The sequence below is a fragment of the Talpa europaea genome (genome assembly GCF_964194135.1).
Source record: "Talpa europaea genome assembly, chromosome: 10".
Classification (NCBI taxonomy): Eukaryota; Metazoa; Chordata; class Mammalia; order Eulipotyphla; family Talpidae; genus Talpa; species Talpa europaea.
Window position 1 is genome coordinate 96,523,586 of NC_140077.1, and position 288,358 is coordinate 96,811,943.

A 288,358-nucleotide genomic window follows, 5' to 3' on the forward strand; every position below is an offset into this window, starting at 1 on the left:
AAATTTAGAGAGAAATTGTCTGCACTGCTCATGGGGGGGGATTCTGAGAGCTAATATAACTTAAAAAATAAAATGGTGACTACCAAAGGGGCATAGAGACTATTTCGAAAGCAGACGGAGCTGGGGATGAATTGGTGGACTTGAGTACTCGTGTATGTGCATGAACTTGAATCTTTGTTTCTGCATCAGCTTGTCTGTAGCAATTACATGAAGTACATGTTCCATGGATCAATCAAATGATGGAAAAAGAGGGGGATGTAGGGAGGGGGATAAGAGTCTAGTAAGTAACTGTAGTAATAATCACACACTGTTTAAACTTGTTACTACATTTTGCATCATTTTCATTTTACATCAGGAAGAGAAATTTCTTTCTTCTCCAAAAAGGTCTTAATCTCTACTTCTACTTACAATAAGTTACACGTTTATTTATTTAAATAATTGTAAAACATTTTAAAATTTTTCCCTTTTTTGTTTTTTTTAAGAGATTAAACTATGAGCAAACACACATACAACAACATTTTATCATTCAATTCAGGTTTCGTTTTAAGAAAGTCTTCCATGCTGGTACCCTGTTTTGTTCATTTTTTTTTCTGCATAAACTAAATTGGTATCTGAAAGGCTTCATAGAAAATAGAAACTTTCAACTTTTTTTTCCTACAAAGAAAAACAAATAGTATCCAAAATATTAAGCATGAATTGTTTGCCAATTTTTTTCTTAAATATTTTACAAACATAGGAAGGTGGTTCTCATAATGTTCATAACAAAGAATTGCATTTCTGCTCTTAGCACTGACTACGTCAATGACATCTTTTGTCCTTCCCCACAAAAGGGTGAGTTTGTGTAGCCACCATCAGGGCCACATGAGGAACATGAGACCAGGTGAGATGCAAGCTCCTGGATACCCAAGTCTGCCCATCATGTTCATTTGGGGGCTCAGCTCTCCCTAAGGAGCTCAGAGTGTTTTCCTCATTATTGGTCCATCAAAGTAAGTAGTTTTGTGCTATAAGAAAGCAGTTCTTCCTCTTCTTTACATCGGGGGCACGACTAGTCCAGTCATGGCTGCAAGGAAAAAGGCAGAGAAATGAAATTGGGAGAGTCTGCACTCAAGCTTATAACCCAGAGAGAGGGACAGGGGGTGGGATTGACAATCTTTACAATCCGAGGAGGTGCTGACCTCAGTGGAGGTGAGAGCCCATTTTCTCCAGATTTGACCTAGCAGACAGGTTATTAGAAGCATCAAAGACCCACCAAGCTCCTGAAATGCAGACAAAGCTCGGTGGATTTTGCTTGAGAGGTCAAGAGTTATGTTTTCTTTTGTTTTATATTAACGGGTTGTATATGTGACATGATAGATATAAACATTCAAACTATATTCAATATATGTAGAAATATATTTTTCATCATTATTCAAACAGTGCATAAATGACAGGGTGCCAAATCCCTCAGCTGGAATAGGAAAGAAAACTCCAGAAGCTGATTCCATTGGGCTGCTTACTGGGCATGTATAACAAATCTTACTTTCTTTCCATCCTAAGTTTCAACCCATTCCAGTTGAAATTGGTTTAGCTTACATATTTTTCTGACTAGCTCATCTTCCCTTGGGGCTCGCTGCTAACACGGGGTGTTCATTCACTAGTAGTGAATGCTGAGGCATGGGAATAGAGGCTTTTAGTTCTTAATTTGGGAGTCACCCCCACCTCCATACTTCACCCCTATGCACATACAGTGTCCAATGTCTCCCCATTTGGTCGAAAGAATACAGATAAGGCTATCGGGGGTCATCATGTTCCAGCATTCTCCTTGACAAGGAAAATAAAGCAGGCTCGGCACAATGTGGAAAAATCATGCAGCAAAAGGCACTCCCCTGGCCTTGGCATTTAGGTAAAGAACCCTTAACAATTTTGTCATTTTTGGAAACAGGCAGCATCAAAACTTCAAATCATATCCAGAATTTGATTCCTTGAGTGTTATTATTCGTATGTCACCTAGGGCTTCTCAAACATCATGGGGCATTTACTGAGCTGTGATGATTAAACTAATAACCAAATGACCAAAATTCTTCCTGCTGCTCCCCATCTCCACCCTCCCTCGCCCTGCTTCCCTTCCTTCTCTCCGTGCCGCCTACTCTTCCTGGGCAAAATTGTCAGCCATCTATTTCCCTGCCCATACAGCCTTTATTGAATGTTTGTGCGATCTGGATTAAGGTCTTACACAGCAAGCAAAGCCTTAATTATTTTTGCCTGTATTACTATATATTGAATCGATGTAACTTTTCAATAAAGGCAGTTCAATTCTGGACACTCCCTGATGATTTGGAGATATAGCAACCCTGGTAATTATCCCAGAGTGTAGGAGGTTATTTTATTTTACTTTTTTCCTGGAGGGAGCTGAAAAATGAATCAGGCATATAGTATATAATATTATCTTGACAGTGTATACTCATCAACTGTTAATGCCTGATGAGTGAGGTAGAGGGTGGGACAGGGAACACAGCAGACAGCTCCCTGGCAGTGGGGTTCTGAAATTTTCAACTTTATCTCATCTATTACACTTAAAACTCATCAGCCTCCTATCTAGGGTCCTTAGAGAGATGCCTAAGGAGTTTATTAAAAGGGCAGTGCTGCTCAAAGAACAAGATCTATTGCATGCTAGAAGAACAACATATTTCACAGACTTTCCTTCCTAGTCTCACATCGGGCACAGCGTGGGCTGGATCTAATCACGCTGACCCCAACGTTCTGCCTGTAGAACCTACAGCCAACACACAGAAAGCAGAAGTTGGGCGGGGAAATGGAAGCATTTTCATGGGGTGAGGGGATGCATCGCTGTACTTTGTCCAATTTCTTTTTACATTTGACATTTCATGGGAAAGCAAGACTCCACTCTGGTGAGCCAGAAAGTAGGTATGGGTAAAGGGTGAAGACTCACACTACTCTTGTCCTAAGAGAAATAGCGGCTGTCAGCACACAGGCCCTGGGGTCAAAATGTCTGAGTTCATGTCATGAGTCACTTGCTATGTGGCCTTGGGCAAGACACTTAACGAAGAAATGGCGATCATGGTATGGTCTTCCCCTTCAGAGCACACATGAGGCTGGGACAAGGGCATGTGCAAAACGCTCATGTCCTGCGCGTGGTGCTCGCTAATGGTCAGCAAGTATTAGAGATGCTTAGAGTCTTAGAGATGCACCTGGCCTCCCTACCACCTTGGCCCACGTGCTCACCCTCCCATTGTTTCTAAAGAGAAGGAGCTGCCTGCTTATGCAACCCTGCTATCCAGCATCCTTCCCTCAGTGAGTGGGTACAGAGTTCTGTGTCAGCTGGGATCCCTCCCTCTCAGCATCAACAGACACCTTGGAATGTTGGGCTCTCGGCTCCTGTTCACCTGTTCTGAAATGAGCAGCAACAGGAGACAAGCCCTCTGAAAGGCTCTTTCTGTCAACATCCGCTTCCCTCCTCAGGTTTCCCTCCCAGCAATGGGATGGAAAGCAATGTCTCTGATGAGAGATGGGGCAGGTGGAGGCCAATTCCTACAGTCAGAGCTACAGTCTGAGCCTGCTTCTCTGTGGACCAGACATCTGGATGAAAACAGAAAATACCCTCAAATGTACGGATGCTTCCAACTAGCCACATGTTGTGGTGGTGTGGAGACCCAGCTGCTTTGTTTAGTGGGAAGTAAAAGAATTCCCAGGGAGAGGTCTTCAGTTCTCCCTTGAATGAAGCTCTGCCAACTTGCTTGACTTTGAGGAGTCCCATTGTCTCCAAGGACAAGATGGTCACATCGGGGTGCCTACAGGAGCTCGACATGGCCGGAATTGGCAACGGAGCCCTTCCAGGCTTCCCCAGAGGCCAGAGAGCCAAGCACTGTCTCTAGAAGGGATAGGGCCAGCACAGCTCATGCGCTGTGGACCTAGGAGGCTTTTGTTTCACGAGGGGTTAACCAAACCTCTGCCCTTTTTGGTTCTATCCAACTCTATTTGTGGTGGATATTTTCATGTCAAGACTCAGAGGAGCAGCCTAAAAATAATGTGTGTCGTCAGGCGCCATAGTGCTCAGCAGTTTCCAATTTGCTCTTTTGCCACCAGCTGCCTCCCATTCACAGCGAGATGATTAGATTCTCATGTACTCATCACATTTGTGTTATGTCATGTCATATTAAATTTTAGGACATTGCTCAAAAATGGGTTTGACAGGTGATATTAATTTTTGTTCTTAGAAACAGTATGTCTTTTTTCCTTTCTTTCTTCCCTACCTCACCTCCCATCAGGCACCTGCTATCAATTTGACTAGCAATGTAGCCAGAATTCTCAGAACTTGCTGGTTGCTCCTGGTGGTTCATGCCCATTTGTGCCACAGGATGTGTGTGCACTGCAGATGGTAAGCTGATGAGGTGCAGGATTCACCAAGTGGCATATGATGTGCCCAGGCACCTTCAGGAAATAGTGGCATGACCTTGTGGGAAGCAGGGGCATCCAGACCCTCCTGGAGGGTATGTCTGGCTCCACAACAGTTAATTCTGGGACCTAGCAGACACACTGGCCAATTTCTCTGTTTCCCCCCATCTTGCTCTTGGATGAAATACTAGCCCAGTTGTACAAGCTGTTCTTGTCCTACGAGAGAGCACAGCAGAGCATCTCTTTGTAGGCCAGAGACACAAGGGCATGCTGTGCTGTTGCTCCTCCTCTGCCTGCCCATGGCACAGGTGGTGTGCTTACTCCCAGAATGGCACCTTTGCTTACCTCTGAATCCATTTCCATTGCCACTGGAGCAGGCGGGCGAAGGGGAGCCTTGGGGCCTGATGACAGGGGCAAAGGCACTCTTCTGTTTGACAGCAGGAAAAACCGAAGAGGAAAATGGGAGGATGGAGGATGTGCTAGAAGATCCAACAGTGGGGCTTGATGACATGACTGGAAAGCAAATGCACAATCCTTTTAGAAAGGGCTCAGCTAGGAGTTAAGTTCTTCTCTAGTACACACGCTGCACACATTAGCTGAGAAATTACTAACTTGTTCCAGACATTGTTCCAGATTCCAGAAATGAAAAAATGTTGATTGAGCAACAGCCCTGCCCTGTCCAGTAGGGGGAGTAGACAAAACAGATAATAGAGTGAAAATCCTCCAGGAACCCACACAGGGTGCGGGGGACCCAGCGGTGGAGTGCTCTTCTACCAGGGGAAGCTGGGGGGGCATCGCAGGAGGTGATATTAAAGAGGTCTCAATTCATGAGTAGAAGCCATTGTCTGAACACTCAACACATCTACTCAAACACATCTACTTTTTTTTCACCCTAAAAAGAAGTCCTATCGGGGACTTCCTTGCTTCCTTGGCCACTTTCAGGGCCCTGGAGGTTTGATGTACAGGATTAGTATCTTCTCTGAGAGGCCATCTCTATGGGCCACTTCAAGAAAGAGAAAAGTTTATTACACTAAGGAGATTACCCCTCTGCCTCTGCTTTCAGAGCTCCTGGGAAATGAAGCTGCAATTCAAGCTGCTCTGATGTAATGTGCAGAAAATATCACCAATATTAACAATATTAACACTAAAATTATTTAAAGGAAGCCAAAAACTAAGTGTTTCAATTTCCAAGAAAAATAAAGGCAATTTACACAAAAGTGCTCCACCTTTTAATGTCAGATATGCCACCAAGTTACATCACACAAGAAGATAAATTTATTTTCAATGTTCCACTTGTTCACGAAAGGGGTAAATTAGAGTTCACAGGGTAAAATTATTAGATTAGCACTGTGTAATATAAGGTCAAGTTTCAGGGACTCACTTTTGAATAATCTAGAACTCTAAATTAATTCAGTGACTTGGACAAAGAATTCCTGGAACCGTGATCAAGGCCGGAATGCTTTGTATCCTCAGTGGCCCAGTTACTCCACATAGTAAATTTTGAAAGTGAGGACAGTGAGTGTGACTTATGGTTCAAAGAGCAAGTACAAGGTGAATTGAAGGTCAAATGTTCTGACATCCGGTGTAAAACTCCATCCCGTTCCCCCCTCCATAAAAACATACTTTGGGTTATATATGTTCTATAGAGAGAGCAGTCATACAGCACACCTTCAACAGGATATCTTTCACAGCTGAATTACACACAAAAGACTTCAAGAAAAGAACTTAATCTAAAAACTGCTTATCCACGCTTAGTCCTGCTTTAAAGAGCTACGCCTATCTGAGTGAACCTCTGTCTGTCTTCAAGTAATATGAATGAAAAGAAAAAAACTGGAAAGAAGGGTAAAGTCCTGGAAGAATCTCACTACCTGAAAATGCAAATAAAGGAGAAACTGGGCTAATTCTAAAAGAAGACAGGTTATAGAGTTACACACTGGGAGTGATTCGTTGTCATAGTTACAAGCAGAACCTGGTCTAGCCTTGACGTCAGCATCAGTGAAATGGAGAGGTGGAGAGGCGCACCCTCACCCTTTCTGTAAGGCACAGAATTAGAGACCAAAGAAAAGCCTAAATATTGCAACCAATTTAAGAAATTAAATGAGATTCCAAAAATTTTTTGTAAAAAAACAGAGACTCAGAAGACAACAGTTCACATCACAGTCTCATCTTTGCCACGCCCCATGAGCCACACAAACACCAAAATGAGCCTTGCTTTCTGAGTCTGCAACAGCAGAAGTTATGGGGAGGTTTTTATAATGTAAATTAGGAGATACACAAACACTTGATTTCCTGCCTCTTTAGTATATGAGTCACTTTTACAAATACTTTTACAAATACTTTTCTAGCAACAGATTCCAACCTAAACAGGCTCATTAGTTCAAATAGTTTACCTCCCAGTGGAAGCGATGTCACCTCAAGCTTCACTTGTTGCTTTGGGCAACACCACACTGATAAAGACACGGGAGTCGTGGAACAGGCTGCACAGGGCAGGATGCTGCTGAGAGCAAGATCCTGGCCATTTTTATTGATAGCATAATCATAGAGCATCAGCTACATGTGTTAGGAGGACAAAGAGAAAGGGATGGGTGAAACTCCGGAATGTTATCTCGGGCTTGGGGGACCTGAGTCTGCTGACCATGTTATCAGCTTGATGACCAACTGTTGTAATCGAAACTAGACCCCAGACCCTCGACCACGGTGCTAATCTTATCAACAAGGCATTCCACTGATCAGCTTCTGGGGACCCTTGTCATACTTTGGTCCTTGGCCCCCGCCCCAGGGTGTTCCTGGTCATACTTCATGATGTATGAGTCGGGAGTAAGTTTATGCAACTGTCCTCAGCCCCCCGGCCGTTCCCAGTCATACCTCTTGATGCATACCCTTCCCAGAGTGATCAAGTTTTCTACTCTTGATTGATATGAAAGGTACCTTGTAAGGTTTGGCTCATATGACTATGACTGGACAGTTCTGACTTTTGTATAGGAATGCAGAACTGCAGGAAACTGTAATGGTGGCTGAACAGGCTGCTTAAGTCTAGCAGACCCACAACTAAGTGACATAAAAGGATTGTTGTAGAGTTAAACAAGCACAAAATCATAGTATGTTTCTTTAAAATATTTTTTACAAAATTAAAAAAATAATATATTAGTTTAAGATTTAATGCAACTATAGTAAAAGTCCTATAAGGTATCTTATGTGTAGAAAAAAGATCCAAGGGCATTTTCATAATCATGAAAAATTAAGAAATAACTTAAATAATCAGAAATAAAATTTCTATGTTTATCCATTTATAGTAACCACACTATCAAAACCAGAAAAATTTGTTAAAAAATTTAAGTTTAAAAAAATTTCTAAGAAGGCACTTAATTTACAGCAAATCTACATAAATCAGTTCCTACCAGCATAGAAAGAGGCAGGCAAGTCTTTGGAGAAAAACAGAATTCAAAACAGCCCTGGGTATAGATGAGAATTAATACTTAATAAAGGTGACATTTCAAATTAGTGGACAAGTAAATGCATGAAAACAAGATACTAGCCATTTAGCCACTAAATTTATAATGTTTCCTGATGTTAAACACCAAGGTAAATCTAACTGGATTAGAAGAAATTTGTAAAAGTAAAATGATAAAGGTGCTTGTAGAAAAAAATAGGATGGTTATGTAATTTACACAATCTGTGCAACCAAAAAACCTAAACAGAATGTCACAAGATAGACTTGTCACATAGCAAAAACTTTTTGCAGCAGATGCATGTGCACACACACACACATACACACACACACATGGCAAATGGCAGGTTAGAAAAATATTTGCTATCCCAATTTAGATATGTCCATATCCTCGATAGCTAGTATATTTTTGTAAATTGATTAGAAAATGAAAAACATTCCAGCAGAAAACTGAGCGAAGGACATGAAAAGGAAAGTCAGAGAAGGAGAAATGGAAATAACCAAAGGACCTTTCTAGACCTATAAACGTTCAAACTGATTAGTAATAAATGCAAATTAAAACAGTAATGAGATGTTATTTTCCACTTACCAAATTGATAAAGATTAAGAAAAAATTACCAGGGCAGGGAAACAGATACTCTTCCTTTTCTAAGGGGAGTAGTAACCTCTCTGGAGGGACTTTGGCAATACATACCAAAGTGTTATAGAATGTGCATATTTTTGACCTAGTAATTTAATTTGTAGAAATTAATCCCAAAGAGGTAATCATGAATGTGTAGAAAAAAGATCCAAGGGCATTTTCATAATCATGAAAAATTAAGAAATAACTTAAATAACGAGCAACAGGGTAAACTTACATTAAGTCCATACAATGGAACACCAGCAACCATTAAAACTAATGGTAGAGAAGAATATTTAATAACATGGAAGGATATGCCCTTTCAGAGGAATAAATCAGATGACATATTAACAGTTTTATTTTTTAAGAAAACATACAAAGCAGAAATTTAGAAGGATGTACTATACAGCCAAAGCTTTCACAAGGTTATCATTGACTGATGAATTATGAATATTCTTAAATTTATTTCTTTTACTTGTCCATGTTCTCAAAAATTCCTAAAATAAACATGTATTACTTTTGATGTAAAAGAAACCAGTAAAAGCTATTAAAATTTAAAAATGGAAAATAAATTTCTTTGGTAAAAAATAACACAATTCTCATCAAAAGGCATAATAGCTTTCGAGAATGTTAATGTCCCTCTTCTATTTTTTAAGACCTTGCTACCTTTAAACAAGGTAGCTACAAAAAAAGCAAAGAAACTAGAAATTCTCAAATTCATGGGAAAAACTTGTTGATTATAGTTAACTTTTAGCAAACACCACAGCTGATAGCTGTTTTCTTAGGATACAAGTCTGCATTGTCGGCAGATTTTTATGGAGCCTAGCTTCCTGCCTATGACTTGATAATTTTGTCACTTCTCTCTTTCATTGATATTATGGCAGAGTCCCATTAGCTGTGCATCAGAGCAGACACTGCAATTTTCAAATGTATCTATCCATGACTGTAAGCCCATACTTTAAAAGTTAACAATGGTTATCTCTGCATAGTAACACAGCCTGTCATCATGTCTTTATATATAAATACACGCCTTTTAAATTGTCTATAATCAGAATGTTACTATTGTGATAGCATATTTGCTTCTTTTCTGAAGAAAATGACAATAGAAATATATTAAAATATTAAAGAGGTTGCTTTTTATTGTGGGAGTAAGCTTTCCTTGAAAAAAAATAATTTTCTTTGTTTTTTTGGTAATTGTCAACGCAGGCTTTTATTATACTATTATATACTTAGATATTCAAATAAGTACATAGATAATGTAGGTATTTCCAAATTACATGTATTATCCTCTCTCTGTGCATATAACATAGATTTTTTTTTTAAGATTTATGTATTTATTTATTTATTTATTTATACAAGCACTGGGTACAGTTAAAAGCACGGGAGGGTGAGAGAATTCACCAGAGCCAGAGCGGGGAACAAAACAGACAGACTGATGAAATACACTGCTGAGGGGAGCAGCGGGCGGCAGGTGAGGTCTGCGCACCATGTGGGACCCTCACCGGCTGCTGGGGATAGAACTGGCGCTGCAGAGACTGTGGGCAGCTTTGCAGCTCAGCGCTCAACCACTGCGCCACCAGGGGAGGCCCTATAACATAGATATTATATATATATATATATAGTCGTGCAATTAAGTTTATTCTAAAGCAGTTTTTTTTTGTTTTTGTTAAATATCTTGTCTTTGGAATTCACGTTGATGCTGAAGCTCTTATTTTTGCAATATAACATATCAATGTAATAATATGGCATCATTTATTTTTCTATTGGTATATTGATTCTTATGTGGCATAGAAGTAGAATTGCTGAATCAGAGAATGCATTCACTAAATAACAAATCATAAAAAATTGTTCTATTGTTGCTGAGTTTTAAGAGTTTGTTGTATATTTTGGATATAATCCTATATCAGATATGTGTTTTGTAAATATTTGTTTCCAATCTGTGATTTGTCTTTTATTTCTCTTACCAGTTTCTTTGGCAGAGCTTTTTAAAATTTTAATGAAGTTCTACTTATCACATTTTTTTTTCTTTCACAGACTGTGCTTTTGATGTTGCAAATTTACAAAGTCATAACCAAATCCAAGGTCACCTAGAATTAATCCTAAATTATCTTCTAGAAGTTTGATAATTTTGTATCATATGTTCAGATCTATGATCCATTTGGAGTTAATTTTTTGAAAGGTGTGTGTTCTGCATATTTATGTATTTATTTAAATATCTATGTATATAAGAGTAGAATAAAAACATGCATTAAAAATAGAAAAATATAATCAATTTCCTATCTTCTAAATTTCCTATAAAAATCATTTCACACTCTCAATAGAAAAATGCCTTCATATTTATTTTTGAAAATATAAAAATATTGAAATCTAGGCCATGGTCTAAACTGTGTAAGTGAAGTAGGAATCCCAGAGGACAAGTTGGATCCCTGCCTGTATGGATTCTGTCCCAAACTGTGGATCTGCTTGGTAGCTATTCTGTTGGAGAAGAAGTGGTCCCATGGGTGTTGCAAGCTTGTTGGGTAGACCATCTTTGGGGACACCATTTTAGGAGAGTTAATTACACATGCTCCCAACTGAGAATTTCTCTGGACATCTCTCTCTATGGATAGAGGCCAAAGTACAGGCAAGCACGTCTGGCCCAGAAATCTCAGTGAACATGGGGAGTTAAGGAAAAACCACTTTTCTTCTTATAAGGATTGATTGGCTTGCACAGGCCCAGCTGGAACGCATGGGGCACATATCCTCCTTTGCATCGAGCCATTGCATTTGTTGGCGCTAAGGGGTCTGTCAGCATTTCATTATAACCCCCTATTGTCAGGGGTTTAGAATTCAGCCATAAAAACTTGCACTGAGCTGGAACTTGGCACACACTGCTACCGCCAGGAAGTGAAGTTTGTATGTGAAATTGAAAAAACATCTGTTTGGCCATTTTTGAAGTGGTGTGAGAGCAAAAGCAGTAAAGATGCAGGTTTTTGATACTCTGCATTGGCTGTAATGCAAGTCAACTTGACCGAGAGACTTGGCTTTATTTCTTTTTAATGTCTCTGGCAAGTGATTACTCTATGGCACGGCCTGGCCACATCAGACTAGTTTAAAAAATAAAATGAAAAATCATAGAATGGTGTTTTCAGACACATGCAAGTAAATTGACGAAATGGTTTCCCCTGTTGTTGCTGTTGTTGTTTCTCCCCAGAAAAGTAAAGATTTAGCTGGATGGAAATACAGGTTAGATGCTATTCTAACAGACTCCATGGGGTAGTCAGTATTTTTGCAGTAGGGGAATTTTGTTGTCATGAATGCACAGTTTAGAATCCCATTCTGAGTGTGCAACTCCTTCAGAACCTTCCTCTGAAAATGAAGGTGCAAAGGAGCACAGAGACCCTGTAGCAGCCAAGAGGAATCTCATCACTCTGTTGCTGTTCCCTTTGGGCAAAATGCCTTCCTTTTCCTACAAGAAGTATGCTGGCTTGTTTTAATGGGTGATTTGAGGAGTTGGGGTGTTATTATTTTCCCATGGCAGTGGGACTGAGTGATCAAGAAAGGACAGAGGGAGAAAGCTGTCACTTACTGGAAAGAGAAGGGTCCCTACCTACCAAGGGCATTATCTACTCACAAACATCCAGCAATAAGCACTCAACCAAGCATTTTCATTCATCTTTTCTCTCCTCTCCCCCACAGCTCCTATCACCACACTATACATTTTATTATTATTTATTATTAACCATGTTTGGCCTACAAAAACAAAAAACCATATTACTCAACCTAATACATTTATGAATAAAATCGTGACAATTTTAATCATAGATGTATGCTTGAGTACTATGAAAATGGCAATTTTGGAAATTGGAAGGTGGTCATATCACATAGTTCAGGCTAATACTATATTAAATATATATTAAATATTTCTATATTTAATATATATTTAAAATAGAACATTTCTATATTTAATATATATTTAAAATAAAATATTTCTATATTTAATATATATTTAAAATAATTTAAAAACATGTTTTTCTGATCTGATGACATGTGTTCTAGTCCCAATTTACTTGTATATGACTTACCTAAGTAAGTCATTTCATAATCCTTATATACTCAAAGACAAAATGATAATAACTGTTATTAATATATCCATGGACAAGGGTACTAGGAGGATCTGACTGGATTCACATGAAAATGCTTTTTTGAGCTGTAGAGTGGAATGCAATTGTGAATGACTCTTGTTGTCATCACATTATGATGCTGGGTTGCCAAAACTGGGGCTCTCCTGAATGCAGACCTCTGGCAGGGACCCTTTTTGCACACAGGGTGCCCTCTCCAGAGGATGCAGGAGACAAACCTTTCCAAGATCTCAGTGGCAGAAAAATCACATTTCTCCTGAGCAACTAAAAATAAAAAAAATGCACAGACATGAAATCTTATAACAAGATTTCTCTCCCTGCCTGACCATCTTGTAATCTTAGAACCAAATTAATGGTTGCCTTGAAAAGATCAAAAGGCATCCATATCAGTCTTGGATTCATCTAATTTTCCTAACCATAGATATTTCTCTCCTCTTGGTTTCCTATACTTTTAACATTCATACTGCCAATCTAACTATTAGAATTCTCCCAAAACATTTTTGGAACACGGTAAAAGCAAATCATCTAAATAAGCTGCTACTAGATCCCTCATCTAACTGGCCTGGGCCATCCAACAAGACACACACAGAACTCATGTCTCTGAAGCGACAAGATTTTAGCTGGACTAGAAGAGGCATCCTCCACCACCTCTGCTACTGGGTTGCCTCATCCCGCTGCAGAATGTGGGGTGTTGAGAGCATGCGTCAAACAAATAACCCAGAAAGAAGTCATGGGTGAGCATGCTCAGGGACCCACAGACCACGGAGGCTGAGCGAGGCTGCCCGCTCTGCAACTGTGGTGCTCCTGAGCTGCCGTGGAAATGGCCATGTGCTGTCCTTGACCCGCTCCTGGCACAAGGGACCCACTCTGGGCGCGTCTGCTATAGAGCTTTGCAATAAGATCCAGCATATCAAGAACATTGTACTTGGTCCCTTCAGACTCTCTCTCTGGCAGCTTCTCCCCTGGCCTGGTGTATTCCCTAGGTAGATTTGAAAAGTACATATTCTCTCTGGCTCCTGGGGCCATTGTGCAAGCCCCCGGCTTTGCCCCCAAAGCAACATGAGTGAGTTTTCATAACTTTCTAGAGCATCTGGCTTGCTGCTAGCTCACAGATTAAGATTAAGAGGTTTCTTCTCTATATATCACACTCCCACAAAATGTCCATTTTCATCTCTCTAGAGGTATAGAAGGGAGGGGAGAGTCATGTAACAAAGTAAGAAGGGAGTATGGGGTCATATACAAAATAACTTGAAGTCATAAATTCTGTGTCTCAACTCTTGCTCTGCTCTACTCTAGCTGTGTGATCTTGGAGAAGTGAGTTAATTGCTGACTTGGAGATAATAACACTGACCTCTGAAGGTCTATGAAGATGAAATAAAACACTACATCTGAAAGCGCCTAAGGAAGAGTATATACAATGCTATCTGAAATGGAATCTTAATTCTTTGCCGCCACCTATGCAACCCACATATACTCTTTCTCTGCTAAAAGGGAACGTTTCACTCCTTTTCTTTCTCCCAGAGGCCTTGAATAACCAAAAGATTCCAAGTCTAGCTAAGGGGAAAGAATGAAAGGCAGCATAGCTATTTCACCAGGACATTGGGTTGCTCTTCCATAAGTGAGTCAAATGTAGGATGCAACTCACCCTCAAAAGGCTGAGTAGTAAAATGCAGAGACAGAGAAGCAGGGAAAGTCGGACAGATTGAGGGAGTACTTACTTCCATAAGGGGAGCCAGTGGGGGAGCCATTGAGAAATCCCGGTGACCCTGGAACGCCCAGGTTGGCCATGGGGACATTGCTGTAGCCGTTCATACTGTTACTGGAGGTGCTGTAGTTGGACTGCTGGGGGGTGGAGCTGGAAGAGTAGCCACGTGGAGAGATGCTGCTCGTGTTGCGGATGTATCCTGGACAGCAGAGAAAAAGCCCAGATCAATCAGCCAGTGCACACACAGTGCCCCACAGGTACAACTGCATGGGCAGCGTGGTGCCCACACTCTACCATACCACCCACCTGAGCCAGGGCAGCTGACCTGGGGCAGGGGTGGAATGCCCACTGTTCATGTAGCCTTTTTGATATCTTCCTCTTTCTTCCCCATCCTCCATAAGGCCACATCCCTGACAAGTCCTCCTTCCTCCTCTTTCAAATTTGTAGCCACTATCTCTAACTCACATCAAAGAGTGAATAACTAATGGCAGAGTGTAGTGACATCTCCAAGTCACATTGCACACAATATTACAGCCCTACAAGATACTAATGGGTATCACTAAAAAAGTTATTCTGTGATCAAATAAAGGTTGGCAGATGTTGCATTCTGATCTAGAGAATAAATAAGCTGGTTTAACTTTACTAACCTAGTGTTTCCAAATTTAAGCCACTGTAGCATCTTTTCTGGGCATGGAGGGGGAAAGGTATCCTAATGACATCTCAAGGGCTGCAAGCGTTCTGCAGATCAGAGCTTTGGGGAGGTTAGTTCAATGTTGTTACCATGCCCTGGGTAAGGATGGGAACATTTTCATTCAAAAAGTGTTGAGAAGCTCATCTAAATGTGCTGTTCTTTGACGGAGGACTTGGAAGCATCAGTAATTGAGTCTGTGAGCAGGATGAAACCCCAGCACAGAGACATCTCCTAATCTATTGTGAAATAACCCACTTTGGATGACTGTCTCCAAAGCTATTTAAGAAATGACCCAAATTTGGAGGAAAAAAGGTAATAATATGTTCCATCCACCCTGCTGCAAGAAGAATTCATCCTGGACATGAGAATGAGGAATTCCCTTCTATTGGATGAATTAAATTAGAAATGAAACTATCCCAAGATTAAGGATATCATTAGAAACAACCACTCCTTTTAGAAAATGAGTTATGACCAATTTAGCATCTTAGTAAAATTAACCTCAGTGACAAAAACCATTAGAAGATACATTTTATGTATAAAAGCACAGTTCACAGTGGAAATATGTTGCTATATATTTATATGTGAGATAATTCACAAATAGAAGTTACCAAATAAAGCCATGCCATTCATACTCAGTTACTAAGAAGAGAAACTGGGTATAATAAATGATAATGACAATAACTCAGCTTCTTGCCGTTATTCAATCTGAGTATCACAGCAGAAAAGTATAAACTTTATTCAAATAATACCAATCAGTCTAGTTTCAGTAAGCCAAAACCTGTCTAAACTCATAATAGTCAACCTTATCCTTAAATATTTCCAATGAATGGAATTCTACCTGGGATGTAAAAAGCTCTAGCTATAATGTATAATACACTACTATATGTATATTATATGCAACAATGTACTGCCTATAATGCTAAGATAACTCAACATGGATTGTATTGCAGTTCTTGGCCATACATGAATCTAGCTGTCATTTTTTTCCATTCTGGCAGAAGCAACCTTTTAAATGTATTTTGACTCTGAGAAAGGCTGTACCTTGATTATTTCCCTGTGTTGACTCTGAGATGCTGACCCCGAGCTGGCTGCCATAGGAATTGATTCCCATCATGCCACTGTGAGCTGGAGAGCTGGAGAGAGCTGGGATCTGGCTGGGATTCCTGGGGACACTGTAGAGGGCTTCAGCAATGTCTGCGGCTCGCTTCAAAATGATGTCCTGAAAAACAGTTGAGGTGAGCGTTTTATCCAGCACAAAGAGTCAAATTACAACACAATGTAATACACAATACAGGGTAATAAGATGGGGCCATCTAACCTGATTATTGTGTGGTGTGCCATAGAGGGCCTCCACTAGATCTGCAGCTCTTTTCAACAGCATTTCCTAGAAAAAAGAAAAAAAAGTGGAAGATAAAGAAAGGGAAAATCCAAAATGGTAAACACTAAGAAAATATATGTATCTGAGTCCAGGCATTCCCCTAAAATGTAAATAGTTAAGAGGTCCTGTTTTTGGTTGAACAGGCAGAATATAAGCATACATATAAATCCCCCTGTAAATATGTGTCTACATGGGATTTATAAATCCCAGCCGGACAAAATGGCAGCATAAATGGTCGTGCTACCAAACAAACCAACCACCAAGTAAGGCTGGAGTTGGTTAAAATGAATAATGTCATCCAAGTTGTATTAAAAACTATTTTCAGATGATTCCACTAAAAAATCTGGTACTCTAATTAACCAAATATTCTTAAAATGATTGATTGACCTGAGTTTAGCTGCTTGCCAAGGAGTTGTCCAGAGTACTGAAATTATCTTGGCAATGCTTTCTGCAAAATTTTACTCTAATAAAGATGAATTCTTTCAATAATATTTCCCCCCCGTTCACTTTAACCAGGGAGAATTAGTAATCAGTAATCCCTTTCCTCTCATTTTGTCTTTTCCACCTCCTGTTTTTTACAGCCTTTTAAATTGCTATTAACCTACTTTCCAGATATCATCTAATTTAATGGTGGGGCTGGGGATTTTTCCAAGAGGAAAATAAAGGTATGATGTAGAAGCAATTGTAGTACTTGGATTTTACTCACCGTACAGAAAAAAGAACATGGTATTTTATAATTCATGTGCTTAGGTGAAAATATAAATGTTCAAATTTAATAATTCCTCATTAATTGAATGTCTAATAAATTGACACATTTTAAAATTTAAAAAGCTAAAATAATGTGCTAGATTCATGATATAACAGTCATAAGCAAGTACATTTAAAAGTGATATATTTCATAGCAATTTTATATGAAGGTATTTTTCACTTCATTAAATACCTGTGTACATACCAGGTCCTCAATGAATATGTGATTATGGGTTAATGTATCCATGCAATCATGGGTAAATAAAATTGCATTTAAATTCATAGGAGTGAGAACTTACACTTTTAAGCAATTATACTATTATTTATTTTTCATAAAGTTGGTAATGTTTTATAAACTAAATTCTCTTGTAATATGCATGTTTTATAAGCCAATTTTTCATAGATTAATCATAACATTTCTGTGCATCATGTATCCAAAGCTCAGTCAAATTTTAAGGCTTCATGTAATTTTAAGGGGACTAAAATTGTTGAATTTTTCTCAGCTTGCTGAAATCCTACAAGAAGACTTTGATATGTGCATTTCCAAAGCATTTTTACCTTAGCTAATCTCTCAGGATCCCCAGGATGCCGTGGGATGACTTTCTGGAGCCTCTGGAAGCCATAGTCTATGGTGGGTTCATTTAATGCTGAAAAACAAAATTCTTTTCTGAGTATGTATCCTGGTCATAAGGCAAAGATTCTAATTAAGTCTTCCATAGGTAATAGAAAGGCTCTGATATTATCCGTCTATGAACATGACAGATATAATCAATTAAGAATTTTTGTTACTGACAGCATTAATTCACACTGCTAACTTTAAATTTACAGTAATTTAATGTCTTTCCATTACAATAATATTTCAAAATGTCAAGATTAGTACAATTATTTTATCATTTCTGTCTTAAATACACACACATAATTCTCTGCTCACTTTCATATAATCAGAAATAATGTACTCTCACCAAATCCAAAATTCTTATGAAGAAAATAAAGTTCCTTTATACTCTTTTTCATTCTTTTCCTCTTTTCTTTTCCAAGTATACCTTTATTACCTATTAATTCATCTCCTAGAAGTCACTTTTGCTTAATTATTTTCTTAAATACTTGTGTATATAAATATGCCATCTATGAATTATTCTCATAAGCCCTATTCTTATGCATAATAGACTTTCATAATTTCCAGTTCTATTTCATTAATGTACATTGATTTAATGGCAGGCTCCCCATAAACTCAAATTCCACAGGAGCAGAACTCATATTTCTTTTGTTTTGCCACTGTGTTCTCATTTTGAAGACAGTGCCTAGCACTTAGTAGGCACTTAATATCAGCAATTGTAAAATGAGAGAGTGAGTGAATGGATTGATGACATATTTAAACATTTCCACCATGCTAAAGTGTACTCTTAATTGATTTCTTTCTCTTCCTTTCTCTCTTCCTTCATTTTAAAAATGTTTGTGGTTTAAACCTTATGGTCTTAAAATGAGTGCAAAAAGTTAAAAAAAAAAAAGATACAAAGAATAAATCAGCAACTGCACTCCTGTTAGGCAACAGCAAGCACATGGGTGTCTATTTTCTTTTTTATCCTCCTTTTTACATGTGCTATTGGTCTATCAAAGCTTCACCGTTTGTTTAAAGAAACTATAAAAAATTTTAAATATAGCAGTAAAGATGAAATCATCTGTAATCTCATCATCTGAGAGATGGCCTGGGTTGACATTTTTGCTTATATCCTTTCCAGGTTTAAACACACACATACTTAAAATTATTCAGACATAGTATTTATACTGTTTCATAAGCTACTTTTTATCCATTTCACAATCTATCAAACTTTCCCGCAGGTTATTAAATATTCTTTTATAACATTATTTAAAATTCCTCCATATTTTTCCATGACACGGTCTCTAATTTATTTCAATGACTTCCTAATGTTGAGCATTTAACATGATCTTAATTTCTCACTATTATAAAAATCAGAGCCATAATTATCCTTTGCGCATAACTTTAATTATTTCAATTGGAAAATTGCAAGAATTAGAATTACTGGACCAAAAAATTATGATTTATATTTATAAGGTCTTTCACACATACTATCAAATCAGTCTCAGAAGAATATATAAATTTATACTCCTTTTAGCATGCACTTGGTCATGTTAACTTATATTTCTTTGTTTATCAATGAGGTTGAAGATTTTTTCCTTATACTTGCTGATTATTTTCATTTCTTCTGTTATGAACTGCATATTAATGTTTTTTATACTTTTTTTCTATCAGGGGTTAGTCTTATTCTGTTTTTACTTATGAAAGTACTTTATATTTACATTTTTACTACTCTATCATCATGTTATGCTATCATATCCCAATTTGTCCTTAGGTATTATGTGTAGAAAGACTAACCCAACTGCAAGATCTAGTAAATTCACACAGAAACACACACAGCACACACATGTGTGTGTGCTTGTGTACACACAGACATGCATATATGAACTCTTAAATTATTTAGCTTATCTGGATTTTCTTTTTATTGAATTGCATCTAGGCATTCTGTTTGTTTCACTGGTCTATGTTTCTATTCTGGGCTGAGAATCACACTCTTGTCATTATAACACATTTAATATTTGATAGTTTAATTGCTCCTTCACAAATAGATTAGTTTTTAAAACCACATTTTTCTGAACTAGACTTAATCTATTTATTCTTCCAAATGAACTTTAGGGAAATTCCTTTTACTTATTTTTATTTTTTACATCATTGTTCATTTTTTTATTTATTTATTTATTTTATAGAAGCATGTTTTATTTATTTATTTGTTTGTTTGTTTATACATGTACTGGGTACAGTCAGAAGCACGGGAGGGTGAGAGAATTCACCAGAGCCAGAGCGGGGAGCAGAGCAGGCAGAAGGACCATAGTACACTGCTGAGGGGAGCAGCGGGCGGCAGGAGAGGTCTGCGCGCCATGTGGGACCCTCCTCTGGTGGCCGGGGAGCAGACGGGGATCGAACCGGCGCCGCAGAGGCCGCGGGCAGCTTCGCAACCCAGCGCTCAACCGCTGCGCCACCGGGGAGGCCCAGCATTGTTCATTTTTAAACTATATTTGCTTCCCCCCCCCAACACCTCAGGTGTAGTCCCCACAGAGTTTCCTTCCCCAAGGCACCAGTGTACCATCACCACAGTCCCCTGTGCTCCTTGCTCCCGCCTGCTGATCCCTCTCCCTCCTCTTCCCCTACCGGATGTCTCTGATTTATAATTGTCTGTTTTTGTTTTGTTGTGTTTTGTATTGTTATTATTTTTTTACACTGAGACTTGTTTTTTAATTGAGATAACATTGGTTTACAACATAGTGTATGATTTAAAGGCACAGGATCACATCCTCCAGGTGTGTGCCACCACAACACACCAAATTTCAAAAACATTTAGCTGCATTAAACCCCTAACCAGAGATACACTGTTTGCTTTATAATATCCCTTCCCTGTCTTCTTAATATTCTCCTAGTAAAAAACAAAATGTGTTCAAAGAAATTATGTCCTAACATTCAATTTTTGCTCTTCATTTCTAGTTTTTTGGAAGATATATATCCCATTTTAATTTAAAGCAGTATACCTTTACATATACATTTATGTAAAAATATTTTATTTTTTCTAGTTACTTGAGTCCTTTGAGTCCCTCATACATAAGGAATTTTTTGTTCACCTTTAACTTCCCTACCCATTCTCTCTACCTTCCCATGTTTATTGATAGTTTATCAACTTGAGCTATATCATTATTACTATATTTTCTGTGATCTGTAGCTTTTAAACATTTTTATGTTTTCTATTAAGCTGTGTCATCATACTAACAATACTTTAGCTGCTTTATATTTAAATGCTGTCTGTGCTGATCAACCCTCTTGTAATACCGTAGTTTGTTCATTCATCAGTGACTCAGTTCTCCCACAGTCACTTTACATCAGCAAAAATAAGGGTTGAATTCTTCTGGGCTCTTGAAATAAGAGATTGTTTCCCTGACTTCCTCCCACATGAATGACAACTTCTCTGGACACACAACTCTTTGGTAAACATTTTCTATTCAAGGTCAAACTTCTGTCTGTGCTACTTGTTCTCACTTCTCAAGGTGGGGACAGAGGACATCTGGGTGGGGGGCTGCCAGACTCTCTGCCTTTATTTCCTGGTCCTGCTGTTGTTTCCAGGAGGGAAGTGAAGTAGAGTCCAGCCTCTAACACAGCTCAGTCTATACACCAGCACAGCATAAAAGTTCTGGCATATTGATGAAGCTTAACTGCAAGCATGAATGTCAGATTTCCTTTATTTTCATGTTTGTTTTTTTATAAATACACTCTGATATCTTTTGGAGTGGGGGACAAATTAAACACTTGCATTTACATTATCATCTTACCCAGTAACACATGTAAGAATAGCTGTGTGTATAACTGGAATTATTCTATTAACTCCTCCTCCCACCACCTTAGCATTATAATGTCAGAAATTTCTGAAGTTTTTTTCTTTAATAACAGGATGTTTAGTGACTGTAATATTCAATAATGAAAGCCTTTATTACCACGGTTAGTATTTGCTAAAGTTTATTATGCTACGGGCACTACGCTAAGCCTTTTACATGCTTTCACTTATTTCATCCTCATTATAACCCCACAGTGTGAATTTTATCCCCATTTTAAATGCAGTTCCAGCCAGTCAAGGCAGGAGCTATACCCTGGCTTCTCAATCACCAAAACCTGCGCTCTTAACATTTTCAGCTTTAGAACTAGAGATACTGTCCCACACTCCAGCAAGATATGCCAGCTGCCCACCCTGAGTCTCAGGCTACCCTTCTGCACCCAGAAACTGGACTGGAAAGCAGAAAAAATGAGTTGAAAGTAGTCACGCCACCTTCTGCTTCCTCTCACCCACTCTCTGGATGTCCTTTCACCCCTGCTTGTGCTTCCTCCAAAGCTGCGAGCCAAGGGCTGCAGCTCCAGAGAGAAGTCCAGCCTGGGTTGCCTGACTCCTCAGTCTCCTAGCGTGGGAGCAGGCCCCATCAGCAAACACATACAGCTGCCTTGTGCTGCAGGGCGAACAGATTTGGTGACAAAATGCTCTAAATCAGTCACTACATCATATCTTATTAAACACAGGGTTTCAGTACCTAAGGTGCGGCTGATCTTCCATGGAGAAAGTAAAAGTCCTAGATACAGTTATGGATATCCTCACTCACAGTATGCTGGTGATAAAGTCAGGGCACAGCCCACACGGTAGAAAATTGATGCCCCACCACAGTCTCCACCATGGGCCTTTCTTTCCTGGTTACTCCCCCTTGTGAGTCTCCACTCCCTCTAGCTCTCGAGATCTATTCATCTTGTTCCATGGTCCCTGGTTGCTTGCAGGGTATTTTCCCTGTGGGGCTCTAATCAGTGCTCAGAAGTGGGGTGCAGGTGATGGTTTCTCTCCAGCAGAACCCGTCACACACTAGTACCTGTTGTTCTCCTCTACCGCATGGCAGATGGCAAACCAGCAGAACACAGGGTAATGGCTGGTTTCTTCTGCCTGCTCTCACTCCTAGCAGGCTATCTTGGCCCCACTGGGTCAGCAATTCATGTTTTAAACTTAGTAAGTGAGGCATGCTCACCTTTTTCCTTGGATTGTTTTGGAAGGAGGCCTCTGCCAGACTTCATGGGCATAAAATTAGTATGGGTTATGTGTGTATCCAATGTGAGAAAGACTTGAATGAAACACACAGTCTTTTATATGCACAGGGTGTAATCACATATACACAATTTCATTTAATTAAGTGTACTTTTGGAGTGAAAATCATTCAGTGGAAACTGTTCAGTTGCCACTAAACCACATAAGGGAGAGTCAGTGGCTCCCCAAGTGTCCAGTCTTTGGATCATCGAGGTTGAATTGCATCGCCTTCACTTTGGTTCCAAGCTGACTTCCCAACTGACCAGTAGTTGTGCATCCTGGAGATTCAACTTCATTTTGAATCCCAGCTGCCTCCCTTCACCTCCCTGGGTGTGCTCTGACTGTTCAGACCTGGTATGAGCCAAGTAAACCTCATTTAGCTAATGAGGTGCCCAATACCAGCACCAAGACTGTCTCTAAGGGCAACCAGATCGTTAAGCACCATCATCGGTGTGGATTTACAGCCTCTCCGACCACATGGAGTGTGGGGGTGCTGCGAAGTTCTGCCAACCCCTAGGCTGACAGGGACATGAAGAAATGCTGGCGAGGCAAAAACAGAGTAAATTAAAAATATGCTTCAGTCTATAGGCTCTATTTATCTATGTCTTTCTTTAGTAACATAACATTAAGGTAAAAGGTCATATCCCCACTGAAATATAATTTATATTTACCTTTTATTAAATAATTATGGCATGGCATAAAGTTAAATATTACAGAAGCTAATCAAGGGGGAATTCAATAGAGAAAACTCAGACATGAGAATTTCGTCTTTGCTATACATAGAATGTCTTAATCCTCCACTGGGAGTCATTCGGGTTTGCTTAAGGAGTTTAATAATACACATTTCAACTGCCACAGAATCTAAATCCCATTTGGATCAGCCCTGGAAAAAACTTTCATCAATACCTTGAGATTTCATAATATTTCTCCTGAGACCCTGGATCTTATGTGTCATTTCTCATTTTGATTGTGGGGATAATATATGAGGTTACTTACCTATCTTAGACCCAACAAATAGATACAGACAGTAAGCACTGTGTGAAAGGTCTCTTTTATAAGTAAATAGTATTTAACTAAAAATATCTACTGGGAAGCACTCATTAAAAAAGAAAAACTGGCTGGTGTTCAATATTAATTTTCCCAAAGGGTTGATGAGATGTATAAATTCTATATGATCACTTTCTCTCCTTAACAGGAGGCACAGAGACCAGATAATGCTTACCCCAGCTTATGCTTCTACTTGTTTTCAAAAAATATAGGCTACACTAGCTAACAGTGAAAGAGGACTCTTTGTTAGAATTCAGGTTAACCTTCAACAAAGACAGAATAGACACCGCAAGCAGGAGGTTATTTTTGCCCTTGCCAGTAGAGATAATAAACACAGAGATGGTGATATCAGGGCTGATAGAGTTCCTTTGCCTAAATTAGGGGAGACAAATAAGGTGATGGATGAAGGAAGATACCAGTGCTTAATCAGCCTACAGTGGGGATGCTGAGGAATCAAACTGCTGACCTGGGTTTCTGCATCACTCACTAGTAGATCTTCGGCTAAAGCCTTGGATGACCATGGAGTCTATGGGGGTGCCATCAAGAGACTAGAAAAGCCTAGAAATCAGAGTGTAGCCTTGTATTTGCATATATGTGCACTTATGTGCAGCAAAGGATCTCTATTTTTTTATCAGATGAGCACAGAGCCTGTGGTCCATGGAAGGGGTTCTAAATCTAGACCTTATCCCAAAATAAAGCATTGAAAAAGAATCATGCTTAAGAAACCTTAAATTGATGTCATGTGATTGCCAGATAAACACAAAAGAAAAAATGGACTTTGACATGTAAGCAGAGGGTACGCTTGTGTAAGGAACACCTTCCCGTGTGGCTCTGGGCAATGAGTTACTCTGTTGACAGGACAGGAAGGCAGGCACAGCAGCTAGTTTTAGGAGGAATTTAGATACACACAGACCAGCTCCTTTCCTCACTCTACCTTTCGGATGCCTCCATTCTCTTCCCTCACAGAATCTATGTCTTCAAAATGCTTTGATCCTACCTTTAAATTCCCGCAAAGTCTGCCTTGTGCTATGATGGTGTTTCTTCTCCTACTCCTTTTTCCCAATGTCCTCGACCAATTATCTACCTCCTGCCCTGGTTCTCAACTGCCCAACATTCAAAGAGTGCATTCCATTGGCTTTTTAATGCTTACAAGTTAAAAATTAGTGGAGCCTTTGGTGGAGATAAAGCTAGCTCTGGCATGGGAACTGTCCTGGTTCCCAACCCCTACCAACTGTGTCACTTTCAAGGCCAAGCGAACTTTATTTCTCTGCAAGGACAGTGTGTTAAATGGCCTCTAGGTCCGCTTGCAAACTCGTGCATTTTATGATTCTATTATTTTATTTTGTGCACTGAAACTCTTCTTTGAGAAATGGAGAGGGGAGGGGTCGTAGCCACAGGCTGTTGAATTAAGTTGTCTTTAACATTTACTACACTGAAATCTCTCCCTTCATCCATTTGTTTCATTGTAGCAAAAGCACCATGTCACCAATTAAAAAAAAGAGAAGAAGAAAGATAATACAGGAACACATTATTAAGAGGTGGGACTGCCTTTGTGGATACAGGAAGAACACAAAGTGAGAACCAGCAGTGCACAAGTGAAAGATTAGATGGAAGCCTTTGATATTTAATTTTAAATGAAATATTAATTTAATATTTAATTACACTTTGGTTTCAAGAAAAACTTCAGCAGCAAGACAGATTGTTTGAAGAAGGGAGTAATATACATGGTTAAGGAGACAACTGTAAAAATTAAAGATAAATTTCAAGGGTAAATCTAAATGCCACAATGGAGCAGTTATGAATATGCTCATGCTCTCTGTAATGTGTATTTAGAATATTATAGCTGAGAGCACCAGGCCATTAAGGGGCTGGGATGTATCTAGTGAAACAACAGCCCCTACTCTGGGGCTTCCAACCGAGACATCATTCCTGAGACTCAGCTGAATGACAGATCCAAATTTCACAAGAGGTGGGGTGGAGGCAACTTTTTAAAACCACTAGCTATCAGGAGGGCTATTGATTCAACCTGTTTCCAGTGTGAACAGAGAACAATTGTACTCGGGCCAGTTTTTGATGTTTGAATTGGGTATTTTTAAGTAAAAATCAGATTCATTTCTTAAATGGGATTTTTTTTTCATGATAATGCTATAAGGAAAAAAAAAAAAGAAAGGCAAAGGGGGTAGGCTATTCACATTCATAGTTCTGCAGGCACATCTGTGCGGTGCGGGCTCTTGAGGGGCCATCATGCCTGGATCTTCCAGGAGGACACTCTGGGAGGCTAGAGATCTGTAGAAAAATCTAGACTTTCCTTTTCTCCTCCCAACTGCTGCCTGTTTTGGCCATTTTCTGTTGATTAACAGATTCTTCCTAAATACTTAACAGTGGTATGTTACCAAGTACATTTTTTTGAGCTAAAATAAAAGACAAAAAGTATCCATGGAGAGGTTGACTGACACGAATTCTTTGGTTTCTCAATGTGTCTCCATTTGCCTACATCTAAATTCAACCTTGGGACACTTTGTCTCCTGCTTCAATCTGTCTGCTGAATACTCACTGCCTTGGCCCTCCACCTGCAGAGCCCACATGCTCAGGCTGCCTCCTCTGTCACCTACAAAAATCTCATTTCTAGCCTAGACCCAGATGTTAAGGGCACAATGTGGCAAGTCTTTCCAGAAGAATTCACCTTTACAGAAGGGAAGACATACGAAGAACCCCACCCTCGATCTGTCAGCAGCAAGGATGGTGGCCACATAGAAGTCACCCCAGAAATTCTGTCAAAAGCTTACAACAGTAGATTTTCTTTATGTTCTTTGAGTTTCTATACATAGTACATTTGCTTATGTATGTCACCTCATCTTCTCAAGAAGAGAAATATCTTCCTATTTTTTAAATTAGAGAATAGAAAATTGAGGCTGAAATTCAGGTTTCTAACTCTTGAGGGAATGCAAAGCCCCTCACAAGTTGTCATTCACCATCTATCATTCACCCCAATAGGGACCCCAGAGTACAGGTGTGGCCACTCCGAGCCACCTCCATGCTCACTGACCTGCAGGCCTGTCTGTGCTCCATGGCATTTGCTAAGTAAAACTACTGGGTGAAGCCAAAGAGATGACCTTGGCATAATTTCTTCTAAGAAGCTGCAAGGTACTAGGAAGTAGCTCAGATAAGTGGTTAAGAGTAAAACCTTGGATTGGACCTAGCATGGTGATCCAGGCAATAGGATTCTCATCGAATAAGTGTAGATACTCAGAGACTCACACTCATGGGGAAAGGTGGTTATTGTATAACAGCTTTAAGATACAGGCAGTCCTATGTGCTCCCTAGGTGAGAGATGTGATGACTGAGCCACCAGTTCAACCTGATGATAGAAGTCATAGGAGACGGGCCTCCCCGGTGGCACAGTGGTTGAGCGCTGGGTTGCGAAGCTGCCCGCAGCCTCTGCAGCGCCGGTTCGATCCCTGGCTGCTCCCCGGCCACCGGAGGAGGGTCCCGCATGGCGCGCAGACCTCTCCTGCCGCCCGCTGCTCCCCTCAGCAGTGTACTTCGGTCCTTCTGCCTGCTCTGCTCCCCGCTCTGTCTCTGGTGAATTCGCTCACCCTCCTGCGCTTCTGACTGTACCCAGTGCTTGTATAAATAAATAAATAAATCTTTAAAAAAAAAAAAAAAAAGAAGTCATAGGAGACTGCTTCACCAGCAATCAAATGTTTAGCCCAGATTCTACAAAGACCCATAGGAACAATAATAAAAAACTGGGCCCAACAAAGCCCATGTCCTCAATGACCCCTATTTGCTCAAACATCATAGCTTTTCCTGGTTTCTGTGGACAGTACAGATTTTATAATTATAGACAATGGCAATTCCACCCCCAAATTTAAGCTCCAGACATTCTCTCCCTTGCATTCTTGCTGCTGCTTAAAGTCAAGATGGTTGAGAAATATCAGCACAACTGACACCCATGATCCCACTGGCTGCCCCGACCTGGCCTATTTTTCTGTATTGCCAATTCTGGGTGGAAACGTCTCTGAGGGAGCAGAGGAAGGGTCTCCCACCCTCAGAGGCTCAGCTAGTACACTGCTTCCAGCTCTCAAATCTCACTATATCTCATGTTGGTCTCTAAATTCCGCAGAAGCAAGCTACATGTTAGCAACCCGTGGTTGGAGGAAATTAGACCTGCAAAGTCACATGTGTGAAGAAAATGTGTTGTTTTTCAGAGCCCTGATGTTGTTTATGCTGTACTTGGCAGCAACAACCATTGGGAACTGATTACTGAATTTTGGCTCATTACATCAGGTAAGTTACATCTAATAGGCTTGGGTTTATTATGATGGTGCATCCTTGGATACAAGAATCATCAATGGTTGGACCATAGACTAGAGATGTGTGTGGTGGCCAGGAGCTGAATGCCAGGAGGTTCACCAGAAAATCCCTTTCAACCCCCACTATTTGAGTCTCCTTCTAGAAAGTTCTATCTAAGAATAAATACTATTGTGTCATGGTGCAATGACAGTCTCATAAGAACCACCCTATGTGTGGAGTACGTTGCAAGCCAGAAAGTCTCCACAATAGCCTCATGAACAGGACTCAGGTTTCCCAAACTCATTTTTTTGTTGTTTAAAATATAGATTTTCAGACCCTCCCAGAAGATGTGTGACTCAGTATGCCTGGAATGGGGCCAAGTATGATTCTCATGATTAGCCAAATTAGGAGAACACCTATGGGTAATAGTATAATTAGGTCCAAAGGTTTACGGAGGAGGAAAACGAGGTTCAGAGAGGTTAGGTGACTTGATAAAAGGACAAAGAAGTCATCGGTGGCACAGTGGGCACCTGGAAACAGGTCTTCTGAGTGAGTCCAGTGGGTGTCCCCTGAAAACCCTGAAGTCCACTCTGTCCCCACCAAAACACTCTAGGTTTCAAGTGTTTCTTTTCCTCTGGAATCAGGATTGTTTTTTTCTACCTAGCCACAGGAACTGAGGTTCTCGTCCAGAGCTATCTTGGCCTCTGAGGCACTGACCTGCAGCTAAGCCTTATATGTGGGCTTGGAGGAGCTGATTCAAGGGGCTCAGTATGGGTGGCTCAGGCTGCCAGGCTGACTGGGGCTCTGCAGGTCTGTCTCCTCACAGGGAAAAGCCACACCTTCCACTCTCCCAGGTGGCAGTCCTCAGCTCCGAAGTAGAGCAGTTCCATCTCAGCCACCTGGGGAAGCCACAGCCTTTCCAATTGTTAAGAGTAAGATTTCCAGTGGGTTATAAATGAGCTTTTCATGTTGTGGCTGCTTGCTCAGTGGGCAAGACAAGAGACCACCAATCCATTTCCTGTGGCGTGTGGAACCCGCCACTGGTAACGCCAGCTACTTGTCTCCACAGCCTAAGTCACAAGTGGTCCAGGAACTTCAAGGGGGAGGTTTTCATAGTAACCAGCCTCTTGAGTCATCTGGTACAACGTTTTCTGCCCTGATTGTGAATGAATATGCTACCCCATCACCACATTTTCACCCGCTGTGGTCTCCAAGGCTCTTCCTTCTCAAAGGCAGTTTTCTAGAAGTTTCACTGCTTTCCTAACCAGAAGCCGTTTCTCTGTGCCTGAAGAGTTTAGATTACTAATGTGTGCTATCTCAGTATTAAAACATGTATGATATTATTGTGGGTATATCTTATTTTCTTCTAACTTTTAATTAAAAATATGCATTAGGAAATGATAACAGAAAACATACAAATTCAAAATATTGTATATTAGAAGATAGCAGATGAGAAAATATTTGTAAGCAAAATTTGAGAATTAAGATAATTATATCAACACCCAGAAACCACTATGTAATACATGGGTACACTGGCTTCATACCTTACTTGAGTTTTTTTCACACAACTATTCATGTATATATATATGAGAATATACACACACACACCCCTGTATCACAGATATTTGTGACTAAATATATGTCCGCTGTATCACTTTTAAAGTCTTAAAAGTGTTTCAGTTTCAGGATGTTCCATTATTTATTTAATGAGTCCCCTAATAGACACTAAGGATATTTTCATTTCTATAAACAGCTCCAATGAACAGCCTTAAGGCAAACTCAATTATTCCCGAAGTATACATTCCAAGAACTACTGTGTCGAAGGGCAGGTCCACTGTCTCAGCTAAGGTGTTCTCCAGAGCCTCTCCCCTCTCCCCCTCCATTCTACAGGAAGTCCCTACTCTTCTAATTTTGACAACCTGGGTATTTTCATTGGCTTAAAAAAAAATCTTTGCATACTTGACAGGGAAAAAGTGTTATACTGTGCTTGCCTTAATTTGCATTTATTTGACTATTAATGTAGTTGGGATTTTTAAAAATATGTTTATTATTTAACTGTATTCCTTCCTGAATTAACTCCTGATACTTCTTGCTAGATTTTTTCCCTCCATTATTTGTAAGATATCTAACATTCCCCTCTTTATCCACAATACATACATAGTAGGAGACAAACATTGGGCGTGACAAACTTTTGCTGATCAAATGGATGAATTCTTTTATATGTAAGATAGAATGCCATCTATAACAAATATGTTGCAGTTTATCATTTTCTTTTTGATTTAATGACTGGCATTTTGAGGTGTAAAAATTTTCCTCTTATGATGTTTTCACATATTTTGCTTGCTGGTTTCTGTTTTTGGTGTTGAAACTAGCAAGCCTCAAGATGATCATAATTTTTTATATATAAAGCTTCTTCAAATAACTACATTTTTAATTAAAATATTTAACAAATATGTTTCAGTTTATGATGTCAAGTTAGAAATTTCACCCTTTTTTGATGCTTAATTAGTTGACCCAATATCATTTGTTAAATATTCTACTTTTCCACATTAACGTGAGATGGTCCTCCCCTATACAAACACTTATGCATTTATTCTTCATCTGTACAAAACCTGCTCATTTGTAAATTTTCTCTTCTGCTGCATGACATTTCTACATGTTCCTACAAAGTCCCATATTCTTTTAATTACTGAAACTTAAAGTAGGTCTTAATGTCTGGTAGGGCAAGGCCCTGTCGTTTTTCAAAATTAAAGGTCCTGTTTTTCTCTTTTTCAGGTGAGTATTTATAATGTTTCCCCAAACATTTTGTTGGTACTTTGATTGGCATTGTGTTAAATTTCTTCATTAATTGACATCTTTACAATATTAAATCTTCCCACCTCTCCGCCAGCTGGAAGTATTTTGTCCTTCCTCTGAACTCCCTTAGCACTTTATACCTTTTTAAAAATCACTTTCCAAACTATACCCACCCAATTTTTCAAACTTGAAACCTGAGAGTCACCCCCTCCCCTTCTCTCCCCAACCTTCACCCTATCTAATCAATCATCAAGTCCCGTCAATGCTACCTCCTAAATTTCATCCACTTCTGCCTGTCCCCACTACCAAGACTCTGGTCTATGCTGCCATCATTTCTGGCCTGGGTCACCACACTGGCCTGCAAATGACCTCCCTGAATCCACCCTGGCTTCCAAATCATTCTTTCTACTGAAACCAGAATGACCTTTTAAGACAGATCCCAGCATTCCCCGGCTGAAAAATATACCAATAGCCTCCATGGTACTTGAGGTAGAGCCCCCAAAACAGGACTTGACATACCCTGGGTCCAATCCGCCCTCCCAGCTTGAATCCAGCCTCTCTATAGCTATTCTTTCTGCCCTGTTCATAATAGCCACCAAATATATCCCATGTTTTTCTTTTCCACCCCAGGGCCTTTGCACATGCTATTTCTGCTGTTTGACCTGTTCTTAGTCTTTCCTATCACCTTAGATTAAGAAAGTCTGATTCACTTGGCATATATCAACAGTATCCTATATAAGTTGTATTTAGTGCTCATCACATTTGTAATTCTTGTACAAATTAGTCTCTATAATAACAACACTAATAGTAACCATAAGAATATCAATAATAAACAGTTTTGAAATGCTAAAATACAGTCACTCTCTATTCCAAATGTGTTACATGCACAGGTGTTCTAGACCTGGCTTAGACCATTTCATGAGAGCAAGTTTATAAAGTTTTCAGAAATTTTGTGAGCTGGTTGATGTGATATTGATAGTTTGCAATCAGCCATAGCAAGAGTATTTGCACCATGGAAATCAGTAAATGCTACAAACCAGTACTGTCCTGGCCCCTGTCCCTACCCCAGTTTTCCCTGGAGAGTCTGTTGTTAAACCTTTACCAGCATACCACAGTTATCATACACTCTAATATTCAGTTCTCACCACAGCTCTGAGGTAGGTAGCACATTTTATAGATGGGGAAGCTAAGAAATTAAGTCACTTGCTAAAGATGTAAGAGCTACTTAGTGGCAGGTCAAGCTGTGAGTTCAGGCAATCTGACTCTGGAGCAAGAACATTTCAGCTTTACATCACTACACCTGAAGGTCAAGGAGGAAGGATCCCATCAGGCTGTTTTGCGCTCCATGTCCCCAGCACAGAGCAGAGTGATAAGCACTGGCTGTGTTCCATCAACATTTGCTTCATGAAGAAGTCAGTAATGTCTAAGCACATCAAGAAAACAGCTATCGACCAACACTACATAGCTAAATAAGAGGCATCAAGTGGGAGGGCCAGACATTTTGAGTTCTTGTTCTGACTTCCCCTTTAATTCAATAGGCAATTGTGAGCAAATAATTTCTCCTTGAGTGTCAGTTTTTTCATCTGCCAAAGAAGGTGCCTGACCCGGTGAGCCTCAATATCTTGTTATCTCAAAATTCTCTCCTGAATTTACATCTAACATAGCATCTATTATTTCACAGTTTTGTGGACTCTTGTGCCAGCCTCTGTGTTTCCCACTGTGGACCAATGCCTCCTCTGTTTAGTCTAACAAGTTCCTACTTTACTTTTGAAAGGTCACTCTTTTGTCACCTCCTATGGGAAGCCCTCAGTGATTCTCCAAAGTCAGACACTCTTTCCACAGTGTTCCTACGACCCTTTTTGCTTATACCTCTCTTATAGGATTCAATCCAATTACTGTAATCTGTAAGTATCTAGCTCCCCTGCTAGAACTATAAGCTGTTAGAAGCATAATGATATTACATATCTCATCAAAGAAATTTCAAAACATGAAATTCTAAATAAATATACCAAAAAATTACCTTCTTCCATCTGTTCCTAACTAATATCTAACTAACCATCTATACTTAAACAAGCATAGGATGCTGAATCCAAATGAGAGGATATAGTATAGGATGACAGGAATAGAAATTTGTAGCACTTTATTGACATATGTAGTGAGATACAGATATATTGAAAAATAGGATATCCTAGTTGAATCATGCCCTCAGTTGTTCCCCTAACTCTGGTTTTCCTAAGATAACACCTTCGAGTTTCTCTCCCTGGCAGAGAGATGTCAGATCAAGTCCAAACGCCCATACAAGACTTTCTTTGTTCAATTGTAAAAAGTGTGGTAAAAGACACATGACAAAACTTAGCATCTTAAACCATTTTTAAGCGCACAGCTCAGCAGCGTTAAGTCCATTCACATAGTTATACAAACCACCTCCAGGACTCTTTTCATCTTGCAAAACTGAAACTCTACACCCATTAAACAGCTCCCATTCCTCCTCTCGCCAAGCCCTGGTACCATTCAACTTTGTCTCTATGAATTTGGCTACCCTCGTGACCAGACAGCACTTTCAAGCTGTTTTACGATCCCTTCCCTGTGCCCGGCTCATCTGGTAGGCTGGGTTATGGTCATAATTCTACCCACATGCACTGCCAATCCCTCCTCTTCTGGGAACACGCTCACCTCACTCTCTGGGGCCTCGCACATGACATTTCCGTAACTGGAACATGCTTCCTTCTTCTCTTTGCCTCTCCAACTCCTCCCCCTCCTTAAAATTGTCAGCAGCTTCTATTTCCTGCTGGAAGCCCCATCTCACCATCTAGTCCATGCTTAACTTTCCTCCTGAAACCTGTGTTCTATTCACTGGAAAATTCAAATATTTTTTAAATTTACTAATTAATTCTCCAGTGCAAAATGCCACTTCCTCCTCTCCCCCCACCCCAAGGCTTCTAAACTTCCAAGTAGGGACCATGTCTTACAACTCACCTGTACCTTCCACTGAGTAGTAGATACTAAGTAAGCATTCAACAAATGTTGAACCAATAGATGATTTCTACTTTCATAAAATTTAAAAATAATTTGAATCACTCTGCCGCATCAATGAGCAACATTTCTGAAGGCTTTTCAAGACAGTTTGGTTAGAGCCAGCTACTTGGTATAATTTTACATCTAATTGCTTGGATAAAAGCATTATAACAGTCATCTCCCAGACCATGCAGAAGTTGCTCAAGTAAAACAGAAATTTTGAATTGAGCTACACTTTCCCCTTCGATGCCTACTACCCAGGCTTTTTTCCCTACACTGGTAAAAAGACCTAGAAAAATTAGAAAGATTATAAAGTGGAGCGAGTGGGAACTATAGCAATGGGAAGCCAGAAGCTAGTGACGCTTGGTATCATTTTCTCACCCACCTGTGTAAATGAACCTCCCCGGAGCACCTTTGCAGAACTGTTTGGATTTATAAGATAATGTCACTTCCACGACTCCAGGGATGTGCCGAGGAGGAGTCTGCACTCTGATGGCATGAGGGGTGATTAGCTGAGGAATGAACAGGCAGGGAAATAAGATACCTATTACACACGTTATCACAGAAGATACTGAGGACACGCACATCTCCCACCGATACCCCCTGGGGAGGTGGGGCGGACCGGAGCACTCGTGGGGGTCTACACAGTTCTCTGTCCTTTCCTTCCTACCAGCCCAGTTCATGTCTCTCCCACCCCCTGCGCCCACCTCACCCCACCTCTACCATCCCCTCAGCTCCTACACAGCTACACTCTCACATATCAATTTGGCAATTTCCATACCCAACTTAGTACTGTTATTTATCTTTTTGGAACATATTCTGTTGCTTTTCTCATTATGAAATTGGAACATACCTTCTTTAGAAAATTTAGAAATTACAGGAAAATAATGTTGCATAACCCAAAGTCAACTGCTATGAATCTTTGGTGTTTCCAGTACTTTTCTATGGACTTATGTTATATAATTAGACTTTATATCTGTAGACACTGCCATTCTGATTTATTTTTTCTCTTATCATTGTAGTATAAGCATGCTCCTTATTAAAATTTTTCCAAAACATACTTTTAACAACTTAATAATATTTCATCATTTAGTTAATCATTATTCTATTTTCCAATATCTAGGCTTTGTCAAATTTTTCACAATGATAAATAATACTAAAATGAATATGTTTTTTTTAACAGGGTCATGCCTGCAATAAGGTAACACTTCTACCTCTTTTAATCCTCAGTGCTTTGCTCATTGTTCATACTCAATAGGATGTGTTCATGCTGCTGCTGCAGGAATTACTGGTTTCCCCAAATCAAAACAATCTTTGGACCAAAGATGGAGAAACAAGCAGCTTTTGCCTACCTCGCTCCACACAAGCATAGTCCCAAACACCACTTGGAGGCCATCAAAAAAGTTGTCTCCGATGATGATGACCATGGCTCCTCCTGTGGTCCAGCCTTCGCTTGGGCTGATGGCTTTGATGCAGGGGGTAGCTGAAAAGATATGAAAGAGCGAGTCAGGTCTGCCCTTTGGTGGCTGAAGTCTGGAGTTTTGGGAGTGGGATGCCTTGGAAAGCTGTTGGTCATTCTGAGAAGTTCAAGTTGAGTGTTGCTGACTTGCCATCATTCCCTAATTGGTTGTTGGTTTTCACCAGGTCATAAAGCCTAATGAGTTGACCACTATGCATGAAAAAGTGGAACACTTAGCTAATTGTGCAAAGGGTGTTTTTAAAACTGTTGTTTTTTCCCATATTTTTATAAGTTGATCACACTGGAAAATGTGTAAATCCCTTTTCTCTCCCCACCTCCTCTGCCCCAAGATGTCAAGATTTACAAGGCCTGTTAATGTACTAGAGAAAAAGAAAGAGAAAGCAGAATCTCTCATGGTCGAAGGTGTTTTTCAGTTGGATAAAAGACAAATTGATAAAAGACAAAATTGTCAAGAGACAATTTTGAGTCACTTTCCTAACTTTGTAGGAAGGATTTTTCCTCCTTCTTCCATATGTTCGAGGCCTCTGGACTTTACATCCCAACAGGAACCCAATATGGTTTTCAGGCCATAACTAAAGTCAATCCATCACTCCATTTCCAAAGTTGACAGGGTCAAAGGTGGAGGAGAACTTTGGCAGGACTCCAAAAACATGAGCCCCCTTTGAACAGCCGGTCAATCACATCCAATCAGTCAAGAGAAACTGGATGGGTTCCTCGTTCTGAACCCTGGGATTTTCTTCTCCCCTTTCCATGTCCACTGTGGGAGAATTAACACCACTCCAAATTCTTTACTGATTCAATCATATTCTTTCAGTTCATTAATTCCTATTTAAAATGATACAGGACACATTTTAAGGGCCAAATTGGGGTAGGGGCAGGTGGGCAGAACGCAGCAAAAATCACACTAACTTAGTCACCGGTTTAGTCATTCATTTTATATTTCAGGGTCTTCCTACACCAGTGAGTTGAGCAGTGTGGAAGGAAGGAGAAGAAGTTAGATGGAAAGTACTTCGGTTTGTCAGTTATCTTCCTCAATAGACTTTAATTTTTTGGACAACTTGAAGTTTAACAGTTACCGGTATTTCTAATTACTTTAATGCACTTGGAAAACTACCCAGAACAGACCACGATCTCTTCTTGTCCAAGCAAACAAAAATCAATTAGTGTCAGTTTCATTCTGCACATTGTTTTGTTTTGCCTACAATCTGTTTAAGGGCACAGCTGACACTTATTCATACATGTCTGGCACTGTAATGTTCCTGTTTAACTAAGATGTCATAAGACTACATTTGCCTGAAATGCCCATGTAGCAAAAAGGAAAAACACAGAATGGTATGGAAGTGACTGGAAGCACAGGGGCTGGGCCTTGGCCGGGAGGTGTGTGGGGCTGCAGCAGTGAAGGCGCGGTCGGTGTTTACACCTTCATTTTCAAACCCACACGGTTTTGTGTACTTTCTCCACTCCTACTCAGAAGCATAAATTTGAGATCCAAACAAGGAGATCTGTGGAGAACTTCATTTGTCTGCCCTTCTCAGCCCAGACGGCAGACAGACCTACCTTCGGATGGGTCCAGTCTTCTGGCTCTCCGTCCATGCTTGGAGTTGTTATGAACAAACATGTTGTCAGAAACAGCCAGCACATGTCCATCCACATTCACTGTTGTTGACAACACAACCTGCATATTTAAAGTAAAAAGACAGAGAGTGGTGTAGCTAGCATCACAGGAAGTAGTAAATGCACCAGAATTCTCTTTTGCCAGACTTCCATATGGCTAATGAGAGGCAGAGCAGAACTTTGGGACAGGGCCATGCTCTTGGCATCTCAACAGGTTATCTTCCTCCTGGAATGATGGCAGAGACTCAAGAAAAAAAGAGGCCCCGCTTTGCCCATGTGTTGTCACCTATTTGTGTTCAAACTATGCGCAGGTGACCAAGTAGGGAAACTGGCCACCTGCCAGTTAGTTCCAGAAATCTAGTCTCCTCTCTAGGACTTGGACATCTGACCCTTGAGCTGTAGGAACCACAAGGAACCGATTGTGTGTGACCAGGAAGGTAAGGTCTATTCAAACTCCAGCTGGGCGGTCACTTCTCCAAGGCTGGAGTGGACACTGCACTTGTGATGTGTGCTGACGTAATGCTGGGCACAGGCTTGTTCCCGTGGACTAGAGGGAGCGGTGGCAGGGACACTCAGACTGACAGCGAGGAGATAAGGTTGCTGGAATTCAGTGTTGAAACGCAGGACACTTAGTATCTAACCAGAGGAAAAGGAAAAGAGGGGTGTGGAATAGGGGGAGAGTGGGAATTTAGTCAGAACTGAACTCAACTCCCACATCTGCTGCTTCCTACAGTGCGAACTTGAATTAATCTTTTGATCTCCATTTTTCTCAGCTGTATCACATCCACAATAATGCTTATCTTGAAGGGCTAAATATGATAAAATAAGTAAAAGCTGAGATGATACATGTTAAAGCATTTGTGCAGGGCTGGGCATGTGCCGAATTGGGAGAAGTCTGGGCTCTACTTGTCTCCCCCAGTCTTTTTTGACCAGTCAATAGAAAAGATGACCTTTCTCATCGAGTACCGCACATAGTCTAAGTTCTGGGGGAGCCTCTACAAGGAGGACCCAGAGGATGGGTATCAAAGTTACACAGCATGGTCCCCCACCCTCCAAGAGCTTACTTGGAGACTGGAAAATACAGCTAACACATGAAACAAGTTGCACACTGAATGCGATCAGACTGAGTTATCTGTGTGGGTGGCAGATCAGGGTGGGGGAGAAGTTCAAGGAGGCAGAGACCAGCCAAGGCAGGAGCAGTCGGGAAAGCGTAACAGAAGAAAGTGGACCTGAGCCAACCCACCAATGTTCTTGACCCAGGAAGAGGGGTCATCCCAGATATGAATCTGCTTCTCAGCTATGCATGGCAATTTTTTTTTATGAGAGAGGAACATATTTATATATATACCTCTTGAGGATAGCACTGAGCATGCACATGATACAGAGCTATGTTTAAAAATGATTAGTAAGTAAACTTTAGGTGGTGATCACATTGTAGTGTATACAGATGTTGAATTATAATGTTGTATGCCTAAAACTTATATACTGTCATAAAGCTTGCCTCACTTAAAAAAAAAAAAAAAAGACTCTTTCTGTCTACCCCCAAATTAAATTTACCAAAATTCTACCTCTAATTTTTCTATTGGTCCTTCTTTATGTATTAAATGATTTAAGGGGAGGAATGGTGTCCTTGCCTTAGATTCATGAAATGGCATTAAAAATTATTTTATTATAAATAATTTCAAGCAAACAGAGATTAGCAGAGTGAATCTCCAGGTAGTCATCATCCAGTTTCAAGATTTCACAAAATATTGCCTTTTTCATTTCATATATACAACCACCCAATCCCCACAACCTGTTCAGTGTTGGTATTGAAGGTTGTGGGGGTTTGTGAAGTGTACATTCATTGAAAAGCATAATTGTGCATAAAGCAAATGCACAATTTGGACAAATTGATGCACCCAGGCAGTCCATACCTTATCATGATACAGAGCCTTGCTTTCTCCCAGGAAGTTATCATGTGTTGAGTCTCAGCCAACCCAGCCCAGCCCCAACTGCCACACCAAGGCAGTGGGTAGGGCTAAATTTTTTTTTTAACCTTAAGTAGAGTTTTAGATCTAATTTTCTATTAGAGGAACTATTTCTTTGTTTTTGATGGCATCTTTTAAAATTTGTTATATATTGTTAATGTACTAGATTTGGAAGAATCCTTAAAACCATGATTCCACAAAGCATTTCACCTAGTCTGGCGCCACCGTCATGCCAGTAGTATATGGGCAATTTTACATGGACACAAATGAGTTTCAAGCATTCAACTCAACAACATCCACTGAACTCCTGCTGCATGCTACATATCATGTCAGGGTCTGGGAATTCAAAAACAACAGAAGATTGTGTTCCCACGGGCTCCTTGTCTCCCTCGTACTTCAGTTCCTCACTTGTGACTGCATTACATGGGCAGGTGTGTAGTTCTCCATCATCAACTCTTTATGATATCAGAATGAACTTAACGGAGCCTCAGCTGTTGTTCAGGAAATCACCATCAATATAACTGCTCATCATTTAAGGGTGCAGCCTGTCTAGCTTGGAGGGGTTTTTCAACTGTGTCCTTGTTAACATTTCAGAGTCTGGGGAAAGTCCTTCTAGAAAGTTCCCCTTTTGTGGTGGCCGCCACAAGACAAAAACCTCCAATACTCTCCTCAAGTGCACACAGGCACAAGTTCTTATCAGGGTGATCTCAGCAAGCACAAGATGGCGTCATAGTCAAAGCGAGATACTGGCTGAGTCTCCTGGTAACAGGGTTAGGGAGAAGGTGGAGGTTGGAAGTGTTCACCTCTGCACATGTGTATCCTCCAAAAATATCAGACAACGGAAAAAAATGATGAATGAACCACTTTTATAAACCACGTGCGTGGATTTTCAAAGACGTGACTGTCATCTCTAGGGGAAAAAAAATAGAAAACAAAACAAGAGTGGAAACTTCAGGCTTTAATTGCTGACGAACGATAGTGGGGAACCCTGACCCCTCAGAGGATTATGTGGATGCAGAGAGCACTCTAAGACCACTTTAATTCATTTCACAAACTTCTTGTCATACTGTACTTTTATGCTCCTCATGCATTCCTGCTACAAAATCCGGGGTTTTCTCCAGCCAGCTGATTTCATCATTGTCCATTTGGGTGGAGTAAGACTGAGTTCCAAAGTGAACATTTCCCGAATGACATACCCTGATGGTTCAGATGCACTTCATTATTTTCTATTAACAATGGAAATAAATTTTAATCTTTTGCTGGCAAGCACTGGCCTCTCATGACAGCAAGGGAATTAACCTGAATTATTTCAGTGTCTGCAAAATTTATTACAAGATTTTAAATTACGTCCAAATGTATGTGCATGTATACATATATATATATATATATACATATATATATATGTATATATATATATATGAGAGACACACAGAAAAGTTCCGGTTTTTAATATTTCAGATATCTTAACTTGGGAAACATCTAAAAGAATTTGCTAATCAAACTGAATTTGCAAAATGTAAAGGATTTAATTCATAACCTTCAGCACATGAACTCAGTGTTCGCCACACTGACACACACACAAATGTTGATTTTCACATATATGTACTCTACTTCCATAGTCTACTTCAAACTACATTATAGAGGTAAAGATACATCTGGTGCATTCAAAGTTTCGAATTTAACTTCCTTCACTGTTTTCTGATGAATGATGACAACACTGATATTATTCTATTCAGAAAAGTTAAAGTTTCTGAATGTTTGAAGACTAAAGGAAGCGGAATGTGCATTCCAGCATCGTCTCACTCCCAGGCCTTCCCCTTCCACAAGCCAACTTCTTTCCCCTAGTGAGTATTTCCTGGGTCACAAAGGCTGACCTTTTCCATCTGGAATCAATCAGTCAACCCCTGACAACTTCCTGAAACACCTCACTCCATTTCCTGTTCTCTCCCCCTTCTTTCTTTCCCCCTGGTTTGCTTCACTCTTCAAAACTGCAGGCCACAGCAGCTTAATGTTAGAGGGTCAGACACAGTTAGACTCCAAAACACTACACAAGGACACCTTTGACCTTCAAAAATCTTTACATCTTAGCCAAACAAATCAAGGTCAACATTTCTTACCATTACCTTGTTAACTATTTGTATGCATCTTTGCCAACCATCTTGTAATCATATAGCCATCAATACCGTAAACGGGTCTGTTTTAGAAGTAGCAAGCTTAGTATTGACAAAAGGTGCCATGGGAAGGTACCCGAAATTAAACTCATTGGTACTGTAACAAACATATGGGGAGTATTCTGTACACAAGAGCTTCCACGCCTCGTCAGTGCCTTCTATCCCCTAAACCTGATACCTAGTCTTTTCTAAAGCTGTCAGACCCTCTTGGCACTGCCATTCTGCTGGCACAGTCCAAAAGGATGCCAATTAGGAATACAGATGTCCATAATTTGTGTGGGATGGACCCTCAGTTTTTGCTGTGACACTAGTGACAGCTTTCATTTGTTTCTCAGAATTGCTGCATCTGTATTTCAGCTCTAACTTCCAACAGGGGAGCCCGCAGATCTCAAAATTAAGCCATTGTGGAGGATAGCTCCCCTCAACTAATACATTTCAATCCAACACAAAAGCGACAACCAATTATGCTCATGAAAATAATATTTATGATGTGTTACCTTCAAGCCAAGGTTCCAAGAAAGAGAAGTGGGGATCAATTGAAATTACATTTTCTTAAAAATGAAAGTGCTTTCTCACTTTTTGCAATTTCTTATTTTGCTTAGTGTGATCGCTAGTTTGGGGGGGAAGCCAGATCAGTAAACAGAGAACGACTGGAGAGAGACGGTGCAGGTTCCATTGTGAATCATCCGATTAAGCAGCAATTGTAATTGATAATACAGCACTAACAGCATGAATAAAAAGTGTGTATCCCCCCTTGAAAAATACAAGGTTCTAGGAACAAAATCTACAAATGCGCGAGCAATCTGATGGAAGTACTCATGAAAACTCATTGGCTTTGGCTTTCTGAAGTTCTCTATTTTTCTTCTCATTATCCAAAAGTGCTCCTGTGCCCCTCACTCTTAATAATTTATACAAAGCAGGAGCTGAGTTGTAAAGAGCTCTTTCCTGCCTATAAAAGACCACAGTGAGAGTTACCCATAGGTGGACACACCAGTTAATCTAGATGTCTAGATCCAATTTTCCAATCAGGGAACTATTTCTTCCATATCAGAATGATAGTATGTGGTATACTTTTACCTCAATGACTTCTTCCTGCATTTGGGTTATTTTTCTCTCCACTCTGAATTTTTTTTTTTTTTTACTGCCTCTCCTTCTCAAAGATCTCACATCATGAGTTAGTTGTGTTACATAAGTCAGAGGAGGCCCAGCTTGGCTCTTACTCTGGCTAGTCTTTCTCAGCTCAGACCCAGGTGTTCTGACAAAGACCCTGAGTCTCACAGAGGAGGGTAAAAGAAAAAGAGAAGTCAAAATGAAAAATGTGTGGAATGACTAAACGATCAGCTCTTTGAAACAGAAGACAATCCCAATGTCTGTAGTCACTGGAGAACATTTACATTGGTTCGAAACCTCTCTCTATGGGTAGGTGTTTTTGCTTTGAAAACACACCAAAATTCTACCATTAGTCAGAGACACATTTCCCCTCCATCTCAATGAGGGTCATACGCCTCCTAGCTGAATGTGGAGCCTTTGGTAGTTTAATCTCAGTAAAGCTGCAGTGCAGAGCATTTACAGCACACTCAATGTTAAAGACTCTCTGATACATACTTACAAACATGCATGCTCCCAGCTAAATAAAATGGTCTCGAAAATTCCTGTTATTTTGCCAAGTATGGAGAAAATATTCTTTATGATATTTTACATCTGGAAATGGAATTAAATTCACAATGTGCTTTTCCTTTATAACTGTTCAGTTGCTATATATGTTATTTCAGCTTTCCCAAAGCATAACTGTTATGTGGGGTTTTATTTTCCACCTGTGGAAGGCGGAAAGGGATACGGAGACTATTAAAGGGACAGAGAAAATCAAGACAGATTTCTGGTTGTGTTGGGCAACCAAGTCTGGGTCTGGATTGTAAGAAGAAACACTATCTTGGTGTTTGTACACAGTGGCTAATTCTCACATTTGACACAGGGAATCTGATGAAACAATTTTGTCTAAGCCTCCATTCATTTAATCCAGGCTGACAACAAACAAACTGGCTACTGCAAATTCTCCACACCACTTTATTCTTGGCACACATCATATTTTCAAACCAGTTTTAAAGCCCAGAGTCTTCTTTATTACTAGACTCCAGAGTCTCCAAAATTACCTTTAAACACCTACCCCACAAGCATGGGTTATGTCTTTTCTTTTTTTAAGGAATTCCCATAATTCTTAGCAATCTCTGTTGTTTCATATTCCCTAAGGCTAAATTTTCTGTTCAGTTGAGTATCAAGTACTTAACAAGAGAACAAAAGTTGACTGCTATTGAGACTGACGTGGGGCATTCTGGGTTGCTCACATCAAGGGAGGGGGGACTGTGGCACTGATGACCAAACTCCTAAGAAGACACCTAAGTAACCAGACAGGGCTACCTTTTGGCCAACTAGAGATATTTGTTGACACTCCCTGGCACAGTGCTACAATGCTATGGAGGCTTACAATAAACATCATCACCAGTCCAAGGAGCTCACCATGCAATTGATAAAGCATAAAAACAATGCATGGAACCAGAAATATCATATATGTAGCACTAAATTCTGTGGTCACTATACACTCTAGGAATCCCAAGATGGGAAAAATAGTCTGAGTTGAAAGCAATAACAAACATTCTCATCAAGGAAATGAGATTTAGGATAGGCTTTGAAATTTTGAAATGAATTTTGTCACATAACTCAAGGCTACTGAAATGATTTTTCTGCCACTTGAAACAATTCTAATTAGCATAAGGGGAGTAGTATGCAAAAGAGCATCTCTGCTAGCATATTTTGGCAAATTTGGCTTAGGATGGATACCTTTTAGAACTTTGTTTTTTTTTTTTTTTTAAAGATTTATTTTATTTATGCATACAAGAGCTGGGGTAGGCCAGAGATGTGGGTGTGAGAGGATTCACCAGCGACAGAGTAGGGAACAGACAGGGAGATTGACCGAAGCACACTGCTGAGAGGAGCAGCGGGCGAGTCAGGAGAAGTCTGCTGCGCCATGTGGGCTGCTCCCAGGCTAGCCGGGGGATTGAATTCGTGCTGCAGAGGCTGCGGACAGCTTCATAGGTTACATCTTAACCCCTTGCACCACCAGGGAGGCCCTAGAGCTTTATTTTTAAGAAACAATTCAATGTGCCCAGAAATCACGTGGCAGTATTTTTATATCAGTCTTTCACGTCATCAGAGTCCAAAGATTACAAACCTGCTTTACAGTTAAATTTCTCAAAAGCTGTAGATACTTGCTACGTCTACCCTAGCTCATCTTATTTCATTGAACCCACTGCTTTTCCCATCTAAAATGTATGCCGCACGAGATGGTTATGGTCACGGTCAGTATTTTACTCACAGACAATTTAAAAGGCACAGGGAAGCCTTAACATATTTGAGGCAATTTCTGATTTGGCGTGGCCATACTCTTCCACCAAACTCTGTCCCCTAAGGACCTCATGAAACACCTGTTGAACTTCAAAAATCAGGAGTAAAAAAAAAAAATCAGGAGTAAGTAAGTACCAGAAGTAGCTGAAGCATCTATGCCCTCTTGTTGTATAACTCAGCTTTTCTTCCCAGGAAGTTCTATCTGGTTGTTCTGGAATGTGTTCATAGCTACGGCGGTCCAGAATCTCCTAAACTGTTTGGGCATTTAGTCTTTGTTTCCACCAAACTGAAATCTGCCATATCCTTCCCCAAAAGTGATGTAGGCAATGCCTGCTTTCAGATGCCCCCCTATCTCCCACAAATAACTCAAAACATTTCTTGTTCTGAGTTGGTCAGAAGTGGTCAGAATTTGATCAGAATTTCTCACCATCTTGATCCTTGCCTCCATTTGAGTCATGGAAAGTCAGGGATGGGGTGGCAGACGTTTATCCCATCAAATAGAGAAGAGCTTGAAGTAAACCACAGAAAGGCTTTCCCAAGCTTAAAGCATGAGAATACTCATGCTTGGACCCTCAGAGGGTCTTTGGACCCTCAGAGGTTTCTTTACCCCTCTTCAAATAGACAATATGTCTTTTCTTGGACTCTCTGGTTTGTTTTATCAGATAAGGAACTCACCTGTTGCTCAGAGAGGACATAAGTCAAGTGATTTTCATGAGGTACTTTAAAAACTGCTGCTCAGTAGCCCAGCACCCTTCGAAAAGAGATGAAATCACAGAGCAGCTGGCACAGCTCTTGTACGAAAAGATCTGAGCTGAAGAAACCTGCAGGCAGCTGGAGCTGTATTAAATTTTTACCATTTGGAGTTCATTTAAACTCTTGTTTCCCTCAACGGGTGTGAGAGAAACATTTAACATTTTTTATTTAAGGAAAATAGATGGTGGTGCCATTAAAAGGTTTTATATAAGAGCTGGGGGTTTAAAAACTCATAAGGGGTTGTTGGATGGATCTTGGCCCTGCTCCAAGACATGAGTAGCCCTGCCCTTTGCTCCTGCGCCATTTAGTCATGCAGACTAATGGCTATCGCCCAGCTGGTGGACTAGGTGTCTCTCATCCACATTCATTTCCCCACTGTTCCTGTGTGGCTGCTGCACCCAGCTTGTCCCACTAGCCAGTCCTCAGCCTCTCACCTCCTCCAACTCCCCCGGGATGTCAGTCAGTCCTCACATGGCTCACTTCCTTTCAGGCTGTGGAATGGATCTTTGGATCTTCCCTCGCTTCTCCCCACCCCCAAGCCTGTCTTCTCTCTTGCTCAAAGGTCTGACACACCTGTCAGATGTGTCCTCATCAAGGGCCAACTCTTCCCACATTCCCTTTCGGTCCTAGAAGATACCTTCCAGAAGGCCCATCCTGAGACTACGTGCAGACCTTTACAAACACAGGACTTTACTATTTTAAATGATTATAGCATTGGAGATGCTGCCAGCTCTGGAATTCCCTAACACGCAAGTTGATACTGCTGGATAGTAGGAAACCCCAGCCATGCACAGTGGTTGTGTCTGTTTTTAGCGTTTTTATTTATTTATTTTAAGATTTATTTATTTAAGCATACAAGAACTAGGGTACAGGCCAGAGGTGCAAGGGGTGAGAGGATTCACCAGAGGCAGAGTGGGGAGCAGAACAGGCAGATCTACTGAAATACACTGCTGAGGGGAGCAGCGGGCAAGACAGCAGAGGTCTGCTGCGCCATGTGGGTATCTCGCTGGCCATGGATCAAACTCGTGCTGCAGTGGCTGAGGATAGCTTCATAGTGTTGATGCTTAACCCCTTGTGCCACTGGGGAGACCCTTGCTTATTTTTTTAAAGAGTCCTTTTGGCGGGGTTGAGGAGGGGAAAAGAGAGAGGTAGGAAGGGATAAGCACCTAGACCTCTAATCTTCCCAATCTCAAGTAAATGATTTGCTGACATCAGTGTCCTATTAGAGCTGATGTGTGCAAGACTATTGCATACATCAGAAGACTATTCAGAAGCACATGCACACTTGCTATTATTCAAACGGCGGGGTCTTTCAGCTCCCACATCACTCGCACTTGACCACACTGCTGAGTTCTGGCAGGGAAGACAGACACGGCACTGCGCTGGGCCAGTGCTTCCAAGCAGGTCACTTCCAGAAGCACAGCTAGGCTCTGTAAGTCACTCCTTTCTTTCACTTTTCTTATCTCCCCACCAGGATGTAAATCCCCCAGGGGCAGGGAATTTTACCTGTTTTGCTGGGTGATGTATCTCCAGCACCAGATTAGTGCCTGGCACGCAGAATTCCCTTAATAATGTTGGTTGGGTGAATGAATAAATGAATGCAATGAGTCTCTGTTTTCAGTGTGACTTGGAACAGAGCCAGCTAGCCTATCTATGAGAGTGATTTAGCAACAATAGCCCTGATTGTTGTCAACTTCTACTGTGTTTTAGAATTTGAATGTGGGAAATGACAACATGCCTAACTCCTCCTTTTCTTGGTTTGACTTTCTTGGGGTTTTAAAATTGCTTGCTCTCCACCCACAATACATAGAAATAAAGAATGGGGTTCATTATGTCATAACAGTCCTGTCAGCTTAAAGCAGAAATACATTACCTTTCCTTCACTGAGCTGTTAATTTGGATGTTACACCTAATTGTTTCATTTCAAGGAGGCAGGAGTGGTTTTCTGCCTGCATGGCCCACGGATTTACATACTTTGGGGGGGTGGGGGGGTTCCCTGAAATATTTTCTTTTTTTCCCCTCTCTCTTAAAAATTCATTGAATAACAATGTGTTGAGCATTGTACTAGGCACTAGGGAAATATACAAAATAAAACATATTAATACCCTCAAGCAGCACACTGTCTATTAGAAAGACAAACATTAATCGCAAGACAATGTGATCGATGGCAGAGCAGGGGCTTGTGGAGAATGGCAAGTTGGCACGGATGGAGGAGACAATAACTCTGCCAGGAAGAGTCAGAAAATGGCTCACAAAGGAGGTGACACTCAGGGGTGGTCTTGAAACATGAGGAGGAGTCACACGTTGGATGAGGGTGACGGGTTCTCAGGCAGGGGGGCCAACATGTGGAAAGTTTCCAAGATATAATAGAAATCAAAGAGGTGTGCCTGGTGAGCAGTGGGCATATGGAAACATCAGAAGATGGCGTGGAGAAGAGCCGCCTGGTATGAAGACAGCTCTCAGCCATGCCCTTTTAAATAGAAGCTTCTGGCTATGGATAGCACAAATGTGTAACATGTTAAGCAGAGGGGTGATATGTTTTAAAAGCTAACTTTGGCAGCAGAACTGAGACTGGATGAGACAAGGATGGAGTAGAGGCAAGGGTGGAGCACAGTTTCTCAGCAGAGAGAGATGGCTTTAGCAGATACTTAGAAGGAAGAAGTGACACTTTTAACAATCAACAAGGAGGGGCTGGTTTGGAGTACGGAGTTCAGCTGTGAACATGTGCTCATTAGTCATCCCAGGGAAGATGCCCAGGAGGGAGGTAGAGCTGAATGTCTGCAGCTCCCAAGTAGGGTGGATCTGAGAAAATGGATCCAGGAGTCATCCAGAACAGATGGCATTTAAGCCAAGAAAGAGAGATCTTCAGCAAAAGTTTCAAGTGGGGTGGTCTGCATTGTAATGGTTAGATTCCATGGAAGATGCCCATTCATTGTTAGGTGAATTTCAAGTTTTTAGAACAGCGGTGTATGGAAACCCTTAGAAATGTTTCAAGAGGCCCAACAACCTCTGGAATTTTAAGCAAAACTTAGGTGTAGCCATTTGTTAGGACAAAAACTATAGCTTTTACCAGATTCTCAAGGGAATCTGAGCCAAAAACAGGTTAAATTCATTGTGTTTTGATATTTTATATGACCACGATACTTAGGACGCCACCTTAATTAAAGGAAGGTTTGACTTAGGCTAGGAAATAAGTTGATAAAATATTTTTTTCTCAACTGATCATTTTCAGTAAGACAATTCAGATTCCACCAGCATTTTGGGGGTAGGAGAAAGAGGCAATCAGAGAAAGGAGAGCTTAGGTGGATTCATGATTTGATTAGAGACATTTTATATTTCTATCCATTGAGATCAAAGCCTCACAAAAGAATACTTCAGATAAAATCTCTGATCCTATAATAAAAGTAGAGAATTGAGACAATTTTCTTCATGGTTTACAATCATTACCTTTGTTATTCTGAATGAGAATTCAGGAATTCCTAAGTTACCATCCATTCAGATCACTCTCCCTAGCACCATGATTTCCGGCTATCTCTGGTTTTGTTTCATATTTTGAACTTGATCCAAATTTCTCACTTGACTGTTATAGCACATAAGCCTTTCTCCATAATAGCCTTCTCTGTGTAAGAGAGCTTTCATTGATTTTATTATTTCATTTAATATTTCATTTAATAGAATCTGAGTATAGTACAACAGTACAAGAGTTGCCAATTCTTTTGTACACCAAAGGACACTATCAAGAATGTGTGAAAAGTCAGTAAGAAAATGAGAAAAAAATGTTTGCAAATCACATTTCTAATAAGGGATAGCGTCTCAAAAATATAAAGAACTTTTAAAACTCAACAGTTAAAAAAACAACCCAACTTAAAAATAATAAAAGCATTTAAATGAACATTTGTCCAAAGAAGATATATGAATGGTCAATAAATAAATACATGAAAAGATGCTCAACGTCATTAATCATTGGGAAAATGTACATCAAAACCACAATGAGATACCACTTGACACTCACAGAATGGGTAGGCTACAAAAAATAGAAAACAAGTGTTGATAAAGATGTGGAGAAAATGGAACCTTCGTACATTGTTGATGGGATTACAAAATGGTGCCACCACTGTGGAAAAATTTGGCAGTTCCTCAAAAAGTTAAAGATAGCGTTTCTGTATGACCCAGAAATTCTACTCTTAGGAATATACCCAAGAGAACTGAAAACATATGTTCATCAAAAGGAAAAAAAGCAAACTTGTACAGAAATGTTCATAGTTGTATTATTTATAATAGCCAAAAAGTAGGAACAACCCAAGTGCTCATCAACACATGCAGAGATAATTAAAACATGGCATAGTCTTACAATGGAATATTATTTGGCCATAAAAAGTAATGAAATATTGACACATGCAGTAACATAAATGAACCACAAAAACATTGTGCTAAGTGAAAAAAGCCAGGCATGAAAGGTCACCTATTATAGGACTCCATTTATATTACATGCAACAGACAAATCATAGAGACAGAAAGTAGGATCAGTGGTTGCCAGTGACTGGGGAGAGAAGGGAATTGGAAGTTACAATATTTCTTTTGGGGGTAATGGAAATGTTCCAGAATTATATAGTGGTGATGGTTGTACAATTCTGCAAATATATTAAAAGCCACTGAACTGCATACTTTACAATGGTTAGAAATGTGAATGGTATGTTATATGGATATTTCCTAATTTAAAAAATGCCAAAAAATGCTAATTTACTTTAGCTCTGTCCCAGAACTAAGACAATCATAAAGTCTACAAACTTCTTAAAAATCATTTTCCTTGTCTTTGCAAAAGTCAAACATTTTTACATGGGATGACAATTTCACATCATCTTGAGATTAACAATATAATCTGTGAAAAACAGGCACCTAGAAAAACCTCACTTAGTAAATAACTGAAGAAGTAAAAGAAATACTAGCATGATTTGCTTAGTGAGCACATCCCTCAAATTTGAGATAAATAAAATGACAAGGCATTCTAATTAAAAGCCTCTTCAATATGAAAGTATTCTCTTCGGAAGTGATGGCAGAAGAGGGGATGTAAGAAAACCAAACTGCCAACTTCCTCACCCTGCCTTGTTCCTTTCGGAAGTGAAAGGGTCATTGGGGTGCTGTGGGATTTTTTTGAATTTCACTCTTCTTTGGACTGAAAGTACTTGCATTGCATTTGGGGAAACTGGATGCCACCACATGCAATGTTCCTGCTTGATCTCCAAGCCCACTCATTTTATTTCTACTTGCCTTCCTATCACACAGCAGGGTGGGGATGCTGTAGGATGGAAAGGAGCAGCTTCGCTTTGGTAAGGGAGGCCAGTCATAGTGGCACGTAACGAACAAAAATGACCTGATCCCAGCCTGATTATCTGATAACCAGGATGTGGCAAAAAAAAAATTACAGAAATCTTTTTTTTCAAAGTAGCTGTCACTGGCCTTCTGAGTGCCCAACACCTCTATTAACTCTTTGGTGACTCCATCCCTACCTTCTTAAACCACAGAAGCTCTTTGAGTGACAGGCAGGAGCAGCTACTTAATTTGTGGGGTCTGGTACAAAAAGAATACATGCAGCCCCTTGATCGGAAATTATTAAGAATACAAAAAGGTAAAGCAAAGCTTATACCTCACAGCTGCATACGGTGAAAACCCATGGCCTGGTGGCAAGAGTTTGTCAGACAGATCCCCAGGCTCCTGGCTCCTCCACCTCTTTCCTGTGATTAGAGGCGAATTTCGCAAACTCCCCAAACCTCGCCTCCCTCACCTGAAACCTGAGGCTGATTATCCCCATCTCTCAAGTTGCTGCCTGGATTTTTTTTAAGCCTCAAGCTCAAATACTATGGTTTAACATGTTTTAATTTTCAGGAGGGGGGAAGGGGAAGGGAGCACTGTGTATTTTGATTGGGCATGAACGGCAGGAAAGGCATTTGGTGAATTAAATAGGGGTCCTTGGAAATTAAGGCAAGGGACCATGAGGGGCTGTAGTTGCTCTCATCTCCAGCCTGACACACTTTGCCCGGCTGTGTTTTTATTAGCTCCTATCCCCAGTACATCAGTGGCAAGGGTGATGAAACCGGTGGCAGATTTAACTGCCAGGCAGCTGGGTCACTGTCCCGTGGGTCTTGTTGTCATCTGCAATCTTAAAGTGACCACGGCTGTTTGGGCTGCTGCTTTCCAAAGGACTCAGGGAGAGAGCACTGAATAGTTAATAGGAAGAAAAGGGAAGGAAGAGGCTGTTGCTTGCAGAAAGCACAGAGAAGCTGCTTTGAAAAATCCCAAGGTGGCTGAATATCAAGAACATGGCTCCTGCTGTGGGCAGCTGTGTGTGCGAAGGGCAGCCTGGGGGCTTAAAATCAAATCTCCAGCCTGGGTTGGTGCCCTCCTCTGGGGCACTGGCGATGGCCACAGAAGGCCTAACCACTACAAAATGAAGACCCCTCGATCCTATCAGATGAGGGTTATCATTTAGAGTTGTCTGTTCTGATTGTTAGCAGCAGCAGAGAATAATGTTTTCTAGAGAAAAAGAGAAAGTGCTAAGGAAAGGGAAAACAGGATGACTTATTTAACAGGAAAGAACGGCAGGCCCCTTACCTGAAACCTCCTCATGTCCCTTGGGTTTCCTGCTGTTTTCAAACAATTCTGATTGCACTTGAGGAAAAATTTTAAAAAGAATCTGTGAAGAGAAAGCAATGTGTTACATTTTTAAGTAAACGTTTTTTAAAGAGAGCCTCTATCTGCATTGTTTTTGATTTGATTTGAAAGTGATTGGATTTCAGGTCTGGGGAATTTCAGTTGTCCTGCCACCAAAGAGCATGCTGACCCTCTTGCAATTTTGCAAATTCGGATGTTTTCAGTTGCAAGCCCTGCGCAGCCCATGCTCCCTGGCGTTTAAGCACTATGAAGTGGTTCCCAAGCAGGGTTCTGGGGTAGACACCCTCTCTGAGTTGTGAGGGTGCTCTCTCCAGCCTCCCACACCCCCCGCCCCCATAAAAAGGCTTCAGAAGCAGCAGTGACTCCTGCCGTGCAAAAATGTCTTGCTTCGGGGTTAAAAATGGCATGGCTTAGGCTAGAGTCCCAGGGTCCCTGCCTTATATGGCTCTCCACCAGCCACACACACTCACACCTCACACACAAAGGGCGTCTGATATTTTCAACCAATGTGCATAAAATCAAGAAATGACATGTTACCACCCAGTCAGTCTGCGCAAGCACACACTGGGGGTTTTACGGTTCATAACAATTGTGAATATCCTCTCAGATGTTCTATAGGTTACCCAGAAAAAATAAGCAGGCACAGAATAAGAGTCTGAGGTTATCATTTGTAAGACTTATTCTTAAGCCGATATTCTCTTAAATAACCTATTTGTATAATTTTAAAATCAGGCATCTTTCATCAGACAAGTGTATCAGCCAAAAAAAAGTAGCCTTCTCAGCCATTTACCTATTTAATGTTTGGAATTTTTTTGCAAAATACAATAAGTTTTTCATTTCACTTGCAGAGTCCTTTTCCTTAAAAAAAAAAAAAAAAAAAAAAAAAAAAATCCAGCTTTTGCAGCGTTAAAGTCCCAGGTGAGCTAGGCCTATTTCCCTTTCTGTTACTATGACAACGAAATTTTACCGCAGTCCCAAAGTCCCTTCAGAACTCTCACATCCATGCCTTGAATTAGAACTTTAAAGGAAAAGATAGACATTTTTCCCAGGATTTGCCAACAAAAATAAGTAGAAATCAACAATGCTTCAGAAAATTCTATTTTAAAGCAACGGCTGGTGAGATGCTCTCACTGAGAACTTCTGTTTATTTTTATTTTTTTAATGATCACAAAAGAATTAGCAAGGACGCCAATTAATTGTATTTATCACTTAAAAAAAAAAAACCATGGAAAGATAAACAGTCGCTGATGAAGGAGGGGAGAAGGGGAATCATATTCTTCAGAGTGTTTTCTGTATTCCAGGCTCTTCTGCACTCAATTTGTTAAAAATATTTGACCGAGTGTTCCAGACCCCGTCTATGAGAAAGGTTGGGTGTGAATTTGGAAATAACAGCTAAATATTTTCCCCAATATTTTATATCATCTGCTTTTCACGTCTCCCGGGTGGGAGGTCAGGTGTTGTTTCCTGGGCCCTGAAGGTGGGGGGGTCTTTATCGGGGTGCCTCTAGGTGACAAAGCAGAGAAAAATGTTTCCTAGTGCTTTACTCACTGTTCACATCCACAACTGGCTTCTGCTTTCTAAAGTGCCCTGAAATGTCTGCCATGGCCTCGGAATGCCTTAGAAAGGCTAGCTGCTTTTAGTTACGAAAAGATTGGTCAGAATTCCAACAGTTTCCTTTTTTAGGGGGAAAGATTCCTCCGTTCATGCATTCCTAGCGGAGTCAGCCACGGCCACTGACAACGCACTGAGGTGCTCTCAGGATGCACTTGAACTTGCCTTTTTCTCGCTGGAGTCTTTCCAAACAATGGCCCCCACCCCATACCACAGGTCCCTCCAACACCCCCATTGTTGATTTATATCTTTTCCCCCACAGAAACCAGCAGAGAGCTTTTTCCTTACTAACTCTTTGATTTGGGGAAAGTTTTGCTACAGCTGGGCTCCCTATAAAGCCTGCTGTGTGTTAGTCCTCCCCTTGCTCACCACCCCCCTTCTCTGAAATATACCTGGTGAAAACATTAATGTTCAGGAAGGTATTATTACATGAATGGTGTGGTAGGTGGAGATAAATGTTTTCATAAAATCAAATTGATTTAGGGAAACAAGGGGCCTGCTGAAAGGCTTTATTCACTTAAAATTAGGACCCTTAACAGTTTTTTGGAAGGAAAACATCCAGCATTGACTCTTTCCCTGGCCTGAGGTCTGAGAGTGTATCCTACACACCAAGGATATAACATTCTAGTTCACAAAGGGGAAGAGGCAGGTCAAGGAAGGAAGGTGAGTGAGTGGGTAGAAATTCTCTACAATGGTATTGTGCTTTCTAAAAGGAGGCTTCTAAATGACCTGGGTATTTGATAAGTAAACCTCAAAATTAATTAAAGGAAGTTTTAGAGCTTACTGACATTCATTTCTCCTCTTCCTTTTACAGATGTCTCCCACCCCTCCCCACGGCCCCCTCCACCCATCCTGCTCAGGGTCTTGATACAGACCCTTTACTAACCACACTATCCATTAACCAGAGTAACTTGCAGGGAACAAATCCCCTGGGTCTAGATCCCTCCGAAGTCAAAGCTGCCTGGAAAATGTCAACTCTCTCTATTCCAAAGGGGAAACCAAAGTGAATTACAAGATTCAGACCAAATGTACAGATCCTCATCAGGATGGAAGTTCTTATTCCACTTTCTCCAAACATTGTTGTCAACATTACTATTATAACCAGCTAGGGGGGTTCGCTAGGGGGGTTCGCTCTGCAAGGCTTCTGATTTCATTGTTTAACACTGACCACTGACCACTATTGGTTAATCTTTGTTTTAGAAAGAGGAGTAGAAAGGTGGGGTCAAAATGTGAACTCAAGCCCTCAGATTGCAATTGGATTCCTAGGCCAACTGAGGCAATATAATGTAGCAAAAGACATTCCCTCACACCACAAACATGCACTAAATGCTCCTTGTGTGCCAGACTTGACCTGCCTCAGCTAACCATGTAACCAAGTCACCTCACTTCTCTGTTTGTTCAGAGGAAGGCTTAACTGGATCATTTCCAGCATTAATATTCTACCATTGCAGGGGAAATGCAAAGTTGAAAACCTCCCGAGAGGGCTACTTTGGGGGAAGAAACCACTGAAGACTAAAGACCACGACTTATGGAAGTTCAAGTGGGGTGGGAACGAATAGGTCTGAGAGAAAGGTCAAACCCACTGATTAGACACTGTGAATAAAAAAATTAGTGGGGGCAGTTGATGGGCACTAAATGGGGCATCTTGGCTGACCCCTTGGCCAGAGTTGGTGGCACCCCGAAGGGCAGATTGTCTCTTAGGGCCCTTCCTCTCTGCTTCTGAGGCAGGAGAAGGTAGATTAGGAATATCACAGATCAGAGCCATCTCTGTCCCTGCTCATCATCCTGTGTGGTCCAGCAGCTGAAGGGTCCAGGGGTCACAGTGGGGAGGGAAAGAAGGCTTGCAAAAGTATACTCCTTGCTATGCTCTGAGCTACGTGCTTGAGATACAATGCCTCATTTATTTCTCACAACAACCCTAGGAGTGACAAATCATCTCACAGCCAGGAAAAACAAAGGCACCAAGAATTTCAGAAATTTGCTCAAGATCACACAGCTTGTAAGTGGCAGAAACAAGAATTTTAACCTGAGTCTTCCTGCACCAATTAGATTGTGGTGATGGTTACACAACTCTGTGAATATACTAAAAACCACTACACCGTATACTTTGAATGGGTGAACTTTATAGTATGTAAATTACATGTTTAAAAGAGACTCAGAAAACACGGGCTGAAAAAAGGTGAAGGAGAGCAAGAGGACTGTAACACCCCGAGAGGAAAACATTAAGTCAAAGATAGTCACAAGGAAGCAAGCAAGTGCTTAATACTGAAACTCTCTGCTGAATTCATTGATTCACTCATCTGATCAATAGGCATTCCGTGTGTAGTTTGTGCCATGAGGCAAAAGAGACAGACAAAATCCTTGCCCTCATGAAGCAAATAACCAAGCTGTTTACAATATGTTTATTTGGATTCTGAGATGAGTCTGGAGACCCCTCAATATGGTCTGAGTACCTAGAACCCAGGAAATCACTTCCTCCTCCTCCAATTTCAAAACTCAGCACTTCTCAAGAATGGACCAAACAATGGCAACTCTAGGCATATCCTGAACCCATGACAAATGAAAACCAAGATTCCGACTAGATACACAGTCTAACGCTCAGCAGAGCTAAGGTCCAGCGATGCAGGCAACAGAGTCTTTAAACCACAAGAAAAGCAACTACTTAATATTCACGCCAGGCTCTGAGATTATAACCAATGGCCTGACTACTCCAAAAGCCAACGTATTTCTCCAGACTTGTGGAAGAATCATTCAACTTGCCTCCAATTTGAAATCCAAAGATCTAGTACCTTCTGAAAAAGAACAATGTAAAAAATCTTTAGGAAAGCACAAAAGCTTCCTTCAAAAAAATATATTAGATAGGGGATGTATATCAGAGGATGTAAACTTAGCATTGATAACAGCTACCATTGTGCCATGCCCTACTCTGTACAAAGTGATCTGTAAATGATCTTTTCACTTTGCAACTTAGTTCCTTATTCCCTTAAAAAGTCTAATTCTTCCTACCCTGGGAACAGCTTTTTTGATGACATGACCATATCTTCTGAACCATGGAAGTGAAAATACCAAGACTGTCCCAGGGCCACAAGCCATATCTTGTTCTCTGTCTGCAGTGATGGCCACATAAGCAGCTAGAGTCACTGAAGCCTGCGCCATATAGTGAGCTGATGCAGCCTCACAACCCATATAGGTGCTTAAAGGTCTGTGTCTATTGATTTTTGAGAAAGACACATTTTATCTGGATTAACTGCTAAACCGCTTTTCCCAGAGTCCAATAAATTAAAATATAATTGGTTTCCACTCTGTGTGCATGCTTTTGAAAAGAAAATAACTCTTTTTCCTTAAAACATTCTCCTACCCTTTCCAAGAACTGCCAACTACAGGGATAGGTTGGTTACATCAGAAGATCACATTTGAAAGGAATGGTAGTTGCTTCTCTTCTCCCAGATCCTTGCAAGCTCACATCCTTCAGGGAACCAGACAGAGTAAAAGGCAATTCTGGATGCACACACCTATTTTCTCACACCCTGAGTGAGAAAATAGGGAGTATTGAGGCACACTCTGCCCTGTATGGTAGGGAAACTCCAAGGTGATTGGTTTCTGCCTGAATCAGTGGAAAACTGTTTTTAGTCTAGGTCTTAACTCTCATATTTTCTTTGAACCCTCTTATCACAGAGTATATATTCTTCCCCCCAACAAAAGCCCCCAATAGAATCCAAATCCAAGCATCTGGAATAAGGTGAAGGGCAACCCTGACTTTAGCTTGAAGATAATACGTCTTGATAAATCTCTTGATTGTTGGGGGCGTCAGTTCAGACTAGAAATGGCCCTGAAACTCTGGACCTTGTGAAGACTCTGACTCAATTACACAATAACAGAGAGACTCTGGAAAGGTCAAACTCCCAACTGACTCCTGCTACACCCTAAAACCTTGACTGCAGAGGGTCTGAGAATGCTTGGTACTTTAGATCTGGTTAAGAAAGATGGCAGCTGACACAGTAATCCAAGAAGATCCATGGAAAGGGAAGATAATTTAAAATTTTTGACTGGTTTCTTTAGGTTTAAGCCAAAACTCATTTTTATAAGCTGATTTTCCATGTATTCCATTTTTTTAAACAACCTCTTAAAATACAAATACATGATAGTGCACGGTGAAGGGTACATTGGTGAAGGAAAATCTATGGGGACTACACCTGAGGGGGTGGGGGGAAGCAAATATTGTTTAAAAATAAATAATGATGTAAAAAATAAATTTTAAATAAATTTTTTAAAATACAGACACATGAGCAGGGTAAGGATGGAATCTTTACTCTTCACAAACATTCCTAAGAAAAGGATGTGTGATCATTAAAGTTTATTCATCTAAAATAAATGAATTCACCACGACACAATGAAAGGCCATTTCAGATCTGATACTTCAGTCTACAGAAAATTTTTAAGCAATTAACTTTCTCACTTCCAACTAACTACCATCAATCTTTCTAACTCTCCTTACTAAAGACTAATTATAATGATGATTATAATAATAACAAGTAGCCCATACTCATTGACCTGATATTATTTGTCATGTATGATTTCATTTAATTCACTCTAAGAACTAAAGAATTAAAATCCTCATTTTATAGAGGAGATAAACAAATTTCAAAAAGTTTAGATTAATCAACTAAGGTCAAACAGTGAGTATGTAGAAGAACTAGGAGTAGAACTCAGATTTGTCCAACTCTTAGCAAAACACTGCTTTGGAGGGAACTTGGCCAAACTTCCTTTGAAGGAAAAGGTGAAACACACCAACCAGCTACCCTTTGTTTCAGGGGACCAGGCCTCCTGGATCTGCATGGGGGAGCGCATTGCATCTTCCAGTTACTCTGGAAATGAAAGTGGAGTGTTTCTTCATATTACAAAACATAAAAAAACAAACAAAATGCCTATCACTCCTGTCAGGACTGCGCTCTCTAGAAAGTCTGTGGCTATTTGGGGGGTGTGCAGATGATGATTAGTAAGTCGGTCAGATATTCAAAAAACAAGGGATCTCAAGAACCCTAAGGGTGCAGAGATGTCACAGCACAAATGGCTAAAACCCTTCACAGGAAGAATGTTAGAGAGTGCTCAAGTGGATGAGAAGATTCAAGGTCACTTGTCTGTCAAGACTATGGAGAAATAAAAGCCAGAAGTCAAATGTGTAACATAAGAAGTTGAATTAAATCTCAGAAAACATTTTTTGGGAATCAAGTCACCAGAGTTAAATTGTGAAAACACTACCCAAGGGACAGAGGAAACTCTCCTACACTGGAGATTTTTAAATAGACCAGCAGGCTAATTCTGTTGGCAGCAGATAATTTCAATTCTATATGGGGCAGCTTACTGGGTGTTCTGACCAAGCCATTTCCACATTTCCATAATTATTATCACCATCATTATCATTATTATTACTATTATTTGCCTGTTTAATACTAATGGTAAAAATGAGGAGCCTTCATTTTCTCCCTCGGTTGTGTGAGGATTAGTTTTCCATGCAAACTATTTGAGTACATGACGTGCAAAGTCGGCTTTTGCTAGGCAGGCCTATGTTCCCTTCCCCTGAGTACCCCCTTCACCCCAACTGCATTTTTAAATGGCCCATTTCCCAAATAAAATTAAACCAAAGAGAGTTGCCACAAATTCAAATCTGGTTCTCTCTGTACTTTTTCCTCTTGCCAATATTAGCACATCTCCTACTTCAAGAATTTCCCTTAGTTTTTAGGGAAAGATATTTTTAAAACACAAACACACACACACACACACACACACACTCACCATTGACCCATTACAGCAGATTACAGGAAAAGAACAACCATAACAATAAAAACTGGTGGGTCAAATTCTTTATCACTATATTTAGTAAACTATGGCCAAGTTAAAAAAAAAAGTTTCAGAACTACATAGATGCACTCTGGTACCTAACTGGCAACAAGCCCCATCCAATCATTTTCTATTCAGTGTTCACTCCAATTACAAGGTCCTGGAAGTGACATTTCAGTTTGGCAATAGATCCTTCGTTACCAAACACACTGCCTCCTGAGTCGGGTCTGCTGTATTCATTTAGGCGCCAGGAGGGAGCTACTTCCCCTACTGTGTAATTCTGACTCTGTATCGACAGATTTCATTTCAAAGTCATTTCATGATTTCTTCTGAAGTGAATGTCTCCCATAGCTCAAGTGGCAAGCAACTGACGGTAAACAACCACCAAAGTGCAAAAACAGGGGCCACTCTGCTTCTCCACTTATTTCAAATTGCAGTTTCTGAGGACCCGGGGTTAGATGTCGGAATTTTTTTTCTTCTATGTTCAGACACGTCTTCACTCTCCTGAATTCCATTACTTAGCATTAGCACCATGAGGCTGGTCGGGGAAAATATCTCTTAGGAAAAGTCCTTGTTTTTGCACTCCGATGAAAATCTGACACCATTAATGAAAATAATAATTGAACTCTTTGGGCTTGAATCACAATCAAACACAACACTAAAAGCGTGTTTGTAATTCCAATTGTTCTCATAAAATATCTTTGGCGGGCTCTTTGCAATGTGTACAATTCCATCTTTTCCTTTTTTTTTTTTTTTTTTTAAAAACCCAAATCCTCTCTTTTGTCCTCCACTTCTCCCTTCGGGTCAAGAAAAGGAAAAAAGACTAAAACTGAAAATTTACAGACTCACTTCAGACAACATTTTTCAGTGAGACTTCAGAATTAGCAAGCAAATCTGTGTCCCTTTCTAACGCCATGACTACTCGGGTGAAGGAGAGAAATGAAGTTATTAGTCAGCCATCAGCTTAATGGGTCCTTCCCATCCTATTTCCTTAGCGCCCCTTCTCCCCTTCTGCAGCCTTCCCCGCCCTCCCGGTGCTCTGCCCTCCCCACGAAGCTCATCTATGCTACGCTGAGCAGTGAACACCAATTACACCAAGAGCCCTTTGCTGCTGCCTGGTCCGCTGGTTTTACTGTTTTGCCAGATGGTTGAGGCCAATGTGTAAAACTCTCTACCCTACCATTAATTCATAACTCGGTAATAACTTTCCCACGGCTCCAGGAAATTGAAATGAAGTGCAAATGTGAATATTTGGAAAGGGAATCAAGGTTGGACAACTATTTTACACCTGCCAGAAGAGATGCCAGTCAGACAAAAAGATACCATACTCTATACGGGCTGGAATGTGACTTTCCTAAAACAAAGGTCCCAGACCTAGCATGCAACAGCAGATAAAGAAGAAGAACCAAGTTCAGAGTTGGGGGTCCTCCTAGCATCACTTTCTCTTTGCAGTTTTAAGCTTTATACCTATTGTGCCTATGGGTCTGTCCACTGATGACCTTGAGTTGGAGTATCTTCATAATGTTATATTCTTATGACAGAGTTGTAGATTAGCAAATATGAGTACATTCTCTTGCTAAGACAGGACACCATCCAATGTTTGTTAGCATCATTAAACTAAAACTGACTTTTCACCTGCTCCCATACCATATGCAGCTGCAAATTTTTAAATTAAACTATGAAGCCATGCATAAATTTACATATATTACAGACTAGCCTCTCCATTTAACATGCAAATGTACTCCAATGTTTCAGAACACCTTCTGTCGCTAATTAATTTGCTGAATTATAATTAGACTAATCCTGCATAATTAATAAGCACAGATTTTTTTTTAATTTGTAAGCAGCTTGAGGAGATCATTCACTTCCTTCTATAAACTGCTAAGTAAGTGTTAAAAAAAAATCTGGAAAGAACATGTGTGAAAAGGTATGTTTGATGTCGCATACAAACTCAAACTAGCGTGGAAGATACAGAAGTCAGTATTGATAAAGGTGCATATTTGAAGCCAACATTCAAACAATCAAAAAAATTCACATTCAGAGGATGGGGACTAATTCTCCTTTTGTCTCCTTGTATATAGTGTTTTATTCTTTGCCTTCTTTCCGTCGGATCTTCCAAGATCACAGAGGCGGGAGAGGATTAAAGTAACCGTATGTTGTATTAGGAAAGATAATGATATTAACACTCCACTGTATATCAAAACACTCTGTGCATGCTGGGTGCTTATAAGCCCCTTTGATGGTATTTGGAATCATTTTCATTTTGGCTGCCAAAAACACCCGAGATCCATCTAGTGGAAACAATTAAGTTCCATTAGTGCTGTATCCATTCGGTAATGATTACAATGAAGGGTCCCTCTTTAATGCTGAAGAGTAGAGTCTCCAAGAAGCTGTATGCATCTGTGCACTTGGAAATGTAAAACTATATCGTTTTATACCCAAGCTTGATGCTTCATTTTGACCAGGAAAGTGAACCAGGATCAGCATTGCTCAAGCTATGGCTACATGACTTGTTAGAAAATTTCAAGCAGGGCTGGAATATGAAAGGCCAAGGTAAGCTTTATAGATAGTCATGCAAATTGGGAACAAATCTAGAAAGACAAAGTGGAAAATGAGTCTGGCAGAGGAAGTTATTAAACCTTCAAAAAGAGGAGAAAAGTAATTTTAAAGAAAATAGAGAGCTCCTTGGCCCTTCCACTCAACTAAATCATTCATATCAACAGCCAAAAGCTTGTTAGGCCAAAAGGATGGGGCCACTTGAAATGTGCCTGGCTTCCTAGTGCTGCGATTGAGTGTTTTATAGTGACTCTGTCCACAACAGAAACTTCTAAAGAATGAGAAAAGATTTTCTCAGGCTCATCAGCATATCCAATATAATATCTTCCCCCTCGTCAGCCAACAGTTTTTTGGACAACGCTAGGACATAAGCTAGCTTGGGACCTGAGCAAGGAGTTCAAAGTTTCACTAGCCCCTCCGAGGCCAGTGGCCACAGCTGGAGCAGATGCCAGGGACAGGGTGGGGGAGCAGCTTTTGCTTCTAGGGGCATTTCCTTCAGATTCCTTCTCTTCTTATCTGGCGTGAGAATCGAGGGCAACCACCTCACGAGGCTGTTGCATTAACTAACCAGAGTGAGAAAAATATTCTGAAGGCACCTGGAAAAAGACCGCCACAATTTTTCTGAGCTAAGCAATGTTATTACTTGGAGCGTTTGGAAACATAAGACATTTGGACAGTTTTTCTGAGCCAAATCGCAGCCTTTGCCATCAGTCCCCATCTGAAGAGATTAAACGGTTCAGGAAGATTTTGAAAAGCCTTAAAGAAAGGGAGCTTTTTGTGCCTTTGGTAGTTACTCAGAAGGAACATAACAACAGCTGGAATAACAATAGCATTTAAGAGGCTGAAATTATTTTCTTTTAAAAGAAAATATACAAATGGCCACGGAAATCTTTAATAATGTCTTCACCTTTTGAAAAAAATCATTTTAATGAATTGTGCTCGTCTTTCAGGCTCCCCACATCCCGTTTTGAATGTTATAGTAGGAAACCTGGTTCCTCCATAGCTGTCGGAACGTGTGTGGGTCTGTTTTTCTAAAGCAAAAAAGTGCTTCATGGTTAAACTCCCAGTGAAAAGGAGGCTGCCCCCCTCCCCCTATTAAGTGGGGGCGGAGCGCTCTACCTGCTACCTGAGGAGGTAAAGTGAGCCAGAGTTCACACGGGCCAGTCCCATGTATGGATAGGCAAGTGGTTCACTTTTACTTTGGGCTTTTTTGATATTTTCTTCAGCTATGCCCAGTCAATTTTAATATACGAGTGGGAGAGAGGAGAGGAAGCAATTGTGATCCATGTGGAGTTAGCTTTTGAGAAATCTCTGAAAAGGAATCAGAAAACTGAGAGAAATAGGGAGCAAGAGGAGGGGCTGGGACATTTAAACACTAAGGTACAAAGCAGTCTGTTAATAAATGTACATCTTTGGTGGGTGGTTTTTCCCCTCCTATATACATTCCAGGAGATTCCTCTGATTTTATTTTTTGGCAGGAGGATTTTCCTACATGAACATCACTTCTAATTTATTCTTGTGATTTACTCCCTCCTCTCCTTTCTCCTCTCTGTCTCTCTTGGTCCCCAATTCAGGATGATACGTTGTGCTTTCTCGGAGCTACATAAAAGTTAGTGGGGGGCGATGAGTTGGGAAGACGGGGTGACTAAGAAAAGAAACCCCGATATAATTACATCAAAGCTTTCTTTCATCTGAAAAGTGTGCCGGCTTGCCTCCACTCTCACCATGAAGACCCATATTCACAGTTAATATAACCTGCCTGCCAAAAAAGGAAGAAAGGAACAACGTGGACCCTGACAGGTAGCAGGTGGTACATATGGAATTATCATTGGCTATTAACACCAGGTCGGGTATCATATTAGCCACTTCCAGACTGCATTTGCCAAACCCACATAAAAATATAAAACCAGGTATTTCAATACTCTGTCGCTCCCTTAGCAAAACAGATTTTCTTATATTACTCATAGTAGAGTCAGCAGCTTTCATTAGAGTTTTTTTAACTTTTTTTCTTAAAGGAAAAACTAAATCAAACCTAGATGATATAAAAGAGAAACTAGGACAAAAATCAGGTCAAGAATTTGATACAAAAGGCAATCAGATAAGGCTAATAATATTCCAGTGTTGTCGTTTTAGCAGACTATGATTTTATTAGTCTAATCTCAACCAAACATGAGGTTCCAAGAATCTGCCATTATTTTGTTTCCATTCAAACTTTATTGATTCTAAAGTCTTTATTAACTCTATGGGAATCACTAACATTTTAGAGATTTTCAAGTCATAGTACTGAAAATGGAATCTTTCTTTTAAAGACCAATAAGAGATTTTTATCTGTTCCACTAGTCACTGTTAGCTGAAATACCACTGTATTTTGCACTGACTGTGGACATTTCACAGAGAGACGGAGGCCACTGACTATTCAATTACCATGAGTAAGATAACCAGAATCTTCTCTTCCTTTCTAATTTTTATTTTCCACACATAACATACTGTGGCTCAGAAATATGCAGGACTACTAGAACAAGTAATTTGATTTTTAAAATGGGGCTGAGATATAAAGTCCTGCACCCCACTAGAATTACTGGGATTTCTCCTCCCAGGTTTAAAGAGATTTTCAAGTGACTGGGGCAGATTCACATAACACCCAAAAGTTAGCACCAGTTTGTTTAAATCAAAGCCCTGAGTTCATTTTAAGGTTTCAGAAACCCTGGGCTGGGAAGACCTAACTCAAACTCTGGCCTTCCGAGAAACTTCCAAACTGAGGAAATATTTTTTTCTTTTTTTAACTTGGTTTTATGTTACACAATGTTTTATAAGCCCAGACTATTTCTAAAGTTCATTTTCAATACTGATTCCTGTCCTCCATTAAATGAGATTTAGCCTTAAAGGCTGCTACAATAGAACATGTGCCTACAGTAGGATCACTTGAGACCATATAACCACGATAACTTAAATAAAGAAAACATTTCTTGGGAAAAATATTGGGAGTTGGGGGGACTTTTCCCTTATCTACTAAGACCTTAAACTTATAAATAATTCAGCCACTTGTTTTCCTTCTTTGGGAGAGAGATCATTCTTATTGCTTCACCACACACACACACACACACACGCACACGCACACACACCCTAGGAGAGAGAGGACGGCACAAAAAATAGATACAAAAGTTGCATCTAGTTCCCAAAATTCAGTTGAGACACTCAGTGCCATTGGCTTTCTGACCTTCCAAAACATCTTTGGAACAACTGCTAAGTCAAATCACCCACCACAAATTCTTTTAGAAATGTGGCAGAAAAGTAAATAAATCACCAAAATGTTAACATCATGGTGGTGAAGAAAGGCCTGGATAACCCACACACTCAATATCGAATAATCTGCAAACACCAGAGACAAGGCTTTACCGAAATGAGCCTTCCTTCATTGGCTTATGGTCTTGGGCTGGTGATTTCTCCCCACACCACACAGAATGGAACGCAGCCATTAGAGAGAGAAAAAAAAATGGCTTCCCTGGGGGACGCCCACAGCTGCCCCGGAAGTGAAACTTCTCACTCTTCTCTCGGAGGCCACGGAATCTGTTCTGCTTTCTCAGGGAGCTGCCAGGACTCGCACAGGCAGCAGGACGCGGTGCAGGAGCATGGGAAAGTCACGGCCACGCTCCCTGGGGAGGACGCACAGAAGGTCTCGAGGCCACGCTGGGAGCAGGGCCGCTCCGTCCAGCCCGGCCTTCTCTGCCGACCCGGACGCCACGTCCCAGGCCCGCCTCTCCTGGCAAATCCATCTGCGCTTGCCACCCCCAGAAATAACGCTGGTCCGACAGCATCACAAGTAACTCATCTTGTCTCATGCATGAGTCAGAATTTATTGACAACTCTTTCGACCTGAATTGAACTACAATTGCACCGTTCCTCCTAGTGGAATCCTGTCTTGAACTAACACCACAAGCTGAAAAATCAGGCCCATTTTTTCATCACTCCTCGGCTTGCCGCGATGCTGCAAAATGGTGCTGAACAAAGACCCAGGCGGCTACCCTGTGTCTAAAGTTCTTTATTTTTAAAGGAAAAACAAAAAGAGATGATTTCACTACTCCCAGTAACATGACTGCTTTAAAGATTTCTTTCTTACTTTTTTTTTTAATAATTCAAGTTCTAGGCTCATGAAAACGTGTTCCCCTCTCCCTGCTTTGTTATCCAAGGTCTGTAGGAGAGGGGCGAGCAGGGTGTTTGTAGTTCAAACTTGATACAAGTCCCCTGAAAAGCCCAGTGAAGTCTAGTACGTGGTCTTTTGCAGCTTGTCCTAATCTTTATTATTTTGTTAGGAATATATTCTATCTTGAGACTGGCCAAGATTATAATAACAAAGCCTTTTTTGGTGAAGGAAGCTGGTCTTCCCCTTATGCATGGCTTTGCTTCCTGCGGTTTCAGTTATCCATAGTCAGTTTTGGTCCAAAAATACTACATACATTAATATTGAGAGAGAGAGACCACATTCACGTAACTTTTATTACAGTATATTATCATAATTGTTTAACACAATTATTAGTTATTGTTGCTAATCTTTCACTCTGCCTGATTTATAAATCAAGCTTTATGATAGGTATGTGTGTATAGGAAAATCTGCATATACATGGGGCTTGGTACTATCTCAGGCATCCACAGGGGGATTTAGAACATCTCCCCTTTGGATTAGGGGAGACTTCTGCATCACAATTTAAAAAGACATCAGTGATAAAGCAGTAAGTGTATTATTTTTTGCTCTTAACACTTAACCTGGGCTGAATGTTTACCCTTCTCCTAATGACATGACTCATTGGAAAGTGAAGATAATACCATCAACTTGTCATGGGATCTATAAAACTAATCTCCCATGCTTGTGTTAATACCAATAATGCAATGTAGGAGGCAGTGTGATCCAGAAGAAAAATTTAAGAATGAGGAGATCATGCTCAATCATTGCCTGTATTCCTGAAAATATTTTCACCTCTCTGGTTTCAATTGCCCACTTTCCCCACTCCATACACACTCCCTCACATATCTTCCCTGTAAAATTGGGTAATACCTCTGAGAAATAGTGGGAGAATTACTTAGGTGCTTTGGGAAACAACTTAAAACACCTTTTAGAACTTTCTTGTGAAATAGCAGATATTGTTAATGTCCCTACCAGAGAGTAGGCCTTCTGGTAAATAACCATGACACATTTAGCAAATTGTCTTTCTACTCAGTAAAAATGGTCCCCTTGCGAGCTCATGCAGGTGACCCTCTACCCAAAGGGTTCCGTTTATTTCCAGAGAATAAATTACCCAGCAGGAGGGCACGAAGGATAGCAATTAAGTCGCCAAGTCAAGAAGGGATCAATGCTTACACTTCAGGGGTTAAACTAAGAGCTGATTACATCAGGAAGGAATTCATGTTCTGTATTCAGCTGTAAAATAAACTGGGAGTTCTATGTTTGGTGTCTGAAACATCTTTCGAAACACTAAATCAATTTAATATCAATAATTGCCAGATATATGCTAGATTAAATGAACCGACACAGATAGCTTTGTTCAGAGAGAAAACAGGGCCAAATGGCTTTCATTAGCATGACTAATCCCGAAGTTCTGTGGCTCCATAATCAGATGGCTAAGCCTGAATTTCGAATCTTTGCATATATAGTTTGGCACAAGACACTATAATTCCAGCTACCCTATACATCCGTGCCGAACATCAGGGCAGCGAGGTGACATTCAAGTGCCTGTGGTAGCTACAACTGTGCCCCTGGCACTCGGAAACACTCCAGATATACTGAAGATAAGGCGCTGGCTCTTCAATACTGGGCTATGGCTTTTCCAGGCTGGTTTCTGGGGTGCTTAGAAACACCTGCTTTGCTCTTGGGAGGGGCGGGCAATCTTCACAGTGGTTTCAAAAGCAGGCCTGCTTTCACAGTTCTCAGCAGCCCTGCAATGCTGATCATTTTCCATTTGCTGCCACTGCAGCACCGGACAAAGCCTGTGCCTGGAGGTTTTGGGGCATTTGCACCTCAGCCCCTGAGAATACTTTCCTTTTTTGAAATCCTGACATATCTTTCTTCCTTGTAACTCTCTCAATTTTTAAAAGCTATAATTATGACAAAATTTATCCCTAACCAGTGCTATGAATTTTAGAATTTCTCCAGAGCACTCTTAACTAAAATAAAATGGGCTTCTCAGAAAATCGGGGTGTAGGAAATGAGTGAGGGAAGGTCATGAGTGTGACATGTGAGGCGGAAAAGTCCCACCGTGGGCTCAGGGACTTTCACAGGCATCACGGGAATGCAAAGGAGAAGGTTAGCAGAGTGCTTGGAATCTGCAGAAGGGGGCTCTGTGGACCTTCCCATGTGTTGGCCTGCTTTCTTTAATTCCCAAGTGCACTCCCTCAGCCCCCCACCCACCATTACATCACTTCAGCCTGTCCTTGGAAATATACTTCATCAGGTGCTTCTTAAAGTGCGTGTGTGTGTGAACTGCTAGAAGCACAAAATAGTTCTTCAGGGCCTAATCGCTGGGCAGCCAAGCCCCCAGATAGTCTCCTTTGGAGGTCTGTGCAAGGCCCGGGTCAGAGCACTGCCTCTGAATCAAATGGGCTGTGGGGCCCCAAATCCCTTCATAGCTGCTATGGGGGAAGGAGAGAGCACTCAGCTTTTCACTTCCGTGATAGAAAAGAAGGTTGGTCGGGTTTTTTTGTCCATATGGAAAATGCCTTTTAAAGTCACGTATGACTATCCCCACACTTGGATTTTGAAATTCATAGACACCGATTACAAACGTTCCTAAAGTGCATGTCTGCACTGATATCTGCAGTTAGCAAACAATTCCTTGCAGGCTGGACTCTCCTTTGCCATGTGTGTGTGTGTGTGTGCGTGTGCGTGTGCATGTGCGTTGCTGACTTTAATGGTTCTGGTAAATGGTTTCCCAATTTACCATGATTTCAAACTATGCCTCAACCTCCTAATCCAGAAGGTGTTTTAGGGAATACTGACAGTCTGTTAAGAAGAGTGAAGAGAGTTACCAGTCCTTCTACTTCAAAGCAGAACCACCAGTTGAGAGCTCCATGTCCCCAGGTTTCAACAGACCGCCATGCAATGTGTGTGGAAGACCCCTCATCTTCTCCATATGGTGTCCTGGTAGAGAAGTCGAGTTTTCTGTGAATTCCCTGGACTAAATCAAAGGCAGGTCAATGCACCCGCTGTAGATGCCATTGCAAAAGGAAGCTGTTTAGGAAAATCATGGCTGTCCTATGAAGACTCCTACCTCCCACGCCTTTATTTTAACTCTTACTTAGCTTGCTAATGTTCTTCCTAAATCATACTAAGAAATAAAACACTATCGCTTGGTTTGGATAATGATCAAGTCTCTTAGGAAGTATCCCAGAGAAACAGATTCTCATCTCTGGTAGCTGAGCATCAGCCTTTATACCCTGACTTTGACAAAGACGACATATCTTCCTCTCTGTGCATCACCTCCTCCCATTCAGAGAGTGTCATATTAAGAGTTTTCCTTTTGGGCCTCCCTGGTGACACAAGGGGTTAAGATGCAACCTATGAAGGTGTCTGCAGCCACTGCAGCACAAATTCTATCCCTGGCCAGGGAGCTACCCACATGGCTCAGCAGACCTCTCCTGACTCGGCCGCTGCTCCCCTGGCAGTGTATTTCGGTCAGTCTGCCTGTTCTGCTACCCACTCTGTCTCTGACGAATCCTCTCAACCCCCACACCTCTGGCCTGTACCACAGATCTTGTATAAATAAAGAAATCTAAAAAAAAAAAAAGTTTTCCTTTCATCAGAAAATCTGCATTGGTCCCATGCTCTGTGATGCTCGCTGACTCCTCGCATGTATTCCACTTTGTGAACAACCAGGCTTGAGGCCAATGCCCAGCTCACAGAGCAGTGAGTCCTTTCCACATGTCCAGGCTGTTTCCTCAGAGATATTATCACCACTCAACCCAGACAGGAGTTTATGATTTCGTAGCATGACTTGAAAGCATACTAGAAAGTTGTCTTCATCACTTTTAAAGAAATCTGAATTCGCCAAACCACTCTATCAGCATAAGAAAAGGATCTCCAACAGACCAGAACAGCTTCTGGGATCAAAAAGGAAGTCCATAATGATCTTTTCGGGTCAGCAAAAGCATTTCAAAGTTCCAGGATTTGGGAAATGGGACCCTTTCAGGCCTGCGATGCTTTTGAGTGTCAACTTGCAGGATTATAAAGTAACTACTTGTTTAATCAACATTGATCTAGGTTTTGCTGGGAGGGCATGTTTGTAATGTGGTTAACATCTACACTGAGGTGACTTTAAATAATGCAAATTACCCTTGATAATATGGGTGGGCCTCACTCTCTTAGTTGAAGACCTCTTAGTAGTTGAAGACCGTATAGTAGTTGAAGACCTATTTCCTGGTCTGTTAGTAGTTTGGCCAAGCCTGGTCTGTTTCCTGGTGGAAAAGGGACATCCACTAGTTCATTTCCATGCCTGATCTCCATGGTGGAATATGTCAGATGGGAGTAAATGAGACACCTGCGTGGATTTTTCTTACTCTTTTTCTCTGTTAACGCAGATGAGACATAAGCCATTAAAGACTAGGCTTCTAACGGTCTTCCATTCCAGTAGCATATGGAAAATTTAGTGTGCGCCACCTCAATGCCAATCCCAGGAAAGCAGGATCTATGTTTCAGGAAACCACACTAGCTATGTATTTTCCCCCTATTTGAATCACCCGAAAGAAAAACAGACTCTATCCCTCTTCTTTTCCCTATTAATTATGGGAAACCCCTTTCTGAAAAGTTCTGAAAGTTTGATTATTAGTTGTGTGGAGAAAGAAGGTCAAGTTATGTTTATATATTTTAATTTTCATTGAGTGGAATAAACATGTTTGGGGTTTATTCTGAGGAGCATAGGCCAGGTTTTATTCTTGAAGGGTTTTTCTAATTATTAGAGTTATGCACCCTTCTGGGAAAGCAGGGGATTTCTGAGAGAAGGAAAAAAAATCCCACAAAACTCAACACACTTCAAATGTAGGTGGGCTGTAATCATAGCAACGCCATGTAAACTCACTCTATTTAGGAGTTAATTCTAATTGAGTACTTTTCAGTCTGATATATTAATACAGGTGTTGTAAGGCCACAGCAGCACAAATCACAGTGGTAATTCCCCATTTCTCACCCTCATCTTCTAATCCAGGAATTATCCATCCAGGCAGAAAAGTGCCTGTTTTTTGGTACTGTTATATTCTTTTGTGTCTTCAAGTTTTTCTAATGATGGAAGTTCTCTCTAAAGAGAAAATTTCCAGTTGGTTCTTGTATCAGTCCACGAAACAGTCCACAAACAATTCTATCCATCCATCCATCCATCCATCTATCCATCCATCCATCCTCCAGGAAATTTAAGCAGGAATTAGTGCTGTGATCTTGTCATTTTGATTGGACACACATTTGTGGTTAGAAGAACCTGCGAACCAAAAATCTGCATGAAACAGTCAAGGACACCAACCTCCAGGCCAGCTCTGGACACAAGCAGGCATTTCCGAAAGCATTTGGAATTGGACTTTAATCCAACCATCCATCTGTGGCTGAGGACACTGGACCTCCTATAAGGTTTTTGCGAAATAGCTCAGAACTTGTGTGACCTCATGAAAACAAAAATTACTTGAAATTGAATAGAGTTGAAGCAAATGAAACTTCAAACTAAATTTTTATTGAAATTCTCTCCATTGTCAGCCGACATTTTCAATTTTCATTTCCCTGCTCATTCCATTTTGCCATAGAAACTTGAATGTTTTCATTGAACAGCAGCCAGCGAGCACTGGACTGAAGGGGCACACTATAAATTTGGAAAAATAAATAAATGCTTCAGAACTTCCACTTGAAAACCACAGCTAAAAATGAAATCAAATCTGACCCACCCCTTTTCTTTTAAATTGTGGGAACAGGCTCAGTCTGCCTCAATTTTTAAACCCATATTAAATTTTACATAAGCACCTTGGAGATCAATGCATGGTCTGGTCTAAAACAATTGTGGAACCTTTGACTCATACTGCAAGGTTTAGACAACTCGCTCCAGAAGGTATCATCTCTTCTACACCATATTCCTTAATAAACATGTGTGCTTAAAAAATAAAAAGGGAAGAAAAATCGGTTTATGGGCCGAGGGAGAATAATTCACTCCAAATTGCTCCTTTGATGAATGTGGACAAAAGAATAAAATTTGTCACCCAGCTAATATTACCATCAATATTTTGTCCAGCTACATTCCTTCCAATTTAAAAACAGTTCAATATCCCTTTTACCTTCAAGTAGCAGCACTTAATAAACAGTGATGGATGGTTTTTATTTTTGTTCGCATTTCAGTCTTCCCTGCTTCTGTTACAAGGGGACTATTTTGCTTGGGGGAAATGTAGATCTTCCGTCTTTCTTGCATTGACATGCATCCCTCAAGGAAAGACGGCCATATTTAATTCATAACCCCCATCGGCTACACAAACATACAACTTCCCATCAATTAGGCAACACAGAGATGTTGTTAAAAATCAATGAGCTTATTATTAAATATATTTTTTTCATGTAGCAATAATAGTTATTGCCGCACTATTGTTATTACTGCAATGTCAGCTGTTTAGGCAGTTTTCAGAGTGTTTGATTGGTTTTGATGTTGCCAGTGAGGCAGTCTATGAAGCCAGGGATCGAATCAGGTGAGGCCTCCCTTTTCTGTCTCTGCCATGTTTTAGAAGTCATCAAGAGAAGGGGGGAAATGAACGCTGTAATGGAAGAAACCTCGGATTGGAGGCAGAAGACCTGGGTTCTAGTCCCAGCTTTGCACCTCTCTAGGCATGTGATGTTGGGTAAGTCCCTTCTCTATTCTGGGCCTGAGTTTCCTCATTTCTAAAAATCAGAGGGCTCTTCTACATGATGCTGAGGTCCCCCTGCATTCTGGATTTGAGGATTTTTTTCATAACTATCACTTCACTGGCACAGAAAATAGAACAAAATTGGTTCAGTTCAGCAACTCTTAACTGTTCCTTTTCAAAGTATTCTTGATTAAAAAAAAGAAGAAGAAGAAGGGAGTAGAATGGGAGAAATGCTACTAAATCTGGAACAGACGTTAAATTGATCCAAAAACCAAATATGCCCATATTTGTGTTTTCATCCTTGTTGTGTGTTTATTAAAAATAATTTTGATATTTTGACACATGCCACTACTGTGGGAGCCTCCTGCCTACAAACAGAGATGTTAAAACTGTGCCAGCACATGCAAAGGTTAAAAACAACATTGCACAGATTTTGGCAACTACATCATATGCTGTCTGGCCGCAGCTGATCTGAACTGAGTCCCCCGTAATTACAGGAGAAGGTGGAACAGGTTTGCTGCTAATTGGAAAATTCTGCAAATGGCAGCACTGAAGTAAATTGACAGTCGTTAGAATATTAGCAAAATGAGAGTACTGATTAGTAAAAAGCTCAGATGCAGACTTTTTTTTTTTTACTGCTGGATTCTACTGGCAAATTGATAATAAAAGCTGAACTTAATAATAACAGCTGTTATTTGACCTGGTAATATTTTTTTTAATCTGTTGCTGTTCCCAGACCAATAACACATAAAGAAGGTCTGTATCCACTGTTGCAAAATTATTTTGAATCCCAAAAGGTATATTCAGACTCAGTGAAGGGAAGCGGTGCTTAAAGGGGCAGCCCACCAACAGTCACGTCCTAACGAAAGCGCATTCGTTGGAGAAGCTCTTCACTGTCCTGTTGTCCCCGCCTTCCCACAAGACACGCTGGCGTGTTCACGTGTCCTGTTCAAAACTGGCCCTGAACTGTGCTTCCAGTTCACTTTAAGTCTGTGACTGGCAAATATGTCAAAGTCAACTTATTTTTACTTTAAAGTGGATAGGAAGGAAAGTTGGGCGGTGCAAGATCTCGGGGCATCTATCACCACTGAGTTGTTTGGTCTGACTAGTTTTTAACCACTGCAGTCAGAGAAATACAGATCAGAAGGGTTTGGGAAAGGACATAGTAATTAGACAGGTTGCCATGATTCCAAGGAAAGGGGACTATAATTTCACCATTCACAGTTCCACATTACGCAGATATCCATGCATATGCCCAGGAGAATTCCATTTTGGGCTACTCTGATCCACTGCTGCTGGGAGTATAAATCGGTACAATCTTTCTTGTGGTATGAATCAGAAGTCTTAAAAATGCATGTGACCTTTAACCCAGCGGTTCTATTTTAAGAGTTTGTCCCAAAGACAGAGTCATGGACTTGCCTAACGCTTTACCTATGAAAGATGTTCCTTGCAGCATTGCTTATAATAAACATAATCCCAGAAACCACATCTGTCCTGAAATATATAATTGACTATGTGAGATAAAAGAATATCACTTAATTATTTAAACTCTTGTAGGAAATTTAATGATACTGTAAGATAACTTTAAAAATAATACCCAAAAAAAGTTTTCAAAAAACAGAATGCCAATGAGTAAACATAGGCTAGTAAATCTTTTAAATATAGAGCAAAGAACAGGTACAAGAGTGGAGGAGGGATGATCAAAAGAATTAGTGGTTTTTCCTGAGTTGAGGGGTTAGGGGGCAGTTTTCATTTTATTCTTTCTTGCTTGACTGTAGTGTCCAAATACACTGTTTCAATCAGAGGAAAATACATAGATCCTTTTTAAAAAATAAAAATCTCTATTGTTTTAAGTACAAATTCATTTGATGGCGGTGGGAACAGCAGAATTCCTTAAGTCAGGTTCACCTCTTTGACTTAATCTTGTGCTGTCTTACCAAGTCCACCTTCCATCAGTGTCGGAAAAAGACCTGCGGAGAGTAAATCTTTAAATTCTCGGTGAATTCACACACTCTCACACTTTCTTCTGACATCTAGTCTCTGAAAACACAAGGTGAGTGAAACTTTAGGCTCTTGGAGCGAGGGATTTCCTTTTAGGACGTTGGACTTGGTACCCTGGCATTGTTGTTTTCTTCTGCCCTTATTGTGACAGCGCAGAACCTCATTTATTTTGACTCGGTGTAGAAGGGAGTCATTGCAATGTTCTTGTCTGCCTGTCCACTAGTCAACTGTAGGGGAGAGAGGGTTGAACCCAAAAAATCCAAGTCCAGCCTCAAGGCCTCACAAAATATACACTGTCCGTGTGTTATAGCAAGTCAAGTTCACTCCTAACTAGATGCTGTCATGCTGCATGAGGCCCTGTTGACAGATCTCTGCATATTTAACTGAAGCAACAAAACGTTAGTGGCTTGTGCTCTCACGACACTCCCTGTACTTGAATATCAGCCAAGAACTTGAGTGAGGTTGCAACATTTCTGAGCTGGCCTTAGAGCACGCCTACGTTTGCTCAGGCAGAGATGGATACACTGCATTTCTTAGCAGGTCTGCTTTTTTAAAAAAAAAAAAAAATTGTATTAACAACCTATGGCACCATTGCCAAAAACACAAAATTCCAAAGGCAAATCCCCTAAGTTCCCACACTGCCAGAACTGGTCCAGCGAGGCCCTGCCCGGGGACCGTAAACTGCCACAGTTGCTTCTAGCAGGGAGCACAAAGCCCACCCCATTAGCTTCAGCCAAAGGACCAAGCAACTTCCAAGCTGTTTCTCGCCAGGAGTGTGGGTGGGCAGCGGGCAGGATCCCAGCGCGACAACTACACTCAATTGACTGTAACCCAGAAATTTTTTTAAGTGGCTTTTTTGGACAGTGGTACCCAGAACGCTCCCCCCAGACCCCTATCCTTCATTCTTCCTAACAGTTATGCATCAGGAAAACAAAGCGATGAGAAGGGGGAGGTGGGACATGGCTGCAGCCGGTGTGTGCCAAATACAGTTAAGGGTGGAGAGGGAGGTAGGATTGGAAAGGGGGGTAAAAATCAAGTCACTTTCAATCAAGTGTCACACCTTTAAATAGTGGTTAAATCTTTGCATTATGCAGCTCATCCCTTTACAACATGGGGTTCCCTTAGAGAATTCCCTGTTTACACTGGGAATTCCTCCAGGGCCGCATCAATAAAGCTGAACAGATGTCAGGGTGGAATGCCAGCGGCAGTGGCTGTTGTCAGGGGTACTGGGGAGGGAGGCACAGAACAATGAGAGAGGCATCTGCTACACAAAGCCCTCACGCGTGGGTCAGGTTCTGCCAGTGTGTAGAGATTCCACCCTACCCTTTGTCTGGGCACATTGCCTTTCTTGTTTCTCTATGACAAGGGTTGACACATGTCACCCGGCCCTATCAGGAGTGTTATTTGTTTGCCACTTGCATATGCACCAGTGTTCCTGACCTCCCCCGCATCTCTGCAAACGCATTGAGCAATGCTGCAACTCTCCAGTGCTGCCCCAATCTACAATTTCATTATGCACTTTGAGTCGAAAGTGGGATGTAGATGTCCTTCTTTTTAATTAAAAACATGATTGATGAGACTTAACTGACAGTAGGAAATGCAATTTAAATATTCCTTAAAGAGGCACTAACCCTGTTTGTGTGGCCAGCGTTGAGTTGTCTCCAAAGTTGTTACCAGCAGGAGAAAGGAAATTAAAATAAAAGCCCATTCAAAGTCGGCTGGGCTAGGGAAGGATGGTAACGTTAGACAGCATCTGCAGCCCTGTAACCAGAAACTTATGCGCATTAGGAGCTAATGTGAGGTGTTACTCTGTAATGGTAATGTTCACTGCGATGAGAGGCGGCAGATGAGTGGAGAAGAATATGATAGGAAATCTTGTCAAAGCACGAAACAACTGATTCACCTCATTTTTCATGCAACAATCACTTTCTAAAAGACCTTAGACTGAAATTCTGTATTTGCCTGCTCTCCAAAAGTGTTTTTCCCCTTGCTGTTGTGTGGTAGGATTTCTAGTCCTGTCTCTTCTCTGGAGATGCTTCCCGGCGCCTCCTGCCCAAGTTCGCATCATAAGAAATGAGAAAAGTCCTCAGGACCTGCGAAAGACGGCGCCTCTGTGGCCAGGACCTACGCTGCAGTTCTAAGACACGCAGGAAAATGTTCACAATTTTTTTAGACGGCCTTCTCACATTATTCCCTCAGTGACTGCTAAACTATTAGGGGAAATTATGTGAACCACGACATAGAGACAAATCAGTGAAACCCCAAAATGCAATAGAGACAAGAGTAACTTTTCCTAATTACAGGACCTAACGTTGGTATTTTTAATCTAGAAATAATGGATGAAGTGGAATCTTGGTCTGTACCAAAAAAGTGTACTTAAATAGTACCAATAATAGCAGTTTAAAATTTATTTTCAGGATAACCGGCCCCCCTACTTTGTATCATTCACAAGGGGATTTTCTTGTTGCTGTTTCAGGATGTTTTGTTTTGTTTTCCATGGAAATAGTTATTGTCTGAGAAATAGCAACTTTGAATTTTAAAAAAAGAATATTTTCCTGAATGTATATACGAGAATAGACTAATCTGCACCCTGGAGGCCCACTAAGAGTGTAATCTTCAGGTGTTTTTCTTGCCTAAAGATTTTAGTCTAGGTTTTGGAACTTCGAAAAGGGCAGTAGATGCCACGGAGTATAGTTCTTTTCCACTTAATTCCTGGTTTAAAACGGATAAAAAGGAAGCTTTTATTGAAACGCTCAGATTAGAGGAAAGGGGTTACAATTGGAGCTGATTTTTGGTGAGTATTTAACTAGCAAAGGTTAATTAGAATCATAGCAATGAAATGTAAAATAACAGATTCTGATCAATTGATGAATGAGGTGTCAGAAGGTACAAGAATTCACCTTTGGGAGAAACATATTAAAAATGAAACATATTCACAAGCCATAATGTCTTCCCTCTTATTTAGTTTATTAACTCTAGCAGCTGTAGATGTTTTTCCATTGATGAAAATGTACAGAAAATGACGGCCCCCAAATCTACCAAAAGGAGCACCAAACGGCTACTCATTTCCCCGAACACCCATAAAAAAGTTAACAAAGTCTCCAAGACCAGACCCAAATCTTCCACAGTTCTAGCTTCTGTGTCCCTCTCCTGTCCCCCTCTCCCCACCTTCTTTCCAAATTAAAATTCAGATTCATTTAAAAGATAACTGGTTTTGAAATTCTGGGTTTGAAATGATTAAAACAGGGCCTGTGGTCCCCATTCTGGATTTATCAATTCATTAGCCCTGTATCAATTTCACTGTTGACATGGCTGAGGGAGCCGGGGAAAGACGATCACAAACACTTTTCCTTTCTCATTTGATGGTACCGGTGAACAAACAGATCTCCCTGTTTGTGGCATCGATGTTCTTTGTCACCATCAACCACAGTATATTATGTTTATATGTGTCCTTCAGGCATGTCACAACAGTTTGGCATTCTGAGCGGCTCTACCACTGTGTACATTAAATAGTCATGTAGTTACATTAAACAGTGGGGAGTTCACACTTCACAACCACTCAGTGTTTTAAAACAGATGTGGGCTGTCTGTTGTCAGACTCTAGTGGAAAAGCTCAGAAAGATCTTGGTGGGAATGCAATCTCCAAATGATTGAGGGGCCCCCAAATTTTCCACTCAACTTCCCTCATCCCACCCCCCCCCCCCAATCTACAGGGCGTGGGTAAGAAGAATTAGGGAGAAAGACAGAAACAAGGTGGGGGGAGCAACAACTTTTTATGTCTTATAGTACAGAGAGCTGAAAAAAAGAATTCAGAATTCGGAATAGTTTGTGGCATGGAATATTTTGAGCGGGGTGGGCTTGCAGGGGTATCGTGGGATTTACTGACAGGAGAATTTTTGACAGTTGATGGACAGATGAATTCCGTCATGGAAGCGTTAGTCGAAAGCGGCAAGGCCAGATGGAAACTCACAGCTTGTCTTTAATATTAATTTTCTTTTTTTTCAGGAGATCAGAATTCCCTAATTCCCTAAAATGTTTCAATGCATCTTGAGGTATTATTTTTCAGATGCCTTTCTCCACCTACTCTTAGTAAGAGTGTTCCTTTGTGTTAATGTTATTTTTCCTCCCTTACTTTGAAAAAAAAAAAATCTTAGTTCGTCCTCTCTTCTTTCCTTTCTTTCCTTTTATTTTCTTTCTTTCTCTCATTCATTCATTCGCTTATATTTATTTGTTTGACTTTTAAATTTTTTGATCTAGTTGTACAGTTGCTAACATTATTCCTTCACTTCCAGCAAATACAAACGACAAATATCTTAACGTTGGGAGATACTAAATTCAAGCATGAGAAATGCACACGGAACAATCGTGACTTTGAGCTATGGTCAAAGCTATGGAAGGGGCTAATGATAAGATTTTCTTGATGGCTGAATGAAGGACAAAACTTCATGTTCTCAGGACAGAAGGGGCAATTGCTTGGGGGTGTCCATCCTCTGGACAGTTAAGAATTAAGTCGTCTTGCTCTCCGGTGATACAGTGGGAAGAGCACTGAGCTAAGACTCTGCCTAGTTCACTGATATAGTTCACTGAGTGGTGCCACACACGTCACTACAATTTCTTGGGACTCAGTTTCCATACTTGTCAAATATGAATGACAGGGCAGGGAGCCCTCAAGAAGCTCCAGGTCTCCCTTAGGATGCTACGAGATTTCTAAGGGGAAAATTGGCTGAGAATTGACTGCACACACCAAGAAGTCGTGCTGCCTTCTCCCCTCACCGTGGAGCTTCCCAGGGACCTAGGCAATCTCTGATGGAAACTAAGGGGGGACAGTGTCCCCACCTTTCAGTTTACCTTCTCACTGCTATTCCACACAAAACATAATTACTGTGAATTTTTCTGTTGTAGTGACTTGGTTCTTTTCTTTTTTTAAAGATTATTTATGCACACAAGAGCTGGGGTACAGGCCAGAAGTGTGGGGGGTGAGAGGATTTACCAGAGACAGAGTGGGGAACAGAACAGGCAGATTGACCGAAGTACACTGCTGAGGGGAGCAGCGGGCGAGACAGGAGAGGTCTGCTGCACCATGTGGGTATCTCCCTGGCCAGCCAGGGATCAAACTTGTGCTGCAGAGGCTGCAGATTGCTTCATAGTTTGCATCTTAACCCTTGTGCCACCAGGGAGGCCCTGGGTGACTTGGTTCTTAAGACAAATGTCTAAAAATAAAGATGCTAATAACCAAGGATGATAGTCTATATTCAAACAAAAGCTCAAATGCTCCTAACTTCTCTGTTCTGTGACATTTTCCCCCTATTTCCTCTACCTTACAGCACTGGATTTATTCAGGTTTAGAGCATTACTTCAAAACTCAGAGCTATTTCTTTCATGTCTGTGTATTATCTATTTTTCTAATATGATTTCAAGTTTATTGTAAAGAAAATTAACATAGGACAGTTTTCCCCAGGGTTTCCTTATATACTGCTTTGGTTATATTATAGCCTGATTCTTGTGTGTGTGTGTGTGTGTGTGTGTGTGTACATGCACATGTGTGTTAATGAGTTAGTTTCTTGGTCAACCAGAAAAACCTTTTACAATTAATATAATGAAAACACTTAGTGAAGCAAAAGAATTTGAAACAAAGCAATGGATTGTGGTTTGTTGGTGAAATGAAACCGGGACTTCCCTTATCGGTTGAAGAAGCACTTCTAGCCACCTTGGAAACTTGTAGGTAAGTGCTCATCGCATTCTGATGTGGCCGCTAGAGAACCAGGACCAGCCACTTCACTCTTATTTCTCTTCTCTGTGAAGCAGAGAAATTATCCACCGAGACGGGAGGAAGGTGACATAGAACGCACACAATAACTTTAGATGGGTTGGGCTTCCAGAGGACAGACCAACAACCAGTGGGAATAGATCTGGCTCAATACATGAAAAACTTGCTAAAGGAAAGCACTGCCCAAAATCAAAATGGACCACCGTGTGAGGCATGATTTCTCCATCATGGCTACTTATCCATGTCAAGGATGCCGTAGACAATTGCACGACTAAGCAGGTGGGACTGGACGACATCCAAGCGCCTTCTAATACACATAGCTGTATACTTGAGGATGCCAAGACACAGCACAGGTAGCCAATAGTTCATTTCACAAACACACTTGGAAATGTCCTCATGAAAGAGCAGAACGGGGGAAACCTGAGGGGGGATCCTCTGGACAGCACCTCATTAGACTGAAGATGGCAGTGGAGTAGGGGTGAGCAATAACTTATGTCTGAAGAATATTTTACAAAATACTTTTTTATATATGTCTTTTGTGCCTCACAGCAACCTGTGGGAATTACTAGCTGTGCGTTTTACTAGCACAGCAACCAAGGAGGGGGAGGCAGGTGACTTGACTGCATGAAGGCCTGGTGGCCAGTACGTGGCGAGTGCAGGCAGGAACCCCAGGCGGGTGCCATCCTGCCCCTTGTTCCCTTGGTGCTGTTCTTTCCAGGATCTCAGCACAGGCCTCTCTTAGACTCCTTATTCCCCCCAGCACCCCATAAATATGCACTATCACTAGCCTCAGAGACTTCCTCAGTTAATTCAAGGGAAAAGAACCTCTGTGGTTGTTCCCCTCCATTCTTTCATTTTACAAAAAGGGAAACTGAGTCTTACAGAAGTCACCCCATAACAGGCCATCTAAACTGAAAGCTGATTTCTTCTTGGTTCCTCAAAGAACTTAAAATAGTTTCCTGCCTACTTCACCAGGCAACTAATGATTCAAACCAGGTGAATGCAAGAATAATTTTATTCATTGCATTTTCCATGTGCCTCCTGAGGGAAGGCATGTGGAATACGTATATGTAGAGTGAGCCCTGCAACCACCTCTGCCTCCCCCTTCTGCACACCGTGGGCTAGTAAACGCTTGCTCCATATTTGTAAGGCTGACAGCGGGGATTATTTTTCCCATGTGCCAAACAACTTCATCCTAAAGGAAATATTTTTACTCTGGCAAGATTTAATAACAATTATAATGATACTTTAAATTTATATAGCACTCTATCTCTAAAACATTTTTTCAAGAATTATTTCATTGGTTAGTTGATAGGGCATGACACAAATCTCATGGGTATAAGGAGTGGACAGGTAGTAATGGCAGGAGGAGAGATTGTTCCTCCCCCGTCCCTAGGGCTCCCCACTATTACTGAAAAGGGTAACTGGAATCCCCAAAGATCCTGGGTCTCCTTCTTTCTGCTCACCTTTCCCATCTGATATTTGGGGGGAGGAGCACTAGAGAAGAAGCAAAGGAGTCTGGGACACAATGAAGACCATGGCTCTTCTCTCAACTGACCTCCTACCCTGTGCCTTGTGCCTTGAAGGAACATAAAAGACACCCAGGTGGGCAGAAGATCCCACCACAGTCCTGACCACCGGCTGCCCTCAGAGGGACCAGAGGCACGTCCACACTGCCCAAGGCTCCTGTCCTCTTGGTCTCCATCTTCACAAAACTACCCACCCTCCCAAACCATGATTCTAACATTCCAGTAAGTTTGTTAAAATGTATGGAGGGTTTCCATTCCTACAATGGCCTGCGGTTTTAGTCCACTTTCGTCTGCCCTGTGGTTTAATTACATACCACTGGTTCATTCAGCAAATGTTTCTTGAATGCCTATTATTGCCAAGCACTGTGCTAGAGGCTGGAAACAGAAAGGCATGTTCCTGTCCTCAAGGAACTCATGGTCCATTGGAGAGAAAATGGTAACATGATGTTGGCGCCCTAAGATAGAAGTGAGCCCAGGATGCACTGAAAACTTGTAGAGAGAACGAGGAACCTTCTCAGGGAATGCAGAATGGTCTGCAAGCATACCCGCCCGTGTGAAAACTAGGCCCTTCAGAGCTGCCTCCAGCAACCTGTACTTTAGTGTAGCCTTCCCAGCTGAATTTGGTGTCGGTCTTAGAGAAAGGAGGTCTGGGTAGACAGTAAGCTAAAGCAGGCACTTCCTTTGAAGAAAGTACAGTTAGACTGTCCTCAGTATAATAGTTGGTCCATTTTCAGTCCTTCATCTGCGGGGTAAATGAAACCCACAAGAACAGGAGGTGTTTTCAGAGAAGCTAGAAACAGAACATTGGGCGTAAACCTGATTTTGTTGTTAAACATTTGATTTCTTTAGCCTTTTTAAGAAGTTGTGTGTCTATGTTTGGTTTATTCGTCAGATTATTTTTTGGAAAATGTTCACAATCTGCAGTTTTGAGAAATGGGAAAATTTTTTTTTCTTTTTCTTTTTGGAGAATGGATAAGTAAAAGCACAAGCAGGGGTCCGGGAAATAGCCACTAGGCATGGGAATGGTGTGGGCTTGTGGGTTCACTGCTCTGCAGTCGCTCTGGGCACCCTGGCACATGTACACTATGCAACCTGACACTACAAAGGGCTCGCATTTCATGTCTGTTAATGTGCACATGTTTCAATCTCGGGATATGTTGAAAGATTCTTCTGAGGGATTTATTATGCTCCAGTGCTTGACATGAGAAAAAAATTTATATATATATATATATATATATATATATACACACACACACACACACACACACAAACACACATATACACACACACATACTCGCATATATATGTAATAATGTACACTATATAAGCTATATATTAAACCCCATAAATGTTTCTTGGATTAAAATGTTACCAATACATTAATTAATTGCAGCTGTTCCCTTTCCAACACCCTTGAATTAGGGCAGCAGTTCTGACATAGTGAGGGGATTTGAAAACTATTTCCTCTGCTTACTTTCACTTTCTCAATGCTCCCCAAAACCTCTATTCTGAATTCTTCTCCCCCTTCCAGGACTGAACTCTTACCTGCAAGTTCCTAGATCCTGAAACAGGCTGAAAACTTTCCACCTAAGACTGGCTCAGGACTGCAAAAAGCTGCAGAGTCCTCAGCCCTGTGCCTAGAACGCCTTCCAGCTGCAGTGTCCTGGAAATGCACTGTCCCTTGCCCTTGCAGGGAGCAGCATTCCTCCAGTACTTGGGGTTTTCAAAGCCTTTTACAGTCATTAGTGAACTGACATCCATCCCTGTGGGGACTATCCCCCTTTTAGAGAGGCTCCATGGAGATTAACCCAGGGCAACGTCTAACCCTGGGGAGGAACCCCCTCCCCAGGCCGCCTCAGAGATACATATATGGCAAAGTCACTCTTGAAATGGAATGGAAAGCCTTTCCTAACTTGACCTAAGCCTAAATTGGAGATTCTACACATATCCCCTTTCCTTGATAATTAAGTGAGGAGGTGGGGCTGTGAGACTCAGCACTGTGGCCACGTCCCGGTTCCTCCCACACTTCCCAGGGCCGCGCTGCCTCCCTTCTGGCAACACAGAACTAAACGCCTCGCCTGGACGTGCTACTGCTGGTTGTTCGGTGTGTGTTCAGTGTTCAGAGGACTGAGGGTGTTTTGTAGATGTGTGGGTGTGCTGTGTGTGTGCCTCCTCAGGGAAGGGTAAACGACTACGAGCACGGGATTTTTCTCCTTGGATCTTGTCTGAAAACTAGAGTTCATCCTCATGAGGAGCTTCACAGGGCTCTTTCTCTTCAAGTCTATGCACCTCCTTTCAAGTGTGTAGGGCTAACGGCCAAATATTTGTTTCCTCTGTATTGTAAAGTAGGATAGACTTCTGAGACCATCTGGTGGAAACATCTCATTTAACATGGAAATTGCCAGACTCTTACTCTCTCTGTCCTTTCCTCTCTCCCATCTTGCTAGCTCATATTCCTGCACATGGTTGGCCTTCAAAAAAACAGATATTGGCTGCTCTAGTTTTAGAGACCTAGCCTCTGGGTTAGAGGCCAACTCTGCACCTCTTAACACAATAACCACTGGGTTTAGCTGGGAAGCTAGACAACCTTAGAAAAAGACAGTTCTTCTTATGTAATTCCCAACCAAAACATGAAAACACTATGAAAGGAGCCTATTTTGATCTAGAATATTCTTCTCCTCCTTCCCATTTCTTGTTGCAATTCAACAAAGCAGAATAAGATGCCAAAGAGTCCTGGCGGCTGTCCCCATATCTTGAGGGGTCACAGATATCCTCGGGAGCCTTACACTGAGAGAAAAGAGACCTAGAGAGGAGGAGGCTCTTAGACTCAGGGCCCCTGGCCACACCCCAAATGAGTTCTTTTTTTCCTCCTTTGGAAAAAAATCTTCCTGAAAAGATGAGCATTAAAAAAAAGGACCTCTCCGTTAAAATAATCATTTCATATAATTTTCTATTTAAGTTATGCTTAGCACCTGTTATTTGCTCATATTGGGTACTGTATGGGGATAAGGGAGAGGCACAGTCAGGAATCCAGCTCTCTGAGAAGCCACAAGCTAATGTGAGCAAAAGACACAGATGACAGAGCACTAGATAGAAACATATAACTTGAAGTTTATAAACAACTGTGTAAACCAGTAGTCAGCTGAAGTCATCATTCTTGTTTTTAAGCTCATGAGAGCATCTACCACCCCATCTCTCCTTAGAACTCTATTATATTGCCTGGGGTAGCTAGTTCATTCCTCAAGGATGTCTGCCTTCTCCCATTGGAGAGGCTAGACATGGTTTTACAGGCAGAGGTCAGAGTATGCTGTTTGAATCCCCCTCAGCATCCAGCACAGAACTCTGCATGTGGTTGGCTTTCAAATATGGTGGCTCAAATATGATGCGATGGCCCAGCCAGCCAAAAAGCCAGGGCTTTGGTAGTGTTCTGCCAGGCAGCCTCTGTTTGATAAGACAGGATGCAGGTATTAGGGCCTGCTCTTGAGAAATTCTTGAACTCCTCGGGCTTCAGATGTCTCCAATGGACTAGATTTTCAGGCCGAGGGTTTAATACCTGTCCACATTGCTTGCAATAATCCTTCAATCATGTGTCGTTCAAACGCATAGCTACTGTTCCTTTTCTCCCACCACAGACACCTCTGCTCAGAGCTTCCCTGGGCCTGTGACCTCGCTTATGGGTCTTGTCACCTGGTTTCAGAGCCTGCACAATTCCAATTGCTCTCTGTGTCGTAAGCCAGTTTGTCAATTCTCTTCTGCAGTGACCCAAACCTAAACACAATCCTACCTCTTATTTCACATGAGTTTCTTTGGAGCTGTATATCCCTTAGACTATATCTGGATGCTGGTTCAGACCAGGGAGTTTCTAACACTTCTCCCATCAACAATTCTGTGGGTTGTTGACTTCAAGGCAAGCTAAGGGAATTAGGGAAGAGATGCCCTCCTCTTCCTGCATTTTATTCCCATGTAATTCAGATTCTTGGCCTAATAAAGCTTCTTACATGACCTAGCTAGAAAAGCAAGAAGAGAATGCTTAGGTTGACCCAATACTAAAGGTCTCTTATCCCAAAAATGAGATACAGGAGAGTGGCATCATTTATTAGAATCAGCTATTTTGCTATTTCCCTACTTAATATCTCTTTCTGCTTAAGCTGTGTTTGGCTTGAGGGATACAATGAGAGTCTGTGGAGTTTATTTCTGATAATGCAGTCCCTTGAGGGCCCTTGAATAATGGGTCTATAACTGGGGCCATGGCAGGAAATATATAGAGTTGGAGGGAAGGTGGTTCTGATTCCGGCTCTGTTAAAATTTTAATACTGCTGGAGGGTAACTAAATTGATTGGGGGAAAGAGAATTTATATTCCTGGTGTTCTATAAGGATTCAACACTCCTAAGCCTTCTGAAATAATCCTTTTTTCATTCCAATAGTGAGAGAGACTTTTGCCATTAATAAAGAACACTGAAGTGTGGTCTTGGGATGAGCAAGGGGTTGAAACTAGAAGAACTTCCCAAGGTAAGGGAGAGGAGCTTGCCATGTTAGTGGTTTGCCTACTGAGGAAAAGGAAGTCCCCACAGACAGAAAGCATCTCTTCCGCTGTCTGGTATGATGGGGAAATGGTTCCATTAGAATGAATCATTCCTGATAAGGAGTTCTCCAACTTTCAGAATCTACTATTAAAGTGTTCCCACTTAAAACGGCCAACTCTCTTAAACTTTTATTAGCAAACATATTTGGGATGAGGTAGTGGCAAACTAAGAGCAAAATCCCATTGGCAGTGGGACACAGGACATGTGCGCTTAGGGTGGGGGCATACCAAGGAGAGAGAATATGAAAGAAACCAGTGTAGAAACCCTTGGAAGCAGGGCCTGCCCCTTATTCATGACTATATCTCCAAGGTATGTACGGTACCTTATATTATACTAAATATGCTTGCTGAGAGAGAAGTGACTGGAAAGACATGGAAGAGGACCAAAGACCTTCCAGTTTTCCCAACTGTCACCTGAAATGGTGGATAAGGGGCAGTATCTACTAGTGGGGAAGATTTCTTCTTCTGAATCTTACAGAGATGGCATCATTTTCACACATTTCTCTGCCCTAAAACTATCCCATTTCCACTACCTAAGCCAGGCAGAGTCCCATATCTTTTTTATGAACCATGATGTTCTTTACACCCAATATGTCAACCAAAGTAGAAACCGAGAGGCTTATTTTTGCTCTCTGCTTTATTTTCACATCCAAAATTTTGTTCATTCTACCTCAAAATAGCTTTCAATTTTCATTCTACCTCAAAATAGCTTGTCCTTACTCTCTAGACCCACGGCTATGCCCTCCTTCAAGCCTCCATCACTTCTTGCCTAGATTAGCCAATACTCACCCTAATTGGTAGCCTGGCCTCCAGGCTCTTGCCCCGTGCCCAGTCCACGATCCACGCTCTAGCTCTAGTCAAATGTGCAGTCAGTCAGCTCACAGTCCTGCTTAAGAAATTTTAATTCTTGTCCAGTCGCCCCCAACACCACTGCATTGAGACCAGAGCCCATATTCCTTTACTTGTGATAAGTTTCTTAAAAATCTAGAATTTCCCTTTCCTCTTCCCCAAATGCAATGTGAGCCCTTTGGAAGCTTTGCAAAGTGTTACACCCCTTTCTCTTTCACACATGCTGCTGTTCGTTTACCTGGATACTGTTCCTCCTGCCTTGGTGACCCCTCTTCTTGTCCACGCTGTCTGAGCCTCAGCCACTGTAGAAGTTATCTATGATTTACTTTATTCCAAAGCTGAGTAGAGAGAGGCCCTTCCTGCAGATTTGGTACTGACCTCTGATCTTACATGTTCTTTCACAGTCTTCGGTTCTCTCATCTGTTTCTCCAATGGAGCTGAGACCTTCTGGAGAGCAGGGACTATGACAATCAACTCTATTCATAGAACAGAGAGTCTGTTATATGGGAGGAGTATAATAGATGTTTTTAAAGGGCACAAGTGATGCCAGCAAGTTCTTCCAAAGAGCTTTGTTGGCCAAGCATGCGTGCACATATTCGCTCATGGAGTCATTCCATAGGCCTCCTGCACTTTGCAGGCAGGTTCAGATTAGAAGTTACTCCTCAGGGACCTGGTTTTCTAAGTGGCTTGATTTCTGCTTAGTCTATCTTGAAGAAACCAAAATGACAAGATGCAGTGTCTCTTCTGCCACATGCACTCGCCCCAGCTCAGGGGTTCTGTGGATGAATGAAAACTCTAACGTGTTATTTCTCTGGAGAGCAGGCTTTGTTACTCTGGGGAGACAAACCAATTCCACAACTTGGAGCAGGCAACCAAGAAGAGCAGCTTAGAGAGCAACTGGTGAGAGACACACCTCTCCCAGCTACCCCTCGGATCCTGAGGAAACAAGCCCCACTCATTGCTTCTCCTTCCCCAGTTACAATGTCTTGTGAGGGATGGGCCCAGAGTCCCACTCTAATTATGCCCTGTTTGACTAGGAATCCAGCTCCTGATAGCATTCCTAAATCTCAAACTGACGAGACATTTACAACTACATTAAAAAGGAAATGCTCTTTGCTGTGTGCCTTCAAGTGAGATAATTGTAAGTGCTAACACCGTTGAGGGGCCTGAGGCCCTTCCCAAAATGACAGCACAGAACCATGACTCATAATGTAAAGGAAATAGTGTTCCCTCCTTGAGTCTCTGAACACAAGGGAAATAAAACGAGCCTTAACTGAAAGATGAACATATCGCATAGAACTCCTGGGTTTGGGACTTGGGAGCTCTGGAGTCTAATGCTGCACTGGCCCTGACTGCTTCCTCCTCCCTGTCTCTGCATCTTCCTTATCTCAGCCAGATTGTGGCTTTAACCCAAACTCCAACTAGACTTGCAGACCCCTGGGCTTCTGGGAGGTAATGGCAAGTGATCCAGGAGTCTAAATACACTCTCCAAACCATGGTTAAATAAATAACAGGTCTTGCACAAATATACCATTCCACTTTTAAATATTTGCCAGCATCATCTTTATCACCATGACCATCAACACTGTTACTGAGTGTTTAGCACATGCCAAGCACTTTCCAAATGCTGTGTACACATTAACTTATTTAACACTCCCAACTACCTAATGAGTTACATTATCATTATTCCTGTTTTTTAGACAAGAAAACTGAGGCACAGAGGGGCCCAGAAACTTGCCCATGATCACACAGCAAGAAAGAAGTGGAGCAACCTCTCTCCAGCAAGCTATGTAACTACTACATTATGCTGTCATCACCATTTCTCAACTAACAGTTCTTAAAAGTACCCTTATAGGGGCCTCCCTAGTGGCGCAGCGATTGAGCGCTGGGTTGCGAAGCTGCCTGAGGCCTCTGCAGCGCCGTTTGATCCCCAGCTGCTCCCCGGCCACCAAAGGAGGGTCCCGCATGGCGCATAGACCTCTCCTGCCACCCGCTGCTCCCCTCAGCAGTGTACTTCGGTCCTTCTGCCTGCTCTGCTCCCCGGTCCTTCTGCCTGCTCTGCTCCACGCTCTGGCTCTGGTGAATTCTCTCACCCTCCCGCGCTTCTGACTGTACCCAGTGCGTGTATAAACAAAACAAACAAACAAACAAATAAATAACATGCCTCTATTAAAAAAAAAAAAAGAACCCCTATAATATGTAGAGAATCTGATTTAATATTTTTTCTACTTAACAAAAGTCCTCTGTGGACCCAAAAGTGAGCTAAGTAAAAAGTTTACAAAAGCGACTCCCCAACAAAACATTCCTCCTCTTCATGTTTAAAGGGGGCCCTCTTCATGACATCCTTTTAAAATGCAGAAGACACAAGAAGCCACCCGTACCTTAGCCAACCTCGAGTGATTTCCATCATTCCTTCATTAGCAGGAAAGAAAAAAATTCAAGGACTTTAGAAGGATACACTCAGAAGGGGGTGGGGGAGGAAGACTTAGGAGTGGGGTGAAGGAGAAAAGGGAGATGATCCTGAAAAAGATGGAAAGTGACCACATTTGGTGACAGTCAGGGAAATCGAAAATAAACTTGGCCTACTTCACAGTTTTGCCCAGAGCTGGCCTGGGGGCATTCATCAGTACCACACAGAGTGACATTTTTGGTGAAATGTTTTCAAATCAGTTAAGGGCTAAATCATTATTTCTAGAAATATTAACCTCATCACCTTTTGAAATAAAAACTGTACCATTAAGCAAGAGGTCAAGCAGATCTGGGATTCTACTCGAGGAAAGCAACAGAGCATAGATTGTCAGTCTAGAAACATATTAATAAATGTCATCTGAACACCAACTTTGATAAAGGGCCGGTTCCCTTAATCAGAGCATTTGAAATAAGCTGTCCCACTGAGCAGGCTGTTTTCCCCTTTCATCACTGACTGATAAATAATAGAGTGCGATGTTCATTACTTTTGCAAAGACCTCTTTTTCTTTAACTCATGTAATGGCTTCTCAAATTCCCTAGTTTGCTAAAAAACAAGATGGCTGCCATCACTGATGCCCAGCCCAGGTCAGACTTTTACACTTTTATTACAAAAATAATAGAAATGCACAGTAAAAATGGCCTTTTTAAAATTATAATAAAAGGCCAGACAGCCCATGCAGAGTTTTAAAATATGTTTCTGTGACTTTGGTCCTCGGAAGCTAAATGTACCCATGTTCCAGAAGGTTCCTCGTTGCTGAGACAAGTAGCCAAGTCACCTTTGGCCACTGTCCTAAATATCTCATCTAACTAGGTAAAAGGGGGACAAAAGGAACCATTGATGAAACCGTATCCATTACTGCATCAGAGTATTGATATGCAGGAGTAAAATTTACTGGAGACAAAAGGAGAACAAATAGATTGGGGTTCCTTCATGGAGAAAGTAGTTAAAGTCTGTCTAAACCGTTAACCCAGGGTCAAAGATGTTGCCATAATTGTTCATCATCTGTTTCAAGCATAGAACTGCACAGTTAGATTTGGGCAAACTTTAGGTCATCTTTTAAATAATTTTGGTGCTCCAAAGTATACCAGAAATATCAATTCACAGGCCAGTTACCAAGTGGAGACAATCCTCCAAATTTTAATACAAATTGATAAGCAGAAACCAGAATAAAAATAAGTGTAATTCAAAACTGAAATGAAAGTAAAAGTATTTTTCTCCTACCCCCCCATCATTATCCAGCCCAAAACAAAGTATTTTTCATAGATTTTCAAAGAACAACAACAACAAATCCTTGAACTCGCTGTATGCTTTTCTCCCCAAATGAAAACCAAAAATAGATGCTGCTTTCCTAATCTATCTGATTTAGAAATTATTTGGCATTTTTAGAAATTAATTTTTCCAGGCAATTAAATTAGCCAGTAATTTGATATCACCATCTTATTTCATTATATAGAACACATGCTGAAATGACACACAACCTCATTCTCATTTATAATTTTTGCAAATTTAGTACTCGTAAAAAGGTGTTGGCTCGACAGTGCCAGCAACTAGAATCTTCCCTGCTGGCTGAGAGAGCCTAAGGAGCTGGAGCCCAGGCCCATCAGGCTGGGATTACCAGCTGTGAGAGCAAGAGCAAGTCCCGCTTTGCACAGTCCTTTATTCTCTGCTCCAGAATCTTAGTTGGCCCATCCAATTGAACATGATAAATGGCGCCACCACTGGATAGAATCCACCCCCTCACTTCCCAATGGCCACCTGGTATTTCTATGATGCCTCTGTCCAAAGAATTTTTAAACACTTTCCAAGTCATCTAACTCAATTCTCCAATCCTTTTACACAAAGACAGATCTCTGCAAACCTGGAAATTCACTTGGGAAGAGCGAGGACACACATGTAGCTAGAACAGAAGATGAGTGAGTTTTTACTTCTCTGCAGCGTCCAAGGATTCATTGTTATATTCTACCAAGGGAAGAATGAAGTTAAAGATTTCTTTGGGTTCCATATGTTCCTGGGAAGAAATGAAAGCACCGAGCATTTCATAAGGAAGCAAAGGCACAGGAAGGAGAAGCAATCACTTTAAGCACGTACTTAAGACAAAAAAAAAGCAAGATCAAGATTAACATTCAGGGTTCATCTTAAATGGTACCTTTGTTTAATCATATTTAAAAATATGAACAATTTGAAGAGTGTTCAAAGGGTGCCCTCTTAAAAACTACACCAGAACAACAGGCAATTAAATTAGGAGGGTCCAGGACAACTTGGGGTATGCACTTACCCTATATATGGGGGATTTACAAACCAGTCAGGCGGTGGTTGGATTAAGAACCATTACAAGTCATTTTAGTCTTTGGTTGTTCTCCTGTCCTCCTTGCAGACTTTATTAGTCTTTCCCCAACTCCTATGTTTAAAGTATCTTTCCAAACCAGCCCTTCTATGCAAATCATACACTTCATTTAAAACCCAAATGAATGTTCATCACTTCCACACAGTTCTTTCTGCGTAATCCAGTTCTTTCTGCCTAATCCAACTCATTCCATTGTTCACTTCAAACAAAAGCCACCAGTTATTCCAAAAACAAAATAAGGATTATTCAGAAACAACAGAAGAGAGGACATTTTTGGAAATGTGTTGACCCAGATGCGCAGTCCTAAATCCAAGGCTAATCACTCCCTAAATAACCTCTTGGAGGACCTCAGTTCCCTATATGAGGAAACAGCATCACCTCCCCTGGGAGATACAAGGCACGTTGGGTCCTGTATTTTGCTGATTTGTGCATGCCTGGGCACTCTTTCTAGCTTCTCAACCTCAGTTATAGTAGGTATCATATAGCATGGCTCTGACAGAATGTTTTGGATTTTTTATTCTTGTCCTATTAGTATGAAGTTCCTTTCCTAGTTAGGTTTTAATACCCTGAAAAGCTGGTATCTGTCTTGTAGTTTTCGTTTCCATTACAGGACAGCTTCATGCCTTATTGACAGAATTAGGACAAGAAAACAAGCAAGCAAATGCCATAAAGATCACCTAGTCTAGCTGCAGATCAAGAACCTGAGGTCCACAGAAAATCACCTTTCCCCAAGCTCTCCAGTCCTAACAGAGACTAGAACAAGGTCCCTATTCAGTGCCTCCTTAGCACACACTACTATGTTATTTCTTTACTGCAATGACCGGACCATAAAAATTTGTTTACTTAACTGTCCATCCACCATATTGGAAAGTTTGGGAGGGCAAAAACTCTGTAGGATTGACTGTCACAACCTCAATACATGTCCATAATTCATAATAAATAATATATGTTGGTTTCAATCAACTTAACTGTTGGTTGAATGAATGACTGGAAGACTGAATGAAAGATGGTTTTCCTTGAGATTACTAGATTTAATTGGATGTTTAAGATTTAGTCAGGAGAGAAGAGATAGAATCTTCTCTTACCTAGACAAGTCATGGGAAGTAGATGGGTGGCTGCTTCCTGGCTTCTACTCATTTTACAGACTGATTGTGGAGCCTATTCCCACTGTACTTCCAGCTGCATGCCAGGTAAGGGGGATGGCATGGAATTTAAAGTCAGGGCAAGTGATCCAACTGAGTTGGATCACAGAGTCTCTGCACCACCACAGCAGAACACTGAGCTCTCAGTTTCGATTCCCCATTACAAGTAAGGGAGGGCTGGCCCGAAGGACTGTAGAGACCCCTCCTAGCCCCAGTACTCACTGGCCCTGAAGCCCACTCACTGAGCACCCTACAGGTGAACAATGACCCCCCAGGCAGGGTGACATGCCCCGCAGGGCTAGACGAACAAGGGATCCTGCTTTCCACATCAGGGATTGACAGCTCAGCAGACAGCCTCTGATTCTCCCTTCAACTGCTTCCCGGTGGGAAAGTAAACCTCACAGTAGCACATTAGGTTGAATATTAAACAGATGGGATGCAGATTTGAGACCTCTTAAAGGTTGGGGTTTTTCCTTTTTTTTTAAATAAGCTGCTGTCAAGGTGTGTTAGTATCTCTTTATTTAAACAAGCTCCTTAGGCTTGATACACAGAGCTGGCACTGAAAAAAAATACATCGAGTAGAATAAATAATCTATCATGCTAGCAACATAATTATAAGAACATATGTTAGCTCGAACTAGCTATATTCTAGTCATATTAAGGGTATGTGTGGGAGAGAGAGAGATGGCCCAAAATAGTTCAGGCGGAGGAAGAGTGATAGTGGGCTATGTGGGAACCCAAATTGCTCTCCTGGAGCTTCCATTTTGGCACCTGTAGCTCCCGGAGGGCTGCTGGTGGTGGTTTCCTGCTGTTAAACATGGCCACATGGGCCTGGAGCTCCGGGGGGGGTCTTGCTCAGAGGCCCCATCTAAGCATGCAGGCCAAGAACAGAGATGAGTGTTCCTGCTTCCCCAGGTCTTTCTGTGCCAAGGCCAGAGATAAATGGGTCCAAGGGCAAAAATCCCCAAAAGGCCAGGGCAACAGGTCTTGGTTTTCACAAATGCCTCACACTCTGAGATGCTAAAGAAAAAAAAATCCACATATTTCCACGGCCTTTGTCAAAGGGGCCAATAGGGGGGTGGGGGTGGAAATTATATAGTTCCCTCAGCTCTCCTTCTTCTGCTAATGTTGATTTTACCCACATGCGCCAAAGCCCTACTCAAATCTCTCTTCTCACCCCACCCTACCCTTCTGCTAGCCCTGCTCCCTACCCTCCAGGGAACTCCTGCTTACCCCAGGACTCCTACCCCGTACCTCCCCACAGGAAGCCTTGCCTGCTCCCTATGGGGCTTGCTGTCCCCTGGTTATTTGCTGCCATAGCACCCTGCAGTTCTGGATGATACGAATACTCATCGCACTTTTAATTATACCATGTCTGTCTTCCCCGAATGGATTGCTGCTCCGAAAAGGTAGGAACTGTGCCTAATTTGTTCACCACAGTGATGGCTGCGTTGGCTCTGGGACCTGGGGTCCCTGCTCTGAGGACACAGACACGGCGTGCCAGTGTGTGAGCCAGCTGGAGACAAGGTGCCCCGAGAACTGCCTGGTGCTGGGAGGACCAGAGAAGGCTTGCACAAGAGGGCCCAGTGCACACGTATCTCCAAGGTGTGCACCTGGGGCTGAGGCAGATGGGAGAAGCCAGAGAGCGGGCTCTGAGTTGGAGACCAGGGCCTGGCGGGCACTCAGAGTTGCTGCCAGATCCTTAAGTAAAAGGCAAATGCCGTCCATTGTGTGCTCTAGGAAGTTAATTCCAGGGCAGAAGGGGGCCTGGCTGCAGGAAAGCAGCTGTGAGGCCATTGTATGTGCCATGGTGAGATGGAAGGCCTTGGGAACAGAGAGAAAGGAGACGCCTCAGAGACATGTTGTGGTTAGGATAATGTATTTTTTGAGACTCAAACATTAGACGATGAGGGAGCCTAAAATGTCAAGGACATAATAGAGATTCAGGAAACATTTGCCAATATGTAAGATTGTAAGATACCTAGTCGTGTGTCCGTGAACATGTAAAAATGCCAGTTTTTTAAAAATGTCATTATTTTAACACATTTTCTATATCTTTGTGGGAGTATATCTTTATTTTTAGATAGTCTATTATGTTTTTAAAGGAAAACAAATAGATATGACAGAAGGAAAAAGGAGAGCACTTTGGGGGGTCCGCTGTTAAACCCTCAATAGTTTTATCCACAAACCATGTTCAAGGGCACATTCACCTAACTTTGCATCAGGTTAGAGTCATTTCAAAGCTATCCTTTGGGCTACTCTGAAATGTGACTTTCTGCATTTGGTGAATATAGATAGGAAAGTGAGGCACTGATGTGTCCTTCCTGTGCCCGAGGAGCGTGGCACCAAATGGCAGGATATGCAGGTGGGTCTGCAGGTGGAGGGAAGGAGGGCAGAGCCCCCACCTCTGACCCAGGAACACCAGTGAGGGTGGACAGGCGGGTTGGGGGTGGTGCTGCCATGGCGACAGGGAGGTTAAGCGGTCACCTGCACCCCAATTCTCATATCATTTTCATTGTTAAATGCTAATATTTAAACAGTACTTTTTTCCCAAGATGACACACAATCAGGACTGAATATAATCCAGACCATTATGTCAACAGCATTGACACAGAACATATGATATTTGCGCTTGTCCCCAAGGAGACACGGCTGCTCATGCAGGGAAGGAAAGCGGGAATTGACACGTTACCTCTGCTGTGCGTTTGCCAATGTCCATATTGACAGATTGGAACTATTGGGGGCGGACCACATTTATTGCTACATCTTACATTACTCTTCAAACATGAGACAGGGAGGTCAGAGGACACATCAAGAAGTACTCACTTTTCACTCTTTGAAAGAAAGATGGTGCTGGGGGTTTTGCGGCCAGGCTCCTTTCCCTGCCTCATGACTGGAACCCACCTTTGCTAAAACTGTCATTTCACAGGTGGTGGCCCACGGATGAGGATGATGGTACCTTCTATGAGAGCACACAGGATATTCTGCAAAACACTTTTGGGCATATTTCCTCACGATCATCTAACCAAGGGCTCTGAATACACTGACTCATGATTATCTTCTGAGGGGAGAATGAGAAACCCACATCTCAGGATGGCAAAGTGTCTGTCCAGTGTCCCACTCCTAGCTGGAGCCAATGACTTTCCCACTTCTGCCCTCTCAGCTCCCGCTGCCTCCCATCCCCGCCGCCTACAGAACTCCAGGATTTGGCTGGGCCCCTCACATTACTTAACTACACTCAAGGCTGGAAAAGAAATAGAGGGGATCGGGTACAAACACAGAGGCCCACTCCAGCCTTCCTGTTAGTTAAGCCAAATAAGACAGCATTAAACTCAAAGACTGTCCTGTAACTCAAGTTCTGCCTACAGCCAAAGAGGAGACTGCTAGGTGGGGTGAGGAAGAGGAGCAGAAACAAAGCAACCGGGCTGTCCCCTCAGCCAGCGGAGAAGTTGGTTTGAGAGAGGGTGAGGCTGTCTTGCTGTCTGACTTCCTAGGAGCCCCCACAGGGATCACGAGCCAGCACGGTGATTCCGCCTCTTCAGAAATGCCCCAGTCCCTTCTAACTAAACAGCAAACGCCAGCTGGTCACTTGTACCTGGGTCCAGCCTCCCCAGCACCAGTGAGTCTCCTGGCAGAAACAGCCAGTCCACCCGCAGCAGGAAAAGGTAAAAGTAAATAAACGCTCCCTTAATCTCCCCCGTAGATTGGAACAATCTGAACCAACCTGTAATTTCATCCAGACATGCAGGGAGAATAATTTTTAAAGCTTTGCTAAACACAAATGCACCTCTGCTCATTATGATTTCCCCAGCATTTTTTTTCTTCCTGCCCCCTTCTCCAACTGCACTTTATTCAATGAACACATCTGCATTCCTGCTCTCTCTCTTTTTTTGGCCAGAAACTCTATACAACCTTATCACTGACACCTCTCTGCAGTTTCAAATTCCAACTTTGTGCCAAATCCCCATTTCCTGCTGCTTAATTTCCATTCATTTACTCTTGTTTTTGCTTCTTCTGCCATTCCCAGCATGGACCAGCTCCAGCCCAGCTTCTTCTAATTTTTTAAGGAAGGCTCCCCATCGAGTGCTATTGGAATCTGAGCCTCCACTCCATGCCAGTGACTGGCCATTGTTTACACTACCTAACAACAGTTGCCAATAGGACTGCTTCTTTCCCGTTCTTTGTTTCCCTCCCAGAGTGTGTACACTAAGGCCCAAGAGAACTTTTCCCACATATGGTGACCCAGTAGGTCTAGTTTTATTATTACTTCAGTAGAATCTGAAGTAGCCTCTTTCCATCTCTTTTCTGGGAGGAAAAATAAAATAAAATCAGGTCTGGAAGTTCTGTTTCCCCGACTCTGAGCGCATGGTCCGCCTCCACCCGTGCTTAACAGTGGGGGGGCCGCGCCCTTGGGAGCCTCATCAAGTGAGGCAAAGTAAAAGGACAAAGAAGACAGTGCCAGGAGGAGGAAAGATGCTCAGTATTTCTTGGGTTCAGGGATTTGTTGAAATTGTTCTGCAAACCCAAGGTGGATTTTTTGGCTTCCAATGGGAACAACTCATGTTTAAAATATTCTTTTATAAGCAAATAAATTGCAGTATGGAAAGGTAATAGACATTTTTCTTACCAGAGTGGAAGAAAATTCTAGTCTGTTGTTTTGGGGAGGGTTTTGTTTTGTTTGCATTTTGTTCTTCTTAAATCCATAGCTGTCTTTCCTTCCACCATCACCACAGATATCTCTGCCCCCAAGTCCCAGGATCTCTGTTCCTCAAGTTCTGCTCTCCTTCCTTTCCCTCTGGGTTTCACAACCTAAAATTACATCTCACAGCCCCATCTGAAACGCAGCATCCAAATGGAAGCGTTAGAAGGCAGGCACGAGGACATCTCAGAAGCAGCAAGAAAAGAAAACCATCAGTTGTCACAAATACTTAAAGGAGGATGGCCACTCCTGGCAGCCCCCCCCCCCCATTTCTCTGCCGCAGACCCAAAATTGAGGAGCAGTTTCCCTGGAATCCCACACTGAGGCCTCTGAGGCCTCGTGATATAAGGTTCTCCTATGATGCCTGCCTTGGCTGAAACTACAGTAGGACATTTTGTGTCCAGGAGGAAACTGCCATCCCACCAAGTCTGAAATGTTCTCAGACTCTCTCTTCCCCAGCCCTCACAGCAACAATATCACTTCTCAGGAGAGCAGAGGGAAGGTGCCTTCTCTCAAGGTGGTAGACACAGTGGTGCCTCCGAATCATTACTTTTGTGTCAATTTACTTTATTCACATTTTAAGAGCAAAGTCATTCTTTCAGTGTAGCTGAGTTGGGTTATCCTCATGACCAAAACAGGCCAGTAGTTTCTCAGGTAATTTAATATGAAGGCCTGGAAGCATTTCACAGATTTTTTTAAGAGAGAGAGACGTGTCATATCTCAAAAACTAGAACAAGAATTAGGTAACAGTGGTCCACTCTGCAGATGAGAACCAAGAATACAGGGCTGTACCGAAGGGCAGGTTTAGGACAAAAGAAACACAAATGATCCAAATCCCAGCCCATTTGACTTTCCTGGTTTCTGGTAGGGCTACTCTTGAACCCGTTTACTAACCAGAAGCACTGAACTTCAAGTGTCTGAGGTAGGAGGACTGCGGAGAAATTCACTGGCCACCCAGGGACTATAACCATCCACTCTCACTCTGTCCCTCAGCCCTGGGGCCTCCACACCCTGACAGGCAGATTCAGCCCTCGTTCCGTGGCGCAGACGCACACAATAATATGTTCTCAATGGAGTTACTGAGCGAAGGAAAGTCTATCAACACATGGACAGTCTGTTTTTAAAGAAATGGGACTTCAACTGGAAGCACCAATCTGCACCTCAGGGCAAGCTGTGGTTCTCCTCACAGATGGCACAGGATCCCTGAAGCAAGCTTGTAAAATAAGCAGTGTTGCCCGTTGTTCCAACAATGGAAGGCAAAGCAAACCACTGCCTCTGAAAATACACTTCCCCTACAAATAAACAAATAGATGGCCAAAGTAAATAGCCATCAGATCTCCTCAGTGTAATAAATGAACGAGCAATTGAAATTGGTGGGGGGGGTGCCATTTGTTATATCTGTAGTCAACATGGACACCACGGGAAAAGTTCAATTTATTGTAAATTTTCTGCTTTGCAGGGGGGTACCTGCTGATGCTCATGACACTGGCTGAATCAGTGAGAGAAGGTATGGTCCCCTGAAAGTGGTTTGCATATCCAAGACCTTTACTCTTGGACACTGTTTCTTCTCTAAAGCATCATCAATAGAGGGAGTTATTCGATTGATCAGAATTGATCTTCCGCCAGTGAAGATTCTTCAGAAAATTAGAATGTAAAACTACTTAAAGCTGTCTTCTCCATCTACTTCAGCTCCCCAGTTTTATACTCTTAAAATTATCGGTGAGGATAATGCTACTGACATATACAACCCCAAACCTCATTATATGTATGGCATATGGTAGAGTCAAGGTGTGTATGTGAATACCCTATTGTACTTTACATACTAAAAAGAAAAATAGCAGAAAATTACAATTAAATTAGAAAAAACTGGAGTATGTATGAAACAAGATTGGGTGACATGGTCCATGAAGATTCATCATATTATCTCCTCCACTTTCATGTGAGTTTGAAACTTTCCATAGAGAAAGTTTAAAATTTAAACTTAAGGGATGGGAATTCAATTTCCCTGGAGAAATTAAAATAGATTTTATAATTTGCTGTTTATGAGACATTTGGAGGAATCAACAACATGGAGACTCCCCTCATTATGATGGCTTTTCTAAACTTTTTGAACAGAAAAGAGTAATTAGTATTTAGGAAGGCACCCATGCACCAGGGAGTGTACAGCTGAAAATGGATGCAGGTGAACTGCTGTAGGTGTGTGTTCTGCCATTGATGAGCAGATGAAAAATGCACTCACTTTATTCTTATAAAGTTAAAAACTCATGGTTTGTTAGCCCTCTGTAGATCACCACCTCTCCAAACTTCCCTGAGCAAACATATAAAATAAACCATATTTTCTATGATTCTAAAATGGCCTTTCATCTATTGCCCCCTGACCTGGGTGTAAGAAATACAAATTCACTGGAGTTATCAAATTTCAGCACAATAAAGGGGGGGGGGGTTTCACTCCTAATCCCAAACGCAAATCCTATTTGTTGTCTGCTCCAATCAAATATATATTGTGAGCTAACCTGTTTCTATACCTGAAGTGCACAACAAAGAAACAAGAAGGTGGTCTAAATCTTGATTCCAAACCTTAGGCAAGACACATGTCCTAGAGGACTGTAAGCAATATAAGTGGAGTATTGGTGGTGGTGGCTCTCTGTTACACCTGGACCCCAGTTGTGAAAGGGTGTTCTTGGATAACAAGCTAGTCCCAGGCTAATAGGCCCCTCTAGAAAAATAAGAATTAGTAAATATGCTAAGTCCCGAGAGAGGGCAACTCTTTCGGATCAGCCTCTATTAACCAGACATATCTGACTTTAGCCCCTGAACCTAAGGCTGTCCATCCATCACGGTTAACACCACACACTTTCTTGGATTCACACAGCCTGACCCTCCAAAAAAATCCTGCAAGTGTATGACATCAACATGTTTTCCTCAGCTAACAAGCTTCTCTATTCACCAGCAGCCAAAAATCTTAAGTGGCTCTTAAACAAAGACAGCCCAGTGAAGAATAATGATGTCAAACCCAAGCAATAGTTTCGTGGTGTGAACACAAAATCTACAAGACCCAAGTTAAAAATGATTTACAGACAGTTTGATCAGAGTCAGATGTAAAATGGTGTCTTACTGGAGACAAGCCAGTAGTTATCAGTCTGAATCCCCTACAACAAGTGATGTCATTAGTCAGAATCAATACATTATGGAGACAATTTTTTCTTTTGTCTCTTGGCCCAGGGAATTTTCTGTGTTGAGTTTCATCACTAGATTGCCAGGCACTCATATTACAAAGTGGCTGACAGGAATCACAACCAGAACTCCCTCACGTGGCTTTGGAAAAGCAGGGGGAAAGTATAAAGAACAAATCCAATTAAACACAGGAGACTTGGAGTCACAGGTTCAGCGACTTTGTTGGCAGGATTACTTTGAACTTGGCGATCCCGTTTTTGTTGGTTATATCCCTTTTAAGGTCATGATTTTGAGCTCTCAGGTGTAACGGTATCAAGGGAGATGCTTAGTTCCAGGTCTCCTTTGGAAGAAATCACCTGGTTCCCTTGGCTTAAGTAACATGGCTGATGTTACTTAATCTGATGAAGGCCCAGACTTCCAGCCTTTAGCCTCAACACCCTCATTTTCATCCTTCCTGACACTGATAGGTCCCATTACCCATAAAATCTTCATGTCCCTGCTCTCCATTTTAATCCCCAAAGAATGAGTAGGATCTGGCCCTGTCATGAGAAGGCAGCTCTGTAAAATTCTTCCCAGGTGCCCAACATGTGAACAGCACTTTTTCTAACATTAATGTTGTCAAGGATATTTTGAATCATAACCTTTGTCTTTTAGGATCCTCCAAAGTGCTCTTAAAGGGTATGATACAGAATAGAGATAAAATCACAGAAAAACTAAAGAAAATGAGGCTTGTTTTCTTATTGCCTTCAAGCTCTTCCTAAAGAAAAATTCTCTATTCAGTCCCATGTGTGACTCCAACACAGGATATTTTTCCAGCTCACTGGTATTTCATAAACACCATTTGTTGTCATGTGGTTAAATTAAAACTGAGGATATCAAACATCAAACAGTATGTTAATGTCAAGTATGCTTGAATAAATAGTAAGAGTTCAACTGAATGGAATATGTGGATTGCTAGCTAATTAAGCAAGAAGCAGGTGTGAAAAAAATCTAATTTAGGCAATTTTTTATAATTAATAATGTTTACTTGTAGTACCCTTCTAATGGGGCTCTAGTTTAGCCTCTTGTGAATTGCTATGAGTTTACTCCAGTATTTTAAAATTATAATTGAATGGAGAATTTTACGAGATATCAGGTTTCTGTACTGGTGATGAAGTGCTATGTACATAGAAGCTTCTTGACAGTACTTTGTATCAATAGGATCAATTAGAAAATCACTCCCAGCAATTAAAATTTAAAACACACACAAGCATACATCCACACCTAAAGGTTTTCTTGCAAAGCCCAGCACGAGTGGAAGAGAAAGTGAGCTTGGATGAACAAATGTCAATGAAAAGACCATATTCAAACCTACCATCGGATGTGGGTGAGGAGGGTTTGGTAAGTATCTGCAAAGAGCAGCAGGGGAACATTTTGTTACAATTAGGAACAAAAAATTAAAATCATATCTAAGCTGCCCTGGCAAATTGCAGACCACCAATCAATTAATCCAAGTATACATTTAAAGTTGGTTTTCCGTCCAAGAAGCCAAATGGAAGTAGAGGAGGAGAAAATGTCCACAGATGTGAAAACAGACCTGGAATATTTCATGGACGTGACATATCTACTGCATTTAATTAAAAGAAGAATGCATGAGAACAATGTATCCTTCTCAATCCGGCTGAGGGAACAAAACAGGACTGGATTAGATAGGACAACTGTAATCTCTAGAGACAGCCCCATGTTTAATGGGAGCGCCACATGTTTGATACGTAGGGAAGTAAGTGGGTGTCCTGGACACAATCCACTATTCATCATAATACCACAGCCCTGTTCATTCCCAGAGAGGAGACTTAAAACCATGAAACCATATGTAGAATATTAAAAATCATTTAACGTTAAAATGCACATTAAGAAAGCATGCACTTTGGTCAAGGCTGCAGTCCAAGAGAGAAATCTCCAGTTCAGTAGATAATGGTTGTAAAGGTAAATTGAGTTGTACACACATGCACACGCACATGCACATGCACGCACACGTGGACTTTCATAGAAACTGGGTCCTCATCTCCACAATGCTGCTTTTCATCACTGTTTTCCTTACTGATTTCTATAGTGAGGTCAGTATCAATAATTGATGGAGTGATGATACCTAGATACCAAGGCATCAGTACATTAATTCATAATTAAAGATGAGAAACATACTGTTCTCTCCCACCAACCATCATTTGGTATTAAAATATATATGTATATATATATATATATATATCTCAGATATCAGATATTAAATTGTTTCTCAGAGTCAATAACCTTACTATATGTTCATGGTCTTTTCATTGCCACTGAATTAATCACAGTCCTTCCACTAACCACATGGAATTTTATTTCCCATAAGAACGATGTTTACTTTGGTTTATTTTGTTGGAACTTAGAGTGCTTATTCAGTCTATAAAGATTTAGTGTAACATATTTTGTTAAGCAACATTAAAAGTGCTCACTGACAGATCTTGTCTTCTATTGCTTTGCTTATATGCAGATTCTCTGGGCTTTTGATCTCGGCTAGCTCACCGACAAGGGCAATGCTGGGTAGCTCTAGTGTGCATGGAAATGTTACTGCCTTTGAGAGTGAGCGCTCTATTTATTTTCCTCAGTTGCCAAAAATAACACATGAAGTGAAAAGTGAATGCCTTGAACTTGGGTGCGCACCCAGGGAGAAAGCCTATGTGTCAACTTCCAGCTAAAGAGGACAGACACCAGTGGTGGCACTTACTTATACTCCTGGGCAGCCTGAGCCTTACTCTTCTGACTTAGAACAGAGACAACTGCTACACAGGCCACCAGAGGACATTAGAGTGCCTGATTAAGTCCTCACCTCCTTCCCCATTCCAACCACAAACTCAGTGAAGAGCCTAAAGTCATTTCTTGTGCCTGTTGCCTCATTCCCCAGGTGGAGGATGTGGAAAGGATTTACCACAAGGGCAAATGCCCAGTATAACAGAAAGGAAGTCAGAGGTCACTTCTGCCCCAGAGCAGGCTAGGGGTGACTCCCTCTGGCAGGACATTAGCCAAGTGCTGGCCAGTGCGCTGGGTGGACACAGAGTGACTCGCTCAAGAATGACTAGCTGGGGAGGAAGGTCTTTGGGGGTATGCAGAAACAATGCATGGTGAGAGAAGCCACGGAGGAACAGGGGTGAGGAACTCCCAGCCACCCACACATGGACATTTTCTACCACACAATAGATCAGGCTGTGTCCTTCTCAAGAAGAAAGAGAATCTTTGTGCAAATCCTGAGGCCTTTAGAACTCTTTTCAAATCACAAAGGAGCTACATCAGTTCTGGAGAATTTTATTAGTACCTGGCAACATAAAAACATGTAGTAATATGTCCCTGGTCCCAGGGAGATGCAGAAAGGCAGGTGCAGCGATGAGGTGGAGGCCACAGCTTTCCCTCCACACTCTTCCCACTCCAGCTCCAGCAACTAGAGTCCCTAGGAGACTCTGGGCCACAAAGGAAATCACTTCCTGGACTCTGCCCTTACCATCATGTTTAACAAACAACAATAAAACTTCGATCTAGGCAGAAAGAAAGGGAACAGTAATTTCCAGAAGGTAATTGCAATCTGAGAGGTTTGCTGTAAATTACAGGGAAGTGGGCTGATGTTTCATTATGTAAGTAAGGTATGAATGAGGTAGAGGTTTTGAAACTGTCTTTATGAATAAACCTGTGTTCCTGCTCCACATCCTGATGAAAAGTTGCCTTGTTCCATCTCCTCTATGTTCCTACGTGAGACTGAGCTGCCCTCCACTGTTGCTCCAGCTTCTTGCCATTTGGGTGATAACAGAGTCAATAAAACAAGGTAAATTTGGACAGTGAGCATGTTGCTGCGTACTAGATGACAAGGAGATTCTCTAGACCAATACAGCAAGGCTTCAATGAGCTTTGCTGCCCTTCCTGGTGTGTTATTGGCCAGAGATCATTTTCTGTAGCCTGGACTGTCAGGCGATGGCCTGCCCAGACATCACCCTGAGTAGATATAATTTCTTAAGCCAATATCAACAATAGATGGGAGAAATACTAATGGATATGCTGTAGCAGATATACCTCCAACAGATGGGGAAGAGGCTAATCAATAAATTCATCTTCAGTAATGATGCAAGAAAATACGCAGATGAATCTATATATTGGAGGAGGATCATTTAGGTTTCTCAGAATAATAGTGCCCACAGCACATTGCTGGGTGGGAGTTGACATAGAGTGGAGGCTGGAAATGAAAAGATGTTATATATTTATTAAATCATTGCTAAGGACAAAAGCTAGAGGCAAGAACTTGGGACTCTAGTTAGGGCTTAAAAGTGAAACAGAGAACACAACGCTTTTTTGAATAGAGTTGGGACATTGGAACATTTTGTATGTGTGCTAGGGACAAGAGGGAACATTCAATGGCTTAGATTGTCACCCACTTCCTATGAAAGGCAGCAGAATAATGATTCAAGCTGAAGCTCTGGAGTCAGACTACCTGGGTTTGAGTCCTGCTCCACCACTTACTACCTTGAGCACACGTCTTAATTTCTCTAAGCTTTAGTGTACTCACATGTAAAGTATGGGCAACGAGAGAGCCAGCACATAGGTGTGTTACTGTGAAGATTAAATGAGGCGGCTCTGTGAGCACCAAACACTGTGTGCACTCTCGATGTGCACACACATAGCTTGTAAACTCACTGTGTGCATACACAAAGAGTGTGCTTACACTGTGTATCTTAACTGAGAGAATCAGGACAAAAGTCTTTTTAAAATATATGTATGAGCTGCAAATACATAGGCTATTCAGGGAAAGAAGGGGCACGTGAGAGCTACTTAAAAATCAGTGAATCGGGCCTCCCTGGTGGCACAGGGGTTAAAGTTAGCACTATCAGGTTATCATTAGCCACTGTGACAGGAGTTCAATCCCCAGCTAGGGAGCTAACCCACATGGTGCAGCAGACCTCTCCTGTCTCGCCTGCTGCTCCCCTCAGCAGTGTATTTCAGTAGATCTGCCTCTTCTGCTCCCCACTCTGTCCCTGGTGAATCCTCTCAACCCCCACACCTCTAGCCTACACCCCAGTGCTTGTATGCATAAATAAATTTTAAAAATCTTTTGTTTCTTATTTAAGATTTATTTATTTATGCATACAAGCAATGGGGTACAGGCAAGAGATGCAGGGGGCGGTGAGAGGATTCACCAGAAACAAAGCGGGGAGCAGAACAGGCAGATGGACTGAAATACGCTGCTGAGGGGAGCAGCAGGTTGAGACAGGAGAGGTCTTCTGCGCTATGTGTGTTGCTCCCTGGCAGGCTGGGGCTCAAACTCGTGCTGCAGAGACTGAGGATTGCTTCATCATGTGGTACTAAGCCCTTGCGCCACCAGTGAGGCCCGAATTTTAAAAATCTTTAAAAAAACTAAAATCAGTGAGTCATACAATTTAAAAGTCCTCTTCGCAGGGAGATTAACATCACTGGCTTATGTATTCTCCCTGTATCAGAGACTCCTCCTCTGGACACATCTCCAAATCAAACCTTGGAGAATCAAGAATCACCCAAGAATATTTAAGTTATTTAATATTTAAGAATAGTCAACCAAATCCGTTGCTTGAAGGTAATGAAATCCTCTCCATCCCACATGTGAATTGCTCCAGGGTCGCTACAGCTGGCTGTGCTTCTGGTGGGCAGCCTGGCCTGGGGTAAAGGAATCCATCGAGGGGTGTGAGCTAGAAAGAAGCTCTAAAATCGATCACCTACTTCAGAATGTGGAGGCCAGATGAGACTCTGGTCTCTGGTGATCTGTCTCCCCAGGCTTCTGAGGGCAGGGCGCTGGGCCTGCAGATCCCCCGAACCCTACCAGGCCTGGGCTTTTTCCTGGTGGGTGCAGGGCATCCATGCTGGGAGATGGGTTCTAAACTGAGACTTTTAAAAGGCAAAAGAAATTTTAAATGAAAGTATTCTTGGTTAAGCAGAATGGAACTTCGGACACAGTAAATCCATGTCGCCATCCTACTATTTGGGAGTTTTTTTGTCACCCGTGAGTCTTATTTATTAAGGCTCAGGTTTGGAAATCAGATGCATCTGGGTTGCTGAGTAACCACAGGAAAGTAATTTCACCTCTCCTGTAGAGATTTCCTCATCTGTTTAGCTTAGATGATGACAGTACCTATTTCTTAGAGTTGTGGCAAAAATTCAGTAAGGTGAGGTACTCAACAAATGTTGGCCATTATTATAAATTATGCACACACAGACTTTTAAAATGGATTTGGGGATCTTATTATCAGGAAGGAAGCAGCCACACAAAGGTGAGATGGGTAAGATAACGACGTCCCATCTGCACCACCCTCTTCTGGCTCTAGTCTTTGGGATCAGCTCGCAGAAGAGAACGCTTGGAAACTGGGGTGGGGGTGTCAACGACTTGCTTCACTTTCAGGTAAACCAAGCAGTTGCCGCCAATTTGACTGCTGACTTTCCCATCTAGGGTGGCACCAAAGTCTAAGTAAAACGCAGTCCCCTGCTCTTCCATTTGCCTCGACAGGAGCCTTCATCTGCTCCGCCTTCTGGGAGTACATGTCGGTCTCGGAGCCTGGCGCTGAAGCAGGTGCGGGCATATTTTAAGCTCCAGCAAATAACTTTAATTGAGCTCTCCTTAGACATATGAACCCACAGAGCGATTTTTTTCTCTCTTCTAATAAAAAAAGACCCACAACAAACCAGATGGGTCTCAATCTCTCCCCAACACCCCCCTCCACACTCATCAGGCTCCCCTAATAAATCTTTTAACTCTAAAGAAATTACCTTTCTTGAAGTGGGTATTATACTTAGTGGCAAGTCTGTGGCCCAGAAGGATGCAGGTTGCAGAAATGAGGTCTGCAGGTCCTGGCAAGGTTGGTACCTGTATTATTACAAATCCAGAACTTTGTATTGTCAACTGCTTCCCCTGTGCCTGTTCCCCTTACTCCTGATTTGCTGACCACCTCTCTCCTGCCATTTGAAATCCCACCTTTCATCATCCTCACCTAAACTGAAATCTCCACCTTGGTGTGGCCCTTCCAACCCTGCTGGCTAATGTGGAAGGATCGAGATAGAATTCCCTCCACCAGAAGCCAGTTTATTAATTCCTTGGCAATGTGTCCAGGAAAAGTGATGATAAAGGAAGCCAGGCAAGGCAGACCAGAGCACAGAGTTCGGTCTCATTTTGCAGATGTGTGTTCTCTCTAAATGTCCCGTGTGAAGATGGCAGCAGGAGGAAGAGAGAAATACAATGTGAATGGATTCCAGACCCCCCTAAAAAAAAAAAAAAAAAAAAAAAAAGACTCCAAGAATTGCCCCGGGCAAAAGAGAAGCAACACCCTCTGAGTTCTGATTTATGAGCACTGAATTATTGGTAGGAGGGCCCAGAAGGAGTCGTTTACAACAGAAATTATTGCAGGCAAATGTTGGTTGGTATTTTAAATCACTCACTAATATTGATGGGTTAATGCCTGTCATACTTGCTTAAGGGTCATGGGGGGAAAAAAGTATCTTCAACTTGTTACAGGCTGTGTATAGTGATAGATACACCTTTTTGGCTTTTGTGTTCCCCTGCCCCCCCTCCAGCAAAGCCTGCTGTATTATTTATGGTTTTCTGAGTCACTGGCTGTAGCCTGTATCTGGATTTTAAAAGGTTGATTTGCAAAAAAACAAAAACAGGACACCCGTCTAGTGAGGCTGGTGGGAACGCAGCCGCCTCTCACAGTCCCCTCGGAGGACCCTGGGCTGTGCTGCGCCAGGGGCCTGGGGCGGCCAGAGCCAGATGGCGAGGGCGTATTGTTCCCTTTTTGGTGATAGTCCTGCTGTGGCAAATAAAGTTAAATCAAAAGGTTAGTGCTCCGCGAGAGGGTGGCGGAGCAGGCTGCAGCTGACAAGGGCCAAGGATGCAGAGCAGCGAGGACGCAGCGGCTGTTCTGCCCCAGTGTGAGGGAAAGGCTCTGCCTGCACAAATAAGGGGTGAGGTGAGCCAGGAAGCGCATGGTTTTTTCCTTCTAATGGGGCCTGAGGAGGAGCCGAAAAACACAGACCCCCCCCCCCCCCCCCCCCCCCCCCCCCCCCCCCCCCCCCCCCCCCCGTCCATCCAAGACCAGGAATTGAAGGGATACCAGCCATTTCCTTTGGTCAGAAAAGCTCCCTCTGACTCTCCCCAACAGTGCATTCCTTGGGGGATGATTTGGAGGTAATTTGAGAATGGGAGGAGCACAGTTTGGGAGGGTTAAATGCTCACCCCCCTGAAGAGCACAGGAGCGTTTCTCATGGCACATAATGCTTTTGACACAGAATTGTGGATTAATTCACAAAATGTCAGAGCTGGAAAGGGTTTAAGAGACTAGGGAAACCTCCCCCAGTCCCCTTTGGATGGACACAAAGGAGGCCAGAGAGGTACAATCATTTGCTCAAAGTTCAAGGTCATACAACATGGAGGTAGAGCCAGTCCAAGGGTGGACACCAGAGGGGCACACCAGAAGGATGCGTGTGCAGGGAAGGAGCCAAAGTGTGCAGGATGTGCAAATTCACAGGCTCCAGAAGTGTGCACATTTTAAATGATTGGGAGATTTTTTTTTTCCAGAAAAATAAACAGATACAATATTAATAGAATGCAATACTGGCATATTTTTAATCACCTTTTTCATGAATCATGTTTGAGCCTGATCTGTTCTCTCCCTTTCCACCTGCAGGGGTGGGTGATTCCCTCTCCTTCCTGGGCTCCACTTTATGTGCCAGCTGAAGGCACATCTTGAGTTCCTCTTTTCGTGGCGTTTCCATAGCATACCATGTACCCATGAGGCCCACAGCTACCAGGGTATGGAACACAATTAGGCGGTCTGCAAAGCATTTGTTATTTACCTGTGAGACCCAGGACGTCCTTCGATGCCAATTGGTCTCTCAGGTAAATATGAACTTGGGCAGACTTTTTAAAAAAAGGTAAAAGCATTTGTGGATTTTAAAATACGCATTCCATCCTTTTTTAGTTAAGTGGCTTTCTCCACCTTTCCCCACATTAGTGCCCTAAATAGACTATTAATTCCACATTTTAAATACTTTTGATACTGTTCTAATCTAGATCCTGTTTACCTCCTAAGGGGCAGAATTTTCTCCTTCTGACTTTTACTGGCTTGAGTGCACAGCAGCTACTGTTTTTGTTAGGCAATATTTTGACTTCCCAATGAAAATTTACTTAGGAGGGGGTGTTATTCCAAAGGTCCAGAAAATCATTTCTCTACCATATATAACTTTTTTTTTAAATGCCTGCTATATTCCCACTAAGCAAATTGTCTTTAAACTCTCAAACCACTATATTTCCATCCTCAATGCAGATTGGTTAGCTTGCTTTATGTCTTGAGGCCAGTGAAGTTTTCCATTCCTTACCAAAGAATGTGAGGACCGAGGACCACATCTCTGTCTGGTACTCAGGGGAGAATGATAGATTTTTCAATTCTTGCTAAAGATTGGGAAGAGGCAGCTGAAATCACCCGTCAAACTCCAATTTTACCAATGAGCTCACTAGCACCCAGGTGACCTGGCCCAGGTCCCAGCTGCAGTGGCCAGGACGGACCCGACCCCTCCCCAGGCCGTGCTCCTGCGGGCACCTCCCACTGACTTCCGGTCACACTGCTCCTGCTCTGGGCCACAGTGACTTCATTCTGCAGACCTGTCCAGCACCAGAAAGCAAGAGCAAATGAGAGATTTGATCAAAGTCCAATGCATCCCTTTATACTTAGTATGAGCTGAGAACACCACGAGAGAAATCTAGGCATCAGAATAAAAAAGCTCCACCCTTAAATCTGGGGAAATCCCTGATTTGGAGATTAGTAAGAGGCCTAGAGCCAGAAAATAAATAATCTTGCTTTAACTTTTTACAGGACACGGACTAAACAAATAGCTAAGTTAGAATTTTGCTATCCAACTATATGATTAAAAATAAACATGTTTAATCAATATGACTTTTCTAACAACGCACAAATATATTCACAGTAAAGTAAGTAGGTTTTGGATTGCAAATTCTCATGAGCCCCTGCCCACCTTCCCACCACCGCTCCACTCTCCACTCCCACTCCAGCCAAAAAACACAGTTTTTCTAGAACTGCATTTTTCTGACATCTTGTGAAGTTTGAGGTCCGGGGAGACTTCCCATTTTCCACACTCAGCACTTTGAGGGCCATCGGGGTCAAGGCACCAGTATTCCCAGAAGATCCCTGATAGTTCATCCAGAACAATCCACTACCGGCCACTCCGCCCCTCTAGTTATACTAGCTGACACCAATTTCTCAAATTAGAATTACCTTTTTTTGTTGCTGTTGTTGTTTTCTACCAGAAATACAAAACAAATGGACTAATCAGAGAGACTGCGAGGTTATAGTAGTTCCAGACTCAGCTCTAAATCCCATTCCTTAAACACCAGGCACCCGAGTTATAATAAAACAAAACTTTACATCCCAGTCTCAGAAGCTTCTGTTAACACAGGAACTACTGCACTGAACTGAAAATCACATCTTCTGCTCAATCCTGTGAGCAGAGACTACAGGGGAAAATGAAAGAAACGATACATGTTTCAAATTTTACAGCAGTTTACATCATGCAAAACTGAAAGGGCCTTAGAGGTTTCAGTGTCGATAAAGTACAGTTGGTACAGAATCAGCAATCTCAGGGAAACGGGCCATAGGCAAATAATGTTACATAGGCAAACAGTGAAAGCAGAATCGGAGACCTTCCTTATCACTTCTTCATGATAAAATTCAGATGCAAATTTTTACTGGTTAAATAATGTCATAGAGTTAAATAGACATCCAAGCATTCATAAATTAAGTAATATGCTTTGTGGGTAATTAATGTACTGATCATATACATTGGCTTTATTAAATGAAATGTGTGAAATAGCCTGCTTTATATCACTTTTTAAAAAATTGTGCTATACAGTTTTATATAAATAAGATATATAAATAAGATTCCAAGATTATTTCCTCTTTGTGTCTGCCTAACTTAAAACTGCAGGATCATGTTAAAGGAGTAGAATTTTTATATTTCCAAGCACTATTTAAAAAAAAAAAGTTTTCACTTCTCCATAATTCAAACTGATCCTGAGTTGTAGAAATTGGCATTGTGCATACAATTACTGAGGAGGATTAACAGACAGAAAATCATCACAGAATCTGAAAATTCTGTTTAAGCAGACCTGGTGACTGGTGAATTCAGATCTGAATTTGCACAGCTGCCAAAGGAAAGTTAAAAATTACATCTAAAGGATGAACAGCTGTGGTTAAAATTATGCTGCAATGTTAATCTTTACAAGCTTCTTCGATAGGATTCAAACCAATGCCAAAAATTTCCAAAGAGATTCCTTTCACAGAATGAGTCAGAGTTGCCATGTTCTTAGGTTTTTGTCTTCCTTAAAATAAAATAATAATAAATTGAATTACATTAAAAACTCTCTTCAAATGAAAATTAAAAATCTGACTCTGTTGCATCATGCTTTTTATGAAGATGCATTAAAATGTCTTCATTGCTTTTAAAGGATGTGGTTAAAATTATTAAATTATTATTAAATATAGTTCTCAAAAGCCACTTGCAGCTTTTTTCCATGTTCTTCCACATGTTATAATGGAGATCCCTAAAATTTTGCCAATTTGGCAACAGGTCTGATAGATGGTTATTAAGCAGTGCTCGACTGTCGAGCTTTCTAACTTCCATAATATTTTGTAGTCCCCTATAGAATCCAAACTACCATTCACCATCTTTAGAATCACTCATAATGTTCTGGGCAAAACCTTAGGAAAATGACACAGAGTTAGTGTTAGCTGCCAAGATACAATATATTTCGACTGAAGACTAATAATATTTGGAAATGATTTCCTGTATTTCTTTCTACTTATTTGTTAATCTGATATAGTTTCCAGGGTTTGGAATGTTGATGCCTTTTGTGTTCTAAAAAGAGATTAGGGGTTTCTTAGAAAAAAAATCAACTTTCTTTCTCTAGCTTGAGTCTGACTTAATGCAGGTCATTTAAACCTTCTAAGTAAACAAAAATGTGCTTGCATTAGTGGCACTTGCTTTGAAAAAAAAAAAAAAGAAAGAAAAAGATTGGCCTTTTCCCTGTAAATATGAACTCTTAAGCCTCTAAATGATTTGCCAAACCGAATCGGATAATAAAGGGTTTAAACTTTGCCACTTTGGGGTTAATGTGAAAGGCTTGTCAACATCAGATTGTTTAGACATTAAAAGGAACGCACTGTGCGCCTCCTTTTAAACTCCGTGTTCACTTGAGTTGCGGCTCCCAGTGAATTTACCCAGCTGTAAGTGATTCCAGATGCGCTGCAGTGACAAGCTTCAGTCTCAGGGTACTTATTCATTTCACATTAAAATCTCATGTTCCCAGGTCTGAGCTGTTATCTGACTGAGATCTGATTAGGGAATACAGCAGAGGCATTTCCAAACCCAGAGCCTGCCCTGGCTCCCTGGCACGGATCTCTGACCATCAGGCACCTCAGTGCAAGGGAGGGGCTTGAGGAGGTGCACAAAGCGAGGGCGGGGGCTCAGCTCTGTCATTTCCATGTCACAACATCTGCCCAGTGCCTCCATCAGGCTATCTTACTTAATCCAGGATGGAGCGGGAGATTTTGCAGGCTGGCTACTTCCCCAATTGAACACAACCACCACCCCTCAATTAAAAGAGGGTAGGTCCCCTAATTTGGTGCACTGTCTAGCATAGCACCCAGCATGCAGAAGGGCATCAATCAATGCATGAGTGATGATTGATTTGCCAGATCTCAGCTCCTCAATTCTTTCTCTTGCCCCCAGCTATGTTCAGACCATGACAGAAGAAGGAAAGGAAAGAGGCCAATGGAGGAGAAAGACACAGCAAGGCAGGCAGGGCGAGGAGAAAGCACCCAATTTCACTGGTCCAGTTGTGCCTTTGTTCTGTGGAAAGGCAGCGAAGGTCCTTGCTGACCTCGAACATGAATAGGGCACGTCCGTTCTGTTTTTACTCCTTTACCCGAAGTGCCAAAGTATAGACGCCATTGGCTGACGGATTCTTCCATGACACATGTCAAAGACACATTGGGGGATACAGAAATCTCAGGTGAGTCAGGGACTGTGGACAGAGACCGAAGATAATGAAGTAGAGGTGACGAGAAGACTCCCCACCTCTGATACCCACAGAGAGGGAACAAATGAAGGAACTTTATTCTTTTATTATTTTCCCTCTGGTCAGGCTTTTGGTTGGCTTTGGGTTTTTCTGGTTTATTTGTTTGGGGGTTTTTTGTTTTGTTTCGTTTTGTTTTGTTTGCCCCACTGTTGTCACTTTGAAGAGGTCGAGAGAGCACCATAAGCCCTCAGCTGATCGACGGTGGTCACAGGCTGTTGGGCAGCCCCAGAGCCCATCAGAGGCTCCTGTCACTGGACTCTCGTCACACTAGAAGCCCCAGAAAGCATGCGTGGAATATTGCAGCCCCTCCCCATGTGCTCAGTCTCCCCCAAGAGGAACAAAAAAGATTCAAACTCCAGATTCGGGATGGAGAAGATTAAAAAGTCAGGGACGCCCCAAACTCACCTTGTGGGGGGCTCCAGTTGGGGGAAATGAGCGGCCACATGGAAGGATAGCAGCGGCATTTGGTTTGGGGGTGGGCAGATTTTCTTTTATGACTGCTAAATGCCTGCCTTTCTCCCCAAGCAATTACAGTGCTGTTTCCCATCAAGATGGCTGTTAGCAGCAAATCTCCAAGTTGCTGCAAGTAAATTAAGAATGCTATTGGCAGCGGCCATGGACAGTGGCCTGTATGGTCATCTTGGTCATTCTCTGATGGCAGTGAGGGCCATGGCAGCAGTGCTCTGGGCTGAGCTGGGTCTAAAAACTAAAGAAAAGAAGGCAGCAGCCCTCCTGAGACCAAGTGGGCACAAGAGGGAAGCTGCATCTGCCCGCTCACTACGGGCTCAGAACACGAGGGCACCGAGGAACTTTAACTGTCCCCTATGGCATGTGCTTGCCCAAGGAAACATAGCCCAGGCACCTTCCTCCAGCACCCTGAGTGGTATCAAATGCTTTCATTACAGTTAATTAGGAACAACACAAAGGGGCAATTCGGTGCACAGTGGACACAATTCATGTATTAATGAAAGCTCTTAAAAGACGAGGCCAAAGATGCTGGTTTGACAGGGAAGGCAAGACTGGCTCTGACATTATGGGGAATCTCACTCTACAACCTGCATTGGCTTCAGGTTGGAAAACAGACTTGCCACCCTTGTCCCTCCTTGTGGTCCGGAGACTTCCCAGAACACCGGTGCCTATTGTGTGTGGACAGACAAACAAACCTCTCTCTGCTCATTCTGTCATTTTCACACCCATGTCCCACTAAACCATCACTAACCACTTGCTGTGTGTCCCACAGAAGCAAAAAGCACTTCCTCCATGACAGTGTTTGGGGGTGAAATGAGAGTAAATGATTTGGGAACGTTGCCAGGGTGTTGGGAGGCCAGGTGGGTTCTGTCCTCTGAGGGCAATGTGTGCTGGGCTAAGGAGCACTCCCCGCACCGGACAGGCGCCGTGTGCCAGCTGCAGACCCGAGCCTGCCCCCGGCCCTGGAGTCACATTGTGTCATGCCACACAGCATTTGGATCAGGAGGCGGCTGTGGCGTGCTGCGTAATATTTTTAAAAGCCCATTTCCCTGTTCAAGGGGGAAGCAGGTGGAAAGCAGAACCCCTGAAGGGCAGATACTTTGAAAGGCCCCACAGGCAATTCTCCAATAAAAGAGCGAGCAAAGCTGGCATATATCCCAAACTTTCAAATTGACCTTCTCCCTTGATCTGGGACTTAATGCCTCCAAACCAAACTAATTCCAAAAGTCACCTTCTCAACTTCTCTCTGCACTATTTTTTTTTAAACAAATGAAAGCTCAGGTACAGGCTCCCCTCGCAGCCCTTCTGACGTCCTTAGCTGCTCAAATTAAATCTGAATGGTTCGTCTCTTTTTATTATATGATGGGCCATATGTCACCAAAATAAAAACCCAGCTGAAATCCCAGTACAGATAAAGGGCATGAAAGGCTGTTCCGGCCACAAAATAGAGACCCTGTTTAAATCGTATTAAACAATAACACCTACCCCACTATCCCCTTCCCCCTCTGGAAAAAAAATTCAGGAAGGAAATTGTGGTTAAATCATCTCATAGTTTGGCAAAAACTTCTACCTCTGAAAAATGAAAAGAAAAAAAAACTTCGTTCTGTGCTGGACTCACACAGGCTAATAAAAAGCAGGACTGTATCACTTTGCGCTGTAGCTGTCAAATTCTCAGGAATGAAAGGCAGATCCTGACTAGCCAGTCCCTGGAGTCCGACCCCCGCAGACCACCAAAACAGGAACTTGGGGTAGGGTGGGGGCATCGTTCATCCCACCCCAGCATGCATCTTGTTGGTCGCTTTGTTTTGTTTTAAATTTTTTTGGTTTTCTCCTGCACTTCTCTTTTTCTGAATAAAGTTTCCACTGTTCTTCTGGGCACAGTGAGAAATGGAAGGGGGTGTCTGGGGCTGCTGCTTTATACAGCTGTGATCCTGCTTTCTGGCAAAGATACTGCTCATGACAGTCACGGAAGTCCAGGCCTGGCCACAATGGTATGTGTGTCTTTAAATTAAGAAAGAAAGAGAGAGAGAGATCAAAAAGAAAAAACATTTCCATTTCACAGGGTCCCCCAGTGGCCTCAAACGCTCCTCCTCCACCATCAAAAATTCATAAAGGGGATCAGCATTCTTTACCGAATGGATCCCAGTGGCACCATAGACCTTGTTGGGGAGAGAGGCAATAAATATCAAATTATACACCTCATGGGAAGAAAGGACTGAAGACTCCGCTTCAAGCCCTCCACATGATCCCTGGGGGAGCTGGGTCCAGACTCAAGGTCCAGCACAGAAAGGAAATGGGTCAAGTGTGTCAATTTCTAGACCAATGACCTTTGACTTGCTTAATGACACCAGGAGGCCACCACACACACAAGAAAATGTCAAATGCCTTGAAGAAATATGTGGGGGTTGCGCTGCATTTGGGGGCCACAAGAAAACTTCAGTCACAGCTTTGCAGCAGGGGGTGATTCCCAAACCTCCTCCACTGCCATTTGTCCTTGGGAAGATTCGATCCAGTGAGTGGTAGAAAGTCCATGAGCCGAGAACTTCAGTTACCACCTACTTTGGGTGCCCACCTTCAGGAACAACTCATCTTTAGTCTGAAACTCAAAGAACACTTCTTGACTGCTCCACTCCCCGGCCTTGCCTGCACAGAGCCCTCCATCTCCCCACTAAGCCGCCAACACCTTCTTCCTCACCCCCACTGATGACCTTCTCTCTGGCTACCACCATGGGGTGCTCAGCGACTTGTGCACACAGCCTCGATGCTTTGCTGTCTTGCATGTGCTCTTGGTATTGCATTTTCCACCACCTCCCACTACTTCTAACTTCTCACCATCAGGAGCTCCCTGACTCCACTAACCCTCCAGCCTATTGCATTGGGTCACAGAGGTTGAGTCCATGCTTTGTCATCGTGCAAATTGCTCCAGAGCAAAAGAAAGAACCTGGGTTCCAAAATGAAGTTTACAGAGCGTGGGGCACTGAGCAGGTTGGGGGGGAGGGGAGAGATGAACATATGTGTTCAGATAGCGTGGACCTGCATTTTCACACTTTAAAAGTGTGTGCGCTGACTCATTCATTAAATCGCATATAGATGAGGTATTCAGCCCTCCATTCCTTAAATTGAGGATCTTGATTTAAATTCTCACATCAATCTAAAAGCTAAATGCAAATTAAGAGTCTCACAATTGCTTCATAAAATAGAATAGGTGGAGTCTAATACAGCTCATGGACTAAGCTTCAAGTAATAAATAAATAAATAAAGCACTTGCCTGCACTTGTCCCTGAGGGAGAACTCAGTCTAGCTCTGGCCCCTCGTATTGTAGATGACATTGACCCAATTAGAGTTTGGATGGGCATTTTTAGCTCTGACTCTCAGACACCTGGGCTGAGGTTCCCATTTGTGCTTCAAAACATAAGTTCTTCTTCATACTCTAACTTTCTGAACTCTACTGCCAATTCCATGAGCTAGTTCCTCAGATATTTGCTAACTTGTAAGTGGCAAGAAAAGTGCCCAGAACACCCACACAGAACTGTTCTTTCTCCCAATTCCCAGAAATTAGGCTGGGGGGACTGAGCCTAAGCTCTCCGTCTGTTCCACCCCAGAGCAACGGCTCCCCCACAGTTAGCAGGGGACCCACTTCTTCATCCTTCACCCTCCACCTTGATTCTTGTCCCTCCTTAGTACGTCTGACCCTCCTCCACCAAAAAGTGGGCATGGGAAATGGAAGCTTGCAGGCTCCATGGGTGAGGACACAGAGCCGCATTCTAAATGCAGGCTGGGAAATTGCGTGCAGACCTCATTCATCTGTGTGGCACTGCCCTGCAAGGCCATTAAAAGGCTGACCAGTGACCTTAAATCGTTAAGGGGGTCACACACTGACATTGTAGGATCTAACTAGCACCTTTGCTCTCTCCCATCTACCTGCATAGGGGGGGAAGTTTTCTATTCTTTTTTTTTTTAAATTAAGGTTAGTTTAAATTATTTTGGTTTTTCAGAATATGGAACCAGTGATTAAATGAAACAACACACAAGGATGATGTGTGCACAAACCTTTTGTGTTTATAATCTATCACACTATTATAATATGTAATACTGCATGTAGATCCATAATTACACATCAATATATTTTATATTGTATGTTTCTATTTATAAGCTTAAATTTATAAGCAAGATAGGTACAATAACCCCAAGTGTATAGTGAAAAAAATGATACTCAAAAGGTTCAAGGACTGTTTTACAAATCACCTCACTAATATATAACAAAACAAAACTCACACCCATATCCTCTCCACATGAGTGAATATGTTCACTATGCATTTTTAGAAGCAAGAAAAAAATGTCAGAACTACTCTAGGTTAAAAGTAATTTTGAAATGGTGAAGTAAGTTATGTCAAATTAATTCACTAATATTTACTCATTTAAAAAAGGATGTAGACTATTAAGAGCATGGAAAATGCATATCACTCAATATGAAAGTTAAAATAACAACACAAAATGAGGCATATCCTAACATGCATAAAAATATGCTTATAAACAAACAAAAGTGAATAGCAAAAGAGAAAAAAATTATACTAAAAAGTAGAGTGCTTTAGTGATTTTTTTTCCTTCCATTTTCCAGGTTTTTCTTTGGTTTTGCTATTTCATTCTATAACTGAAAAAAAAAAAAAAAACTGAAGCACAAGTCTCCTCTGCAAGCTCAGAGCCGCCTCCCTAAGAACACATCTCTCTCTTTCTCCTAGCTTCCCTGCCACTGCCTTCCAGCACCCAAGTTGGGGATGGGACTGTGGGCTCCACACCGCCACACTACCAGGAAGCTGGACTATTCACAAAAATTCTGGGCTCAAAGTTTAATCTCCAGAGCTCACCACAGCCCCAGCTTCCTGAGCCCCGCGCTCAGCTCTCTGTATAGCCCCTGCTTGTCAGGGCCTCCTGGCTTATGAATTATGAAAGCTCACTGGGTGTGCCCACTGGCGCATGGGGATCAGCTGAGGCCAAGTGCTGGAGCACTAACAAAGGATTTCCCCCCTTGGTATCAATGTCAATTTAAAAATCAAAAACTTTTTCAACTTTATTCTTCTGTGTCAGTGGGGTATTGTTTAAAAGTTACCCCAAGATAGCAGTTCAATGATTGTGCAAAGCTGAAATCAAATTTAAGCACTTCTTTAAAGGTGGATGCATTCCTTCAACACTTGCCTCACTGCTGCTGAGCCCTGGGGCTGTCTCCTCCAATAGTGCACCTGGTGGGGCCCAAGGTCCAGGAGAGTGAAGAGGAAACACCCCCAAGACAGAATGCAACTTGGTGGGTTTGTAGATGTACCTTGATATATGTATCTATATCAGTATATATTGAGTATAAATTATTTCTAGAAATATGAGATCAAGGAAGAACTGGGTCTCTGAATTTATAAAGGCTGTGAGGCCCAAGTATTTCACAGAAAAGTGCAAAAATGTGGCTGTTCACTGGAACAATCCTGACTAAGTTAATGTGAGTGTCAGATTCACACACCGTTGCATTAAACATAATTAAAAACATATGTAAATGGACCCCAAAATCCAGGTTTACCGACATTTACAAGCAAACAAGGCACAGGGCCTGAGAAAACTCAATGGAACCCATCAAGCCCACTCACACCCCATTTCCAGGCGATGAAATTTGTTTCTTGATGGCTACATTTTGGGAATAGCCCAGGGTTCTTTCTTCGGGCAGAGGCTGTTAGATTTTTACAGAATGAGATCTGCAAAGCCCAGATCTGCAGCGACCCGTCCTGGGTGTTCTCAAAGATTTTTATCCACCCACTCCCTGAAACTGAGAAACTTCTCAAAAAAATGCAACTTCTGCCAAAAAGGGAAAAAAAAAAAAAAAGCAGCATGGTTCTACAGTAAGCAAAGGGAAAGGTAGCTTTCTGCTGCCTCCAGACCTCAAGGACAGTAACATCTGCATTTAAGGAGAATTGTTTAATATTTAAAAAGCGATCAAACAAAACTGAGCAAATCTTGGGCTGTGGTGGAAGGAAAGCTACTGAGCTGGGAATCACCCAGTACAAGTCAGGCCTCCAGTGGGTCCTCAACACTTTCTAGGGCTCTATGTGATCATTTCCCCTTCTCTGCCAATTCCATAGAAGATCCTTTATTTATTCATTTGTATTAGTTTTAATTTTTACTATTTTTTTAATTATGTTTATTGTGTTAATGTTGATTTATAACACTGCCTGTTTTAGGTGTACAAGTTCACACATCCACAAATATATGTTGTCACACCACATCCACCACCAAAGCACTAATACTCTTCTACCCCAATCCATTGAAACCCTCCTCTTTTTGCTCTTACCATGCTCTCCTCTTCCTTCTCCTGGAAGCTTCAATTACACAGTCAGATTTCAAGGACTTGTTTTATTGTTGTCTGTTCCTTTTCTTTGTTTTTCATATTCCACATGAGTATCTTTCTCCTTCTGACTTACTTCACTTAGTGCAATTCCCACCAGTTCCATTCATGTTGTTTAAAATGGCAAAAATTCATCTTCTATTTATAATGGAGTTAGTATTCTATTGTGTATCTTACCCAAAGTAAAATACAGATTTAATGCAATCCCTATACAATTTCCAACAGCTTTCTTCAAAGAAACAGGAGAAACATCACTGAAATTTCTATAGAATCACAAAAAGCCCCAAATAGCCATAGCAATTCTGATTTAAAAAAAAAAAATCAGAGCTATTATGTTCCCAGACTTCAAATTATACTACAAAGCAATAGTAATCAAAACAGAGTGGTCTTGGGAAAAAAATAGACACACTGAATGCCCAGAAAGAAATCCACACTTATAAGGACAGTTGATTTATGACCAAAAAAAAAGCCAAGAATACATACTGCGGAAAGGAAAAATATATTCAACAAATATTACTGTAAAAGGACAGCTGCATGCAAAAGAATGGAACTAGACCACTATCTCACACCATACACAAAAATTAATTCAAAATGGATCAAAGACTTGAATGTAAGACCATAAACCATAAACTAATAGAAGAAAACACAGGCAAAACACTCCATGACTTTGACTGCAGGGAGGTCTTTGGGGAATTGACTACAATGGCAAGGGAAACAAAAGCAAAAATAAACAAATGGCACTACATCAAATTAAAAAGCATCTGCACAGTGAAAGAAAGTATCATTAGAATGAAAAGACACTTACCAAATAGGAGAAAATTTTTGCACATCAAATATCTGACACAGGGCTAAAATCCAAGTTCTACCAAGGACATACACAACTCAATAAGAAGAAAACAAATACCCAATTAAAATATGGCAGAAGAGCTAAAAACAAATACTTCTCCAAAGAGAACACTCAGAAAGCCAACAGACTCAAAAAAAGAAAAAAGAAAAAGAAAGAAAGAAAGCCAACAGACTCATCAAAAATGCTCACTATCACTTATGATCAGGGAAATGCAAATCAAATATATCACCTCACACTCGTGAGAATTGCTTATATCAAATAGACCAAGCATTGGTGAGGGTGTGGAGAATAAGGAACACTCATAGACTGTTGGTGGGAATTTAGACTAGTCCAGCCTCTATGGAAAAGAGTAGGGAGGTTTCTCAAAACATTAAAAATAGATCTACCATATAATCCAGCAATTCCTCTCTTAGGCATCGTCCCAAAGAATACAAAAACACTAATTTGAAGGGATATATGCACTCCTATGTTCATTCTAACACTAGTTATGATAACCAAGCTATAGAAACAAAGTATTTAACAACAAAGTGCATAAGACATAGCCTTTAAAGTGTCTAAAATTCAGCCTTCTCTGAAAAAGCTACATGTAAGTAGCTACATATAAACTATATATTTCTTCTATATTCAAATTTCTTCACACATAAAATAGATGTAAAATGTCAGCACACTCCACCAGTAAACTCAGGTAGTAGACCTCCAGACATCAAGGTAGGACAAAGGTGCAGGGGGTTAGAGAGGTGTCCTGAGTCATCCTGGCCTTAGTGATAATGTCAGGCACCCAATTGGAAAGCTAGACTTCTGAACAGAATAAAATGCTAGAATGTGGCCACAAAGTAGCTGTGTGACCTTGGACAAGTCACTTAAACAATCTGGGCTCACTTTCCTGCTCTGTGAAGATGTACATTAAAGGCCATTCTCAAATCCCTGACATTCACTGAAAGGCTATTCTGGTCCAGCCAAGAGAAGAGATGTTAAGGGAGGTGGGAAATACTGGGAGTTTTACACTGAAAACATAGGTAAGGTCTTTGAAAAGTTTCATGTGCTCAGAGGTAACATGTAATACAGCCTTAAGCTATACAGTCATTCATACAAATCATATTAATTGAGGAACTACTGACATATGCATGATTCTTGCCCTCAAGAAGCTTATGATTCAGTGTGGCAGTTTATTTCTAAACCTATCAACCACCCTCTCAGAGGCTTACCCATACCAGGTTGGGTCCATCACCTACTTTGCCTTTGTGCATGTTGTCCATGCCCTCTACCTATTTAAATTCTACCTGCATTTCAACTCCCAGATCCTTTGGGAAGCTGTCATGAAGGGTCACACCATAAAGTCAGTCTACTCCAACGTCACTCTTCCCTAGGCTACAGTACATTCAGAAGCTCTGTTGAATATGAATCGTATTAACTTATAAATTGCTGCAAAGTGTCACAAAATTGTCACTGTAACTAAGACAGTACCTCCCTTTTTGCCATGTCCCCCAAGGCACCAAACCTAGCAGTTTCTCAGTCTATATACATTGCTTGATGCTTGACTATCTGAAAATCTCAATTAAACTCAAAGGAGTGGGTTTTTTAATTCACTTTTTATTTATGTTTATTCACTTTTTTAATTATGTTTATTGTGTTAATATTGATTTACTAATGTTAATGTTAATGTTAATTTTGATCTTATTTTTTAATCTTTTTACATGGAATTAATCCACTTTCTTAAAGTGGCATATCAACAAAAACAAGTTTATATAAGTAAACATTTACTGATATCTTAACTGTGTGTTCAAACACTGTGGTACTATTATTTTCTCCTTATTTTAGGGAACTAAGGCACAGAATGGTTCAGTAACTTGGCTTGGTCACACAGTTGGCAATTAGTAGAACTGGGAGTTGATCCCAGACCATCTCCAGAGTCCTCCTCTTAATCACTGTATGAGAGCTTGCTCTCCAGGTCATTTAAGCCTTCAGACACCAGCAATTATACTACCTATTATGTGCTAAATACTTCTATTAGAACTTTTATGCATGGTCTCACATCTGAACAATTCAGGTAAAATGTATGAGGAGTATTGCCTCTGTTCTTCCTCAGTAACTGAAGAAACCAAGGCACACAAATGTTCATTTTATCAAGCATAACGCAGCCAAACTAGCACCCAGGTCTCCGGGCCTTTGATTCAGTGCTTTTATATCATACTATACTTCTCTATACCAAACTCTGCAAGACTCCTGCCCCCATGCCAAGGCCTTTCAAAAAGCTTCTACTATGTTCCCTAGAAGGCCTTCCTCCTGAGGGGATGTCCCAGCATCAGTGTGACCTGAAGGTGGTAGCTGTACTTCTCCAGACACATCATCAACCACACAAGTATATGTTAGTAATACATCAAAAATAATAACAAAATCTCTGGAGGTCATTTACCAATTTACTAGGTTTTTCTTTTCATGGTATAGGGAAACTTATAACTCACTGAATTCTCTTATAACACAGGCACATTCTAAGGTCAGCATCATAATGTCCAAGGGTTTTGCAAGAAATCTACTACCTTAGAATCACCAGCCCCTCCTAGCCTGGCACCTTTTATCTATAAATCCCTCTGGCCAGCCACTGAATAAAAGGTTGGGGAGTGAGCAGATGGGAATATAGGGAGTTAGAAACCTCCCCCAGCCCCCCGACCCTGGGGCCCTTACCACAGTTCTGAGAGCCCTGGACACATCAAAGACCTGCCCATCGTGCAAAAACAACCAGAGACAAGCAGATAAGCTTTGATCTTGCAAAGGCTCCATTAGTCCCTGTGCATCCGTCATTAGGAGTTCAGCCACTGATGATGAACTCTCCACACACATGCAAGAAGCATTCTACATAATCACACGTGCATCCATTTAAATGCATTTCACAAGTCCATGTACACACATATGAATGTTGACATATGTATGAAGTCACATTTTCCAATCTGCCAAAAGTTATCTCTGGGGTGTCACCATTTGAATGGAGATATATTATGCACTGGGGAAAAGAAACAAAGGAACGGGAAGGCATGATCTCAGCTTTCAATCAATCAGTAAATCTATCAGCCTATGTTTACTGAGACACTTCTATGTAGCTGGCACTATACTAAGTTACAGAAATAGAAAAGTAATGTGACAGTCCAGCAAGGAATGTCTAATCTATTTTGAGAGAAAATTATAATAATAATCAATTTCAGCTTGATTTATAGTCCATCGATTTCAAAATGCTTTCTCAAACACTGTGGTTTTAAGACATCTACCACTATACCCATTTTGCGGTTGAGAAATCTGAGGCTCAAAATTGATTCTCCCAAAATCGTGTAACTAAAGTATGGAAGAACAAGAACTTCAGCTTGGCTTTTCAAAGTCTAAATCCACAGCTCTTTTCAAGAAACCGCATGGGTTCTGCAAAGCAAGATAAATACATGAAAACCAAAACAGCAGCATCATATAATTTAGTTATATCAAATTTACTATATGAGACCCAGTTATGAAGGACAACTAGGATACAGAGGAACCAAAACTGGACTTAGAGTAAGAGAAACTAACTTCAGCTACTTCCTGCTAAAATATATGGCCCTGGCCCTCCCAGGTGGCGCAGCGGTTGAGCGCTGGGTTGCGAAGCTGCCCGCAGCCTCTGCAGTGCCGGTTAGATCCCCAGCCGCTCCCCGGCAACCGGCCACGGGAGGAGGGTCCCACATGGCGCGCAGACCTCTCCTGCCGCCCGCTGCTCCCCTCAGCAGTGTATTTCGTCAGTCTGCCTGCTCTGCTCCCTGCTCTGGCTCTGGTGAATTCTCTCACCCTCCCGTGCTTCTGACTGTACCCAGTCCTTGTATAAATAAATAAAAATAAATCTTAAAAAAATAAAATAAAATAAAATACATGGCCCTGCAAAATCCTTTAGCCTCAGTCTTCTGTAAAATGGGGATCATGGCAGTCAATGTGGTAAGCAGCACCCCAGAGGGCTGTAGCAAAGCATAAAGGCAACATGTGTGTGAAGACACTTTAAGAGGAAAAGGAATACTTGAATGTGACTCATTATGTAAGGGAGGTAGTGCTGGCGGAAGGGGGCTCCCTATGCTGGGGGTGTTGACAGAAAGAGAGTTCATCATACGGGTCAATGCTACATTAGAGCAGGTGTCACTATCTCCCCTGTGGCATACTGGCAAGGCTTTGACTTGTAACACATTCAAATCTAGAGATCTGTGATGCAGCAAACTTGCAAAAGAGCAAAACCTCATCTGATCCATTTCAAATGATGAGATAATACATGATTTACAAACACATTGTTTGGCACATGAAGCTGCAATTCTGCAACAATTCTGTAAACAAACATCCACCTGACCAGGAGGTTCCAGGGGATATAGATAGTATGTAGGTATATCAAATAAAAATGATTCCTACTTATGGCAATCAAGATGTTTGCAGGCAACTCTCTCTTGATTTAGAAGGACTTTAAATTTGTGACCCAGTCGCTTTCCAGCACTCCTGCCATAAAAAAGACACAGTATATTCCATGCAGATAATGGGAAGAAGGGCAGGAAAGGCTCCCTTTCCACAAGTTCAGTGGACTTGGCTTTCTGCTTCAAAGATCCTGGGGGTTGCCTGTTCCTGTACTTAGCAGTAAGTCAATGTGATAAGCAGCACCCAGAATAGACTTGCCAGGAAGCCTCCTACTGAGAGTTAATGGTTTTCCTCTTCTCCAGTTCACTTGCCCTATGGGTCAACTTCTAGAGTGAAAGCTGCATTAGGATTAGCTTGGGAATTCAGCCCCTGGTGGCTTTCTCCTGTCCTCTCCGCCTCCAAAGTTTACAGATAGAAAAAGAAGCACAAGGGACTATGGTGATGGGACTATGGTGATGGTTCACAGCTGAACTGGTGGTGGGAATTTTATGGGGACTACAACTAAGAGGAGAAAGCATACAAGCATACATTGTACAAAAATGAACAATAATGTAATATATATATAAATAATTTTTTAAAAAAAGAAAAAAAGCCCAAGGTCAGAAACAAGATCTAAATATGTCTGAACACAGTAGGAACATAATAACAACTTAACAAAACCAGTTTTACACAATCAGTCTAATTGTATAAATCAGTATTCATATACATAGGCATGCATATAATACCTACAGTGTGCTGGGGTGTGCATGTGTGCGTGCACGTGCGCACACACATACGCGCACACACACACAATGACCATCATCCCCAGCGGCACCTTCATCAATAGACCCATGGCTATGCCACTTTGTAAGAGTCTATTCAATAATGTCTTTAAAAGAAAGTTTAAAATGCACAATGTGGAAGACATCCAAGAACCCTCCTCACTGTCAATCTGGGATGAAAAATCTAAAGCCAGATTCAATCAGCTTGGGGTTAAGCACCCTGTCCAGTTTCTTGATAACCATGCTGTAAGAAAATAGCCCATACTTATCCCAACCAAATCTGTCACCTCCAGAATGAACTCAAACTCTCCACATTTTCAGGCCAAGAAAAGGGAAAAGGACTCTCCTTACCACAACAACAGACTAGCCTGGAAATATTAAATTGACTCAGCCCATGTTTTATTAGACACAGCTTAACAACTCTGAGTTTACAAAACTCAGCCAAACAGCATCAGGCTTCAGCATAAACTTTTGCTAACTAGCCCACATAGTTCCCATATGCTATGAGATGTTGTTTGAGCCAACTCAGTACCTTATAATTATAAACACACGTCTTTCGGCTCTTCTGTGTATTCTTCCCAGGCAGAACGGAAATATGTCACTTAAATTAGCACTTGGAGTACAGAGTGGGTGCCAAATTTGGGTTAGCACAAACAGGGTAAATAAAGCAGCACCAAATTAAAATGGTAAAATAAACTTCTTTATGCTCCAGTGGAAACTGCTAAGTCCTAGCTGAATGGCAGCTAATGGGTCTGGGAAAAGGATATCCCTCAAACTGTAGCTCTTGGCTTTTGAATAAGGTTTTCTCATCCAAGGATCGCAAAGCAATTTCTTGCAAAGCTCAAGTAGTGTGAAATAAAAAAAAAAGGAGATGCTATTTCTTTTGCAAACTCTTTTGCTATCATTTTCTTTATCATTCCCTTCCAATAAAACCAAGAAGGTTTATATTTTTATCCTTATGTAACTCATGAGAAAACGGAAAGATTTTAAAGGAGTAAATGAAGGTAGAGAGATCTGACATAATTTGGCAAAAGCCAGAGCTAGAAAAGGATGCAAAACCCAATCACAAAAAGTCTGTCAGCGAAGAGCCTTTGTACCTACTCTGTATATCACAACCAAGTGCCTGCTGTGTTCCAGGTACTGACCTGGGAGATTTTATATATTTTCTCATTTTTCTCTCCTCCACAAGTCTCTTATAGGAATTGTCTCTATTTTATTTATGAATCTTGAGGGTACTCTGGCACCAAAAATGGGGACAAAGTAATAGTGAAGGAACTAATAGTGAAGGACTGTGGAAACGAAAGGGAATATTCCCAACAAATTTATTCCTAATGACAAATACTAACTGGAAACAAAAGACTAAATTAACTGTGGTATATATGTGGTGTATATATATGGTATATATATGTGGTATATATATATATGGTATATATATGGTGTATATATGTGGTATATATATGTGGTGTATATATATATGGTATATATATGTGGTATATATATATAGGGTGTATATATGTGGTATATATGTGGTATATATATGTGGTATATATATGGCATATATATGTGGTATATATATGGTATATATATGTGGTGTATATATATGGTATATATATGTGATATATATGGTATATGTATGTGGTGTATATATATGGTATATATGTATGTGGTGTATATATATATATATATTTATATATATATGGTATATATGTGTCCCGAGTTACACATCTCTTAATGATGGGGGTCTGTTTTCATAGTATGCAAATGTCACAGAGTGTAACTGCACAAACCTAGGTGGTGTAGCCTATTGGGACCGCCATTGTACACGAGATCTGTCATTGACTGAAAGATCTTGAAGTGAGGCGTGACTGCATTCATGCCATGGGATATTACTTGGCACCAAAGAGAAAGAATTATTGATAGTTACATGAATCTTTAAAACATTTTCTGAGTGACACAAACATTCCAGAAAGGAGTACATTCTGTTTGGTTCCATTTTTATAAATTTCTAAAACAGAATAAACTAATCCATGGTGGTTAATTATCAGAACAGTGGTTATTTCTCAAGGGTGAGTGGGGACAGGACTTGGTTGTGAAGGATCATGAAGGAAATTTCTGAAGTGAATGGAAGTTTCTGTATCTTGATAAGGTGTTCTCAATCTCTATCTGATAGAGAACTCTTTTACTAGTGGTTTTTTTCAAAAATAGTTTTTTTTCTTATTGTCATCTATGATAAAATGGTTTGCTTCTATTTGACACAAGTAATTTAGCACAATTTTGTCTTCACATCATCCCTTTTCTGCTCTTTTTCTATAGTATTTCCTAGACATTTAAAATAATAAATTCAGCTTTTAACCAGTTTTGTGTAATTATATTACATTTTCATTATATAGCTATCTTCCTTTTAAGTAACTATTTTTAGCATTCATGTTTAAGTTTGAGCCATATTTGTATTGATGTCTCTATTTTGATTGGTTTTAGCATTTGCACAAATTCCTTCATGTCATATTGTCTGTACTTTAGAGATTTTAATTTTGCTTTGTTTTTCAGAAGTTGGATTACATAATCAATAATCTTGTCAGGAAGGGTGCATGGGTGCTATATTTTCTGGCACTTTGCATATTTAAGAGTCCTTCTCTAAGGTCTTCACTTATGAAACAGTGACTCTAAAACCCCCTTCTACCTCCAACTGCTTAGGTGATACCCAGTGGATTTTGGCTGTTGCTGTTGAAATGGGAAAGTCTGGCAATACCTTGGTCTTCATTGATTATTCCTGCAACATAATGAGCTTTTAAGACCTGCATAGGTTTCAATACAGAAAAATAATCATCTGTTACATTTTTTGTCTCTTCTGTTGCATTTCTTTGTCCTTTCCTTCAGGGAGAGCATCTCAAGTTTGTGCTCTATTCTCCTTGGTTACTGTGTGGAGAAGGGATTTGGAGGTGGTTTGGAATGGAGGCAGCAGGGAGAGCAGTTAAGGTGGCTTTTGCAGACTTAGACCAGGGTGGTGGTAATAAAAATGGAAAGAAGCAAATGCATTTGAGATACATTTTAGAAGTAATTTTTCCAAGTTGCCCTGCCCTTTTTCCTTTTCTTTGCTCTGTAGACTTTGTCGTAAAAAGGCAGGAGACATCCTAGGGAGAAGTTAGTCGGCGGCCATTTTGGACCAGAAGTCCACTCACAGATTCTCAGTGCATGGAAACAGCAGGAGGGTTCCTAAGGGCGGGCATTTGCAAAGTACTTTAAAATGTATACAGTACTTAATGTCCTACCTGAGTGTCTTACCACAGGGTAGTTTATCGTGCAATAGATGATAAAACTACGATGGTGCGTGATTCAATGGCTTGCTTGAAGTTACCGATACGTGACAGAATCATTGCCATATTCTGTTATTGTGCAGTGGACTTGCTACTTAGCTAGTGTAGTCAAAGCCTTAGGGATCTGCAGAGACTCTGGAGTTATATTGGGGTGTGGTGAGGTGCAGTGAGAGGTCGCAGGTACCTCAGCACATTGGTCCTGACCCCCAGGCCCTTTACATTAACCAGAGCACTGCCCTTTTACCGATACTATTCTTTTTAAATTTTAAAAATTTATAAATATGGAAATTTTATTTTAAAAATTCTATTCAAATGGAGAGTGCCGGCAGAATTTTACAATGATACAAATGGAGAGTGTTGGCAGAATTTTACAATGATACCTGTACACTCAAATTCTGTCATTAACATTTTACAAAACTTGTTTTGTCACTATCTATTTATTTCTGCTTCTCCAGCAATCTGTATTTTGTTTGTTGGTTTGTTTGTCGATCTCAAGTTAAGTTTATTACTTGAATGATCTCAGGGTAAGTTTGAGGTATTAGTCATCAGCACACTCCCCAAAGAACTCAGCATGCATAAATTAGAATTTAATATCTGTTTATGGTTCTCATTTTTCTTTTAAGTTACAATTTATATATACAACAAACTGCACAAATATTAAGGATACCATTAACTGAGCTTTGACAAATGGAAACACAACACTTGGGTACCTATCAAGGCTAAAATATTTTTGAAAAAAATTAACCTATAGTAAAATTAAAAGAAGATATATCATGAGAAAAGTTTCGAGATGAAAAGCAAAGGAAACAAGGTCAGTAAAAATGGAGAGCAAGGGAAAGAACAAGGAAACAAAAATGAAGCAAGATGACAGATGTAGGACCAGAGCCATCAGCTCGAACAATAACAGTAAATAAGTTAAAGTCTCCCATTAAAAGGAGATTGAATGAGATATTCATGTTGAATCAAAAATATATTCAACCATATGCTATTTAAAAGAACAGCCACATGTTCCATAACCCCATCAATTCATTATAAATCACAACTTATAGACTGAAAATGGATGAATTTTGTAGTATGTCAACTAAGACTCCATAAAATTTTTCAATAAAAAGATCAAGTCAATGATAACAAATAAAAGCATGTGCAAGGAATATAAGGCAAATATGAACCACAGGTCTCAAAACTAACAGTAGACAAAAAAATTAAAGGCAAAAAGCACTAAGCTGTATAAAAAAGATATTTTATAAAATAAAAAGAAATAATAATAAGCACTAATATTGACATTGATAATATGTAATGATATGAATGTAAATATCATATATCAAAATATATACATTTTTCAGGTAATAGAATTCCAATAACAAATCAGCAGAAAGATAATTATAATTAGAGATTTTTATAGCCCTCCTCTTTGGCTGATAAAATAGACTAAAAGAAACAAGTTTAGAGAAGTTATGAATAGCATTAATAAAGCTGGGGTCTTTTTTAGGGAGCCGAGAAGCAGAAATTATCCAAACCACATTTTCTACCCAAAATGCAACAATTCAAAGTAATCTCTTCAATTTTACCAAAAATAATTGGATCACTTAGAAGTCAAAACTGTAATTTGAGTACTTACAAACAACAATTTGAAAAAATATATATTAAAGCTCATGGAAACTCACAGCCAACACGATAGCCAGAGGAAAATGCATGACTCCAAACGCTTCCTTTGACTCAAAAAAGAGAAAAAAACTAAAAAGAGAAACTAAATATTCAATCAAGAAAACTTGAAAGAAATAAACCCGCAGCAAAGAAGAAGATGGAATTAACAGAGATGAAACAAAACTATAATTAAGTAGAATTAACAAATTTAAATAATTTAAATGCAAATTAGTAAAACTTCTGCTAAGCATGATAATTGGAGGCTTTAAAAATTGAAGGAAAATACTATGTATAACTATGTGCTAATATGTATGAAAATGCTAGCTAAATACACTATTTTGGTTTTTGGGAAATACTGAATTTCAGGGAAAGAAACTTCTTTGAGAAGAAGTAGAAAATAAAAACTGACAACAATTGCTATAAAAATGAACACATTTCCTTGTGACGTCATGTGAGCAGAGATTTTGTGATCATGCAGGAGGAGGTAAAGCCTCATCAGTGATGAGGCTGAGAGGGCCTTACTGGCTGTGTGTGCTTGCCACTCCCTCCTGGCTCCCCTGCTAACACACACACTACTTCATGCTATGGTTTCATTCCTCTGAGGTCAGCAGGTCCCAGAGCTACATTCTCTCAAATTATCACCACTGTTTACGCAATTAAAAACAATATTTTTAATCTAACAGACCAATTCTAACCATCTTCATGTGACATGGGGCATAAAAGAAAGAAGAGCATTCGAAGTTGGGTGTGGAAGCCTGAGACCTAGTCCAGCTATTCCACTAACTGGAGTTGGAGCAGTACCTTGGCCTCAGTGACATATAAGGTCCTGTTTGAATATGCTATGACTCCACGGAGCTGGTTTTCAAACAAACCTGAGAGAAAGAACAGCAACGTTGGTGCCAAGAGCAGTTCCTCTGCATATGTACTTCTACCTTCTTCCCCACCCTTCCTCACCCTCCATCACCATCTCAGGAAAGACTGGACAAAATCTGGAAAAGTCTGTTCGGAAGAAGGACACCTTCTTCCAGTAGGATCTGGACACCTGCTATGCAAAATAAAGGCAACACATAATCCTACTTGCCAGGAGCTCACAATTATCATGAGGGAGATGCAACTGCCAATGTCACACCACACAGAAAGGAAGAGAATTAAGGGACCAAATGCATGGTTCCAGCAATAGGTGTGAGAGCAGACAGACAAGGATATCAGCATAAAGAGGAGTGAGTGAGGCAGAGGCATGCAGAAACAAAACTTGAGTTTCCTTGCACAATTTGAGGAAATACATAAGAATGTCCAGTCGTAAAGGAGACAGGCAAGCTGGAGAATGGTTAAGAAAGTGCATTTCGAGTGGTTATGCTGGAGTCATAATTTGAATAATCTCTGCCCCATGATTCAGAGGATGGATCCTCCCGCATCAGCTCCTCTTGGTGATGTTATGCTTTCTTCCCATTTATTTGTAGTACTTTCTGGGTTGTGTTTCAGAGTGTCATTTAATGTCATTTTATGACTCCCTGGTTGTAAGTGTCTGAGTATTACAGGGCTTAGAGATTTACAGCCTATTTTAAACTCAGATAATGATGTTTAATTTGTTATTGGCTGTGTAAAGGTTAACAAAGATATAACTCAAATGATCATCTCAGGGATAACACATTACAAGAGGGCAATTAAGCACAGTACCTGGCATTACACAAAAGATTGATATCTCGCTACAGGAGTGCAGATGAGTTCTGATTTCACAATCCAGGAAATACACGCGTCACCACCATCTCTCTTTGAATAAACAAATAGCGAGTCCCACTTATCAGCACCACTGAGTAACCAGTAGGGGAAGAAAACACTTTTCAAGAAAAAGAAAGATTGACATGCAGCCAATTTCTTATGGAAGAGCCGGAGAAGAAAGAAACTCAGTATGCTAGAGAAAACGAAGTTGATGTACTCAAGTCAAAGATTAGGTTCCCTCTTAGTTATAAACAAACAATGCTAACGGGCAAGCAAAACAGACAGGGATCCTTGAGAAGGGGAAGCAAAATAAATAAAAACATCAAAGCCAAATTGTTATTAAATTGTCTCTGAAATGGAAAATGAAAAGCAATCCATTGCAACTATCATTTTTGTCTATTTTCTTCTCCCCAAAACACCTTTCTATAATGATTCCATCTGCATTCCATAGGTTTTGGTGCCAGTAAAAATATAAATAAATAATATCCTTAAAACTCATCAGATAAAGGGCTATTTGTATTTCTCAGCTAGCTCCTTCTGGAGTCAGCTAACAAATGTAGCATGTTTTATGTGAGGTCTCATCTGACAGATGCCCTTTTTATCTCCCTCCTAAGAAGACTTTTTTTTTCCCTATATTCATTTTCCATTCCTTTCCTTTCTTCCCTCTGCAGTTCTGGTCTCTCTACATCTGAGTTTTTAATTTCCTCTTTTTTTTTTCCCTATGTATTTCTGGCTTTTTTGCAGGTTCTCATTCTGGGCCTCATCTTTTTTTTTTCTTTGCCTTTCATTTCCCAAACCTTCCCCCAAGTGCTCACTCACATTCCCTCCTCCATGAGTGTCTGCGTCTCTTATTTCCTCTTCCACCTGTCCTATCCAGTCTGCCCACCCAGGCCTACTTTTAGTTTTTCCACCACCATTTCTTCAGCAATTCTCTATTCCCTCACCTTTTTCTTCACCTTCCACTAAATTACTCCAGTCCCACTGTTTGACTAAAGACCTCTCTCCATTTGGACCAAGACATCTATATAAAGTCTCTGATATGAATGTTCTCCAGTTCACTTGACCTCATAATTGACAGTGCCAGCATCTCCAAAACAATGGATCTGTCCACCATGGCCAAATACTCTTGAGCAACCAGAAACTCACAAACATAGAAATTACAGATATCAGAATGTTAATTTTCTGGTATGTTTTTAGCGTCCTGGAACCTCTTATATCACAGACAAGTGATAGCATGGCATTTTGAGTCCTTACTACCCAATCCCACTGGGGATTTGAGAAGACCCAGCCTTCTGTTTGTCTTTACTTTGTCAAGGGAAAGAAACAAGGGCTGTTGCGTGTGGTTTGCCTTTGGGCATCACATTTTGGGTCAATTGACAAAGAAACACAAGTGCTATCTACACCATTGTTGACATTCATCAAGTAACATTTATGAAACCCAAACATATTTAGCATCTAGTGCATGCTTTGGAAGATGGAGAGACACGGTCCCTACTGTCTCAGTAGTTACAACCGAGAAATGGGCCCTGCCGGCAATGCCCATCAGTGTTGAGGCCAAATTATATGAGAAAAATCAGAGTCAAATCAATAACTAGCCTCTGTTGACACATAAATAAATGCACTATTCATTTGTCCCTTTAATCAACTGGCTGTACCTTGGTTCTACAAATCCTAATAAATGGACTTGTTAGTGTTGCATAAGGATGTGTATATTCTAGCAGTCTTGAATGTCACACCAGGGAGTCAAGCTCAGACAACACTGTCATATGGAAACACCTGGGATCAAGGATAACGCATTAGTTAAGCAAACTAACCTTGAGTTTTTGGAACTGAAATATCAACAAAAGGATAAAATAAACGTGCAAATTGTTCTTCCCTGTGGACATTAGCCAAGCGTTTGTTCTTTAGCCAACAACAATCAACAGGCGCAACACAACTGTAAAAATGCCAGCCAAGGAGCTAATCCAATAAATAAAGAAAAACCCTTGCACTGTGGATCGGCCACCAGTGGTCATGCTGTGGGAAGCGAGCAGTGAATTCGAAAAGAGGGGGAAAGTGGGAATAAAAGTCAGACCTACCTCAGGGAGGAGTCTGAACTGCTAGCATGAATTCCAGATACATTTTCTTTTGCATATGATTCATAGCATGCAAAGCAGCCATGAGGAATCTGTGGGTGCCTGAAAAGTTGTCATAAAACATAACTCAGTGACTACTCAGTGCCTACCACGTGCCAGGTACAGTGGCTGGAAGGGGCTGGTTTTGCCCTCACTGGTCCAATCCTGCTCAGTCCTGCACAGCCATTTTCCAAGACTGGGGTAAAATGGGTAAAATGGGTCAGTGTGTGGTAAGACTTGCTCCAATCTTTCAAAAAAACTTAAATATAGAGAGAAACAAGAAGGGAGGAGGAAAGAAGAGAGGAAAGAAGAAAAATAGGTGGATAGAAAGAGCTCTACCTACATATCTGGAAGAATTATTTACCAAACACTACCAGTGGTGAGTCCGAGGTAGTAGGCTTTTTTCCTTATAATACCTGCATTTTTAGATGATCTTTCTCCGTTAAACAGGGAATGTGTATAAGAGAAAGTACATTTTTTGAAAATTTTAAAAAGGAACTGCTTTACTCAATTTCCCTCTCCCAAGCCTGTTCCCCCTGCAGCCTCCAGGTGCTAGAGGTGCTGTTCACCTGGGGACACCAGACGCAGGAAGGGTGATGCCTAAAAGTCACCTGAAATCAACAGAATTTGCTAAGATTACCATGAAAAATAAGACAGTTGCCCTCTTTGAAGCTAGTAGATAGAAGAACATTTTATCACCCAACTATAGCATTGATGCGGCAAGGAAAGTGTTTAGAAAAAGAAAAATAGGGACACAGAACATGAAAACCGCTTTCCTGCCCCAGCCAGTGCCAGCCCAGGAGCCCACTTGGAACCTGGAACTCATGTGCCTGGGGCCACATGAGATAGTCAGCCCTGGAGGGGTGGGCTTGATGGGAAATGGGTTTTATTTTGTTGTTCAGTTCTTGGATCGGGGTGTTGGGAAAAAAAATTATTGATGAACTACTTTGTCATCATTAAGAGTATTGCTGACACGCTCACAGCAGGCCCACTGCGAGGCAGGCAGCGCCAGTCTACCCAAGGCCTTTTGTAGCAGAGACATGTGCTGTGCATTAGGCAAGGTGTGTAAATTATGCCAACCCAAGTTCTCCGGCGCAGGCCGGGTCTGAGAAGGCTGCCTCCTTCTCCCTTCTGTGTCTATTTCCCCACGGCACTTGCTCAAAGCAAGTGGTGCTCCTCGGAGAGAACATTAACAGGCAGAGGCTCTGGCTTGGAGTAAATATTGCAGGATTGAAATGCGGAGGGAATTATACTTCTTTCCCTTGCAGACTTTGGAGTGCTGGGTGAGAAATAAATAATGAGGGTAATAATGGGCCCAATTCTTCCCGGCTGCGCCTCTCCCCCTGGGTGTGCAGCATCTTCTAAAGTCAGAGTGTGGCTGTTGTGGTTATGAATTCAGTCTTGGAGCGACAGGACAGCCAACCGTGGTTGGGAGAGTAGGTGGCTAGAAGCCCGGGACAGTTCTTTGAAAGCTTTCATCTGGGAGGGTCTCTGCCATTGCTCAGCCTCCTCTTGTAGACAAGAAGGCCAGTAAGCAAAGAAAACCCCATTTGTTCCTGCAGAGGTAATATAGAGCTAGCTGACCTCTAGGAGACTATTCTGAGTTCCTTCTTGTCTCCTACTCTGGGAGTCTCTTGAAACTTAAATAAAAAGGGAGCTGGGAGGGTTAGAGTGCCCTGTGATGGATCCCTAAGTGCAGAGCTCATCCACAGGCATGGAGCTCATGGGCAAATCAGCTAAAGGCAGCCAGCAAGTTCAAGCTTCCTTTATGAAGGTTCTGAAAGTCCTACTGCTTCTCTTTCCTCACCTCTATTCAATTACTCTTAGATTATTTAATGTGATAATTTTCATAATTTCTCTGGTAGCTCTTTCTGCCTCCTACTCCCAATCAGCTCTGCCAGAGAGGGTGCTGAGTGCCTAGGCAGTCAAAACAACAGGTAGGTCAGATCAGTCTCCTGCACTTGAACTTCTGGAATCAGATCCAGCCTCTGGAGGATGGAGCCTGAAGTTGTGTTTCTGGAGTGAGCATGGTGATGGGATGGGCGGGTGGGGACACCTCTCCCTGGCCAGGGCAGGCTCAGGGTGGAATCTGAAGCAACTCCAGGAGGTGTTCAGGGTGACTCTCACTGCAGGAAGCCTGCAGGTTGATGAGGAGGCAGGACTTAGAACATCGGCCATCAGACCAGGGGGACAGACAGTTTCCCCCGCCTCTGCCCCAGACATGACCCCCAGGAGCAGTTGAGAGTCAGACTTGCTTTGAGCCTTGTCCCGAGAGAGCAAATGTTATGGACCCTTCCCACCACCAAATTCTCCAATCCTCTGATCTGAACCCTACATCTCCTGGCAAATCATCTCTCTGGCGAAGCACCAAGAGAACAATTAGGGATTAACCAAAGTGCTCTCTCTTGCCAGCAAGAGCCTGGACTCTCAGGGGACTGGGGGCCGTTTGTACCCGAGCTCTTTGTCTCTGGAACTCCTCATCTTTGTTTTCCATCTCGTTAGGAGAGGCATTTTCCTCCCACTGTGCAGAAGCCTTTTGCTTCTAGGTGTCATTTAATTATTGAATTAGTATTTTTCCCATGTCTAAAGGCCTTTGGACAATAATGACAAATTAGGGGAGAAAGGATAGTTTTAATGTCTACTCAAAATAAAATCAACATGCAGTTTGTTGTTCCTGCTGGTTTCAATACCTACAACTCCTTTATACACTGGCTTTTCGGGGAGCACAGCTTTTATTCCAGTGTCTTTATACTGGCCCACAGTTGGTAAAATTATTGTAAGCAAAATGAACATGGTCAAATGTTATTCTTTTTAATGATACCAAACTTCCAGCTGTACTCTAAGTATGTATTACTTAACTTTGAGATAGGACTAAGTGCACAGAGGTCCCCTATCTATTGCTGTCCACAAAAACTATGCCACTAGAATTAAATAATCATTTCTTAATGATTAGTCCCCTAAAACTCACCACACCCCCTCACCATTGCAAATGGAGTTTCAAACCCGGGGCTGAGCTGTGCCTGTCACAGCTCAAACTGAGCCCCACTTTACCCCACCACATACAGCCTTGTCATAAAAAGTAAAACAGAATCAACTTTAATTTCTGCATTATCTGGAACAATGAGGTCATACGCCACAGTCCCAGGGGGCTGCCAGTATTCCTTTGAGGTGGATAAGAGACATGAAGAAGATAATTGAGGCACGAGAAGAAGACAACCCGCCAGAAACACAAGTTTAATGGCAAAAAATCAAATTAAAGTGCAGGATTTCCTTCTCTTTATCTCTCGCCCCTTTACCAGGTCATGATAAGACCCGTGGAATGTTGCTGAGAAGTTACTTGGATGTCAGAGAACAGCTGGACTGATTTTTTATAAGCGGGTGTTTCCTACGTCCACTTCCACAGCGACAACTCTGTTATGAGACAGAGTGTCCGGGGTGTTTTTTCTTTTAGTGAAGAGTTTCAAATGTTACTAGGAATACAACCATTGGAAAAACTGGGGCATAAAACATGTCTTTCCCAGTGTAGCCACAATTTAATCTGCCATTTAAAAATGGTCAGAGCCTCTGGATGAAGTATCCTGATTCCTCCTTAACACAAGGAAACATGCCTCCCCCCACCGCCTTCTGCAGAATAAAAACTTGTTTTTACAAAGGGCTAAGAAGCTTTGAATGTAGATGAATTAAAATGTTGAAACATAGTCTAGGGCAGGTGATGAAAAAGCTGGTTCAGGTGATCCTCCTTAGGAACATGGGTTGTAATTTCTTTAAGAAAGTAGAATAAAGGTAGAGAATAAGAAAAAGATCTGGAGCCTCAATCTCACAATCTGACCCCTGACTGTTTTATTTCCTCTGCTTGTTGCATGCACACAGACAGGCACATTTTACAGATCATCAATATGCGGTCTATTTGTTCACTAGACATTTTCCCACATTGTAGGACACCTCCCTAATTTTTTCCACTGGATGCTACCAGTGTAGCAGATTTTGTATCATCATTGTTTAATCATTCTCCTCTTTGGGAAAAGGTCTAGGCTGCTCAGTTCTTTACTATTCTAGGTAATAAATAGACAATGAAATGAACATCTCAGGGATAGAGGGGTTTCTTGATTTTGTTTTGTTATGATATCCCCTGTGATTCTATTTTTAAATAAATATCCTCCCATGACTGGGGATAAAACTATACTGTCCAGATAATTGCCTTTTTTATTTTTTTATTTTATTTTTAAATAAATTTTTCTTTTTTTTTTTTAGATTTTTTTTATACCAAGAACTGGGGTACAGTCAGAGATGCAAGAGTGTAAGAGAATTCACCAGAGATGGAGTGGGGAGCAGAACAGGCAGATGGACTGAAGACATTGCTGAGGGTAGCGGGCAAGGCAGGAGAGGTCTGCCACGCCATGTGGGTATCTCCCTGGCCAGCCAGGAATTAAACCCTTGCTGCAGAGGCTGTGGACAGCTTCACAGCGCAGTGCTCAACACACTGCACCACCAGGAAGACCCTTTTCTTTAAAAACACCATCTCATTGCCAGTGCTCAGCAAGGGCGCTTTTGCTCAGAAGCTCACTGGCAAGACTGATGTTGGCATGCGTAGGACCTGGCATGCTGCCAAGGTCTCCTGCCTCTGTTTCTAAGAGACTGGAAATAGTATTTTAACATTGGGGTTGTCTCTTCAGAACCAGAATAATTTCTTCTTCCCTTTAGAATTCATAGGACTCAACAATATAAACATAATAGTACCCACTCAGCATGTACTTTGCAAGAAATTGATGCAATCACCACCAGAAAGCATCCTCTGGCCCTTTGCTCTGTTGTCACCTCTTAGGAGTCTGCAATGAGAGCATGGTCTTCCTCAGCAGAAAGGATGGATAACTGAAGCAGCAGGCCTTTCAGAGAAGCCATATTGGCAAAGGAATTGATGGACTTAATGCACAGATGCCTTAAGAAATATCCCCACAAAGGGCCTCCCTGGTGGTGCAAGGGGTTAAGCATCAGCACTATGAAGCTATCTGCAACTACTGAAGCGCAAGTTAGATCCCCAACCAGGGAGGTGACCCACATGGTGCAGCAGACCTCTCCTGTCTCACCCACTGCTCCCCTCAGCAGTGTATTTCAGTCAATCTGCCTGTTCTGCTCCCCACTCCATCTCTGGTGAATCCTCTCACCCCCCGCACCTCTGGCCTATACCTTAGTTCTTGTATGCATAAATAAATAAATCTTTAAAAAAAAAAAAAAAGAAATATCCCCAATGAGAAATGAAGCATAACTTAAAGACAATGCCTTGCTCTTCTGAGCCACACCTCTTCGATGGAGGCAGCTTCTGTGCCGATCATTTTCACATCACCATGTTCTAAATGATTGGGTCAACAGGGAGAGAGCTTGGCCTGTTTGTGAGCTGCCAGGATGTCCTGCCTTCCACACTGACTCACTCGAGACCTTGGGTGAATCCCTGAGCACGCCCCGTGGCCTCTGACATTCTCCATTCACAAAATGTGAATCACTTTGGAGTCAGATTCCTTTGGGAAACCAGAGAAGCAATTTGTTTCATCATGTTTTCCTGCCAATATTGTCTTTTACTGTTTGTCCTCCTCTATTTCATTTGAGTTTTGAGTTGTGTTTTAAAAATCATCTAGTCCAGGGTTGACTTATTAAAAAAAAAAAAAATGGATACTAAAGCAGATCCCTCAGAAAACAAAAGCACAAGTGGAGAGTGCGTGGAGGCCAGGGCTTACAAGGGCTTCCACACCCAGGGGGAGCGGCCAGCTGCAGGGTTGGGATGGTCCTGGATTCTTGAATCTAGACTCCGTTAAGGACCATGGCTTTCCTATGAGCTTGGAATTTTTGCACAATACACATATACATATATTACAGAGAAAGCAGCTCCCTTCCACAACCAAACACAGCCTGGCATAACTTGAAAAGTATGACACACAGGTTTCCTAAAAAATAATTTCACCAGATATCTCAGCATTTTTTTCCCCTGAAAAAAAAAAAAAAGATATCACTGCATAGTTTCCAAGTGAAATAGTTTTAAATGTCCTACATTTGGGCTGTTCACAGAGGCTAATATTTGAATCCACTTGGGAGACTGTGTCCCCAATTCCAATGCAATCATCATGACCAGCAGGGCCTGGGAGATCTTTGAGGTCAATATCAGTTTTCACAAATTACGCACAAGATGGACTTAAGTGATACACGGGTGTGGGTCTGTTTTTACAAAGCAGGGTTTATAGCCCATGGCCAGAGGCAACGAAGCCTTTCTAAGGCCCAATTCTTGGGAAGTACATGGAAAATCACTGTGTTCACGGGCTGCATTCACACATTCACCTGCTTTTTCTGCAGTTACCTTCGCATCCTCCCAGTCTGCATTTGAGCACTAAGACTGCAAAACACATCCTGCCTTTTCACTGGGAGAAGCCTCAGCTGAGAAGGACCTGCAAGGTCATGCCCCACCTCTTCTGAACTGATGTTTGAGCTCCTGTTCAAGAGCAAAAAGCCTGCTGTGCCACAGAGTGACAGACAGGGGTGGTGGCCCAGACAGTCGGCACATCAGCCTCACAGTTAACCAGTAAAATACCCACCAAGATAACTACAAATAATTAAATAATAGAGGAAAATCCTCTATTGAAAAAGTATAGTAAGCGCACTGTTAGGATAAGAATTAAGGAATCATAGTTTTTGTATTTTTTTGTGCCTGAAATTCTAATGCCAATATTAAATGAGCCACATTTTATCCTCTTTGCTTTCCATATCCCAAGCATTTGTTTCCTTAGAAACCAAACTGGGAAAAAAAAAAAAAAAACCCTATGTAGAAATGCATAGATAATTGTCTATCCCCAAACAAACTTGTCTTGATTCTATTCATCAATCTCTCAAAATAAAAACTAAAATAAAATAAAAACAAGGCATGATATATGTATAAAATTGTAGGCAAGCGTAGTTAAGTCAAAGAGTTTACAATATTTTATAAAGCGTGCTCAAAAACTGAAAACAAATTTTTGATTGCTTATATATTCTGAAGTGTTTCCTGCCTACATATCCTCAGAAGTCCCAGGAGCTTTCCTGGACACATGGAAAATTTCAAGTTGAGCCATTTTTAAGTTATCCATGAGTGAAAGAGGAGGGGAAAAAAAAAAAAACAAAAAAACAGCACAAGGAGTGGGAGTTTGAATTTGTCATAAAAAAAAGAAAAAAGTTATTTTGTTCTTTCTTTCTCTTTCCTTGAGTTATTTGACAATGACTGAACATACTTTCCCAAGTTTTTTCTATTTTTCAGAAAGAATAGAATCACCTTTGTGCTTAAGCCAAGTATGAACATATTCAGTGTGTTCTATACAAGTGAGCACCAGGGAATTCTGAAGGCAGGTCTAGTGGAACTGTACAACAGCATTACCAGACAAATGATAAATAACTGCAAGGATAGGAAAGCCAGGATGTACTTAGTACCTATCACTCAAAAAAGAATTTTATTTTTTTAATTATGTTAAAGCATTTGTCACAAATAACCATCTAAAAGGTAGCAACATTTACAGAAATGCAGACACTGGGTACTGACTGGGGTTGCCTCTTCCAGCGGTGACTCTCTCTACTGCCCCCAAATTGAAGGTTTCCGAGGTCTTTTGCAAACAGCATCCATGTGGTATCTAGTATAGCCCAGTGACCACGTGCCAGTAACAGGCGGACAGAGAGGTATAGAAATCTTGGGTGTTTAAAGTCAAAGAGTTGAACAAATTAAGTAAGAGGTAGGGGCCAAAGCCATCTTGCAGGGAAACACCCCACTCAGAAATTTAGTTACTGGCTTTATGTGCTGAGTCTCCCATAAATATCCAAGGATTTGCCGACATCCTAGTGCCAAGAGGAAAAACATGCATTGAAAGAGGGAGCAAGAGAGGCCAGAACATGGAATAATCTCTCCACTGGCCGCCCTCCACTTTAGATACTGTTGGCTGAGACTCCTGTTAAGAAGGAATGGAGAAAATGGATGAGTGATCAGCCTAGCCAGGAAGGGGAGAAACTTTGCTTTTATAAATAAACTTGTCAGGGAGATAGGCCACACATCAGAAAAGAAAGTCGGGGTAAACCTGAAAGGACAGGGGGCCTGAGGTAATGGAGCCCTCCTGTCTCCCCTCTCGGCTGGGCCAGAAGGCCAGGGGAAACCGAATATTAGCATTGTCTGGCCATGGTGATTTTTTCCCTTCTCATAATATAACTTTGTGAATATGTTTAAGAGAGTGTCTGCTGTTATTGGTCTAATGAGCTAACTCTGAAATCTGAGCTAAAGACAGCTCCCTAGTGGCTGCTCACTGTTCCACAGACCGAAAGGAAACTCTTTTCAGGGGCCCATCAGGGCGAACCACTGCTGACAGCTTGGAACGGCACAACACACAGATTTATTTCACAGACAGCCACAGACAGGAATTTAGCACCCTGTGCTGGCCTCCTGCTTAGTGGAGAAGGTGTTAAAATGCAACCATGCAGAGCTCTCCCTTGAACAAAACCCAGTAGCGACTAATCAAGCGGTCACCCGTCCCCGGCAGAAAATTCCGGGCGCCTCGCAGCTGAGCACCGCGCGGGAGCACCGTCCCGACAGCTGCTGCTCCGCACCCGCTGCTCGGGAGAGCTGCCTCCGAAATCGCTAAATATTTTGCATGACCTTTCAACTTACAAATTAATTGATTTATAAACAACGGTAAATGTTATTTATTTATTTATGACATCTTGGAATGCCTTGCCTCGATTTAAGGGCGCAGCGCTGCCGAGAATATTCCCTGAGGCCTGACGCTGCAGCAGACCCAAAAGGCGGCCCTGGCTGTCCCCCCTCCAGCGCCTGCCTGGTGTGAATGTAAAGGGAAAAGCGTGTGGAGACCCGCGTGTGCCCACACTAAGCAAGTCCATAACAGCATGACCTAGGGAAAAGAGGCATGGGAACTTTGTTTGATGCATCTCCATGTGTGTCTATGTGTCTGTGTGTGAATACATGTGTGTACAAATGTGTGTGCAGTATCTGTGCCTACACAAGTACATGTGTCTCCAAGGACTGTCCCCTGCAGCCTGTAGCAAAAGTTAATAACCCCCTCACTGGTGCAGACTGTTAGCAAGTGCTCACCAGTTGATCGTGGAAGCTAGTTAGGGATAAAGGCAAACTACATTGAGCAAAGCCATGGAAATTGCATCTTGGTATCTGGAGGAACAAGGAAATTACATATAGCTGGCAATATTGTTCCTATTGATTATTTGACTAATCTTATTCTCACTCACACATGCTGTGGTTTCTTATTTTATGTAGAGTTTATGAAGCAACCAACGTGTGTTCTGATCAAAGGAGGAGAAAAGCATACAAGGAGAAAGAAGAACAAGAGAAGACAAATTTTCCTTTTAGAATTTCTGTGCTGGGGACCAGCCCCTTTTTCCCTCGTATGAAATTCCATCCTAAATGCTGCCCTCACCTATCGTATTCCTGATAAACACAGCCCTTCAGATCACCTCTCTTTCTCCCCACCCCAACTCCTGAAGTTCACCAATCAAGAAATGCTAATGAGCAGATACTCCTCAGCCCAAAGCTAGAAACTCAGCCACACGTGAGGCCAAAGGTAGAGCCACATCAGCTTGAACAACAATGCCTTCCCAAGGGTGTTGACTCAGCGGCTGCAGAAATACCTAGGAGTGGCACCAGGACCCTGCCCAGGAACCCAAAATACATCTTTACAGAACCCAGTCCACACATGTTGCCTGGGGTTCCCTGGGGTTCCATCCCATCAGCATTCTTGATGTTAACTAGAGGATAACATCTCTTTTGATTTTCTTTTAAACCAATGTGTTGTCAATTTCTGGGATGCTTGCACAGTCACAAATGGCTTAATATCAATAAGAAACTGATGCCCAGGAAAGGCCCTGTCTCAGCGCTCCTCCTGCAAAGCAGCTAACCTTTTCCCACCTCACTGTGGTTAACTTCACAAAGGGAGCCTTGAGAGAACCAGAGCCCCAGAAAAACTGAAGCAGGGAAAGAAATCTCATCACCTTAGGAAGCCAAACCCATATGCTCCCATTCCAAGACAGAAAAGAAAAAAAGTATGCCCTGTTTATTTTTCTACTTCTCCCACTTCTTTGCAAGCATATCTTTTTCCTACAGCTTGCGTGTCATCGATTTTAGTTAAAGAAATGAGATTTCATTTTAGTCCTGCAGTCAAAAAGTGTGTGTATACAGGTAAAGGGGGGAGATAGGAAGCCACAGGTAAGATGTGTCAGAGGAATTTTCTAGGGAAGGTTGCCCTCTATGTATATAAAGAAGTGCATATAAAGTTCATATTATACTGACTAGTAAAGAGAATATTAGGATTCAAAAGGGGGGGGAATACTTAGATAAATGTACATCCATTTAAATGAAAATAGTGATTTAAGAAATACTATACAAAGAAAAATATAATAAAAAATAAAATACAAAAAATATAATTAAAAAAGACTTTGAAATCAATGGAGAAATTTGTCTTAACCCCAAATTGAAAGTCATCTTAGGGATTCCTGATGATTTCCTTCTCCCCCTCATCCTCACTCCTGCTGTCTTCCTGAAGTGAGTATCATCAAGCAAGCATGCCCTTTAATTTCTGTGCATGTGTTTGCATTCCAAGATAAAATCTATAAAAACAGAGATGAAGTGTGACATTCCAAGATGGACAAATAAGGTTATATTAGAGTTTTTATTCTCAACTTACATATATTCATTCTGCCTTTGAGTTATTTTCCATGTATGTGTTATTTGCCAGATTTTGAGCAGGTTGAACTAATGGGGTACCAGGTAGAAGGAAACATCCCTGTCTCTTTGCTCGTACAGCCTGTAAGCGAGAGCGTCTCACATCTCCACCGTGCTCTGGAAACATTAGACTTGGTCTTCCACGATGAGATCTTCCACCACCCGTTCATTAAACAAACATTCACTGTTAACTATGTGTTTGGCATTATTCTAGATGTTGGGGCTACACCAATAAACAGACAAAAACCTGTGCCCTAAAACCCAGTTTAGTTGCAGGAATCAGAAGGCAAGGTGGACAATCAGCAAGTACAGAAGTAAAATATGCAGCATGTTAATTGGTGAAAAGTGTGATAAGAAATATCAGCCAGGGCTGGGGTCTGGACTAGGAAAGCGATACTTCACAGAAGTGACATATAAGCAAAGCCCCAAAGGATCTTTGAGCCAAAACTTCACACTGAGATGTAAGTCCCAGTTTAAAAGTGGATGTGAGGGTGGTTTCTCCATTTGTTTTTTTTTCACTTCAATCACAACCAATGGTAAAACAGCTGTATTTCTCCCAATTTTTCCTCAAGAGAGCAGATTGTGCTTCCCCACACTTATTTCTGCTTCTTTTCCCACTGAACTTGCACCATTTGGTCCCTGCTGTCTTAACAGTAGGTTCCGTCATTCCTTTAAGTAATATTTGCTGACTGTCTGCTGCGTGTCAACATTTTGAGGAAGAATTATCATGCTGGTGTAGAAGCCACATTTATGATGTCACATGGCTTTCTTCTGTTCTAATCAGTGGTCCCTCCCCTCCCCCATCCTACTTACTCTCCTTTCCCTCTTCAAGCAGAAACATTCAGGGATTCCAGTTCAGTCCTTGAAATTTTTCATATCAGGCACTCCCCCCACCAAATTGTAAAGAGATGTGCTCCAGTCATGACAATTCTGATTCCCTGGTTTTCTGACACACACCACCTAAAAATCACATTTCTAACTCACTATTAAAAAATCAAGGCAAGTCACAACAAGATGACTCCATGCAATTTTGTATCACAGGTAAAAGAAAACCTTGTCGATATGAAATCAGACAGTGTAAAATTCTCTCCCAGAGGAATCTGGCATTATTACATCCCCCATCAATCATGGTATTATTTCTCCAACAACTGTATCAGATGCAGCATCCAGATATTGCTATGTCATCTTACCAATTCAGCAGGGAAGTCAGAGACCATTATAAATAATTCCAGGCCCACCAAAATCTAAACTCTTGCAGAAGATTTCCAAGTTCTTGTTTGTTTCCACCAGTTCTTATCAACTCTCAAAATTTCAGGACCTCAGTATTGGTTGAATGAAATTTAACTTAAACATTTATGTATGACCTGTACATAAACATTTAAGAGAAAACTCTATGAATTTGACTCAAGCATACATGAAGAAATATTATATACCCTTTGAAATATAATAATATACAATATGATAATAGATTATTGAAGAGACATACTTTAAATGTGAACTTATCCAATATTATTCCTATTTTGAACTTTCAATTTAATGACAGGCAATAATTGCCTCCAGCCATATTATGGAACACTTACAGAGAATGTCTAGGCAATTTTCCAAGTATCCAGGGTATAAAGATAGATGCATACACTGAGGGATTGAGCAAAGCCTCTATCTTCTGATTTTACTGCATTTTTTCTTTTCTTTTTTTATTGGCAGAGATTTTTGGTTTTTGTTTTATCAGGTAATCCCAGTATGGGTAAAAATTTAAAAAAACAAGCTTAAGCTTAAGTATAGATACTGGTTGAACATTGAAATTGCCTTTTCTTTACCCCTTGGCACCATTAGGGGAAAACATCCCCTTTCTACTTCTCCTCTCTCCTGCTCTTCTCCCTCTCCCATTCCTTCCCTCTGTTCCCTGCCCCCTCACACACACACACACACACACACACACACACACACACTAAAAAGTGGACTGAAGGTTTCAATTTCCCGTAACGCTTTCCCTTTGTCCCTGTCATGGATAACCCAAAGCGAGAGATGTAAGGCTCCTGTCTTAGCCCTACGCAGAAAATGCCCTCAGTACATCCACCTTATGGACCTTATTTATAATCCTCTGTAAATTCGCCCAAAAGTCATGAACTACATAATACTAATTCTTATAGGTTGACATATTTCCCTGATCTTTCATGAGCCACATGGGGAAACAGTTTTCTCCTGATCTGAATGAAGAAGAAAAACAGTGATCCTAATCAACCATTTGCCCTTAGTGGCTTCCCTAAACAAATCTGGGAAAGCGCTTAAAGGCTTGGGAATAACCATGACCCTGCTTGATGCACTGTAATAACCCTACCTAATTATACTGATATAAAAACTAATTGGAAAGATAGCAAATGTCAGGGTAAGATGCAAATCGTAGGGTGTTAATTGCTGAACAGGTGCTGGGATAGAATTAAATGAGCATTCTGATTAAAAGAGTGGAGGAAACAAATGTGGACCCCCAATACAAACTTGGCCATGTGACTTCTTCAACAGTCCATTCCACCAGGGAAAGGTCATGGTGCTGTGACCTCTGTTTTGTGATGGGTGGACCAAGAAAATAATAGTGACCACAGAAGAAAAAACAATCTAGCTGCAATAGCAACATGACTTCTAGAACGGACTGCTTAGCTTGAGCCCTAGGGATATACAATGCATTGTAAGAGTTCTTAGCTACCGTGATAAGCCTTGGTAGAATCAAGAAGGCATAAATGCTCACCTCTTCCCAGTCACGAGGACATGCTCTTCCACCTGAACCAGAAGTTCTCATATCCCACGCCACCCACCCCCCACCCCCAGTGTGGCCTCAGTGCTCAGTGCTAGTGGGTGCTCACTACACATTTGTGGGTTGACCAAGCATGTGATTAATTAACTGAATCAACAGCATTATTTGCCTTCATTAGGTTGAGACATTAGGAGAGCAATGGCATTGGGATGGGGTGGCATGACATGGAGAATGCACGGAGGCTCCAGTTGCCATAAGCTAATTGTTCTCATTGCAAATGGCATTTACTGATGCTCTAGAAATCCAAACTTTAAACTTCATTTATAAAAGAGATCCCCTCCTCATCCTGCATATCAATGAAGAATGCTTCTTCACAAGCTTCTGGTGCGTTGGTTAAGCTCTTAACCAACCATCACTGAAATTTCTGGCATGTGGCAAAGCCTGACCCAATGACGCCTGCAGGCCGTGTCCTTCATGTGGGAAGTGCCCCTGAGGGTGGTGGCTCTAGATGGATGCTGGGTGACAGGAGATGGCAGTTCCTTGGCACTAACAACATGGCCCCTTCCCAGCTCCATGACACACTATTCCACCACCATCGAAAGAAGCCTTTTTCTTAAGTCCTTATAAGCCCCTACACGAGAAGAAATGCTCTATGTCAAGTCTCTAATATTTTTTCCAACATTCTACCACAAATAACCTAAAGGGGAATTACTCCATTTCCAGGGAGGATGCTGTAGCTTACATGTTCTTTTCTCCCAATAGCTTGCAGGTCTTTGAGATTTATGATGGCAGAGTCTAAGCCGGTACAGAGGGTGAGGCAGCACAGTCCTGCTCTGTTCCACCGATATTTCTCACTCCACCCTGTCCCAGGATAGAATAGCAATTTATTTACTGGGCTCACTCCACGTGGGGGCCTCTTTCCCCAGTGTCTGCCAATCGCACATCATTTTGCCTACTTATAGTTTGGGTTTGGTGATACAGATTAGGGGCAGCAGGCCACAGACAGTAGCAAAGTTAGTTCTTCTAATGCAGACCAATATCTATTAAAATTAGAACAGATTGCCAATCAACCCAGTTTGCTTCCTTTTATTTTTTTTTTCCTTTGTATTGAATCAGTTTGGCTTCTACTTATATCAAGCAAAAGAAAATGATACAGCAGTTCCATTAGACAATGCTCCAACTCAGCAACCCAATTTCAAAGTACAACAGTGGATCTCCCAAATGCTTTAAGAGGGAAATGTGGCTACAGGGGGCATGGGTGAGATTTCACCTTGTTTATTTATGCTTTTATAAGGACACTGAGAATAATAATAAAACAGGATGGGAAAGAGAAAATTTTTGCTTCAGCATGGAGATGGGTGGGTATAACCTCCTGGCTCTCTCCTTTTCTTTGATCTTAAGAAAAGCTCACTCTCTCTTGTTCACTTTCTCTTTAAGGAACAAAAATAAACTGTCTCCTGAGTAATAAAGTCAAGACACTTGCCAGTAAAAATTGGTTAAGGTCATCACTTCTGAAGGTCAAATGAGTTTTAGACAAGATGTCATGTGGGATCACCATTCAGCACATTTAGTTAAATGGTTAAAAATAATAAAAATAATGACAGTAGTGGAGTTACTTTAAAAAAAAAAAAAAAGCACAGAAGTCAGAGAGAAAATGAGAGAACCAGATGTCTTGAAGGAATGCTGGGAAACGCTTAAGAGAAAGATTTCTCCCACCCCAAACAAAAGCTTCCCGGAGGATCTTTTGAGACTTGCTGTCAGTATCTGATGTCGATGCAACATCGTATATCTTTTTTGTGTTTTGCTGTGGGGCTTCTTATTTATTTATTTTATTTTAACAAAGAAGACACGATAGGGAAAACTTTTTTAAAAGGATGGCAATTCAAGTTGACCCCAAAGCGAGCATTTCCCCAGGTCCCTGGTGCATCTGCCTTGTCTAAAGATCCAAAAGACACCAGAAGTTATATTGCTCCAATGCTGGATTGGGATAGAAAGAGCGAGCAGCCTCGTGCTCAGCTTTTCTGAAAATGATGCCATCGATTTAAGGGAAGAGAAATACCACAATCTCTCAGGCTCCAAAGGAAGATCGCTGCCTTTTATAAAATAGAGCATGAGCAGGTCCAAGCTAAGAGGCTGTTACTGGATGCAAATGAGCTCTCCAGGGATGCCTCCGTGGCTCCAAAAACAAACTCGGAATCCACAAGGACATGCAGGCGAAGGTCCAGGTCATGTCACATCCTTTCACAGGGCGAAGTGGGCAGCCGGGCCTGGTGCTTTTCATGATCCATTCGCTTTTCCAGGCCACTGCTCACCCACAGAACCAAAGTCTCTTGTGCCAAGGGATGCTTTAAAACTCCAGTGAGGCCACAGCAAGATTCAAGTTCCAAGTATTGCTCATTGCCAGTGACAATTAGAACAATCTGAAAATGTTCCTCCCAGAAAAAATACACTCTTTTTTGTTGTAACAGGGGTGTAAACGCCAGCCAATCTCTTTTGGCACCCAGAGCTGTAAGAAGTGCTTTCACTGTGCCACCTCTCGACAAAAACGCCCTCAATGAGCATCCTCTAAGGACCAGCTTTGAAAAGGGGTTTCGCGTATCAGGTTAATGCATGCACTTGGCACGGCCCAACTTTTGCACCAAGGCTCTGGGGTATGGGGTGATAAGAGCCAGGTTCTGTTTGTTAACGATAAGGCAATTATTTCTTTGGTACTTCATAGGGAAGAAAAAAAAAATCTTACAGCAAAGATTCAAACAAGGATCCCAAGGGAGACAACGGAACTCTGTAGGTTGGAAAAGTTTTTTTTTTTTTTTTCCTCCTTCACAGGAGCAAACAAATGGGCCATTGAGAGCAACAGAACAGCTAAGACTAAGTTAGGGACGAACACGCTGGCACTTGGCTCCTGCAGAAGTCCTCGATAACTTAGCGAGGGCAGACTGCCGGTGGAAGGAATGAGAGAGAGAAAAAAAAGACAAACAGAAAGTGGGAGGAAAGGAAAAAAAGAAAAGGAAGAAAGTAAAAGAGTGAGGTGAAAGCAAAGAGGCAAGAAAGAGAACAAAGGAGTGGGGACCCACAGGAAAAAAATGAACACACTATGTCATGAACGGCACCTCCCATGTGTGAAGAGATGGAAGCAGCCCATGAACTTGCATGGGTAACAGCAGACTCTGCTTTCCCTGACCCTGAACTGAAATGTAGCATTTTCTTCCATTTTAAATCTAGTCAACAAGTCCCAAAGCTATGATAGATCTACAAGATTCCCTGGACTGTCGTTAGGGTCCGAGGAGAAAAAAAAAAAAGGTGTGTGTGTGGTGGGGAGTTAGCCTCCCCTTTGCAGGCATAATGTTTAAGAGGGGAGGACACGTGATTTTTACTTTAGAAAGCAGATCCTACCATTTATTCCCCAGGTTTCGCCATTAGCTGGGGTTTCCTAGTGTTCCCTGGAACTCTAACATGCAACAAGTTCAGGCCTCAGATGCCAGGTAGCTCGCAGGAAGTGTTTCTCAAGGTCATCACATCTGATTAACAGCTGAGACTTAGTTCCACTGCCTTGAGGGTCAGGTCCAGCCTGACAATTTTTTCTGACACAATTTTGCCCAGCTGGTTCTCGCTAAGCTCTGTAAAACTTAAAAAATGGTAGGTTGGGACTTCTCAAAGAAGTATGTCACTGAAGCTTCATTTTCAGTTTCCTACTGGGGGGGACATGTATTGAGGAGACCAAGATATTCTACAAGCATCAAGAATCAAAAAAACTGGCTTTCTGCTCATCCCCCTTGTCCTCAGAATTATTCCACAGAACCCCAGTTCCATGGAACTATAAATCCTGTCATCACAGGAGACTAACTTCCAGAGAGCAGCGGACCGTTGGCCCCATGACCTAAGAGGGAATCTGCTAGTCATGGCCTTGCAGATGTGGGTGGGCGGCAGCTGAGCCCATACTCAAGATAATTCCCAACAAGTATGCCAGCATCACAGGTCAGCCTCGTCCAGTGATAGAAATGGTGCAAACTCAAAGAACTCTTCCTCCTGTCACAGTCTCCAGGTGCTTGGGTTTACCGCCAAACCTTGTCTCTGTCAAAAAAAATTTCTAAGCCAACATGTCTCCCTTGCCAGGAAGCAAGGAGACATGCCTCCCTGATTGGGGACTTTCTTTGTGCTAGATGAGGTTGGAAAACTTCAAAATGGTTATCACACTCAAAACCGCCAGCTCGACCAGGGACAAGGGACAGTAGAAGCAGCTGTTTTTAGCAAGACCCAATTTTTCCCCTGTCATCCAAGAAAGGGGATGTTTCAAAGCGTGGGGGAGGGCTGCAGACCCCCTCCTCTTTAGGAAAGAAGCACTTTTACCCCGCAGGAAGGGCTCAGGGAACTCCAAAAGGCCCAGGCAGGTGCTGAGCATTGGGAGTAGCAGAGTCAGACACACAGGGTGGAGAGAGATGCTGAGCAAGAGGCACCCCAACCTTCACCATGCACAGGCTTACCTCACAGTCTGGTTAATTTGCTTCCTGTCTCAGTGATAGGAATTAGACAATTGTTTTAAAAACGCAGAAGCCACCGTAAAAATAGAAAATTATTGCTTCCTGTCATGACCAAATATTAAACACAGTACACACCTAATGGCTCTATCCCTCCCCAGGGAAGAAGCTTTATGAACAATAAAATCCCAACAGACTTCCACTGTTTGGGTTTGGAGGTCTCATTATGGGCTCACTGATCCAGTACAATTTACAAGCTCAATGGACTCCACTCAAAGTGAAAACCGCCAACCCGGAGTTATAAACAGAACACCTACAGTGAAACCAGCATTTCATTCTTCATCAGGGAATGAAAAAAAGAAAGGATTGAGAAGAAAGGTATTAGGGTACAAGATGCTCACAGAAATAGTTCTGACTGCCTGTATTAGAGTCAAGATTAGATACCCAGGCCTCCCTGGTGGCGCAGCGGGTTAAGTGCAATGCTGTGAAGCTGTCCACAGCCTCCGCTGTGCCGGTTCGATTCCCACCCGGCCGGGGAGATTCCCTCATTGTGCAATAGACCTCAGTCCTGTCTCTCCCGCTGCTCCCCTCAGCAGTGTATTTCAGTTCTTCTGCCTGTTCTGCTCCCCTTTCTGTCTCTGGTGGATTCTCTCACCCTCCTGCACCTCTGGCCTGTACCCCAGTGCTTGTATAAATAAATAAATGTTAAAAAAAAAAAAGATTAGATACCCCACTAGAAATGCAGGGCAAGGAGAAGAAAGCAAGGGAGACCCTAAAACCATGGGCAGGAGGAAAAATGAACAAAGGAAACGGGGCGTAATGGGGACAAACAGTGGGGTACAAAGAAAGTGAGGGGAGCAGAGCGGGATTTTAAATCTGCCATTCCTTTATCTGCACAGGTCAACTCAAACGTGACATCAAATTTTCGAAGTTGGATTTTTTTTTTTAAGTTCACTAAATTACCCAGATATATGTCTAAATGGTGGTTATCCTTCATCTTGCGACTCAACATCTGGATGATAAAATGCATTAGCCACTCTGTATTTACTTGGGCAAGCACCGAGTGGGCTGTTAGCGTTAAATCGAAGTTAAGTCTGGCTCTTGTTCAAACGTCAGCCAAGACCAAGCAGGGAGAGTGGAGCTTCCCCTTTACCTTTAACTCAGTGCAATTTATCACTCAAGCCTAAACAATTCCACATGTTTGAAGAAAGAGACTTCAGGAATGCTGAACAAAGGCTTTCAGGGAAGGAGGGATGAAATTGAACAGGAGAGGGACAGTGGACACTGAGCAAAGCAATCCAGGGGAGGCGACAGGTCCATAAAACCAGGTCTAGACAGAGCATGAGACCAAGGCACTAAGAGGTGACAAAAAATAGAGAGAGAGGAAACAAACGCTGGGTAGGTGGGGTCTGGGTGGAGAAACTGGCAAAGACATGGGGAAAATGCTGATGGTTCCCAGTAATGCTCCCTGCTCGCCTCTCAACCTCCTAAATGAGTCTCCAAAGTGTGAATCAATTTCCACGTGGACCAGATGATGAAGAGGCCCACATGGAGGTATTAAAAAAAAACCTAAAAGGAGGAGCCCAAGCATGTGCTAATGGGCTGTGGAGCCAGCGATGGCACAGGGCAGCTTTGCACATCATAGCTCTCCCTCCCCAGACCTCAGTCTGTCCTTCCAGATTCTTCAGATAAGAAATTGGATTTGGGGCCTCCCTGCTGGCATAAGGGGTTAAGATGCAACCTATGAAGCTATCCGCAGCCACTGCAGCACGAGTTCCATCCCTGGCCAGGGAGCAACCCACATGGCGCAGCAGACCTCTCCTGACTCACCCGCTGCTCCTCTCGGCAGTGTATTTCCATCAAGCTGCCTTTTCTGGTCCCCACTCTGTCTCTGGTAAGCCCTCTCACTCCCCACACCTCTGGCCTGTGCCCCAGTTCTTGTATGCATAAATAAATAAATCTTTAAGAAAGAAAGAAACTGGATTCGGCAGAGTTGCCAGATAAAATTCAGGATGCCTGATCGCTTTTGAATTTCAGACAAACAACAAATCATTTCTAGTACAAGGATATCCCAAATATTGTTTGGGAAAGGCTTTATACTGAAAAGGCAGTCACTGCTTATCTGAACTTCAGATTTAACTATGAAATATAATTTTAAAAAACGCATTCGTGTTTACCTGACATTTCAACTTACCTGGGCATTCTCAATTTTTGTTTGTTAAATCTGACAACTCCAGATTCAATGAGAGGGAGGAAGTGAAATGAATGGCAGAGGAGTAGTCAGACCCAGTTCTAATGTCAGATTTTACTACAGTCATTATCATAGTACATGATTAATAGCCACTTCAAGTACTCAACCCACAGTTGTTAAAACATATAGTATCTACAACTTTACTCCTTCTGATGTAAGAAAAAACCTTTTGCACAGAAGAAACCAGCCACGTGAGAAATTAGTGATTATAGTGAAGTAAAATTCACAGTGCTTAGGAGGTGAGGACTCCTCCAAATCATCAGTCTAGTCAGAAGTTTCGCAGTTCAGAAACTACATACACCAAGGGACTGTCACTGTTCCTGCCCCCTCCTTGCAGAGACCACCTCAGTTCATCGTGGGAGCCAGAGTTCTTGTCTCTACTCCCTACTGAGTCTTTGACCTGCTTGCTAGATGGCCTCTGAGCTAGTTGCTCATCAATTGGGTTTTCTCATCTGAAATCTGGGATGACAGCCCACATTATACAGCCCACAGAAATAGCTAAAGGAGTCATGTGGTTAGTTTTAAATTAATCAGGAAAATGCCTTGCACATTTGTGCAAACTGGACCCAATACAAAAAAAAAAAAAAGAAAAAGAAAAAGAATGAAAAAGAAAAGGTTCATCCTTTGTCTCCATAGATACCTACCTTGGAGCTTTCTTGGGGGGCTAGATGAGAATAACAGCATTTGGAGGTAGAATGGTACAATAACCCTGAACATACCACCATTTTGTGAGTTCTCTTTTTCTAAAGTCCTAACATCTTATAGGCCTTAAAATATGGAGGTGTTAACCCCAAAATGCTGGCCTAAATCCAATGGTTCCCAAGCCTGCACATTCTTCCATTCCTGCCATCATATCAGTAGGATTAGGAATTTCTCCTTTATTTCCTTCTCAAAAGCTCCTGCTATATGGAAGCAGCTGCAGTGTTTCTCATCATCTCTGGCTCCTAGGTGGTCTTCAGAGGGCTGGGAAAGTTTGCCTTCACTAGAAACTTTGGGTTTCAAACAAAACTTCCTGAAGGACAATCACTGAATTAATTTCCCAATCTAGTTGATGAAATGCTGACTCCTTGTAGCCTTGGGTCTAGGCTGCCTGACATGCTTTAAACCTCTTGTCACTCAACCACTTTCCTTTCTGATCAAATGCCCCCTCCAAATGCAACTCTAGGTCAATATAAAGAACAGAGTAGAGCAAAGAACAATTCTTACAAGATTTTAATCAACAAACAATCTAGTTGAGTCCTAATGGGTAGAACTCTAAATCGGCGTGTCATCTAAGGCTATGTGTCTTATTTCCCAACCATGTAGTTTGTTTACCTCTTGACTAGGTCTAAAATAAGCCCAGAAGAGCTTATCTGGCACTGTTTGCTCAAGAGTAAGAGAAAGAAAATAACTGAAAGTTCTATAAGATTCTCATTGAGTAACCATGTAATCTTATAGTCTTTTCCAAGCTCCCCATCTTTGTTCCCCAAAAAGCCAGCTAGACAACTTTGTAAAGACATACCTTTCCTAGAAGCCTATCACTTATTTGCAGCACAGAATACTGTTCTACTCTTTTTGCCTCATTCACTTCCTGGTAATTCTGCTATTTAATTGTATCACAGTTTCATAAGGAAGAAGCTAGAAGTTTAGCATAGCATACCATTTTCTATTCTGAATAACCCCATATATCCAGTTGACCCTCTGATTTCATTAGGAAATTAGGGAGACCTGATTTCATTAGGATTCAGGGGACCTATGTAAGCACTAAGTATGAGAAAATCCAAGTAAAGCTGAACTAGTTTTGATTTCTCCCCTTTCTAAAGAATTATTCGTAAAAGACTTGGATTCTGGCCTCAGAGTTTCTGTTTTCTCACAAACATCCAGGCTACTAAAAAATTCACAGATTGCCAGATGGTACAACAGCAGTTCTTTGCAAAGGATCTGAGCTTTCCAGTGAACAAAGGATGGGTACTCATGGGGACAAGTGGCAACATCAGCAAAAGCTTTGGAGTGGTGGGTGGACTGGGGGTAGAGTGCAGGGTGTGGAGAGGTGAGAAAAGGGGCCTTCCCCACCGGTGATGGGTATGTGACAGGGAATGTTTGACCCTCGGCCTCTGCTGGCGGTGGGAGGGTGCACGCCCAGAAGAAGTTGAAAGAAATGAAGTCAGAAACGAAGATGCTATTATGAAAGTAACATAACTTGAAGTCTCTGCCCATCTTCCCAATTCCTGCTAGTATAAGGTGATAGAAATAATGTCTAAATTTTGGCAAGTAAACTAATAAATTCCCAGAGACACAAAGAGGAAAGTCTTCGTAAAGAACAGTCACATTTTCCTATAGGGCCCACTCTCTCCATTCTCCATTTTCCAATTCTTTCTCAGCATTCTCACTCTGAACTATCAACTCAACCATACATTTTACTACTCAAACTCCTTTGATGGGGCCTCCCTGGTGGCGCAGCGGTTGAGCACTGGGCTGCAAAGCTGCCTGCAGCCTCTGCAGTGCCAGTTTGATCCCTGGCCGCCGGCGAGGGTCCTACATGGCGCACAGATCTCTCCTGCTGCTCCCGCTGCTTCCCTCAGCAGTGTACTTTGTCAGTCTGCCTGTTCTGCTCCCCGCTCTGGCTCTGGGGAATTCTCTCACCCTCCTGCACTTCTGACTGTACCCAGTGCTTGTATAAATAAATCTTTAAAAAAAAAAACAAACTCCTTTGATGTCTTCCCATTGCCAACAAAATAATGTTAAATATTTTTGTACAGGTTTAGAAAATTTTGCAAAATCTGAACCCAAATAATCTTTCTAACTGCTCTTCCTGTCCCCTTTCACACATATCCATGCTGGTCTAAAACTGTGAGTAAATACAAGAAGTTTGCTCCTTTCCATTTGCCTTTTCCTATACACTCTCCTCCTAATCCCTTCAGCTTCAACTGCATGCGTCCTGCCTACCTGAAAATCATTCCTCTACTTCAGATCCTCTATAATTTTTATCTCTGCCTCCTTTATGACACTTTTTACATTCTATGGTGTGTCCCAATTACTTCTCTGCCCCATGGTGTTTTCATCTAAACTATAAGCTCCTGATGGGGAAGCCTTGTGTCTATTCAATCTTACTATCCCTAAAGACACCTTGCAAAGTCTATGATATAATATTTACTGAATGCCTTGCAATGCTACATATCTGCTCTTGGCACTGTTTTGTACATATCTGCCACTGGAGGATAAGATTGCTAAGCAGTTGTCAAGTACATGTACTTACAGGAAAAGTGTTATATGTCGTGGCAAAGGACTCAATCATCCAAATTCTATGACAGCTGGCATTTAGGGATTAATCTGTCAACTAATATTTACTGCTGAGTATCTGTAGTACCTAAGCCACTGAACAGACACTGTGGGAGAAACTGGGAAAAAAATTGCTGCAACTTTTTATAAAGCATATATTCTGTCACGTACTCCACAGACAACTTATAAACATAAGTATATTTGATACATCTCAGTGGGAGAGGTAGTATTATTAATACCATCACATACTAATAAATATTAGAGATAAGACTTAAGTAACATATGGTGTCTGACAACCAAGAATAGCTGGAAAGTTATGGCAAGCCCAACTAGGTAAAAACACCACTCGCTCACGCTAACAAGAGCAAGCATAGGTGACCAGTGGCAAATGACAAGACTTTGCCTACAAGAATTAGTATGTTGGAGGAGGTAGACTCTGAACTAGGTCTTAAAAAAGGATAAGATTTAAATTGGCAGGGTGTTTGGGGTGAGTTTGAAGGTGGCAGAGAAATTTTGTGTGCAAAAGAAGAGAGGAGGAAGTATTTAAGGTGTATTTGATGAAACAACCATTTTGATTCTATTTTCAATGATGAAGAAAGGAATAAAGAGACTAGAAATCTGGGCCCTATCTAACATCTCTTATTTAGTCTTCAGAGCACTTTTCAGTTTGTAAATATATATTTCTTTGTGTGATTACTTAAGCTGTCAGATCCATGAGCGTAAGAACTATGCCTACTATTCCCTGGTGGTCTCTTGATGCCAGGAGTTCACAAATATTTGCTTAATAACTGAACAACAGAAAAAATTACTATATGAATGGATGATGGATTGAACCAATGATGAGATGACTAAGCCAGTTTATGTCAAATCCTAAAGCTCTGCCGGTCCAGAAAGATTGGTCAGTCAAGCAGAATATGTATAATTCTTACAAACTAACCCAACTACAGAAATGAACACCATCACTTTTCAGTACCACTTTTTTCATCATCAGGAGCAGAGTGACTTTTTCAAGAGAAATTTTCCTTTTTTACTTCTTGGCTCAGACTATCACCCAGAGAAGTGTTTCAATGCAAAGAGACATTTTTATCTGCAACAGCAAGTAGCAGAGTTCCTTTTCTTACTTGTCTCCTTAAAAATGGCCAAGAAACTAGCAAAGGTTTTACCAGAAGACATAAAAGAATGATGCATTCACTTTAGGTAGATGATCTGTTTCTTTGGGTTATTTTAGTGAGAAAATCTCAACCCTTCCTAAGGGAATGGAATTTTCACTAAAAAAAAAAAAAAAATAGCCTGGGGCCAGACTTTTGTAGGCTCTTCATAGCACTGGGCTCCCCTACACTGGTGATGGGGAGTCTGAACAGAGAAGGCACATATTAATAGCTCCTATAAATTATTAATGAGCAAGGAAGATGCATTAGCATGCCTGACACCCAAACCTGGGCCCTCAGTTAGAATCAGAGAATTTAGAGCTTTTAAAGGTCGTCACTAACCCAAGATACTTTATATTGCAGATAAGGAAACTAGGTCTCAGAGCGGCATGATCTCTAACATTAGACATCTAGCTAGGGAATTATCTGGATACCCAGAAGTGAGTATCCTGACTCTATATCAGGGCCATTTCTGCCACACTGTGCTGCCTCTTAGTCACACTAGGGATTGATATTCTACCAAATCTGCCACAGCTGAATGTGACTTGTGTACTTGCAGATAAATGGCACTTCAGGAGCCAACAATGTCCACCACTTCACACAGAACAGGTCCCCTCCCTAAGATTCCTATCAGTTCTTCCAGGCTATGCTCACCAGGTCTTCACATTCTTTAATAAATCCAAATTCTGGAGTTCTTCCCCTTCCTCTATGCCAAAATCTTTTTTCTGTAACTCTCACCCACAGAGGCACTCCAATTGTACTACTGAAGCAGGCTGTGACCTTGGCCAAGTTATCTGATTCCTTAAAACTAATGTTTTCCTCCATAAAATTGAGACTTTTCTCAACCACTGAAGATTAATTAAGCTGATTTAATTAACAAAAATTGCTTAGCACAATGCCCAGCACACAATAGTGCCAACTAAATGCTAGAGAAGTGTTGAATGTTGGTCTTATCCATCCTTCTCAGAGCCAGAATTGTTCGTTCAAGATGTGTCATTACTGACATATCTGGTTTATCCATTTCTGCGGAATATCCTGAAAGCTGTTCTGAGTGGCCTAGGATTGTAGGAATCTGCTAGACTTTGTGGATATAAATGGAATGAAAAGCCCAACTCCAACTGTTATCCAAATACCTCTTCTATGTCAAAAGGACCAGTGAGGTTAAAAGCAGACTCTACACCACAAATCAAGATAGATTAGTACGGAATTTGTTGGATGAATTCACAAAAAGAAAAACCCCATCATTCAGGATTAATGCAATACCTTCTGGCACATGTGGAAGGTGAGTAACAACTTTACTCCCCACAGTTATTCTGTGAAAGTTCCCATCACACAGATGACACTTTCCTGGAGTTAAGTGATACATCTGGGAGAGGAATAGCAAATACCGTGAGAAGGAAAGCGGATCCAAGCACATGCTCCAATGGAATGAGGTAGTCAGTGAGGTAGAGAGAAGCAAGAATAGGAGACATCAGATGGCAGTGGAAGCCAAACAAGAAGCCTGGGCCAAAGGCGAAAGCAGCCGGCAAAGAAGATGCCAGCAAGATGGCGGAAGGGGAAAACTCCATTAAAAAAAAAAATTGAGCCATACCCATTAGAATGGCAACTTTCCAAAAAAGAAGAAATAGCAAGTGTGTTGGTGCAGATGTAGAGAAATCGGAATCTTTGTGCACTGCTGCTGGGTATGTAAAATGGTGCAGCCACGGTGAATGTGGTATGACAGTTCCTCAAACTACTATATCATCCAGCAACTCCACTTCTGGGTATAGACACAAGAGAACTGAAAGCAAAGACGTGAAGAAATCTTTCTATACCATGTTGGTAGCAGCACTACTCACAATAGCCAAAAGATCAAAGCAACCCAAGTATCCCTTGACAAACAGCAGTAAATAAGTATGGTATTTGTGGGATATTATTCAACTTAAAGAAGGAAGAAAATACTAACACATGCAACCTAGAGGCACTTCAGGATCTTATGCTAAATAAAGTAAATCAGACATAAAAGTACAAGTGCAATATTATATAAGGCACCTAGAGTCACTAAACTCACAGAAACAGAAAATAGAATGGTGATTGCCAGGGTCTGGGGATGGGGGTGGGGTGGAACAGGAGTTGCTATTTAATGAGGACAGAGTTCCAGTTTTGCAAAATGAGAAGAGCTCTGTAGATGGCTGATGATTAACTTGTTCAACAAAATGAACAAGCTTATATGCTTAAAAATTATAAAGATGATAGCTTTTATGCTGTGTGTATCTTGCCACGGTTTAAAAAAAATTTTTTTTTAAGCAAAAGGGAGGATAATACCAGGAAAACCCCTCATGGACAACTAGCCATCAGTTATTTTTGAGTAAACCTTTTAAATGAGGGTCACTCTGTTATTTGTTTGGCTTCTTAAAAAAGAAAATAAACAAAAGCATATCAACATGTAAAATGGTTCTTCTGGGAATAGAGCTCAGAAATGAGAAGACCTAAGTCCCAAGACATGTAATTGCTGTGTTTTGCCAGAATATGTCTGTTTTGGTTATTTATAGTCCACGATAAGTGAAACCACCTAATATCTGCCTTTCACTTTTTGACTTATTTCACTTAGAACAATCAATTCAAAGTCCATTCAGTCTGTCCCAAAAGGCACTAGCTCATCTTTTTAAATAGCTAGTAGTATTCCATTGAGAATGTAGCCACTGTTTCTTCATCCAGCCTCTGTCATTGGGCACTTAGGTTCCATGACTTGGCGATTGTTACTAGTGCTACTGTGAACACAGGAGTACAGAAATCTTTTTCTATTACCGCTTACATGTTTTGAGTAAATACCTAGCAGAGGTGTCGCTGGACAAAAGACTGGGCTATTTAGCATGTGAGAAATAGTTTGGACCTGCCTCTTTAGTAGAAAATATTCTACCTGTGTGCACTGGGTCAGAAGCTGCCTATAAACATTCAAAAAGAAATTGTGCCCTGTCCATTCATCTGACTTTTTAAGGGGTCACAAGAACAGGAGCAGTAAGGAGTCTCTTTATTCTCCCACATCTTCCCAAAGACCACCAGATTATCCTGAGACCCAGAGATTCAGTAGCTATTCAGAGAAGCTTTCAAATAAAGAAGGGAGTCTTAAAAGAGCACAGCCTCTGAAAAGCAAGGTTGAATTAGAGCTTCCCTCTGAAACCACAAAATATAAATCAGTTTGGGCCTTTTTATTTCCACAAACAAGTCTTAATAGACAAGATTTAGGCTGAAGACCACAACAAGGATTATGCTTTTATTGCTGTTCTATCTTATTCTGTTCTTTTGTTTTTGTTTTTTCAGATAGGGACTTTGGAATTTTGCACTAAAAATTAATAAACCTACTCCCATCTGCACGCAGAAGGAAGGATCTTTTGGAAGCCCATGATTCAGCAGCTGTCTTGCTGGGCTATGTGCTGGCCTGGCTTTTTGGAGAGGGGCGTGTTGCTGGCCAAAAATTCACAAAAACAACTGAAAATCAAAACTAACTTTGTATCTACAGAGATCGTGACAGGGAGTAATTAGCAGGGGAAAAAGTCCCAGTCTGGGGCTAAGATTTAGGAAAAAGAGAAGTCCTGATGGGGGATGCCCCTTTGTAAAAACCAATGGTTTTCAATTAAAGGCCCACAAGGCAGTAAAAGCTATTTTTCATATTTCAAGCAGCCTATTGGAAACAGAATATCTGCCCAGGATGTGGTCACATGGGCTAAATGAAAAGTCAAGTTGTTTCATGTTTGAGCTGGAAGTTTATTAAGTCAGTGTGGTAACACTGGTCGTCTCATTGGGATCAAAAATTCTGGCCATTGATGAGATCAAGGGCACTTCTGGGATAAGATTGCCTTCCCGTTCTGTTATGTCTTTTGGTTAATAAAAATAGAATTACAGATGAATTATCACATATTAGTTACAGTTTGGCAGGCAAAATCTTGCAAAATCCTGAATTCACCAAGAAAAAAATAAAAGGGGTGCATGGCATTGAGAAGTTGGGGAGCCACCCTTGCGCATCCCTTTCCCCTCCTCCATTCAAGGTGCCTCGTTCTGAGGGAATACACAGGCTGCTGCAGAGCCAGAGTGGAACGTGCCTGTTGTGTGAGAAAACTCCAAGAGAGACGGTGTAAATTAACTGCATCTGGTTAGATCGAGTGAGGCGGGGGAGGAGATAATTAGTTGGCATTAGAGGAACAAGGGCAAAGAAGAGAGTTCTATATTTACTCAGAGGAAATCCAAAATAGACTACTTTGTACCCGTTTGGTGCTCGTGGGGGATTTTGACATCTCCAAGTCGGCAGACAGTGAACCCAGAGACCAGTCCCCTGGATCCATCCCCCTCCCAGAAATGAAACCTGACATCATCCCTTTCTATTTCCATAAATGAAGGTAATGAGGTAGTGAAGGTAAGCCCAAGAAGACATTCAGAAGCAATAAGACAAGGCTTAAGTGAGGGAATGATATCCCCAAACAAAAGCCCTGCAATGAATAAGTTGAACAAATGCATCTGTTTATAATAATGGTTCTCTTAAAACCTGATATCAGTCAATTTACAGTACCCTTTGGTATGTATGTTTCCATGTGTAGACACATAACATTTCGGAAGTAACACATATTTCAAGTGATGCAGAGACATCACGGGGCTGTTTTATTGTGCACAGGATAGTAAAAATAAATGCCACAGTCACATAAAAGCTCCATAATATGCAGCCAAGATCCAATTTCCACCTTCTCCAAAGAATCTAAGGCATTTCAGCACAAACAGGGAGGCATCTAATAGGAAAATCTTTCTTTCTCCATAGAGGAAGACTACTTTCCTCAGTAGCATATGTATTACATAGGAAGAAAGCGTGAAACATCCTGCTTTATCTGTGAGTGCAAGTTATATGCAGTTTTTTTCAAGTAAGAACTGCTTCTGGGTACAGAGCCATTATCATGTAAGGGGCAGGTTAGCAGTCACAGGTTTGCAAATATTTCCAAAGGTGGTTTATGGGGTGTTTATTACAAGAAAAGATGTAACCATCATGTGGTTAGAGGTACCTTCATAAAAGAGAAACTGAAGTTAGTAAAAAAGGTTAGAGGAAGATAGTGAGCTCAGTCTTCACACTGGAAAGGACTGAATCTGCCTCTAGGCTGCTCTCCTATGTTTCAAATCCCTCCCACACCCTCCAAGTCCAGGAGGGCATTTTGGGAAGTTGAGGAACGATGTGATGTGCAATCAGCACATCCAGCTCATGTAAGTTAGGAGGGGGAAGGAAAGAAGTGGAACATGAACCTAGAAGCAGGGACAAGCTCAGCTCCAGCAGCTGCACCACCATGACAAGTCTCTTCACCATTCCCAGGATCAGCCCTCCTATCAAATGAGAAAGACAGCAGACCTCAAAGAGTTCTTGCCACTCTTTCATTTTAAACATCTACGCACTTTCAGAAAAGCCAAAGAAATTCCGAAGAACTCCCTAAAATGGGTCTCACCGAATTCCTAAGATGACAAAGTCACCACACACATTCAGCAAACATTTTATATTTTGTTATCATGCTCTTCCAAGCATTTTGGAGAAGACTGCATAGTCACCATGGATATCTGAGGAGCTTTCTGAAACCCGCAGCTGCAGCAGGCAACATCCTCCAATCCACCAGTACACCATGGAAGAACAGAGATGTTGAGTGCTTTGTTCAAGGTCAGAAGCTAAAACAGGATTGGAATTCCAGCCTCCTCATTCCTAGGGCTATGCTATACTTTCCACGAAGAAACCAAGCTGGCTTTCTGGGAAGAATGCCAGAGGTTCCATTCTCCCAACTGAGAATTCATTGGAATATTGGAATAACAACTTTGGAGACTGTGGTCTCTCCGATCCATTTCAGGACCTGACTAGAAACGTGAAAACCCAAGGAAAGGAGCAACAGGGAATTATTCCGTTTTTTAACGAAAGAGAAAAAATTAGGGGTGGGAATTTGGGATTTCTTAAAAATTACATGATTGCTGGAAGTTAATTTGGTATTTCTTCATTGGTTTGTAAGTTCTGTTTCCAATCACAAAAACAGACAGCTGAGAATGCCTAAATCACATTTCAATGAATTAGCATCATGTCCCAAAGAATCTTTCCCACTCTGAATATAACAGAGAACCCAGAATGTAGTCCTCTGTGGTAGAAAGGAATCTCCCTCCATGCAACAGAGAGCTTGGCTTCACCCCCTAAACCGTCATGTAAATTGATAGTCTTCAACTCCAACAGCAGTCACTAAAAATGATAAAGGGATTGCTGCTTAACTTGGGGTACCCTTTCTGTTGCATCACTGATTAAGGCCCGACCCTCCAGATGGGAAAGATGGTATCTTTTACTATCCACACAGCCCTTACCAGGCTGAGGTCAACACACCTGGAAATGAATCCTGTCATAATTTAGAGACGCAGCCTCAAAAAGGGAGACTCTAACTTCTTTCAAGGGGACTGAACAAGAAAATGCAAGCTGGACTAGCTTGATGATAAGACACGGTCAACCAAGTAGCCAAACCCAAGCCATTACCACTCAGGGTTGAATTTCATCAAGGAAAGAAACCAAACCATGTTTTCAAAATCAATTTTCCCCCTACCTGTCGATGATGACAGGGTCTGAAGGAGTCTCATTTCGGTTTCCACAACTTTTCTTTTCGCAACATCGACTGTAGATTGGGAAGGAAGGAAAAGAATAACAGAAATTTGTTAAAAATCAAGCTAGTACAATGCGCATGACAAATGTAAGAATGTTCATTAAAAAAGAAATATTCTGTAGGTAGCCTCTCAACTAGCAGCTGTTCAAGAACAGAATTTAGAGTCATATTTAAGAACAATACTGAACTTGAAGTTGAGCAATACTCATTCAAATTCTCACTCTGTGACTTTTAACCTGGATAATTCTCAGGAAATCACATATTTTTTTATCAGAACCACAGACAGTTGAATTTTAAGATCTATAATTTCACTTTAGCCCCTATTGCTTGATTTTATGAGTGTATATTTTAGGTCTTTATGCCTCAATAAATATTTGAAGAAAGAAGGAGAAGGAACATGTATAAAATAGACCCCCAGGTAACTCCCTGGATTAGTATAAACCTTATTTACATAACACTTATTTTCCAGAAAGTTCAATGCAATTTATAAACATTCATTCATTCATTTCCATCATTTTCTAAAGATGGAGGACAAAGAAAAGAACTATGATGCACATTGTATTATATGAATAGGAAGGAATGAGTTAGGGAGCTGTCAACCATATCACCAATCATTTTCACCAAGTCCAGAACAGAAAGGGGACCCAACATGGGAGCCCCAGTCTTGAATGTCTGCTTCCCAAGATCACCATGCAGCAAAGTGCTGGGTACTTAGTAGGTGCTCCAAATATGCTTGTGGAATTGACTGAGAGGAAGAGAAAAAGGAGAGCCCTAGAAAAATAACAAAAGAAAGGAAGGATGCAGAAGGACCTAAGCAGAGTGCAAAACATTCCAATATGAAGGTGGTTGAGTGGCGCAAACCTCCAGTTACAATTCCGAGGGACGTAATATACAGCATGATGATTATAGTTGACACTGTCCCGTATGTAGGAAAGTTAACAGAAGTGTAGGTCGCAAGGGTCCTTATCATCATAAGGGAACAAATTACTTGTGTTTTCTTTTTCCTTTATCTTTTGAGATAATGGCTGCTAACTAATTATTATGGTAATCATTTCATAAAATACGTAAATCAAGTTATTATGCCATGCACCTTATATTTGTACATTGATGTCTGACAACTCTATTGAAATAAGTAGGGATAAGTTATATACCAAAAAAAAAAAAGTAAGTAGACTCTAAGTAATCAAAATGTATGAATTAAATAAAAAACACTCCAATCCAAAGGTACCTTATGAAATATGTACATGAATGTGAAAAGGACAAAGGAAGCTCAGGGGCTAGGAAGTACCAGCAGGCACCTCCCTTGTTGCCCGCCTGCCTGTCTGTCAGGACAAGGAATACCTCTGAGCTGGGTGAAAGAAAATGGTCCACAAAAATCTAACTGATTGAGAATATAGCCTTGATCTGGCATATAGGAAAAATATTATCATCCACACTGGCTGGGAAATATCTCTTATAAATGTCAGCAATAAACAAATTATATGTAAGCATAGTCTTTCCCCTGATAGATTCTCTATAGTCAGATCAATCCAGCACAACAGAAAGATCACTAGAGGGGGAACCAGGCCTTTAACATCTGACCCACCACTCTCACTAACTAGCAGTATGAATGTCCTCAGATCTCTTTAACCCCTGGGCTTTGCCTTCCTTGTATATAAAATGCAAATGCAGCTCTAGATCATCTCTAGACTTCTTCTAGGTTAAGAAGTACATGGGACTGGGCCTCCCTGGTGGCGCAGGGGGTTAAGACACAACCTACCTATCTGCAGCCACTGCAGTACAAGTTCAATCCCTGACCAGGAAGCTACCCACATGGTGCAACAGACCTCCCCTGACAGGTCCGCTGCTCCCCTCAGGAGTGTACTTCAGTCAATCTGCCTGTTCTGTCTCTGGTGAATCCTCACACCTACCCCCTCTCACCTCCCCCACTTACCTCTTTAAAAAAAAAAAGAAAGAAAGAAAGAAAGAAATACATGGGATTATGAGGTTCCCTAAGCACCATTTAAAAGTAATGACAGGGTAAGTAAAAGAGGAGCCATGTGACAAGACAGGCCCAAAGGCCTGACATCCACCAGTCATAGGTTTCTTTTATGGTTCTCTGCTGTCCACTTGCCCTCTGCTCAACCACAGAATCACAAACAAATATTATTGAAAACTTTTAAAATCTTCATCTCTCACTCAGTGAGCAATTCTACCATTCTCAAAAAGTAAAATTTACTTGAGAGCAGCTGAAGAATTTTCACGAGATGGGTGCAATGAGGTTTTAAGAAATGTAATCAAATTAGTAGGAAGCAAAAGGAAAATTGTCTCAATTTTTTAACACCCAAGTTTGCTACTGGGAATTTCTGAAATAATATTTTGCCTTTGAAATTATATTAGGTCTTAACTTTTAAAATTTCTATCCATCCCAAGATTAACACCAATAAAAATGCTGGCCAGCTGCTCTCCCACCTTTTCTAAAGCACTTGTCTCTCTTCCCAACTCTCTATCCCCACCCACTTCATCTCCACCTCTCCTGTTTCTATTGCTTACTTGGGCAGAATACCTCTGCAGGTCAAGCAAGGCTTTTTTCTTAGCAACACAATTACAAAAACCCCATACATGCTAGTTACCCAAAGGCCTTCAAACTCCACTCTCCTAGACATCACCAGCATGTCAACCTAACCCCAAATATGTGCAATGTTGGGTACAATTCAATTACAAGAGCACACACTGTCAGGCAGTGCCAATCTGTTTGGTTTGAGTAGGAATAATTTTGAAGAGACTGAGTAAGTTTGCAAAATTGCTTAGCTGAATTCAGCTGCTTTCCACAGGGATTTTCTCTGGAGGAAAAGAAAAACAGATAAAAATGTAAGCCTGGTGCCAGCACAATACAACGTGGGGAATCGACTCAGGGAAGGAAATGTTATTCAAGGAAAAATGCAGAGAAGCTAGGGCCCAATCTTCCATTGTTTGACAGCAGCTTGCTTAAGCATAATCTCTAATGTAGATGTTCAGTGCAGAAAAGATGTAAGTATAGAAATAACTGGACTTGGGGCCTCCCTGGTGGCCTAGGGATTAAGCCTTAGCACTATCACTGCTGCAGCCTGAGTTCAATCCCAGGCCAGCGAGCTCACCCACATGGTGCAGCAGACCTCTCCTGTTTGGTGGGCTGCTCCCCTCAGCAGTATATTTCAGTGGATATGCCTGTTCTGCTTCCCATTCTGTCTCTGGTGATCTTCTCACTACCCCCACCACACCTTTGGCCTCCAACCCAGTTTGTCTATGAAAAAATAAATAGTTTTTTTTTAAAAGAAATAACTGGACTTGGGCCTCCCCGGTGGCGCAGCGGTTGAGCGCTGGGTTGTGAAGCTGCCCGCAGACTCTGCTGCACAGGTTCGATCCCTGGCTCCTCCCCGGCCACCGGAGGAGGGTCCCACATGGCGCGCAGACCTCTCCTGCCGCCCACTGCTCCCCTCAGCAGTGTACTTCGGTCCTTCTGCCTGCTCTGCTCCCCGCTCTGGCTCTGGTGAATTCTCTCACCCTCCGGTGCTTCTGACTGTACCCAGTGCATGTATAAAACAAACAAACAAACAAACAAATAAATAAATAAAACATGCCTCTATTAAAAAAAAAATAAAAAAAAAAAAGAAATAACTGGACTTGGTGGTTTTGCCCTATTTGAGCCCTTCTAAAAATTTCTCTGAGTCAAAGCTAATTCTTTTTTTCTTTCTTCCTTCAAAAAGTCTTATCAAGTTGTCCTAGTTAGTATTTATTGGATTCATAAATAGCGCTCAGTCCTCATGCCAGCAATATTAACATAAGCAACGGGAAGTGGAAAGGGGAAGACATTCATGAACCCAGCTGCCAAACCATCACTCTGGAGTCAGGTATGTGGATAAATGACGCAAAGAAACTGGGTCCCTGAATTATTCAGACAGCAGACTCCTCTCTCCCCTTTGCTGTGTGGACAAAGCCTGAGTAACCAACTTCAGGTTCAACTAGTCTAGTTAAAAGATTTGTTCGGGTCACTTTCCAATGAACAATTCTGAAGTTTTTGACAAGTGTTTTTACAAGGGAATAGGACTTCCAATTAGGAAATTAAACAAAGAGAAGAGGAAATGGAAGTTGGTACTGGTTAGCACTGTATTCTTAGCTCCCACAGAGAGACTCAGAGGTGCCTTTTTACCTAATGAATGAAAATGAAAGCTCTTCCTCTGCTCCTGTTTGGCTTAGTTAGGTCTGTTTTTTTTTTGTACCTAATTTTTAGAGAAACTTTTGCCTCAATTTGCATACTGTTCTCTTGTGCCCTCCACATCTCCACACGGAGCCTTTGGAGAGGGAAACAGAGGAAATATGACAAATTTTATCCCAATCCTGAATCTTACCTGCATTTTTCAGAAAAAGAGAGAGAGAGAGAAAGGTGTAAGAGGTGACTGGAGAAGAGAAAAAAACACAGCCCAGGTCTGGGTTGTCCAGTCAGCCCAGCTCCTGCTCAACACAGAAAATGTGCCCTTTCCCCTCCAAAATCGGTATTAAAATTCAACCCTCAACTTTCAAAAATCTGTCTCTAATTTCAAACTCAAATAAGCGCACAGCATGGTGGCTTTTGTTTTGTTTTCTTCTCCCCAACTCCTCCCTGCGATTGCATAACAAAAGTGTCTAAATTCACACCATCTGGCCGATAAAGACACTGGCCCCACTGGCCGGCTGGCCCATCTGATTAGGGCCCTGTCTAGCCTGCGCCTTGTGGCGAGAAGTCACAGCTGTGGGGTTTGCTCACGCTCAATACAACTCTGTTATTAGCCAGCTGTAGGCCTTGAGACGACTTCTGTTCAAATTATAATATCTTTTAACCCTCTGAGCATTGAGGGCACAGAGGTGACTGGCAGCGACATAACAACTAGATTTCTCCTTGCTAATAACTGGCAAAATGAACTAAAGCAGGCAAGAAGCAGAGACAACCTGGGAATGGAGAAAAAGTTATTCCTGAAGAGATTTATTTTGTCGCACCCCCCCCCTCCAAGCTAAATACCAATTTATGAGCTTTTCACTAAGGATTACAGAACATAAACCCATTCAAGGAAATTCCCAGGTATGCCCAAGAACACCAAGCAAGTGACTCTAAATACTGTGTGTGCAATAACCATTGAGAATCAGGGCAACTGATCATCTTTCAATTACTGACTGTTATAACTGGCTCTGAAAATGTGGGAGAAGGAACTTTTATCCCTTACTAGGGAAATCAAGCAGCTCTGACTGACAGATTGAATGAGAACTTCCCTTTTAGGTACAGCCAATATTTGCCATCACCCCAGTTCATCTCCCCAAACACACACAAACACACACACACACACATACACCCCAGACACAGTACCCAGCCAATGGATCATTTATTTACCCACAATTAATATTTACTTTAAATCCTAGTTTGGGAAGAAAAAATAGCAGAGCATCATCCTAAATCTCAAATGCAGAGAAGTTACAGAACATTAAATTTTTATATTGTGTTACTAATACAGACTAAACTAGAGGCTTTAAAAATTGATGCCGCTACTTAAACAGCATAAAATGAGGAGGATTTGATTGGGCTTAAAAATAAAAATGTCAACCTTAACTACAGCTGGATGGGGTGTAGGAGTATTATTTACAGAGATAGGAATAATTTGTTAGACAATGGGCCAGATTTTTGGTTTTCTTTTCAGAAGATAATCTCTCTAAACCAAGATATTTAAAAGTATAAAGAGGAATAAAAATCCACCCTCCTATTAGCCAACCAAATCAAAGTGCCTGGCTATTTAACCTGGGTAGAACATGCAAGTTCATCTTGGAATTGCATTTTCTTTCTGAAGGGCTCTGTCAGGGGCCGTGGATTAATGAAGTAGCTATTTCACTCACCACATCGCAGAGCGCCTCGCTGGGCTACTCCAGCTCGGCCCAGGAAGCCTCGGGTCCCCTAGCTGAGGCCACTGGCAGAGTTGAACTTTGCATTTGGCAAAGTTTGTTTTTCTAATACTTGGTCAAAACCAAAATAAACACGCCTGATTGTTATGGTTTCTTCTCTACTGGGGAGCGGAGGGGAGGGTTAGACCCTGAGGCCGGGAGCTGCCCAAAAAATAGTCTAAACTAAATCAGATGCCCAGCTACCCAATACTAGCAAGTCCGAGGTTGGAGAACGGTCACAAAAGCAATAACAGAGTGAGGAAGAATTGAGATTTTGTTCCAATCATAGATCTTGGAGGAAGAAAAATGAGTATGGGATAAATACTTAAATTTTTATAGTAAAATAACACTCTTTGCCCGGAGTTTCCTTTATATATACTGAGATGTAGTAGGATCCCCAATGTTAAGTCGGGTCCCCAATGCTAAGTCCTCAGCACGTACTAGACACTCAATAAACATTCACTGAAAGAATAAATAAGTATGTGGATGAAGTTCTTCCATTTTTTTAAAAAAAATTTTTCTTAGTCAGCATAAGAAATAATTCAAAATACAATGGATTGATGGGGGGCGGAGGCAGACGTGGAAAGGTGTAGAAATTCCACTGCGCCTCTGACAACTTGCTTATCCGAATTCCCTGTTGGTCCAGACCCTCTCAGGTCTTCCTGAGGGGGGTCCTCAGCTGGCCCTTCTCACTGCTGCTAGTGAAATGGACTGATACATCCATCCGCTGTTCCTCCTGACCTAAGAAACTGACCTAAGAAACTTTCCTAATCCAAGAGCCTTAGGAGAAGTAACTCCCTGGAGAAAGCGCTCGGGTCACTGACAGGTGCCTGAGCTTTGGCAGGTGAGGGGGTAGATCGCCCACAAACAGGACGCTCAACCCACGGCTGCCCCTCACCCGGACTGCAGTCCACCGGTGCTTTGATTCCGCAACTCCACAAGTGACCCCTCCAGGAAACAGAGCCAGACGGACGGGACCCGAGCAGTGCGAGCCTCTCCGCACAGCCGACACCAGTTCGCGGAAAGTCCGGCATCCCAAACCCGTACCCAGCCCTTAGCTGGCTGCCGCCTACCGCTGGGCAGCTGAGACTTTCCACGTGGCGGGGAAACTCCTCAGACGCCAGGGGGTGGCATCCTGAGTGGAGTTCCTTTTCAGTCCTAACCGACATGCTCTAAAAAACTTTCCTTTAAGGAGTTCTAGTGAACTTGCCCCGGCCGCGTGCTCCCGACAGACCTCTCTCCTGCGCCCCCTCCCTCCTGTGAGTGGGTGCCCGGGGATGGACACCCGCGAGCTCGCCGGCGCGGATCAGCTGCCCAGCTTGTCGGCAAAGCCCGCAACGCAATGCGCTCTTACCTGCACATCACTTCGTGTGTCAGGAGAACTCGGCACATTTCTGGATTCTTATTTTGTCCCTCATAAGCTATGGGCTGCAAGGAGATGGGAGCAGGAAGGGGAGGCGTGGAGGGACAAAGAAAAGGGGACTTTAAATCCAGCACAGAACCATGTTTCCCTCTCACTCCCACTATTTCTGTCCCAGCTCCCGCTGGCAGCCCAGAACCTAAGTTGTGGCCTGGTTAAGTCCAGCGAAATAACAACAGAGGTTTTCTCGGGTGAGGACATACTTCTTGCAGAGGAGAATATTTGGGGAAACTGAATGTCCCACAATCGCTTCCTCTCCTTATACCTTTGCTCACCTAACCCAACATCTCCACCCCTTCCCCGTCCCCCCAACCAGAAAGAAACGAGACACCTGGGTAGAGGGAGAAAGGGTATTTTTTCCCCCCGAATGGATAAGGTGCGAATTGATGGGGGAGCAGGTGAAGTCTGACCCAGGAGATTGCGTTGGGTGGGGTAGGTCAAGGACAGGCAGAGGATGGAGAGAGAGAAGCAGCCCCAAGGAGGAGTCGTCGAGGGGCCCACCCGGCTCACCTGCTTGGTGACCGAGTCAATAAGTCTGACATACAGGTCCTGCTCGGTGCGGACACCTGCGGGGTAGGGAAATGGAGACGAGTCAAGGGTCGCGGAGCCCGCAACCCCAGGCACCCCAAAACCGTCTCCCCCGCGCGGCGCGGAGACCTGGGCAGCGGCTCCAGGCTGCGGCGCGCAAGCTGAGCTGTCTCGGCGGGGGTGGGGGGTGGGGAGTTAGACTACCTAGAGCCCCCCGCCCCCGCCGCCCTGCCCGCGCCTCCCAAAAGTCAGCTCCCCGCTCCCTTGCCCCCAAACTACAGCGCCCAGGTCCACTGCCTTCCTGGAAAGCGCAAGGTGCCGGCGAGGCGCGGCCCGGCTGCCAAGCGCCCGCCCAGTCCTCGCAGCGCTCACCGTTGCTGTAGAGAAGCTGCAACTTGTAGTGGGTGCCGTTGTTGGTCTTCTCGTTGCCTTGTTCCTGAAAAGACAGGCCGCCTTTGAGTTGCTTGTTTACAAACACCCAAAACGATGGCAAGAAGAGAGCGCGCTTCCCTCCCGCGCTCCCAGAAGCCTTTCTCTGGCTCACCCCGCGGCTTTGAACAGACCTCGGCCCAGCCCCCCAGGGTCTAAGGCAGGAACGTCTGGCGCTGGCCGGCCTCCGACACTTGCCAGGCTCGAGGTCGCTTGACTTGCTCCATCCCTCTGCCCTCCCGCTTTAAAATGCCCGCAGAACGCAGCTCTCCCGCCGCACTAGCAGACACCGCGCCACCACTGCCCTTAAGCCGGCCCCACCCAAGACCGCCACGGCTCTGTCCTCCCTCAGGAAGCTGCCAGGCTTCTCTTGGCAGAAAGGTAAGGGGTCCTGTCTATTGGCAGGACAATATTCCAGCCTCTCGCGCCAGGACCGGGGCCTCCGGGGCCACCGAGTTCACCGAGTTCGAGGCCCAGGTGGAAGAGGAACTCGGGGAAGCGCAGCTCTAAAGTTTGCATTGTAAAGCTGAGAAGACAGACCCTGGGCGGGCGAGAGACTCTCCCTCCCTAGCTTCTTTTGATATCAAACCTCGCCCCGAGCCCGGGCCTGGGTTGCAGAGAGAAGGCTCAGTCGGGAAAGCGCGGCTAAGGCTGGGCTGTGCGTTTCCGTTCTGGGCCATTTCACCCACCCACCGGCGCTGGAAGGTGCAAAATCATTATCATTTTTTAAATGACTGCCCCGGAGAAGGACAGCGGCGGCTTTGGTTATAGTTTTAAACTATGCTCCAGTGGAAAGGGTATTCGCCCCGAGCGCAGTCCAAGACTCAGAGGCTCCCAGCACAGAGCCCCGAGCGCTCCTGCCGCGGGTGGTGCGCGAGTGGCGACTGGAGGAGGTGCGGGGAAATCGATTGATTTAGAGGTTGAGGTGAGAAGCCTCGATTTATCATCCCTGATGATGTGAGGGGAAATGTGTTGCGAGTGACAGATGGAATCTTTAGTGTTTTGCAAGGAGGTAGTTATTAGACCGCCAGGGGAACAGAGGGACTCCACTTACTTTGTCGTTTTCCACAAAGTCTACGAAGGCTGTGCGCTCAATCTCCACCGGCTGCCCCTGCCTGTCATAGAGCGCCAGCACGAAGTGAAAGAAGTTGGATTTCCTCAAGTTGGAGGGAGGCTGCTTCTCAAAGTGGGCCCGAGAGAGAGCGACTCCGCTGCATAAGAAGAGACACGAGGTCACCAGGCACAGGGTTAAGAGAGAAAGACACCTTGTTACCAACGCACCGGACACTGCAGGGGGTCAAGGGCGCAGGTTCAGAGTCCTGCACTCCATCCCACCTATCTCAGTTCAGATTGAGAAGCCCGGACTCCTTGCAGTAGTTGCAGTGGCCTCGGGTGGCAGGTGGCAAGCACAACACCCCCAGCTGCTACTGTCCCTGCAGTCCAGTGTCTGGACATCCCAGCACCAAGAAGCTCACTGTCTGGCCTTTAGTGAAGACTTGAAGGATCCTGACCACAGATGGAGGCCCTGAGCCATTCCCCCAAAGAGCAGCCCAAGTATTATCAGCCCTGTCACCCCTATGATCTCCCTCAAGTGGCACCAGTAACTGGGTCAGGACTTAGACCTGAAATCCAGGGTTAGGACAAAAAGTGCCTAGTTGTTTTATAAGAGGTGACCTTTTTACTTCATCACCATTGAGTTGCCTGTCTGGAGCTAGTGCCCACAATGCCACCCATGCTAACTCAGAAAGGCCAGGGTAAGAATCCCCTGGGGGCAGGATGGAAGACTAGAACCCAAGTCTCTGTCCTACTGGAAGAGGCCTCACCCCGATTCCCTGCTCTCCCCAAAAGTTGCACCTGGGACAGTGGAAGAGAGGAATCCCCGCCACCAGTAATGGAAGTAGGAGTGACACTGGGAACCCCAGTTGAGCCTGGAGAAGCTAAAATGTTATTAAGAGGCTGAGTGAGTCCTTGCCTGGGGCTAAAGGGATCCCCACTCGGATTGTAGCTCCAGGCAGTACCAGCCAAACCCGCTGACCACCAAACCCGTGTTGGAGGCCCTGGGAGATGCAGTCAAGCATAGTGAGCGTGTGCACACACCTCCCCGCCAACCTGTCGGGGCCAGAGACAAACTGGTCGTCAGATCACATTTAACAGGAGACTCAGGGGCCCAGGCCAGCGCACAGATGGCTGGAGCTGCCCTGTGGCGCGGGGGTCTCCTGGCCTCCTGTCCAGCGCGCGAGCACTTTTACTCATTTGAAGAGTGTTAAATATTAGTTACACTCCCCCACTCGAGCGGCCAGCTCCAACTTTAATTATTGATCCGCGGAAAAGGAGGGAGGTGTCTTTAAGTTGCTCGGTTAAGGAAATGCGCCCCGGCGCCCGCCCTACGGTACTGCCTGATTTCCCTCCGCCCGCAACCCAGCGAGTCCCCGGACGGCAGCGAAAAGCCTCGATCCGGGTTTGCCGGAGGGTGCGGTGCGCCCTGGGTTTGGGCCGGCGGGTGGGAGCCGCAACCTGACCTGGTTCCCAGAGCCGCGCGACTTTTGCTTCCTTCCCTCCAAAGGTGGCGACTGGTTCGTTCTATCCGGGACACCTGGATACGAATTCTGACTGGGGAAGGAAGAACTTCTCCGCCTGGTGTCCGGACTTAGAGGGGGGTGACCAGCAGGACGGATGGGGTGACTGGGGTTGTGGGAAGAAGTTAGTGAGCTCTTTGGGGGGGACAGGAGCTGCCTTTCGGCAAACAAGGACATGACACCACAAATCCCAGCTCAGCAGTGGTGGTGAGAGAGGGGACCAGAATGTCCTCGCAGGGTGGCACCTTGAATAAGGCATTTCCTATCTCAGCTCACCGACGCTAAGAACAAACTCAACTTTGGAGACCTGCAAAACTCGAGTTTGCCCATCCCTGCCTTTCGGCGCGCCTCCTTCCCGCGCCTTCTTCTGCGGCTTATTCTACTGTTATTCCTTCCTCTTCCCTTTCTCACCCCCTCCTCCAAGCGTCTGGACCACTGTTTTATCTCTGGCCGGAACCCTCCAGCCTGTCTCCTCCTCCCAAAGCTCCGGGCCGCGTTGCCTTCCCAAGCCGCGCTGCGGCCTCTCCATTGACTCCAGCCGCCGCCGCCATCCAGCCGCCGGGCTCCCGGCCTCCAGGAATCTTCCAGCAAGATGCTGGAGCAGAGGCTCTCGGAAGCCGCGTGGCGAAGCCAGGGAGTCGGCGGCTCTCCGCGCGGCTGCGGCTGCCAGCCCTGGTCCTCGCGCTGCGCTCTCAGCCCGGCCCGCCGCGCAGGGCTAGGGGCTGAGCGGGTAGGCGTCGGATGCTGCTTGTAATTTTCCCTCCCAACGAGTTGTCTATAGGGGGCAAACCCAGGCAGTTAAAAAACTCGAGCGCTTGCTGCGGGGTAAGTGCTCCCTGACTGCAGCGACTTGCCTGCCCGAGGGCGAGCCCCAGCGCGCTGCGCCAGAGCGACAGATGGGGGGAGAGCGAGGGCCAGGGGAGGGGGGAACAGGGAGAGGCAGAGAGATCTGGGGACCGAAAGGGAGAGACTTTGCGAGCATAATGATCGCGCAGTCGAGTCCTTACCTCTGCGCCGCGACATTAGCGTCCACTACGCCGACATTCCGGACCCAGGACCTGACCGAATCCATCTCGGCGCCCAGCGATTTCTCTTTCAGAGTTGGTCCTCTTCCTAACGTATCTTGAATCCCAAACATTTAAAAAGTCTGCTCTACGGTCGCTTTAAAAATAAGAGTTACAACACAGTCCTCACTGTCCCCAAGGCTGTCACCAAAGCGTCTCCTCCAAAACAATCCAAGGGATCAAGTGCCGAAGTTTGAGCCTCTCTTAGAAAAAGGGGGGGGGGTGAAGAGAGAAAAATAACGGTCCTTTGCTTCTGGTCAAGACAGTCGGATGCAAAGTTTGGGTTTTATCCTCCGCAAGTTCAAATCTGCCCCCCCAGGCCCTCTGCCCTAGGTCGCTCGCATCCTTCCAGCGGCAGCGCAGCCTCCGGAAAGTGCACACAATTTAGAAGCATCACCTGTTCTGGGAGAAACAGGAGGAGATTGATGACTACCTAATCTCGCTCCTTCCTCCTGGTCCCCCCGCCCTGCTCCTCCCCACCGCTCCAATTTAGAAAAAAAAAAAAAAATCCCCAGCAGGATCAGTTGTAAAAGGAAGGGGAAGACCCAGCGCCGAGAGGAGGCGGTGGCTGCAAGCGCCGCGGAGCCGGGCTGCAGCAGCGCGCGGGCCCCATGAATGGGTTACTACGGCCCGGGCCTGCGGAGGCGGAGCCGCGGCCCGATAAGGAGCCTCATTTGCATGGACGCTCGGGATTGGCCGGCGCCGAGCCGGCCCGGCCGCCGTCCCCCCGCGGCGCGCGGCGCGCTGGAGGTGGCTGAGAGTCCGCGAGGTGAAAGGGGACGAAGCCACGGGCGCTGCGCCCTTGCTGCCCCCACCCCCGCGTGCGTGCACGGGATGGGGGGCCCCCAGATCACCCCTGCAGCGGGGTAGCCCGGCCCTGCGGAGGAGACGCGCGCGCTCAGTCTAGCTGAGCGAGCAGGAAGCCTCCATGCATCTTGCTCCTGGAGGTAGATTTTTGCAGCTTGCCAGGAGACAATTTCCTTGCCCGGGCTTGGAGCTGCACGTTTGTGCAGAAGAGGAGCGTGTGATCACATGCACTTCATGTTTTGTGCAAACGTTCCCCAGAGCAACCCAGTCCCCTGAAAGGCTCTCCCCTAGTCTCCTGGAGTTACGTGGTGACACTCATATTTGGTGTGCGGTTTGCAAGTTGTTGAGAGAGGTGAATGTATGAATGAAAGCAGGGGAGGGGTGAGGGTGGAGATGAACAAGGCTCAAGTGCTGTTCAAATAAATAGTGTCGGGGAAAACGGTCGAGAAGCTAAGGAAAATACCCCCAGGCGGACGCGAGCGGGTGTCGCACCAGTGCGGATGAGAGGTTGCTGACAGATCGTGGCAGGCTGGGGGCGAGAGCTGCCCGGTGAAGTCCCAGGGGTCCATTCCTCTTTTTCCTTCCCCACCAGCCCGGGTTCGCCAAGCCCGGGGTAGCGCGCAGGGAGCCGGGGGGTGCAGGGATGGACAGCGGGAAGTCGCGCAAACTTTGCCCACCGAGCGCGATCGCCGCTGGGCTGGCGGAGGCTGGTGTCCGGGAGGCGTCTGCAGCTCCCCCAAACAGCTGAAACGCTAGACGGCTTTTAAACTACGCCGGGCAGCTCGCGGTGCCTATTAAAAATCCTCCTGGCTGGGTGTTATTTTCTTGCTTCTTCCTTTGTATTCTGATCTGTGCATAGATCTGCTGCTGAAATCTAGAACACCAGCGCGAAAACAGATTTGAAGACAATGAATGCAAATCTGTGCTCAAAGACCATCTGCCATGGAGACAATCAGCTGTTCCACAGTTCCAACGACTGAGCCCGAGCCACTCGGCCTCATTACGCAGAGGGCCTTGGCGAAAGCCTGGATTACATTTAGGAGATTCCTTGCTCCCCTCCCCCACCACCACCAAAAAAAAAAAAAAAATCTTAGGACTCAAATTTGAACATGATCTGATTCCCGACCATGTCCCATAGGTGTAGTTGAGCGCTCAGGAATGAACTGCGAGAGTTTGCCGCTAGAGGACACAGCGCCTTGCAACTCGTTTGCCTGCGCCGACAGGAAATTCACACTTTCAGAAAATCCAGTTCCTTGAGAAAAAGATGGGTCGGTGCCTCCGCTCTATTCCTGGGGCAAACCATGACCCCAGATTTCGCAGGCGAATGTCGCTCAAGAGGAGCCAGTCTCCACTGCCGAGACTAACTTGAAAATTGATGGGAACAGGGAACTGGAAGAGGAGGAAGAGTAACAGTGGGGAGAAAGCACGGACCTTCTCTGCATAAACCTGGGGTCCGGGCATTGGGGGTAGTTGATTTAGGGGGGAAGGTTGCAGAGAACGTGAAACCTCCCTCTTCTGGGTGGTGTTCACTGGGGTACCCTTAACCCATGGCTCTGGCTTGGTCCTCCCAGTTCGACAAAAGGGACAGCAAGGAACAATGAAAGCCAATCGAGCATTCGAAAATGGGCCGGGACCATTTTCTAAAAGCCAAGTAAAACAGGAGTTGTCCAAAGAAAGGAAGAGGGTGGGCGAAAAAATTGTAAAACTTACTATCTTGTTTCAACTGAGCAATTCTCTATCATCTGCAGGTTTTATGGATAATTTCGATCACTTGCAAATGCTAAGCATGCGGAGTCTTCCATCCCAGCTCTTTATAAACCTCACTAAACCTCCCGCCCCCATTCCCGCAGGCGATCTGCACCCAGGGAAGCCAATGGCTCCGGCTCCTAGATGGAGAGTCCTGAACAGCCCGTGAGCCTCTCCCGACGTGTCGATGAGCCTGGCGATTCTTTTCTTTCACGGGACCTATCTTCACCCTGATGCTGTCCAGTAGAGGTACCGAGCTTAGCCGGAGGGTCAGCGTGCCATGCGGGCCGGGACCAGGCCTGGTCCATCTGCCCTCAGGTCTGGGCTGGCTGGGGTTAAAGGGCACAACCCGGGTGAAGGACGCTGGCCGCTCTCTCCCACAACAGCTGCCACCCAAATTATGCCCCTCCGGGAACGAGCGAGCTGGTCATTTCTGCTGATTCCCTGCTGCCCGCCCCAACCTGCGTGTTGCGCCCGACGGGTGCCCCCACCCCACCTCCCAGGGACAAGTTTGGGGGTCGTGGTGCCCTGCCTCGGGTAGTTTTGAGGAGCCATAGCCTCGTAACTTTAGCCTTTCGGGAAGAGAGAAGCCACACTGCACCCGGCGCTTCTTCCCCACGGCCGCGCGCGCCGTCGCACTGCTGGGGACCCCAAGGACCGTGAGCTGCGGACACCCAAGATCCCGAGTTAGAGCGGGGAGGGGGCCCGACGGGGCAGAGAGGTAAGGGAAGCAGGCACGGACCCAGCCAGGCGGCGCCTTGGCCTTCGGGGAATCGCGAGCGTTCTGCCAACAGAGTCGGATTTAATTAGATTTGTGCAGGTTTGGGGAGAGGGTGGCCACCGAATCGGCCACCCGCGCGAAGAGTTGGTTAGTAATGGAGCCAGGGGCGGCGGCTGCGCCTGGAGGGCCGCTCCATCTCTATAGCCTCGGGCTCCCCCGGAACAAACCTCCTCTCTTGCAACTCGCAGCACAAAACCCGCCCGAGCCGCACCCGGCCAGGCGGGCGCAGCTGCGGCCCCGGGAAGCCCGGCCCCGCGGGGTGTCGAGCCCGCGCGCGCCTCTCCGGCTCCAGCGGGCGAGCTTCGTTCCGCGCCTTAGCCGGGTCGAGAAAATTCCAAGATGAACGTTATTGAAATAATTCACGACAATCTACTTAGGCAAAACTGGAGTGAGGGGTATTCCGCCGTGCACCCGGCGCGCTCCTTTGTTAACTCTACCTAAACGAACCCTCCGGGGTTGGTTTGTTTTTCTGTGGGTGTTTCACATCTGCACCTCAATGCGATACGTTCCTTTCCTCCGGATTGGCTTCAGGGCCGGTTTGCCGGTTTTCCTTCAGTCCAGTTTGTAGTGGACTCTTTCGTACATTTTTCTTAGCCCTTGTTCTGGCCTCATTCTCGTCTAAGAGGGCCATAAGGTGAATTCAGAGGGGTTAGTAAACCTCCCCCCACACACACCCCATTACGACCTGACCTTCACACACACACAAACACACACACACACAACCCACGGCGGTGGCTGAGTCTCCGCAACTAGAACAGTCTAGCTAATGCCCAGGGAATTCGATCCACAGGGACAGTCAGACCGAATTTTGTAAATGAAATAAGTGGCAACCCTCGTAAGCCTTCTTCAGACGTGAATTGTCCAATTTGTTTGTTTAACTGGAAACTTTGCTCTTTATTCGTCCCAGTAGAAACAGCTTTGCTTGCTCTGTCAGATTCCTGCCAGATATTTAGCTCACAATTCTTTGTGAAATAATTTTTTAATATTCAACTCCACTAATTCCCACTCCAAATACCAACTTTGACACTTTTCTTATGGTAACTGGACTTGGGTGCATCATAAAGGAGAATGAGAAACCACACTATTGATGAATGCACCAGGTGTATTTCAGGAGGACTCCATGGTCTGTTCAAAATAGTTCCCTTTCAGGACAACTTGGTAAGAACTTAGATTTACTTCTGGGCCGTTTTTACGTGGTGCACGGGGTTCCAGAGGTAACAGCTGCAGAAGTATTAAACATTTCATAGACACTTGATGTTGCACCCAAACCGGTAGGGTCATTGCAGTGAGTTTACCCAAAATGGACTGAAGGAGCCAGAATTGGCTCTACCCCTAACCCTTAACTCCAGAAAGTCTGCATCCTCTTTCTCCCTTCCTTCCCATTCCCTATTCTGGGTGTCGAGTGAGCAAGGAAATCCCCAGTGGAGGCATGGAAGCAGAAAGGTCAAGAAAACAAGTTCTTGAAGCAGCAGCAGTATTGGGGGGTTTAGAGCTGGGCCAGCTGGCTGCTAGGGAATAACGCTCCCCCCACCCCATGTGTGTAGGAGGCAGGTGATGTCTAGAGTAGAAAATGTCCCCGTCTAGAGGGCCAGATTTCTTAGACAGGTAGCATGTACCTCAGACCATTGGTTGGGGCTGCGCTGGAGTTATCCCACACACACACTGTTGCCTCGTCCAGGAAACCTGTGCAGGAAGGTGATGGTTTCCTCTCTGCCACCATCTTACTTAAGGCACAGAGACCTAAGGACACTTATTTACACACATTAAGAAACCTGATCCAGCAGGAGTCCAAAGGACAGAAGGGTAAAAACCTAGAGGCCTCTTGGTAAAAGCCAAGAGGCAAGTGCCTGGTGCCCAGCACTTCCTGAGCGCCAGGCACTGCCACTCACTGCCACTCACTTTCTCACCCTTCAACCTGACAGCAACACTTTCAGTAGGATTTATTTGCCCCTATTCTACAGATGAGCAAAATGAGGATGGCAAATGACAAGTGATGTCTCAGTTGATAAACAGGGAGCAAAGACCCACCCCATTGTCCAATGTTCACCACAGTGGGTGCAAGATAGGGCCTTAGAAAGAAAAAGTTAAAAGTGACTGTCCCTCCTTTTTTCTGGAATCTCAGTTCAGTTGAGGGGCAAGATAACTGAAGAGCTACTCTGAAATGCCCCCCCTCCTTTTCCTGGTGGTCCCCGCCCCCAGCCAGCCGGCAGGGGAAAGCCCCCGGGACCTCCCAGCTCCCACCCGGCTCGCGGCGGAGGTGTGAGCGATGTGTTGATTATTCATATTTTTGCGAGCGTAAACTCCACCGCGGCCGGCGCCGCCACATTTCACACGTACCCTCACGTACACACATGTACACGTGCTCACCCTGGGGCCAGGCGCTCACACAGCTCTGTGCGTGCGTGGAGAGGGAGATGGCGCCCCTCCTAGGGGATCCCCTCCTCAGATAGGGTAAGCGTGACAAAAGGCTCCTACTCAGTCCCCCACAGGTCTCCTCTTGCCCCTAGCCCTGCCAGAAACACACCCTTGGCTCCCAGACTCAACATTCTTCTCCAACTCCCCCCTCTTGGGTTATGTGGAGGGCGGAGGAGGCGGGGTATAGCTACAAATATGGCACCAGCTAGAATTTCATTCCATTTGGCACCAGGCGATCTCCTCCGCGAACACACACCACCATCACCTCCTCCACTCACACCACACACCTCGGGTGGCAAGATTGAAAATCGAAGTCACTTGTGTAAAATATATGCTTTCAAGTAATCTTGCACCGTTTAAAATGGACTTCTCGGGGCCTTCCTGGTGGTGCAAGAGGTTAAGCACTGCACTATGAAGCAATCCGCAGCCTCTACAGCACGAGTTCGATCCCCGGCCGGCCAGGGAGCAACCCACACGGCTAGCAAACCTCTCCTGCCTCGCCTGCTGCTCCCCTCAGCAGTGTATTTCAGTAGATCTGCCTGTTCTGTTCCCCGCTCTGTCTCTGGTGAATCCTCTCACACACACCCCGCATCTCTGGCCTGTACCCCAGCTCTTGTATGCATAAATAAATAAATCTTAAAAAAAAATAAACTGGACTTCTCACAGCCCGCAAACACTGCTCAAGGCCCAGGAATTCTGCTCCTCCCCTCGGCACCTCCCCAGAACAGAAGTAGTGAGTGGAGGGCACATGGGACATGGCGCCCGTAGGAACAGCAGAACCAGCAGGGAAAACGGAATTAGCTGATTGGGCCGGGCAGCTCTGTCCTGCCCTCGAAGGAGCAACATAACTTCCACTTACTCTGGCTTCCAGAAGAAGAATACAGACAGTGGTCGCCGAGCTTGGTGGTCACTTGCAGGAAACTGTTCCAAGGACACGAAGCTCCTGGAGCCCGTTTGGGGCAACGCTTGCTGCGCTGAGCAGGGGGCGCTGGACCCAAGGCCGCAAACCCCGGCGGCCTGGCCCCCGGGGAACTCCCGCTGCTCCGGAGAAACTGCCAGCCGCTGGGTCCGCAGACTCAGACCAGAACCACGCCTTTGCTGCTGAGGTCTTGGGTATTTGATCTGAGTCATTTGAGCCTCAGTTTCCTATCCGGTAAAATGGGAATGTTTTTCCTCTAAACCTATTTCCTATTGGCAACATCGGGGCTATTTATTCCCTCAGAGTTCATTTGCCTTGAGGATAAAACAGCTTAGGTGAAAGTACTTGGCACAGAACAGTGTTCACAAAACGCTGTTTCCTTTCTTTCATCATCTGCATCTGTAAAATGAACTAATATCTGCTCCTTGTAACGCACAAGGTCCTTGTGAGTCTCCTAAATGATTTTTCCCCATCCACCCCATCCTCACCCTGCCTGTATGAGCTCCTTGGGACGGGAATTCCGATCTCCTCTTTAGAGCAGCCTGGCCCTGCACGAGCCTGGTTTGCGCAAAGGGCACTCAGTCATTTTCATTTTAACGTGGGATTACACCTAGAAAAGCTCTTTGGAACCTGTTTGGTGTCCGCGGGTGTCAGAGGACACGGAAGCAGCCGAGTGGGGGCTCCATCCCGGGGAGGGACTGCTGCTTCCCAGGGATCTGCATGGAGACTCAGTGTTGCCTTTTTCTGTCGAAGATGACAGGTCGCTTTCAGACGCGAGTGCAGTTAGTTGCGCGACCGCTACAGGCAGGCCGATGCGCTGAGATCCTGGAAATACCCAGAGAATTGAAGAAAATCTTAAGAAGTTCTGGATTACAATATGAAAAGCCACTGAGAATTGCGGATCTACAGAGCTGGAGAGTTGCAATTTCTTATTTAAGTAAATGTCCTTGGGTTTGTGTGACAAACACCAGTTGATGGTTGGTTCACAAGAAAGCTCAGACCCCCCCACCCCAGTACCACCCTACCCTCCAGCAGGAGACCCATCCTCCTTGAACTTCCGATCTCAGGCTCAGCATAGCTGAATTTTTCAGAATCCGCAGTCTTGGAAGGTGTGAGGCAGGGAAGCAAAGAGGCAAAAGAACCAAGATAAGCGAGTTTGGCAGTAAAGGGAGAGGGACTGACAGGGCGTGAGAAAGCTTCCAAATTTTTCTATTCCTTGGTACTAAAGCCTCATAGAAACCTCTTTTTAATTGCATCTTTTATGAAAAAGGGATGCATGTTTACTGTAGAATATAGAAAACAAACAAAAACAACAGTGAAATTCATTGCCACTCCAATAGCAAAGACCTAAAAGAAAAACTGTTGTTAATATCTGAATAGATTTTCTTCCAACCTTTCTTTTATACATATTTCTGTATACTGATGTATAACCTCTTGGCTCACTTAATATAGCATATTTCTTGTATCAATAATTTTTTCCTACAGTAACATTTAACGTTAACATATAATTTCATTATCCAGGAAAGGTACCTTGTTTAATCAGTCTGTTATTGTTGAATATTTGTTTCTAATTCCTCACTCTTATAAACAATACTGTGATGAACATCTTCATAGCTGTAGCTTTTCCTATATCTGTGATTTTTTCCTTGAGATTAAGTCCTAGAAGTAAAATTGCAAAACCAAAGGCTTTGCATGTTTTCAAGCCCTGATACAAAGTGGCAAGTTGCGCTCTTGAAATGTTAAATTTACACTTCCCTTTGTACCCATCTCCAGCCTTCCTCAATACTTAGAATTATTTTCTTATTTAAAAAAAAGTACCTATTTGATAGAGAAGAAGTGGTTTTTGGTGTCTTTACCTGTATTTTATTTACAGTTCATAAATTTCCAATAAGAAGAAATTCGTTTTCAATCATTGTTTGAGCACTGCACAACTTTGGAGAATTGCAATTTCTTATTTAATTAACACCATTGCTTTTTAATTTATGAAATATCCTGCAAATATTTCCCATAATCTTTATTTACTTTGATTTTATTTATGGCAGTCTTTTGATTAATTTCATTTCGAATGCTGCACCTAATGAAGTAGATGACTAACACAACTAAAAGTGGCTTAAAGCAGTAAAAACATTTAATTACTTGGCATAATAAGAAGACTGGTGTAGATGGCCCCAGTAAAGTATAACATTCACTGATGCCATAAACTACCCTGGTTCTTTTGCTTTTCATCCCACCACCCCCCCCTTTGTATGTTATTTTCAATCTTATGTTTTCTTCTCATAGGAGCTATATAGTTGAAACAAAAGCAGAAATCATAGTACCCTGTCAAGACTGGAAGCAAGAGGAACAGAGGTGTCAGAAGATTCTGCCACTTCCTATAGCAAAATAAGAGCTTTTCCAGAAATAGTTCTATGTTGTTCTAGCTATAACCAAGTCACACTGCTATCCAGAGTCAAATGGGTTGCTGAGAAAGCAAGTCTCCACTTTTCCATCCTGAATATGATATGCCTTGCAGAAAGGGATTGAGAATGGCAGTTACATTACATAATCAATCAGACTACTACACACACAGAAAAAGCATTTTTAATTTGTGTGTAGTTAAATCCACCTTTTCTTTTGTGCTATCTCCTTTTGTCACTCTCGGGTAATTTTCAGATAATTCTTCCTAATTCCAAAATAATGTAAATATTGACCTAAATCATCTCATGGGTTTGCTTTCTCCACTAATGTTTTTTTCCTGCAATGAATAGATTTGTTCATTATGGTCTTGGCTCCATTTTCAACAATAAGCACCAAGATTTTAGACCAATTTAAATAGAAAATTAGTTACATACACAGTTAAATATTTAAGTCATTCATTCTTTTATTCAAAACATATTTGCTGTGTATATATCAGCTGTATGCCATCTGGAATTTATTTTGGTTTGTATTATGAGGTAGAAATCAATCTTCTGTCACCAAATTGTTAGTTTTACCAATAGCATTTATTAAGTAATTCATATTTCTCCCAAAATGTGAAATGTCACTATATATCTACCTTAAATATTGATATTTTGAATTTATAATTGGAAATTTATGAGTAATTTACTGGGAAAAGCACATGCTCCTCCATTTATTCATTTTCCTTTCTGTCCTACAAAGAAATTTTATAGCATTCTTCATATAGATGTACAAAAATTTTTGTTTAAATTATTCCTAGGTAATTAGTGAATAAATTTTTTTCTATTATACTTCCTAGCTGATTATTGCTGAAATACAGGAAGTTGCTTATTTATTATAAAATCAGTCATCTAACTTACCTCTTATTAGTTGTAGTTTTTTAATTAACTTGATTAGACTTCCTCAATAGACACTTATGTCACCTAGTTAATGATATCTTGATCTCTTTCTTTCTGAAAAGTACAACAGAATTATTTTACTTGTTTTATTGCATTGGCTAGGACCTCTAATATAATGCAAATAGAGTATTGGAGATAAGCCTTGTATAATGCCTAAATATTGTGATTATTCTTGTAGTCTGCTTTAATAAACTATTGTGTCAAACATTATTAAATAAGTGTTTCTCTTAGATTACTAAGAATTTGATCACAAATACTATCTTAATTTTATATTTGCAGATATGTAGTGTATGTGGTCAGTTGACAACCTATTATTTATTCCCAACCCTTCCTGTGTGCCTTCCTGTTCTCTGTTATGTACCCTCCTATGTCCTATAGGTCACTTAAAGGATTAAAAAAAAAAAATCTGGACCACTATCTTAGGCCATGCTACAAGTTATATAAACAAGTTAGTACGAAAGATAAAAGTCTGAGGCATCTCTTTGTAATCTGGAAGTGTAGAAAGTTTTCTTAAATAAGACCCCAAAGTTCAAAAATGGATGGAAATAATCATATAAAAATAGAAGTATTTCTAACTTAAAAAGTAATAATACTGACAAAGTTAGAGAGAAAATCAAATTATTAAAATTTCTGAAGATATGATCAACTCCAACAGCAATCAAAGAAATGCATATTAATACTACTGTGTGACATACCTTTAATTCCATCAGATATACTAAAATTAGACAATCAAATAATACCAAGTTTTTGGTGCACTATTGATGGGAGTATAAGTTGGAATAGTCTGGAAGCATGAAATAAAAAACAAGACAACACAGGGGCCTCCCTGGTAGTGCAAGGGGTTAAGCACCGCACTATGAAGCAATCCACAGCCTCAGCAGCATGAGTTCGATCCCTGGCCGGCCAGGGAGAAACCCACATGGCGCAGCAGACCTCTCCTGTCTTGCCCGCTGCTCCCCTCAGCAGTGCATTTCAGTTAGTCTGCCTGTTCTGTTCTCCACTCTGTCTCTGGTGAATCCTCTCACCCCCCCCCCCCCACATCTCTGGCCTGCACCCAGCTCTGTATGCATAAATAAATAAATCTTAAAAAAAAAAAAAAGACAACACAAAATTCAAAGATGCAACAATGGATATGAGAAGTTATCTCAGATATTTTCTGCTATTATTTAAATTTTCTATATCATTTGCATTTTCCTCCATTTAACTAATGTCTTACTCAAAGCATTGCTTATTTTCCTGCTGAATTTTCAGCCTTGGAGACCATTTTTGCTAATGCTTCTAGTGCTGCTGTTATTGATGTTGATGATTTGCCCATTTACCTTGTATATGGAGATATTAATCTACTGTCAGTTTTATGTGTTACAGATATTATCTCTCTTTTTTAAGATTGATTTATTTATGCATACAAGACCTGGGGTACAGGCCAGAGATGTGGGAGGTGAAAGGATTCACCAGAGACAGAGTGGGGAACAGAACAGGCAGATTGACTGAAACACACTGCTGAGGGGAGCAGTCGGCGAGTCAGGAAAGGTCCGCTGAGCCATGTGGGTGGCTCCCTGGCTGGGGATTGAACTCGTGCTACACTGGCTGTAGATAGCTTCATAGATTGTGTCTTTTTTTTTTTTAAGATTTATATTATTTATTTATACAAGAACTGGGGCACAGGTCAGATACGTGGGAGTGTGAGAGCATTCATCAGAGACAGAGCAGGGAACAGAACAGGCAGACTGACGAAACATACTGCTGAGGGGAGCGGCGGGCGCCACAGGAGAGGTCTGCCGCACCATTTGGGACCCTCCCCTGCGGGCGGGGATCCAAATGCCTGATCCACCAGTGGAGGCCCTTCATAGGTTGTGTGCGCCACCAGGGAGGTCCATGATTAGCATTCTTGAGCAATTTTGCAACAGACTTTACTGAGAGCAAGATCACCTTCTGAGAAGTTGTCTGTCTTGAGATGAAACTGATGAGCATAATAGTACCACCTTTCTGTACCACCTTCTTTTTTCTATAAATTTATCTCAAAAAGTCTTTCAGATAACTCTTCCTTCATGGCAACTTTGAAATAAATCTTTGACACAGGCTTATAATTGTTTTTCAGAAACATTGCTTTAACAAAGGCCCTAAACAGTTTTCAGCTTTTCAATTAGACAACGTCTTCACTAGACCAGAGTACCTCTTTGAGTAATTTTTGGGAACTGTATGCTTCATTGCAGTTCTGTTTGGTAACAATTCCCAAGAATTGTTTTGGATCCTTTCACAAAATATTGACATTCATTGTTAGCCCCGTGTTTCCTCTATACTCACTGAAATGTTAATTGTTTTTTTTTTTTTTGAGAATAAATCTTTTCTTTTTTTTAAAAGATTTATTTATTTATTTATTTATATAAGCACTGGGTACAGTCAGAAGCGCGGGAGGGTGAGAGAATTCACCAGAGCCGGAGCGGGGAGCAGAGCAGGCAGAAGGACCGAAGTACACTGCTGAGGGGAGCAGCGGGCGGCAGGAGAGGTCTGCGCGCCATGTGGGACCCTCCTCTGGTGGCCGGGGAGCAGCGGGGAGCAGCGGGGAGCACCGGAGAGCAGCGGGGAGCACCGGGGAGCAGCGGGGAGCGGGGGATCGAACCGGTGCTGCAGAGGCTGCGGCCAACTTCGCAACCCTGCGCTCAACCACTGTGCCACCAGGGAGGCCCTGAAATGGTAATTGTTTAAAAGTTCTTTTAAAGTGTTATTTTTCCAGTAATTCTATACTTGTTCAACAGATTGATCTCTCCTTTTTCAATAAAAAAAAATTATCAATTTTCTTTATGTACCTGGAGACTATGTGTTCAGTTTTTGCTCTTCCTGCTGGGTGGGAAGAGGGTCATTGAGTAACCTGGACATTTCTGTGCCTCAGTTTCTTCATCTATAAGATGGGATCATGATGCATTTTAGCTTTATTTGCTTTTATTCAGGTAATGGGAGTTGAGAGGGAGCCTTATGGGATTTTATTCAGTTCCTGCAGGACTCAGTGAAAAAAGAAAAGTCTAGAACTATGGTGTATTTTTTCTTTTCCAGATTTATGCTCCATGGGCTCTGGAGACTAGGCAGGCAGCCACAACTAGAGATCCTGTACTAAAGAGCTTCATCTTTCCATCCGAGAGTTTTATTTTGATGTTTATTATGACAACCCCTGTCAACTGGAGCAGTGACTTTTATAGAGGGAGCCCTGTGCCCTCATTAAGGTCAACGTCTGCAGGGCCCACGCCCTGTTTAGAACCATCCCAACAGATGACAGTTATGAGTGATGGCACAGTCCCCTCCCCCTGAGAATCTGGCTGCACCCATGGGGTTGAAAGGAGCTCCCTACTTCATCTCTAGTCCTGGCTGCTTTGAGTTAGGGTGTGCTGGGTGGGGTGGGGAGGGGGATAACTTCTGGTCCTGAGGTAACTTTTCATGCATGAAATGAAGGCACAGGAAACACCTGTTTATGCAGACCTCTTCCCTCCGTCCAGTCTCACTATAATGTATCTTAGAAAGAAATTCCTTCGAGTGGGTTGTATGAAAATAGCACCTTTCTCTAGTTTCCAGCAATAATATGTCTTTTTATTATAATACTTTTTGGCAATTTCAATAGAATTTGGAACATGGGCTCAGAGGACTGGAATCTCTTACTCAATTCTGTAATCCCAGCACCTAGTAAAACATAAGTGTAAAGATTGTGTGTGATGAAAGAGAAATAAATTATTGAGGTCATCACATCACATCACATCATCTCAATAAATTATTGAGGTCTAAAGCAGGGCCCTTTTGAGAATGAAAGGAGATACCAGCAGGAGGATCACCAGATCAACAGGTCCTACTTAAATAGGACAGTCCCTGGCATAGCAGGATGGATGGCCACCCTCTGCATAAGGGAAGGAAAGGAGAAAGAGAGGTGCCACACAATAGCCATAGAGTTAAAAGGGATTCAACCACATACCCGGGGGAAATATTCCCCCTCTGGAGACCAGGATGTCTAGGCCCACCTAGAGCTTAAAGGGAAAGAAGCTCAAATTCTTGAAGCAGGGGGCCTCCCCGGTGGCGCAGCGGTTGATCGCTGGGTTGCAAAGCTGCCCGCAGCCTCTGCAGCGCCAGTTCGATGCGCGGCTGCTCCCGGCCACTGGGGGAGGGTCCCGCATGGCGCGCGGACCTCTCCTGCTGCCCGCTGCTCCCCTCAGCAGTGTACGGTCCTTCTGCCTGCTCTGCTCCCCACTCTGGCTCTGGTGAATTCTCTCACCCTCCCGCGCTTCTGACTGTACCCAGTGCTTGTATAAATAAATAAATCTTTAAAAATGAATAAATAAATTCTTGAAGCAAATCACTGGGAGAGAAGAAAATGGGGCCCCACCTGCTTCCAAACCATGTTTCTCAGTCTCACATATTGGGGATATAATGCCACATAATGGGCACTGATTATGGGGATATACTGAGTCCTGGAGGATGGTACCCCATTCTTACAAGATATTGTCTTGAAGCTGGCCCCTCAGTCATTCTAGCAGGCCAGCAGCTTCTGGGAGTTGGAATGTACAATAGTGTCCAGGGGTTCCCTGTTCATGTGTCTGCTATTCCACTTGGAAGATAAGTCCCCTGGTCTGATATGATTTTCTTTTAAAGATTTATTTTATTTATTTATGCATAGAAGAGCTGTGGTGTAGGCCAGAGGTGCAGGGGAGTGGGGGTCTGAGAGGATTCACCAGAGACAGAGAGGGGAACAGAACAGGCAGACTCACCAAAATACACTGCTGAGAGGGACAGGGGGCAAGACAGGAGAGGTCTGCTTCGCCATGTGGGTAGCTCCTTGGCCCGGGGATCGAACTCATGGTGCAGTGGCTTCTGATAGCTTCATAGTGCTGAGATTTAACTCCTTGTGCCACCAGGGAGTCCCCTGTGTTGGTGTCTCAGTACTGTGGAGCCCTTGAGGGCCTCCTTATTAGCAGGTGCCTCTCTGGTGTGTGCTAACTTGTGATCACATTTCATACCTGCTGCAGTGGCTCCAACCATACCTCTTTCCTGGTTTTCTTTTTTCCCAATATTTCTCTTGCCAAGGCTCTGACAAACCACCATTTTCAACTTCCCATAGTCCATATATACTCTTTTTAAAAAAAAAAAAGATTTATTTATTTATGCATACAAGAACTGGGGTACAGGCCAGAGGTGTGGGGGTGGGGGTGAGAGGATTCATCAGCGACAGAGTGGGGAACAGAACAGGCAGACTGACTGAAATACACTGCTGAGGGGAGCAGCGGGCAAGTCAGGAGAGGTCTGCTGCGCCATGTGGGTTGCTCCGTGGCCAGGGATCGAACTTGTGCTGCAGTGGCTGCGGCTAGCTTCATAGGTTGCATCTTAACCCCTGTGCCACAAGGGAGGCCCAATCCATATGTATTCTTATTATTCCCCCACCACGCACAGAATGAAACCAGTCACATTACCCAAGCACTTCCCATTGCGAGGAACCTCCCAGTCATCACTCTTCGAGGCCATCCCCTAGGAAGCTGCACTAAAGCTAGACTTTGACTCATAACCATAGCTTGCTGGCCCAACTGCGAAGCACACCTGGCCTTTTTTCTCCTCCATCAGCTAGTATAAGGAGCCACCCAGCCTCATGCATGTGAGTTGAAGGAGCAGCACTGCTGCAGAAACAGCGGTTTGACCCAACAGTACATGCAGCTTTCTGATGCTCTCTTGCCCGGTATGTGCCCACCCCTGTGCGCACCACATCCCTCTCACAACACATTGCTTCTAGCACCCCCAGACCTTACGACCTGGTGGGTCAGAGAGAACCCAGCTCGTAACAGGTGGTTCTGGCTGCATGCATATTTGATGTCTTGTGACGGGTAACTCTCTCTCTACTAGGGTTCAAAAGTATTACAAGAATTGTTTTCCAACTACATAATTCTCTGCTATAGATGGCATGGCCTTACTCCAGAACTCTAAGGTTATATATTGTGATCCCCCTATTGAGGTGTTCCGTAAACTCCATCTGGAATCTTTTTATTATTGATGTATAATTGACACATAACATTATATTAGTTTCAGGTGTACAACATAATGATTCCATATTTGTATACATTACAAAATGATTACCGCAACATGTCAAGTTAACATTTGCCACCATACATAATTAGAAAATATTTTTTTTCTTGTGATGAGAACTTTTACTCTCTTAGTAAGTTTCAAATATGCAACACAGTATTAACTACGTTGCACGTTATATCTCCATGACAAATTTATACCTGAAAGAGTCCCTTTTGGCCCTTTCACCCTATCTCTGGCAACCACTGATCTGTTTTCTATATTTATATGTGTTTCACATATAAGTGAGATTTCCCAGTATTTGTCTTTTTTGTTTGACTTATTTTATTTTTATTTTATTTTATTTTATTTTTAGATTTATCTATTTATGCATACAAGAGCTGAGGTACAGGCCAGAGATGCGGGGGGGTGTGAGAGGATTCACCAGATACAAAGCAGGGAGCAGAACAGTCAGACTGACTGAAATACACTGCTGAGGGGAGCAGCCGGCGAGACAGCAGAGGTCTGCTTCGCCATGTGGGTTGCTCCCTGGCCAGCCAGGGATCGAACTCGTGCTGCAGAGGCTGCGGATTGCTTCATAGTGCGAAGCTTCACCACTTGTGCCTTCAGGGAGGCCCTGTTTGACTTATTTTACTTGGCATAATGCCCTCAAGGTCCATCCATATTACCACAAGTGGTAAGATATTCATTCTTTTTAAGGGCTGAATAATACCTCTTGCATATAAACATATAATGTTATCTACATTATTATGAAATAAAATAATACATATTACTATTAACTTTTCTTTATCCATTCATCCATCCCTGAGCACTTAGGTTGCTTCAGTATCTTGGTTGTTATAAATAATGATTCAGTAAATATAGGAGAGCATATATCTCTTCATATTAGTGCTTTTATTTTCTTTGGATAAAGACCCAGAAGTGGAATTGCTGGATCAGTTGGCAGATCTATTTTTAATTTTTGAAAAACCCCCATAGTGGCTGCACCAATGTACATTCCTTCTCATAGTACACAGGGCTCCGTTTACTCCACGTCCTCGCCAGCATGTTATCACTTGTCTTTTTGATAATAGCCACTCTCACAGGTATGAGGTAATATGTCATCATGACTTTATTTGCATTCCCTTGTGATTAGTGATGTTGAACATCTCTCCATGTATCTGTTGACCATCTGTATGTCTTCTTTGGGAAAGTGTCTAATCACATCTTCTGTTTCTTAATCAGATTGTTTTTGGGTTTTGGTATTGAGTTGCATGAGGTTTTTTTTTTTTTAAAGATTTATTTATTTATGCATACAAGAGCTGGGGTGCAGGCCAGAGGTGGGGGGAGGTGGGGGTGAGAGGATTCATCAGAGACAGAGTGGGGAACAGAATAGGCAGACTGACTAAAATACACTGCTGAGGGGAGCAGTGGGCAAGCCAGTAGAGGTCTGCTGTGCTATGTGGGTAGCACCCTGGCTGGGGATCGAACTCATGCTGCAGTGGCTGCAGACAGCTTCACAGATTGTGGCTTAACCCCTTGAGCTATCAGGGAGGTCTGAGTTGTATGAGGTTTTTATGAGACATCAACTCTTTTTCAGATATATTATTTTGTAGATATTAACCCTGAGACATTAACCCTTTTTCAGATATATTATTTGCAGATAATATATTTTTGCCTGCTCAAAATTAGATTAAATTTTCATTTAACATTTTGCCTGTCCATTTCCTTCATCATAGAGACCACTGGCATCCTTTGATGTCACCGATACCTCTGGGGTCTAAATCATAAGGTCAGTGCCATCTCTGCATGAACTTCTGCTGGACTGAAGTGCCTTTTTACCCTGGTACTACCAGAGTTAGCAGCCAGTGGGAAGCAGCATCCCTGGATGTGGAATATGTTGCTTCCAGAACCTGAAAGCCACAAAAGATTATGATTTTTCTTCGTTGATGGGCAGAGCAATAATTTGTCCTTCACTTTGGAGGAGATGCCCCATCATGCTCCTTTCTACTGGGTCCATAAAAACCCACTGCTGTGGGAGATCCCTGAATCCTCACCAGGCTTACCCCTCATCCTCTGAAGCACAAATGTCTTGCCATATCTGTTCTTCTGGTCTGATCAATAGGATGTCACTGTAGTAAACCAATGAGAGGCTTGGAGGGTGACCTTTGCACTATGGCTGCATATGAATGACACTTTGGCTCCTATGTATCTGTCAACTTTGGAACCTGGGTCAAAGGGACCTCCAAATGTGTGAATTGTCACCTTTTCCCAGGGAACAGTTACTTGAATATATAGCCACAGATCTCTTTAGAAAAGAACTTTGATAATGATTGTAAACCATGGGTTCTATTCTTCTCAGGAGGCTTCTCTACTTCATTGTAGGTCCCAGGTCTGCACAGACCTGGAAATCAAGCAAGTGACATTTATCTGGATGGCTGCCTCAGCCTCCTGGCAACCCATCCATGGTTTCTGTTTATTCTCTAGATGGAGCAATACCCTTGGTTTCTCATCTGCCTGGTGAGGGAATGCTGGTAGTGAATTCAGGGAGTGAATTCAGGGATTTCAAGTACAGGCTAGGAAAAAGATGTGACCACCAGGGGGCAGTAGCACACAATGAGCTTGATTTGTGCTTTGACAGGCCAGTGCTAGGGGAAGTCCCTCAGGGTAGACCTTCCTGAGACAAGGGGCAAAATCCAGAGGGGAATAAAGCAAAATAAAGTACCTGGGGCCTCCCTGGTGGCACAAGGGGTTGAGATGCAGCCTGTGAAGTTGTCCTCAGCCACTGCAGCATGAGTTCCATCCCGGGTCAGGGAGGTACCCACATGGTGCAGCAGACCTCTCCTGCCTCACCTGCTGCTCCCCTCAGCAGTGTATTTCAGTCAGTCTTCCTGTTCTGTTCCCCACTCTGTCTCTGCTGAATCCCTTCACCCTTCGCACCTGGCCTGTACCCCAGCTCTTGTATGCATAAATAAATAAGTAAATCTTACCAAAAAAAAGAAAGTACTGGAAACTCACTCAGCAAAAGGCAGGGAGTCTCAGTGGTGGAGAGCTCTGAAGGAAGGGCAGCAGGGTCTTGTACAGCCCCAGGATCTGCCCTGTCTCTGGCTAGAAGTGTTGGGTACAGATGTTTTGCAGAGTCTATCAAGCAGGCAGGTTCTAAGTGGCTAAAAGTGTATTTACTTGGGGCTATATTCAAAGCAATTGTATGCCTCACATTTAAAAATTGTATCTAGAACAATGCCTGGCACAGCATATGTATTCAGTAAGTATTTGTTGATTGAATGTAAATTAATGGGAAAAAAATGTGTTTGCCACAGGCAGCTAATGAACAATAGGTCTCAACCTTACTACGGAAGAAGTAAACAACACAGGACAATACACAAAGGCCACCTTTGGCTCATTTATATAACAATACCACATTCCATTAACTAGCTCTCTCACTCCCTGGGTCAGGCCTTCTGACTGACACCCTGATTTTGCTGCTAATTATAATCACTGCCTTCACTTGGTCTCTTTTTTAGAGATCTTAGGTCCATTGCTATGGCAGTCCAGTCGTTAAACAGCAGCCCCTGTGATCTGCCTTGGCCTCAGAGGTCAGTCCTCTGAATTTCCCAGTGGTGCTGGCCCCACCCTCACCAACACACTTACTGCTTTGGTGAACAGAATGCCCTCCAGGTGCCCTCCCAGGAACACGGTTGACTGGTGCATTTTCCACCTTTGGATAGTGGGCCCACCTCACTGAATCTCCCTTCTTTCTTTTCCAGAAGTCTTAGCAATTCTGGCATTTCCAATTAATTTAGTAACAGCCATTGCTTTATACAAACATCTGCAAACTAAGCCAAGTGTTTAGGCAATGGCTCTCAGAGAGGGCACAGAGCAAAGTCTTCCTCACAAACCTCACAAGGAACCAGCCCTGCCAACACCTTGATCTTGGACTTCCAACCTCCAGAACTGTGAGACAACACATCTTAATCTGTGGCATTTGCCATGGCAGCCTGGGTGGACCAAGACAGCAGGCCATGACAAGTAAAGGAAGTCGGTTTTAGAGACAAAGGGGTGAGCAGATTTGCTGACTCCCCAGCAATTGACCCTGTCAAAATTGGAGACCAGAGGGAAAACACATGACTCCCCAAGTTCATTTGTCTGGTTCAAAGTACCGAGCAAAGGGGCCTCCCTGGTGGCACAAGGGGTTAAGACACAGCACTATGGAGATACCCACAGCCGCTGCAGCATGAGTTCAATCCCAGGCCAGGGAGCTGACCCACAGGGCGCAGCAGACCTCTCCTGTCTCGCCTGCTGCTCCCCGCAGCAGTGTATTTCGGCTGGTCTGCCTGTTCTGTTCCCCACTCTGTCTCTGGTGAATCCATTCACCCCCACACACACACCTCTGGCCTGTACCCCAGCTCTTGTATGCATAAATAAATAAATCTTTAAAAAAAAAAACCAAAGTACCTAGCAAAGTCCTCCTGCCTGTGCCATCGGCGTATCTAGTGACATGGACAGGGTAGGAGGGGGAGTGGGTAGGGAATGAGGTGGGAGAAAAAGCAGCAGGACAGTGGGAGCTAATATGAGTCCTTTGGCTCTAAAAATGATGAAACACCCTTCTCTGTCTTAGTGACTCCCAGTTCCACAATAAGGTGCACAGCCCTTTTCAAGCAGCAGAAAGACCACTTCTCAGATTCTGTTTATTGAGTAACCAAGAAGAAAGTGTGATAACACAAAACATAGAAAACTGAGCACAAGCTTCAGTGTTTGTGTTGCACTTTCTCATGTTTTCTGAGCACATTCTTATCCGTGATACCATATTCGACTTGCAACATCCCTGTAAGTGATAGAAAGAAGGATCATTCCCAGCTAGGAAATGAAAAACTAGGTCATAAAAAGTTTAAGGGGTAAGTCAAAGACAAGCAAATAGCAAAACTAGGCTTAAAAATTGCCCTTTTTTTTTTTACATCAGTAATTCCATAGACCAACATTCGTCAGAAATATTGTAATATGAAGTAATGGTTGCCAGGATATATGTTACAATGTTCATGCTTTCCATCAACTTCATGGCTGTCAGATAGAAGGGTAGGAAGAAAACTGTGATTTTTCCAAATCTGTTATTCACTGAAGGTGGATTTGGGGCTTAAAAAATATACCCAAATCAATTTTTATTTCTAAACATTTACAAACCTTTAAAAGACTTATATGCACCATTTTTGTCCATAACAAATATTGCTCACACCCTGATTTTGAAAGGGCAGCAAAATAAGTTTTAGTTTTGTGGTTAACTGTACTGCCTCAGTTTTGTCCTTGCAACTGCTCTCTGCAAATAAAAGGAAAATGTGGTCACTGGGAGTTCATGGACTATACAAATCTATTTTGAGCCTTTTCCAAAGGTAATGGAGAAAGCCAACATTTCCGCAATCTGCCCCAGCTGATTTGACTAAATAATAGCCAACAGCCAAAAGAAATACAACTTTCTTCCAGAAGGGATCAGAGAGAAGATTCCCCTCACAGCAACCCTGCAAATAAACCCTGGCCCACAATTTTATGCCTTAGATGAAATTGGGAAGTGGCATGGATATAGTTCAACTGCAGTTGAAACATCAAACAGCACCTGTGGCTGTATTTCTTCAAGGGTTGTCCTGGAGCAACAGTTGGGATGCCAGGAGATGCCTGAAGCTCACCAGCCAGTGGTACTGCATTCAGAGCCTTCGGCAAAACAATTCTTGCCTAGAGTTAAGGTAACAGATGCCCAATTATGGTAATGCATAAGAGTGGAGAGCAATACAATAATAGTTCAAACTACCACCACTTGGAATTTGTTTAACCAATATGAAAGAGACAGGCAGTCCATGAGATTGATTGAGATGAAAAGCTTGATAATAGCATTTAGTAGTGACGAAGTTAGATGGCAGACAGGATGAAGCTCATCACACTCACGGAGCCACAGTCCCGGATTCAACCCTGTTGTTGACTTTCTTCTCCCTCATTATTGCTTACATCTCCCCAGTTATTCTGAGCATCTGGAAGCACCTAACATGCAGGAAAGTCTAGGCAAACCCATCCAGGTCCAGAAGCTACTAGCAATGGCATTTCCCCACACCAAGGGAAGCAGCGCTCTACACTTCTAATATTTTATATCCCTTATGGGTTAAGACTCTATAAAAAGAGAAATTAAACATTCCCTGATATACAAGTAGGGCAGGAAGGTGAAGAGAGGCTTTTTTGACAAAGAGGCAATGAGTAGTTAGGCTGAACTGTCCCATAAGGTAACCATCAGCTGCGTGTGACTTCCAGTGCTGGAAGTGTGACTAGCACAACAGATAAGCTAGATTTTCAATTATATTTCATTTTAATTAATTGAAATTTAAACGGCCACATGTGGGGGGAGAAAACTGAGTTAGGGGAAGAGAAATAACAGAACTAGCAAAATAGTTCATATTTCCCAGCAATCTCGATGTTAAGTTTCTCATCGGAGTCTCATAACAATGCACGTTGGGCAGGATGAGTAGGTAATATTATCTGCATTTTACACGGACATAAAAAAGATAAACAGATTCATTTAGAGTCATTAAGTAGTTTATAATGGAAGCATGCCTCTGACTCACAATTTCTGACAATCAGCTCAGAGCTTTATCTTTGAGAGTTGTTTAATAATGATAATAATAATGCATTAAAGACACAACTAATATTGCGGACTGCTCCTTACATGGGGTGCTCAGTGCTTCCCAGCGTTTGCATATTGTGGCATCAAAGAAAATGATACTGTGGCACAGTATCAATAATAATCCGTTACATTCAATTTGCATTTTATAATTAAGATAAAAAGAAAACGTAAGGTGTTGATATCAAATGTTGGCTTTGTATGAAACTTCCAAATGTTTCATAAGAAACTTGAGCTGGCTTCTTAGATCTTATTTTTTAATACCGTGTTTTCTGTTTAAAATGACTGTGCAGGAATCTAGAAAACTTAAATAAGGGACCAGGAAAATGAATAACTATAAGAAAGTGAAGATCAAAATCAACAAAAAACTATGAACCAGAGACACTTTTTGGGGGGTGAGGGGGGCGGGAGGGGAGGGATTGGGGTCAGAATGGGGGGGTTGCAATTGTATGGGGAATATAAAAATAAAATTTATTATTAAAAAAATAAGTAAAAAATAAAATAAAATAAAATGACTGTGCACTGGGCCTCCCCTGGTGGCACAGCGGTTGAGCGCTGAGCTGCGAGGCTGCCCGCAGCCTCTGCAGCGCCGGTTCGTTCCCCGGCGGCGAGGGTCCCACAAAAAATAAATAAATAATAAATAAATAAATAAATAAATAAAAATGACTGTGCACCAAGGACTATGGTGACAGTTCATGGGTGATGTGGTAATGGGAGATTTATGGGGGCTACACAAGAGCAGAGAAATCAACTATCGTACAAAAATAAACAACAATGTAAGAAAATTTTAGAAAATGGCGGTGCACAATTCCTAGCACATCTTTGTAATAGTGTTCTCCTGGATGGTGAATGGTGTTCACCATGAAAGAGAAATTGTGCCCAAATAGGTCACAACAATTTTAAGTCATTTTTATAGTCAAAAAAGGACAGCAGTTAAAATTGTATATTGTATCTAACAAATCAGTAAGGTCTTTCATTGCCAGATATGGCATTGATATTTCTTATAATAATGCCAGCATCGAGCCCAATCAAACTCTGTGTGTGTGTGTGTGTGTGTGTGTTAAAAGGAACTTTATTGGGGGCCTCCCTGGTGGTGCAGCGGTTGAGCGCTGGGTTGCGAAGCTGCCCACAGCCTCTGCAGCGCTGGTTTGATCCCTGGCCCCCCGCGAGGGTCCCACATGGCACGCAGATTCCTACCGCGCCCACTGCTCCCCTCAGCAGTGTACTTCCGTCCTTCTGCCTGTTCTGCTCCCCGCTCTGGCTCTGGTGAATTCTCTCACCCTCCCACGCTTCTGGCTGTACCCAGCGCATGTGTAAACAAAACAAACAAACAAACAAACAAATAAATTAAAAAAAAATGCCTCTATTAAAAAAAAATCTTAAAAAAAAAAAAGGAACTTTATTGGGTGTCAGGGTTTCAGATGAGGTCCATGAGGATGTCGTCCTCCATGACACTGGGCTGCAGCCCCAGCTACGGTACCGCACCCCAGGGATCCCTGTTCAGCAGCATCTGATCTGGCAGTGGAGCCCATGGGGGATGCTGAGCAGGCCAAGGCTGGGTAGGTGGTGGGTGCAGGAGGGAAGGCCCCAGCTGCAGCTACCCCAGGCCCTAATGCAGTGGGGGTAGCAGGGTAGGGGCCCCTGGTGGCTGAAGGTGGTGGAGGGAGACCTGGTGGGGAGTTACCCCTGTCTGGGGTAGTGGGGGGTCAAGGAGGAGATTCCAACAGCTGGGGATTGGCCCCAGGGTTCTGAGGCTGAAGGATAGGTCTAGGAGGGGGTGCGCCAGGGGCTGCTCCAGGACAGCCTTGGGGGCTAGCTGGGGGGGCCTGGGCAGTACTTTGGGGCTGGGGCTGCCCTGAAGCTGCAGAGGCCCCTACGAATCAAACTTTTTAATAGCAAGCATTTCAGCCTCACGATGAGATCCTCATTGCAGAGCCTGAGTGCTATGATCACAGCCTCTCCGTGGGGTTGCTCGGAAGACACTGAAAAAGGACACGTAGCCACGGAGAGACAGAAACTTCTGAATTTGGTAAAGACAGAGGTTTGGCTCCTCATCTGAAGCTGAGCACACCAGCAGCACCTGTGTCCGGCCAGGCCTCCTCCCCTCCAGTGTACCGAGCCACCAAGCCTGCCACCAAGACCTCGTGAGTCCTTGCCTGGGGTGCACAGGAGCCTTCAGTGACAGCTGCTACTGATTTTGATTTCAGAGGTTCAGACCAAGCAGGTGATGCCTTCAGCACATGGCAACAGAACAGGTGCCACGTCAGTATCAGGCACAAAGGCACCCATCACAGTCCACACCTGCAGACAGGCTGACTGTGAACCTTCACCAGCGCCAGGGCTGAAACCACACTTGGTTTATTGCTGTGCTGTTACCATCATGACACCCCTAACAATTTTTTAACAGGAGATTCTGCATTTTCTTTTCACACTGAGGAGCATTTACGTCACTGTCCCACAGTCACAGCTCACTGCCTAAGACTGGAAGCTGGGGTCCCCTGAGAGATCCTTGTTCCCTTGGAGGGGTGCAGTAGCTCACAACTAGCAGTGGGAAAACTTGACAATATGCATTTAATACTTAGAGTAATCCCACAAGGCTGTTCCTGTTATCATCCCCATTTTAGAGATGAGAAAATTAAGGCTTAGAAAGGCCAAGTAACTTCCCAGTAGCCGAACAGCTCTAGGGAGTCATTGACTTCCACACAGTTGCTTGGCTCAGAGATTGAGTTCCCAGGACTGCCAACTTCTGTCCTGGGCTCTTTCACTGAGTCTCCATTACTAATGCCAGATCAAGCAGCAAGGAAAACTTGTCTACCAGCTGGGAATATAAGAAAATATTCCAGGGCAACACTGGAAAGTTAATTTTTTTTAAAGTCATATTGAATAAACCAAAATTCAAGATACTTCTCTGTCATAAACACAAAATACAAACTAAAAGTTGTCCTGACACATTCATCGTACCCCTAAGATCGGAAGCATAAAAACTAATGGACAATTTGGAGCTGATAAGAATGGAAAGACTGACCCAGTAACTTTCCAGGGAAGTGACCACACAATCTTGAGCCACACGTGGCCAGTCCCTCTCACATCTATGCCAGCGCATACCACCACGCACGGCCACTACCTCACGTTACATGTTTGGCCTGGACACAACCCTGTGACGGTCTGAGGTAAACATGGACATGCACTTGCCTTTCAGTCATGCCTGCACATACATTTTTCACATACACACACAGCCGGGCACTGGATACATACATGTGTGAAGTTTTATGCACATCCATACACACATCCATGCACACACAGCATACAAACACATGCACGAGCATGCATACCTGTGTGCAAATGCACACAATGCACACAGAGGTACATGTGTACACACTGATGTGTATACAAGTATATGCATGCGCAAAACACCCACACATGTGCGCATATTTAGTGAGCATGTGTGTACACTACACACCCACACATGTACATATACATGTACACAGACACATGTGCAGAGTGTATGCACATGCATATGCACAATATACCCATAAATGCTTACACAGTGCACATGAACACAGACACATCTGTATGCACATGTGTGCAGACACACATGCACACACGTATACCATATATTTCCATGCATGTATGTATGCATGCACACACACACACATGCATGGCCATGGGGCTGCCACCCTCATGGGGAGCTGTGGTAAGTTTGGTCTGGACACCACAGAACACAACTCTCTTTCTTTAACCATTGTCCTCTGTACAAAAACAAACTCCCGGCCAAGACTTGGTTTTCTTTCATGACTTGCAGACAACTTCCATCTGAGTGCTGTCAGGGTGTCTCTTGGACTTGACAGACCAATTGTCAGAAGCTGCTGCCACTTCTGTGAGCTGCTGCAGGTGTCCTGAGTGGGTCTGTTGTGACCGACATCATCAGTCAGAGGATTCCTGTGCAGGTCCTCTGAGGACTTGCATGCAGCCTGCCAGCACTGGGGGACTCGGCACTCTGCTATGTTGCTCAGAGAGTCAGCTCTCCTGAAATTGTCCATGGCCATAGACCCTCTGTTTCCTGAGCCTTGGTGGGGAACAAAGACTTTAATGGCAAGTTTTATTAGTGATGTCTCCTGTGACCTACCTCTGGGGTAGGTCAATGCTATTAACCTCATTTTACAGAGGAAAACACACCAAGAGAGGCCAAATGCTTCTCTCAAGGTCACACAGCATGTGCAGAGCACAGGAAAGATGATTGGCCCCAGTCTATCTGGTAGACCAAGGCATGAGGGTTTGTATCGCAGGACTCCAGGGAGGCCACTCTGAAGGTCCCAGAACTCAGATTTCAGGAGGCCAGAGATGAGCAGGGGGCAGCATCCAAAATTTGCTCTGCTGTGTAATAGACACCCCATTTCCTTGCTTGACCCCACTCCTTTGTTCCCAGCTCCCATCTCCCCTATGTTCTGTTAGCTGGGTAGAATGCTCCAGTTGTCCAAATGTAACTAGACTGTGGCTCCTCAGGAACTTCAGCAGCTACAGAGCCTTCTGGTGTCAGCAGCCAGAGGTCAAAGTCTCCACAGAAAAGTAGATTACATCCTGACTGGATTTTTCTCTGATGCTGAGATGCACATGTGTCCCCAGCTGGATCACTGCTCTACACGACTGGGGAGGGGAGGGCATTGCATTGCCAACTGGACACCCCATTAGTCCCCCAGCACTTTGTACGTGGTTGGACATAAACAAGAGACTGGTACCTACTTGTGTAAAGGAAATGAAAGAACAAGGCAAGGCTAAGACCACAGAGGTGCCAAGTGGGAAAACACAAAAACAAAAGGCCACAGACCTCAGCTCAGAAAGCAGGTCCCCTCAGCCCAAGCACGCGTCTGTGCCTGGCTCTCCCAGGGAGCTTTACAACTGGTGTGCCAGCTCATGTGCGCTGGTAACGGTGCATCCTGGGAAGGAGCCCAGGCCTGGGTGTGCACCACTGAGCTTGTGAATGTCAGCTGCCAGAGGCACGCACGTTTGCCAAATCCAATTTGGCCCTGCCAATTTTGGAGGTTCCCAAGAATATACACACCCAGACTCCCAAGCTTGTCAACGTGGCAATGAGCACTTCAGGAGGTGGCCTACAGGGCACCCTCAGTGTCCTCTGCTTACAACTCTCCATCCGCATCTTCCCTGTCTTCTTCCACAGAAACCCCCTTCAGCAACCCTCCATCCACACTTGTGAGTGGCCAGCGGGAGGGGTGGAGAGTGCACAGGCTTGATTGGTGTCTGTTGGAAAGTCCCTCCCTCCTCTGGTCAGACATGTCTTTTCTTAGTCGCTTGAGCTGCTTTAACGAAATATCACACACTAATGGCTGAAATTTGTTGTATCACAGTCCCGGAGGCTGGAAGTCTGAGATCAAGATGGGCAGGGCTGGTCTCTCTTGAGCTTCGCCGTATCCTTGCTGTGTCCTCAACAACTTTTCCGCGTGTGCACAGTCCCTGCTGTCTCTTTGGTGCGTCCAGCACATAGACCACAGGGGCTTGAATCCAGCCCTGCCACCTTCTGGCCATGTGACCTTAGCCTCCAGGGCACTCTTCAGCCTCAGTTTCCTCGTGTGTCCAATGGAGAAGAGGATGGTCCAAGGAAGGCACTGCCTCCTCCACTCTGCCATCCCAGCAGATCCGCGCAAACCAGCTGGTCTGAGCGTTAACTGCAAGACCAGAAGCCACAGCATTACCTGGTAACTTTTTAGAAATACCAGATCGCGGGTTCATCCGAGACCTGTGACATCAGACACAGAGAGAGTTGGAGCGCAACAGGTTTTAACAACCTACTACCTGGGGACTCTGATGCAGGATTGAGGACCATGTTTCTAAGCTGCTGTTGGCTCCATCCCCATAGCTGTGACTGGTTTACAAATAGCCAAGTCTAATGCTAATCAGATTCAGGGAAACATTGCTGCAGCTTCTAGAAGAGAAGCTTCTTGGCCCCTAGGAAGAAGTTCTGGAACACTAGCCCGTGTTCCTGGGAATGCAGAGGCTATAAGCTCAGAGAGAGGAGCCCTGCCTGAGACCCTCCCTCTGCTGATACGCAGCTCCTGGAGCCAGGAAAAGGCCTCCTCTTTCAGCTGACAAGTCAGATTCCTGTGCCTCGCAGCCAAAAGAATCCTAATGATTCACTTGCTAGGATTGCAACGAGGTGAGATTACGCACGCAGAGCACTTAGCACTGCTTCTGATGCCCTGGAAACATTTGGTGTGAGTCTATCATTATTATCATTATCATTAATAGTAACATCATTTTTAACATCTAATTCATTCAGGCTTCATTAAAACTGTTATCTTGACCAATTCTAATCCTCCAACAGCGAGCACACACCATCATAATCTTTAGTTTTCTGAATCCCACCTCCCTATTTTAAGCCCCATCTCAAATGGAAACTCTTCAGAAGCTCTTGAGAATTGCTGAGACTTCTCCAGCCTCTCTCCACTCAATGCTGGTTGTACCCCTTTCCAAGCCTTAGTCTTACCTGGATTGGCACCGTTCATGCCAAGTGGGGCTACTGTACAGACCTATAGAGCCAGACACTACACAGCCTCCTGGGCACGCAAAAAAGCCTCTGGGTCATGCCTTCGCTTTCCCCACCCAACTAAAGTGCAAGTTCCTTGCAAGCAGAATCCAGGTGTCATTTCTTTTGTTTCTCCACAAGACCTAGCAGGATGCTGCTGATATTAACAGAGCACCCAGCAGACACCATGCAAATACTTTACCATATGTAATTCCTACAACAATTCTATGAGGTAGTTATTATTTTCTGTATTCCTCAGGCCACACCAGCATAGCTGTTGTCTAGACACATCAACAGACCAGAAACAAGTGTTGGTGAAGGTGTAAAGGAAAAGGAACCCTCGTACACTGTTGCTGGGAACACAGACTAATACAGCCCCTATGGAAAACATTATGGCGGGGTTCTCAAAATATTAAAAATAAATCTACCATATGATCCAGCAATCCCACTTCTAGGTACTACATGAAGAATGCAAAAACACAAATTTGGAAAGAAATAGCAGTCCTATGTTCACTGCAGCACTGTTTATAATAACCAAGTTATGGAAATAACCTAAGTGCCCAAAGGCAGTGGGTCTCTATCTATAATGGAATACTATACAGCTATAAAAAGATGAAATCTTGATTGTGGTGACAACATGGATGGAACTCGAGGGGGTTATGCTAAGTTAAATGAGTCAGGAGAAAGAAAAAAATCAGATAACAAAGGAAAAAAAGAAAAAGAACAGACAAAACCCAAACAAAACAAACTCTTGAAATTTGAACTGAAGCTTCTAGAGGTGCAGGACTGTTGGTGCTTTGGTGGTCGGCATGGTGTGGTTTGAATGTACTCTACTAAATCATAACAGTGTTGTAAACCAAAGTTACCACAATACAAACAAAAGGATTAAGTTCAACTTTATGGAGAATTCCACACCATCCCAGATACCCCAAAGCATTCGGAGAGGCACCCAAAGTGTGGCTCATCTGTGCTCTGTAGGTCACTCTCTTGATTGACTCCTGGCATCTAGTATCTTCTCCCTCTCATCTCCCTTAAACTTTCCCACTTCCCTCCCCCATCAAGCTGTCCCTGCAATGGTCAAGTCCAAGTGTGAGGACTGCAGGCATCAGGAGCCTGGCCCATGTAAGAACCTGGGCTGGAAGTCACCACCCTGTGTTGCCGCCAAAGCCCCAGATTCATGTGCTAAGGAGGTCACACCACAGACTTGCCCCACCTGACTTCCTCACTTGTGAATGTGCTGTCTCTCTCCTTGCAACGTCTAATCCTGCTACTCATACTGAGACTTAACCCAGCCGCCAGCTGCCAGTGTTGGGAAGCATAGGCCAGTTTGCTCCATCTCCTGTCCCCTGTTTCCTGGGCCTTTATTACCTTTATGGCAATTCTTTCATTTGTTTCCTGCCAACTGTTAAACGCTTCTAGATCTTATCTGCTCATTGGGAGACACCACACTCTTCTCTGCTCCCACCTCTTCGGAATAACTTCATTTCTCATTTCGTTGAAATTACTGAGTCTTATTTTCCTACCTCAACCTTCCAGTCTCTCCAAATCCTCTCCTCCCTCTACCCTAACACTGAGGATTCTGCAAAAAACAGAAGTGCTGCCTCTTTTCCGAAATCAATCCAGACCCAGCGTCTCTCAGCCCCCCTGAACCATGAACTGTCAACTCTGCTTTCCCTCTTGCTCTTCTTTCAGGATTTCATCTCCTCCATAGTGTCTACACTTCTTACTGTTTTGGAGTCTGCACGTCCAACATCAAGATGTCAGCATGTTTGACTTGTCCTAAGCTCTGTCTCATTGGCTCAAGGATGGCAGCCTTCATGCCGCATCCTCACATGGCCTCTGTCTTAGGCCCCATCCCTGGCGACATTTGTCTTCTCATAAGGACACACTCCTACTGGATTAAAACCCCACCCACAGGAACTTCTTTAACCTTAATTACTTCCTAAATGGTCTTATCTCCAAAGACAGTCACATTGGGGGCAATGGATTCAATATGGGGGGACAGGGGAGGGGCACATTCAGTCTGTACTACTGGTATGATAAATACTCTGTAGAAAACAAATATAAGATTGGGTGTGAAGTCACAGGGTGAGGGTTCACACAGCGTGAGGAAGACCTTTTCTAGGAAAGCCATGGCCTGATGAAGGAGGAGACATCTGTCTCAGCTCTGTGCTGGCAGAGATGAGAGCCTGGAGCACTCAGAAGAAATTAGACAATGGAAGGGGCTAGCAGTTCAGCAAGTACAATTCCGGCATTTTCAAGCAATTAAAGTCCAAAGAGATAAGCAGTAATTTGCAGTTGTTTAGCATATAAGCCTCTCACACTATGCTTCCAACAACATTGTTCTGCAAGTATTTATTCCAATCTTTTATCATGGAATATTTTAAATAAAAAAAAAGTGGGCACAACAGCACAATGAACTGTCCTCAAAACATTGCTAGTCTTTCACTTTTCTCCTGAAACATTTTAGAATAAATTCTATATCTGGTTTCCCCCATAAATATTCCAGTCTGCATTACCAGCGAATAAAGGAGAGTTCTTTTTTCAATCACCACTAAGTGTTGTTGTTATCCTTGGTCAGGTACTGGCCCCCAGCTCTGGCTGACCCACACGTAGGAAGAGCCTGACTCCAAATCTGCCTTCCCCGACTCCAAATCCTGGGCTCTTTTTTTGGCTACACAGTTAAAGTGATAGGAATATCTGCCAATAGCTTAAAAATCATTTCCCTAAGTGTATAACATAATTAATGAGCTAATACATCTTTTTTAGGAACACAGTAAATGTTACTTTTTTGCCGTCTGCTTCAAAAAAATAGTTGAGCATGGAGTGACAGAGAGAAGGGAAATCTTCTAGTAGAAACTGAAATATCTAGGTGAAGAATCAATAGGCCTTGTGTTAATTTGCCTTCAGGATATTGGTGTTAAAGCCAAAATCTGTCTCCTTGCCAGAAGTGGGGAAGATTTGCCTGCACGAGGGCGCCATCTAGCGGGCATTTCTGCATCTCGTAGGTGCAGCCCCGCAGCCTCTCAAAGTTTCTCTCCACAGTGCCCTTAAGGAAAAAACTGATTTTAATGGGAAAAGCCTATTCAAGAGGCTCAACCATGGCTGGGCCACTGCCAGGGACTCTCCTCAGAGGTGTGTGACGTTAAAGAGATATTTCCTGGACATTTCTACACTACAATGGCAGCTAATATAGCAAACTGTTAAGTCACTCAGAACACAGGGAACAGGTGATGCTTCCAGCTGGTTACTCTATTTGGTGAAATTTCTTAGCCCTTAGCTCCACCCGGAGTGCCTTTTTGTACCAATAACCTCTGAAGCTCCTGGGAAGAAAGAAAGCACTTTCCAAGCTCCTTGAAGGAACCAAGTGATATTTATCCACTTGAATACGCTTTGTGCCCTCCCAAAATCTGGGTCTTAAAGATAGATTCTGTGAGTAAAATAAGTTTTCTTTCTCAAACTTCTATTTGCATGGGTATATTTTAGTTAGGATAATATTTCATTGTTGGGGGGCCTCCCTGGTGGCACAAGGGGTTAAGATGCAGCACTGTGAAGCTATCCATAGCCACTGCAGCATGAGTTCGATTCCCAGCTGGCCATGGAGAAACACACAGGGCAAAGCAGACCTCTCCTGTCTCACCCGCTGCTCCCCTCAGCAGTGTATTTCAGTCAGTCTGCCTGTTCTGTTCCCCACTCTGTCTCTGGTGAATCCTTTCTCCCCCACTCTCACCCGCACCTCTGGCCTATACTCCAGGTCGTATATGCATAAATAAATATTTTATATATATATATATATTTCATTATTGGGAAAGGGTGCAGTTATAGAATCTTCTCAGAGTTTGATTAAAATATGGACTGTCTCTAGGAAAAAAAAATTGAAATAGACAACATTTGGGTTCACTGCCTCCCAAGGGGGTTTAAATACCCTTCACTAGAGAACGGGAGTCTGTAGGGTCCTCCTTTGTGAGGAACAGGGGGATTTCCTCCACCCTCTGGGTTCTTCATGGGCTGAGCTGGTCAGCAAACAAATTAGCATCAGATTAGTAGGGGAAAGAGAGCAAATGTAATTACATACAACGGAAGAATTTACACGGCTGTAAATTCTAGAGTAAATTGACAGACTGGGGGCTTCTATCCTGAGCTATAGAGTGAGAGCAGGGGCTGAGGCTTCAGGAAGAGGAGAGGGGGGTAATTGAGAAGGGCGGACTTCCTGCAACAAGCCCTGCCTCTGGTGTTTGCCTTCCCTAAAATAGGCTTCTCTGATCAAAAGATTATTTCTGGAGATGAGCCTAAATCCACGATATCCCTATTCTTGAAGGTAATGTTAACAATTTCTCTTAGGACCCACAGGGCCTTCATTGACCTTCATTGTCCTAGGTGCCACATGCCAAGATGATATGTAGAGGAAAACTTGCCCTGGGCATCTTGGGAAAAAACTCTCTGAACATTTTTGGAGAGACCAATCCCTACAGGTTCATAGCCTTTTCACCATCTAGAATTTCTTTTCAATTTGTTTTTATTCAGTAAATCACTGGAGTACTTGCCAGGTGCCAGGTACTGGGCTTGCTGCTGAGCATATGAAAATAAACAGAAACAGTCCATGACTTCCAGAAATGTCATTCCATATTCTCTTCTTATTACTTTTCCTTCATAGACTCCATGTCTTGAAAGGATTTTATTCATAAACCTTCCATTATTGCTTATTCTCTATTTGTCTTTCCACAAGATAACAAATGTTATTGCCATGAGAATCTAGTTATTTAGAACCTGGTATACAGCAGGTGCTTAATAAATGTTTGCTCCATTACATTGAATTGAGTCAATAAAATTCTAGTCAAAGGAAAAAAATAACTAATATTTAGAGATGTATCATAGATAATATTTTTCCCTAACAAATAAACTGATTTCTGACAGGCCTTTTGAAATACTAAGAGCCATGGGCTAAAAACTCGGAATCTGCTGGGGTTTTTTTCCTATGGGAAAATATAAACTGATCTAGCATGTTAGTCACTAAAGTCCCAAGAAAATAAGAGAAAACCTCCCAACAGTTTGATGAGGCTAAATTTACATACATACAATAATAACTTGATGAAGAATTTATATGAACAGAAAATTTTCGTCAATGAATATGGATGTTAAATGCTCAAAAAATATTTATAAACCAAATCAAGCCATATATTACAAGGCCAATATATTATGAATAAGTGGGGATTATTTCAGCAATGCAATATTTATTCAATAATCAAAAAAACTGGTCAATGCACTTTGCCATCGAACAGACAATATGATGCAAGTGGTGAAAATGAAAAATGTGAACTACTTTAGAAAACAGTTTCTTACAAAGGTAAGCATATACTTTACATTCAACCAAGCAGTTACACCTTTAGGTATTTAACCAGAAGAAATGAAAATCTATATCTACATACAGACTTGTACACAAGTGTTTACAATAATAGATAAAAACTGGAAACAAGCCAATTTGCACTAATGAATGACTGAACAAAATGTGCTATATCCCTACAACACAATGGTAAACAACTATAAAAATGAATAAAATCTTGATACACCAAACAATATGGATGGATTGCAAATTAATTAAGTTGAGTTGAGAAGGTCAGACCAAAAAAAGTATTTATCGCATGTCTCACATACTATACAAGTCTAAAAAGACAATTATGGTATATAGTACCAGAAATCAGATTAGCATTTTCCTGGAACCAAAGTTGGGAGATTGAATGGAAAAGAGCACAAGGGAATTGTTTGGGGTGATGAAAATAGTCTATATTTTGATTATGGAAGTGGTTATGTAGGTATTTAAATTTGTCAACACTCATTGAAATACAAATTTTAAACAGGTGCATTTGTTTTACGTGAACTATTTCTCAATAAAATTCATTTTTAACAATTACAATGAGATATCACTCACACTCTGAGTGTGAAAAACTTAGCAACCCCAAATATTAGCAAGAATGTGGTGCAACTGGAATTCTCGTATCCTTTTCATGAGTGTATAAAATGGAAAAACCACTTTAAAAAGTCTGACCATTTCTCATAAAGCTAAACATATACTTTCTCTCTGACAGAACTATTCCATTATTACATATGTACCCAAGGAAAATGAAAACATGTCCATAAAAAGACTTGTATATGAATATTTCGAGCAGCTTTCAATATAATAACCCCAAAGCAGAGACTACCCAAAATCAAATGGGAAAAGAATAGACAAATTTGGTATATTACTAGAATGAACAGTACAGAAAAGAAGTATCTGCAATGGACATATTCAATGATGTAGCTAAATTTCAAACACATTATACTGAGTGGGGCTAGGCAGTTATAAGAGTATCGTTATGTTACTATGTAAGAACTCTATAATAGGCAAACCTGGCTTATGGTGACAGGAATTGGAGTAGTGATTCCTATGGGGCTGGAGTGGAGCAGAAGGGTACACAGGGAGCTTTCAGAGTGATGGGTCTGTTTGCTATCATACTTTTGGGGTGGGTTATGTGGGTACATATGTTTGTCGAGTTTGTCAAAATTATTGTTCAATTTTTCACTGAAGAGCTATGAATTTCACTGCATGTGTAAATTTTCCTCAATAAAAAAAGACATATCAAGCTCACCTCATGTCAAAATTTTATGTGAATTAGATTATTTTAGAATATGTCATTTAGGAGGTAATTTGAATGCTGAAAAGATATATGATAATACTGTGGAACTACCATTATTTAAAAATGTTTAATGGTGGTATGTTTTATAGAGTATATTTTTAGAGCTTCATTGTGATGTTTTCAGATGAAATAAAAAATAAAATTTAAAAACTGCCAACAAGAAGAAAAGACAACATAGAAAAAAGCCTAGAAGGAAATATATCAAATTCTTCAGATATGATTGTGGATGAATTTTTTTCTACTTTTGGGTTCCTTCACCATCCTCTGCAGTAAATATATTTTATTTTGATAAAACAATAGATAAACACAAAGTAAAATTTTATAAATGGGCAGTGGATTAGATTAGAGGTCAGTAAACTTTTTTCTGTGAAGTACCAGAAAGTAAATAGTTTAAGCTTGGTTTCTGTCACAATACTCAGCTTTCTTGTACAAAAACAGTACCAATAATATAGAAATGAATGGGCATAGAGCTTTCCAAGAAAATGTTATTTACTTTATTTACAAAGAGACACCTACCAGCTGTAGTTTGCTGACCCCTAAATTAGATTATTCTTGAATTCCTTCCTGACCTAAAATTGTCTTTTATCTAGGTTTTCTGCTCTGGTTTAGTTGTCACTAAAATTGAATCCCTATCAAAGCATTTAGAGTTTTTTTGTTTGTTTGATTGAATTTTAATTTTTTTAAAGATTTATTTTTATTCATGCATACAAGAACTGGGTACATGAGGGGTGAAAGGATTCACCAGAGACAGCGTGGGGAGCAGAACAGGGGGATTGACTGAAATACACTGCTAACTGCTGAGGGCAGCAGTGGGAGAGACAAGAGAGGTCTGCTGCACCATGTGGGTATACACCCTGGCCGGGGATCGAACCAGATAGCGCTGAGACTTAACCCCTGTGCCATCAAGAAGGCCCTGAATTTTAATTTTTTTTAAATGAAGTACCATTATTTTACATCCTAGTTTTTTGACAGTATAAGATTGCTCCCCGTGGGTGCAGTCATTGTATCATTCCCACCACCAGAGCACCCACAGTCCTCCACCATGCCCATTGTGCCATCAGAGTATTTGACTGGCACCAGGCTGCTAGTCTCACTGCAGGCTCAGGACACCAACAGAGCCAGTAAACCTATAAAATGTATAACCAGCAAGAAATTGCATTGACAAGAAAACAAAACAAGTCATACCTCACCCCCCAAAGTGGGTCTTTGAGACTGGACCTGTGCTTTCTCTGCTCAGATAATGCAAACTGCACTTGACCATGTGCCTTCATGGTCAGAGCTGCCAGAAATCTGTTCCCATCAGGCATGTTAATGGCCCCTACATTTTCCTGTTTCATTTCATTCTTTTTTTAGACATTTAATGAAAATAAATTTATTAAACTCTAGCAATAACTACAAAGTTAATTGCCAAATAATTATTAATGCCATTTTGCATTAACAATAACATTAGAGAGTAGGTGGAGAAAATATCAAGCAAGAATATGGATATTTCAAAATGATGTTTTATCAAATCCAAACTGGCCCAAGATGGCATCAGAGGAGATTCTCTGCTTTGCTACCAAGAGGCTCATCTAAAAGTTAGCCAGACCAGTACGACACCCAGGCAGTCTCTTGGGGATGAGTTCCTTGGCTTGGGGTAAAAATGGAATCAGAGACCAGTACAGACTGCACCAGAGGGACATGGAGGAGTCTCGTGCTTTATTAAGCAAGAGAGAATCGCCTGAGGCTGTGGCCCAGGGTTGGAGCCGGTGTGCAACTGCAGCACTGCAGCTAGAACTTTGTCGAGGCAAGGGGAAGAAAGGGCTCTCTGGGCCCTTCAGTTCCCTCATGAAACCCCAATTCCAGCGTCCTGCTTCCAGCGAGGTGCCAGAGACTTTGAACTCTGTAAGGACAGATGGGGACAGGCGTCACTACAGTCACCGAGGTAAAGACTCTTCAATACATTCTAGGAGACAAGATTCCTACTGACATCTGCAGGAATAACAATCCCTGGTGATGGGCAGGGCATGAGCTTCACAGTCACTGGCAACATCCCTGCCAGAGTCATGGCAAGGGCAAATGTCAGACGGCTTGCCCTGACATTCTACAGCTGGGTGTTGACTCCTTTCTGAGATTTAGAAATGCTACTTGCCAACCTATTTCTCATTTCAGTGTAACCACTAGCACTGTTTCCTTTTCCTTACAAGCTATGAACCACTATAAACACAAGCAATTAGGAAGCTAAAACTGGACAACTGGAGCATTTTATGTGGACCATGCTGAAAAAAAAAAAAAATGAGTTAGTTCAATAGAAACAGCAGTCCAAAAAACAGCAAGAAAGATGTTAGGAAAGTTAGGGGAAAAAATGACAAATTCAGGTGTGATGAAATAAAGCAATAAAATGGGGGGGGTGGCAAGAAGAGTTTGGGGGCAATAATAGGCATGCAAGCAGAGGAGATAGGTTGTTCTGGGAGATTAGTAGAGAAGCCCCAGACGACCAATGAGTGACTAGGACTTTTAGTTACTTGCTTCAGAGGAAGGAACTAGCAAGAACCGGACAGGGAATCAATGTCATTACCGAGCATGTTTGCTTCTTAGCAAAACCCAGATTCCTTGGGGAGCTTGAAGCAGTGTGCAGAGAACTTGGAAGAACTATGAAAAAGGAGCCAAGACAGGACCCAGCAGTGTGGAGGAGGCCAACACAGTGTGTGTGTATGTGTGGCCGGGGGGCGGAGGGTGGGCAGTGGGGGGATGATGCAGCCATTTTAGCCAGATGGGGAATTTGAAAGGTAACATCAAAAGAGACCAAAAGGCTTTCCTAGATTAAAACCCTCCCTTTCCTGAAGCCATCATTGCTGATTCGGGCACAATTCAATATGGCATTTTGAAAGCATTTGTTGATGCCCATTTTTTTTTCAAAGCAAATCCCTTTCTAAAGCATCTAGTACTGCTAGTTACAGGGAGTTTATCCAGTCACTGAGTGCAACACATCCCCAGGTTTCTAGCTAGGAGTTCTGCACAGGCAAAGAATAACAGTAGATGCTTGGGCCAATCAGGGCTCTGAAATGATGTCTGCTTGGCCCGTTTGCCTGGACTTCAGTCTGAATTCCCAGTTCCCATGCCTTTCACCCCATTTGCCCCAAAGGCCCATGTCCTGTGCTGACCTTCGCCTGCTTGGCTGTGTTCCCAATGCCTGTGTCAGCTCTCATCATTCGTGGGTGTCAAAGTTCACCGCCTATTTCCTGCCTTCCCCAATCCTTGGTGGGATAACGTCATGAATGTACAAATATTCCAGAGTCATGCACAGTTCTAGCTAAAGCCACATTGTCCCGTGCAGTCTAGAGTCTCCAGCTTTCATACCCCACGCCCTGGATTCTTAGCAGAATTAAGCCTGGGCTTCCCCCACACCTGGGCATCTGCGCCTTCTATTGAGGGTCTGGGTTCAGTGGGGTAAACATCACATCTGGACCAGTGCTCCTACCTAAGCCATGACCTGTCAGTACAGCTCCCAGCCTCTGCAGTCTTGCCACTGTTATAAGCAGTCTGTGTTCTGGACCTCACTCAACTAACTCACCATAGCATAAGAGTGACACCTAAAGAAATGGATTTCTTTAAAACAATCTGAGAAGTCTCGATTGTTTCCAATTTTGTAGACACCTCAGAGGATAAGTATGCTCAAAACAATAAACAAATTCAAAGGATAGAATCTTGAGCATTTTTTCTAAGGGTGACATTCTCAATTCAGCCCAGTGCATTGGCAAGAGAGCGCCACCTAGTGGGAAATAAGCTGTCTCTCATGGAGCTGCAGAAAAACAAAATGGAGAGAAAAAAAAATGACATGTATTACAGATATTGCAGATGTCTGAAATCCCACAAGAACAAATTACTCTGCTAAAAACAGAAAAACATCTAATTTCTTGAGTGTACAAAATCATTTGGTAAAACTATTTTGGTGCCTTTTCAGAATGAATATATTAATACATTTTCAGGTAGACAATCATGTACTTTGTTAAGATATTACATAATTGAACTTTATACTTCCTATTTTTAGGCAAAAATGCAAATTACAAGTTAAAAGTCTTTAATAGTTCTCTAGTGAAGGAAATTATCTTCACTATATGTCAGAGAATCAAAACAATGTAGGCTAATTTCCTGCTTTCCACAGCTTCCATACAGTGATTTTTAATATTTATAGTGATAAGCCAAAAGTGTGGTTCCCCTGCACCTAAGAGTCAATTTTTATACATGAATGTATGTCTTTAAATCCAAATTCATGCTCTCTAATGCCAGTGACTAGGATTTGCTAGTCTGATTTGGGACCCAGAAACCTGCAATTTGAACAGCACATTAAGTGATTCCAATGCTTCTGGTCTCTTAACAGGCTTGGAAAGAGAGTCTGTGACATGTGAGATGTCACAAATACTTGTGAATCCTTAGGAACAATAAAAGTGTGTGTATTGAAAGGTATTTTGTGCTTGGAAAGCTAGCAGCCCCCATGTCATCACATGTACCAACTCTTTGCGATCAGCACATTGATAATACACAACAGTCCAGGGCCCTCACCCCGAGGTCAGAATCAACATTCTACATTCAGTATTTCCACTGGGGAACCTTGTTGCCTGCCTGATATCTACCCCCCAACCACCCAGACCCAATCTCAGAACTCGGATGTTTTGGTTTGTCTTTCCACCACTGGGCCCACCTCATCTGCAGGTTCAGTTCCATGATATCCCCAAGGAGCCCTAAACCCCCTTAAAAGAGTCCTCTAAGCACTGACAGCCAGAAAGGTGAGTTCTAATCTCCTTAAATATCTCCTTAAAGCTTAGAGAAGCAAACTGGATTCTCTCCAAAGTAAATTTACCATTTCAGAGAGTACAAGCTCCTGCTTTCAACCAATGACACACTCTTCAAATATGCATATACCAGTATCTTCCAATCCGTCTTCCATGGCTATTTAAAGCAATCATTATCAACCCTGGCTGTCATTAGAATCATTTTAAAACCTTTAAAAATTTCAATTCTTACCTCCCATCATATGCAAAAGTTAATTTAAAATGGGTCAAAGACCTAAACAGAAAAATTAAATGAGTCTAAACTGCTTCCTTTCAGGAAGTCCAACCTTATGGAGTTGTGAGAACAGTCAAAGATTTAGCTAAAAAGATTTAGCCCGGTCCTCCCTTGCAGCTAGGGTGTGGACATGCCACTTGACTTGACCAGTAAGAGGAGCCCATTTCAAACTTTATAAACAGCAGGTGATGCAGAAAGGTAAAGGCAGCAGGGACATCTCCCTGGGGCAGTTACTGGAATCTCCACTGTAACTTCCCAGGGCAGTGGGGCACATGTTGTGGCATCTCGTGCTGAGGAACATTAGCAGCCCGACTGTCCACACAGCTCAGTGCAATGTGGGACCGGTCCCTGCCTGCAGTGTCGCTCATGTTTTAAGGTGTTTAATTAATTCCTAAATGAGTCAGAGTTGATTCTTTTTTTTTTTTTAAATAGAGGCATTTTATTTATTTATTTGTTTGTTTGTTTTGTTTATACATGCACTGGGTCCAGTCAGAAGCGTGGGAGGGTGAGAGAATTCACCATAGCCAGAGCAGGAAACAGAACAGGCAGATGGACGAAATACACTGCTGAGGGGAGCAGTGGGCGGCAGGAGAGGTCTGCGCGCCATGTGGGACCCTCCTCTGGTGGCCGGAGAGCAGCCGGGGATCGAACCGGCGCTGCAGAGGCTGCGGGCAGCTTCGCAACCCAGCGCTCAACCGCTTTGCCACCAGGGAGGCCCCAGAGTTGATTCTTAAATGAGTAATGTTATATTCTTTTCCTTTACATTCTGACGTTCTTTGTCTCTATTCTCCCTCACTGTCTAGCTTCAGCCTGACCATTTGGACTTGATCTTGCTGGTATGAGGCACAGTAAAAATCTTCATGCCCTCCTGACAGCTTTGTGTCTCTTCCACTGGCTTTACCCTGCCTCTCAGGGAGCCCCATAGCCTTGATAGCTGAGGGCAAGAGGAACAGGAATGCTGGTGTACCCACTGAATGCCAGGGTGTGGGCATTCTCTGTGGGCACAGTGTCACTGTCCATACATATGTATCAGCCCACCCTCTGCTCAGTTATGTGACCATTCATTCATTCAACAGGTATTTCTGATGCCTACTATGTGCCAGACACTGTTCTAGGCCCATGAAGAAAACAGTGAGCACGACAAGGTCCCAGCTTGCATGTGGCTTAGATTTTTATGGAGGAAAGACAGATAGCAAATTAATTTCAAGTGGTGATGACAGTTAAGAAGACAATCAGAGAGGATAAAGGGGAGACAGGTGATAGCTTGAGGGGGTGGGCTATGCGTCTCAGCACGGATCCAAATGGTGGGGGGATGACACTTTATCTGAAGCCTGACTCTTCAAAAACCATGCAAAGGAAGATCTGGGAGAAGAGCATTTCAGATAATGGAAAAATAAAGAGGATCACAGATTCTTTGCCTTTGTTCTCATCAAAGGATGGGAATTTATTACTCTAGGTGAATCTGTCAATATAGTTGGGCTCCATAACTGCCTTGACCAAATAGATTATGGCAGGATTAATGGTGGGTCCATTTCCAGGGCTAAAGAAGCCAGCAGCTCCCCTTCTGTATCTTGAGACTATCACTCTGGGGGGCCCCCAGTTATCAGGTGAGAAATTGTCTGACTCTCAGTTCTCACCACCCAAAGAACCCCTGACAGTACCTGGAGAGGGAGAAGGGCTTAGCTGCCCTGGTCTTCTAGAGCCTTCCAGACATCCCTGCTCCAGGACAAAAGTGTGAATGAAGTCATCTTCCAGCCTCCAGACCAGACCAACCATGAATACCAGCATGAGACTCACATCAACACCACTTGTGATAGAAAAATTGCCCAGTCAAACCCTAACTCCAGTTCCTACCCACAAAATTGTGATAACTAAAATGCTTGTTTTAAGTTGCTAAATTATAGGGAATCTGCTATGCAGTAGCAGCACTTCACATCAGGGAAAACTAACACCTGACTGAAACAGTTCAGAGAACGGCTGTGCTAAGTCTTCAAGCAGGAGTGACTTTTGTCACATTCAAGGGATCAGAATAAGGCAAGTGCAGTTGAGGCTAAAAAAGGAGACAGAAGATAGGAGATGAATTGGGATGGTGGGACAGAGGCAGAAGGTGCCCGGCGGGCTCTGCAGTGGGTGGCCATTGGCACGATTTTAGTCGTTGAGTGATAAGGTCTAAAATTTGCAAGTTCTTTCTGGCTGTTCTGTGACAAATAGGTCGTAGTGGGGCAAGAGTAGCCAGACAGCAACCAACAAGGAGGCTGTTGCAATGGATGACTTTACCAGGTTGGGAATTTGATCCAATATGTAGAAACTTACCTTGCAACACTGTCCTCAACCTCCTGACCTTTATTCCAGTTCAAGTAACTGAACCTCAGCCTTATTTCTGCAACTTGTCCTTCAATTTGCATCTCAGCTTTGCCACGGGTGTCCCACGTCAACAAGGCCAGGAAGGAAGGGAATCCATTCTCTTTTTGCTGATTCCTTATATAGAAGATTACCCATTGGGATGAAAGTAACTTATTTGGGAATGCAATATTGTGATTTATAGAAAATAATTATTTTGGTCATTCAGAGGACCAACATAAACTTCTCAGCTATTTGGTCTTTATCACAGTTCCAGACTCGCAGCTCTCAAAGTGTCGGCATTCCTAAGTGTTGTGTGTAATAAAGGTGTCTCTTATTTTAAAGGTAACTTTTGAAAAATAACTGTGGTCAGATTGCCAGGGAAACCGATATGAATAGAGGGTGGAACTTCCAGGGTCCCACCCAGGCCCTCCAGGGAAAGGAAATGGACTAAGAGGCAGAGTCCTTTTGCCAATAGCCAATGAGTTAACTGATAGTGCCTAAGTAATGAAGCCTGGGTTGGGGACTCGTGGGAAATGGCTTGCCTGAGAGAACGTGGAAGCGCCTCGATTTTCCCCACACCTCGCCCTGACATCGCTTCCTCATGGCTGTTGATTTGCATCCTTTCGTATTCTTTGTAATAAATCAGTGATCTCATGAATAAAGAGGTTTCCTGAGTTCTGTGAGTCATTCTAGCAAATTAATTGAAACTGAGGAGGGTATACTGGGAACTTCTGATCGAGGACCAGTGGGTCAGAAGCACAGGTAATGGGCCTCCCCTGGTGGCGCGGCCCGTTGCGCGCAGGGCTGTGAAGCTGTCCACAACCTCTGCTGTGCGGTTCGGTCCTGCCAGCCAGCGAGGGTCCCCCATGGCACAGCAGACCCCTCTTGTTGCACCTGCTGCTCCCCTCAGCAGTGTACTTCTGTCAGTCTGCCTGTTCTGTTCCCCGCTCTGTCTCTGGTGAATCCTCTCACCCTCCTGCAGATCTGGCCTGTACCCCGGTTCTTGTGTGTATAAATAAATAAATAAATCTTAAAAAAAAAAAAAAGCACAGGTAATAATCTGGGTTCGCGGTGGGGCAACTGAAGTCTGGGAAGGGTTGTGGGGGCCTTTCATCTGTAGCTGGTTGGTCAAAGCCCAGAATTGTCTGGTGTTTGTGGCTGGCCCCAGAAGTGCAGGGTGGTCTTAAAAGTCTGAGTCTTTAACTTGTGCAATTTGAGAGTGTCCGGGTAGACAGCATCAAAACGGAGTTGAATTCTCAGTCACCCTGGTGTGCAAGAATTGCTTGTTGGTATGAGGAGACCCACCCCCGTCACCATCACCATCACCATTGCAATGGAGCCACAGAGAGCACCACCTACACAGGGGAAAACAAATGTGTTGGGCAGACTTGTTAGCTGCCCCTCACACAGGTAGCTCATAGGTAGTAGACTCCTGCTCTACTTTCCTCCATGAAATAGCCCTGTGTTGAAATAGGCCTATTCCCTGTGGAAATGACCCAAGGTGGCCAAGTGCTGCTGTGACGGGGAGTCAGTCTGCCTTGTTCTTGGAGTCAGCATTAGGAAACTCCCTCTCCTACTGACATAAGCTCCCTCTTCAGTACCAGAGTGGTAGGAGGTCAAGAGTCACTCAGAAAGGACTCTAGTGCTATTACAGAGCAACCCCACAGGGGAATAGGATGGCCTAGCTGTGAGTCCTCACCCACGCTTAAAAAAATCTCAGACCAATACCCAAAGGCAGGCACACACAGGAAGGTTAATAAAAGGCTTATTTGCAAGGGAAGTAAAAAGATGGGGAGCAGAGAGAGAGATTAATTAGTCAATATGGCCTATGGGTAACTCTGCCTAAATGGATTCCTCAGGCGCACACTGAAGGCAGGCAAAACCCAGCTCCCCTCCAGGCCCACGTGTTCAGTTTTACTACAAGCCTGGCTGCTTAACTCCACCCTTAGTTCCCAGCAATCCCCTTTTGGAAGTCAAGAGTTATGGCAGATTCATACATGATGGGAGTTGTTGTCCTCGGTGCCTGGGATCTGTTTGTCATGGAGGCGGGAATGGAGTCCAGAAAACATCAGTGGGTGGAGTTCATTCAGGACATACTCTTCCCTTAACTGTTTCACAACGTGTTCATTGGGAACGTGACCTGTGACTTTTCACTTTGTATGTCTCTGACACATAGTTTGGTGCCTCGTTACAGTCATCAAACGACTGAGCAGATTGGAGACTTGATTCTGGACCTCAGGTCACTGCAGTCCTGCATTTCCAAGCTGGACTGGGTGGAGGTATTTGAAGCCAGCATCCCCCCAAGTATGTCAGCCCCGTGCTGGACACCCCTAAGCAGTGCTCAGGCAGTGCTATGTTGCTGCAGCCTGGGGCAGGCAATTTAAGGAGAAGTAGAAACCAGAGACAGAGCGAAGATAGTCAGACCTTCTCATCTGGGGAGTTGGTGCTGTTTCCAATGAGCAGCTGTGGCAATTAGAAGTTAGGGCAGGAATTTTAATTTCTATTGTGCTTCACTCTGCAAGCACTGGAGATTTTTCTGGAATGTCCTTTGTGATACTAGGTGGCAATGATTTGGTGAACTTAGCATGGGTAAATAATTAAGCTCTTCTTTTCTTACTGTTCCTGTTCCTGTTTTACTTGAGTCCACCATTTGCTATCAACAGAAATACAAATAGAGAATAATATAGGGGTGAGAGTCTCAGGCTTTGGATTCTTAACAACACAGCCAGCCTACTTCTGGGGCCTGTGACCAAGCTATTCTTCCTGCCTCTGCCTCAGTTTCTTCTTCTTGGGCTTTATCGTTCATCATGCAGCCTCCATTTCTTTTGTCCAGGTGACACCATAGTCTGGTGTGCAGGAGCAGGAAGGAGCAGACCCTGGAGCACAGCAAGGGTAGGTTGATAACTCCTATTTTTAAGTGCAGGTCTAATTTCATCCAGACTATGTCCTGCTAAGTGCACTACCATTTTGTCCTTAGCTCCTCACAGGTAGAGGTCCTGGTAGAGGGCTTGCATTAAGATGATAAAATCTCTCTCACCTGAGAACCTGCATCTTCAACTTGGCAGCAGCTTCTAAGCCCCTTGCCATTTATTTACACCTCCCTCAGCTCTTACCTGACCATGTTTCTTCCCCCCCTCCCCCAGCTTTGGGGAATTATAATTGGTATACAAAAAAAAATGCATATGAAGTATACAACTCAGTGAGTTCAGACGTAAGCAGATTTCTGCAATTTATTCATCTTGTATAACTGTAACTTTACACCCACTGAACAATAGCTCCCCCACCCCCAGAACCCCCATTCTCTTATTTACTTCTATACACTTGACTAGTTTAGGTGCCTCAAAGAAGAGTTGTGCAGTATTTGTCATTCTATGACTGCCTTTTTCCACTTCCCATAATGTTTTCCAGGTCCATCCATGTTATACTATGACAAAACTTCCTTTTTTCAGGCTGACTAATATTCCATTGTATGTATATACCATGTTTTCTTCATTCTTTCATCTGTCAATGGACATGTGGGTTTCTTATTTACCCTCAATCCCCAGATTTCAAAGGCTTTCAAAGGCAACTTGACAGGCTTACTCTCTCCCCAGAGGCCAGAACACATCACTATCCAGAGCAGGGGTCGTGCAGGACCTTCCTTCCAAAGGCTGCAGGTCGGAGTATGGACTAGACAGTCATGCTTTTCAGGTCACATTCGGGAATGGTTCGTGGTGCCAAAGGTACTGGCCGCACAGAATCTGGAGTTCTAATCCCGGGAGATGCCAATAGAACCACAGGAAGTTGTAGCACCATTTCAGATCCACTCCTCTCCCATTGGTCAAGATTATAAAGCAAATCCATTGGTGGAAACCACAGACTCCAGTAAGACCTAAGCTTGAGGTGGAAGCTCATCTTCCATGGGGCTTTCAAAGGCAACTTGACAGGCTTTTCTTGGCCAAATGTGGCTAGGTCAGCTCCAGTCACTCTAGATGGTCCCCCTCCATCTCCCACAGATACTGAGCTCCTTCACTACACTTCTTTAATAATGTTTGCTTCATGATAAGTGCTGAAAAGATACAAAAGACAGAAGGAAAAAAAGGATCCATAATCTCACCACTAGGAAACAACTTTCCATTAGGTTCTTATCTTTCCCGCCTTTTGGCCGAGTGTAAGTTTTTATGCAATTAAGAGAATGCAGTATATAAATTATATATCTTAAATGTTAAGCATTATTTGAAATACAGAAGTAATATACATTCACTGTAAAAAGTTTGAAAAGTTTTTAAAGTGTGGAGTAGTTCAGTGGACTGTGCTAGAAGGATTCTAGCACTTGAGTAGTGGGCATAATGTGGTAATCCACATTTGAAAAAGTGTGAACCTGAAATCCTAAAATATACGCAATGTTATAAACCATTGTTAATGCAATTATAAAAAGTCTGAAAACCTTTTTAAAGTACCAAAAAAATGGGCCTCCCTGGTGGCACGAGGGGTTTAAGATGCAACCTATGAAGCTATTCGCAGCCTCTGCAGCACGAGTTCAATCCCCGGCAGGACAGGGAGCTACCCACATGGCTCAGCAGACCTCTCCTGACTTGCCCACTGCTCCCCTCAGCCGTGTATTTCAGTAGATCTGCCTGTTCTATTCCCCACTCTGTCTCTGGTGAAGCCTCTCACCTCCCACACCTCTGGCTTGTACCCCAGATCTTGTATGCATAAATAAATAAATCTTTTTTAAAAATTCTCTAAAAAAAAATAAAAAAAAAATGCAAAAAAATGAAGTAGTCACCGTTTGAGTTTTGCTACCCATAGGAAATCATTGTTAACATTTTGGTTTATTCCCTAATTAAATTACATTTAATTAGGAATATTTAATTTAATATTAAATTAAAATATATTTTAATGATATCTCATATACTTGTTTTTTTTTATTTATAGAGGCATGTTTTATTTATTTATTTGTTTGTTTGTTTGTTTTGTTTATACATGCACTGGGTACAGTCAGAAGCGCGGGAGGGTGAGAGAATTCACCAGAGCCAGGGCAGGGAGCAGAGCAGGCAGAAGAACCGAAGTACACTGCTGAGGGGAGCAGCGGGCGGCAGGAGAGGTCTGCGCGCCATGCGGGACCCTCCTCCGGTGGCCAGGGAGCAGCGGGGATCGAACCGGCGCCGCAGAGGCCTCGGGCAGCTTCGCAACCCAGCGCTCAACCTCTGCAACACCGGGGAGGCCCTCATATACTTGTTTTTAAGCAGTAAATATAGGAAGATTCCTAGACCACAAGCCCCAGGTAGACAGTAATAAAATAGGAGCTTAATAGTGTAGGAAAAGTATAAACAGCAATTGCTCTTGGTGTAGGATTAAAAGGTGGTTTTTACTTTCTTCTTATATTGTCATAAGTTTGCAAATCCTCTACAATGAGTACTAATTTAGTAATATGGGGGTGGGGAACTAAATTATTTAAGAGAGATATCCTAATTCATAGATATTTTTCAAAGTATGTTTTTCTTCTCTTAATTTTCCCCACCCCCAAGCTACTTTTATAAATTCTTACTTTTCTGGAAGAAGTTTTTGATGAAGACTCTAGCAGTCTAAACACATTAGGATTTGCAAGGAAAGAAGGTTAATAGCATGAAGGAAAATATCCATCATCTCAGGGATACTTCACCCTAAAGGACCAGAGGGCTTAATGCCCCTACAGGGACACACAGGATTTGAGCAGTTAAATGCTACCTCCATTCTTAGCCCCAGGACAGGCGGAAGCATCAATAAGGCCACCGCATGAAAGAACAAAAGAAACAAAGAGAAGATATCTAGGGAGAAACAGCCTGGGAAGAACAGAATACACAGGGAATTCTGGGGAACCAAATGGATAGAAAATAAACATTTTATATTTCTGGGCTCTGGCAGACTGTGACTCAAAAAATGATCACTAGATGTCAATAATTTTTTAAAGTAACATGATGACCACCAGGTGGCATATTAGTTTGTCAAAATTAAAGCAATTAAAAGTAAATTATATTGGCAAAAGAATAGACAAATAGATCAATAGAAGAGATTAGAGAGCCCAGCAATAGATCCACATAAATATAGTCAGTTAATCTTTGACAAAAAACCAAAGGCAATATAATGGAGCCAAGTCCGTTTTTCCAACAAATGGTTCTAGAATATCTGTACATGCACATGCAAACAACCGAATCTAGACAAAGACCTTATACCCTTAAGAAAAGTTAACTCACAATGGATAACAGATATAATTGTAAAACACTAACCTGTAAAATTCCTAGCAGAAAACAGGAGGAAAACTCATTGGCCTGCATTTGGCAATGAATTTTTAAATAGGACACTGAAGACATGAACCATAAAGAAAATTGATAAGCTGGGATTTATTAAAATTAAAGCCTTGTGCTCTGAGGAAGACAATGTTTGAGAGAGTGAAAAGATGGGACCCAGGCTGGGAGAAAATATTTGCAAATTACGTATCTGACACAGGATTGTTATTCAAAATGTATGAAGAACTCTCCAAACACAACATGAGGAAAGCAAACAACCCTACTTAAAAAAATGGGCCAAGGGCCTTCACAGACACTTCACCACAGAAGAGACACAGGTGGCAAATAAGTGCATGAAAAGATGTTCTACATCACATGTCATCAGGGAAGGACAAATTAAAACAACAGTGAGATTGCGCTACACACCTATTAAGGTGTCCAAGACCCGGAACACTACACCACCAAATGCTGGTGAGTATGTGGAGCAAACAGGACTTCTCACTCATTGCTGGTGGGAATACAAAATGGCAGTTTGGTGATATCTTTCAAATACTACCTTTACTATCTGATTCAGCAATTGCACGCTTTAGTATTTACCTACAGGAGTTGCAAACTTATGCCTGCTCATGAAAGTTCATAGCAGTTTTTTCATAATTGCCAACACCTGAAAACAACCAAGGTATCCTTTAGCAGGAAAATGGATAAATAAACTTTGATACATCCAAACAGTAGAATATTATGCAGTACTAAAAAGAAATATGGGGAAAAAAATGAAGTTAACATAAACATGAATTATTAAATGAAAGAAGTCAATTGAAAAGACTGCATACAATATGATTCCAACTACACGACATTAGAAAAAAGGCAAAACTATAAAGATAGTGAAAAGGACAGTAGTTTACAGGAGTTAGGGAGGAGAGGGATGGGTAGACAGTGCACAGAGCATTTTAAGGCAATACAGTGATGCTGTATGAAACTTCAATGGTAAAATCCTTACACACTACTGGTCTTCAAAAAATGGGAGTCTTAGAATCCCACAGAGAGGACTATGACAGGTACAGTGGGACCCAGACCCCCAATGACATCACTGAAATAATTTTAAGACCACACACTAAACTGAGGTGGAGTTTCAGAACTCTACCTGCTAAGTTGATGAAGTCATGCTATAGCTAATCCAAGATCAAACAGAACAATTAATTATGTAGTATTGAATGAACTGATGAAGGATGACTATGACTTTTTTTTAAGATTTCTTTATTTATTTATACAAGAACCGGGGTACAAGCCAGATGCGAGGGAGGGTGAGAGATTCACAAAAAAAAAAAAAAAAAAATCCTTACACACTAGTTCAAGCCATAGAATGCAAAACACCAAGTTTGAACACTCATGTATACAATGAATTTTGAGTGATTATGAGGGTCAATGTAGGTTCAGCACTTGTAGCAAATGCACCAATCTGATGGGGGAGGGAGATAATGGAGCGGGAGACACCCCATGTGTGGAGTATATGGAAAATCTCTGTTTCTTCCCCTCAACTTCATTATGAACCTAAAACTACTCTGAGAAATAAGTCTTTTAAAAAATAAAAATAAAAAAACAAATTAAATTGTTAAAATAAAAATCACTAACTCCTGCCTGGAATATGAAATTTTTAGATGCAGAAATGATTAGTTGAGCACCAAAAATATAAACATGAAGATTATCTTGATCTGTGCCCTCTACCTAGAGGGCATAGACAAAAGTGTGGTTTTAGCTAATGATCTTAACCCAGAGTTTTTAATAGCTAAAATGAAGCCATTTTCATGTAGAACGTATGAGTATCAGTCATGAAGTTGTCATGACAATTATGAACAGGGTCTCCCTGGTGGCACAAGGGGTTCAGACACAACACTATGAAGCTATCCGCACCGCTGCAACACTAGTTCGATCCCCAGCCAGGGAGGTCACCCATAAGGCACAGCAGACCTCTCCTGACTCACTCGCTGCTCCCCTCAGCAGTGGACTACGGTCAGTCTGCCTGTTCTGTTTCCCACTCTGTCTCTGGTGAATCCTCTCACTCCCCACACCTCTGGCCTGTACCCCAGTTCTTGTATGCATAAAATAAATAAATCTTTAAAAAACAAAAAAAAACAATTACGAACAAAACATGTTCACCATGGTCAGGAGAATGGGAAACAGGAAACGTATTTCCTGGACCTGGGAAGGAATTGAGGTAGAAGAATCGCTGAGGAAAGAACCAGCTGTAGAACTCAACAGAAAGGATGGAAGCCATAAGGATTCCTGAATTTCAGCACAAACCAAGAAAGTTCTTTTCCTGCAGTTCTTCTAGATTTAGCCAAGCTTGAGTTCGTAATTTTGATTTCTCTTTAAGCTCGCTGTATTGAGCAAATTTTCTCAAGAATGGGTGGATGGTGGTAGATTTTGTGACTCTGCTTATCGAAGAATGTGCTACCTTCCCATGTGAAATAAGTTTTACTAGATATAAAATTCTCAGAAGAATGCTATAGTAGCTGATTCTTTCCTTTTCCTGACATTCAGTTTTGCAAAGGGCAACCTATGACCAGTCTGGCTTTTTCCCTTTTAGGACACCAATTTTTAAGTTTAAATTAATCTATAAGATTGGTTTTTTTTTAAGATTTATTTATTTATTTATACAAGAAAGGGGCACAGGTCAGATGCACGGAGGGTGAGAGGATTCACCAGAGATAGAGTGGGGAACAGAAGAGGCAGACTGACGAAATACACTGCTGAGGGGAGCAGCGCTCAAGGCAGGAGAGGTCTGCCACACCATGTGGGACCCTCCCGGGCCAGCCGGAATCGAACTGGCACTGCAGAGGCTGCGGACAGCTTCACAGAGCAGCGCTCAACTACCTGCGCCACCAAAGGGAGGCCCAAGATTGTTTTCTTTATCCTTGTCATTAAAAACTTTTTCCAGGAGGTGAGATGCTATTTTCATAAGCTGACTCCTTTTGAAGCAAGATGATTGTTTTCCATTTACACATTTGCTTTTTTTTCCAAAAAGTTTTCCTCAGATGTGTCTTTATTCTGTTTCTTAAGGCATCCCTATAAACCTTGGGTTGGAGCTCCAGATTCTATCATCTCTATCTATTATTTTAATCACCTTTCATAGTTGTCTTTCCCTTTGAGTCTCTCAATAATTTGGCAGATTTGTTTGTCATATCACTGAATTAACTTATTTACTGTATCAATTTACACTTTCCACTTTCAATTAAAGGTTTGTATTTTACTATTTCTCTGATTACCTTCCTTATTTAAAATTGTCATTGACAGCAGCAAAATATCTTGAATCAATTCAGCTTACACAATTAGAAAATCTATTATTTCACATACTAAGAAATTCTCAGATCATCAGCTGGATATTAGCATGAGGTACGCAGCTGCCAACCCAATTACATCATGTAGGAAGTTACCATGTACTCTTTGCTGGCCCTCAAGGGAATCATTGCCCACTGCCACTGCCAAGCCCTTTGATTGAATTATCAATTGAGCTACATGAAAAGATGTAATCCTGGGGACCTGCAAATGGGCTCTTCCTGCCTCTGACTTTCCCTCAGTATCTCCTAGAAAGGATGGACTGATCTTTCTGGGAAGCACAAGGACACAACGCAGTTCTCCCAACCAACTCTGCAATTCCCCAGCTCTCCAGCTCTCTCTGTATGTCTCTGTATTGCATGTGTTGAGAGCAACACTAATATGAGGTGAGGCCTGATGAAGTAGAGTGGTGATCCCGCTGTGGCTGAATCAGAAAGCAGCCTCTGAGAGGTGGCTTCACCATTCTTGAGTTGGTTCAAGCATAGAGTTTTTGATCCCAAGTGAGGGCTAAGAGCCCTTTATTTCGAGCTGGCAGCAGACTGGGCATGGATAATTCATTTATTTACTTTCATTGCAATTCCCTTGACCTTACTTTTAATACACACACCTTTTAAATTCAAGCACTCAGCTGGTTGTTACTACTAGTTTACAATGGCTAGCAAGTTTTGGTCTTATTCTGTGTCTGCATTAGATAAACATTCTCCTTATCTGAACTTGCACTATTCAGAAAATGTGCTACTTTCTTGCAGAAATATTCACCCCAAATCTGACCTCCTCCAACCTAAAAACAGGCAAGCCCACGCCAGTGAGCACATGAAGTCGCCCTGAGCCAGGTGACGGGGTGGAGAGCCTTCAACCTCCCACCCTCTCGAGGGATTGAGTCCTCCACAGTCTTCATGTGAGATTCCTCAGGGCACTAGCAATGTGGTCCTGGGTAGACAGAATCACTGATGCTTTTAACAAACTATTTCATTACCGACTAACATTGCCATAAAAGACCACTGCATGGTGCAGAGGGAAAACGTCATTGTAACTGATACCACTCAGGGATGTTGTATGCAGCCCACAGAGACACACTAGCCAGTTCATTAAGTATGATGTAATGGAAACTTCAAAATGCTTCATTTGATTCAGAAATCCTTAGTGATTTTTGAAGAATATCTTAGTTTTTTTTTAATTTTCAGCAAAAAGTTGACATTTTAGGTAGCTGAGGAAGCTCTATTTTTCTTCCCACTTAAAAAAATTAGGTTCCCATCCTATAATATGGTATTCAGCATGTTTTCCAGAAAGAATTAGATTCAGAATATCAAGAGGTGAGTATATTTCAGCGGGAAGCTGGGAATTGTGTCAAGTACGCCCATGCCAAAGGGCTTTTTCCAGTCCCTTCTTGACCTGTTCTTCTCTCATCTCCCTTCCCAGAATTAATACATTCCAATTTTTGTCTATGTAATATCTTGGAACACTGGGGCTACAATACTGATGACCTTGGCCTCCAACAACTGACCAGAGCAGCCAATTTTACTTGTGATAGAAGAGTCTACAGGCCGAGCATGAGTGATAGATAATGATGGACTGAAGATTGCACAACACGGAACTGAAACCAAGCAAAGACGGGAAGAGTGCCTGTACAAAAAGAAGGTACACATCATTCTCTCTCTCTCTCTCCCTCTCTCTCTCTCCCTCTCTCTCTCTCTCTCTCTCTCTCTCTCTCTCTCTCTCTCTCTCTCTCTCATCCTCCAAAGTCTGGCAGCTGGTAAAGTTTGCTCTCACATCATGTGTCAGTGATAACAGCAATGATCTCATTATTTCTTCATCAAAATAGCATTTTTCTAACATCACCATTGGCAGAAACCGGATTAAAAAAGAAAATTGCACTAACCCAACAATCTCTGATTTATTTTTTCATCCAATATGCAGGCTTAGACCAAGTTTTACATACCTTTACCCCCTCCAAAATAGATGCTGCTGTCTTATTTTGGAAAAATTAGGGTGTAGTAAAGTGCATTTGTTTATATGTAATTTATTCGCAATTGTTTGTTGGTGCAGGGGAGGGACTGCAAACTTCAGCCTGCAGACCAAATTCCGTCCATGATTTTGTACAGCCTGCAAGCTAAACATGGCTTTTACATTCTTAAAAGAGGAAAATAAATCAAAAGAAGATTATTCTGTAGCATGTACACCAACAAAGTTTTATTAGGATTCTGCCAGGCCCACTGCTCTCTTTTCCCGGCAAGGCAGCATCCTGTGGGCTCCAAAGCCTAAAATATTTATTGCCTGGTCTTTAAAAAATTTGCCACCAGCTATGTGACAACTTTAAGATAAACATAAATAAATAAGGAAAATGTTCTTTTGCATGCCATTAGGATATATTACATTAGTAAGCAACGTAATGCATTCCACAGAGCAGAAACAATCTCAAGGATCCAAATTACAAACACTCATTTGATTTCACTTACAAAAACTTAGAAGGTCAGAGACATCTGGCAAAAGTTGGTGAGTCAAAGCTTTAGAGAAGGCAAAAGAAGTCACACACAGTTTGTAGGAGGTGGAAAACCCCTGTCGACGGCATTCAAAGGTGCCAGGTAAGTTTACTTCTTTGTTTTCTGTTGCTGTAACTGCTCCCTTTTTCCTTGAAGTAGAAAAGGGTGAAGAGTGAAAAGGAAGGTTGTACAAACTTGCCCAAGAACTATATCTCACTCTGTTCTAGCTGTACATTGTTTTCTTGGGGTTATTTAATGTCTTTCAGGTAAAATCATCTTCCAAGACTTCCTTTTTCTTTCTTTTTTTTTTTTAAAGTTTGTATTTTATTTATTTGTTTTATTTATTTATATTTATACAAGCACTGGGTACAGTCAGAAGCGCGAGAGGGTGAGAGAATTCACCAGAGCCAGAGCAGGGAGCAGAGCAGGCAGAAGGACCGAAGTACACTGCAGAGGGGAGCAGCGGGCGGCAGGAGAGGTCTGCGCGCCATGCGGGACCCTCCTCCGGTGGCCGGGGAGCAGCCGGGGATCGAACCAGCGCTGCAGAGGCCGCGGGCAGCTTCGCAACCCAGCGCTCAACCGCTGCGCCACCGAGGAGGCCCAAGACTTCCTTTTTCTTATACCTCCACTTGCCCTTCAGTTTTGTAAGGAACTGCTGAAATGAGTTTAACTATAGAACAGGAATCTCAGATTCAAGGAGTCCTTATGTAAGAGTTAAAGTTTCTTGTCCCCCTGGCCATTGGGCACCCAGCTCAGACCTCTCCTCCCACTTCCGCCATCTTGCTCCAGCTGTCTCTTACTGTGTTACAAATGCTCTGAATCTCAATAGTGTCTCTCATCCCCTGACTTGGTGGTCTACCCACAGCCTCTGCCACAAGTGTCAGGTGCCTGGTGGGCTCCACGGCAGATTTCCTGGCTGTCAATTCAGCCACCTTCTGCATTCTTCATTGTTTGGGACTCGACATTTCTCCAGTCAGGAAAAAAAAGTCTCAGCCCTGAGGATTTCCTCCTCAGGCAGCCTAAGACTAGGGACCTATGCACCATCCAACTCTTCCCTCATAGTTATCCAGGAGGGGTAGGGGGAAAGCAGAGACCAAAACCACTGCTCCGGGATAGCCTTAACTACCTGGGTGTGTTTATCCCGGCCCTCAGTCAAGGGAAGAAACTAGTACACAGGTGTCTCATGACTTGACTTGCTATCTTTCTCTTCCAATCTGGTAAACACGTCCCTTAGGAAATGACCTACTTTCTCTCAACCTAAGGTGCAAACATCCATATGTGAACCCTAGCTCCCAGATATAAAGAAAACATTAGAAAACAAATATTCCCTCTTCCATAATGCCTGGCTTGCAAAACTATTATTTCAATATGGAATCAATGAACTCAGCTTTTGAAAATCAAAACACATCAATAGCTTTTTTATTCCAGGCACTAACCACCCTCACTTTCCCTGGGGTTTAGCATTAATGATGGGGGAACATGATTTACAGGGGTATGAAAAACATGTCTGTTTAATATTTCAAAATACATTTCCTGTTATCCATACTAAGTGAAAATCTTTTGTAAACATTTTCATTCTTAAAAAGAAAACTATATGACAGCTCAGCAGAATATTTGGACTCAGCTGTTGTGTAAGTGTGCTTGAGCTACCATAACAAAATACCAGAGACTAGTGGATTAAACAGCAGATATTTATTTTCTCAGAGTTGTAGAGGCTGGAGGTCTAAGATGTCAGCAGGATTGATTTTTCCTAAGGCCTCTCTTCCTGGCTTTCAAACAGCCACGTTCTCACTCTGCCTCATGTGGTCTTTCCATGCCTATGTCTGTGCTTAATCTCCTATTCCTAAAAGAATAGCAGTCATGTTGGGTTAGGGTCCACCCATATGACCTCATTGTAATGTAATTACTACTTTTAAGGTCCTATCTCTAAACATGATCACATAGGGAGTTTGGGCTTCAAAATGTGAATTTGGGGTGGGAATGCAAACTAGTCCAGCCAACATGGAAAGCTGTCTGGAAAATCCTTAAAACACTAAAAATGGATCTACTATAGAATCCAGCAATTCCATGCCTAGGTATATAGCCAAGGACACAAAAACACTAATTTGAAGGGAAACCTGCACTCCTATGTATATACTATTTACAATAGCTAAGATAAGGAAATAATTTAAGTGCCCCGAAACAGACAAATGAATCAAGAAGATGTGATATATACACAGAGTGGAATATTACTCAGCAATCAAAAATGATAAATTCATGCCATTTGTGGAAACACAGAGCTGGAAGGGATATGCCAAATGAAATAAGTCAGGAGGAAAAAGAAAAATATCGGATGTTCTCATTTATAGGGGCAATATAGGGCAACTGAACAAAGGATCAGGAAAATGACAAAACTTAGAGGCAAGCCATCAGTCTGAGGTGTGCAGACCAGGAGGGGGAAGGTGAGGGATCAAAACAGGAGAGGGAAGAGCACAAGAGGTATAATGATGGTTCACCAGTGCTGAGGTGGTAGGAGAATTATAGGAAGTACACATAAACACATATATATACATAAATGGTGGGGGATGGACGTGATTCCAGCCATAACAGCTGTCAAGTCCAGGATAAAATGTAGATTTCATCTATTCATATCAAATGAAGATTACTGCTGCTAGTACATTTCCTATGAAAGGATTTCAGAAGTACAAACTTCAGTTGCCAAGTACGGGTTGATACTTTACTTGCCTGCCAGTCTCTGGATATTGTCTGAGCTGAGGTTCTGGGTTGGGGAGCGAGCAGCAGTGACAGGGTTCATCTGAGCAGGGGTTCCCCATCCTGGCTGCACATCAGAGGTACCTTGAGAGCTTTAAAAACAATTCTTTGAAGTGGTGGGGAAAACCCCTTATCTTGACAACTGCCACTGAGCTCCTGTTAGGGAGGGACCTTCTGTTTAGGAAAACATCTTGAGATACAAAGGGTGGAGAGGGACAGCCCCCGAACACTCAAGCTAGACTGGGAACCAGTACTTAACTATTGTGCATAAGAAATAAATTGGAATTGGGGCAGGGGGAACAGGAAAAAAAGCAAAGAGAAAGGAGCAACATGGAATGGAGGAGAAAGTCAGGTGGACAGAAGAGAGGAGTCTGGAGAGAGAGCAGGAATACCCAGTGATGAGTATAGCGCTTATCAACTGGGGCTCTGGAAGGTACCCCACCTGCATAGATGGGGTAGCTAAACAAAAGGAACTTGTCTCATAGTTTTGGAGGCTAGAAGTTCAAGAAGCAGGGCTGGCGTCTCCTGAGGGCTGTGTGAGGGAATAGTCTGCTCCAGGCCTCTCTGGCTGGCTGGCTGATGTTCACATGACGTTTCTCACTGCGGACGTGCCTGAACCCACGTTTCTCTTAGAAGGACACCAGTCAGATTAGATTAGGGCCCACCCTCACGACCGTTTTATAACTGGCCCTATACTCTTCCATTCTAAATGGGCTAGGTTTCCAACATATCATTTGGGGGTGAAGAGAGGAACAATTAACCCATCACAGTGGGACAAAAAGGACAGAGTAATGTCTGATATTAAAGGCAATTGTTTGTGTTCTGAGAATAAACCTCAATTTCATCAGGGTCAAGACTCTTGGGATTCAAAGTTCTGGCAGCCAAGAGCTTCCGTCTGTGTCAGCCTCCCCCACTGGCGGAAAGGTGAAGGACAGCGATTAGAAACAAAGTAAAACTCACCACAGTCCAATCATGGGCCCTCAAGAAGCAAAATTATTTTCCCACCAGATAATCCCATAAAGAAAGGCAGTCGCCATCTTACAGTCAGTGCCCATCAGCTCTACAGAACCTGAATCCTAGGACCCCAGAGTCTTTCTGAAGTCCCCAAGATGAGTGTGATGTCAGTTACAGAAGCAGCATGGTCCTCTACAGCAGAGCAACCTAGTCCCACCTGTTCCCTTCAGAATCTTAGATCCTTTGCTCTTGCTGTTTCCCCAGAGCAACACTTGCAGGGTACTAGTAATAGGGTTGACCCCATTTTCAAAATAGAATTCCTTTTTCTCTCCAAAATGATGGCTGAAGAAGAGGGAGAAGAGGTCCTTTGAAACGTACGTTGCCTTTTTTTTCCTGTCTGATTAACTAGTCTTGCCAGAGCATTTAAGTAGGTTTTAGAGACAAATCTTCCACTGCTATTTTTGTAACATTTCACATAACTGACAGATGACCAAGATCTGCCTACACTTTGTGCTGCCTTCAACTATATTTTATTTTACTTTTTTTTTAGGTGGTGCTTGAAAACAGAAGGAAAGTCAAATAATCTATTATTAAGATAAACAAAACCGTACTAAAGTGGGACAGCTTGTAATTGGTAATATACTATTGCAGTTGGGAGAAGAGTCCTTGGGGAACTGAACTGAACTTTGATTTGTACAGAGGTGACTGGGTGTTTCAACAGGAGAATGAGGGAGTTGGGAGAGAGGTGAGCTGGGGCTTAGTAGAATTAGGAAAGTGAAAATGACAGACAGGGGGAAGTAGGGGTTGGTCTCTGTTGCTTACTAGAGCTTATCAAGTTAGGCTCCTCCCCTCCCACAGAGGCTAGAAGTGGGGGCTGGGGGGAGGGATGGAGCAGGTCTCCAAATGCTGGCTAAGGCAAACAGTTTTTCAGCAGTTCAGATCCTGCACCTAATTCCAATGTGAGGGGTTACTGCCCACACCAGGCAATCCCCCTGACACTATCTGGGTCAATTCTGACACTATTTTCTTAGCAATAGCATCAGAGCCTATGAGGCAAGGGTTCGTCTAGAAATTAATTGTTCACCCTTCACTTCAGATGCCAATCACAGAGGGAGGATCCAGTGACCCCCCTCCTGGTTTGATTAATTAGCTAGAGCAGCTCACAGAACTCAGAGAAATATTTTTGTTATGGCGTCACCCATTTATTATGAAAGGCTGTAGCTCAGGAGCAGCAAGATGGACATGATGCCCCAAGGGTGAGGTATATGGACTGCTCTCGAAGGGCCGCAAAGCTTCCAAGTCCTCTCCATGCACCCCACTCGCAGTCTCTCCATGCACTCACCAACCACAAAGCTCCCTGAACCCTCAGTTTTGGGGTTTGATGGAGGCTTCTTTCCTCAGGTTGATGGAATCATTTGCCATCAGTAACTGAGCTCAATCTCCAGCCTCCCTCCCCTCCCAGGAGGTGGCGGTGGAGTGACTGAAATTTCCAACCTACTAAGGGCAGCCCCCACCCCTGGGTTGCCTTGGGACTTTCTAAAGGTTGCCTCATTAATATAACCAAAGGCCCTAATCACTGTCCTCACTCAGGAAGTTCAAGGATTTTAGCAGCGATGTGCCAGGAAGAGCATAAATCCCAGTATCACTGTGGTCCTGATCCTTCTGAGACTTTTAAGTCTTTTCAAATTTAGGGGGTGTTAGGACCATCCTAGGGATGCAACCCTGATGTGTTAGAAAGTATGTTAATTTTTGTTCATGCCTTTAGAGGCCAAAATGGAAATTGAGGGAAGGGGAACCTGGTTAGAGTTTGGTGGAGGGGAGGCTGTCAGTCTCCTTCCCCTGAGAACTTGCTCCAGGCCTCACTCCTGCCTGATCAGAGCAGACAAGTTCCAAAGTGTGACAGGACTCTGTCTTCACTTCTGTTGTGTTTTTAAACACACATTTAAAAAGCAAGAAACAGCCAGTTCAAGAACTGTGTGCTTGGCAGCAACCATGGCAAGGGGTATACAAGCAGTCACCTGCAATTCTGCCGATGGCTTCGTTGATTACTATGAACCAGAAGCAACCTCAAAAACAACTGAACTTGCTCCCCAAGCCAGAACACTAACTCGATTATTATAATTACAATGAGATAAAAATCTGCACGTTCTACTGTAGGATCCCATGCATATAAATAACACTCTCAAAGTCATAGAGATAAAGAGATGACTGGCTGACAAAGGTTAAGGATGGTGGGGAGAGTAGGACTATGAAAAAACAGCACAAGAGCGATGTCCCCATCTGAACCCCTTTACAGTGGTCCTGGCATAATCCTTTTGCAGGTGGAGGTGAAAAAATCCTATGTCTTGATTGCAACACTGTTTACACACTGTCCACATGAGGTTAATGCCACAGAACTATGTACACACATCATGCCAATAGTAACTTCCTGCTCTTCACATTGTACTATAATGTGTAAGCTATAGCTATGGGGTCACAAAAAGACAAATACTGTATGATTTTTGCCTGCATGAGGAACCTATAAGTAGACAAATTCATAGACAGACTGTAGATTACACAACTGTATCTGTGCTCTTTGCTAAAAAACAATTACAAACACACACATATATACAATTATATATATATATATATATATATATATATATATATATATAGCAGAATTTAGTCTGATATGTGTTTTTCTGGGTACGTACCACTTGATAGTCTCTTAACTGTAACTTTTGAAGCTGCTGATCCCTAAATGACCAAAATGACCTCATGATTGCAATAAAACCAAATTAGCTTAGATCCATTCACAATAGGTGCCCTTGGCATTTCTCTGCCTCAGACCATCTCTCTCATGCTTTATCAGAGCTTTCATAAGGGTTTCAGTTGGGTACTTGTTAAAACACTTGAACAAGTTGATAGATTGTGTGTGTGTTGCCTTATGTTCCCTACTCTGAGCAGCCATCCCTGACCTCCTTTTTTGAGTCAGTGTGACCGTTCCTTCCCTTTGCAAACACAACCTTTCTGAGAAAACACCCAGCGCTGCATAGCTATCTCTCATTTGCTAGTCATTCTCTGTGTGAGACTCAAACTCCTTGAGGCCAAGGACCTGATTTATCTGTGTAGCAGCAGCTCCAAGCACAGAACTAGAAAGCCTTGGAGTGATGGAATACTGGAATAAGGAGGAAACGTATGATGTATTATCAAGTGACACAGTGTGTCCTTGTCATGCACAGTGCAATGGCAGACAAAATCTAAGACCCCATATTAATATATTTTTGAAATATATATATTGATTTTAACAAACAAATTTAAGCTCATTTAAAATGTTATGACATTTTCTGAAGTTTTTTGTTATTGTTTCAATTTCCATAATTGGGACCCTTTTGTTCAGTTCATCTGTTTCTTCAACAAGTGCTGGAGCGAATGTGGAGAAAAAGAAAACCTATTACACTGTTGGAGGGAAGGGGGATTGGGGATCCCATTATGGAAAGCCATCTAGATTTGCCTTAAAAGTTAAAAATAGAAATACAACCTAGTGATCCCACCCTTGGGCATATATCCATAGACTAACCATCAACAACAAAAAACACGTTTGTTTCATAATGTTCACAGCAGCGTTATTTACAATAGCTAGCACATGGAGACAGCCTAAATCTCCTTCAATGGATGAGAGAATCAAAAAGATGTGGCAAAAATATATCATGGAATATTACATAGCCATGAGAAAGGATGAAATGCAATCATTTTCAACAAAATGGAAGGAATTCGAAAGAACGATGTGCAGCAAAGCAAGTCAGAATGATAAAAATAAATATTGGACATTCATGTTACAGACAATTGAAAAATGTAAAACACTTTTATTTATTTATTTGTTTTTATTATTATTATCTTTTTATTTTTTACATCATTTTTCATTTTTGCACAATGTATGCATTTTCATCTTGGTTGTATTCCCCATACAATTCCCACCTCCCTTATTTTGACTGTAATCCCTCCTACTCCCCACCCCTGTAGTGTGTCTCTGGTTTATAGTTGCTTGTTGATTTTGATTTTTACTTTATTATAATTAGACTTTTCCAGTCCCTTATTTAGGTTTTCTAAATTCTGCTATGAGTGAGACCATCCAGTATTTTTCTTCTTTCTGGCTTATTTCGCTGAGCATGATCCCTTCCAGCTCCATCCATGTTGCTGCAAATTGCATGAGTTTATCTTTTTTGATTGCTGAGTAATATTCCATTGTGCATATGTACCACATCTTCTTGATCCAGTCATTTATTTTTGGGCATTTGGGTTGTTTCCATAGCTTAGCTATTGTAAATAGTGCTGCTATAAACATAGGGGTGTAGGTACCCTTTTGAATTAATGATTCTGTGTCCTTTGGGTAAATACCTAGGAGTGGAATTGCTGGAGCATATGGAAGCCCCATCTTTAGCAGGTTGAGGAATCTCCACACAGCTTTCCATAGTGGTTGGACCAGTTTGCACTCCCACCAGCAGTGCAAGAGAGTTCCTCTTTCTCCACAACCTCGCCAACATTTGTTGTTGCTAGTTTTTTTTTAATATGTGCCATTGTCACTGGTGTAAGATGGTATCTCATTGTAGTTTTGATTTGCATTTCCCTGACTACAAGTGATGCTGAACATTTTTTCATATGCCTGTTGGCCATTCTCATTTCCTCTTTGGAGAAGTTCCTTTTTAACTCTTCTGCCCATTTTTTGACTGGAGTATTTACTTTGTTTCTGTTGAGACTCTTCAGCTCTTTGTAGATTTTTGTTATCAGTCCTTTATCATTAGTGTTGTGTGCAAAAATTTTCTCCCAGTCGGTGGGGTGTCTGTTGAACAACATAAAACATTTCTAAAAATGACTGGACATCAACAAACATCCTGAGGGCTCTGAAGTTAAGCGGGAGGGAGAGGAGGAAAGAGAAAGCGGACACAAGGATGGGGGATCTTTTAATATCATACATTATCAAGAAAGATTTTTGGGGCTTATATAAAGAAGTGTGAATAAAATAAAAAGGGCAGTAGGTTAGGAAACAATATCTATAATATTTCACAATTTCTTGTTTAAAAGAAATCCACTCTGTGCTCCCAACAGGATGCAGTTCAGTCTGAAGCACTAACATAAATTAAATGCACTGGCGTCCCTGTTCCCACTCATGAAATGCCCAGGACTTATGCTTGAATCAATCATTTTGATTTTGTTGAATGCTAAAATATAGCTTCAATTTTAGGTGATTGCCTATAAATGATCAGATCACAATTATTTTGAGGATGCCTATGGCCATCATTAAAGTGGGAATGGCAGTCATTGCAATGGCCAATGTGGTGGACAGGAGCGAAAATCCCTCCCTGCCTGCAATGGCCAGAACATGATTGTCAGGTAGAGGTGACCAAAGGAAGAACAGGTTCAGAGTCTGAGGATTTCCTGACTGAGGGGGTGGGGCTGCCTGTGCAAGGCTGTAACTCAGGCAGAATTCCAGGCCAGTCAATAGCCTTTCACTTCCAGGAACATGTCCCTCATGACTGGTCATTTTTCAGTAACAATAAGAGGTAAATTGCCTATTCTCGGCCCCGTAGGCCAATACCCTTCTTACAATAAATATTTTGCAATGTCCCTTTTACTAAACTAACATAAAATTAATAGTTTATTTACGCTATCTATACACATTTTTTAAAACAATGCTTGACCTTGGAGATGAACAATAATGTAAAATAAAATAAATGGTATCTAATTGTGTGAGTGTTTGAACAGAGTTATATTAGAAAACATATTAGTGACAAATGCTTGTGGCCAGTTGAAGTCACTCTGAACCTAGCAGTTACACGTGCAAACTGATAAATGTACATTTTACTGATGATGCCAAGACCACATATGACCTCATCACTGGTAATTAGGAAGCTTCCAGCGTGATGAACAACTCTCAGTAAAGTTTTTTTATGAAATAGAGGACAGCTATGACCCTGTGATTCCACTGATAGGAGATACCTAGAACAGACAGGTTTCACAGAGACACAGGTAGCTTAGAGATTATCAGGGGCTAGGGAGAGGCGAATGGGGAGTTTGCTTCATAGGTACAAAGTTTCTGTTTGGGATGGTGAAAAGGTTTGGAAATAGCAGTGACTATTGCATAACATTGCCAATGTCATTAATGCTACGGAGAGTGGTTAAAATGGCAAATTTTCTGTTCAGTAGTTTATCACAACAAATAAACATCCCACAAAAAAATACTTACCAAAGAAGGGCCTTTTTGTTTACATATAAAACGGAGTTGGATCCTAGTGACAATTAACAGTAAATGGACTTTCATGTAACATGAATGTCCCATTGGACATTTGACAGTTTGACAGCCATGCAGGACAATTCTTTATCCTGTGGGACTGACTGCCCCACACTGTCAGGGTGTCTGGCTTCACTAGCCAACCCCACCAAAGGCTCTTAGAGCTCCCCTTTGTTGTGATAAGAAACAAAGTCCCAGGCCTCCCTGGTGGCGCAAGGGGTTAAGCACCGCATTAAGAAGCTCCTTGCAGCACAAGTTCGATACCCGGTGGCCAGGGAGAAATCCACATGGCCCGGCAGATCTCTCCTGTCTCGCCTGCTGCTCCCCTCATTGGTGTACTTCATCAGTCTGCCTGTTTTGTTCCCCACTCTGTCTCTGGTGAATCCTCTCACCCCCTCCCCCCAGCATCTCTGGTCAGTACCCCAGCTCTTGTATGCATAAATAAACAAATCTGTAAAAAAAAAAAAAAAAAAAAGAAAGGAAAGGAAAAAGAAACAAAGACCCCTCCCAAGTCCATATTGCCCATTTAAGAACCACTGAGCTCTAGGACGTGAGAGGCTGGTGGGCTGTCAGGGTCGGGGCCCAGCGCGTGCTGCAATCCCCGGGGGGGGGGGGGGGTTGGCGTTCTCCACCCGGAAACCTGCAGAAATGCGGTTCTTCGGTGCATTCGCCTGGATTCGCCTGGAGTCCCGGAGAGCGAAGGAAGCAGGATGCAGAAACTGTGACGCGACAGCTCTCCCAGCTCCGGTCCCAGCCCCGCGGGCTCCGGGTTTCCCGGGCAGCAAGACATTGCCGCCCCCTCCCGGACGGTGGCGCTAGAGAGCCTCGAACAGGCCGCGGTACTGCGGTTGCTCGGCCTCGGCGTCAGGCTGGGCTGACTCAGCCATCTGCGGATGATACAGCAATGCTGCTGACTGTGACGAGGGCAAGAACAGCTACTATTTATTGAATAATTAGCAAGTTCTATACTGTATTTTGTCATGTAATTCTAGCAACCTATTACAGGTGAGAAACAAGTTGCAAGGAGCTCAAGAAATCAAAAATCATTGAAACAATGCAGGGGCACTGTCTCAGGGATTTCTACCTGCAGATCCAAATCTGCTGGTTCTGAAGACACCCAAGTGGGGCTGCCCCCGAACCCCTCCCCTCCCTGCGGCTGGCTGGCGGGGACATCAGGGAGGAGCCCACCGCCAGCTGGTGGCCATGCAGGGGGTTCAGCCACTTCCCAGGCAGCAAAGGACTGCACCGCCCTCTTCTCCCTTGCGTTTCCTCCCACCTACAGGAGTCAGGTTCATGGAGGGGCACATAGCCCACCCTGATCATGCATGATGTCCCATCAAGGACCTAATGACTAGAGGAGCAGGGATTTCTCCCAAGAGGCTAGAAGGGAGGTGTTTGGTTGACAACTGCCTGGGGAACTGGCTTCTGCTTTCATGCTGCACATTTGCCTAGGAGACTTCCTCCAGATCCTGCTTGGAACCTCAAACACAGACAGAAGCAGGACTAAAGATCCCCAGTGTTCCCCTCCACCCCTTTACAGTTGTCTGAAAAGACACCTGGGGTCAATTCCTCCCCAGAGCACCCTTTGCTGTAAACCCTTAACCTTAACCCTTTCCCTGACACATCCCCACCCCCCCCAGCACTGGCAGGGGCTCCCCCTGCAGTGAGCCACCCCCATTTTCTCTCTGTATATAAGGTCTTTCAGGACAGAGGCTCAATCATCTGTGCCCTTTTAACCCTTGTCCACATTCCTTTGTAATTAATACAATAATTAGGCACAGAACACTAATAATTAAGGCAACTGATTTGTGTGTTTTTTTTTTTTTACACTTTCACAGGACCTCATTTGGCCCTCACAGCACCTTCCAAGCAGGCATGATTGTTATCTCCATTATCAGATGAGGAAATGTGAGGCCTGAGTCACACCCCTGGCATGTGGCAGAACCTAGTCTTCAACCCATGTCCTCACCTCAATCCCCACACCCTCAGCGAGGGAACTAGACATCTGCTGCTGTGAGCCTCTGCAAAAATCATACTATTTGAGAGCATAGTGTCCAAAGCACTTTAGCAGTCCCTTTAAAAAGGAACAAGATTTTATACTTTCTCCCAAAGTATTAAAATAACTTCACACCTATGAGAATGTTTAAAGATTTTTTCAGGAAGACTCACAGAGCAGGTGTTAAGTCACCTGCTGTTTTACCAGAGACCACAGAGAAGATCATCGTTATCACTGGGTCCCATTCAGGTTCCTGATCGGGGAAGGAGGTGAAGAGACAAGCTGGGGTGGCCCCATCCTCTCCTGCCCCCAGGGTACTCTTTGGAACTAAGGGGCAATTATAAAAGAAACAAGATACAGAGTTCAAAGACAGACACAGATACCCAAACAGGCAGGGCAAGACGGGTGAGCCAAAATGCTACGCAAAGCACTTTGGAAATCCTGGGGAATCAAAGTCAAACTTACTTATTACTTATCTCTAAAGAAGTTCTTGGAGTCAGAAGCCAGGAATTGGGAAGTTATGCTCCAGGTGGGGGACACTCAGTGTTCTCAAGGGCCAGGCTAGCTGAACTATCTCCATTGTCACCCAGGGTCTTGGCATGTTGAAATAGAAGAGCAGAACCACCAGCTTTATCACCGAGAGCAATGCACAGAGCTAGATGGAAAATCTAGAGCCAATCACAATTCGAAGGAGCAAGCGAACAGAAAAAGCCAGAGGTGACGGCAGGCCAGATGGAGCAAGATTCTGAGAAAGCTGATTCCAAGCAGGTAGTGGAGTAGGATGCCCAGGACAGGGGTCTCCTGGACCACCTCTCATCTCTTTCTCCTACTGTTCATGCTCATGGGGAAGGTTGTGATAGCCAGCAGTATGAACCAGCAGTGTGCGCAGCTGACTAGAAAGGAACAATAAACACACAACAAATAGGTGTTAGCACCAACCAAAGAGCTCATCTTCCAGACCCTCTCAATGTACAGGAAGTCAGATGATTTCGAGAGAAGTCATGTTCAGAATGTTTATGTTCTGGTTGGTCTCCAACATTCGAAGTTGAGGAGTTATTATTCTTTTCTCCTGAAGCCTTCAGATTCTGAGTCTATGGAAGCTTCTAGAATTTTCAGATGGAAATGCTTCCAGAGAGAAGATATGGTCACCGCACACCTCTGTTAAGACTGGGCCACCAGCTGGAGCTCAGATGAAACCTGGATATGTGTGTGGGCGACCTCAGAGCAGGCTCCTCTGTCCTTGCTTTTTCCTAATAACTTATTCTTTCTTAAATAACTTTACAAGTAAATGAATAGAACATCAAGTAAAAGAAAATGTTTACCCACACTATTGACACTCTTAAGTTGAACTGGTTTTCATTTGTTCAAATTTCTTTATTCAATTCAGTGACTTGTCTTTTCCATGTAGCTGAAATAGAGCAGAGGATAATATATTCTTTATCACTTAAAATTCAATCATGAGCACTTCTTGTGTTGTTGTAGGAGCCTCATAATTGTTGGTGACTCTGTGTCCTGACACAAGGTCAGGCACCACATCATCTACCAATCATTTCCTGCCGCGAGTATATTCTAGATGGCGTTCAATCTAATAGCTCTTCACTATTGCCCTCAATGTTATGATGAACATATTAGTGTGTTGCTTAGAGTCCAAGCCCAAGGGAAGTTGAGGGTGAGGTGCTGGTTATTTTCAGGCAGTCTTTTGCATGAGATGACACGCAATGGGGAGCAGGCCTGTTCTGACTTTGTGGGTAACAAGAAAATGGAAGCTGCAGCGTTTGTTCCACAGCTGGTCAGAGGCACTACCTCTAGCCCTTCATGGGGAGGGAGGAAACAAGCAGAAGCAGAAGGTGTCTTTTTTGAAGAAAGTCTGTGACACCAGGGCCGAAGCGAGTTGTTTCCTGGTCCAGCTGTGAAAAGCAGTAGAAGGTGAGGGAAGCTGGGGACAAAGTGCCAGCTGCTGAGTGTCTCGGCTGAGTGTGTCCCCACCAGGCAAGAGCACCAGAAGCAGTTCTAGTCCTTAGCATGTGTGAGATGCTCTGAGTCCTCCTCACGGAGAACTCAGAGAAATGATTGAGGGCTATGAGGGGGTTGCTTGAGGTCATCAGTCGTGCCTGTGGGCCAGGACTCCAAAACTCACAGGCACCAACATGAATGGGCTCCCCTCAGTGGCCACAGCCAGACAGCCTGGGAAGATCCAAGATCAGGCATGTCTTCTTTTGGATTATTTTCCTAGGGTGGCTTCCTAGAAGCAGAAGTCCTGGGTTAAAGGGCACCAAAATTCTTTTTCCCTTAGGGATTCCCAGGGCCAATTCTCAGGCCCAGCTCCATGTTCTTTCCTTCCCTGTCCCAGTCCCAGGATCCCAGTGTCTTTCATTTTCTCTTCTTGCTGTCTCTACTCTACCTCTGGGGTCGCTCTCAGTCTGAGACCAGGCCCTTCCCAACCCCCAGCTGTCTGCTTTCTCTTTGCCTCTAAAGACAAATCATGGGTCCACTTATTTTTCAAACATCTCTACAAGGATAAAATAAGGGAACCATGGAGACATTTACAACAAGAAAAAGGTACATGGGCCTCCCTATTGGCGCAAGGGTTTAAGACGCAACCTATAAAACAGTCTGCAGCCTCTGCAGCATGAGTTCGATCCCTGGGCAGGGAGATACCCACATGGCGCAGCAGACCTCTCCTGACTCGCCAGCTGCTCCCCTCAGCAGTGTTTTTCACTCAGTCTGCCTGGTCCTGCTAACACTTTGATCTCAAATTTCTAGCCTCCAGGTCTGTGAGAGAATAAATTTCTATTGTTTTAGGCCATCCAGCTTTTGGTACTTGGTTTTGGTAGCCAAGAAGATAGGGCTCACTAGTGTTGATATCACTGATGGGACACTGGAAGGCTGGTTCTGAGACTGTGGAAACTACTGGAAAACAGGGCCAAATGCCTAGAAGCTCCTGCCTCTATTAGGATGGAACATGGTTGTGGGCTGATGCTGACAGAGACAGTGAGCAAAACAGAAGGCTTCTGTCTTCTGGGCTCCCAGCCTCCTCCTTGTTTGCTCTTTAGCCGATGCCTGTGTGGCAGGGAGTTGCTGTCGGGAGAGAAGCGCTGTGCTTAGCCCGCCATCGCAGAGCAGACGGCAGGTGCATGAGCAGCCTCATAACCAGCGCAGGGTGTGTAAGCTTGGATAGCGGAAAATCACATCTTTATTTTCATCAGCCTCACTCTGAGATCTAGCATTTCCTACCCTTATGAATATGGGCCAAAAATAAATAGATAAAACCACAGTGATATTAGTAGTATCTGTAATTCTGTCACTAATGTTTTCATTGCTCATTAGAATTGCTACAGATATTTCAGATTATCATTCATGCTCACCATGACTACTTTAAAATTATAGTAGGTGTTAGACTTGCTGCTAGATCTAGTAATTTAATGTGCTAATAAAGAGGCAAATATATTATGAGCATCATTTTATTTTTCAGTGTTTCCATAGCTGTATTTAGTATGTTCCTTCCTTTTGCATTCATTTATTATTGTATCTTAGGCATTAAAATTCTTTGAGAGAAGACGGACAAAGACTTTCCCAGATTGACACAGGGGCTCATGTTACCAAAAAAGGATGAAGAACCATTAGTAGGAGGGAGGATTGGAAAAGCAGAGCACAGAGGAGTTTCAGGGCAGTGAAACTATCCTTGTGTGATATTACAATGGTGAATATGTGTCCTTTTATATTTATATCCAAACCCGCAAACTATATAGCACCAAGAGTAAATAAACCCTAATGAAATAATCGACTTGGGTAACAATAATGTGTCAACATAGTTCACCAATTGTAAAAATGTACCACTTTGGCAGAAGATATTGAGAGTGGGAGGCAAGAGGTATAAGGAAAATTTCTGTACCTTCCTTCAGGGTTACTATCAACATGAAACCTCTCTAACAATGTTTAGGTCTATTTTAAAAAAGATGATGAGGGTCTCCCTGGTGGTGCAAGGGGTTAAGACACAGCCTATGAAGCTATCCACAGCCACTGAAACATGAGTTCGATCCCTGGCCAGGGAGATACCCACATGGCGCAGCAGACCTCTCCTGTCTCGCCCGCTGCTCCCCTCAGCAGTGTATTTCAGTCAATCTGCCTGTTCTGCTCCCCATTCTGTTTCTGGTGAGTCCTCCCACCCCCTACACCTCTGGACTGTACCCCGGCTCTTGTATACATAAATAAATAAATCTTAAAAAAAAAAAAAAAGATGATGAATCTCTAACAGAGACTGATTTTTTTTCCTTTTTATTCCAGAAAGTGGACCTCATCAAATAGTGACACAAACACTGAATTAATAGGTAGTGGGTGAAATTCTTTTCCAAACATAAGAAAAGATGTGATCGGGAAGAGAATTGTGACCCAGCTTTCTTTGGTGTGAGTGGGAGACCCCACCTGCTTCCCCCTTGGGCAACTGTTGGTCAGTAAGGAGGCTTATCTTTCCCCTTCTCCCGGGACTCGAGTGTGGGTCACTGCTTTGAGGCAGGCCCACTCCACACACACACCATCCACATCCCCTCGCTCAGATGGACTTTGCACATAGCTGGACACTTGGCTGTTGTTGTCTTTAAATTCTGAACAGTTCTAAGCAAGGGACACCTGATTCTCATTCACAGCAGGCTTCACACAATAGGAAGCCAGTCCTGCTCCCAGGAACTGTGCAGGCTGGACTTGAGCATTCCAGAGAGTGATGATATGGCAGAGACTGTGCTTCCATTCGTCACATGAATTAATAATTCACTTTTGCTATTCAATAAAAGCCCAGCCTCACCCCATTGATTTCTCCCTAATTCTCGTAATGGTTTGTTTCTCTACCCAAGGAAAGGAGTAACAGGTGAAGGAAGTGGGGTTTTCTATTATTCAGGTGTTCTTGGTCCCTTTGAGAGCTCCAAATTGAGAAAACAATAAAGTGCTTTTAAAAACAAAGTTTGACGTGACTCCCGATGTAGGGCAGGTCAGAAATTTGAGACTTCTATACAGGCTCCAGGGTGGGAGGGGCTTGCCTGGCTTTTATGGTTTTGTTTTTTAACATTTCTGATGGTAGCTGCTGTCAAAGTCCAGAAACACAACTTTCTAGGCATCGATGGTTCATCCAGTCCCTACAGTGTGGGGTTCAAAGGCTCAAGCTTGCACCATCCACAGGAAGACCTGCTCCCACACCTGCAGCAACCTGGGAAGTTGGAGTCCCTTCCGCCCACTTCTAGACAGGGCCACAGAACAGTGGGGAGATACCCAGAGCCCTAGCTGCAGCGACTAACCCCTCGGGTTAGAATTTTACAAACAAAACGAAACAAAACCAGCAGCCCTTTTATTGTTTCATTGCTTACTTCAACAGGCAAGTGTGTTGCCAACAAAGGGATAATACATCTCAAGGTCACATTTTCAGCCTTGCTCTCTTCTTTCTGCAATAGTAAAGTCCGCCTAGAACTAAGCTGTCAGGGCTGCAGTTCAAGGGAAGCCATCAAGGGAACTCACAGGGCTATGAGGTCCCCTCAGCCTGGATCTGATGCCTTGGCTCACTTGCTCTTCATCTGGTCATTCGAGCATACTTTGGTGAGTGGATATGAACACAGGTCCTAGAGCTAACTCTCCTGCTATCTGGTCCAGCAATCCTGCCCGAGCTTTTCACCACACTGTGCTTTAGTTTTCTTGTTTGTGGAATGTAAAGGGTGAAGATATTTACCTCACTAGGGATGCCTTGAGGATGAAATGAACTAACTTATGTGCAGTACTTACAACAGGGCCTGCACTCCGTGAGTACTCCATGGGGGCAGCTTGGGAAAATGGCTGTAGCTTCCCTATATCTCTCCAGGTGTCCTGGGAAGCACAGGGCATGGTCACTGTCTTGTGGAAATATGGTATTAAATTATGCCTCTTAGAACCTTGGGGGGAATCCAGTGAAGGGTATCATGGCAGCCGTGGGAGATGAGGATTGGAGGGAGGTGAACAGGTGGATTTTAAGGTCCTACCTCACTTTTCTGGTTTATACACAGAGTCTGCAAATAGGATTTCAAGATTAGATTCCCAAGTCTGCTCCTGGTACCTAATGTCTAAATGCAGACCCAGGGATGCATCCAGAAAACAGGTAAGCAGTCCCATATGGCTGAAATGTGGCAAGGTTTTGTATGAGTCAGTGTCACAGATGGAAACAGGTTCACATTCGAGGGTTATGAGAAGAGAGTGTAATGCCATTGGTGCGGGCAGTTTAGGGAAGCCCAGCAGAGACAATAGGTTATCTTGAGCCTACTACCTCAAGTGATATCACCTATTATCACTCATGGGCCTGTGGAGGGGAGGAGAAGGAGTGTCTGGATTTCCAAGAGTGTGGGTACCCGAACAGGAAGTGACAGCTCCCTTGTAGAGAGACGCAGCCAATCTACCACACCCAGTAGAGGCAGAGTCCAGAAAACGGATCCTCTGAGAAGACATCTTCTCAACCTTCAGCTCCCTCCAGTGGCCTCCCAATGGCCAAATCAACCAGAAGCCAAAGGGCAAGGGAGCTTGTCTATATATTGACACAGCCCCAGGAGTGTGCAGGAAAATAAATATTTAACAAGTTCTGAGGTGTGTGTGTGCGTACATGCAAATGCTGATTTGTAGGTTTGCCAATTTCCACGGTGTAAACATTCCTACCGTTTGTCACTAAACATGCATTTAAGAAGAGGCGTGCCCCACAGGCACAAGGCTGAGGCAGACCAGACAGATGAGCTTCTAAGGCACGGAGCAGCCTGGAGATGGCTGGAGAGTGGATCTGGACAAACGAGGACAAAAAATCATGACCAATGCCTGTGCCTTAGCTGCCATCATCAGGCCCAGGGCTCTGACATTGGATCAAGGATGCCTCCATCATCTCATCAACAAAACTGTTTTTATCAAGGCTATAAGGAATGGTTAAGTAGGATAAGATTCAGCAGGTGAATAGAATATGCTAGAAAGGGAACGAGATGGTCTGAGAAAGAGAGAAAAATTTCTAGACTTAGACTGAGAAATGTCTGCATTCATCAAGGATAGCATGTTGCCAATAAAAATCAGTGCCAGCATGAGAAGGGTGGCAGTGAAGTTGTGCTTCTCCAACTTCAATCAACTTAATTTGCTAGCTCAACAGTATCCTATGACCAGTTAGGGGTGAGTCCAGAGGATGATAGGAGGGTGACACACTAGAAACAGGAGTCCCAGGGGTATGGCCAGGACATAATTTACCATCTGGCATGTGCTCTGGGTCTGCGAGGTCAGAGTACCATCCTGTTTTCTGCTGGCATGGGCGTGGCCACAGGGCATTAAACCAACTGTTCAGGATCCTGTGGGGCTGAGCCATCGTTGAAGAGAGTGGGGTTCTGTGCTGTTAGGACCAGCTACCTCCTGCCTACCAGACCCACCATAAATGGTCCACCCTGACCTCACCACTATCCTTGCCAGTGTCTCAAATTGTCCTTCCAAGACAGCAACATCATGCACTTGCCAGGTAAAAGTGCAGTTGTAGAGCTGGTCCCGTCACAGAACCAGGTCCAAAGATGACTGCTGTTACAGAAGAAATGGTACAAAAATGGATCTTCCCTTCTCTTCCCACTCTGCTCTGCATCAACTGTCTCTGTTTTCCTCTTAGAATGATGTCCTGCTGAACAGGTAATGTAAATGTGCATTGACAAGCCCGCCTCAAGATTTGAGATGATTCTAACAGCATCCACCCTTTTCTCTATGGGAACTGAGGGTAGGACAGACACCCCCATCAGTGTGTCAGTGAAGAAAACAGAAGTGTATGGGGCCTGCAAAATTACCCTGGGACTTAGAAGATGCAGCACACACCAGAGAGGAAGCGCATACTTTCAAGCGCTGTTTAGTTCCTGAGACAGAAGGAAATGCTGGAAAACAGACTGCCGAACAAGTCTGAACAAAAATGAGCAAGGACTAAGATGTGGCTAGATCTGGTTGAAAGGCAGAAAAACTGAAATGGAAATTAATGGGGTGCAAAATGAAAAGGCAAAATTTCAATCAAAAATATATAATCTGCATTATAGTCAAAAAGAAAGCAAACACAAAGTGTGGAACCAAGCTTAGCCGAGGTTTCGCCATTTTGTATATCCTCCACCTTGATATGTTAGTCCTTGTACTGCCGCATTCCGGAGAGAGTTTCAACAGTCACAACCCTCACTCCACTTGGTGACGAAAAGCAGACCACCCCAGCCACCCATGAGGGCAGGCCTATCCATAAATGGGACAGCATCTCTAACTATAATCGCGCATGCCAAAATGCCTTTGTAGTAGCCAATGAGTAATTGCAGCTTGTTTCAAAATTCACACCTGCTTGTGACCTTATTTAAGACCCCTGCTTCCTCTGTTCAGGGATCTCGATATCTGCCACTGCGTTGGTAGGTGCCATGAGCCCAGACTTGAGTCTGTAATAAACTCCCTTTTGTGTTTGCATCAGCTGTCTTTGGATTCTTGGAGGCTATGCTCGCTGAGTCTGCTGATCTTGGGCACAACAGAAAGCATTATCCAAATATACAGAATAATAATCGCTTCTCGGCCTTTTGGCTAAGATCAAGTGTAGCAAATATACAGAATAAGTTTGCCAAACTTTATAAAACAAAAGGAATACAAGGTGAATACTAATAGAATAATGACTAGACAAGAGAGATCCACATACGGCCAGTTGTCTTGTCTCTGAAGGAGAATTAGGAACCAAGGAAACAAAACCAGAATTCTAGTTATGTGATAGGTAGTAAAAGGGTTCCTTTTTGGGCCTCCCCGGAGGTGCAGCGTTTGAGCGTTGGGTTGCAAAGCTGCCCACAGCCTCTGCAGCGCCGGTTCAATCCCTGGCCACCAGGCGAGGGTCCCACATGGCACGCAGACTTCTCCTGCCGCCTGCCGCTCCCCTCAGCAGTCTGCCTGCTCTGCTCTCCCCTCTGGCTCTGGTGAATTCTCTCACCCTCCCGTGCTTCTGACTGTACCCAGTGCTTGTATAAATAAATGTTTAAAAAAAAAAAAAAAGGGTTCCTTTTTTCCTTTGAAAGAAAATGTATGGAACTGTACGGTATAGTGACTAAAAACTCAGATTCTAGAATGAAGAGACCTAAGTTCCTATCTCAGTTCTATTTGTTGACCTCCTTTGAGTCCTTGAATCTCAATTTCATCCTTGGCAATGGATAACAGATGTCACCTCCTAGGGCTATGAAGGGGTAAGACATGGACCACTTAGCACTGGGCCTGGCTAAAAGCATCAACATATCAAAGGGGCTCACAGAGGATTAAGCAAAGTTAATGACAAGAAACAATCCCCCTAGATCTACATGATAGTGCTTGTAAATAGCAAAATTGAGGGAGAAATCTTATAAGCATCTGTGGGAAGGAAAGGAATAAAAGCCATCTAACTCCAGATATCTCCTATAAAAGCATATTACATGCTAAAAGAGATCCCTTGATCTTTTGGCTAAGAAAAAGCATAAATGCTGAAAGAAGACCACTATGGTTTGGAGGAACTAACGGTGTTAATCAAGATGATGGACTCAGTCGCATCCTGTACAAAAAACAACAAAGAACAGTCTCAGCTACTTAAGGACTCAGAATGTGTATCCCTTCTCTGTTTTCTTTGTTTTGTTAATTTTTGCTTTTTAATTGTTCTAATTAATTAATAGTTCTAAATAATTAATTAATCATAAATTATTTTATTTTATATGAGGTAACAATTGGATACCCCCATTCGATTTTATCACCATAGTGCACCCCCCACAAAAAGAAAACATCCAGAAGGAGAGGCAGGAAGAGGGGACAGGTAAGAACATAGAGGGGAGAAATCACAATGGAATATGGTGGACTATGTGTGATTTGGTGCTGGGCTTTCTATCTTTCTTAAGATGAATACTGAAAGGCTTTTTTACTGAAGCAGAGAAATACAACAAATAAAAACTCAACAAAGATTCGTGTGTGCTGTAAAGAATGGATGGTGTGTATTAAAACCTGTTATATGTCAAATGAATTCTAAATAATTATTGGAAATATGACTACAAGAGAAAATGCAAATGTCAAAAATAAGTAATTTTAACAAAGATGCAACTCCAGTTATACCAACAAAGATCAGAATGGAAGTAGATGGAAATAAAAGCATACTAAATTTTTCATCTTACTTTGGAAGAAATCAATAATTCTGTTTCATTCTAGTCATTGATGATAACAAAATTATCAATCAAGGATATTTTTAGAAATATGAAAAGTGGGTACTAGAGCAATTTTTAAATACCTTTTGAATTAGGGTAGGCTAACTAGAAAACAAAAGATTCCCATAGTCTCAGTGACATATCACAGTAAATTTTGCTTTTTGTTCATGGCATTTTTTTGGACAGATAACGGGCAGATAATATTATTCAACTTTTAAAAGGAAGGAAATCTGCCACATGCTACATCTCAGGTGAACCTTGAGGGCATGATACTAAGTGAAATTGTTAGGGGGAGAAGGATGTCCCAAAGCAAATTCCATATAGGCTTTGTGGACTCCACCCCCACCCCAGGTCAAAGCCAAAGACACTGGGAACTCCACATCCCATCACCACCAAAGGGAAGGTGGCTGGGACCTGAGGGTGGGGTTAGGCAGCCAGGTGGATACAAAAGGCAGACACGTGGGCTTTGGGGATCCCCCATTTTGGCTCTCGACCAGCTCGCAGCGTCCTGCCAGCTCTGAGAGTGACTTTGGGTTTCCAGGTCGTCGGATCGGGAGGACGCATTAAAGACTTTATTTCCCTATTTTCTCCCTGAGTTGTACATTTTCCTTATTTCTTTTTTCTCTTGTAAATAAACCTTTTATTAACCCTTTTGTGTGTGTCTGTAGTGGAGTATTCATAAGTCCCTTTAAAGCGCGCGGGTGAGGACCCACAGCCAGGAACCCGGTTAATATCGGGGTTGCTCTACAACAAAATAAGCAAGTCACAAAAAAGACAAATACTGTGTGATTGTACTGACAGAAGCTACCTAATGTAGTTAAATTCCTAAAAAAGAAAGTACAATGGTCGGGGGCAGGGGGTGGGGGCAGGAAGAAAGGTGAGTTAGTGTTGATGGTTTCATAAGTTAGAGTGCTGGTTTCTCAGGATGAAAGGGGTTCTGGAGACAGGTGCTAGTGATGGTTGGGGAACAAAATAAATATTCTTTTTTTTAAAGATTTACCCATTTGTGCACATAAGAGCTGGGGTACAGGCCAGAGGTGTGGGGGGTGAGAGGATCTACCAGAGACAGAGTGGGGAACAGAACAGGCAGATTTGCTACTGAGCAACCCCGATATAAAACGGGTTGCCTGGCTGTGGGTCCTCACCCGCACGCTTAAAAGGGACTTATTAATAGTCCACTGCAGGCACACACAAAAGGTTAATTAAAGGTTTATTTACAAGGGAAAGGGAATTAAGGAAATGTACAACTCAGGGAGAAAATAGGGAAATAAAGTCTTTAATGCGTCCTACCCCATCCGCGGACCTGGAAATGCAAAGGCACTCTCAGAGCTGGCCAAACACTACGAGCTGGCGGAAAGCCAAAATGGGGGATCTTCTCCAAAGCCCACGTGTCCGGTTTTACCAAACCTGGCTGCTTAACCCCACCCTCAGGTCCCAGCCAGCTTCCCTTTGGTGGGGGTGGGATTTGGAGTTCCCGGTGGCTTTGGCTTTGGCCTGGGGTGGGGGTGGAGTCCACAAAGCCTGTATGGAATTAGCTTTAGGACAGCCTTTTCCCCCTAACAGATTGACTGAAATACACTGCTGAGGGGAGCAGCGGGAGAGACAGGAGAGGTCTGCTGCGCCACGAGGGGGCTCCCTGGCCCGTCAGGAATCGAACTCGTGCTGCAGTGGCTGTGGACAGCCTCACAGGTTGCGTCCCAACCTCTTGGATGGCATCTGGATTTTGAAAGCATACCCATCACTCCCTAAGGAAGGAGAGCGGTCCTCTGCGAGGAGACCACACAGCCCTGTGGTTTGCACTGAACCCCCCATGCACACAGTTGGTTTGCGCTGAGCCCCTCAAGCACAATGGGAGCAGGAAGGGCTCCACCGTGAGACCCTCACTGCATGCAGAAAAGTGAGAAGGCCATTCAGCTGTGAACACACGAAGAGCAGGTAGACTCTGAGCATCAGCCATCTGGTTACTGTATGTTTGTGCATCCTCCTCCTTTCACAGAAAAGGCACACACTTCTCCAGCAGCAATACTGCATTAGTCAGAGTCCAGTCAAGAAAACAGAAACTAGTCTAGTATTTTATCCAAGGAATGCAATTCAGGGACTGGGTGGTCACAGAATCCTTGGAAGGTCTGCAAAGCAGAGGTCAGAGAAAACTGGCTGGTTGTCAGGAAATGACATGCAGAAGCTGCGGGGAGCCACACGCAGGATCTCGGGTATGTGAAGCGCCGACCCAGGCTATGTGGGAGCTCCCATCGTGGAAGCTGCCACAGGCCTCGTGTGAGGCAGAAACCAGCTGCTGCTGCCGGAGGGACTTGACCTTCTTTTCCTGCCTCCTAGTCTCAGAGTACTTGAGGGATTCTGACATACCACTGCTGAGAGGGTGGTGAAGATGATGATGAGGTGACAGCAGACCTTCTAGATCCCTGCACAGGAAACTGCAGTCAATTCTTGTTATCTGTAGTCTCGTTCTATAAAGTCAACCTGAACAATGAATTATAGAAAACCCAGCCGGTGCTCCTAGGGGAAACTCAGGATGAAGTTTCTGTGAGCTTCTGTTCATAACATTTTCATGGACCAAGCAATACTAACTTTATTTTATATGTGTCTCTGTTTAAAGACAACTATTAACAGTGTTAATTCATTAACATTGAACTCACCGCCAGCAGCACCAGCAACATTACAACTCAAGCCTGAAGGACACTTACCCACAAGGACATCACAGCCTTCTGAGAATTAGACACCACCCTCCCACTGTGCTTGGGGCCATTTGAAGCTGAGAAATCACCAACAAAAGGCACAAAATGCAAAAACCATCCATTAAAAGCACCCCACAAAGGGCCCGGTTTACAAGATGAGATCCGGACTGCAGGGCAGGGAGTCACCCTGTTTGACATCTATTGGGAAGGCACTTTTCGGGGAGGTTCAAGTTTTCCGCTGCTCTGCACCAGTCTGGGAATGACCATGAAAAGGCCTTGCATGTTGATTTTGAGGTTACAAATAAATTTTAGTTAGTAGGTAAATTCATAAATACAGCATCCTTAGATGATGTGGCTCAGCTGCACAGGTCACTGGACACAGAAAAGAAAGGAAATAAAGCACTAAAATAGAAAACAAACAGCAAGATAGCCATCAAAATACTCAGCTTGCTCAAGGGAAAATGAAGAATTTTGAAGCAATATTGATCCAATTTCAGAAAATATGAGAATATTGACAAGCGTGTTAGTTCCTAATATTCCCCCACAAACACCGAGGAAAGTTTGTTCATTGATCAAGGGATGGAGAAGGTGAGCTCCTTTTCCCCAGCGAGGGGATGCAGAGTCCTTATGGGCCAGGAGAGGTGCCTGGGGTCATGTGCAGATGACTTCTCTTTGCACTAGGCACATTTGCACACCAGTCTTTTTGCACATGCTACCCTATCGCTATCTTGGGCATGTTTGGTCTGGTCTGGTCCTGCGTTATTTGCACCCTGCCTTGGTTCCTGTGTGCAAGTGTAGCTCTGAGGCACATGGTCATTGGAGAAGGTGAGAACAACATCCTTTCTCTGTCCATGTCTTGTTTCTCATTACTGAAGGCCATTGACTCCCATACTTGCTTCCTGCTGAGGAGGGTGACATCTTCATGTGGAGAGTTGGAGAAATAGAACTTTCAATCTGTACCCTTAGGTAGATTCCAGATCACTAGGGAAATGCTAATTTTTTTGAGGAAATCAGAAGGTTTGAAGATGTTTTGATTTGGCATTGCAATCCAGGAATATTAGACTATGTAAATAGGCCTAACTATTATATGGAGATTTAATTACAAAAGCATTTCAAAAAAATTTATAATAGGGCCTCCCCTGGTGGTGCAGGCGGTTGAGCGCAGTGCTATGAAGCTGTCCACTGCCTCTGCAGTGTGGGTTCCATCCGGCCCACCGGAGAGAATCCCACATGGCGTGGCAGACCTCTCCTATCTCGCCTGCTGCTCCCCTCAGCAGTGTATTTTGGTCTGCCTGTTCTGTTCCCAGCTCTGTCTCTGGTGAATCCTCTCACCCTCCTGCACATCTGACCTGTACCCCGGTTCTTATATGCATGAATAAATAAATCTTTAAAAAAAATTCATAATAGCAAAAGAGAAAATATAAATAACCTAAATGTAATAGGTTAATAGAAGGCTGTAATAGAAGACTGGCTAACTAAATTATGGTACCGTTGTTAAATAAAATACTATGCCACTTTCAGCCATACTGTTGTAGAATGATACTAAATGTCTGGAGAAAGGCTCATCATAATAGACTAAGTCCACAAAAAAATAGAAAATAGTATATACAGTTTGATTGTGACCTACATCATAGAGAAAGGAGATAAATATTTCTTCCTTGTGATTTATTTGTGTACCTAGAAAACCCAATGAAATCAATAAAAAATTCCTTCATGCTTAAAAGATTTTTATTTCAGAGTTAAATTAGATATCTGGTTAAAAAAATAAGTAAATACAGAGGCACATGAAAAGACTGTCAACATCATTGGTCATTAAGAAAATTCAAAGAAGACCCAATGTACACTAATGCAGACCCAGTAAGGTGGCTAAAACTAAAATGTCTGACCACACAGAGTATTGGCAAAGACTATGGAAGAACTGGAGCTCTTTTTTTACTGCACATGGGAATGCAAAATGATACTCACATTTAAGAAATTGTTTGCTAAAAACATTAAGCTGTACCTCTCATAAGACCAAGCCATTCTGTTGTAGATGTTCAGCCAAGAAAAGGAAATCATATGCCCATGAGAGGGCTGGTTCATAGCCATTTTATCTGTAGTTGCCAAAACCAAAAGCAAGCAAATGTCCATCAGCAGGTAAATGGATAAGCAGAATCTGGCCTGTCCATATAATGGAATACTAGACAGCAATAACAAGAGATGGACTGCTGGTACCGGATAAACATGGATGAATCTCCAAATAATTATGCTGATGAGACAAGCAAAAAAATAGTATATACCTTATGACTCCATTTATTAACAATTCTAGAAAATGCAAACTGAACTACAGTGCCAGGAAGCAGAAAAGTGATTGCCTTGAGTCAGGGACTGGCACCAAGGAGGGACGGCTGACAAAGAGGCATGAGGAAGTTTGGGGGATGATGATTGCATGTTTTTATAAATGTATACATATGTCAAAATGTATCCAGGTATACCATTAAATACTTATAGTTTATTGCATCTCAATTATACCTCAATAAAGCTAGAAATATAAATAGTAAATGTAGCAACCCAAATACATTGTCTTTATATATGAGGACTAATGAGTTAGAAAATATAATGGGAAAGGCCTCATTCAACATCCCAACACAAAGTATTAAATAACCTAAAATAAATTTAACAAGAAGTATTTGTTCATATAGTGTTAGCAAGCATTTTATGAAATAATGTGTTTGTGATTACATACATTTTGAAAATATTTGGAACAAAACACATTTGAATAAACGAGAAATCACAATATGCTCCCACTTTGTTGGAGTAGATGCTGGAGGTGCTATCCAGATCCCTCTTGAGAGGGATCCCCATTAGCTGCTCAGTGTTGGTGGCTGATGGCTCTTAACTAACTTGTTCTCCAGAAATCTCCTTCAACTGAACTACCTCTCCAGGGGTCGTTCTCCAGTAATCACTGACCAATATGAAGGAGGAGGTTTTAAAAAGGCCTGTGCCCTTGTCTCAATTTGGGACAACTTGAAGTTCCATCCTAACACCAGAACTCCCTCAGGGGAACTGAGACCTTGTCGTGACCTTGGTGCAGCTCAGCTTCCTCTGCCCAACCCCATTACCTTCACGCCCACAGAGGTACTGACCTACGGATCCACCCTCATAAACCTACCGCGTCCAAGTTTCCCTCAGCGTCTGCTTCTCAAGGAACTTAATCTGCAACATAGGTGAGAGTGTCCATTATACCCAAATTAAAATATACATTTAATACAATTCCTCATCAGAAAAAGAGAGGAATAATTTTATTAAGTGAAAATAACTAAGAGATTTTGAAGGGGAAAAAAAACCAACAAAATTGGACTTGAACACCAGAAATTAAATTTTATTAAAGAGCTATAATACTTTAAATAATGCTAATGATACAACAGTGGGAAAAAAGTCAATGAAACAAAAGAGAAAATACTGCATGCAATAGAAGCAAACTTCCAGGATAAACCTCCCGTTCTCTACTTCCTTGGCCTTCTCTTCCCTCAGAATATGATTCCTTAGAACCCCTTTTAGTGGAGGTTGCTCATTCTCTCATGTGGACATAAAAGGTAATATTAGCATTTTCCTTCTTTTTAAAAAAAATTTATTTATTTATGCGTACAAGAGCTGGGGCACAGGCCAGTGGTGTAGGGGGTGAGAGGATTCACCAGAGACAGAGTGGGGAACAGAACAGGCAGACTGACTGAAATACACTGCTGAGGGGAGCAGCGGGCGAGTCAGGAGAAGTCTCCTGCACCATGTGGGTAGCTCCCTGGCTGGGGGTCAAACTCGTGCTTCAGTGGCCGCAGACAGCTTCATAGCTTGTGTCTTAACCCCTTGCCCCACCAGGGAGGCCCAATATTAGCATTTTCTTAACTAATAATGCTATCAGGACAGTATTTTTACTTCCTCCTATAAAATCCCTCCCTTTTTTTGAAGTTCATGCTATTTTATTTTTCCTCCTTTTACCCTTCTCATTAGTAATCTACCAAGTAATCTACCATGCTACCAAGTAATCTACCATGCTTCTACACTCAGTTAGCATGTTGATATGTTGCCTTCCTCGCCACCTTAGTATCTGGTGTCACCTTAAAGGAATTCAGTAGTTGGATTCAGGGAAAGAGAAGATAGGGCCTTATGGACATGTTCCAAGCCCCACACTGATTCCACTAGGAACAATTTTGTTGCTGTTGGTTCCTTGGCAACTTGAATTGAGAGGCAGAAGGGGCGATTGCCAGGACTGATTTCTCACTAATTTCTAACATGAAGTTGTAAACTACCATGATCCTCATCTCCCTACCTTTGAGTGTTGGCCTAGATTTTCTTCATGCTTCACTCCATAATCCAATCAATCTTTAACAGTTATTATTTCACAAGAGTCACTGGAGAGTCCCTGGCTTCTTATCACCCCCTCTGTCCTGTTCAGGCATTTATCAGTCTGTACGTTGTTTTAACAGACTCTCTGGAGTCTCCTGGATTTTACTCTCAATTCCTTCCAACTCATCCTCTGTGGCGATGCTAGAGGAGTTTGACTAAAAGATAGATTTCACAAAGCAAGTTTTCTGATAAGGCATTTCACCCTCGTCATGAAGTCTAAACTCACTGGGCAAGACCACAAGGCCCCCTGTGCTCAGCTGCCTCTTCACTCCCCTCTTCACTCTTCACTCCCCATGTTCCAGCTACAACAACTTGCCTAAAATTTTGTCCCATACCCTGATGTGTCTGCATATACTGCTTCCTCTGCACATCCACCCTTTTCTCTCTCCACACCTACTTTCCCAAGAGGCATTGATTACTCCTGCCCAGGAAAAAAAAAAATCTTTATTGTCGTTTATGCATATCAATGGCACTTACTGTGCTCTATCGAAACTGTCTCAGTGTCAGCGTCCCCGACTACTAGGTCATCAACACCTAGTATTCAGGCAGGTTTGAATGATGTACTGTCATTACATCACCACGCCTATTGCACAGTCCCTGGCACAAAGCATATACTGACAATCAATGACAGAAGAATATGAATGAAAAAACATTGGGCTTGGATTACAAAATCTGAATCCCAATCCCAGGTCCACTGCTTACTAGCTAAAGTAAGTGGGTGATATTCTTAACTATTTTCATACATATTTACTTTCACCTGAAAAATAGAGTGATGGCTTCTCTACAGGATGGTACTAAGTAACAAATGAGATAATGGCATAAAATGCATAAGAGCATATGTATGAAGAGCACACAATTAAATTTCATTTCCTTCCTGTCTTTCCTCCTTCCCTTTTGCCCTCTCTCCTTCCATCTCATTCCTTGCTTTTCCTTCTCTTGGTTCTTAGCTCACCTGCGTCTTCCTCATGCTTTTGGAAACAGCAACCGGAAGAAATAAATCCAACTTACTTGGACCCAACCATCTCCAGCTCCAAAATGTTCCAACTACCAATCCATGACTCAGCGAGTGCTCATCTCATTGTTGCTGCACCTTACTAAATAGTTGACCTTTTAACTCATCTGACAAGAAAAGGTTGCTAGAAACAAACTGATGTACTCATCAGGGTGTGTCCTAAAATCATCCTTATGAGGAACCGCTGAGAGTCTAAGCACTTCACTTAACAAATCTTGGAAGAAAGAAGCTGTGGAATTGATAGCCAAACCCAACTCCATCCTTAATAAAGTCCTGACCACTGACTAACATGGTCATTGAAATCTAGATGCTACTTAACATTACATGAATGGAACATATAGGGTGTTTCAAATTATTCCAGAGATTCAGAAAAGAAAATAGACTGGAAAAAGATAAATCACCAGTGTATTAAATTTAGACAAATCTATACCTATGCCAGTGTTTCCTGGATGTTCATCAAAGAATGTGATTTTACAACATAGCCCTGTAGATTATATCCTTATAGAGAAACAAGGATGACACAGAAGGCTTAACATGGAAGATAAAAAAGGTAGTAAAGACAACTACAGTTAATAGTGAGCTAGTATAGCAAAACACAAAAGAAATTAAGGAACTAGAAGGGGAAGGAAGAGCCCTTCTCACTATTTTATTTAGCTACCTCCTATTTTCTAAATTAGGAGAAAAAAATAACAGTACAGCAGTTCTATAAGGATCATAATCTACTTCTCATTTTATATTCCAGAAGACTGAGTCTCAAAGAGATTAAGTAACATGTCCAGCATCACACTGGTAGACATCAGTCACATCAAGTTTCTAAACTAGTTCTAACTCCAAAGTCCTGTCATTTCTAATCTTTCAGACTGTTTCAAATAAAGTATTCTAAACACATATGAAATTAATACACCAGGTTGAATGAGGTTCATCTAACTTTTTTGGTCATCATCTGGCAGAGAAATATTTCAGAACATCCAAAACTATTAAGAGCGTATTTCCAATTCTAGTGCAGCATGAAAGCCATCATTCTGTCCTAATAAGTGAAAAACTGATCAAACTGAAAATCAACAAGTCTTCTTAGATCTGTCAGAGAAATGAGGTCACAATGTAAATTGCTTGGAAGACAGATGGATCCAGATAATCACAACTTATCAGAGCAGGAGCCACCATAGGAATCAGTGCAGATATGGAAAACTTCAATTTCTCTGAGGAATTACTGGCGGTTCATAGTGGCCAAGTCTGAGAGTAAAAAACTAAGAGGACATAGTCACTGGGAGACCCCACTCATTTGTGGATTTTCCTCCTGGAGCCCTACCTGGTTCCCACAGTGAAGATCAGAGGAAAATCCTCTTGTGCTTCCAGCAGTAAGGGGAGAAAGGGAACATTCTGTTCTTAATATGGTCTGGCTTTAGGAGAAACTATTTAACCAAAATCTAACCTACTGAGGTTTTATCAGAGCCTAACTCACCTGGGGGTAGGGAAATACCCAACTCTAGCCACCTCTGGTCATCACATCCCACTTAAAGGGGAGGAGAGCACCGAGTCGCACTTAGGAAGTTCACAACCTCACGGGCTCACTAAAAGACTAAAAGCTAATCATAGAAGTCCAGAACGCTCCCCTCCCTTCCCCACCCCACACCACTAAATACCTGTTTACTACAGTCATGTGCTGTTAAAGAACATTTCGGTCAACAGTGGATTGCACATAGGACAGTAGTCCCTATGTAACCTAAGCATGTAAGATTACATCATCTAGGTTTGTGTAAGTACCTTCTACGACATTCACATAATGCTGAAATCTGAGATATTTCTCAGAATGTATGCTGTTCAATAATGCCTGTATACGTCCTTTTACCCAGTAAAATGTCCACATTTCAGGCAAAAATTACAAGCAATTCTAAAAGGCAAAAAAACAAAACAAACAAACAAAAAAAAAAACAATTAAAAGAGAAAGCATCAGAGCCACAGTCAGACATGGCAGAGATATTGGAATTATTAGACCAGCAATTTATTTATTTATGAAGATTTGTTTATTTATTTATACAAGCACTGGTTACAGTCAGAAGCGCGGGAGGGTGAGAGAATTCACCAGAGCCAGAGTGGTTAGCAGAGCAGGCAGAAGGACCGAAGGACACTGCTGAGGGGAGCAGCGGGAAGCAGGAGAGGTCCACGCACCATGTGGGACCCTCACCCAGCGGCCAGGCATCGAACTGGCGCTGCAGAGGCTGCGGGAAACTTCGTAACCCAGCGCTGCGCCACCGGGGAGGCCCTAGACCAGCAATTTAAAAAATATGACTAATGTGCTAATGGGACGAATGGAAAAAGTAAATGACACAAGCCATGCTCTTATCTTTTAAAGCTCTCTGTGAGAAAGGGACACACTTCCTATTGCATGTCCCAGATTGCAGCTAGGTTCCAGCAGTCATTCACATTCATACGCGCGCGCGCGCGCGCACACACACACACACACACACACACACTTAAAAGAGGTAAGTTAGAAAAGGAAACACTGGGTGAGGGGCTGGCAAAGGTGTTGGAAAAGTAATTTGAAAGGGAGTTTCACAGCATTTCACCACGTGACTCAGTTTACATTTTGATCTATGTAGACATAGATTTGATGAACTCCACGTAAACACTGACAGTTTCCTTACAAGGCTAAAGTGTGGTGTGGTCGCGGCCATTATCTGGAAGTTCAACTTCAAATCTATTTTTCTCTTGAAAGCCCCTAAATTTCTGTAAACTACCTGAAGTCCTTAAAAAGCTTTACTTTCTTTTTAACAAATACAAAAATTCACTCTTGTTAGTTTACTAAGTGCCAAAGGCAATACAACCTATATTTAAAAAAATGTTACATCAAAACACAGAGGCTAAACTGTTACGGAAACACTGGCAAAAAGAGTTGAAAATGGGCCTCCCCGGTGGTGCAGCGGGTTGAGCGCAGCACTGTGAGGCTGTCTCCAGACTCTGCAATGTGGGTTCAATTCCCAGCTGGCAAGGGAGATTCCCACATGGTGAGGCAGACCTCTCCTGTCTCACCCGTTGCTCCCCTCAGCAGTGTCTTCAGTCCTTCTGCCTGTTCTGCTCCCCGCTCTGTCTCTGGTGGATTCTCTCACCCTCCTGTGCCACTGGCCTGTACCTCAGTGCTTGTATAAAAAATAAATAAATAAAGATTTATTTAAAAAAAAAAGCTGAAAATAGTTACCACAGAGAAGCCATGATCAAGAACAGGAGGGATGGCTCAGAGCTGCCCTTCTTTTTTCCCCCAAAATCTGGTAGTATTACATGACCTTTAAATTTTATTTGCATATTGCTTTGAATTTTTTTCTAATAAAGTTAAAAATATTTAAGAGAGCCATTAAAACTAGCATTATCAACAACAAATTTTCAGTCTAGTAAATGCAGAGGTAGATGTTTTTCTAATGCAACACAGCAAATGTGAAGTCCTGGTTTCTACATAGTGAACAAATTCTGTTTAGATCCCACTTGCTCTGAAAGAACACTGCCTTCCCACTCAAGTCATACAGAGCCGTGTCTATCACTCCACCTCCGCCACCGAGCACAATGGAGAGATGGGCACACCTGAATTGCGGTTGCAGTAGATACAGAAAAAGAAGGCATGGAAAAGTGTCAGCATTTGCACGTCTTCACAATTAAATGTCAAAAGCTATGACACCAGAAATTGCCTGTGAAAGATAAGGAAATTCTGGGCCTCTCTGGTGGCACAGCGGATGGGCACAGTGCTATGAAGCTGTCTGTAGCCTCTGCAGCGCGGGTTTAATTCCCGGCCGGCCAGGGAGATACCCACATGGCAGGGTAGACTTCTTCTGCCTCGCCCACTGCTCCTCTCAGCAGTGTTTTCAGTCGTCTGCCTGTTCTGCTCCCTACTCTGTCTCTGGTGGGTTCTCTCAACCTCCTGTGCCTCTGGCCTGTACCCCAGTTCTTGTATAAATAAATAAATCTTTATTAAAAAAAGATAAGGAAATTCTACTGGGGTAATACCTAGCAAGGACACCAGACAAGGTCCTGGAGAGGTCAGAAGACAGTGATTTCCCTCTATCACATTTAGCCAAGGGATTTTACTGATTTTTCCAGTTAGAAGGGATTGGGAACTAACAGTAAAATTAGACTCTGAGTTACTCTATTTGAAGATGAGGAAACTGAGGGTTAGAAAATTTAAGCCACTTGCCTAAATCAGTCAAATTATTTAGAAAGAAAACAAATACCTTTCCAACACTTGTCCGCACAATAATTTGGAACACCCTTTTGGAAAACAAAATTCTTATACACACTCACCAAACATTTATTGAGGACCTCAGTGTTTTTGCATATACTCAGCATTCATGTCCTTCAACCATGTAATCTACTGTCACCCAAAGAAAATAATCTAACAGTCTGGAAAATATCCAAGAGGATAAAATAATTGAATAAATTAAAACACATCTTTAAAAGTCATTTTCTATGGCTAATAAAATTATAAAAGCTAATAGAAAAATAGGAAGAATCTAAATGCTAACCTTAATATAAAACAACTATATTTGCTCTATGATAACAGTAGGAAGTGTGTGTGTGTGTGTGTGTGTGCGTGTGTGTGGTCAAGATTGAAAGCGGACCAAAATGAAGATAACAGCTTTAAGGAAGTTAGCTTATAGATAATTTTTTTCTCTTCTTCCCTTTCCCCTCCACTTTCAGTCCTGGACATTCAGTTCTAAAGCACAGAAGGTGAGCGGGACAAGGTTTGGAGCTTGGTGTGCGGAGAGCGGGTGCACTGAGCAGAATTCAAAGCCCAAACAAGCTGAGAAGTTTCTACATGTAGGAAGTTGCCCAGCATCAAGTGCCCGGCAGGGGAGGAAGGATCTATGCAAGAAGACCCCTGGTGTGGGGTATTGGAGCCAGAGCAGGAAGTGAAGGCAAAGGGTATCCACGTGGTGGGGGCTGCTTGGCATGGAGACTCAGACCCTGATGGTGTTGAGGAGACTGTCCACACAGAATGGCAGTGGACAACCCAGTGTAGAAAGTAAGAGCCTGTAGTAATGGATTGAAAGGAGGTATCAGTGTGAACTTGTGATTTTCAATATAGGGTGATAGATAGATAGATAGATAGATACATACATACATACATACATACATACATACATACATACATAAATACACACACTTACATACATACATAGATGATAGATATATATGGGTACACAGACATAGATGTCTAGGTAGTTGCATAGATACAAGCAAAGAAAGAAATATGTGTGTGTTTGTGCAGGTACATATGCACACAAATGTCCTCCAGCTTTGTCCTCTGAGAGAGCAGTGAAGCAGCCACACCTCCATACCATGCTCAAGCTTACTGTCCAGATTTTGGATTCTTACTACCATTTTCCACTCAAAGCCACCAGAACACCTTGGAGAAATGGCCCATTCCAGGCTTAAGACAAGTAAAGCATAAAATGAGCCTGAAACAACATTTTGTATTAGAGAGCAAGAAAGTATTCAAGGACTGTTGGGATCTGTCAAAAGAGGACAGAATAGATCTTGAAGAAGCGCTCATTTTCTAAATCAAAGAAATATTAATAAATTATAATCCATTAAATAGAATAGGGAAACTTGAGCCCATGTTAATATAAATGAATGACTACTTTGAAAGTTTGATAAACAGGATATTTTTACATTTTAAACTAACTTCACAAAATACTTGTTGCTAATAAAGGGAAATCACCTATTTCACAGAGGAAAAGTCTGGCAGATGCCATGTTAACAAGTGACTATAGTGACATCATCCAGAAAGGTACAAGTGGGAGGGAGTCATGCTCCATCTTTCTTGCAAAAGAAACAAAATCTGAATCTCATGATGAAAAGGTATGAGACAAATGAAAATGAAGAACAAAACAACTGGCCTGTAACCTTTAAAAATATTAGCGTCACACTACAGGGCGGGAAGAGGGGCGGGGAGAGGAAGGAATAGGGTCAAAATAAGGGGGGGGTGCAATTTTATGGAGAATATAACCAAAATGAAAATGCATGCATTGTGCAAAAATGAAAAAATGATGTAAGAATTATATAAAATAAAATATTTAAAAGACAAAGGAAAGCTTGGGATCCATATAGACCAAAGAGACTTAACCAAATGTGAGATGTGATTCTTGCTGGATCCTTTTACTATACAGGGCATTACTGGTATTTCTTTTTTTTTCCATTTTTTAATTTATATATATATTTTATATCATTGTTCATTTTTAATCAATATTTGCTTCCCCCCACCCCTTCAGGTGTAGTCCCCATGGAGTTTCCTTCCCCAGTGCACCCATGCACCATCCCCTCAGTCCCCTGGGCTCCTCCCTCCCTCCCTCTGATCCCTCTCCCTCCTCCTCCCCTGCAGGACGTCTCTGGTTTATAACTGTCTGTACAAAACACAACAAAACAAAACAAAAATATAAAGGGTGTTATTGGGACGACAAGTGAACTCCATTAAGGATTACATAATAGTAATGGATGGGTAATTAATTTCTTGGCTTTGATGATTGTGTCATTAATTACATAAGAAAATGTTTTTGTTTGTAGGAAATGTCCACTAAATTACTGATTGCTTGCTGCCTGCCACAATGTACCACAGATTGTATAGCTTATAGATGTTCTGGAGGCAGGAATGCCAAGATCAAGCATCAGCAGGGTTGGCTCTTTCCAGGACGTGGCCCAGGTCTCTCGCGACCGCTCTTCCCCTTGTGTCCTCACATCATCTTCCCGCCTCTTCCTGTGAGAACACCAGTCACATTGAGTTAGGACCCACTGAGTTAGGAGCATTACATTAATGATTGTCAAGGAAAACAAGTTCTTTATATGGCATTTTCAACTTTTCTGTAAACTTGCTTTTGCTTGGGTTTTTTTTAAAGTCCTTGAAGGGCATTCTTTGACCCTTTCTAGAATACTCTAAAACCAAATGAATGCAAAACAATGACTGTGTTTTATAAAGATTCAAACGGAAAGGTAATAATTTTATTTTTAAGATGACAAACTTCGGTTCTTTTAAAAATGGGCTTCCGTGAAATACTTCATACCTTCGAGACGCTGCTCCTCATGTGTAGTGTAACAGATCTACTTCAAGGTCAAATCACACATTCCAGAGGACTCATCTGCTTCAGATCTCTGCTGGATTTCTTTACACAGTTAAGCTCAGGCATTTTGTAGGATCGATGTGTTTATTTCTGAAGTGGCATCTTACATCATTTTATGGCTCCTTCAACAGACTAGCAGCTGTGTGAGCCTCCCACAGAACCACAAAGTATATTAACTAGCAACAGAAGGAAAGGGGAAATGTAAAGAAGAGTTTAATTTCACTTTGTTGGTTTTTGCCAAATTATAAAATCATGCCATATGGTGTATGTATGACAGTGTTGGATCTGAAGCAGCAGGTGCAGTCAAGGAAGAAGATGGGAGAGAATGAAATGGAAGATTGGTCACAAGTAAAGCAACAAGGGAGAAATGAGGCCCACTGGGGAATACCTGGATGAAATGGAGAGACAGCAATTCCTCCTCAACCTTCTCCATAGTCTCCCTTTCATGCACAATCCTTCCCCCGACCACACCACCACCAAATGCACATCCCAAGCCAGCAGTGCAGCGATTGTGTGACTGGGTGCTCCAGCAGTGTTCCTGTCAATAGGAGGCTCCTTGCTCAAGCTAAAAAATTCCACTGGAAAAGACTAATTCCATTAAGCACATCCTTGTGTCTTAGTTTTTCCATTTAAGATGTAGATCTATGCAGGAAGAGTGGTGAGCTAAGGCTTTCTATGTCAAGTTACCTTAACATGAATCAGCTCGTGAAACCATTTCTGCAGGACAGCTGTTCAAAATCAATCAGGTCTGAAAGAGAAGAGGAATCACATTTCATAAAAGCCAGGCAAGTTCAGGTGTCTGTTCATTCCCCGTCACCACAGCTATGCTAGCCTCCTGCTCACGTACCAGTGGTCAGGGAGACCGGATTAGGCACCATTTCACCAGAATCCTGATTTTCCAGGTCTTAACTTATTCTTTCTTCCATCTGGATTTCCCATCCTGCCCACAATCTCTAATTCAGCTCAAATTTTATCTGTTCTTTAAGATTCAACTAAAATGTCATTTGTTCTATGAACTCTTCAACCATCTCCCACCTACTTCCTTATCTCTTTTTTAAATAAGCTTTCATTGAGTAGCATTGGTTTATAACATTACATAAGTTTCAGGTGTGTATCATTATAATTTGACATCTTTATACATACATCATGATCTCCAAAGTCTAGTTTCCACTCATCACCATACAATTGATCCCTTTTACCCACTTCACCCAACAACCATTCCTCTTCCCCTCTAGTCACCACCAATCTGTACTGATTCCAAGAGTTTGAGGGTTGTTTTGTTTGTTCGTTTGTTTCTTCCTCTTATGCATTTGAGTGTAATCACATATTCTTTGTCCCTGTGTGACTTATTGCACTTAGCACAATGCTCTAAAGTTTCATCCATATTATCACAAAAGGCACTATTTCATCTTTTTTTAATAACTGAGTAGTATTCCCTTGTGTATATATCCCACATCTCCTTTATCCATAATGCACATAATGCACTCCACCATAAATGCACATTTAGGTTACTTCCATAACTTGGCTATTGTACATAATGCCGCAATGACTATAGGGGTGCATGTATCTTTTAAATTAGTGTTTCTGTATTATTTGGATAAATACGCTGAAGTGGACTAGCTGGATCCTATGATATTTCTATTCTTAATTTTTTTGAGGAATGTCCATACTGTTTTCCATAGTGGCTGCACTAATTTACAACTCCACCAACACTGCCCAACAATTTCCTTTTCTCCATATTCCTATCCCTTTTTTCCCCATGCTGCTGGCACCTTATTCTGGCATTTATTTGTGTGTTTGTCAATTCTATCGATATTACCCAGTTGTGGGCTCCGTTAGCGCATGCACTAGATTTTACTCATCGACTCGTGTCGTCTCCTGACACACTGTCTGGAACATACGAGTGTTTAATAAATATTTCCTGAATTAAGCAGACTCAGAGATCATAAGACCTTTGATTTTCCATGGCCTTGTTTACATTCTTTTCACACTACCTTGTAGGAAGACATTAAACCAAAAATGCATGGGAACAAGTCTCTTCGTGCAGTAAAGTAAGTTTCAAAAACGTTAATTAAAAGGCATTTCCCGTTAAAAGGAAAGAACAGCTCCAAGGGTAGTAACTCTATCTTCACATACCCAGTTAGTTAAAATGTATACACTTTTGTGCCATTAATTTGAACGTCGTGAACTTGAAAATCAGTTCCCCTTGGCTTTGTGAGCTCTGAATTCTGTTTCCTTCCCCATTTGCTTCACATCAATGACACCCAGAACAATGCTGGGAAGGGCTCTGGGGGTGCCCATGATGTTATCAGTGGCTGCAGGGGAACCAGCTTAGGAGTCTGAACTGGGTTCTGGCCAGAAAATAAAGTACATTTCAAAGGATTGAGTGTATCACTTTTATTTGTTATTTGAACTGAGCTCTGAAAGGTTTGATTCTGTGTTAAGGAGATTTTTCAAACTAATGCACTAAAATTTATAAATTTAAATGATAACTCTTGCCTCTAAATTCCATTTGCTAGTCCATGGCCAATACCATTATTCATGATGTATTTGGAATTTTTCCTTGGAATAGCTTCTGAGGTGAGCCTTCGAAGACTTTCCTTTGAAAGTCTTCTACCAGGCTTTATTGCAAATGACTTGGAGTTGGTTTTCATCTTTGAAATCAATTCAAAATGACAAAGAGTTACAACCACCGAGCACGTAAAGAAATGGCCTCAGTCACATCTACAGCAGTGGGCACCTCTTAAACTAGCATCAAGGGCACCAAACTGATGCTGTGGCAGAGGATACTCACTCAGACTTACCGAATTCTGACATGCTTATTTAAAAGGCAGACTCCACACCATCATCTGTAAAATGGGAATAATGAGCCCACCCTTAAAAGAAGAACAATGAGCTACAAGGGAAAAATAGCAACTATACGCGGTGGTGGCAGTGATGACTAACCTGGTTTTGATAATTATTTCACAATATATATGTGTATCAAATTATCAGATTATATACTTACACAATGTCATAAGTCAACGGCATCTCAAGAAATCTGGGGCAAAAAAGAATTCAAGATTGTTTTAAAAAGAAAAAAGTGATCCACAGAGATTAAATAAGGAGAATGTTTAAAAGAACAGAAATTTAAAAAAGGTCTTGCAGATCTGAGTAGTCAAGAGAGTGGTTCACTAAAGACAGACCAAGAGCTCAAGAAGGCCTTCCAAGGGCGTGGCAAGACCCTGCACAGCCAGTGTGGGGATGTGATGTGGGCCCTGGGGCCAAACCCCCACCAATGCTGAGGGGCTCAAGGTCCTGGGGAACCTGGGGAGTGAGGAGACAAACATGAAGGTGCTGGACTTTGAGTCCTGCCCACGCTTCAGGCCGTGACCAAAACAAGGACCAATGCACCTCTGTGGACCGCATGGAAGCTCTAGGGTGTTGGCCAGGATCACCACAGGTGCTGCAATGCAGCATGTTCTAGTCACACTGGGTGAGAAGATGACAGGGGAAGAAGTAGAGTTGCTAGTGGCAGAGCATGAGAACAGCTACAGTTGTATCAGCTATGAAGAGCAGTCGGCACAGTGCTAAATGACTGAGGATGTTCCCACAACACCCAGAGCCCCCAACCTCCCCTGTGAGGTTGGGTAGGTAGCCCCGAAGGTCACATCTTTACCAGATTGTCTCTCTTGGATGATGTTTCCCATGAGCATCACCACAAAAACTTGCTCTCTGTCCCTTTAAAAAAAAAAAACACAGAGCATCATTTGTTCATTCATTCAGCCAAGAGGCATGTATTAAGCACTGACCCTATGCAAGTGCTACCCCAGAGGCTGAGGATACAGATGCATGAAATTTGGTGCTTGCTCTCTCAAAGTACTCAGACACTGGTTGGGAAGAGAGATGCGTAGATAATTTCACAGAGGAGCCATAAGATAAAGAAGAGAGAAGCTGGCCCTGGGTATAGCCTATTGAGTGTGGGGATGGCCAGGGGAAGCAGGATAGACTTTCTAGAACATGCAAAACCCACCCCATAAGTATGAACACTCCTTTGCTTTAAGGCAGATCACACTGTAGCAAACTCATCCCAGGATAGAACAGTTCAACACCCCAGAAAGCCTATATTTAATTTTCCCCTGCACCCATTTAAATAGCTACATAATTAATAAAGCATTAGTTATCATTCTGTTTAGTCTGCTACACTGTAAAACATCTCAAACTTTCACCAAAGCAGAAACAAAGAACTATAAATACCATAAAGAGTGATGGCCTCTGAGTGATGAGTGCTGGGTCTTACTGTTCCTTCCCTAACCTCCCCCTTCCCCAGTCCAGCTGCTGCCATTTATAATGTGGGGCACAGGGGAGGGGGGTACTGTGTCATGAAAAGAGAGGCATTATTTCTCCCTTGTAATCACACTTCCTAATGGGGAAACTATCAACCAGGCAGCCTGGTTCCCAGCCTCTGCCACCTCCTCCTCCTTTGACTGTAGAGCTCACTGCCCAGAGTCTAACCCAGGGTGGGTCCCTTAACTAACCCCAGTTCAGTCATTTCACAATCTGGTGTTCATGTTGACCTTGTCCTGATACCTGGACTTCTCTACCCTAACTCCCAAACCAATAAAATATTTAATATATAATAATTCCATGGTGCCAGTGCTATACTGTTTATCTTAACACACTTAAGAAGAAATTCTTAAATTCTTAACACGTTCAAAAGAAATTGAAATATTGTCCAAGATCCCATAGTTAGAAAGTCCTGAAGCAGGGATTTGAAGGCAGGTCTCTGTCATTCCAAAGACCTGCCTTCTCCTCAGTTCCACGTGGGCTCTGTGTGACCCTGGGACTCCTGAATGAATGCCTTTCCTCTCCCCTCCTGTTTTCTCACTGTCAAAACAAAAGGTTATAATGTCACTTCTAAAATTATTATTTTCTTGGTGTGCTCACATTCATGTTACAAGTTAGCAGTGGCAGAGATAAAAGGTGAGGGAGGATTCCACAGTTGAATTAATTTGAGACAACAGCATATTTATCTGCTTCAGAGCTTTTAAAATAATGATATGCTTTGGGAATCTTTGAAACAGGGTCTAGTCTTCTTTCCTTTCCTTAGCCATGGGACACTGTCTTCTCCGGACTCCAGAGACCTTGGAAGCAGCTTGGGAGACACTGTCTTGCACGCCACATAAGAGGCTTCAAGTTCCTAGATGCAGAGCCAGGCCCCAACACCCCTGATTATCACTCTAATCCCACACAGCTTGGAACACCTCTGGGGGAGAGGGACCAGGTTTCCTTGCTTACCCTGAAACAGAAGAGAGACTGTTCAGCGAATTCCTGGACTCCTTACTCGAGTTAGCATCGATGCAGTCGACCTCTCCAGAAGCTCAACGAGGACACAGGGAAGCCCAGCTGTGCAGGCTGTTTGCAAAGCTCTTTCATTTCCCACATGGCTGCCCTTGGCTTCGTGTCTCTGTTTATTCGTGGTCATTTATTTCTCCCTAAGCACTTAGACTTGGATTCATTTTCATAAACTTAAAGCTGCTATTTTGGAACTTGTTTTTGAAACTCTCAACTGATTTAGTTCACGTGAACTATGCTTCATTGCTTCTTTCTAAAATGAGAGCTGTCCTTTTGTCCAGATTTAGCCCAAGTGTAGTGCTGTCCGGGCAAAGGGGCTGGGTTACAAGGTTTATGGAGCCTCTTGAAAGCCCAGGATTCTGTGATTCCCTAATTTTTCTTTCTACTCTTCATAAACTTCCAATTCCTTTAACACCCATAGGAAGAAAGATGTAAAAGGGAGAAAAAAAGAATCTTCCCTCCCATCACTTAAAGCTTCATAACCCCTTTTTATTTTATTTTTAAAAAAGCTTATATTTTAGATAAATATTGTTACATAGGTTTATAAATAATGGTGCTCAAAGAACCAACAGAAGAAGACTTAGATACAATTCCTCTTGCATACATTGAAAATATAAGTTCTCATCATAAAGTCCAAGTAACAGAACTCGAATGAATGAAATTGCTCACACAAATAACAGGAACAAACATTTTTGAAAATTGGAAAGAAAATGAAAGCAGGGGAATAGATGAAATAAAATCATGTAGATTGAGTGGGCTCCAGCAGAATGACAGCTAAATAGGTGGGTGTATAGAGATGCCATAGATGGGAGGCAGGGACATCCACTTCAGTTCTTGGATACCTGGGTATGTTAGATCCACCTTCACATTCGTGCAAAATGATGTCTTAGGATTCCATGAAGGTCTGGTGAACAGGATGGTTTATGTCTAATTGAATGCAATCTATACAGTATTAAACCCATACGAGATACAACCCCAGTAATAGACAATATGCTAAATACTCTATGACATTTCATTTACTTCATTCATATAATCTTCTCAGGGAGCCAAAATTTTATTTTTTAAAAAAAGCTTATATTTTAGATCAATATTGCTACACAGTTTTATAAATAATGGTGCTCAAAGAACCAGCAAAAGGAGACTTAGAATACAATTCCACTTGCATTCAACCAGCTGGGGAAGAAGAGGTTTGAGACTGGCTTTCTCTATTTGAAGACAGTGGAAGGTGTCACATAGCTTGAACACTCATGTGGGGGAGACAGACAAAAGAGGGCAGTGAACAGAAGGGGGAAACGTCTCTGCCCTGTTGGTGGTTGGAGTTCTGACTCCGCTGGTTCATGAAGTCCAGTGCACTTGATGGGTTTTGGAATTCCTGGTTGGAAAAAGGTGTTGTAGGCTACAGATCAGGGGGGCAAGGTAGAGGGGGATGCATCAAGGCAACATGTAAATGGGGACCATTCAACTAGAGAAGTGCTGACACCTGAGCACAAACATTCTATCTGTGGTGTGATGAGAAAAAGACACCCACCTCTCTTGAAGCTGCAAGATTAATGCAGAGTTGAAGAACTGATACTGAGGTCAGAATGGACAAAGCAGAAGAATTGAAATTGTGCCAAATTCCAAGTAAACAAGCACTGATAATAAACAAGATCTAAGTTCCAGGTCAGAGAAATGTTTCCCTGGAGTGTCTGGGGAATGGGGACTCTGAGGAGATGGAAGGGGACCTGGGCTTGGTGGGGTAGGAGATGAGAGTCTGCCATTGCAGGGGAGGGAACATGAAGGAGATCAGCATCCAGGTGTGGGGATCAGCCAAGGCAGGAGCCTCGAGGATGTCAATACACAACAATACTAGTTGACCAAGAGAAGATGGTGCTGGGGTACAACCCGAGTGGAGACAGGTAAGGAGCCCAACCTCTGGGTGTTGCAAGAGAGGAGGCCTGTGTGCTGGCTGAGTGGATTTGCATCACAGCTATCACAGTGGCTGGAGGCTATAAGACCGGTGTTGCAGAAGTGGGTGAGGAGACTGGATTGGAGCTTAACAGGTATGGAGACTGGAGAGGAGCCCCAATCCTTGGTGTCACCAACATTCGGCAGTGGAGACACATGAGGAGACTATTGTTGGGGGCCCGGGACTAAATGTTGGTGAGTGAGAAGGAGGAGGGGACTTACATGGCAGGCATGGTCACAAAAGAGGAGATTGCCAATTTTGTCATCAGGGGTGTGGAGACGTGAAGGGAGGCAAGTGTAGGAGACACAGAGATGGGCACAAGGCCCTATTTTGCAGGTAAAAAGACCTGCATGGAGGACAAGGAATCCTTGTGTGTTCTAGGACAGCTATCAGCAGAGACTGGTCAACATGTCTGCTTTCTCCACTCGGGTCCACTCCTTCTGGCTATAAGATGGCCGGTATTTCTGCTCTTCTTGAACCAAATCAACAGTCAAATGGAAGAGATTCATAGGGAGAGACATGGGGAAGAGGCCCAGAGCTTCCTTGCCCTCTACAGGGGATACATTCTCTTCAAATCTCCATTTGTTCATCGGACCAGAAGCTCAAAAAAAAAAAAAAAAAAAAAAAAAAACCAGTTTCTGAGGTTGTTACAGCCAAGACAGAACCAGCAGTGAGATGAGAATCCTTGTTCTCACAGCTAGGAGACTAGATTTGATTCAAACTTGCCCCTAGTGTTCTACACACTACAATTTCATCTGTTCCCCCAACTATAAAACAGGATAATAATCTCTCTTAACTTTGCTTCTACCCTTATATTGCTCCAAAGATGGATTTACTCATATAAAATTGCTTTGAACACTCCAGTGAAAGGAACTACTCAAGCAAAGTCATAATTATGGACCTTCTTGGTACAGCAGCTATTGAGTTCTTACTACAGTGAGCTCAGACCAAAAATTTTATTGTATTTTGCTGCTATGCTTAATTACCTTATAATATATGACACATCTTATTTCCCACTCAAAGAACTTGGGGCTCCTTGGAGAAAGGGTTGAAGTCAGAGCTGGAGCATCTGCACCCATGGCAGGATGGTGGGAAATTAACAAGGACTCTTAAGAGTCCTTTTCAAAGGACCACGGAATAACTCCAATAAACTCCCAAAGTGAGAGAATCAGCACTTCAGAAATAATAGCTGAAGATATGCAACAACAAATATAACAATAACAAAGGCAGCTGAGAATATCAACATATTTAAATTTACCTGTTTATAAAATACTTTCAAAATCTAATTAATGACAAATGTTTATTTTCATAATTGTGATGGTTCCATAGGTAGATTTGTCCAAAGTCATCAAGTTGCACACTTTAAATGCAAGAAAAAAAAATTTTAAGACTTATTTATGCATACAAAAGCTGGGGTACAGACCAGAGGTGTGGGGAGTGAGAGGATTCACCAGAGACAGAGTGGGGAACAGAACAGGCAGACTGACCAAAGTACACTGCAGAGGGGAGCAGCAGAAGAGTCAGAAGAGGTCTCCTGAGCCATGTGGGTAGCTCCCTGGCCAGCCGGGGATCAAACTTATGCTGCACCAGCTGCAGATAGCTTACATCTTAACCCCTTGCGCCACCAGGGAGGCCCTAAATGCAAGAAAATTATGGCAGTTGTACTTCAGTAAGTCTTTATTAAACAATTTAATTGGTTGCTATTGGATGATTCAAAAGGCCAACTCATTATTTTGAAAATTAGTGAATAAAGGGAGAGTCAGGCACTTTCCTTTCCTGTCCAAACTGTACATATCTTTTGGAGATATTGAAATATTTATGGATGGAAATGTATCATACCTGAAATGTGTCTCAAAATAGCAGGGGAGGGTAGAAGCAGGTAAAATAAGATTAGCCATGAGTTCATAGTTGAATGGAGGATATATGATGCACATTAAATGCTTGTCCCTGTATGTGTTTTAGATATTTCTGTATGTGTTTTAGATATTATCTGTATGTGTTTTAGATATTATCTGTATGTGTTTTAGATATTTCATAATGGAAAGTATTTCTAAAACATAACATAGGGGCCTCCCTGGTGATGCAAGGAGTTAATACGCAACCTATGAAGCTGTCCGCAGCCACTGCAGCACGAGTTCAATCCCTGGGAGCTAACCCACATGGCGCAGCAAACCTCTTCTGATTCGCCTGCTACTTCCCTCAGTAATGTATTTCAATCAACCTGTCTGTTCTGTTCCCCACTCTGTCTCTGGTGAATCCTCTCACTCCTCACACCTCTGGACTATACCCCAGTTCTTGTATGCATAAAATAAATAAATATTTTAAAAAAACATAGTCTATACATCCTCTTGGCAAATTAGCTAACTCCTTATCATAGCCTTACCCAGTAGAGAAATGGGTCCAGAAGCATCATAGCCAAGGGCTATTGAAGTCTATTAATATTTAGAAAATGCTTTGAGGTTTGAAGATGAAAGATACCATATAATTGTAAGGTATTATTACCATATTAGAATTAAATAAATTACACAGTGAATTTGGAAATCTAAATCTGATCACTACCTAACTCAAGATTTGGGTCATGTGGAGAATGAGCTTCCTGAGAAATACCCATAAAGGGTGAATGATCAAAGGTTGATTCAATTGACATTCTTTCCCACATAAGACACCCCCTTAAGCAGAGAGAAACCAAGGCAAAATTACTAAGAAAATTAAGTTCAGCTTGGTGTCCCCTCTGCCTTCTGATCCAAGCCCTTCTGGTCTCCTGTTCCTGCCTTTAGTTGAACTAACAACCCCATGTAAACCTGAACACACAATTACCCCTGCAAGATTTCATGCATCTGTTTATTTATCGTCTTACTCATAAACAACATCTTTTTGAGTGCCTGCTCTGATAAATAGCTCACCCTGAAGGAGCTCATTGACTATTAGGGCCCCAAGATATCAAATAAATCATCACAATGCAACTGCATGAAGAATGGACAAAGTGGGTGCAGAACAGAAGGAGTTACTAATTCTCTGTGGGAGGATCTGAGAGTGTATCACCAGGGCAGTGACATGGAACCAGACTCATAAAGGAGATCACAGTTGGAGTCAAAGAAGAAAGGCATTCAACGTGTATCGCTCCGAGTTCTCTAGAGAAACAGAAACTATAGGATGCATAGAGATATACAGAAGAGGAGGTTCATTGCAGGCACATAGAGAAGAGATTTATTATAAGCAATCTATTATAGGACCTTCATTATGGGATATTTAAACATTCATAGCAAGCACCTAATTGCAAGTTTGGAGAACAGGGAAAGCCTATGGTGTAATTCAGTCCAAGTCCAAAGACCTCAGACTTGGGGGCTAAGGATATAAACATCAATTGGTGTCTGAGAGCCCATATCTGCATGCAGGAGAAAGTGGATGTTCCAGCTCAAGCAAAGAGAATGAATTCTCCCCTCCTGCACCTTTTTGTTCTATTCAGGCCTTGACAGATCAGATGATCCATCTTAACTTGGGTCACCAATTCCAGTGCTAATTTCTTTTGGAAACGCCCCACAAACACACCCAGAAATAGTTTACCAGCTACCAGGGCATTCCTTGCCCAGTACACTGACACATAAAATTAGTCATAATACAAGGCAAAGGAGGACAATCCAAGTCACGAGAGGCCCTGGAGACAAGTTACTTGTGGATCAAGATGCATTTGGAAGGGTGGGTGGAGCCATCTCTCCAAGGGCCTTGTTCTCAGTGCTGGAGAACCTAAACCTTATCCTGGGACCTTTGAATACTTTTTAAGGAAAGAAATGTCTCGTTCTGCTCTGTGTTGGGACCGTACGCTTATTTACTTGTCCTTGGACCACATGAGACTATAAATTCTTTGCATGGGTTTGTTCAATTTTGCAACCCTAGTTCCCAGGACAGATTTAGACCTTTTGTAAGGGTCATACTTAAAGTTAGTAATTGCTATTTTTTGAGATATATTGACTTTTGAAAGCAAACAATGCTTTCAAAAGGAGCCCGAGGAATTTAAAAAAGGACTCTTTACCTTAAAATCAGTCTAGCCTGGCAGAGTTAATGTAACTGTGTCATTCCCACTTCAGAACTCCAGGATGTCTCTATTCCTGAGTCTCCCTCAAAAGAAATTGAAAGGGACCTGAGGTCAGAGACCACCTCCCAAGCCTAAGGATTAAGACTCCTGTACAAAGGAGCGATACATCCCCTGGAAGGAAGGTCCTATGGAGGAAGAATTCGCACCCTCATTGTGGAGCGCAGATCAGAGGAGGAGGGTGGGCCGTGGGCCAGAGCAGTACTCCCCAAGGAGTGTTCCTCTCGGTTCATGGGAACTTGGTCAAAGTCTGTGACAAAGGCTGCTGTACATCTGAAAAAGCAAGGCTTCTTATTACTGGGAATTTAAAAAGAACCATGGTCTCCAAAGGAACTCAGGATCCACTGCTCACAGACAGCAAGTTGGCAGGGTCTCTTCCTTGAGCAGAGCTCTGTCCTTCAACAGGGCATTTGCCAGGACCAGAGAAGAGCAGTGACTTGGGGGATGGCAGAAATTTGTAAAGTGCTATCTAGGCACCCCAGTTTTCTAGCTGGACCTTTGGTAACCCTGTACTTGGAAGGATACGAAGCAGTTTCCAGAAACCAGGGAGTAGACAAGAGCTGAAGTCCCAGCATAAATAAATAAATAAACAGTTGTGCATGTTCCACCCTGGGGATTAGATTTCCTGCCTCAGAATCACAGTCTTCTTATGGAAACCCTCTGAGATCTTCCCCATGCCGGTCCCTCGCTACTACAGTTTGGACCCCATTACACACCTTTTAGTTTCTGATAATACTACTTTGGCTTAGCACACTTTCCCCAGAAAATTGTTCTGGCCATGGATTCGTTTCCACTCTCCAACCTTAGCATCTGAAACTACTTTCATGAGAGATAACAGGATCCCAAGTAAAAGTCATACCTGCAGTAAGTTTTGTTTCTCAAAAATGTTCTGCTTAGGTCCTTTGACAAAACTGGATTCCTATTTTCCACCATTTTATCTTCCTTCTTATTCATAGACACTTTGAGAATTATTAATATTCTTAATTCTTATTAATTTATTAGCAATTGCTAGCCATGGATAATTTATTTTTTTCCTATCATTCATCATCACATCCTGTCATCTACTACCTCTGTATCTTAGTTACCATTTGCTCGTATAAATACCATTGTGGCTGTGACCAGTTTGGACATTTTTATTGGCTCAATGCGTCTTTGTTTCATTTGACCTAAAAATCAATCAGCAATGCACAATCAGTCATGGTAATCACTCCTAAGTTAATGCCATGGTGCCTCAAAATTTACATTTGACCTGATACTTAGTAGTGTCTGTTAAAATTCTGTTGTAAATATACTGGAGTACTGTGTTTGTTTGTGTTTGAATTTTAAAATTTTAATAAGATCAATCAAAAGTTTTAAAAATGAATAAGAATTGAACAAATACCTTATAAGCAAATGTTTTTCTTCCTGTGATTGATCAATATCAGAAGTAAATATGGCCAAAGGATTTGGAATTCAGTTTTTGGGTCACTTTAATGCACAGCAACCTTTGACACGAGTTCTCAAAGCAGTGTTTCAAAGAGCCCAGGAGAGAAATGACACGCCACTCTCTGAGTATGGCATACTTCATGTGACTGTGAGAGTTAGGGAAGAGCATTAAGAAAAATCATCCAAAATAAGAGTTTCAATTAAAAGCACAATGTATATGTTACATCTTGATCAGAACTTCCCTAGAGTTTAATGACTTAAACAACAGTGAACATTGCTACACTGTGTATTTTCTCTCATGGCTTCTGTGGGTTGAAAACTCGGGAGCGCCTTGAAGGGTTGCTTCTGCCTTGGGGTTACTGCTGACTTGAGTTTATGACCTCTCAGGAGGTCAGGGTCAAGGTGACAGGCTGCAGTTGTGGAAAGCCTGACTGGGGACGCATGATCCTAGTTCATGGTTGGCAAGGTGGTGCTGGCTGTCAGCAAGCTTTCTTTTCACACAGATTTTCCAGAGGGTTGCTTGAGCGTCCTTAAAACAATAGCAGGTATCCCCAGAGGGAGTGATCCAGGAAAGAGTCAGGTGCAATTCCCATCATTCTCACCTAGCCTCAGAAGTCACACACCATCATTTCTGTAATGGTCTATGATTACACAGGTCAACTCTATTTCTATTCAGTGTGGGAAGTGACTGAACCAGTGAGTTGAAAACCAGGGGGCAAGAATCATAAGGACCTTCTTAGAGCATAAAAGCCATCAGCCTCTCAATAATTCCATATCTTCTACCTTGGAAATTTCTACCTTGACAATATAATTAAAAATCAGCTCAAACACCCAACCCACACACAGTATAAAACTTAATGACCATGTCAACATCTAGATCTAGTCCCAAAGCACAGAGATGCTCAGCCCAGATCCCCTTCAAAGGATGTTATCTGAGCTGCTGAGAATGGCTAAAATGGACACCCTTCAGCAGGCATCTTCTCTGGGGTCTGTACCTCAGCCCAGTCACACCTATGCAAGTGGCCCCTGGCCAATGGCTAATTGGGGGGGGGGTGCATATAAAGGCTCTGTCATTTCTGCCCCGCTAGGGACAACTCTGACCTCTTTCATCCCAGACTGTCCTGCAGGGTCCCCAGAGGTTGCAGCAATCAGCTCAGCCTCTCACTCTTTTAATCCTTCCTACTCCTGGAATCTTGACCCCAAGAGCCCTCCAGATTCTGAACATGAAATTCTATCTCTGCATCTGCTTCCTGGAAAATCCAAAATGCAACACCTGCCCCCCTTTTCCCTAGAGTTGTTCCAGAACTTTCTCATTTCTCAAACCAAAAACTGTTGTTCATTTCCTTTGCAGAGTCGATTAACTAACTCTGACTCACACCTAGCCCTGGCCACAGAGGCCCTGAGTTCTATTTTCTTCCAACCAGGTTGGTCCATGATCTTTGTTAAAAGGACTATTCTCTCCCCTAGGAATTCTAAGTTTAAATAATAAAGCAAAGATTTTTTTGTTCCTTCTCATGGAGGAGGAGGAAAGTACAAAAGGAGAACACCGCCGTTGACGTCCAGGTCTTCCCACACTGGCTCACATTAGCCTCTCTCTGGCCCGGGGGCCCCATCACAGCCTGTCCCTGCCTGGTCCCTGCCCTCTCAGCCATTCAGGCAAATCTCCCCATCTCACACCCATCCACCTTCTTTACCCCTATTTTCATGCTGTTTCTGTCACCAACTCCTCCACCCCTGCCGTTTTCCATGTCTGCCCACAGCTGGCTGGTGGCCGCCCCTCCGTGCAGCCCCAGCCCTGCTGCCCATTCCCATGCAGCCAAAAAGGATAAAAATGTCTTTCATGGCTGCAGCCATTAGCAGGAAGGCTTCTGCTTTGTGGTGTTTCAGGGTACAGGAAGGCCCATCTCACACCACTTACAGTGCTGATTTTCATCTTCTCTGAGTTCTTAAATGAAATCTATTCTCCCCACCCCATTGCCAGTTGCTGCCCAAGTCCCCAGTTCTATCAAAATGGCCGTGTTTTGCTCTTTCCAGGCTCTCAGCCAGGGTGTGCACTCTGGCTGTGCCTCCTGGAGGGAGACATACTAGTCACCCGTCTTTGCCTGAATGTTTAATTTTCAGCAAGAGCCTGCTTCCTGGATCCCCCACTGTAGAGACCTATGGAACACCTTGCTCTGGACCTCCTGAGACAACTCCTATTCCACCCTGTGTACTGCAGTGCTGAATTGATGTCTAAACTCCTTAGCTAACCTTTTACCCTGCCCTCCAACAAAGACCCTCAGGAAAGAATCACAGTGCCTCCTGTACCCTCCTTGGGCACTATTCAAGGGAATGTAAATTGATAGAGTCAGAATGAAAAGCAATATGGATGTTCTCAAGAAATTAAAATTAGAGGGGCCTCCCCGGTGGCGCAGCGGTTGAGCGCTGGGTTGCGAAGCTGCCCGCGGCCTCTGCAGCGCTGGTTCGATCCCTGGCTGCTCCCCGGCCACCAGAGGAGGGTCCCACATGGCGCGCAGACCTCTCCTGCCCCGCTGCTCCCCTCAGCAGTGTACTTCAGTCCTTCTGCCTGCTCTGCTCCCCGCTCTGGCTCTGGTGAATTCTCTCACCCTCCCGCGCTTCTGACTGTACCCAGTGCATGTATAAACAAAACAAACAAACAAATAAATAAATAAATAAAGCATGCCTCTATAAAAAAAAAAAAGAAATTAAAATTAGAACTATCTTGTGACACACACTTCTGGAAATGAAATTGGTATCTCAAAAAGGAAATGAAATTGGTATCTCAAAAAGTTATCTGTCCTTCAAGTGTTCATTGCAGCATTATTGAGTAGCAAGATAAAGAAACAAAATAAGAGTTCATTAATAGATGAATCCATAAAAATTTGGTGTTTACATACATACAATGGAATATTATTCAGCCTTTAAAAATGATAGGAGTTGTTGCCATTTTTTCAACAACATAGTTAAACCTAGAGGCCTAAAGGATATTATGGTAAGTTAAATAAGTCAGACACAGAAAGAAAAATACTGCATGGTTTTACTTATATTTGGAATCTAAAATAGTCAAACTAAGAAGCAGAGAGTAAAAAGGGGTTGCCAAGGCCTGGGGAGAGGGAATAGGGATATGTTGGTGAAAGGCGAAAAGTTTCAGTTATGCAGGATGAGTAAGTTCTAGAGATGTAATGCACAGCTTGGTGATGACAGTTAACAGTTCTGTATTGTGTACTTGAAATTTGCTAGGAAGGTAGATCAGAAGTGTTCTCATCACTTATACAAAATGATAACTATGTGAGGTGATGGATATATTAATTAGCTTAATGGTGATGACTATTTCACAATGTATATGAATATCAAAGCATCAAGTTGCAAACCTTAAATATAGACCATTTTTATTTGTCAATTATACCTCATTAAAACTGGGGAATGGGAGAAAACTGTTTCTTCTCTCTTCTCTTCTATTCT

At 42.6% G+C, this 288,358-nt stretch overlaps 1 protein-coding gene across 1 annotated transcript; it reads right to left on the minus strand.

Annotated features, from left to right (window-relative positions):
• Window positions 1-1,028: 1,028 nt before the first annotated feature.
• Window positions 1,029-180,063, minus strand: EBF2 (EBF transcription factor 2; the record flags this gene model as incomplete). Its single annotated transcript, XM_084246202.1, has 16 exons — window positions 179,364-180,063; window positions 176,835-176,991; window positions 175,724-175,787; window positions 175,334-175,389; window positions 174,758-174,831; window positions 167,425-167,493; window positions 51,927-52,008; window positions 36,968-37,085; window positions 35,283-35,413; window positions 34,316-34,442; window positions 17,660-17,748; window positions 16,295-16,360; window positions 16,018-16,195; window positions 14,299-14,484; window positions 4,738-4,905; window positions 1,029-1,060 (listed from the first exon to the last, which is right to left on the minus strand). The coding sequence occupies exons 1-16, from the start codon at window positions 179,492-179,494 to the stop codon at window positions 1,029-1,031; spliced, it is 1,728 nt and encodes a 575-aa protein (XP_084102328.1). The 5' UTR covers window positions 179,495-180,063.
• Window positions 180,064-288,358: the final 108,295 nt, after the last annotated feature.